Source organism: Carettochelys insculpta, chromosome 1 (genome assembly GCF_033958435.1).
Source record: "Carettochelys insculpta isolate YL-2023 chromosome 1, ASM3395843v1, whole genome shotgun sequence".
NCBI classification, from domain to species: Eukaryota; Metazoa; Chordata; order Testudines; family Carettochelyidae; genus Carettochelys; species Carettochelys insculpta.
In genome coordinates, this window is record NC_134137.1 from 175,395,494 (window position 1) to 175,683,851 (window position 288,358).

Below are 288,358 nucleotides of genomic sequence, written 5' to 3' on the forward strand. Positions count from 1 at the left end.
CAGCGTGAAGTCAGAACCAGGCATCAGGCCTCTGGTACAACCTTAAAACTTTATCTAAGTGTTTACCGTGTGTTGTAAAAGCAGGCAATTAAGGGCATAACAGCTGGGGAGAAGATTTCTTCACGGGGTGGGGGGAGGGATGCAGTTCACCCCTTCACTGAACAGGGCATCAGCATCAGCTTTATGCATCATTCCAGTCCTCAGGACCAAGGCTTCCCTGGTATGTGGGTTTTGTGCCAGTTCTCTTCAGAGAGCTGAATTTCATCCATGCTGCTTTAATCCCTTCTTCATGATGAGGAACAGGATTAAAAAAAAAAAAAAGAAAAGAAGTAATTGAATTAAAAGTAACTTTGAGTGATTTTATTACAACAGGCACCAGCTGGGAACCTTCCCTTCATGGGAGAGTACAGGGTCATTGCTGCCTATAGTGCTCCAGCTAGAGCGCTCAGGAGACAACTGCTGCCATAAACGTGCCATTAGGGTTACAAGACAATGGGACAGAGGATTTTTTATTTTGCACTCATCAATACACTGTATTCTTCCATTGGGAGATTGTCAGAACACACAAGAGGCAACTGGGCACCCAACTCCTGCTGATTTTCAAATGGAATTAGGCACCAAGCTGTCCTTCATATCTTTGAAACTCTTCCACTTTAAGGAACAAGAAAAGCATGACAAGACAATTCAGTACTGACTGTTCAGGAGGGTGGGCAGCAGGCAGGAGGGGTTGCTGGTGTAGAGTCTTCTTGAAGTAATTTACTTTCAAAAGAAAAAAAAAATCACCTGTAGTCTACAAAGACAATTACGGTGGTAATTTAACCCAACAGAGCCTATAACTTCATGATCATTCCTGCATGCTTTGTTGTGGTTGTTATTCATGGCTATTTGTTGTTATGGAGTTAGATCATAAGGGACTTGAAACCAACCATGAAAGGTGAAATAATGGCCTAGGTAAGGAGCTTCCTAAGAAACAAAATATCAGAATTTATAGCTCTGAAAATATGACCACAGCCATAGATCTGGGCACAACTGTCTCAGAAGAGAGGGGCCAGAGGGAAGACAAACTCATGAGAGGATATTTGTGGGCTAGAAAATGTGGACGACTGAGTGAGTGCCAGGGTAGCAGCACACATTGACAATCTGGCAAGGAAACACACCAACAGGGAAAGGTTGCTGTGATCAGGACAGCCTCTTTTTTCCAAAGACAGGTGGGAGCTGAGCTGGCAGAGGGAGACTAACAAAAGATGGCAAGGAAATGTACAGCTATACCAAGCAAAGGCATATAGTGTTTTTATTAGTTTTACCTTTTGTTCTACATTTTGTACCTTTGGCAGAAGGAATAAGTAGAGTTTTGATCCAAAGTCACTGTTCGAATTATTTTAATCAATTCTCTGGTCACCGGTCCACCAGTGTAAGGGCAGATGGGTGCTAAAAGCAGACGGGCCTGTTGCCTTAACATAGCTGGGGAAACAGGCGGATCTTTAGCCCAGACTAGAAGTTTCCCAGTGTGAAGTGCAAGAACCCAGGCCTGTCATGCAAGAGGGGCAAAGGAGTCTTAATATGCATTTTGCTCTGCACTTAGTATCGTTAAATCAATGCTTCGGTGGACACACAGATGTGTTTATTTAAACTACTGTACAATTGAAATCACATTCACTTCAAAGGCCAGTTCAGATACAAACACGTACACAGGGATCTTCATTGGAGTTTTCAGTACTGAAGTTCTTTACCTCCTACTACAGTTTCGGTGCATCGCTCTGTTTATCTACTGAGTGCTGTTAGTGTAATTGGCAGATTACAAACATGGAGGAAGACACAGTCCCTGCCTCCAAGGAGCGTACAATTTAAAATTAGACATAGACAAAACTGTTAGAACATATAAAGCTAAGCCTGAGATCTTGTCAGCTGGAATTAAGATGACCCACTTTAATAAAAGACCAGAATACCAAATATATATACATTTATAATATAGGGCAGAGTGGTGTCTAGTGCAAAAGGCAATGATGGGTTGTTTGTGGGAGAAGAGATGGTTTTATTTTCTCTGGTGCTGCATCTACTTGTGCTTCCTGAGGAGGAAAAAAAGGCATATAAATAAATAAAATTAGCATTGACACAGGACTTCACATGCAAAGTACTGGGCAGCATTAAGGCATATCAATCCCTGAGCAGTGAAGGAATTCAGTGCTGGGATGGGGCAGACTGGAAGGTAGGAAGGTTTGCCCTTCAACCCTCACTAAGCCATGCTGACACTGGGCCTCCTGCCTGGCACCCATAAATCTGTGCAGTTGTGGAGATGGAGCCCAGATATTGAAGTCAGCAGGGATTCCATTAACTTCAGTGGGCTTTGGATCAGTTTCTGGATGTACTGCAGAGAAGGACAGAACCTGCCCTACCAGAGGCACAATCTGTGAAAAATGCTGAGTTTCCCATTCCCTAAACAAGAGTTTTCTCAGTTAGGAGCTGATGTGGCCCTCAGTCAACCTGTCTTCTTAAGACAAAAGAAAACAAAGAAAACATGGAAAATTAAATGCAAAACCCTACTTTGATGTAACACTAAATTAACACTCAGATGTCTGGTCATGGAAGCCTTAAGAGACTCTTTCCTCTCTCATCTAGCACGTGTACGTCAAGAATAATCCCTTGATGTCAGTAGAGCTGCAGTGATGAAGAATGGAGGAAACTTGCTCACATCATACATTATCATGTTCAATTATGTATTAGCTTATACTGCTGTGTTGATATCTTAATACAGAATGAGCCACTTCCTGGTGTTACATATGCATTCAGAAATGCGGGTATGATTCCCTTAGGAGATGCCTGGATATTTCTGAAGGAAAAGCTGAACCCCACATGCGCCATGGGGGTTGTTACAGATAATCTTAACCTTTACATTATTATTATTATTATTATTATTATTATTATTATTATTATTATTAAAACTTTGAATAGAACTAATTATCATTTTAGAAACCATTCATATATTCCATGTATGCAGGAAGGAAAGGACGTTCAGCATACTGGTGAATAGCACTCTAGTATGCAGCTACTGTAAAATAGCTCTAGTTATAGTGGGTGACACAAGTCTCTCAGGTTACTATGACTTTGATCCATTGGCATAATATCAATGTGGGGAAAAACTGGAGAAGGAGAGAGAGACAGAGAGAGAGTGAGAGTGTGGGAGGGTGGATGGGCTGAAAAAAAGGGATGAGATTGTCTCTGGGTTCAGCTGGTTATCAGCCAAGTTCGAGCAGTGATAATGTCACATCTCCATGGAATCAAACATATTCACTGTCTAGTTAGGTCCCCTTTACAGCTACATATGGTTGAGGCCATGGCAAGGGGTGAAAAAGGTAATTGTTAGGTCCTGAAATACTGAGTATGGAAATCCCCAAGACCCTTTCTACATTTTCTTTAGAGATAAGGAGGGTGGTTATGTAGTAACAGAGAGGAAGCCATGCTAATGGTTACGTGTAAGAGCTTCCTTCTATTGCAAAACTAAATACAAAAACAGTCATCGGCTGAAGTTAAAGGGGCACTGGCCCCTCAAAATCTAGACAAACTAGGCTTTAAAAAGTAATTTCACACACCACCCATGCCTTTGACACCTCCTGATGTTATTTTGATTGTACAAGTGATTCTTCCTGTTTAAATAAATATATTTCCCTCACCTTTGGCTGTGTAGAAGATTCACCAACAACAGGAAAAATGAATGACTACATATATGCAGGAGTGCATAGTAAATTGCCTACATGCAGAGTGCTGTCAAATGTATAAAGTAAACAAACAGAAAAAAAACTTTCTTTTGACGTAATCTCAATTCTAATCACTTTAGGTGACGCAACAATATTAAGTGAAATTTCAGTCAGGAGAGGGATTTTTCAAGTATATGATGTTTCTTTAAGCTTGTTTTAAAAACTAAGGCAAGTTGTCTTCATAATTACCTGAAAAAACTTTTGAAGAAAAAAAGACACGAAAAATACTAAGATTCTTCCTCCTCCTCTTCCTCTTCTTCCTTGTTTAGAAAAAGGAAATACAAAAGCAGTCACGAGAGTTGAAAGAAAAATGAGCAGACTTGAAATACAGACCGCTAAATTTGCAACTGCGTTATGTTTCTAGCAGATGTAACATGCAGTAGTGTATAAAACAAAAATAGCACAGATACATTTCATGTAGATTTTCTTTCAAAAACACATGCAGTGACTAGTCGTATGGTGTTAACGGGCAAGCTTTGGAGGTATAAGTCCCTTTTTGCAGAACATTTGAGGGAAAAGACACCTCTAAGCTGTAAAGAGACACTCAAGATTAGATTTTGGATATATATATTATATACAAATATGGTAAGTATCTGACATTTAAATGTGACCTTGTTCTACAGAAGTGAGAAAGTCAACATGCATACCTCAGGAACTAGGCTGCTGAAAACCTGAAGTCATTCTGAACCAAATAATAATCCTGTGTTTCCATTTCTACCATGTTCTTTGCTTTTTGATACATAGGATGAATTTCAGAAGTGAAAAAAAAAACAAAAAAAACCTTTCTGACTGAGGAATTTCAGCCAGCCAAAGAAGCCATCATCTGAAAGATGCCAGTTACATACCAGAGAGGGTACAGATGATGACTATGTCTACAGTGTAATAGAAGACCCATGGCATAGGTGCAGCTGGCTTGGGTCAGCTGACTTAAGTTCACCTGTTTCAGGCTGGAGGGCTATAAAATTGCCAAGTAGACTTTCAGGGTCAAACTCTAGCCCGGGCTCTAAGACCCCCACAAAGAGGGATAGTCTGTAAGCTGGGACTCTAACTCAAATCCAACTGTCTGCGCTGCAACTTTATAGCTCTGAAGCCCAAGCCAGCTGCCCTGGGCTCTGAGGTTCAGATCTTTAGATTTTTTTAATCACAGTGCAAACATTCCCACTGTTTGCTCTGTCTTCCTCTGCAGAGCAAGAGAAGCTATAGAAGCGAGCTCTATTCTGAAAATGGATAAAAATGGTATTGTAATATTTTGTGTTTATTGTCCTTCAGTGCTTTCTGGATTAACTCTGCTTCCTTCGGGTCCTTTTAGCATTGTGAAGAAAACATTTAAAGACTGAACTATGAGACTTCAGTTAGATGATCTGATAATATGTGAGGCATAACAGAACTCAGTTCTCTCTCCTGGAACTATATTGACTCTGCAGTGCTAACCAAGGCAATAACAATTATCTCAGTCAGCAAAGTTCATGGTTGCAGTTAAATGCACATGTTGGAGGAGACCAGCTGAATATACAGGTGCCAGTTTAACATAGTTGCATTAAGGGAGCATTCCTGCAGAATGAGATTTTATATAGTTTAAGATGAGCTGCCCCTTAGATTAACTGAACTGGAAAACCCCCAATCAATGGAACTTCATATGGCAACTTTGGAAGTATTTCTGGTCTATCCATAGGAAGGATTTCTTGGTCCAGTAGTCTTAAAAATAATCCAGGAAGGCTCACAAACAACTACTGTAACATCTTTCCACTTTTGTTTATTGGATCTGAAATTCAAACCATTACTTTTATAACATCACATGTAGATGTATATTTAAAAAAAAAGTCTATACAGCATAGCTGTGATGTATGACTATTCAGGAAAGTGCAGGAACAGCACCTAGGGAGATGTCTAAAACATGGCAACAGATGCAGATTTCTTGTGCCTTCTCTAAGAGAGTGTTGCTTTTCTCAAATTTAGGTATGAGAACCACAGCAAAACAGTGTTAACTCATCAGAGGCCCTGGCTGATGTAAGAAGTGACTATAGAAAAGTTAGAGTATCCCTGATAATGGGTGGTTTGTAGGTCTGCGTGCCACAGCTATGACTGTAGCCATGTATAGATAATAAATCTGTAATAGAACAGAGTAATGGGGACACATTTAGAATTTATTGGCTTTTTTCCAATATGAATCAGCAAGTAACTCCCAAGAGTAATTAATCTTATTGAGAATATTAGGAAAAGATTAGGGCATAGACCTGCAAACACCACTGGGACTATTCACAGGTGTAGACTTACTCATGTGTATAAGGGTTTGATAGGTAAGGCTCTAAGTATCCTGGGTAAGGAAAATGTTATCGTGTATGGGCAACAACTCTTCTACTATGACAGTTCTTAGTGATTCAAGACATTTACAAAACACAATCAAGATAGTTTAAAATGAATTAATTTCAAAGGAAATGGGAGTCTTGGGAACCCTCAGCAAATTGTATTCAAGACTTTGAAAGAAAGGTTCTCTTCATGTAGTTTCTAATTATCAAGGTCAATGGTCAACTTGTGAGATCATGGCACGAACAACAATTGTCCCTAACAAGACTCTGTTATCAGTATTTTACATTTAAAAGTGGGTAGCCAGCAAAGAGATTTGTGAATTTGTTAACTTCTGTTGGAGAATAAGCGAGAACTGCATGAATTCACACACTGTTCACGAAAATCTAGTGTCTGAACATTCTACTATGCCTCTATCACTGGTGCTCTTCCTCCTTTTCCTACACAAAGGCTACGTCTACACGAGCCCCAAACTTCGAAATGGCCACGCAAATGGCCATTTCGAAGTTTACTAATGAAGTGCTGAAATGCACATTCAGCGCTTCATTAGCATGCGGGCGGCAGCGGCGCTTCAAAATTGACGCGGCTCACCACCGCGCGTCTCGTCCAGACGGGGCTCCTTTTCGAAAGGACCCCGGCAACTTTGAAGTCCCCTTATTCCCATCAGCTCATGGGAATAAGGGGACTTCGAAGTAGGCAGGGTCCTTTCGAAAAGGAGCCCCGTCTGGACGAGACGCGTGGCGGCAATCCGCGGCAATTTCGAAGCGCCGCTGCCGCCCGCATGCTAATGAAGCGCTGAATATGCATTTCAGCGCTTCATTAGTAAACTTCGAAATGGCCATTTGCGTGGCCATTTCGAAGTTTGGGGCTCGTGTAGCCACGGCCAAAAAGAGCTATGGAAAAAAGATTTTTAAAGGGATAGAGGGAAAACAGTGAGATTAAAACCCATTTAAATTAAAGCAATTATGTGGAATTCTGAACTATATTTTGAAGTACTATTCCCTTTGGGATCACACCCAAAGAACACTTACACTGCAGTTCTACTTTGAAAAGTGACTACAAAATTATTATAAAAAAATTCCCATAACATTTGTCTCTCAACTGCCAGTCAATTCCTCTCAGTTTACAAGCAAAGTACTGCTGTTTTTTCTCCTAATTTTCCACCCTGCAAAACTGTAATGGAATTAAGGGTCACAATAGTCCCTATCTAGCTTGTATAATAACAAAGGGACAAATGCTGTATTTAAAATTTAGTTAGCAAGTCTTTGGATGAACAGAATCCAGCTCACTCTCCCACAGATTCAGATATGTTGGCTTTGCAATGCCCACAGAAGCAAAAAGTGATACAAAATGGGTTTAGACAGTAAAGTGAGCACAAGTGATTGAAAAAAACTTTTAAGATAAACACTATTTAATTTAAAAGGGTACCTTGCTTACTGAGACAAGGGGACTAAGCCTATCAAGAAGTAGAGGCCTGAAGGGGTAGGGAGAGATGGGATAGGAGAGCACAGAAGGTGTGATTAGTTGCTATGTGTATGGCTGTATCTAGATGGGCAGCTCCTGTCGACAAAACTGAGCTTTTGTCAACAAAATTCGCCAAGCATCTACATGGCTAAAGCATTCTGTCAAGACTCTGATGGCAAAACTCAGCTGTTCCTCCAGCAGTGTTATCCCTGTTCCCAATCTTGTATAATGCCTCTGTTGACAGTGTTTTGTCGACAGAGCGCCTGTGTAGATACTTCTGTCGACAGAAAGGGCTTCCGGTTTCCCAGGCAGCCCTGTTTGCAGAGCTTACAGTCAGCCATTCTATCGAGACCGAGCTGGGCAGTCTGGCTGCTCTCAGTTGACAGAGTGGCTTGCTCTTTCGATCTGCTTTTATGTGTAGATGCTATCTGTCAACAGAGATACTGCTGAGGTTTCTCTGTCAACAGCAACCTCTGTCAACACAGGCTGCCCGAGTAGGTGTGGCCTACGTGTATAGTGAGCTATGAGGGAAAAGTGAGGCAAGTTGCATGTGGCCTGCGGAATTGTTTGAGAAAGAGCAAGTACCTATGCTAGGACACATTTTAAAAAAACACGTTTCTAAAGTAGCTTGCCCCAACTTCATTGGCTGGCCAAACAGTGTTAGAGACTGGTTTGGTTGGGACAGCATTCAGATAAGATTCTATATTTTAGCCTAAATCTCTAAGATCAGATGTCAAAATTCAGCAAGACAAACAGCTTAGCAGCTGGTGACCCCAGTCAAGAACAGGGCTAGATGTTGCACAAAACACATGTAATGGCACAGTCCTTGCCCCAAATACCTTGCAATGCAAAAGGATAACAAATGGCTAAAAGGTAGGGGAAAATAATACAACATAAATGGGCAGGGCAATGGTAGGTCTTCTTCATTTCATGCAATGTAAAAACTAGGGGTTAGAAAGCGGTACCAGAAAAGAGAGGGAAAGGCTGATGTAGAAGGAGCGACAGGAGAAAGGAGGAAAGAAAGAGGTGGAAGAATATCGAGGAGAGAGGTAACACTTGGGTCAGACCCATGAGTAGAGCAGCATTCAGAGCCTACAGAAGTCAAAGGTTCCTTATGACAAGCAGAAGGCCACATACATGAAGGTTGCAGCTACCTGGATGAATTTCACAGAGCAGGAGTTTTCCTTCCCCTGTTGTTCCTGGCCACATGAGTGAGTGAGTGAGAGGTGGAGCTGTTGAGGACCAGTGGCTCACTAACTCACCCTCATTGGCCTTGGCAAGTTGAGGGCTTTTGAGGCCCAGTATCCTGCAGCAGTTTCCAGAAGAGATTAGGTGGGAAGAGCTGGCAGGCCCTACATTTGCCCTCATTTGCTGCTGGTTCCCAGTCCTGATGTTGTAGTTTTCATTGTGATAAGGCCTTCCAGAATCTGGAACCCTCCCATAGGACTCCGTAATTGAAATAGAGTCACAGATTATTGTATTATCCACCATATATCACTTGGCAGAGATCAAGTATCTTTAACTAGCCAGGATTTCATTAGAATTTTTCTCTAATGATCACCAGCCCACTTAAACAGGGTGGATTATATTCTGTACTGTGGCTTCTTTTTTAAATTGATGAAACAAAACAATTAATGGAACCAAAATGTCAATTGTGGGTTAATAACTGTATATTTATGCATGAAACATAAAACTACAGCAGTCTCACTGTCCTGTTTTGGTTCGAATGTTCAGAAGTCGGTCAGCATGGTAAACTGAAACTCCCACTGGGTCCTGACTATAGTTTTGAAGATGCAATCACATGGTTGCAAATTACAGTGGTCGGGGATGGAAAGGTCACCCTTTCAGGACATGAGATGGTTTCTAAATTAACTTTAACCAGTCAGGAAAAAGACCATTGCGTGGACAACTCAGGGCAAAACCTCTGATCAACAGCCATATATGGTCAAATAAGCAAACAAGACGGGTTGGTCAGTAAAATAATAGAGAATAATACTGAAAGTAGCGTAATACCCTTTTGTATTTTGATACTACCTGCTCAGTTTTAAAACTAACATCTACCTATCAATGTACTTTTGCGGCCTCCATCAACATAATACTGGAGTATCTGACACCCTTTAGAGATGGACCCCCTAGGAGCTAGCAGAAGTTCATGAGTTTGATGGGATTTGATGTCTTGTTCAAAAGTTGTTTGGGCAGTATTTTCTTTGTTTTGTACCCTGTGACAAGACCTGCCCCTCACCAGTCCTACAAGGGTTAAAAACAACCTGCATTGGCTGAGTGGTAGGCAGCCACAGGTGTGGCTGAAGATAATTTGGCTGAGTGGTAGGCAGCTACAGGTGTGGCTGCAAATAAGTAAGTCACATCTGATTCTGATAAAAGGAAAGCTGCAGACCAAGGAAAGAGAGTTCACTGCAGGGAGCCTGAGAGGGAAGGCTGGCTGGCTGGCTGGCTGGCTGGCTTCTTGGAGTTTGTCTCCTCTAGGCCAGTGCTTGATGCCTCAGCACTCAATTCCACAGCAGCTGATTTACTGCATCTGCTTAGATGCGATAAATCAATCTCTGAGTGCACTCCTATCGACACCAGCACTCCACCAGGATGAGAAGAATAGCTGGTGTTGACGGGAGAGCAGCCTCCACTGACCTTACCACACATAAGATGTCATGGTGAGTGTGTAGACTATGGCTATGCTATTTGTGCAGCTAAGTCATGTAGACTAGATTGATGGTGGGTAGGTAGTGTAGACAAGGCCTTGGAGGGCTGCACAGCTGTACCAGGAACAACCTTGCTAAGTCTGGCAGGCTGGAGGCCCTAGGAGGACAGAGCCTGGGGTGGGATTGAGAACCAGAAGTGCAGGTGAAGGGGCCCAAGAAGTAGGTGGTGGTGGAGTTGGGGGAAGGGCAGTGAGAGACTGCCACTGAAGAATCCCTGGGTTGGGGCCTGGAGTAGTAGGTAGGCTTACCTCCCTTCCACTTGCCAGTGGTGAAGGTGGCCAGGGTAGACTGAAGTCTGCCTCTGGTGTAAGAGGCTAGACTGAGTACTGCAGTGAGCTCACTTAAGTGAGTTACAAGACAGTGGGTAGCTGCTTTCCAGGGAGAGGAGAGTGGCAATAATGGTAGGGCTCAGCTGGAGGACTGTGCCCCAAGGTGGATGCTACAGATCGCGACTGGACAGGGAGCAGCACAGAAGTGACAGCAGCATGACACTATTAGTAGAAGGCACCCTGGGGAGCTGATGGACCTAATTCCCAGTACAAGCAGCAGGAGGTGCTGTGGCAGTGGCTCAAACCCTGTGACCTACCCTGGAAAGGAACATTTGAACAGTGCTGGAGTCTGGTGGGTGAACTATGCTCAGAGAACTCATAAGAAAAAATCAGGTCATGCCATAACCATAAAAAGATCACTTCACACTCATTATTTCCCCTAATACCTAGCTGTTCTACTGGCCAAAAGACAATGTTTTCCACCTGAAACGGAAACCTTTCTTGGAAGAAATGAAGATCTGCAAGTTGGTGGTTATATGGAAAGAGCATTGCATTATGTCATTACAAAGCCTCTCATACTCAGCTGCTTCATACATTTTAAGACTTAACAACTTGTTCCAGCATTCTGTTCTCATTTGAAAAACATTAGACTAGAATGCCAGCCAGAGCAGCAAGTAACTCAATCCAGCCAACGGATGGTCTACAGTCTTACCCAGGGCTTCCCCAAAGGGTTGAGGAAAGAGGTATTAAATGGCTTCCATGTACAGGCTGAAAGTAAGTAAAGATTGGAAAATGAACAGATGAACTTGAGGGTGAAATTCAACCCTGTACCACAAGCTAGCATAAGGACTAGGCACCACCTAAGTCCCACTAAAGTCCTATTTTTGGGATTTAAACAAAACTTTAATGGATGCCTAGCCCTTATGCATGTAGGTGCACCTGATCCTCAATGATTTAGAATAAGTGAAGAGTAGGAAGAAGCTTTCAGAGACAGGTACATCCTTTAGGAAAACCTAGACGGAAAAAAAAGGTTGTCTTCATCTGTAGGGTTTGTTGCTGGTGAAGAGGGGAAACATCTGTGATTGCCATTCAAAGAAGACATGCTCAGTTCAGCAGAGTGTTTCTGCTACTTTCTGACCAACACACGCTACACAAGAGTCTGTATATAGAAGCAGCAGCAGCAGATCCACCTATTCAGAAGAAATGTCCATCAGAAAGACATGCCCCAACTCAACAACTACAGTCAAGCAGAATAGGTGGTGGAAGAGGAAAGGAAGATAGGTAGAATATAATTTTCCTGTCTCCATACACATAGGCAATCTGAACCATTCTCTTAAGGGAATTGGGCCAGGCAAGTAACTTGAAATACCTAACCATGGAGGGAGAAGTTCATTTCTTCTACAAACACACCTAACCATCTCCCCCATTTTGGGCCTGCAGCATATTCTAAGGCAGCTCTCCTGCTGGCTGTTGCTGTAGCAGATCTCTGAGGAATAGCTGTATAGTTTCCAGCACATTTCTATCCACTGGTACCTCTCTGAAGTTAGCAAATTAGAGCAGGACCTGAATGGTGTCTCTTACAAATATTATTATTCCACTGGGCTTTGCTAAAATTTAAATGATTTATTCTGGCCCTGGGGTACATTGCTGGATTTGTCATTCACTGAATCTGTCTGGTGGGCAATCATGCCCTGCCAACTCACACTGTAACATAGGCAGAAAAGAACAATGGAAGTGCTTTCTCCATTTATCTCTGTGCTTCATACCTTATTATCTGTCATAACAAGCAGCTGGCCAGTGGGTGCTGCAGGAGACAGGAGCCCCTTGTTTATTTTTTGGCCTTACACAAGGCTAGTGAATGTTTTACAGTCTGCTGTGGTCTGTTTTTCAACTCAAACACCCGTTTCTTTCTCTCATTCTTCTTCCCTGGGATGTCATTGACTGGTCAGGACCAGCTCGTACACCCTCCTTCCCTCCAGACCATAGATGAAGTGTGATTCCCCAAAAAACAACTCCTCGACAGTCAAGAGAGAGATGCCATCCAATAAGAATATAAGAACTGCCTCTTGGTCAGACCAAAGGTTCATCTAGCCCAGTATCTTGTCTTCCAACAGTGAACAGTGTCCTGTGCCCCAGAGGGAATGAACAGAACAGGTAATCATCAAGTGATCCATTCCCTGTCACTCATTCCCAGCTTCTGGCAAACAGAGGCTCGGACACCATCCCTGGCATCCTGGCTGATTGCCATTAATGGACCTGTCCTCCAGGAATGTATCTGTGTCTTTTTTGAGCACTGTTACAGTCTTGGCCTTCACAACATCCTTTGGCACAGAGTTATTGGCGCATCACTGGAAGTTTAAGGCTAAGCATTTACCAGAGAAAATGAGAAGCTTTGCTGAGGGAGCATGTCTGCAATTTTGGTTTCACTAATCAGAATCAGAATCATAGGGCTGGAAGGGACCTCAGGAGGTCATCTAGTCCAGCCCCCTGCTTCAAGCAGGATCAACCCCCACTAAGTCATCCCAGCCAGGACCTTGATGATGTAGCTTTTCTGCATGGCTCCTACAGGGGTTTCAGGTGTGGGATGTGCTACTAAGGGAGTTCCCAGAGTCTCATAGAGTCATATATTAAACATATGATAGACTCGACTGTAAAGAAAGTAGAAGTAATGCAATGCATAAGACAGAGTCTGTAATGAAATAAATACTACTGGGAACTGTGTAATTATGGGAGACTTTAACTTCCTAGCTATAGCTTAGAGGACTACTAATGCTACTAATAACACCAGGGCCCAGATTTTCCTGGATGTGATAACTGACAGATTTTTTTCATCAAATAATTGCTTAAACAACAAGAGGTGACACCATTTTAGATTTAGTATTGGTGAGCAGCGAGGACCTCATAGAAAAGCTGATTGTAGTGGACAATCTTGATTTTAATGATCCTGAGTTAATTCAGTTTAAAATAGATGGAAGGATTAAAAAAACTAGATCTGCAGCTAGGGTTCCCTGAATTTAAAAAAAAAAAAAAAAAAAAGCCTAATTTTAATAAACTAAGGGAATTGGTTAGGGAAGTGGACTGGATCAAAGAACTCAAGGATCCGAATGTGGAGGAGGCTTTGAATTTATTTTAATTCAAAGTTGCCAAAGGTATCTGAAGCCTGAATCCCAAGCAAGGGGGAAAATTCATAGGGAAGGGTTGCATACCAAACTGGATGAGCGAGCATCTCAAACAGCAAGAAGTCTTGTGGCACCTTATAGACTAACAAATATTTTGGAGCGTAAGCTTTCATGGGCGAAGACCCGCTTCATCAGATGCATGAGTGGGGATCTCAAACAGGTGATTAAGAGAAAGCAGAAGGCCCACAAGCAGTGGAAGATGGAAGAGATCAGCAAGGAAAGCCACCTCTTGGTGGTCAGAAAATGCAGAGATAAAATGAGAACTGGAAAAAGCCAAGAGGAGATAGACCTTGCAAAGGGAACTAAAGCCAATAGTAAAAGATTCTATAGGCATGTAAGTAAGAAAACAAGGAAAGAAAACATGGGACTACTAAATGCTGAGGGTGGGGTGGAGATTACAGATTATCAAGAAATAGCCCAAAACTTAAATACTTTGTCTCGTTTTTCTAAAGAAGCTAATGAAGACATAAGGGCAAGGATTCCTGACCTATGGGTCAGGACCCAAACACGGGTCACGATTAGATTTGTTAAGGGTCGCCAGCATCAGCAGCTATCTCTATCACTAGGGAAGTAATTATGCATTATAAAGACAGTCTCTCTACCTTTGATATTTGTAGCCATCCCAGGCAAGCCACTGAACAGACTCTTGCAGTAATTTTCACCCCACTCCTCCCTTCCCCCTCTGCTCCCCTTCTGTTCTATGTAACTGATTTGTCAGTTTTCATTTTTTGTTTGTATCTCCCTCCAGCCCCTGAGTGTGACTTACCCAGCCCCTCAGCCCCAAAATGACTCCCACGCAGCCCGAGTGTGACCCACCCAGACCCTGACTGTGACCCCCCAGCCCCCAAACCCCAGACCTTGAGTGTGACCCCTGGCCTTTCCAGACTGGCTACGTCTACACGTGAAGCCTACATCGAAGTAGCCTATTTTGATGTGGCGACATCGAAATAGGCTATTTCGATGAATAACGTCTACACGTCCTCCAGGGCTGGCAACGTCGATGTTCAACATCGACGTTGCGCAGCACCACATCGAAATAGGCGCTGCGAGGGAACGTCTACACGCCAAAGTAGCACACATCGAAATAAGGGTGCCAGACACAGCTGCAGACAGGGTCACAGGGCGGACTCAACAGCAAGCCGCTCCCTTAAAGGGCCCCTCCCAGACACAGTTGCACTAAACAACACAAGATACACAGAGCTGACAACTGGTTGCAGACCCTGTGCATGCAGCATGGATCCCCAGCTGCAGCAGCAGCAGCCAGAAGCCCTGGGCTAAGGGCTGCTACACACGGTGACCATACAGCCCCGCAGGGGCTGGAGAGAGAGCGTCTCTCAACCCCTCAGCTGATGGCTGCCATGGCGGACCCCGCTATTTCGAAGTTGTGGGACGCGCAACGACTACACAGTCCCTACTTCGACGTTGAACGTCAAAGTAGGGCGCTATTCCCATCCCCTCATGGGGTTAGCGGCTTCGACGTCTCGCCGCCTAACGTCGATGTTAACATCGAAATAGCGCCCAACACGTGTAGCCGTGACGGGCGCTATTTCGAAGTTAGTGCCGCTACTTCAAAGTAGCGTGCACGTGTAGACACAGCTACTGTGAGCATGACCCTTCCAGCCCCCGCAGCCCAAGTGTGACTCCCCCAGCTCCTGAGTGTGACCCTCAGGCCCCCAACCCCTGAGTGTGGCCCCCCAGCCGCTGCAGCATCTGAGGGTGGCATTTATACTGGGGGAGGAGTTTGCACATGAGGGTCTTTACCCCACCACAACTCAGATCAACTATGAGAATAAAATAATAATTAACTACCATAAACATAGTGTTTTTATTTTAGCACTGTGTTATTTCTATGAAATAACTACTATGAATATATAAACTTGAGGGGGCGCAATTTTATACTCTTGCCTCAGGTGCAAAATTAGCTAGTTATGGCACCCTCCCCCCCACCCCCATTTTAGAATTGCCTGAATCTCCCTGAATTGTCAAAATGGGTCCCTGCCTGGAAAAGGCTGGGAACTGCTGCCTTAGGGGCAGTGATAATGTAGCTAATGAGAACAAGGATATGGAGGTAGAAATCACCATGTCAGAAGTGGAAGTGGCACATGCAATTGGAAGCCCAATAATAAGAATTTTTAATGACTCTGTGAACTCAAGGGTTGTACCCTATATTTGGAGAATTGCTAATATAGGTCTTATTTTAAAGAAAGAGGGGAAAGGATCCAGCAGATTACAGGCCTGTTTGTTTGACCTCAGCTGTATGCAAGTCTTAGAACAAATTATGAAAAAAACTTCGAAGGGACATAAAGGTGAATGGTAATTGGGATAAAATACAGTGTGGTTTTAGAAAAAGCAGCTCATTCCAGACCAACCTGATCTTTGAGAAGATAACTGATTTTTCAGACAAAGGAAATCTACCTATTGATCTAATCTACCTGGATTCCATAAGGCATTCGATACGGCTCTACATGGGTAATCATTAGTTAAATTGAAGAAGATGGGGATTAATATGAAAACTGCAAGATGAATAAGGAAATGGTTAAAGAGGAAACTACAACAGGTCATAGTGAAAGATGAATTGTCCAACTGGTGGGCAATTCTAGTGCAGTTCCTCAGAGATCAATCTTGGGCGCAATCTTATTTAACATTTTTGATACTTATCTTTGCACAAAACATGGGAGTGTGCTAATAAAATTTGAGGACAAGGTTGGAACACACAGCCAATATGGAGGACTGGAATATCTGGATGACCTTGGAATAACAGAAACAAGATGAAATTTAATAGTGCAAAGTGCAAAGTCATCCATTTAGGGACTAATTGTTGCTATAAGCTGGGGACTTATCTGTTGGAAACAACAGCAAAGGGGAAAGACCTGGGTGATTGGCTGGTCCCAGGATGACTGTGAGCCATCAATGGGATGCAGCTAAGAAAAAAGCTAATGCAGACCTAGGATGCATCAGGCGAGGTATTTCCATTAGAGACAGAGAAGTATTAATAACTTTAAACAAGGCACTGGTGAAATCTCGTCTGGAAAAGTGTGTGCAGTTCTGCTCTCCCATGTTTAAGAATGATTAATTCAAACTGGAACGGGTGCACAGAAAGGCTACCATGTTTTCCATCCCTCACATTAGCCTATCTTACTAGAGGAGCCTCTCAGAGTTTGGCTTATTTATCCCAAGCAGAAGAAATCTGAGGGGAAATATGATGGCTGTCTGTAAATGCATCAGAGGAATAAATACCAGGGAGGGAGAGGAGTGGTTTAAGTTGTGTCTATGCGAATACAAGAAAGCATGGATATAAACTGCCCATCAGTAAGCTGAGGCTTCAAATTAGGTGAAAGTTACTAACCAACATAGGTGTGAAGTTCTGGAATGGCCTTCTAAGGAGAACAATGAATACAAAACTCTAACTGGTTTCAAGATTGAGCTTAATAAGTTTATGGAGGGAGTGATCTGACAGGACTGCCTACAATGTCATGTGGCCTATCAGTGATTGCCAATAGCAAAAACTGCTGGTGGCTGGTGAAGGGACACTGAAAGGAGAGAGCTCTGAGTTACTGCTGAGAATTCTCTCACAAGTATCTGCCTGCTGGGTCTTGCCCACATACTCAGAGAGTAACTGATCACCTTATTTGGAGTCAGAAAGGAAATTTCCCCCAAGTACCTGAGAGAATGGAAGAGGTTTGCCTTCCTCTTCACTTTGGGGCCGGGGTCATTTACAGGTTTAATTTAGTGGAAGTGGTAAATTCTCTGTAATCTGAAGTACTTAAATCATGACTTGAGGACTTCAGTAACTTAGCTAGAGGTTATGGGTCTGCTTCAGGAGTGAGTGGGTGAGGTTCTGTGGCCTGTAATATGCAGGAGGTCAGACGAGATGATCACGGGAGGGTCCCATCTGACCTTGAAGTCTGAGTCTGTAAGACTTGCTCCAAGGCAGTGCACTCAGAGTTGTACCAGCAATGCTTGTGCAACATTAAGAGCTCTCGTCTTATGGGGATAACAGGGTTCTACAAGCACCTCGGGTGCCTGAACCACTGATGGCAACAACTTTTTCTCTCTGGTATTAACAGTGTTTGACCTTCTAGTTTTCTGATTATTCTTCATACTAGTGTTTGGTTCTAGGTGAGCTTGAAAATGTGCATGTTTATAAATGGCAGGGGAAGCTGTTAACTAAAAGACAGCTCCTGTCAGTCAAGGTGCAGAGCAAAGCTTAACCTGTTTCCCGGGATTGTTTGTGAATTTGAAGATGTCACACAAACACCAGTTGTGGCCATAAGTGAGCTGCACCCTGAGATTCATGCTGAGGGGTTTAAAGTTTTATATGACAACATCTGGACTTAATGAATTTAGCCCAGATGTGGATTAAACTTCCAGAGAAGAAAAGAGAAAATTACCTGTTGTTCTTCTGACAGCACTTCAATAGAATTAGCGACAGCATCTACATTGTCTTCTGCGTGTGCCTCATTTTCTTCATTTTGTTCAGACTTTTCAGTCTCCTGACCACAAAAAGAAAGCACAGCAGAGAGAGCATAAAGCAGCTATGGGTGTGGGGGAGGGGGAACAATGGCTGTACACAACTGATTGCTTATGTGTTCTCTCAGAAACTCACTTGTTTAAAAGCATCAGGTAACCACTATACAGTTGCCCACATGTAGTCAGACACTGGGCTATCTGACTGATGCCTTTCCAGAGAAATGAGTAAGCAGTGAGTACAGAGTTCTTCATTTTTAGTGCTGATGCAAGTTTGTGAGCCATGCAAGACCACACTCACCTACACAGAAATAGTGGGTGTATCAGTGCACTCACTCCCTTTCAGACAGAAGGAGATTCTTTTGTAAATATTTGAATAGGCCCTTAAGAGCTGTCTGTTCATTTTGTGGAAAAAGAAAAAAAAACACTCATCTCTAGCTCTGCTGCTAGGCAAAAGGGCCACCGTCCTTCTGAATTTGATAGAACTATTCTAATTCTTAAAGTTAAGCATTTTGCATAAAGGGTTTATTGCTCTGGGTCTTGGGGTTTAGAACATGATAGATGATTAGAATGGATGAAAATGGACTTCTCAGGATGACAAAAATAGTCAGTTATTACTTCCACATCTTTGTGCTCTTCACCGGAAACTTCACCGTTTGGAAGGTTTGATGTCTCTTCTGCAGTTTTCACCTCCTGAATCAAGGAAAATGAACAACATTTGAGAACATAAGAACATTAAAACGGCCATATTGGGTCAAACCAAAGGTCCATCTAGCCCAGTATCTTGTCTGCCGACAGTAGCCAATGCCAGGTGCCCCGGAGAAGGTGAACTGAAGACAATGATCAAGCGATTTGTCTCCTGCCATCCATCTCCCGCCTTCGACAAAAGGCTAGGCACCATCCTTATCCCTTGCTAATAGCCATCTATGGACCTAACCTCCAAATATTTATCGAGCTCTTTTTTAAACTCTGTTAGAGTCCTGGCCTTCACAGCATCCTCTGGTAAGGAGTTCCACGGGTTGACTGTGCGCTGTGTGAAGAAAAACTTTCTTTTATTAGTTTTGAACCTGCTACCTATTAATTTCATTTGGTGTCCTCTACTTCTTATATTATGGGAACAAGTAAATAACTTTTCTGTATTCACTTTCTCCACACCATTCATGATTTTATATACCTCTATCATATCGCCCCTCAGTCTCCTCTTTTCTAGACTGAAAATTCCCAGTCTCTCTAGCCTCTCCTCATATGGGACCCGTTCCAAACCCTTAATCATTTTAGTTGCCCTTTTCTGAACCTGAATAAATCAACAGATCAAAGTTCTAGAGAGAGCAAGCTGGTAGTAAGGCAGAAAAAGTTTAAAGAACTCTACTAGCATGACTCATTTTGACAACTGATTCATTACCTCTTCATACTGATAGCCATTTGTTGGCTTAGTGTGCCTTTCATACTTCTGACTTTTGGCCATGAAAACTAATAAAGGAACTCTAGAATGAAAATGATACTCTTCATCATTTAAAAAAATCTACCACTATAAGAGGTTTTATAAATTTCTTGAAATTTTCTTGCAAAATATTGCACTTATCATTGTTTATATGACTGCTGTTTCTCTTGAGAGAAAGAGAGAGAGACACTTCCTGTAATGAATCGAAATTGAAAGACATAGTTCTTATTTGGCATAGACTTTTTAAAAAAAGCCTTGCCTTTAGATTTCTTATGTCTATCCTCGATGGCATTAATGACTTTTTGTAAATACTGAAAACATGCCCAAGAAATGAGAATACATTATGTATAAAAATATACCACAAACAAACTCACACTAACAGGACATAACTAAAATACAAACTTAAAGGAGTAAATAGGAGAATTAGACAGTTAGCACTATTTTATCACCAAGTATATATACACACAGCTTTGCTGAGAAGTTCCTGGGCAGAATTTGCTCTGAGTGATGTGTGAAAGAAACAGACTCAAACGTATGAACAATGAACATAGAAAAGTCATTCTGAAATAATGCTATTTGGAACCTAGTTATTACATGAACACTTGAAAGCATCCCAAATAGATTTTATTAATTTAAAATTAAGCAGCGCTCATGCCAACTTGTGAGTCTTTTCCTTGCCACTAAAAAACATTTATCAGTATCTTATACAGTCGCCTGAAGAGATCACATTTTCAATTTCACATTCAGAGATGCTTTGGAAGGAGAAGTTTCCATTTCCTAAAGCATATGCAGGGCTAAACCTCAAAATCAGAACAGCAAGCCCACAAAGGAATAAGGGCTGAGTAACACATACAGGTCCAGATCCTCATCTAGTATAAATCAGCATCACTCCATTGAATTCTTAAAACAACTGCAGAAAGGAATAGTCTAGCAGGGAGCTATCTGCTTTCTGGAGTTCTAAGAAATGTAACCTATGCTCTATTTTTCCTGAATAACTCTCAGTAAAGATAAACCCACTCTACAGGTTGACCATCTCTCATCCAGCATTCTTGGAACCTGACACGTGCCAGATGACAGAATTTGCTAGACCACAAGATGTCAAGATTTTCTAGCATATTACCAACACTTCCACTGCTTACTGAACTCTTAGAAGACATTTAGGAGTAAATTACAGCTAAATAACAGCACAGAACACTGAGAGCCTGGAGTGATGTCTGGAAACAAACTTTATGGGGCCATAGGGAACTTGGCCACACCCAGGTTAAGTGGTCATCCAGCTAACTAAAATCATGCCGGATTATGGAGTTTGCAAGATGAGAGAGTATCAGATTAGAGAAGCTCAACCTGTATCTCACCACAACAAATCATTCACTGTCAGCATTCTAATCTGGCTAACTACTCAGTAATACACTACTTACTAACTTATTTTAAGTAACAGTCTTCTCATTAACAGGATGCCTCTCTGATAACATTTGAGAAAAAGATCAAGTGATCAGACACACTACACACCTGAATAGACACAGCCTTGGGTTTTAGTCTGTCTTAAAAGAAATTTTTCCAGAAACAATTTTTTTCCTTCTTCTAAAAGTGGCTTCCCTTTATTAAAACAGTAACTTGGATAAGCAAGAAATAGAAATATTTTTAAAACCAGTAGCATGCTGAGGGACGAACTATTAAAAACCCCTCACCTAATCTACACCCACTACAAATTAATCTACCAATTAGGCATTACATTGTCTGTGCTTTTCTGATGGCTGGTCCCTTTTTCTTTGCTATATTTCACCTCATTATTTCTTGAGAACCCGTTTAGGCTTCAAGAAAGGGTGAAGGGGAGGTTGGTTGTTCACAAACTTCCTCAGCACTCTATTATTGTTGTATGCATGTTAACAGACACTGATAAAAACGTTGAAAACAGGAATGCTACTCCCATTCTGTAGGTGTAGTAGATGTAATAATTGTTTTGGAAGGCTAAAGATATAGCAGCAAATTGAATTATTACTGATATAAATCAATAAGTACATTTCAGAACTCTATCATGATGAGAGAGTGGAAAAGTTGAGTCCCTCTAAGAATGCAGATGGTCCACCTATACTCAAGGAAGAAGTAAGAAAAGCTTTGAAATGCATGAAAAGAGGAAAAGCGCCGGGTCCGGACAAACTCATGAGTGAAATGTTTGAAGCCTTAGAAGACTTTGGTATTGACACAATTACGAAACTCTTAAATGATATTTACAGTACAGGCACATCCCAGAAGACTTATCAAGATCTGTTTTTATTGCCTTGCCGAAGAAACCATGTGCAGCTGAATGTGAACAGCATAGGACAATCAGTCTCATGAGTCACATGACCAAAATTCTTTTGAAGATTTTTTTGAACTGAATTTGAAATCAAATACAGTCTGAGATCTCTGATGAACAATGTGGATTTGTGAAAGACAGAGCTAATGGTAATGCAATCTACATTTTAAGGTCATTAATCAAAAGAGCACTGGAAGTTCAAAAGGACATATATTTGTGCTTCAAAGACTATGAGAAAGCAGTCCACACAGTAAAACATGAAGAAATGATGAAACTACTGAAAGAACTGGATATAGATGGGAAGGATTTGAAAATAATTAAAAACATCTACTGGAAACAGACAGCAGCCATCAGGGCTGGAAAAAACCTTAGTAGATATGTGAAGATAAAACGAGGAGTGAGACAAGGTTGTGTACCTTCACCTGATCTCTTTTATTTGTAGGCTACGTTTACACTAGCCAAAAACTTCAAAATGGCCATGCAAATGGCCATTTCGAAGTTTACTAATGAAGCGCTGAAATACATATTCAGCGCCTCGTTAGCATGCGGGCGGCCACGGCACTTCGAAATTGACGCGGCTCGCCATCACGCAGCTCATCCAAATGGGGCTCCTTTTCGAAAGGAGCCTGGCTACTTCGAAGTCCCCTTATTCCTATGAGCAGATGGGAATAAGGGGACTTCAAAGTAGCCGGGGTGCTTTCGAAAAGGATCCCCATCTGGATGAGCCGCGCGGCGGCGAGCCGCATCAATTTTGCAGTGCTGCGGCCACCCGCATGCTAATGAGGCGCTGAATATGTATTTCAGCGCTTCATTAGTAAACTTCGAAATGGCCATTTGCGTGGCAATTTTGAAGTTTTTGGCTAGTGTAGACACGGCCGTAGAGTGAAAGAATAATGCGCAAAATAGGAGGTCTGCCAGGATTAAACGTTGGAGGATGTAACATCAACAACCTGAGGGATGCAGATGGTACTGCTTTCATAGCAGAAAGTAAAAAAGGTCTTCAGGAACTGGTTAACATTGTCAATAAAGAAAGCGAGCTGAAGGGACTCAAGCTGAACATCTTGAAGATGGAGGTAATGGTTATTATGAAGATGAAGATACTGCCAACATGTGAGGTACTAGCAAATAGAACAGTTCTTCATCAAGTGACTAAATTCAAATACTTAGGATCCTATATCACATCCAGCGTTAGGTGTTTAACTGCAGTGAAATGCAGAATCGCTCAAGCGAAAGCAGCATTGCAGAAAATGAGAAGCATTCTCACAAACTGATCTTACAATTGGAGGTTAGGAAAAGAGTGCTGCAATGTTATGTAGAACCAGTCATCATGTATGGATGTGACTCATGGCCTATCAGTAAACAAGTTGAGAAGTATGTTGAAGCCACAGAAATGTGTTTTGTAACAAGGATGTTGTGCATGTCATGGACGACCAAAAGGACGAATGAGTCTGTCTCAAATGAAGCCAATAGCAAAAGAACACTGTTAAACAGAATAAGAACAAGGCAGGCAAAATTTATAGGCCATATAATTAGAAGCGTGCACTTGAAAATTTAGTGACAACAGGAAAATATAATGGAAAGCGAGAGCAAGGAAGACAATGTGAGAAAATACTGGACAGTATCACTTCATGGTTGCATTGCCACAGTACTGTAGAGATGCTCCAGAGTACTCGTAATAGACAGGGGTGGAAGGCCATGATCACCTACGCTAATCAGCATGGCACGAATGAATGAATGAATTCGCCATTTTGCAATGCCATGTAGGGCCAACAAATCCACTGGAAATAATAATATACTCAGAACTTACTAAAAAAACATTATGAAGTTTAGCCTGATGCTGCAAAGACATGTTCATGCTTAACGATAAGCTCAAGAGCGGTCTCGGTTGATTTCAGTAGAGCTCCTCCTGTACTTAAAGGTTACATCTACACTAGCATTCCTCTTTCTAAAGAGGCATGCAAATGAGGGAAGTTAAATATGCAAATAAGGTACAGATTTACATATCTGGCACCTCATTTTCATATTCCTCTTTCAAAAGAAGAAAAGCAGTGTAGACAGGGCTCTTTCAGAAGTAATTCCCATCTTCAAAAGAACCCTTCTTCCTATTTTTTTAGGAAGAAGGGTTCTTTCGAAGCTTGGGTTTACTTTCAAAAGAGCCGCACCCACACTGGTTTTCTTCTTTCAACAGAAGCTCTTTTGAAAGATGACTCTGCAAATGAGGTGCCAGATATGTAAATCTGTGCCTCGTTTGCATATTTAACTTCCCTCATTTGCATGTCTCTTTAGAAAGAGGAACGCTAGTGTAGACACAGCCAAAGATAAGCACGCTTTTAAGTGTTTTTCTATATAGGGGCCTCCAAGTGCTGCAAAAATGTGCATCAATATTATTATAAGTATTATAGTAGCAGGTAGTGACCCAAATCATGGAGCAGAGCCCCACTGTTCTAGGCAATATATAAACACAGAACAAAAAACTGTCCCTGCCCCCAAGAAGCTGACAATCTAAGCATAAAATGAAACAGTGGGTGGATAACACAGGTAGGCAGGGATCCTCAGACAATACCAATCAGCATAAAAAGCATCACAGCATGCAAACCAGCTTTATGCTAACTATCCCACAGCCTCCAGGAGATGAGATACTGGGAAGGAGAAGAGCACAGACAGACTTGTTGGCTTTATATATTTTCTATGTTATAATTTTTGTTAGAAAAAAAATCACCTCTGTGTGCAGGTTGAACCTCTCTAGTCGAGCACTCTCTTGTCTGAAAACATCTGTAATCCGACAAGGTTACAGTTAGTCAGACAGCCACTTATCATGGCTGTGGCCAAGTTTCCTGTGGTGCCATAAAGTTTATTTACAGCCACCAGTCTTGACACTCAGTGTTCTGTGCTGTTATTTATCTGTAATTTATCCCTAAAATGTCTTCTAAGAACCCAGTAGGCAGTGGAAGTGTGGGTAATGTGCTAGACAATATTGACCCTCCGGGTCTGGCAAATTCTCTGGTTCAACACAGGTCAGGTCTTGAGAGTGCCAGACTAGAGAGACTCAACCTATAATAAACACCTGAGACAAGAAAAGGTTTACTAGGTAATTTAGAAGAACTGATATGACCACCCTTTTAAATTCACTGTGTTTCTCTGAAACTCTTATACTGCCCATTGGTTTCACCATACTCCCATTAATTTCACATTAGGGTTGAACTGACAACCAGGCAAAAGAGAAGCAGTGGCACAATGAAGTCATTTATCTCCCAAGCTATAATCACTATGCTCTCCAGTGAAGATGGTGAGAAATACCATGCAATACATGTGAAAAATAAGTATGAGTCCTGATCTCAAGTTCTGATCCAGATTTTAAATGGTGCTAGTTGTAAAAATAGTTGCATGCTTTATTTTTTTAAAAGAATGCTGTAGGACCTTCAGCTCCAGATCTGAAAGGTTAGCATCTTGGTACAGCAGTTAAATCTGTTAAAACCATTCTTGCCTGTTACTAATAGCACAAAAAGATTACTTTTCCCATAAAATGGCCTAAGCATATTGTTTTCAACATTTAGAGATTTGCTACTGAGTGGACATTTTAATAGCCTTGATATAAGCTTGGAATGAATGAGCTCTTAAAGGGAAAAAATAAATTACTTTATTTCACAGTGTAAAGGGAAAATAAAACACCTGGCTGAGTAGTGCATAAAGGAATGGATGGTATATAACACAGGAGAAATACAATTTTCTTAATCCTGTTGATATACAGCATTTTTACTGGTGATACGTAGTACATGTAGCTTCTTTAATCCCTTAGGTGCTCTATGGACATTAACTATAAATTAATTCTCAGAAGACTTCTACAAGATAGGCAAGTAACTGCAGATATTCCTGCTGCAGAGCTGCCTTGTCCTTAGGATGGTTTGGGGCAGCCATCCCAGGCCTCATACTCTGGGGGACCCAGGGAAGCTTGGGAGATTACCAGGGGGCCTGATGCCAGCAGCCGAGGTCACACCTGCCACTGCACTCACAGCTCTGCTCTGTCATCTCCCAGCCTGGTCACTCTGCTTCACAACAGTGGCAAGAAGTAAAGTGACAAGGCTAGGAGCCAGCAGAGCAGGGCAGGCTGGGGCCAGGTCACTCCAATTCTCACTGCTGCAGTGAGTGTGTGCATGGGGCTGACCCCTGCTGTTGGCAATAGGTCCCCTGGTAATCCCCTGGACTGTGTTGGTTGGTGAAGGGAGCTTGGGGGTGGGGAGGGGTGAAATGGGATCAGGGTGGGAGCAGAGCAAGGGTTAGAAGATGTGGGGCAGGGCCTTAGGTAGAGGGAGGGGTTGTCCTGGGCCTGAGCCTCCCTCCAGGGATGGTCATGTCCTGGAGTAAAGGTGGGAAGCTAAAGTAGAAAATTAAAAGGATTTTCCCATGGTCACCCAGGGAGTCAGCAGCAAAGACAAAATTAATCATTGCAATACCTTTGTTTTTACGTAATTTTTCATTTGTAGATCGTAATGCTCTTTAAAAAGGACATATTATCATTTTCTCCATATTACAGACAGGGAAAGACACATGGATCACCAAGCAGAATCCAGATTAATAACTAAGTTTCTTGCATTGTACTCCAGTATTTTACCCCTAGGCCTGTTAGAACAAAGAAATGTATTGCTACCCATCTTGTGCTCAGACAATGACTCACCCACTCCCTTCATTCATTATATCTGTCTGTCATGAGAAAGATGGCAATGTTTAGATCTGATCCCATTTCATCATAGTCAAAGAGAGTTGGAATCCTCCTACATGAATGTGACATGTTAGGGACAAAACAGCACAGCTTCTATAAAGGAAAATAATATCATACCTCTCTATTAAATAAGCATGTATGTGTATTGTTAACAAACTATTGGGGATAGAGGAGAACTTTGATGAAGTCCTTCAAAATAAATGATTAACAAACTATGGAATTATGAGACCTGTATGAAGACCAGTGCTCTAAGATCTAGAAGTGGGTGAACAGTAAAGCGGGAACACTTGCAGAACAGGAGAAGACTGTGATTAAATTAAAGAGACCCACTAGAAGAAAGGTAAAAAAAAAAAGAATTCACTAAAAAGGTCATTATATGAAAACTGAGAACATTCAGGGTTATATTAGTTAAGAATAAAAAAAATAGAAAGCTATAAACCCTCATATTTCAGATCAAAAGATGATCACTAACAAGATTAGGAATAACTTTTCCCTGGGTACAGGTAATTCCATAACAGTCCATTTCAAGGTTTCCGGCAGCTTTCTCTGAAGCATATGATGTTAGAGATGGAATATTGGATTAGATAACCACTGATCTGATTTGGAAATTCCCTTGTTATCTCTATCCTTGCTACAGATGGAATCAACCTATTACACGAAGACAAAGTTGGCAGCGGGGTTTGTTGCAAGGAAAAGTTCCAGGATTAGTATTACTGTGGTATAGCCTAGTGACAGAGAGGTAGCCGTGTTAGTTTGTACTCCAACAAAACAAAGCAGCAGAAACATAACACTTTAAAGACTAACAAAATGATTTATTCAGTGATGAGCTTTCATGAGACAGATGAAGTGGGTCTGTCCCATGAAAGTTCATCACCAAATAAACCATGTTGTTAGTCTTTAAACTGCTACATTTCTGCGGCTTTGTTTTCTTGTGATGTAGCCTGTGATTGCTAGTGAGAATCCTTCTTATGTTAGAAGGTTGTCTAGAGGACAGGCCAGGCCTGTCACCTTGGGTCTTCCAGAGTGTAGCATTATAATCTAGAATAGGTTGTAGGTTTTCAATGATGTGCGGCAGGGGTTTGAGCTGGGGGGCTACAGGTAATGACTAGTGGTGTTCTGTTATTGACCTTCTTGGGCCTACCTTGAAGTAGCTGGTTTCTGGGTTGCTTATGAATCACTGTTATACAAAAGGGCCACTTCAGCTGCACAACCTGCATTTTAGTGAGAAGGGGAGTGGAATGTCCCCTTGAGCACTACAAAACAGCTGCTATTCAAGAGATTCGGGGTGATCAGCTATAAAACCATGTATAGGGGGAATCAGCACATCCAGCACAAGAGAGCTGGGCTTATAGCTTTATATGAGACAGTGCAGCAGGGTGGCTTGTGGCACAACATGGGCCTACTTTAATAGTCCACAGCTGTAAGACCCAGTATCTACAACTCTCTCCATCAAAATCAGCAGAGTGAAAACTTCCCATCAGAGGAAAGATTCTACAATCTATCCCTGTATAGATCTCCTTTACAAAGCCTGTTCACTCAGGACTCTGTGGACAGCAATTATGTACATTTCACCCAGAATTCACTGTAACATATTAATTTAATTAGGGATTGTGGTATATGGCAAAATATATGGTTTCGTTAAAGTAGCAGAAGAAGTTGTAAGAAATCCAGGGTGAAAGGAGAACCAGTGGAATAATTCCTATTGGAAAGTTTGCATTATTTTTCCTTCTTAAAAGAGTTTGCTGCAGCCCTACACCAGCAAACTAATATCTAACTGCCAAACTTGTTTCTGTCCATTACTTTACATTCTGAGTCAGAGCCTACCTTCAACTTTTTACTCGGTTAAAATTTCCCCAGCAAAGGACAGAAGTTCATACCTTTGAGCCTGGAGGAGGTGCAAGCCCCAGGAAAGAATAAATAATGTTTTCTTCCTTAGCAGAGAAGAAGGATTCGAAGTCCTAGAAAAGTAATTAAACAAAGAACACGGCATTGATAAGAAGCTTACGCATAAGAGAACAGACCCTGCACTGATTCAAATCACTACTCTTGTGACTAAGGATTTGCAGAATCTGTGATCCAGAAGAAGCATTTTTAGATTAATGTTTTTAATGTCAGTTGGCGAAATGAATAAATGTCAGCATCTGTGCAAGAGCCAGGCAGAATCTGGCCTTAAATCAGGTATGCTATAGCAGCATATGAGAAACAAAGTAATAGGGAAGGAAAGACAAAGGTTACAATAGAGTTGAATCCTAAGCCTAAGCTATGTTTAATATTAAACATACTCTTTTAGTTTCTCTTTTGATTGAGTTGTTAAAATGTCATAATTTACTTCCACATACGTAGTATCTCTAATGGATTTTCAGACATGGGAACACAACAAAGATCAAACCACTGGAGTCATTTAAAAATGGTGCCCAAGATAGACGGTAAGAAAAACAGCAATGTCAATGTGTTACAGGTGTCTAGTGATACTTTACACACAAGTAACCTTGTACGGTACTCTGTCATACCCAAAGTAGAGTCACCACCTACATTCAGAAACTAAGGATGAAAGCATGAAAAATACAGGCAAAACATATTTATAAACAAAGAATAAAACCCCGTAAGTTTTTATATGTGACACAAACTCATACATTTTTGTCACACTGCATATAATCCTTTCTGTGGTTACTGCCGAAACCCAAGACAAAAATGCATCATATGTTGAGTATCAGCTATGCCAAGCATTAGCTACAAAAGTATGGGATTTACCTCAAAATATGGGACACTCCTTAAAAATAGGGAACAAATAATCAAATTATTCTAGAGATCCAGATTATATAGTGAACAGGAAGTTTATTTGCAATTTCTTCCTTAGAAGTTTTCTTTGCCAGGCAAAAGCAAATGAAGGAAAACAATACAAAAACACTCAGTATATTTAAAAAGTGACAGGATCTCCATCTGGACACCAGTAAAAGAAGCAGTTTAAGGAAGAGATTAAGTAAAGAATATATTTGCCAGCATAGGTGGTTTATAATGGATACTGAAAACTAATGCTACCCCGAAGTATTCAAAATACATCCAATTATAATGTGTGAGTCTTCTGGTGGCAACACCAAAATATCCACATGAAAACTAAGACCCTAGCCATGTACAAAATAACACATAAAGCTGTTGGAGTCTGTCCAAAAAAACCTCCAAAAAAACCAAACCAAAAGAGCTTCTTCAATCCATATCTTCTGCATAGTTGATTTTCACCGATGTATTTGTAAATAGCATCCCCTTTACAGTAAAAAAGGGGTGGCCAACCCACAGCTCTCGAGCCATATGTGGGTCTTTGAGCGATTCAATGAGGCTCCTGCTCAAAGCTGTGCACCACGAACACCGCCTGCTGCTCTACACACACGCCCTAGCGCTTTGTGGGAGAAGCCTGGTGGTGGTGGCGGTGGCAGCTCTGGTGACTTGCCAGCACTGAGTTTGAATGGGGGTGCCTGTTTCTGGGGGAGGGGGAGGGCACTGGGTGAGAGTGGGGGCTGGAGGGGTGCCTGGTTCTGGGGGAGAGGGAGGGCATTGAACCATGTATTATATATCTAGATAGATTAGATAAAAAGGATGCTAAGAGAAGGAAGGAAGAGAAGAACTGGCAGAAAGGAGACTGATCAAAGAAAATGGCTAGAGACTAGGAAGAGAACACAACATAAAGGACAAGCAACAAATATTAAACATCCTGGCACATACAGTAACGGGGATATGCTTTCAGCCGCATGGATGCTGAGTAGAAAACTGGAATCCAAAACCCCAACATGAGCGGATAGAATACATCTGATATGTAGCTGCTTCTCGGGGAGTATGGCTAGGAATAATGACTACACGCCATTGTATTCCATGTAAGTGTTTGTAGACCAGTTAATGAGTTTGCATTTATCTTACCCCCACAATGCCTCTTCTCACTGCCTTCATACAAGGAAAAGTTGAAATTTTCTAGTCCAACACTCCCTCAAATGGCAACATCCGTAATCCAGCATGATTTTAGTTAGCGGGATGACCGCTTATCACGGGTTTGGCCAGGTTTCCTGTGGTCCCATAAAGTTTGTTTACAGGCGCCAGTCCTGGCTCTCAGTGTTCTGTGCTGTTACTTAGTTTTCATATACCCCCTAAATATCTTGTAAGAGCCCAGAAAGCAGTGGAAGTGTTGGTAATGTGCTAGACCATATTGGCCTCCTGTGGTCTGGCAAATTCTTTTGTTCGGCACCAGTCAGGTCCCGAGGGTGCCAAACTAGAGCAGTGCAACCTGTATTCAGCAGAAATGTGCTAGTTCTGCTACATCCCCAGGGACAAGAGTAAGGATTTGGCCTATTATATTTATATGCATTTCCATCCATTATTGACCTTACTAGCAATTCCAGGTGTCCAACCAAATGCTAAACTTAAATACTGTAAGACGCCTGCTCCGATGAAACTTGAAACCTGCTCACATTGGAACTCCAGTAGCTCTTTTCATTTGTCAGGCTAATTTCAATACTCCTTTGATTTAGCTTTTAAAATTGGTTATCATAAATGCCTTTTTAAAAAATGAACATTGCACAGCATTCTGAGATGGTTTCACAAAGGATTCTGCATAAATGTAAATTGGTAGTAATGTGCAAATTCTTTGTTTCCCAACATAGCGTCACACACAGAAGCTACGTCTACACGTGAACGCTACATCGAAATAAGCTATTTCGATGAATAACGTCTACACGTCCTCCAGGGCTGGTGCTGTCGACGTTCAACATCGACGCTGGGCAGCACCACATCGAAGTAGGTGCTGCAGGGGAACGTCTACACGCCAAAGTAGCACACATCGAAATAAGGGTGCCAGGAACAGCTGCAGACAGGGTCACAGGGCGGACTAGCACTTCCGGGGCAACAGCTAGCCGCTCCCTTAAAGGGCCCCTCCCAGACACACTCAGCCTGCACAGCACGCGGTCTGCAGAGCCATAGGCACGCACACCTCGGCGACGCAGTCATGGACCCCCAGCAGCAGCAGCAGCAGCAGCAGCAGCAGCAGCCAGAGGTCCACCCAGCCGCCCCTGTAGGAGCAGTGCTCGCCCTGCTCAATGCCATACAGGAGGCAGCTGATCACAAACTAGCCACAGAGGAGGAGCTGCCCCCAGGGGAGGAGGAAGCAATCCCAAACCCTGCAGCCCCCCATCCCCCCGCCCCCCTCCCCCCCCCCCGCCTCACACGCCGCTGGCTGTGGAGCTACCCCATGAGCACCGACTGGTGGGAGCGGCTGGCGCTCGGAGAGTGGGACGACGACCGCTGGCTCCAGAACTTTTGCATGAGCCAGCAGACATTTCTGGAGCTATGCCAGTGGCTCACCCCCACACTGAGGCACCAGCATACCGCCATGCGGCGTGCCCTCAGCATGGAGAAACGGGTCGTCATCGCTGTCTGGAAGCTGGCCACTCCAGCAGTTTGCCAGCAGTTTGGCAAACAGTTTGGCAAACAGTTTGCCAGCAGTTTGGCATCGGCAAGGCCACCGTCGGGGCTGTCCTCACGGAAGTAAGAGGACCCACGGGGGGAGGGGGAGGCAGCCCTGGCAGAGGAGGGGAGCCCTGGCAGGGGAGGGCCAGACACACCCTGCACACCCCTCATTGGTGCTCTCCCATGTCCTTCCCCTGCAGGTCGTCCGCGCCATCAACGCCCTGCTCCTCCACAGGCTCGTGCAGCCTGGGGACCCAGACGCCGCCATCGCAGGGTTTGCCACCCTGGGCTTCCCCAATTGCTTCGGGGCTCTGGATGGGACCCATATCCCCATCCGTGCCCCGGAGCACAGTGGAGGACGCTACTTAAACAGGAAGGGCTACCACTCAGTGGTCCTCCAGGCCTTGGTGGACAGCTGGGGCCGCTTCCTGGACATATATGTGGGCTGGCCTGGCAGCACCCACGACACCTGGGTATTCCGAAATTTGGGCCTGTGCCGCCGGCTGGAGGAGGGGACCTACATCCCCCAGCAGGAGATCCCTGTGGGGGACACCACCACGCCCCTCTGCGTCATCGCAGACGCGACGTACCCCCTCCGGCCCTGGCTCATGCACCCTTACACGGCCCATCTGTCAGCCAGCCAGGAGCGCTTCAACATGCGCCTGAACCACATGCGCCAGGTGGTGGAGCGCACATTTGGGCGCCTCAAAGGGCGCTGGAGGTGTCTCCTCACCCGCCTTGATGCGGGCCCCACCAACATCCCCCAGATTGTGGGCGTGTGCAGTGCCCTCCACAACCTGGTCGAGAGCAAGGGGGAGGCATTCTTTCAGGGCTGGGTTGTGGAGGCTGGCAGGGCCAAAGTGCAGCCACCCGCTGCCCCCAGTCGCCAGGTGGACCCCGAAGGGACCCGGGTCCGGGAGGCCCTGCGGGCCCATTTTGATGAGGCCGCGGGGTGAATGCTGGCAGGCCCCCCACTGCACCCCCCGATCCTCCACAACACTCCCTGCCCCTACGCCCACACCACAGAGCACCCCCCCCACTTTTCTTATAGATAAAAAGACATGTTGTTCGTGAAACCAGAAAACATTGAACTCTTATTATTATACTATTTACAACCAAAATAAATATTATATATATGTATTATATGATGAAAGGAAAAAAAAGGGGAAGACAAGGAAGGGGAGAACTATTTACATGGGAGGGCAGGTATCCTAAAATAACAGGGGTGTAATACAAACTATTTACAAAACACAAGTAAAGGGGATATGGACAAAGGGGGAGGGGGGGGGAGGGGGGGCCACGTCCGGAGCCCCACACCCCCTAATGTCCAGCGCTGGGGGTGGGCGGCCGCAACCCGCTCCTCAGCCTCAGCCCTGGCCGGGGCTGGCTGGGGGACGGGCGGACCGGTAGATACGGCCGGTGGGTGTCAGCAGGCCCCAGGTCCCCTTTGGTGGAAGGGCCCTCGGTGGCAGATGGCGGTGCGACAGCGGGTGGAGCAGCAGGTGGAGTGGCGGGTGGAGCAGGCAGGGCGGGCAGAGTGGCGGCCGGCGCGGCATGGGGGGCCAGGTAGTCGGTGATGCACTTGAGGGTGCGCATAAAGGCCCCCCATGCCTCCGGGCGCCAGGCCAGCGCCCGCTCCTCCACCCGCAGGTGCTGCTCTGAGACCTCCAGCTGCCGCCGGAGGATTGCCAGCAGCTGGGGCTACGTCGCCATCAGTGGGTGGTGCTGGCTCCGCCATCGTCCCTGCCCTGGGGCTGGTCGGTGCTCCGCCGAGGGGCTGGCCTGGAGTGATGGCCCCAGTGGGCTCTCCGGGACCACTGACACCTCGCCGGCGCTCTCCAGTACCTCCGATGGTGCAGCTGCGGAACACAAGGGGGGAAGAAGAGTGAAGACAGCCGTTAGTGTGGGTCCCGAGCCATGGCCCTTGTCCCCCCACCCCTCTGCTGCTGGTTCCCCATCCCTGCCCCTGGGAGATGCTGCTGCTGCTGATGGGTGTCCCACCCCCTCCCCCCGGGGACCCTAGGTTCCGCTCCCCCCAACCCCAGGGATGGGGCATGGCACTGTCGTGCTGGGGGGCCAGGGGCTGATGCACTCTTCTGAGGGACATGCCACTGCTGTCCTTGGGGCCATGGTCATCTGGGCATGTGGAGGGCCCTGGTCATGTCTGTTGCCCCTGCCCCTCAACCCCGGGGGTGTGCACCGGGGGGTTACATACCTGATGGTCCGCTCCCATGGTCGGGGGACACCCGGTGGGTGGACGCCCTGCTGGAGCTCCGAGACGGCAGCACGATGTGGAGCCCCCCATCACTGGAGGAGGATCCCCCCTCCTCCTCCTCCTCCGGTGCCCCAGGGGTGGGGTCCTGGGGGGGCCCCTGGGGTGTGGGGCTTGCCTCCGGGGTGGACTATGCCTCTGGGGCCTGCTGGGGCTCGTCAGCCGAGGTGTCAAGAGTGGCCGGAGGGGAGGAGGTGTACCGGGGGCTCAGGATTTCCCTGAGCTCCCTGTAAAAGGGGCAAGTGACGGGGGCAGCCCCAGATCAGCCGGCCACATCCTGGGCCCGGGCGTAACCCTGCCGCCACTCCTTAACCTTACTCCTGACGTGGTCAGGAGTGCGGTCAGGGTGACCCCGGGTGGCCAGGCCCTCGGCCAGCTGAGCGAACGCATCCACATTCCGCCTCTTGCTCCCCATTACCTGGAGCACCTCCTCCTCACTCCAGAGCCCCAGCAGGTCCCGAAGCTCGGCCTCCGTCCAGTAGGGGCCCTGCTGCTGCTTCCCAGGCTGGCTGCCAGCCTGCGAGCCCTGGCTCCCCTTGGGGGGGTGCCCTGGGGTCGCTTGGGGGGCTGGCTGATGGCCATCGCAGCGGGGGGGTGTCTGTGGGCTGCTGTGAGGTGTGCAGGCCAGCCGCATGGCTGTGCTGCCGCCTGCACACTCTCTGTTTCCTGCACAGGAAGGCAGGGGGTGGGGACTTTTAAGGGGCCACTGCACGCAGCGACCATTGAGCTCAGGGGCTGGAGAGAGCGTCTCTCAACCCCTCAGTTGATGGCTGCCATGGCGGACCCCGCTATTTCGATGTTGCGGGATGTGCATTGGTTACACGTGCCCTACTTCGACGTTCAACGTTGAAGTAGGGCACTATTCCCATCTCCTCATGGGGTTAAGAACTTCGACGTCTCGCCACCCTATGTCGATGTCAACTTCGAAATAGCGCCCGCCACGTGTAGTCGTGGCAGGCGCTATTTTGAAGTTGGCGCAGCTACTTCGAAGTAGCTGGCACATGTAGACGCGGCTAGAGTGAAATACTGCACATGTATAATTTACAGGTGCTGCAGCTGGTCTACCTAGCTTTATGAGGGAGTTGCTCAGTATACACCCACAATATAACTTTCTCTTTATGGAATCTCAAAATCTTTATTGCCACCTGGTCATCAAGAAATGGGGGATAAAGTCTATCAAGGGATACCTTGTATTTGTCTACGATAACATAAACAAACTTTGTTATCTAACCCTGACTACTCACAACTTAGCTTTTATGTAAGAAAATAACTTGCACTTTGAACAATCCTGTTTATCATTTAAAAAATGGAAACTAAAATACATGGGTGCGTCTACACTAGCCGACTACTTCGAAGTAGCCGGCACAACATCAAAATAGCATGCGTCACATCTACACGCGCTGTGCACTATTTCAACATTGAAATTGACGTTAGGCGGTGAGACGTCAAAATCGCTATTCCTATCCGAAGATGGGAATAGCGCCCTACTTCGATGTTCAACATCGAAGTACGGCGTGTGTAGACAATCCGCATCCTGCTACATCGAAATAGAGGGGTCCTCCATGGCGGCCATCAGCTGAGGGGTTGACAGACACTCTGCCCAGCCCCTGCGGGGCTCTGTGGTCACCGTGTGCAGCAGCCCTTAGCCCAGGGCTTCTGGCTGCTGCTGCTGCTGCTGCAGCTAGGGGTCCATGCTGAGCGCACGGGGTCTGCAACTGGTTGTCGGCTCTGCAGACCTCATGCTGTGCAAGCCAAGTGTGTCTGGGAGGGGCCCTTTAAGGGAGCGGCTTGCTGTTGCCCCAGAAGGGCTAGTCCAGCCTGTGACCCCGTCCGCAGGCTTTGCTGGCCCCTTATTTCAATGGGGAATGCTTGTGTGTGTGGATGCTCCACATTTCCTTCCAGGGCGGCTCCTTTTGACGTTCCCTGTCGCTACTTCAACGCTGAACGTCAACGGCACCAGCCCCAGAGGATGTGTAGACGATATGCGTTGAAGTAGCCTATTTCGATGTTCTTACTTCAAAATAGGCTACTTTGATGTAGTGTGCTAGTGTAGACATAGCCCATATGGTCTCAGGCGAAAGAGGTCAAATCTGCTGACACATTGGCACTGAAGTCCCTTAGTTCTCAAAGTAACTAAAAAATTCTACTTTACCTTGGATTTATAGAGAAACAAGTCAGCTGCACACACTAATTAATCTCTAAAGCTCAGTAGAGAGTACTTCATGATTTGAATTTACTTGCAGGCTCCAGATGGCAAATTAATTGTACCAGGCACCTCCTTTGGTGTTTACTCATTGTATTTATGTTCTGGTGTTACTTTCCAATGGTTTAAACAGGTTAGTAAAAGGAGGGGCAATTAACCTCTGGCAAGCCCCATATCCAGATACAAAAGTATCTGGTGCCTATTCATAGTTTTGCTCATAAAGTGGTGAATGTTTGTTATGTAAGGGCTGCACATGCCAAAGAATTACAAATAAAATAATCTAACTGAAACCATTGGAACCATTGTCATTAAGCTGGGTTTTACTATTTACTTCATTTATATCATAGGTTCCCCGCCCTCCGAAGTGCATGCTAGAATCCAGTCTGTCTAGGACACATATTTGCTTTCCTCAGTGTGGGGCTGGACTGGATCTACAGCATTTCTCACTTAGAACTACACAGTGTTTTTCTCTAGAAAAAGGGGTGCTGGAACTCAGCCCCAAACCACCACCCCCACACCCCAGGCTTAAACCAGTACAGCCCCAAACCTGCCCCACATCCCCAGGATTTACCTGCCAGCTCTGTGCACTACCCACTTCTCCTGGCCGCTGAAGTATGAGTAGGTGGCCCTCAGCCAGTGCCCACCCCATCCCCCTCACAGCACAGACAGATGGTGCAGTCTGGGCAGGGGTGGCACTAGCATCAGGTGCCGCAGGTGGGTGTTTCTGAGCTGGTGGCAGCAGTGGTGGCAGCAGGGGAGGGGGGAGCAAACAGCCGGTGGAAGAGGGGCCACTTTTCTTCCCCCTTTGTCTGCAGCTCCCCACTGTGGCTGGAGTGGAGCTGCCCGCTCGGGCCCCAGGCTGCCACCACTGAGTGTAGCGCCTGGAGTGGGCTACAGCAGCCAGGCAGCATCAGCTGGGTGGGCAGGAGCAGGGTCGCAGCCAGAGGAGGATGAAGTCCCCCAGGCTGGGAGTGGAGGAAGTGGCATTGGCCATGGGGATGAACCAGCTGCTTTCTTCCCCCATCTCCCTGCTATGGTCAGGGGGTGACCACCTGTAGCTCCTGGAGCTGGCTGGTGGGCAGTATGCTGCTTGTGGAGCGGGGAGCTAGAGGGGTTCCTGCTCTGCTCCTCCATGGATGCCACCTCCCCCTGCCTCCTCCTTCTCAGCACAGCTCCAGTAGGGGCAGGCTCAGCTGCCCCTACCCCCCAGCTCTCCTGCAGGCTTAGACTTCCCCCCTCATGGAGGACACAGGTGTCTCCCTGCCTTGACAGCTTCCTATTTCAGGGCTCCCTTTCTTGCAGGCTTCGCCCCGACACAGCTGACTGCTCAGCAACTCTGTTATAACGGAGGGCATTGTTTAAGTGTCACTAGCCTCCAGAGCCACAAGTGGAGTCAGTGACAGCAGCACTCAGAGCCACAAGTGGCTCCTTAAAGAGCCACATAGCTCTCCGGAGTCACAGGTTGCTAACCCCCGCACATGCAGCTCGGAGCTTCTGAAAAAGGTGCTGGAACTCTGTTCCGGTGTGTTCCACCAGAAAAAAAAAATGGAACTACATATGGAGCAAACAGGGGACATAAGCTCTGACATAACATGGTTATGGAAAGAGATCAATAAAATACTCTCTATATTGTGGCAAGGTATCCCTGTGTCTTGCCAGGGTCCCACACCTCTCCCTTTAGCTGGAGGGGTTGGGCTACAGCCCCTCTCTCTGGCTGGGCTAGTTGGTCTGTCTTTATCCCCTGTAGTCATGGCTAGGGCTTTCAGTCTTGCCAGGGGAGGGGAGCCTAGGTACCCTCCCCTTGAGCTACTCCCTTCCCTCCCCCAACCTCCTGCTGTCTTTTTGAAACTCTCCCAGTTTCCTTATCTGTCTTGTCACTTCTTATCTCACTCTCCACTGCTTCCCCACCACATCTCTCACTCTCACTCCATCCCTGCCTCAGATGGCTTTTTAGAAGAGCTGCCAGCATGCCAGTGGTGAAATCAGCTGTCCCTCAGTGATTAAATGCAGTCCCTCCCTGATGCTTTCACCTGGGTGCTTAACCAGATCTTTCCCTTCTTCCCCTAGCCTGGGCTGCATCCTGAGCTGCCCTTCCCCACCCGACTATGGTCTGCTGGCCTGACTCTGTTACAATATCTAATTGAAATTTCAAGCAGGAATCCACATTCATAATGGGTCACACCACAACCCTTCGTAGCAAATATATAGCATTGAATGATTCAGTATCACCTACCCTAAGTATTCTAAAGTCATGAATCAGGCACAGAGCCATAATAAGAGTGAGGCAAGTGAGGCACTTGCCTTGTGCCCATAGCTGAGGGGGAGCAGTTAAGACAACTCCCTCACCACTTCTCTCTCTCTCCCATACACTCTCTCACAAACACACTAAATCTTTCAGATGGTATGTAGAACCCTCTGCCTTCATACCTTGCTAAAACCAGCTGAACTGACCTGGGTTTCTTTTCCTGGTCAGCCTCCTACTTTATTTCCCTGGCATGTGGCAAATCCAGCCCATGGAGCTGGTAGCGGCACCATTTTTAAAAGCTGGCTCGGCGGCTCTGAGCTGCATGTGGCTCTTTAAGGAGCCATTTGCAGCTCCGGATGGTGCTGCCTGACTTCTCCTCCAGCCCCCTGCCCTGCCGCACTGGAAGAATAGCGCTCAATTTCATTGGTTTAACAGCCAGCAGGAGGGATCCGACCATTAAATCAACTAAATTAAGTCCCATTATTTCAGCGTGGCAGGGCAGGGAACTGCCCATGCTGCAGGTGGGAGAAGGGATTAGTAAGGCTGGAGGAGCCGTGTAGAGGAGGAAGTGGTGGCCTGGCAAAGGAGCAGTGGGGGGAAGCAGCAGCGTGTGGAGCTTGTGTGAGGTAGATGAGGGGGCAGTTTGGGGATGCGAGGGATTAAGCCTGGGGGTGGGGGTACAGTTTGAAATACTTGTGTTTCTTTTTTACAATATGAACTATTAATTGAACAATTATATTTGAAAAATGTGCAAGTGGAGAAAATTAGGTCCACCCATGTTACTGCAAAGTGACTTGACTGATGTTTTATGCAGTTAAGCCTGAGGGCAGGACAACAGTTTGGGGCTGGGAGGGATTTAAGCCTGAGGGTGGGGCTGGTTTGTGGCTGCAATGGTTTAAGACTGGGGGCAGCTTGCAGCTGAGGGGGTTAAGGCTGGAGGTCGGGGGGTTGGTAGTTGGGGCCTTAGAGGGGTTAAACCTGGGGATGGGGGTGCAGGTTTGGGGCTATTTTGTCTTGGGCCCCCAGAACACGTTAAAAATTGCCATGTGGCCCCCAATGAAAAAAGGTTGGCCACCACCATACTAAGCTATCTTCACTCGTGCCTCACACCACATCAGTGCCCCTGCCCATGCCAAGGACAGTCAACATCGACTGCTCCTTAAGGGCTCCATTTCCTTAGGGATGCATCTTTTTTCAACCTTGTATAGTAAAGTAATATGCTTTGCAATAAAGATTTTCTCCGATTTCTAAAAAAGACATTTTCTTTCAGGCGATTCTTTTGTTAAAATAGGTACTGTTAATTTTCAAAAAGCAGCTGTAGATTTAAGCTTTAAATATGACAGCAATTTGAATGCCTCAGAAATTTCATAAGCGCTTCAGACGTTTTATCTGCGACTAGTTTGAACCTCCTTCAGTTAATTTATTAATACAATCTAACAGAATCTTATCAAATATGTCCATCTTATCAATAAAACATGAAGGAGTGAATAATATTAATTTTAATTCAATTATTCATGAGTTTGCCCCATTAAAAGCATGTAAAGTACAATTATAAACAAATACCTAATAGTATCTGACATGGTGATATTTTATAACTATATGTATTAATATAGGGATTTTTTGTATAAATTATATTATAATTACATGCATTAACATATATATGTATTAATTAATTGTTTATTCAACTCTCACAACTATAATAAATAAATGTGTTATTATTGTTGTTATTTATGTATTTTCCTTTTTACTATAAAATTACTATGAATATATGAGGGGGAACAATTTTATATTCTTACCTCAGGCACAAAATTACCTAGTTACGGTACTGATCAGGCCCCCAAAACCCATAAGTCTGGCTTAAAAACCACAAATCTGAGGTGCTTTTAATTTGCCTTCTCAGTTTGAGCCACTAGGGTGCATACAGGTCATGTTTTCAAACTTTCCTCTGCAATCATCAGGGATAGAGCACCCTGTTTCCTTTTTGTTGAAATTAAACTGAAATTTTAATGTAACCTCGTGACTCCAGGAGCTAGGCCTTGAAGATAAACACATACTACTGTAAGATTTAGCAACATACAAGAGGTGAAGAACTGTCTGATGCAAGTGGACTCAATGCCTGGAAAAAAATTGTTAAATAAATTGTACTTTAGTTCAAAGAACAAATTAGATAGTGTACATTCTCAGAGGGAAATCTTGAATTTTTACAGAAGTAATGTTGTCTGATTCTCAATTATCTGAGAGTGTGGACTGTAACTCATAACAGGCCCACATACAAAATTTCACATTTGGCTTTTGATCACGTCAGGACTGAGACCCAAACCCAAACCATAGATCTTTTTCTTTACCTGTAACAAAACAAGGAACCCTCTTTTCAGAGAATCTATGAGAGGACAGGCTGTGTCCCTGAATCTTTATGGCCTGGACAGGTTGTCCCCTTTAAGAATATCAATTTTTTAAAAATCTTTGTGATATCTGGTAATGAATAGGTAAGAAAAACTGGGCTGAATTTGCAGAAGGGAGGCCTAAGGTTCATGGGCAAAAGAAGTTTGCATGATTTTACACTGAGAGCTGAGTATTTATTTATGTAAATTCTGTGCATAATTGCCGAAATATCTATTTTAGGTGCCCAGTTTGTGTGAAAAAATAAGTACCTATTTTTGCCCATAGAACTCTAAGCTCCAGATGTAAAAAAGAATTTTTTTGTTCCTTTGAACAGGAATTGTGCCTTATTTTTCACTTGTAAAGCACCTAACACATTGTGCACACTGCAAGAAAATAATAATTGCATTTCTCTTATAAGGATTATAATCTTGCATACTCTAGAATGTATTGATAATCTATCTTTTTTCTACAGGTTGAGCCTCTTTCGTCCAGCACCCTCAGGAATTTACCAGTGCTGGATGAGAGAATTTGCCAGACCATGGGAGGTCAATGTTTTCCAGCACATTACCAACACTTTCACAGCTTTCTGGGCTCTTAGAGGTTATTTAGGGGTAAATTACAGATAAATACCAGCACAGAACACTGACAGCCAGGACTGGTGCTGTAAACAAACTTTATGGGACCACGGGAAACTTGGCCAACCCATGACAAGTGGTCATCCAGCTAACTAAAATCATGCCAGATTATGGACATTGCCAGACGAGAGAGCTCTGGATTAGAGAAGTTCAACCTGTACTAAGATCTGTTACCTCGTTAATTCTAATGGTGCAATCTCTTTCTATCATCATGACGATGACAACCAATGGCCTGATCCAATGTTCATTAAAGTTGATGACAGCATTTCAAGCAATGGATGGGAGAACCTAACAAGCTGCTGCTTAGTGCCTCAGGTGGTGCATGACTGGGATTCACCACTGAATTTGGTCTGCTGTCTGTCAATGTTGAGAGAATGTTATTCACAGATATCCATACAAAAAAAAAGGCGCATTACACATTTACAGATATATTCATTATTAAGCCTAAACTCCTGTTGAATTTTACTAATGAGAGCCCACTGTGGAGCCCAAAGGGGACAACAGGAATAGAAATATTGTAAGAAGGCCTCATAGCTGCTGGAAGGAAGAGAGCGGAGCCAATAAAGCAACCTCTTGCACCTTCTCCATAAGCTCCAGTGGTGCCTCTCTGCACAAACATAATACAGGTGGGAGTCCATGTTTATTTGGTTGGGACACCACATTTATTTGCTTGCCTTTGGTATGTGCAAGGAGGGCATGACAAGCCAAAGGATGCAAAGAGCACTGGGGAAAGAGACAATTGCTCCATGCCACCCGTTCAGGAACCTTTAGATCGTTCAACAGAAGGCAGAAATAGGGTGTGTGCGGGAGGCGGGGGAACCAATAGAACAACTCCTGAGTGAGCCATGCTACTGGCAGCTGTGGGAGGGACCAGGACTGCCAATAAGGGGCCAGCGGGTGGGCAGCAAAGGGGGCAACTGCACTGGACCTGATGATTCAAAACGACCTGGGGCTCCCGGCCACCCCATTGTTACAGTAGCAGTGGCAGCAGCCAGAGCCCCTGGGCCTTTAAATTGTCACCAGAGCCCCATGTGGTGCACTCTGGGCAGCTCTGATGCCTGCCACTTCCACTCAAGGCCTTGCCCCTTCTGGGAGCACAGAGCTGTCTCCTCCACCCAGACTTGCCCAGGGGGCTGGCTAGTTATCTGTCCTCTGGAGGGGACACATGGAGCTCCATGAGAGTAGCCGACTGACATGCCATTCACTTCGCTGAACTCTCACAAATCATTGGCTCTGCAGAGGATAGTTAGGAAACTCCTTTCCCTCCCTGTGGGGGTGGGCGGCAAAGAGGAAACTCAGGCCCTCTGCTGTCTCTGTAGGGCTCAAGAAATATCTAAAACTACTAACTCAAAATAGAAACTCAAATTATGTGAAGAGGTGGAATTTAGGGCCCTTCTGAAATACCCTGAAGGAAAAACGTCCGCAAAGTTACTGAAAATGTCAAAAGACTTCTCACCCCACAGTATGTCTCCTCATTGAAGATCTGTGGAGGGAGAGGGATGCCATTTTGTGGCTTCTTTTCACCTGGAACGTTCTCTCTCATCCATTTCCGGTTGTCTTCATCACCAGCTATGTCCATTTCCTTAAAGTCAATCTTGTTGGCCTCTAAGAAGCCCACTACTTCCTGCTGTTTCTTCTTAATCTAGGTAGAAGAGGGGAGGAAGGAAAAAAACAAGAACTGTTATTTTCACGTAAGCTAAAAAAATTAAATCGTTATATTAAGAACCAGTGCAGCCATAGCAAATTGGATGCCCCAGTATAGAACAGTTTCCTTTAAGGGCATCTTTTACTTATGATATTTTATTCTGCCAGGAATCTTTTCTTGTGGGGCTGCCCCTTGATGCTTAGGTCACAGGCGCAATTAAGTATGGTTAATGACAAATGTTTCCCTAGTTCCTGTAGTGGAAATTTTTCCCACTCAGTCTGTGCTTTACATTTTTACAGGACCATCAAGAGGCATTATATAGGCAATATTAGAGCATCACTTCAGTTTGCGTATCAAATAAAATTTAAACATGTTACTTGTATATTTTTTATTCTGATATTCTGAGAAATTGGAACTCAGAAATCAATCATGCAGCATATGCCATTAGTTTGCAGCTTAATTCTGATGTTGGTTATTTTCTGCTTGTTTGGTAAGAGACCTGAATTTATAACACAGGCACTAATGGCATGAGTTTAAGAGAAGCATCATGCATGCTTCTTCACATGCACCTAATCTGTGACCAGCAATATCCATGTTCCAGACCTGTATCTCTTTTACGAAGTTATGTTAAAATGTGTGTTAATTTAATGGCATGTCAAAAATTTTGCTAGAATGATCCCACCATGCTAATTTTTGCTTGTGACTCATGATATGATATGAAAGCAGATTTCCAGAAGTGAACCATTTGAACAGTGGAACCCAGAACAGTACCCAGCCAATGTAATTCAGATCTTAACAATGAGACAAGAAATAAATCTGAAAATTAATCTACTACAGTATGCCTATAATCTAATCCACCTAAAAAGCTGGAGAAGTAAGACTATCAGAACATTTTATTAAAGAACTAATTTTCATTAGTGTTATTATTAAAATAATAATAAAAATCCCTTTAAAGTAGAAATAAAATGACAATGTGTACAATTTTGTGACAAAAGCTTAAGTTTGCAAAAAGGGCTACAACTATAGACAACTTGGGACAGAAACACTAATATGAAGCGTTTAAAGCATGCAAGTAAATATGCAATTGATCAGTTGAAGGCTATGTTTATATAAAATCACGTTGATCTAAGTTACATGATATAAAGCCACCATAGTTATTCCATTGCTTATGAGCGTTCAAACGACACTCCTTGGCTGAATTGGTTAATGAGGCACTGATATGAATATTCAGCACTTCGTTAGCATAATTGCAAGTCAGTTGTGCTTCGAAAGTGCTGCTTTCAAAACACAGACTTTCTGTATAGACACAGACGCTTCGAAATAAAGCCCACACTTAGAAATTCCCTTATTCCCAAAACGAATTTCTCATAAGGAGATTTCGAAGTCTGAGGTTTATTTCAAGGCGCCCAGGTCTACGCGGCCAGTTTTCATTGAGAAATCAGCACTTTCGAAGCGCAACTGGCTGTAATTTTATGCTAATGAGGCACTGAATTTGCATGTCAGTGCCTCATTAACCTGTTTCAAAGTGCCTCATTAACATGTCCCTTTTGAAAGGGAGGAGTATGTGCAGACACGGCCCTTGTGTCAGTGGCGTGTGTCCTCCCCAGGAGCACTTGTATCAGTGTAGAATATAGTGCGCTATAGGTAGCTATCCCAGTCTGCAGCTCACCACTGCCTGGTGCAGCGTGGTTTGGGAAGCTTGCGTGATACTTTGTGCGCAAGCGACGCAGGAGTGACTGGTAGCCTGGGCTCAAATTTCTGCGTGGTCCATCCCGTCCTTACATCTTCGTCTCTTAATATTTCATAGCGCTTTTCAAAATCCCCACCAACTGACCTCGCAGGCCCCCATCTCTGTCAGAAGCACGGACCCTGCCCCGCTCTGCGCCGCTGTGATCAATATTGTGAAAAGATCCTTCAGTGTTTGCAGAGGTGCAAGAGGAGTCACGAATAACGTGACAGTGCCTTGCAGTTAGGTTGCTGGCGTAGAAAGAAACAATTCGAGGTTGCTGGTAGCATTCGCAGACCCCACTAGAGCTGGTGGAATGCTGGTTCTGGGCCTGAGAAAGAAGTGATGCCTCAGGGGATCACGCTATCATGCAGGTTTGGGATGATGAGCCATGGTTGGAAAACTTTGGGGTGCACAGGGCCACGCTCCCGGATCTGCACGAGAGCCTTTCCAGCACAGTAACACCAAAATGAGAGCTGCATTTACAATTGAGACGTGAATGGCAGTTGCATTATGGAAACGTGCAATGCCGGATTACTGCTGCTAAGCGAGGAACCAGTTTGGAATGTGGAAAGTCTACCAAGGGTTATGATACAAGTGTTTCAGGACCTTAATCGCCTGCTGCTACGTAGGACTGTGATTGTGGGATATGTGCCGGACATCATGGAAGGTTTTGCAGCAATGGGGTTCCCAAATTGCAGTGGGGCAATAAACAGCATATTTAACTCTACTTTAGGACCGGATCATCTTGTCACAGAGTACATCAACAGAAAGGTTTTTTGTTTGTTTTTTTCCTATGGTAATGCAAGTGCATGTGGATCACCAGAGATATTTTACCAACATCATTGTGGGCTAGTCAGGAAAGGTACATGGTGTGCACATCTTTAAGAAAGCAGGACTGTTTGGAAAGCTGAAAGCAGTGACTTTATTTCCCAGCCAACAGACAACCATTGGGAATGTTTGTATGTCAGTCGTGCTCTTGAGACACCTCGGCTACCCCTTGCTCTTGTGTTTCAGGCAGCCATGCACCTGGCAACTCAGAAGCACCAAGAACTGTTTCAGTTACAAGCTCTGAAGAGCAGAATGACCGCTGAATTTGCCTTTTGTCATTTGACGTTTGCTGACATTGTCTACTTACAAGACTGGCTCTCCATGGGAAAAAAAAAATCCCAGTGGTTATAGCTAACTGCTGTGCCCTGTATAATATTGGTGACGCAGTGGGGCAGTGGAGAGTTTCTGCTAGCATGGTGGAATGTCTGTTTGGTGAACATACATGCCCAGATACAAGTGCTATAAGAAGAGCTCAGCACAGAGCTATATGACTCAGGGAGGCCTCGAAAGACCATTTTAATATTGAGCCACAGTGGTGGGTGTTGACATGGTGTGCTCCACCTAGCCTTGCCTGATATGAAACATGCAATGAGTGCTCTCTGTGCAGGAATATAAAATTGCCAGTGCACCTATTAATATTGTCTTTGAATGATGTCATGGGTTCTGTGACAAAAAGAAGTAACAGAAATTGGTGTCAGGCCTCCATAGCACCAGCCAGCATATTTTGTGAGCTACTAAAGAAGAATTATGCTAAAAAAAGAAAAAATTTTATTCTGTAATCATACGAATTAGAAAAAACACACTCAGAACTTAATGAAAATTAATAAATTAAGCAAACAAAACTTATTAAGGGGAAAGAACATCATTTCTATTTCAGGTACAGACACACACACACACACACACACACACACACACACACACAAAGAGAGCTGTCTTTCACAGGTCAGTTTATGTGGAGCTGTGATTGTCTTTAATGTCCCCTTGGGTGGTGTGGTAGGGCTAGTGTATGGCCCTGACACCACATGGAATGTTGAAGGGGAATGGTGGCAGGCCCTGCCATTGAGTTGTCTGTGGGCTACACAAAAAAGGCAAGCATGGGATTCCTAGACCTGCAGATCTGCCAGAGTCTTCAGCATCTCTATCCGCTTCCTCAGAAGCCCTATTATACTTGGTGCAACTTCCCCTCATCTTGCTTGAGCTCTAAGGCTTTTCTCTTCTTTACTCTTTCTTTCTCCATGCTGTCTGCAAAGGTCATCCTCAAGGGCCTGGTCTCATCTTCTAATGCAGCACAGGCTCGTAACATCTCCTGGACCATATCATCCTCTTCTTTCTCCTCCTTATGTGGCTCAGGCATTCCACGGAGGTGCAAGGAGAGTCCCTCCAAGCCACAACACCAGCAGCTGAAGACACAACACACAGAGGTATTGTTGTCAATGTATTCACAACAGAAATTGAAACTTAGGCAACTGAACTCTTGCTACTTGATCCACACAAGTTATAAGCCCTATATTCTCACTTGTCCTTGGCACTGCTACATAACAATGCCAGTCTAACCAGGAGCAGTGATGAGTATGACCTGGGGAGCAAGAGGTGGGAGGGGGCAGTGAGGGGGATGAGGGATAGTTGGGGATAGCTTGCAGGCATGTGTATATGTGTATAGGGCAATGGAACTGAATAGCCACATTGTTTTCCTCAAACCGTGGTGATTTTTGCTGATACCTCACTTTTCATGGTAACAGAGACAGAGAGCACAGCCCCAGTGCCACCCAGGCCCATATGTTGCTAGCCTGTGTACTGCAATGGTGTTTGCTGAAGTATTCACTGAGTGGAGCAGAAAAATATACTGCAGGTTGAACCACTCTCTCACCCACTAACACCTGTAATCGACCATAATTTTAGTTAACCAGATGACCACTTATCATGGGTATGGCCAAGTTTCCCACAGTCCCATAACATCTGTTTACAGCCCCTTGTCCTGGCTCTCAGTGTTCTGTGCTGTAATTTACCCCTAAATGTCTTCCAAGAGCCCAGTAAGCAGTGGACTTATTGGTAGTGTGTTAGACAATATTGACCCCTCGTGGACCATCAAGGTCTCTCTTTGGGCACTGGACAGGTCCTGAGGGTGCCAGATTAGAGAGGTTCACCTTGTACCACAGTGACAGAAATGAGCAGGAGGGTTGATGGACTTGCTGGGCCCCAGGCAAAGTGGGGGGCAGGGATGGGGAGAGGTTCTGTGTTCCTGGAAAAGGCATGGCCTCAGGTAGAGGAGGCAAGGCTCGGGGCAGCTGGCCCTCAGTCCCACCTAGAGCACGCTGTGCCAAGTCCCCACCACCTCAGTCCTCAAAGCTCCCCCAAGCACGTGGCACAGTGCAGCACTCCAACAGCACTTTAGAGGGCCAAGTGATCCAGCCACTGCCACTCCTGTGGTAGCAGCATCAGCATCTGGGAATCCCAGGACCTTTTGAAGCACTGGGCTCTGGGACAACTGCCTCCGTTGCCCCACCCTGCACCCCCACCTTCCATCAACAGGCCTGGAAATATCCTTCCTAGGATCCTTCAACAAAGGATTGCAGAGTACCTCCACAAGAGCTTCATAGGACATCCCAGTACACATAAACAAACAGCTCTGAAGGGCCCCTCTGCCTCGCTCCAAAAGGGGAATGAAAAACAAACAGCTACTCTACCCCGCCTGCTTGTTTCACTACCTCTCATAGCACAAGCACAAAGGAGTAAATTAACAGCTGTGCCCTGTTACTTTCGGAGTTCCATCCCTGCAGTTCCAAAGCAAAGAGCACACTTACCAGAAGTTCCTTTTCCTGCACCAGGTTTGCCCGTGTGCGAATGTCAAGACTGGCAGAGCTGAAGTGGAGTCAAAAACATGCCCTGGCTCTCTGCACAGCTGGATCCCTGGTTGCTGGTTCCCCACACTCCTACTCCTCTTCGTTGTCCACCTTCTCCTCCTCTCTGTTCACAGCTGGGGCCTGTGGTTGAGGCTCCCCTGAAGGATCCACAGGGCTCTTAGGGGTCATGGATGGGATCTCTGCTGAGGATGGCAGTCAGCTCTTCGTAAGAGCAACAGATCTGTGGCTCCTCACCAGATCAATTTGTTTGGCCTCCATAATCTTCTAATCTGCCTCCTGCAAATCCTTGGCTTTCACAGAGAACCGCTGTTTGTCCCTGTTATAGCCCTTTTCTTGTGTCCCCTGACCAATCTGTTCACAAATGTTGATGCTTCTATAGCTGGATTGGAGCTCTGCCTGCACAGCTTCTTCTCCTCAGAAAACCAGGAGATTTAACACCTCTGGATATAAGTAAACAGTGTGCCCTTGTAGCCCAAAAGTCTAATGGCATTAGGGTGCTTTAGGAGGAACACTGTGAGCAGATCTAGAGAAGTGGTTGTTCCCCTCTATTCGGCACTGGTGAGGCCACATCTGGAATATTTTGTCCAGTTTTGCCCCCCCACCCCCAAGTATAAAAAGGATGTGGATGTGCTGGAGCAGGTTCAGTGGAGGGCAACAAAAATGATTAAGGGGCTGGAGCACAAGACCTATGAGGAGAGGCTGAGGTATTTCGGCTTATTTAGTTTACAGAAGAGAAGACTGAGGGGTGATTTAATAGCAGCCTTCAACTTCCTGAAGGGGTGCGCTAACGAGGATAGATAGAAATTGTTTTCAGTGGTGACAGATGGCAGAACAAGGAGCAATGGTCTGCAGTTACAGAAGGAGAGGAGTAGGTTGGATATTAGGAAAAACTAGTTCACCAGAAGGGTGGTGAAGCACTGGAATGTGTTGCCTAGAGAGGTGGTGGATTCTCCATCCCCAGAGGTTTTTAAGTCCCAGCTTGACAAGGTCTTGGCTGAGATGACTTAGCTAGTGTTGATCCTGCTTGAAGCTGGGGAGCTGGACTAGATGACCTCCTGAGGTCCCTTCTAGCCCTAGAATTCTATGATTCTGTGATTGTTGTGTACTCCAGGCAGGAGTGCAGTTGCAGCATGGAACCATCATGATCATCCAGATAGTCACTCATAATAACGGCAGTTGGTAGGGATGCTCCCCAAGTTGGGCCACTGAGAAAAGTAATTTAAAAAATTCACTGGGCTTTAAAGGGGAAGGGTGGCTGCCCATCCACCTGGCCCCTGGTAGCCAAGTTCACAATAGGAACCAGACCAGTCATGGTGGGGCATTGTGGGAAAACTCCTGGAGGCCAGTAACAACCAATGTAAGTAGCACAATGATTATACTTACCCTACATCAACCTAACTGATTTTGATTGTACAGTGCTTGGGGAAAACACATTATTAAGTCAACATTGTGGGACACGTAAATCAGCAGGAAGGAAATTTAGATGTAGACCCATCCACAGCCAGGACAATGAAAGCTGCCTTGCCTCAAACTAACCATGTAGCATAGACCAGTCTAAAAGGTGGCTTGGCTTTGTTTTGAAAAGGATGTCATTCCTTAAAAGGCCACTTCACTGTACAGTTCTTTTAAGGAAACTCGGTAATAGGACAGATTGCTTTGGGCACTCACAATGACATTCCAGTGGAAGAAGTTAACAGGAGAACATCTTTATAAATCATGCACAAAACAGGCATTCAAACAATACTCAGAGTTATACTTAAGGCTACAAAAGCCAGTAAACAGTGCTGACAACAGTAATTCCAGCATTAGCCCATCTCATTGTGGGATGGTGCTCAGGGCTAGCACTTGGGGTCCTGGCTATATGAGGGGGTTGGGGGGTTGCGTGCAGCCTCCTGCTGGGTGGCACTTAATGCCAGTGGCTTCTGTTCAGCTGTGCAGCAAGGCTGAGAAAGGTTCCCTGCCTGCACCAGCCCCATGACAATCCTGGAAGAGGCCAACACACCCCTGTGGCCCCATGGATGGGAAAATGGTGGTGGGTACACAGCTCCATGTACTTGCCCTATATACCAGCACTTTCTCTTCAGTTCCCATTGGTCACAGTTCCCCATTTCTGGCCAACGGGAGTTGCGGGTGGTGATGTTCGCATTTGGAGCAGCATGCTTAGACTTCTGCCCCCACCCTGCAGCTGCTTTTCCACACACACGGAGTCACATTGGCTGCCTTCAGGAACTTACTAGTGCCATGAGATCCAGGCAGGCAGCAAGCAGTTGACTCCCCAGAATCAACCAGTGGATCACGATTGACTGGTCGATGACCACAGGTCTAGCTCAAACACTTGTTCTCTCACCAACAGAATTTAGTCCAATAAGAGATATTACCTCTCTGTCTTGGGACCAACAGGTAAGCCTTATTTTGTATCAGTCTTGATTTGTCCTGTGAATATTATCAACTGAGAGTTTAAGTTGTACTGGTATTACTAATGAAGCCTCCAGTCTGGCTGTTTACTGCTGCTATCAAATATTTATTGTTCTATAATTAACTAAAAACAAGATTGGCCCAAACTGAACTGGTTTAAATCTGCAGAGGTCAGTTTTTGTGTGCAGCATTGTTGTAGCTTTGTTGGTCCTCTCTGTGTGCTCGCTAGCCAGCAAGTGTTCCTGCACACTGGTAGGGGGAAAGGTCAGCCAGCAGGGGGCCAAAAAAGGGGCAATTAGCCCCTTTGTTCAAATAAATCAGGGTGCCTTCCTGGCTCCCAAAATACGGGGCTGTCGTGCCCAAAATGGGATGGATGGACACCCTACATATGGGCGATAGTCATATGTAATCCCCTGTTCCAGGGCATTTTATGTTTACTTCTAGTGCACTACCTTATTCATGGAGAAAAAATAGCCTGTTACAGTGGCCAGCTAGGTGAGTTAGGAGAGCACTGAAATGTGCATAGTTTTAAGCATGAGTAGGTTCACTGACTGCAATGCTTAATTTAAGCATGTGTCTAAGTGTTATGGAGAACTGGGACCGTAATCTAGAACAGGGGTCAGCAGCCTTTCCAAGGCAGAATGCTGAAATTTGACCTTTTGACCTCTCTATACAGTCTTAGAGCCAGTGACACTTTTTAAAGTCTCTAATGGTCCTACTTACAACAGCTTCATTAATAAATAAATTAAGATGCAGAGATTTGCCTCTTAGGTGGGGGGTGATAGCATAAACTGGTTTTTCGGTAGTCCACAGGTGGCATGGCTTTGAGCAAGCTCCCAACTACATGGGGGAGGAACGATGGGGCCGAGCTCCATCCTTGCATGCCCATGAAATTCAGCTTACTTGCCACCCTTGGCACGCATGCCAGGGGTTGCTGACCTCAGTCTAGAGGCTCCTGCTTTAGTCTCACAGAGTCAGTCCTTGAGAATAACCAAAATGACGCCACAGATAAAGAAAGTCTACAGAAAGACTTCAGTCATGCTTGCAGTGTTCTAATCAAGGACAGCTAATTGGGAACAAACATAGATATGACTCTCCTTCAATGACCAAACAAAAGAGTAAATCCGTGCAAGGTAGATGGCAATATATACAATCGTTTAGATAATCTGTGTGCTTGCCTACAGATTATTGATCTACCAGTATTTTCCTTATCATGGGATCTCATATTTTACATCTCATTTTTTCACATATAAAACCAACAGATTGGTAAAAATGGGGTCTAAAATCCATAATAAAAGTGTTTCAAACTGAAAAGCTCTGTGTTAAGCAAAGTTAGTAACGGCTTTACAATTTCTCTGTTATGAGCCAATTTAGGTATTAATAGGGCTCTTCCGCTTTAGTTGCCGGAGACAGTGACTAATCTAAAGAAGGATGGCTTTTTCAGTACTTTCCAGCTCTTCTGCTCTGGAAGTTTCTTAAGGAGGTGGTGTCAGTGTAACTACAGAGATGCAGTTACAGGCATGTGCATGCACTAGCCAGTTTGTTTAGTAGTGTCACTGTGACTGAGTGATTGCTGAGGCAGAGCTGCAATTTGAGCTCCTCTGGGAACTGGATATAAAAGGAAATAGCCCTGTCCCCGTTCCCCCCTCCCATGGATTTCCAGCTCTCAACACGTTGTGCTGACAACTACAGCAGCAAGGTTCAAATCTCAGATCTGCAGTATAGCATTTCAAAAGAAAAAAAAAAAAGCAGAGGGATAACAGGGAATGAGTTTACGTAATTTTACACTGCTCACATTGGTTCTGGCTTTTTCCTGTAAGCCATATATACTGTGCAACAGCACCAAACCCTAGCACAAGTCAAAGTATTTCTCAAAAGTAAATATACATAATTTCTACTGCAAACAGCCAAGCTCAATATTTCTAAGGCAATGGGCAATAGAACAGCCTGTTTTGTAGCACCTGTTACATGTATTCTTTGCAAGCGATTTCAATCTATTGATTGGAATGGTAGTTAGACATGAATATATTAATTAGAATTTAAATACACACAAAATGCATTACATTTAATTTCTCCATGTGTAAAGGCACTTGCAAGAATTAGTTATTAGACACTGGACTGGAGTGCCTTGTTATCCCTCAACCCCCCCAACCCCCACTCTCTGTGGTTTTTTTTTTTATTTCTCTCTCTCTCTCTCTCTCTCTCACACACACACACACACACACACACACACACACACACACACACACACACACACACACACACACACACACACACATTCAGACCCAGGGTTTGCTGGTAACTGGTACATACTACATACACATCCCATACTCAGACATCAGTTAATTCCCCCCTACAAATAACTCCTTCCCAATTTGGTGGAGAGAGGGTAAGGGAGAAACATACATGACATTAGTCACCTACCGCTGTAGACCCAGATGATGTAGCTACAAAGACTTTGATCACCATTTTGAGTGTTATAAGAGAGAACCACCAGAGCAATCCTGTTATCTACAAGTCACCAGCGTCCTGAGAGGGAGCCCTGACATGCAGCAGTTCCCAGGGCAGCCAGAATCCCAAATGAATGTCCCCTTCACATCAATCTAACTAGTTTTAGCCTCTCCCACCCACTAGTACCTAGGGCTTCCCCAGCTTCATTGGCTCTTTTAGGTATTTTGAGAGTCTAGAAGCCAGGACAGGATTGGTTGGTAAAAGGATCTACAGCAGGGGGACTTGCACCTGCCCTTGGGCTTTTCACTTTAGAATTGACCGGGTGACAGTCCATACAAGGCAAGGGACAGCGTTGCACCAATCAGCTAGGGAAAGAGAAATGCTAGTGCAGATGGGAGGGTAAAGATTGCTGGAAGAGTTTGCAAAGCTGCTGGGTAATTATTACAGAGAGACCAGCATTTTCAAAATATTCTCCTGTGTTCATGAATTCACACCCACCCTGTGACTAAAATAAGGAGTCTCGGTTTGACTTTTAGCTTTTTTCTTTGAAATATGTTTTAAGTCATTGTGAATTAATTTTGGGGTGGACAAGATGAAGGGAGGCCTGTGTATGACTCCATGCATGAGACCCTGCAAAACAAGTTTTTCTGTACTCTGAGTGGCCGATGAACAATCCATGGTACTTTTTGTATGGGGAAGGGCAGGTTTCCTTGTGAAAATCTTGTCTTCTCTGGGAGCTAGTTTTCCACCTGATCTCTGCTCTCTCTCCCACAGATGGCTGCTTGTCTGTGATGAAGTATATACGTATTGCTTAGATTTTGGAGATTTTTCAGAAATCAGAAATTTTTTTCAGAAATTTCAGATTTTTCCTTATTTTAGGAATGTGAAATATTATCACATTATTTTTAAATGGTCCTATTCACCACTGCTGTAAGTAGGTTCAGCCAAATTGATTTCAATGGAATTAAGACTCCTGATGCAGATGTTGAATTAGGCCTCAAGAATTTAGGCCTCATTTCTGCAAAGTAATAAAAACTTTAAGATTGAAGGCTTTAGGCTCCAATCCTGCAAATGCCTGACATGGGATCATTATATATATATATTTAAAGATATATTGCTCTGCTGTGTCAAAATGATTTCCATTTTTATGTAAATGGAATTCTGAAGAAATTTATTGAAAAAGACAACAGAAAGGATACTTTACAATTTTGGTATTTCTGTTTTTATAAATTTGACTAAAGACTATTGAAATGGCTCAAATAAGCCGTGTCTACACGTGCACGCTACTTCGAAGTAGCGGCACTAACTTCGAAATAGCGCCCGTCACGGCTACACGTGTTGGGCGCTACTTCGATGTTAACATCGACGTTAAGCGACGAGACGTCGAAGCCGCTAACCCCATGAGGGGATAGGAATAGCGCCCTACTTCGACGTTCAACGTCGAAGTAGGGACCGTGTAGTCGTTGCGCGTGCCGCAACATCGAAATTGCAGGGTCCTCCATGGCGGCCATCAGCTGAGGGGTTGAGAGACGCTCTCTCTCCAGCCCCTGCGGGGCTCTATGGTCACCGTGGGCAGCAGCCCTTAGCCCAGGGCTTCTGGCTGCTGCTGCTGCAGCTGGGGATCCATGCTGCATGCACAAGGTCTGCAACCAGTTGTCGGCTCTGTGGATCTTGTGTTGTTTAGTGCAACTGTGTCTGGGAGGGGCCCTTTAAGGGAGCGGCTTGCTGTTGAGTCCGCCCTGTGACCCTGTCTGCAGCTGTGCCTGGCACCCTTATTTCGATGTGTGCTACTGTGGCGTGTAGACATTCCCTCGCAGCGCCTATTTCGATGTGGTGCTGCGCAACGTCGATGTTGAACGTTGACGTTGCCAGCCCTGGAGGACGTGTAGACGTTATTCATCGAAATAGCCGATTTCGATGTCACTACATCGAAATAAGCTATTTCGATGTAGCGTTCATGTGTAGACGTAGCCATAATGTCAGACTTCTGTCGCATATAACCTCTCTGTTTTTTCCCTCCATTTTGCTCCATCCTCTCTTCCCTCTTTTCTTGCCTATTTGTGTTTGTCGTTTTCATTATTAGCCCCATCCTGCCATGTGGTGATTTTGTAACATCTGATTTTTACATTGCCCGATCTTGCAAGTGTGACAAGCTGTACAATTGTGCAGCTCAATAATTCTGCTAGCCTGAGAAATATGTCTGGTAACATATACAAGCTGTAAGTAACTGTACTTCCTTTTCTGCATTTTTATTGTTGGTTTATGAAAATAAATTAAAAATTACAAAATAAAGATTTTAACCAGTTTTGAACCACTACTTTTATTTATTGAGTTGTATAGCATATTTTCTAGGCCACCTAAGTGATCAGCAGAATTACAAATGAAAGATGATTGTATAATCAGTCTCTGTAAACAGTTGTGTCGCAGCTGTAAGTATTTTCAGGTTGTTGCCATAAAGACAGTTAGCACCTTGTGGGTCTGTGTCAAAAATTATGATCATTACATCACTCCTTTGTATTACCCACGGAACAAAGAGCAAGATACTGTAGTCATTCTGCACCTGAAACTCCCTTGAACAGGATCTGCCCCAAATTTCTAGTGATTTAAAACATAATATGCAAGGATTCGACAACAGAGCAGAATTCTTTGTTATCCCCAGGTTGGTAGTCTGTTGTTTCAATTGTTTATGATTATATGAGTAAAATGTTTCCTTTTCAGAAGTTGTTGCATTGTCATTTTCATCCAAATATACCTTTTTAATTTTATTTCAGCGCCTTCTTTCTCTGGAGCTGGGGGACGGGTTACTATCTCACTACTGTACTCTTTAGGGCTCGTCTGAGAGGGAGGACTTTGCTGTGAGCGTTTCAAAGAGACGTTTGACCCGTCGGTCCTAGGCTCCCTAGAAGCACTGCTGGGTAGCTGCAGCCAGAAGAGCGCCTGGTGTGTTTCTAAAGCATCGGACACCGGAGCTCATGTCGGGAGCGAATGGACAGGGTAACGCAAGCGATCTCCCCTTTCAACCCCTCTGGCTAGACTGGGGGCTCTGCAAACTGCTGCTGGGGGCAGCAGGGGCGGTGGAGGACAGAGCTTATACAGCAGAGCGCATTCCTTGACATGAAGGTGGGAAAAGGCGCGCGGGAGGGCCCGAGAAGGAGGGGGGGGGAAAAGGGGCGGGGTCCCCGCCCCTGGCTGGCTGGAACCCCGCGCCCCGGCTCAGACCACTGAACTACAAGTCCCAGGATGCACAGCGCCCTGGTGCCCGGTTCCCATAGCAACGTAGAAATCAAAACAGCTCTTGCTACAGCCAGGTAACAAGAGGGTGGGTCCCGCTCCCGCCCTGTGCGGGGGGATATTAACCGGGGGCTGTAAGGGAGAAGCAAGGGTGGGGGACCCTACCATTTGCGGGGGGGGGGGGGGGAGGCCTTGCTTTTGGGTGGGTGGGTGGCTGGAGCTGGGAGTTCCCTTTCCAGACGCAGGGTAGCCAGGCCCTGGGGGCAGTTGAAGCTCCACAGCTGGTGATGCTCAAGCTAGTGGTGCAGTAGGAACAACAAGAAATCCAGTGATACCTTATAGACTAGCAGATTTGTTGGAGCATAAGCTTTCATGGGCAGATCCACTTCATCAGATGCATCTTTGCACACGAAAGCTCATGCTCCAAAATATCTGTTAGTCTATAAGGTGCCACAGGACTACTTGTTGTTTTTGTGGATACAGACTAACACGGCTGCCTCTCTGACACTTGACTCTGTAGGGTTAAAGCAGGCCCAGTTACCACAGCACACTCAGCAATGACTAATCCAGTCACTCTGTGCTCTTAATCAGATCTCTTTGCTGATGGAGACATAGTGGTGGGAAAAGGACAGACACATCAATGGATTTTAAATAGCAGACAACAACTTGTATTATATTTTAAATATAGGGGATGGATGATACCTAGATATCACATGTACTCTTCTATACCAGTTATTTAATTGCTTACAGTGTAGGGGTTACAGGGCTCCTCCCATTTGATCCATAACTCAGGGTAGGCTCTATCACTGATAGTCCCAACAAGTTCCCCTGCTCATTGAGGCAGGTGGACGGCATTTGTTTTGAAGGGTGGTCCTCTTGAGCAAGGCTAGCTCTAGTACATTAACTGGGTGCTAACTTGAACTAACAATGCAGTGAGGACAAGCCCTAAATTATTGCTTTAATTTAGACCAATTACATGTTTCTATTAGACTTAAGGGAAGAATATACTTTTGAATAGATGAGTGCTATTTTTCATATTTAGGTGTATAAACTGACAAATATTCCATCTCCTGATAGGTCATGGAACCCAGTTACAATGTCCTCTAGTAGCAACACAATGATGCCTCTAGATGACTGTTTCCTCCGTATCATATTGCCAGAAGATAATAAGTCAGAAATCTACACAAGAAGCAGAGGCAGTAATGAATCTCCTAGGACCAGTAAGAGCACCAGAAGCAGCAGTAGCAGCAGAATTAATGAATATAGTAGATGCAGTAGAGAATGTAAAAGTTCTCCTATTAACTATTCTGATGATTTTCTTACTGACTATTCAGAATCAGCTGGCAGTAGCAATTATTTAGAACTGTCAGGGGCCAAAGGAAAAAAACTACAGAAGAAGAAAAATAAGAAAAATTGTCAGCCAAAAGGTAAAAATAAAACTGTTCTGGTTTCCCCTTTACTAAATGAGATTGTTTTTGTCTTAATATGCCACGCCAAATAAAAATAAGCTTTTTTATAGGTCTATTTCAATTTAATTTGTCAGCTAATATAATATTGAGCTATTAACATTATAGAAAAATATCCTTTCTTTATAAACACTGAAAATAATAATCTATCTCAGCTACATTTTTACTTTTATGTTTAGAAATGGATTTCTTTAATTCCCATAATTCAAATGCACAAAGTGATTTTTCTAAAAGGTGTACTCTAGGAATTATTTTGGGGAAATTCTGTAGCCTGTTCTGTGTCAGAGGTGAGACTGGAATACGCAGCCTTCTGAGCTTGGAATCTGTGTATCTGGGAATCAGTTATGTTTTCTGCTTAGTGCCTGCTCTTTTAAATAGTTCACATCTGGCACTCCCACTAAGTTCAACAGAGGTGCTTAACAGGATTTTGCCCTTAGATTGCAAGTTCTTCAAGTCAAGGACCCTAAATGCATGTTTATCTTTAAAATAGCTAGATTTTGGGTGCTATATTAATTATTAAACCAATTATCTAGCAGTGCTCTTCCTGGAATGCCTGAGAGTGTCTATGAGATTGAATTTATGTACAAAAGGAACAAAAACATTCAGTCTTACAATTCCAACCCTTTAAATACTATTTATACTTCAGAAAATGAAATGTATATTAGTGGTACCCTTAGAATATCAGACTGTCAAGAATATTTATCAAACATGGCACATTGAATGGAAAACTGTATAACTATTCAAAATGTTAACACTTTATTTGTATGTGTAAGATATTTTAGATTTAGTTCAAATCAAAGGGTGGTTTGAAAGTGATACAATTGTGTGTAGAATTCCTAGATGCAGATTTCTTCAGGTATGCACTAATTACCATCACTTTGTTTCTGAATTTTTGCGGGTATAGTAAATTATTGTTTTCTTCCTTCATCAGGAATTGACTTTTCCTAATGTGCTGCCTTATCCAGCTCTATTGGGAATCAAATCAGGCCCATACAATCTAATGGTCTGACAAAGCACACATTGACCTCAGTGAATTACTGAGAGACATACTTAGTTTCAGGTGATGTGAGGGAGACTGCTCCATAAGCACGTTCTACCAGCCTCAGAGAAAGCCTCATTTCTGTCAGAGAAACTTGTTGGGGGAATATTAGCACTAAGGCAATCTAAAGTAAAGATGCTTCCTGGAGAAAGATAGTGATCAATAGAATAAGGAAGTGAAGAATACTTTGGACTGCATAGAGACCTGGCTTTAGTTGTGGCTGAATGCTGCAAGAAGAAATCCATGCTATAGATGTATCAGCACAAAATATTTGAACAGTGAAATTTTGGTGCAGACTTAGGACACTGCACCATGCATACTGCCTTTAAGTAGCTTCAGATAACTAGCTATGAGTAAAGGTATGTACAGATTTTATTTTCTGCATTATTAAATGGTATGTAAGTTGCTATTTGTTTTGGTCTGAATGCAGGAGGCAAGAAGTTGCCATTTAAGAAGATGCAACTCCAGCACACTTCATTTTTAAGCACTCAGAACAATATGGCTTTCCAGAAAAAAGATGCTATGGCTCAACGCATATTATCTGCAAGACTTCACAAAATTAAAGAGCTGAAAAATGAACTGTCTGACCTCCAGCATAAGCTAGAAGCATCAAACTTAGAAAACCAGCTTCTGAAACAGCTTCAGTATCGGCACTTGAAAGCAATAGGTAAATATGAAAATGCAGAGAATAACTTGCCTGATCTTATAGCAAAACATTATAGTGAGGTAAAAGCTCTAAGGGGACTCCTTAGGAAGTCTCAGGAACAGGAGCGAAATACATCCAGGAAGCTTAGAGAAGTTGAAGCAGAGCTGTTAAAGACTAAAGATTCCTTGCAAGTATTGCAGAAACTTTCAGACGACAAGAATCTTGCAGAGAGAGGGGAACTTACTCATAGATTATCAATCCTTACAGAAAAAATGGAAGCCAATGATAAGCGAATACAGGTAATATGCAACGTATCATTGTATTTTTAGAACTATGATGAAAAATATTTCTGTGAACGAATAATGCAAGGGTATTAATCAGTGCATTTAAAATGACTATTTATAGGGCAAGCTAAAAACACAGAAGTTCAGATACATTTGTTTTAATCCAAAACTTTCCATAGGTGATGAATGAATTTCCAATTACTTAAAAAAATCTTGCAAAAATATATCAGTGAATTAAAGCTGGAAATAAAAATTAGACAAACTGATGCCCCATTAGTAAACTCTTGTCTCGTAGAGAGCTGCTTCCTAGTCTCCCATTCACTTTTTAATACAGATGTAATCAAACATAGAGCAGCTGTTGACTAGTGAATTAAGTATGAGTTAGGGGTCCTAGTTATCGCTCTGCTGCTGTTTTGATATGTGACCTTCTGCAAAGAATGAATTTATTTGAGCCTTAGGTTTATTTACCTGCTAAAAGGATGAATAACATTAAAGGAGGGTGATGTGAGGCTTTATAAAAGAATATATATAAAGCATTTTTAAATTCTTGTATGAAAGTTTCAGTGTGAGGGCTAATATTAAATTCAATTTAATTATTTTATATTGTGATATCTCAGAGTATTTGACCAAAATTAATAAAAACAAACACTAACAACATTTGAGTAGACAGCATACTTGTTAGGACACAACAGTCTTCCGTAAGAAATAAGAAATAGCGGGAGGGGAAGCATAAAAAAAATGGAGATTTGGTAAAATGAGAATTGGCAGAATGGCCATTGATAAGAATATACAATTGCTTCATAAATTCAAAACACTGCTACCCCCTTATTTCAGAGGATGGTGATTCCCAAAAACCTGCCTCAGAGAGAGCACCATGACCCCGTTTGCCCACCTTTGATACTACTCCTCCTCTGCATTACAGTGATCTGTCACCAGTGGAGAAGGTTGTATATTGTTCTTTCTGAAGCTTATTAGTGCTGCTGTTGTCGGATGCTGCTAGAGAATTATGGTGGATGGTCCTTCCTTACTTCCAAGGGCTGGTCATACTGCATTTGCAGTGTTCTCAGGGATTTAGGAGTTGAAACGTCAAGCATCACAGTGACCAACTTTTAGGCAATGACATTCCATTGTTGTTGTCTGGAAGCAAAAGTCCTAATATAAGAAGGAACACTGTGATCCACAAATCTTGAATTTGGTGTTTAGGTTCCTGGACAAAGAATGCAGATAGGCAGCTTAGAAGGTGATCAACAATGGCCAACACGCTAGGCAGGGAGACATTTAAGCTAGCCAATTGGAGATGCCAGTGAGAGAGGTGTGTGCTGAGCCCCAAACTCTGGGCTTCAAGAAGGTGCCTAAATCTATTTAGTGAGCCACAAACAGGAACTAGGTGCCAAATATCAGGTGGCCTAACCCCTTCTTGAAGAAAAGTGTTGTGTGCCTGCTTCACACCACACAAAACTGACACCAGCAGACTAGGAGGTGATGCTGGTGCCCCCCATGTAACTTTAGCTCAGTAATTAGAACGTTTTCCTTCTGCTGTAAAAACTGAACTGTGGGATATTTTGATATGCGTCACCCTCCGTCTCTCCTTTGAAGCTGTTCCACTGTGGATTAACTAAAGAAAAAGTTAATGGACAGTAGGTTCTCACTCTCTCTCTCTCTCTCTCTCTCTCTCTCTCTCACACACACACACAATGGCTGTTCAAGCATTTCTTCATAGTTATTGGATCAAGGTGAGTGAGAATGACTTTGTAGACTGGTGGTTAGAGAACACCAAGTATATTCTCCCTCCTCCAGTATATATCCACCAGGGAGCAGCTTCAGCAGGAGAGACTGAGGAAGCCCTACATCAGAATATCTTGTAGTTATGTAGTTAGAGAACCTTCCTGAGGGATAGCAGATCCCCTGCATATATCCTTTCTCATCCTCTGGTGAGATGGGGGGCGGAAATTTGAACCTACATTTCCCACGTCCAAGAGAGTGCTCCAACAGCAAGATCAAAAGTTTTGAGGTGGGCACTACTCCTTCTTCCGCCGGCTGGATTTTGAATTGGACTCAGTCAAGAAGGGAAAGCACCTGTTAGATCAAGCCCCATTATACCATTTAGGCAATTTAATGCCTCTCTTCTCCAAGTTCATTAATTACTCTGAATATAGTAGGGAGGGAGGCGTCTAGACTCCCAGAATGGGGCAGCAGGAATTTAGTATTTTAACTTTTAAGTTTTGAATAACTTTTTCCTTGTGTTTGTTAAACTTTGTTTTGAAACCAGCTTTTGTTCATCTGGGGTGGAAATGGAGACACTGAATTTTTATTTTATTATAAACTTCTAATTTTGGATTGTATTTACACTAGAATATGATCATTAGCAGTTTTATTTTTTCATTGTATTACTCTGCTGATTCTTTAAACCTAAGTGAATTGAGATTCTTTAGCTGTTATGGTGAGTATGTCTACATGGTTAAACACATAATGTTTCTAGGGCTTAGAAAAGCAACTGAAGCTGAACAGTAGCATCTTTAGTCGTCAATTGGCAGCTGAGAATAGAAAAACTGTAGCAGCTCAGACAATCACAAAGAACTTGCAAATGGAAATTAAGTCTCTTCAACAAAAAATTAAGGTATTCATGGTTTAAAATGTTTCTTTTTTATGAGTGCCATATGTCTTGCATTATATGTTCCTGTTGTCGTCATTATATTCTTAAATAAGACAATGCAAAAGGTATACCCTGCAAAAATACCAAAAAAGTAAAATAAATGAAACTGTCATATCTATTTATTTTTCAGAATCTGAAGTAGATCAGTAACTAATAGAAATGTAATCCGGTGTTTCTCAACCAGAGGTATGTGTACCCTTGGGGATACACCAAGGTCTTTCAGGGGGTACATCAAATCATTTAGATAGTTGCCTACTTTTACAACAGGCCGCACAAAAAAAACACTAGTCAGTACAATCTAAAACAGAGGTTCCCAAACTTCTCAGCATCACGCCCCACTTTTGATGCTTGAGAAACCCGCATGCCCCCCACCTCTTCTTTACCATCATCCATCCCCTTTTAACAAAAAATTAATTCATAGTTTAAAATAAACACAAGAAATTGATAAAAAATGTTATTTAAAAATAAATGTGAATAGTTTTCCTTGGCCCAAAAATTTAAAAAAAATGCAATTTAATAACAGAAGCAGTAGAAACAAAATGAATTTAATGTGAAGGATGATGAGCCCCAGCCATATGCCCGAGTCACAGGCCCACCGCCCAATCCCTGCCAGTCACGGGCCCAATCTGCTGGAGCCCTGTGAGCCGCAGGCCTGAGCTGCCAGCGCCCTGGCCAGCTGCCCTAGCCGCAGGCCCGCCGCCGGAGTCCTGTCAGCCTGCTGCCCAAGCCTCGCGAGCTGCAGGCCTGACTCCCAAGCCCCACCAGATGTGGGCCAGCTATCCAAGCTGCGTGACAACCAACCCAAGCCCTGCAAGCCGTAGGCCAGCCATCCAAGCCACATGACCACTGGCCCAAGCCAGCTGCGGGCCATCCGTCCACCTGAGCCACGGGCTGCCTACTGCCAGGGCCAGCCACCCAAGCCAGAGCCACCCCCACACCTACCCCCACGCAAGCTGCCCACCAGCCAGATCCATGGTCCAGCTGCCAGAGCCCCTCCCATCACCTTTCCCCTAGCCCCACATCCTCGTCTCCTCCGTGGTGAGGGAAGAAGTACTCAATTGGTAGTTAACCACCTGAGTCCGTGGTTGACAGCAGGCTCTTTCTTGAGGTGTGGGGGGTGGGGGTGGAGGGGGGAGGCTGAGTTGCTTCGTGCCCCCCTCCAGAATTTCTTCACACACCCCTTGATGGCCATGCTCCCCAGTTTGGGAACCCATGATCTAAAAGGTCATTCAGACAATCACTTATTTCTACTGTTTCATATGTCTTATGCTGAAATGTAAGTACAATATTTCTATTCCAATTCATTTATTTTATAATAAAATGGTAGAAAGTCAGCAAGTTTCCGGTAGTAGTTTCTGTGAGATTTTTGCATGTTTTTGTAAGTCAGTAGTTTTTCAGTGAGGTATAACTTGGTGGTGGTAGGCAAAACAAATCTGACTGCTGAAAAGAGTACAGTAATCTGGAAAGGTTGAATGGCACTTGTTTCAAGACCTCAAATTACCTTAGGACCATGTTTGTCAACTGGTGGCCTACATACCTTTAGGATTATGTGAGAGAAATCTGGGGGGTCATATTTTTTTTTAAAAAAGGGTTAGTTTATTTTAAAAACAAAAAGGTTGAGAAACACTGTATTAACATAAGACTTAAATAGTCAACTATAAATTTTTCCAGCAGGTACCAGGAAAAGGACTCATTAAATCTAATGCTAATTGCAGGACCATGAACTTTATATCTCATAGGCTGTGTCTACACTAGACCCCCTCTTTCAAAAGGGGGATGCTAATGAGACACTGCAGAATATGCTAACAAAGTGCTGCAATGAATATGCAGCACCTCATTAGCATAACGGCATACACACACTTTGAAAGTACCATTTTTGATCACGTGCAGCTTGTCTACACATAGCCCTTTTCAAAAGGACCCCGCATATGTGGAAATCCCCTTATTCCTATTTGGTTATAGGAATAAGAGTGTTTCGACATGTGCAGGGTCCTTTCGAAAAGGACCCCATGTAGACGGGCCACGTGTGAGTGAAAACAGCACTTTCCAAGTGCCACAGCTGCCATTGTGCTAATGAGGTGCTGCATATTCATTGCAGCACCTCATTAGCATCACCCTTTTGAAGGGGGAGGCTAGTGTAGATGCAGCCATAGTGTCACTTTAATGGAAAGCTTATTTTGAAATGCATATTGTTTTGCCCTAAGTTTCTATTTCTGTTATAACACTTATCTGAAATATTTCCATTTCATTGTTAATTCAAGGGCCCTAAAATTGTGGGTACAGTTTTTTTTATGCCTCCATTATGGATCTTTAGCACAAACAGCAACTGAGCATGCCTATCAAACTAATTTCTGTGCTGAAATACTGTTTACTTTCATGTGCTCTGTACAACCAGTAACTTAAGCTACGTCTATATTAAAGAGAGCTGTTAGCAAAAGATATGTAAATTGCTCAATGTATTTGCATATTGCCCGCCGACAGTTCTGTTGGGAGAGACTTTCCCAATATTTGGCCCATCTGAATGGGAACAAATGTCGGGAAAACTCCCTCTGCCAACCCCTCCCTTCTTCCTCTTGGAAAGAGGATGACTGGGATGTTGGCAGAAGGCTCACAGAGCTGCAGAGGTTGAAAAGTATAATGCATTTTATATGCATCTTTCTATTTGTCAAACTGGCCAAAGTATGAATGAAGTTGAAGTTTGTCTTGTATATTTAAGAAAAATTAAGATATGTTTCCCTTTGGAATTTTTTTTTTCAATCAAACAGCTGCCATGCTTTTCATACTTACTGCTCAGCTGAATAATAGTTTATAAAATATGGACGGAGAAGACACATTATAAATAAAATGAACTGTGGAAACAAACTTTTTGTTCCAGACTTCTGAACGGATTTAGACTGTGCCATATAAGCCAATTTAACCTTTAAGTACAGAATACTTAATATAAAGAAAGACAATGAAGAAGAATGAAAAATGAAACATTTACTAGAGAGGTTTCCAACTCTTGAATGTAATGTTATTAAAAATTTTAGGTGTGTGGTAAGTCTTAAACGGGCTCAGAATTAAAATTCTGAAATCAGTAAAGAAAATGAGATTGTTACTTCCCATTTAATGGACATCTCAGGCTCACTCCCTTGATGCAATTCACCACAATTGACAGTTTCTATCCAAAAAAGGCTTTGGACTGGAATATGAAGCTTTTCACATTTAAGTTTGGATTTAAGTGCATTGGTACAGCCATGATTTAAACATTTTGAAAGGTGTCTGCCTGCAGCATATTTGTCTCACGTGACACCTATTTGTTTTCTATTGAAGGAACGGAAATTTGACCCTGTGTAGATTTAAGCACAAGGCCTTTATTACGCACAGTTGGAGGAGTGTCTCTTTGCTTGTTAGGCTCATTCAAACTGACGAACAGCTGATTACAATGAATTACATAGGGTGCCAATGGGCAGAGGGAAACAACGGAGTTAGGTGTTCCCCAAATCCCTGGACAGATGCTTGCAGCAAGGCAGAACGAGTGCAAATAAGACAATCATCTAAAAGATTACATAAGTGCTCTGCTCAGGGCTCAGTTTTACATGTGAATGCAAAGATATTATTTCTTACGCTTTCTCTTGTAGAAGATAGGTTAACTCCCTATTCCCAGTCTTTAGGAATGTCAGGTAGAACCTTCTGGTAGATGTTTTCCATAGGTACATTCCTATATAGTCTTGAGATATAAAGGAATAAATAAATACATTTTTTGGCACAATTGTAAATGTTTTCCCCCCTTCCGCTTTTCTGGGTTCAGATTGGCATTTGTGTGAAGAGCAGACATCATAACTAATGCTGACATGACCTTTTCCTGAACTAGGCTGAGGAAGAGAATGTTTTTTTCTTTCTTTCCACTGAGGACCGGACTTGCATGCCCTTCTCCAATTAATTACGATGCTATAATTCAAAATAAACCCCAATTACTGCTTTCACACCCAAGGTTTATACTGCATCAACTCTTGTTTAATGCCAGGTAACTACAATGAGCTTTAGTTTGTGAATCTGGGCCATACCTGTTTCACTTAGAATGAATGTTTTGGGGCCTGCTTTGTGTAACTTTACGTTAAAGATTTTTGAACAAAAACTGTGGCCAAAATCTGGCATAATACAATATCAGGATCTTGGCCCTTCACTATTTTCATGAACATTAATTCATTTTCAGTAATATTTTTTTTAAGATCAGGCCAAGGAGCTGGCAAAAGGTAATCATTGTTTGATTATATGGATTCCTTTTAGGAAAAGGAACGAGACGTTTGTATAAAAAATATCTATGCAAATCGGATGCTTAAAGGTCTACAGGAAAAGGCTGATCTAGTATTTCGCAAAAAAGGTACCGTATATTTATATATTTTTGTATATTTTAATCTTCAATTTGTATTGCTTTATAACCGGGGCATAACAGGATGCATTTTCTAAAATGGGGACCTAAATTATACCTGCAAATGTGAAAAATGCATTCTTGAACATGCAGTTACTTTGCTTATATGGATGCATCTAAGCCCATTTTTGAATATTTAACCAGTTTACATAAGGTGAGGGCAGTGTACAGTATGTGATATTGTGTCTGTTAATGCTTACAAAAGTTTTGGAAAATAAAAATGTAAGCACTGTTTCTGCCTTAAGTAGATAATCTCTAGATTGTTACATCATTGGCATTCAAACAGTATTTCATATTACATCATCATAGATTTTTCATAATATGTTTCAACATAGTTGTGCCCTCTAGCACCATTGGCATTTAGTTTGTCAGGTGTTTACATACTTAACAGATTTACAGATAAACTTGTAATGTGCCTTCAAAAATTATTCTGAGATGAAATTTAGTATTTTTAGCAAATTGACTTATCCTTTTCTTAAAAATCAGATTGGTGGCTTTAAAATAATACAAACACTTTCTGATAGTGTGTCTGTAACCAAGATAACTCAAAAAATAACATAAAATACCAGCATTTCTGCTCCAGTCTTTACAAGTTAGTAGATTTTAGAAAATCAGATCTCTAGGAGTCAGATTGCCCCGTACATCTAATGGCGTTTCCACTGAGTCAGCCAATCAGAATTAGGGTATGTCTATACTTGGGAATAACATTGAATTTGTTAAAGTCAATTTTTTAACACTACATTGTATAAAACCAAAGTTGAGTTTCCTGACCAGCTTTGAAAGTCAATTTAGTGTGTCCCCCCACAAGGCTGCCTAAGTCCAAGTGTGGAAGCAGTGCATTGTGGGCAACTATCCTATAGTTCCTATAGCCTTGTTGCATTTTGGGATTTTCTGCCAGTGTCTTGTGAGAAAAAAGTTGCTGCAAATGGTTCTTGGTTTCTGATATCATCCCAGAATGCATTTCCCTCACTTCCTCCTTTCTGGATGGAAAAAATGGCGTTTTTGCATTTTTTTTTTTTTTTTTTTGTATTGACTGCCAGTGGCCATTATAGGATCCCGATGTGCTTCAAAGTTTGATTTAGTGTTTTGTGCTCAGTTCCCACACTGTGATACAATGTCTTCTAAACGTAATGTTCATACCACATGAGCTCATTGCTGCCGGGGGCATTGACAGATGTGAAGATTAGTAGAGAAGAACTGCAGAGTTTCTGGCAGCACTGAAAGAACTGTACAGCATGGATCATAGGTTCTGGAGCGATGAAACCAGCACAGACTGGTGGGATTCCATTGTTTTGCAGTCATGAGACAATCAGCAGTGGCTGAGAAACTTCCACATCCATAAGGCTACTTTCAAGGAACTTTGTGAATTGCTGTCTCCTACCCTGAAGTGCAGTGATACCAGAATGAGACCTGCTTTGACAATTGAGAAGCTTGTGGTAATTGCTTTTTGGAAGTTTGCAACACCAGACAGCTACCAGTCAGTGGGCAATCAATTTGGAGTGGACAAATGTGTGCGAGGGGTGGGGCAGGGGAGTGTCATCCAGGTAGCAAAGGCAATGAACAGCCTTCACCTGTGCAAGACAGTGACTCTAGGGAATGTGCAGGAGATAGTGGATGGATTTGCTGCCATGGGGTTCCCAAACTGCAGTGGGGCCATAGATGGAATGCACATTCCCATCCTGGCACTGGACCACCAGGCCTCAGAGTACATTATCTGCAAGGGGTACTTCTCTATCGTTTTGCAGGTGTTGGTGGCTCACAAAGGTCTTTTCACCAACATCAATGCAGGGTGGTTGGGAAGGGTGCATGATGCATGAATTTTCAGGAATTCTGTTCTGTTTACAAGGCTCCAGAGTGGAACTTTCTTCCCAGACCAGAAAGTTAACATTGAGGGCATGGAAATGCCCTTAGTGATTGTGGGTGACCCTGCGTACCCCTGGATCCCTTGGCTCATGAAGCCCTACACAGGCACCCTGGAGACCAGTAAGGAGCTCTGTAACTACAGGCTGAGGAAGTGCAGAGTGGCGGTAAAATGTGCCTTTGGCTGCTTAAAAGCCAGGTTCAGGTGCCTTCTGACTCACTTAGACCTTTATGAAGAAAATACTACCCTTGTCATTGGATCCTACTTTATTCTTCATAACATTTGCCAGGGGAAGTATCATGCTTATATGGGGGTGCTGAGGCAGAGATCCTGCTAAGAAATTATCATCAACCCACCAAAAGGGAAAACCCAGGAAGGTCCAGAAAGAGGCACTGAAAATCAGGGATGCTTTGAAAACCAAGTTCGTGAATGAGCAGAAGGGAGTGAACTGGCATCCCCCAACCCCACCCATGCTGTTTCCTTGCCTTTTGTGAAACCCCCTCCAACTGTGAGCATTCCATTGCCACCCACACATCCCCAAAGCATGTTAAACAGTACAAGGAACTCTTTTTCCAAAATATGTTTTTATTTGGGGGGCACTAATGGAAGAGTGGGGGACAGTATAGAGGAAAAAAGTATAAAGTCATGGTTAGCTGGTCAGAGGTTAGCCTTCTGGTGGGCATTGATTTTGTGGGGCTATGAAGTAGGGCTCTCCAGGGCCTTCCCCTCATTGTTCTGTGTTCCCAATGAGAGAAGGGAGCTGAATATATGTAGGGAGGAGGTATGGAAGGGGATGGACATTGATTGGATGGAGGTTGCAGAGCCAGGAGCTGGGGACTGGACTGACTGGGTTGAGAGGTCTCAGGTGATGGTGCCTGGAATGGATGGGGGATGCAGTGCCTCTGAAAGGAGAAGATAATGTGTACAGTGGGGGGACATGTAAAGGGGCAGGTATTTGGGGGGTGCATGGTTTGCTGATTTTTGCTCAGTCACAGGTTCAATTAAGGCAGAAGTCATTGATTTGTGATTTCTCAATCAGCGACTCATTCAATTCTGTCTGCTTGCACATAAATGACATGAATGAGTCATGCATTCATGCTTGACAGTCCATCTTGTTTCTCCTCCAGTCACTGAGCTCTGCTTTTTCCCTTGTCACTACATCAAAATAATTTTCCAGTGTTGCAACTGCAAGGTCACTCTGGTGACTCTTAAGACTGAAGAATGCGTGATTCCAAACAGAATGATTTCAGCTCTTGCACAGCTAAGGTTTACCTTCAACACTATGGTAAGCTATTTTAGGTTCATTGGGAAAAAATTCTTAAAGCAACGCCAGGGGAGGGGGTATGTGTCAGTAACCACATGTCCCAGGGCCACCAACCCATTGGCTGCATCATGGCATTCTTAAAGCCTGCCAGGCCAAGAGGAAATGGGGGTTGCCTGGAGCATTTGCTGCTTAAAGCAGCACCTGGACTCTAAAGCAGTTGCTCCGGGAGTTAAAAAAAATCATGAAAAGTCACTGTTGGTGCACATATGAAGCAGGGGAGGGTCCAATTGCTCAGCGAGCCGAGGGGTAGGGGGGCTGCCACATATCCAATTGCCTGCTGGCTGTGGGGTGGGGAGGTTGCTACATGTCCAATCCACCAATGGACCATTGGTGGGGATAGGGCTTGCCTGGAACATGTGCTGCTTAAAGCAGCACCTGGACTTGAAAGCGGCTGCTTCAGGAGATGCATGAGTTCTGCTCTGCACTGCACAGGTCACAGGCAAAAGACCATTAGTGACTCATGAAACTTCCCATGCATTCTAGGTTGCCAAATGAGACATCAGCCTCATCACAATAAGAAAAAGGGATAATGAAAGATTGCTCATTCTGTCTGGGTACCATGTTGGAAAAAATTTGCAAGAATGCTCTGTGATGCCATGCTTCCAGACCACTTACTGGTAGCTTGGCACAGTAAGATGTCTTACTGTGGAAGCAGGAACAAGTCAGGTCTCTCCAAAAATCTCATGAGGAGAATCCAAAAGTGCCTGACTAAGCCCTTCAGTGAGATGTCCAAACAGGATCAGCACTCCATCACTGGACATATTAACAAACTGTTCTAAGGGAAAGAGGCATAGACCTTCCACCCCATAATTGCAACATACGATTATCAGCAGAAAAAAAGCATACTTACCAGAAGTGCCTTCTTCAGGATCCGGGCTGGCCTCTGAAGCTGTCTCCAGAATTAAGGGGATGGGATTCACGGGCTCCACCTTGACAGACAGCTCCTGGCTTTCAGTATCTGCTTCTACGCTGGAATGGACCCCACTGTTGTCCACCCCTTCTGTATCAGGACACACTTCATCATCATCCCAAAGAACACTCTTCAGGGAGGAGTCAAGTCATCTTCTGGGGAAGAGGTTGCATCTGCCCCCAGAATAGCATGAAGCTCATCGTAATATCAACATTATTGGGGAGATGCCCCAAGACTGCCCATTGGCTTGCTTGCATTTCTGGTAACTCTGCGTCAGCTCCTTGATTTTCACATGGCACTGCTGAGCATCCCTGCTGTAACCTTTCTCAATCATGCCTTGCAATATTTTACCATAAATATCAGCATTCCTTTTGCTGGATTTGAGCCGTTGGAAAATAGCTTCTTCCCCCAATATAGAAATGAGGTCCAAGATCTCCTGATGTTAGGGGCCCTTTTGTGATCCTGGGAACTCATGGCTACAAGGTGTGCTGGGTGTGCTGCAGAAATGTGATCCACACATCTGCTCTCCAAGCTGGCCAGAGAGGAAAGGAAATCTAATCAAAATTTCTGAAATTGTTTCTGTGAGAAAAAATTATAGTTGGAGGCTTTCACTCTTATATTTGATTAATAAGGTGAGTAAAGAAGGTTTGGACAAGGTTTGCAAGAGGTGTTTCGCAAATTTCTTCAATACGTACTACCAAATGTCCTCCTAACAGGATAGGAGTAAGTAGTGCTTTTTTTTTTTTTTTTGTAATTAGAAAAAAAGAAAAAAAAGAGGAGCTGGTATTCAGCCAGCTCCCCGACCTCTTCCCCCAGCCAGTTCCACTGCTGGGGCTGTTGAGGTGCTGGTACTCAGTCCTGGCAAGTACCAGCACAAACTCCACCCCCAAAACATTTGGAGTAAGACAATCCAAGGCTGCTGCATCCCAATCCAGTCAAAGGCCCTCTTCTCCTCATTTCTAATAGGTTAGGTCTCTGTACCTGATGCTACACTTCATCCAGCCCAAGCATTGTTTCATATTTCTACTCTCAACTTATAGAGGTGTTTCACATGACTGTAAAAGAAATCCACTGCACCTTTGTTGGCCTGCTATGATATATGAACACTGTATTATCTCTCTTGTCACCTCTCCCTCTGCCAATCATCACATGCAAAAAACAAGGATGGTTATTGTTGTTCGCTGTACTTTTGTGTGATCTTTCCAGCCTGATCTAATTGTCTTATCCAACAGTGTCTTTTGTATGTATGTAAAACGTTCAGTATCTTATGGCTGCATATGAGTTACTGTGTGTTTATTTGTTTGGTATCCTTTGTTATGTCATGCTTTCACTGCAAGAGTTAGGATTATTGTTGTTTCTAAAATGTAAATGTTTTATAAGAGAAGTTTTGAATAAATTGCAAAGTTACACTCAATTATTATTTTTAAATTAACTATCTTCCAATACTATTTGCTGTCTGATCATCTGTATTGTGGTTTCCTTTTTCATTTAATGAAGTATATGTAGCATCTACAATTAGCTTTGGGGGTCCGTGCTACTGAAAGAGTGGGGAACCAGTGGACTAGAGGATAAGATTGCATGGAATTTCTGGGGACTCAGGAGTCTGTGTCCTTGTCATCTGGACAGCAGTGGGTTCTCCCAGGTGGGCTGCCCTGTGACAAGATTCATGTCCCCATTTACCACCCGTGGTGACTTTTTGTAGTTATGAAGAGTTTACTTTAGATTTTAATTACCCTGCAATAAAGAGAAGCCACTCACCTTCGTGCAGTAACAATGGTTCTTCGAGATATGTCCCCATGGGTGCTCCACCTTAGGAGTCAGGCTCACCCTGGCGCCGCAGCTCAGAGATCTTGCTAGCTGTTTCTGTCGGATCGCACATGCGCAGCTCTGCTGCTCCTCTTTGCACTGTTTTCATCACATGTGCAGTCCAGTCTGATCCAGTTGCTCAAAACCACTCCAGCTCTGAAACATAAAGCACAAAGAAGAATCTGAAGTGGGAAGGAAGGGTGGGTGGTGGAGCACCCCCAGGGACACAACTCAAAGAACCATCATTACTGCATGAGGGTGAGTAACTTCTCCTTCTTCTTCGAGCATCCCCATGGGTGCTCCACCTTAGGTGACTTAGTAGCAGTACTCCCTCCCCCAAGAAACTAGGAGGTGGGTACCAGATTTAGGCCTTGTCCAGGACAGACAGCACTGCTGTGGACAAGGAGGTATCCTCAGTCATCTGTTGGTGGATGGCGTAATGCTTCACAAGCGTGTCATAGGATGCCCAGGTCACTGCGCTGCAGATATCTCAAAGGGGAACTCCTCTGAAGAATGCTGTTGACGCTGCCATCGCTCCAGTCAAATGTGCCCTTGGTTGGAATGGCAAGGACACGCCCCTCAGTGAGTAGCAAGTTGTGATGCTGGACGTGATGAGGTTAGAAAGTCTTTGCGAGGAAATTGCCTTGCCTTTGGAGCGATGGGCCATGGACACCATCAGCCTCTCAGCCTTACAAAAGGGCTTGGTCTTGTCGATGTGAAAGGCCAAGGCTGTTCTGGTGACCAGGAAGTGTAGCTGCACTTCTTATGCTGAGGCATACGGCTTAGGGAAAACTCAGGCAGCGCTATCACTTCGTTTGATGTGAAAATCTGAGGCGACTTTGGGAATGAAGTGGGGATGCAGCCTGAGTGTCACCCTGTCCTTGTTGAAAATCGTGTATGGGGGGGTGTCGCCATAAGGGCCGATAACTGGCTCACCCTTCGGGCTGATGAGACTGTGAAAAGAAAGGGGGTCTTTTGCACTAGCAGTTTGAGAGGAGTTGTGGCCAAGGGTTCAAACAGGCCTCTCGACAATGTTTCCAAGACCAAACCCAAGCTCCCTGGGGGCGCTACTGGTCACCTCGGTGGATATATATTCGCCAGCCCCTTAAGGAATCGTGCCGTCACTGGGTGAGCAAAGACCGACATGCCATCAACTGTGTGCCTGAAGGCTGATATGGCAGCCAAGTGCACCTTTAATGACTCCAGTGCTAAGCCTTGCCTTTTTAGTTCTAGTAAATAGGCAAGTATCAAATGGATCTGTGCTTTGCTCGGTAATAGTTGTCTAGAGGAGCACCATGTCATGAATCATATTTATTTTGCATGGTAAATCTTTTGTGTGTTTTCCCATCTATTCTGAATGAGCACTGCCTCCACTTGTTCTGAACATAGGTCCTCCACTGCATTGAACCAGCAGTCAGCCAGGCCATGAGGTGAAGGGTGTGCATCTGTGGATGTATGATTGCTCCCTTGTCCTGAGTCAGCAGGTCTACAGGACAGAGCAGGAGACGAGGTGCTCACAGTGACATTCTGCGCAGAAGTGGGAACCCGTGCTGCCATGCCCATGCTGGTGCTATCAGTATAAGTTTGGCTCCATCCCTGTTGACCTTCTGCAATACTCTGGGGATCAACACCATCAGTGGGAATGCATAGAGTAGTGGACCCTTCCAGCTAATCAAGAACACATCGCCCAGGGAGTGCAGCCCTAGGCCCGCTCTGGAACAGTAGAGCTTGCACTGACGATTGGTGTGTGTTGTGAATAGGTCTACAATTGGAAACCCTCACCGATGAAACACAGGGAGGAGAATGTCTCTGCAGATCTCCCACTTGTGATCCGGTGCGAGTTGTCTGCTCAGTGCATCCACTTCCATATTGTTGACCACAGGCAAATAGCAGGCAGTTAGCGTTATGCCGTTGCGGATGCACCAATTCCATAGACAGACAGCCTCTGCACAGAGGGACCAGGAGCAGGCTCCCCCTCAATGACTGATGTAATACATTGTAGCAACGTTGTCCGTGAGTACCTTGATAGGCATGTTGTGAATGCTTGGTAGAAAATGTTTGGAGGCATTGCACACCACCCTGAGCTCTAGTAGATTTATGTGTAGGGTCAATTCGCTACAGACCATCGCCCTTGCACAGATAGTCTGTTGAGGTGCACTCCCCAGCCCAACAAGGAGGCATCTGTAGTGATGAGTGCCTGGGGCTGTGGGTGTTGGAAGGGGACTCTTGCCAATAAATTGTCTGGCACTGTCCACCATCATAAAAATTCACGACCATCGGTTAGTACTATCACCCATTTGTGCAGGTTTTGATGTACCGGTCCGTATATGATTGCTATGCAGTGTTGGAAACATTGGAAAAGCAGATGCATGTTTTGCACCACGTAAGTAGTGGCAGCCATGTGACCCATGAGCCTCAAGCATGCTATGATCTGCACTTGTGGACTGGTCGACACCATGTGAACAAGGTCCTGGATGGCTCGAAAGTGCTGAAGTGGAAGATATGCACATGCGGTGATAGAATTCAGCCTCACCCTGATAAACTCTATGTGTTGGGTTGGCTCTAGGGTCAACTTTTGTTAGTTTATCAGTAGGCCCAAGGGAAAAAAGCTGGACTTGGTGATCCGAATCATTGTATGGACCTCCCCCCATGAGGGTCCTTTTATGAGGCAGTTGTCTAAATATGGGAAAATGGTGATGTCCAGGTAGCGAAGATGGGCTGCCAACACCGCAAGGGTCTTTGAAAATACCCTGCGAGCCATAGCTAGGCCAAAGGATAGTACTCGATACTGAATATGCTGCTCCCCCACCACAAACCAAAAGAATTGCCTGTGTGTGGAGTGGAGAATCAGGTGAAAATAAGCGTCTTGAAGGTCGAGAGCCACAAACCAATGCCCTTGTTCGATCACAGGAATTGTGGAAGTTAGGGTGACCCTTTTGAATTGTTGTTTCCGTAGATGGTGATTTAGATTGCGGAAGTCCAGAATGGGTCTCCACCCGCCAGACTTCTTTGTGTGAGGAAGTATCGGGAGTAGAAGCCCCTTCCTCTGAGCATGTCTGGCACCAGTTCCACTGCCCCTATGGCGAGAAGGTGGTCCACCTCCTGCCGCAGCATAGCCTCGTGAGAGAGGTCCCTGAAGACGGACAGGGTTGGTGAGGTGGTGGGGGGAATGCTTCGAAATGGGATCACGTAACCTGCAGATGCTGTTTCCAGCACCCGTGTGTCTGTTGTAATTCTGGACCATTGGTTGAAGTACAGTCGTAGACGGTGGTGAAACAGCGTTGGAGAAGGGGATGGAGCTAGTGGCTCAGGGAAATGAGGGGGTGGGGTTCAGCTCTCGATGATGCCATCAAACTTGCTGCCTCAGCTGTTGCTGCTGGCCACAAGTCTGCGTATGTCTGCGTCTGGGCAGTCTCTGAGAGGGTCTGGGCCATTCATACTGCTGAGGCTGGTACTGCCTTTGGAAAGGTTGGGAGTACCTCCTCTGATATGGGTCATATCATCTACGCCTGAACAGTGTTGCCTACATACCCAAAGTCCAAAGGGTAGTACTTGAGTGGAACACCGCATCCGTAGATTTGGTGAAAAGTTTCTGCTTATCAAAGGGCAAGTCCTCCACCTTAGATTGAAGCTCTTTGGGGACACCTGAAGTTTGCATCCAGGATACCCTTCTCATCACTATGGCTGTGGCTATAGAAGAAGCTGCCATGTCGGGCACATCAAGGGCGATCTTGATGCTAGCCCTGGAAGCTGTATTGCCCTCTTATATGATAGCCCTCAGTAATGGCTTTTTTGAGTCGGGCAAGTACTCCATCAGCGATGTTAGCTTAGAGCAATGATTGAAGTTAAGATTGGACAAATGCGCCACATAATTTGCCATGCGCAACAACAACATGGAGGACGAGTAAATATTAGGTCCGAATAAGTCCGATCATTTAGAGTCCTAGCCCAGGAACTTATGTTGAGGGGCCTTCGCTCTCTGTAGTGAGGATTCCACCACCAAGGAATTTGGCAATGGGTGGATAAACAGGTACTCCATGCCTGCAGAGGGACAAAATACTTCTTGTCCAAAGGCGAAAATGCTGGCATCTGCCAGATGTTGTCAGCCACCTCTGTGATAGCCTCACCCAGCTGGATAGTAATTTTGGTGGAGACAGTGGACCTCAAATTCTTCGGCAGCCCTTGTCTGTTCTCAGGCAGTTCTGCCAACTGGATCCCCTGGGAGCTTGCCACCCTACGGAACAAGTCCTGGAACTCATGGAGATCAGCTGGGGGAGACACATCACCCGGGATGACCACTTTGTCAGGCAAGGATGAAGATGGATCATGCAGTAAGGAAGGTCCAGGAGGAAAAGTCTTCTGAAAACTGAGCCTCTTTCTCTTCAGACAGAGGTGGTGGAGATAGTGGCTGGACACTCAATGGTGGTGGCAACACCGGAGAGGGGCTAGGAGACCAGGAAGCCACTGAAAGTGTCTCTGTTGGATATTCCGTCGGCTGCTGCACATACTGCTTGGAACGTCAATGCTGCTGATAGTCCTGAGACCTTAAGCAACATGGATAGTGGTGATGGCGTGGATCGGGTGAATGGCGCCCATGGTCATGTTCATAAGACGAAGGGGAATGAGAGCGCTTGACATACTGAGGCCATGACCTGGACTGGCGACTGCTCCATTGCCCTCTGGCTTCAGCCTTGCATCAGTAGGAAGATCACCATCCCAACGCTGGAGATGATGACCTCATATGGCATGGAGGTGAAGAGACTCTAAACGGTGAAGGAGTGGAGTAGCGTCCTGGAGAAATCTGTGAGGTGACAGGAATAGGTGATACAGAACGTTGAGGCGAGGAATCTTGATGATGCCCACGAGACAATTTGGTGCTCGCCTTCCCATGTGTTGTTGACAGTACCTACAGCTGCGGTGCCGAGAATGGAAGGACTGGCTTTGTATGGTGTGCTGCTAGGTGCACTGGTGCTGGTGAAGTGCGCCACAGTGCTGTAGTTGCCAGTGCGGATGTTGACTGATGCAGTGCTGAGGCTGTTGGTGCAGAGGTCAAACATGTCAGTACTGAGGCCATCGGTGCCACGGTTGTCAGTGCCGCTACTTACACTTTTGTAGGTGCAGCTGTTGGTGCTGAAGCCTCTGGAGCTATTAGCACTGGGGTAATCGGTGCCGCCGTAGGACAGTCAGGGGCTTGTGCAATGCCTGGATCTGCCCCATGCGTTGGAGATGAAGGCTTACTCTTGGTCTTGGACTTCTTATGAGCACCAGGGACCTTCTCAGAGCCTGCTTCAGTCTCGCTCCTTGCACCTGCAGGCAAACTGGGTAACGATTTGAGTAGGGGAGACTCGGGGATGCTTGTGCACGACCGCTTCAGTAGACAAAGCTCTACGCTTGTGATGGCCCTCTTGGGATGGCTCACCAGCTTCAAGCAGAGAAGGTTGCAAAGCCTTCTCAAACAGGAGCATGCAAAGATGCATCTCCCTGTCTCCTGCGGGCCTGCGCAGTCAACCTAGAACAATGGGGGCACTTTGTAGGCATGTGCCCTTCCCCCAAGCAGTGAATGCAGCGGGAATGTCCATAAGAGGCAGGCATTGCCTCACAGCAAGACTCACACTTCTTAAACCCAAGCGTATTCACAGTTGTTCAAATGCAAAAAAGTCAACAGATAAGGAGTCCTTGCTCCGTTAACTTCACAAACAATCAACGTAGAGCTACACGTTGGCTGAATGGTGGCCTAACACTAAGGCAGTCAATTAAACAATGATAAAACTGTAATAAGTAAATTATGCCAATTAAACAAATAATGGAAAAGGAAGAGAAATCAAGCCAAGGAGAGAGAGAGTTGAAAGCTCCATCTGCAGCCGTTTGGTGGATTCGAGGAACTGGATCAGATTGGACTGCGCACATGATGAAAAGAGCGCAAAGAGGAGCAGCGGAGCTGCGCATGAGCAGTTTGGCAGAAACAGCTAGCAAGATCTTCAAGCTGCAGTGCCAGGGTGAGCCTGACACTTAAGGTGGAGCACCCATGGGGACACTCAAAGAACAAAGTTTGCCCGGGGTGACTGCGGAGGAGGGACAGGTGGGGGACACCAGTCACAAGACCGCCCCCCTCACCTGACTCCTTTCCCCACCTCCCCTATCTCGTAGGAGGGCCTGGACATCACCATCCACCCCTGTCCCACCTCGTCTTCCCCCATTCTGCCCCTTCTCCCCACCTGGTCACCTCTTCCACCAAGCTCCCTCCCCTGAGCAATGTAGCCCATGGGATTAGCAGGGGCCTGGCACCAGCAGCAGGGCTCTATCCCACCCCCCACACTCACAAGCAGTGTTGGGGGAAGTGGAGCAACAGCCCACTCCACTGGCTTCCAGTGGCATCACGTCACTTCCCATCACTGGTGGCACTGCTCATTGTGCTCTCCTCCTCTGAGCAATGCAGCTGGAAGCAAGGGAAGCAAAACTGGCTGAGGCAGTGTTGCTTTGCTTTCTCCTACCACTACCACAGAGCGTGTGATGTGGGGGAGGCGTGACCCCTTTTGTAAGCATCAGCCCTCCCTTCCGCAGGCCTCCCAGAAACTCTGGTCCCTTGCCCCTGCCACCCATGCTCTTTGGGGTGCATGTGCCCCCCCCACGATTCCTGGGTCTCCCCTGCTTTCATTTTTAAAATTTCTCCTTTCGCTGTTGTAGTGTTGTCCTACACTATTACTGTGGTCTGAATTCTCTGTCTGATTGTGTGGGGTGAGGAAGATCTTGGGGGGAGAAGTCTGATTTTTACATTTGTGGGAAGAATTCTGACAAGTTCTGAGGGCAGGTATCTCTGCAGAATGGGTTTGGTTCTGAGTCTGCTGCTTAGTCAGGATTGATGTTTTAGACCCCAACTTTTGAAGTGCCCCCAAGTAACTTGTTTTCTGTCCATATCCTGAGTTGAGTTTGCATTAGGTCACCTTGACCCATCAGAATATGCCATTTGTGTTGTTTTAGCCGGTCCTTCAGGCAGCTGCTGGCCAGGTTGTCAGTGGCACTTGCCCATGATATGTTAAGAAAAAAGATAAAGCTTTTCATTTATGAAAAAAGATCAGTTATATTTTTGTTCCTTTGTGGATCAAGAATGAAATGTGTGAGGTATCTTTGATGTCGTCTACTCCCCATTGTGATAAGCTTTACAAAGAGCAGACAGTAGGTCTAAGATGAGGTCTCCACACATGCAAAGATATATAGTGAAGCATTTTTATCTTTAATGCCAGAAAACTGATTGATTCAACTGACATTCAGTTCAATTCATTACAATCTCAACACTTTTTTCACTTGAGAGAGAAAAGGTTGGGTCTCGTGAGGCATGTTTAAGTATCTAGCTCCCTCTAGTCATGAATTAAGAAATTCTCAAGAGACTCCTACTGACAAGGCTTTTAAAACAACTCAGTGGCACTCACCAAAGATTCAGAAAGTTCTCTATGGTAGTGGTTCTCAATGTTTCCCAACTACTGGCAGTCTGATTTGTCTTGACTACTCCCAAGGTTTACCTCATTGCTTACAAAATCAGACATAAAAATGCAAAAGTGCCACAGCTTGGTGTTACTGATAAGTTGCATACTTTCTCACTTTTACGATATAATTATAAAATAAATCAGTTGAAATATATTGTACTTACATGTTAGTGTATAAATAAGTCATTGAATGCAATTTTAGTTTGCACTTTCTTTGCTAGTGCTTTTTATGTAGCCTGTTTTAAAACTAGGCAATATCTAGATTAGGGATTCTCAAATTTCATTGAATCATGACCCGCTTCTGCCAATAAAAAGTTAGTTCATGACCAGGAAGGGGGACTGGAGCCTGAGGGTGTCCAACCCCCATTTCTCTGTATGAGGGGGCTAAAGTCTGAGCCCTACCACGCTGGGCCACAGGGCCAAAGCTGAAGTTCAAAGGATTCAGGCAAGACAGGCGGCCTGTATCCTGAGACCTGCTTCCTAGGGCTGATGCCCTTGGCCTCTGTCTTTGGTCCTGGGCGTTAGAGTTTGGACTTCAGCCTTGGGTAGGGTGACTGTATTTTACATATGGAACACCTGGTAAAATTAGTTGGAGTTAAGTGAGTTCAATGGCAATCTGTTAGAACTGTGCAGTACAAACATTCAGGCCGAGTCTACACTAGCCAGCTACTTTGAAGCAGCAGGCATAACTTTGAAATAGCACGTGTCATGTCTACACATGCCGCACGCTACTTTGAAGTTGAAATCAATGTTAGGTGGGGAGATGTCAAAATCGCTATCCCTGTCAGAAGATGGGAATAGCGCCCTACTTCAACATTAAAAGTTGAAGTAGGGCATGAGTAGACAATCCGCGTCCCCATACTTCGAAATAGCGGGGTCCTCCATGGCGGCAATCAGCTGAGAGGTTGAGACGTGCCATCCAGCCCCAGCGGGCCTCTATGATCACCACGCGCAACAGCCTTTAAAGCACCACGGACCCTGATTTCCTGTTGCAGGAAGCTGAGAGTGTACAGCCAGCAGCATACGCATGTGCCAGCCCTACATGCCCTCCAGAGGCCCTGATCCACCCACCCGATACCCATGGCAGCCAGCCAGCCCCCAGAGTGTCCCCAGGACTACCCCTCTGAGGGGACCCAAGGCCCCCAAGCAGTCAGACAGAGGGCCAAGAAGCAGTGGGGCCTCTCCTGGATGGAGGCCGAGGTCTGAGACCTGCTGGGGCTCTGGGCTGAGGAGGAGGTGCTCCAAGAAATGGGAAGCAAGTGGCGGAACTTAGAAGTGTTCACCTGGCTGGCTGAGGGCCTGGCCACCCAGGGTCACCCCATCTGCACTCTGGGTCACAGCTGGAGCAAGGTGAAGGAGTTGCAGCAGGGTTACACCCAGGCCCATGACTCAGCCAGCCGGTCTGGGGCCGTCCCCGCTGCTTGCCCCTATTACAGGGAGCTCAGGGCTCATCCTGGGCCCCTGGAACACCTCCTCCCCCATGGCTGTCCTGGACACCGAGGCCGAGGAGCCCCAGCGGGCCTCAGAGTCGTAGTCCGGCCCAGAGGCCAGCCCTGCACCTGGGGCCCACCAGAGGAGTCAGCCCTCAGGACCACTGAGGAGGGGTCCAGCAGTGAGGAGCGGGGGCTCCTCATTAACCTCCCATCCCGGAGCTCCAGCTGGGCGTCCAGCCATCAGGCAGCCCCTGACCGCAGCAGTGGACCATCAGGTACAAACCCCATGGGGCACACACCCCCGGGCCATGGGGCAGGGGCACCAGACACAACCGGTGCCTTTCCACATTCCCAGCAGACCCGAGCCCACAACAGCCCAGCCACAGCAAGGCCCCAGGATGGCAGCATGACCGTCCGCACCTGTCAGCACCCGCTGCTACGGACAGCACCGTGCCCTGACCCCGGAGGGGGGAGCGACCATGCAATGGGGCCACCCACAGGGACACCATGCTCATGGATGGGGCACAGGGGATGGGGACCCAGTGCACAAGGGAGGGCAGGGGGCATGGGTCAGGGTCCAGGGCAATGTACTAATGGCCTTCCTCTCCCCCCCCACAACCCATTTCTGCAGCCGCACCATCAGAGGCCCCATACAGCCAGGTACCGTCTGTCATCCCAGAGAGCTTGCCAGAGGCCAGGGACTGTCAGTGCCTGGAGGCTGCAGCACTGCTGGGGCGGGCATGCCCCCGCCGGACCCAGGGGACAGCCACCGTTGACCTCCAGCTCCTGGCAACTCTCCGCCAGCAGGTGGAAGTGGCTGAAGAGAGGCTCTGGTATGAGCGGGAGGAGTCTGCCTGGCGCCAGGCTGTATGGCAGGAGTTCATGGGCGTGTTCCAGGACATAGCTGGGTCATTCTGGGAGGTCATGGCCCAGCTCCCACCCCTCGCTCCTCCCCATGATGCCCTCCCTGCTGTCCCACCCGCTGACCTGCCTGCTGCCACGCCTGCTGACCCGCCTGCCAGCCTGCCAGGAGTGGAGCCCACTGGGACTGAAGACCAGTGGGGGGAGGAATCCTAGCCCTACCTGCTGGTCCTTCTGGCTCCCAGGCTGCCACGCCGGGGATGGTAGGCGGGGGGCCCAAGATCCAAACCCACTGGGGTTTGCACCCCATCACCCCCACCCCAGAGTGATGGGCCGATGGCTGAGCCATCCGCTGGCCCCCCCATGCGTATAGTTGTCCCTCCCCATTTATATATTAGTTCCAGTTTGTTGTGAATATACCATAGACAGTTTTAGCAGTTAATCAATGATTCATGGTTTTACTTTTCAAAGAACCCTGTGAGACGTGTGCGGGTGGTGAGAGTGGTGGGTGGGGGGGAGCGGTGTGCAGGAGGCCCACCAGGGATGACCCAAGAGGTGTTCAGTAGGCCCCCTCACCAAAATGGGCCCACAAGGCCTCTCGGACCCATCCCCGCTCCTGGTAGGCCTGATGACTTGGTGCAGCGGCTGGCTGGGGGAAGCCTATGCTGGCGCTGACTGCCCACCCGTGGATGAAGGCCTCCCCCTTGCTTTCGACTATGTTGTGGAGCGTGCAGCACACACCCACAATCTGGGGGATGTTCTGGAGGCCGACGTGGGGGATGTAGGTCCCCGCCTCCAGCCGGCGGCACAGACCCAAGTTCTGGAACACGCAGGTGTCGTGTGTACAGCGTGGCCAGCCCACGTAGACATCCTGGAAGCGGCCCTGGCTGTCCACCATGGCCTGCAGGACCACAGAGTGGTAGCTCCTCCAGTTTATGTATCATCCCCCACTGTGGTCTGGGGCGGTGATGGGGATATGGGTCCCGTCTAGGGCCTGAAGCAGTTCGGGAACCCCATGGCAGTGAATTCTGCAATGGCTGCGTCCAGGTGCTTGACTCAGATGACCCTCTGGAGCAGCAAGGCATTGAGTGCATGGACCACCTGTTGGGAGGGGACACGAGTGCCTATGAGAGTGTGCAGGGTGCCCCAGGCCCCCCCCCCCGGTATCCCCCTCCCAGGAGCCCTCCACCCAGCCCCTTTCTCCTCAAGCATCCACCCATCCCCCTCCCTCCCCAGCCCCACACCCGGGCCCCCCTCCCTGGCTCCCCGCTCCCTAATGAGTGCATGCCCGGGCCTCCTTACCTTCAAGACGACAGCCCCGACTGTGGCCTTTCCCACTCCAAACTAGTGGCCCACAGAGCGGTAGCTGTCTGGAGTGGCCAGCTTCCAGACAGCTATTGCAACCCTCTTCTCCACGCGGAGCGTGTGCCGCATCCAGGTGTCCTGGTGCCTCAGTGCGGGGCTGAGCCACTGGCAGAGCTCCAGGAAGGTCTGCCAGCGCATGCAGAAGTTCTACAGCCACGTGCTGTTGTCCCACTCCCGCATGACCGGCTGCTTCCACCACTCAGAGCTGGTGGGGTAGCTCCAAATGTGGTGGGGAAGGAACAGGGGAGCCTGGTAGTCAGGGGTGTCCCCATCTTCCCTTGGGGAGGGCTCCCCTGCCAAGAGCTGCTGGGCAGCCTCCTGTGCAGTACCTAGCAGGGGCCTTGTTCTGCAGGTGACAACCTGGAAGGCTTCCAGTTGCTGCTGCTGTGCGAGAGTGTGGCTAGCGCTCTGCAGACCTCGTGCTGTGGAGGCTGAATGTGTCTGGGAGGGGCCCTTCACAGGAGTGGCTTGCTGTTGCCCTGAAAGGGCTAATCTGCCCTGTGATCCCATCCACAGGCTTTCCTGGCCCCTTATTTCTAAAGGGGGCGCTCGTGTGTGTGGACGTTCTGCTTTTCCCACTGGGGCGGCCCCATTCAATGTTCCCCATCACTACTTCAATGTTGAACATTGATGGCGCCAGCCCCAAAGGATGCGTGGACGATAAGTGTTGAAGTCACCTATTTCGATGTCGTTACTTTGAAATAGGGCACTTCGACGTATCATCCTAGTGTAGACGTAGTCTCAATGTAACATTAAGTTGACTGAGCCTCCATTTAAACTATATACTGCATTATTGTAGCAAAAATTGGTAAAAATTAAAAATACAGATCTACAACAAAGTGTTTATTGTTCTATAGAAGTGCCTCCCTTGTCTTCATCTTGCTGTGTTCCAGACTGTGGCCAGCTAGTGTGATGGCAAGTAGAGTGTGAGAGAGAGGTGCAGGAGCCAGAGCAGGGAGCTGGGGGAATGTGGGGGAGGGCGGGGGTGTGTGAGTGAACTGCTGGAAATCAGAACCAGGTATGTATGCAGGAGGGCAGGAGTCAGGGATATGGAGCAGGAGGCTGGGAGCAGGGAGGAGCCCTTTGGCTGGGTTCTGGAGTAATATAAGCCATTTGATATTTTTGCAGCAGCATGAGAATACCATGAAACCTAATAGGCCAGTTTTAACACCTCCCCCCCATTTAAATTTCACTGGAGTCAGTGATTTACAACAGATGAATTATGGTGCCTATTTATTTCCTAGTTGCTGCCTGTGGGCCACCCCTTCTGTCCCCACCTGCAGTCCTGGCCTAGCTAGCTACCCCATTCCCCAGGGCAGAACCAGATTAAGAGAAGGGCTGCAGCCTAATGGTTGAAATACCCCTTCCCAAACAAATGCTAAAACTTGGTAGAAATCACTTATCTGGAAATCCATCTCTAACTGAACTATTTAAAGAGCCTGCCCACCTCCTCCTGCCTTTCCAGCTACATATTTAAACAGACAGCCCCTGCTACTTAAAGAGCTGTCTCTTGAAAATTCAAGCCCCTGCTTTGCAGCATATGGGACAATTAGCCTATTTTTTAAAAAACTCAGGACACTTTCCGGGGAGCTAAAAAAAGGGACAGTCCTGGTTAAAATGGAATGATGAATGGTCACCTTAGCTTTGGGCTCCAACAGGTTTAAGACTATCCTGGCTACCCTATTCAAAGTGAGTGACAACCCACTTTAGGCTTATGCCCAGTGGTCCATGTAAGATGTGTGCTTGTGCAGCCACTCTGGAGAGATTAAAATGCCAACCAGCTGATTAGCAGAAAGCCTATATCTAGTTTTTTGTTTCTAGAGATGGCGCACTTTCACATATGCATGGCTGCATACAGAAAACAATATTCTACACATGGATGAAAAAAATCCACACAGGGTAGAAAAAGATTAGGGGGAACATTGGTCCAGACCCACAGTTTTAGAGTTACTGATCTAGATGAGTTGAATTGGACAGGGAGCAATTTAAGCTAGCCAGAATAAAGTAATAAGAGGAGTGGGGCTTAGGCTCCATCTTCAAAAGGAAATGAGGTGCTTTCCTTCACAGCAATGAACCCTCTTCTAAAGTTAGGCATCTAAGCCAGTTCAGATATTTCAGGATGTGGCATGAGGAAGTTATAGATGAGACCTAGGTTCCAGTCTCGTCTGAATTTGATGAGGAGCAGGGTCTTGAATCCAGGTCTTTCATGTAAGAGCAAGGTCTATCCTCTCCTCTTGCAATCCTGTCACATCCTCCTCCTTCCTGTGCACAGGTAGAGAAGCCAGAGATCACCTGCTGACTCAGGCACTTATCTTTTGAAGGTCCTTTGCAGCTCTACATGAAGCATCTTTTGAATTCTGAGAGACTTGGGTCTCTGAACATTGCTGTGCTAAGCACTTAGCTGTGAATATTCATGGAGCTGGGGTAGCAGCAGTCCATATAGCTCTATGCCTACAATGGCTAGAGCTAGATATTTTTTAAAATAATAGATTTGCATTCAAATATTAGTTTTACAAGTACAGGTTTAACCTCTCCAATCTGGCACATTCTCATCCGGCAACATCCATTGTCCAGCATGATTTTAGTTAACCAAATGTCCACTTAATGTGTGTGGCCAAGCTTCCTGTGCTCCTATACAGTTTATTTATAGCCATCAGTCTTGGCTCTCAGTGTTCTCTGCTGTTAGTTATCTGTAATTTACCCCAAAATGTCTTCTGAGAGCCCAGTAAGCAGAGGAAGGATATAGCTATACTAGACATAGAAATAGACTGCTAATATGCAATTGTAGCTGCGCCAATTATGTAGCTAAAATCTACTTCTCCACAGTTGACTTCGGTGGTTGCCTATATGGAAGAAAGGTGATGGGAGCATTTCTCCTGTCAGCCTTTCTTAATCCTCGCCACTTGCAGGGAGCACTACCAGGGTCAAAGTTGACCCTGGAAAGCACTGTTTTGCGTAGGTATGAAACAAAACCCTGGAAGATTGACCATAAGCGGGTTGATCTTCCGTGGTAGTATAGACCTAGCTGAAGTGTTGGTAATGCTCCTAGACAATAGTGACCTCCTTTAGTTTGGCAAGTTCTTTTGTTTGGCACCAGTGAGATCCCAAGGGTGCCAGACTAGAGAGGTTCAACCTGTATTATCTGTTTCAAATAGGGTACTGTCTTAGAAACAGTTGTGTTTCCTGCTAATACTTGCCCTTCTTTTACAGGAGTTAGTTTAAGCAAATCAGTACAAGTAAAAAAGCAGAATTTTAAATCTGCATTGGTGTCACATCATCAAAAACAAGAAATAGACAAAAATGCAGCTCTGTTCATAGAGGTATGAAACATCTGGATCCCATTTAACCTCAAATTTCTTAACATGTTTGCTCCTGCATTAAATTTTATTCTATAATGTTCAATAATTTTTTAAATATCCTTAATTTCAGTGTATTCTGAAGATGTAATGTGTGCATCATTTCTGCTTAAATGTAATGGTATTATTTTAAACATTTAACAATATTTTTTCAGGATAAAAGTTACTATTTGAAATAAATTTATAATAATCTACCTAGAACAAAAAATACTAAAAATAACCAAGTCACAAAATATCATTTTATTGATCATTCCGTAACATATATAGCTTTTTTTTACTATTATCTGTTTGCTTTAAATTATGAATCATAGGAGAAAAAGAAAACTGAAGATATAAATCAAAAAGTAGAACCCCATGAACCACACAAAGATCCAAAACATAAAATAGAAACTGTATCAACCAAGAAACCACCAAAGCAAGAAATTTCTAATAGAGCATGTAGAGGTATGCTTTTAATTTTTCAGAACCTTATTTGATCTTATGCAAACAGAATGAATTTGCTATAGTACATTGGTATTATATGATGCTATGATGACCATTAGTTTGTGTCTGACGTACAACAAATTTCAACAATTTCACTTTCTTCTGTAACTGAATTCTCAACTAGCCATCCACTGTGTCCCCCCCCTCCTGTGATTGCATCTGATCCCTGAAAATAATACAAGGACCCCAAAAAGCTTGAAGAAAGAAGATAGGAAAGTTTTTGAAAACAGAGTTGCTGAGGGGAGGGTCCTTGGCTTTCCAGTGTACTATAAGGCTTCTGTGGACAGGCTGTGTTCTCAACTGGGCATTCCCTGACTTTCCCCCCCACTCCCAAGACTGCATCTAATCCCTGAAAATACAGGGACAGATTATAATCTCAAAATTAGAAGAAAGAGGATAGAAAAGTCTAGGAAAAAAGATATCTGACTTCCCTCTTCATTACACAGACATTGCCAACATAAGGATGGCAGTAAAATCTCATACACTGAACTTATAATGGAAACAGAAATCTCAACTGGCCCTACCACCTGGTTTTTGGGGGGTCAAAGCATGAAGACAGATAGAAACCGTTAGGAAAAAGATTTTATAACAGAAATATCAAACCAGCAGATGTCTACAATGAATGGAAAGCCCCCAAAAATAATTCTGGTGGAGGGGGCTGTGGCCTGTGGCTGCAGAGCTGGTTGAAGTGTTTAAGTACTTTAATTAGTACACCCCAATGATCTTAGCCACCGGGGGGAGACTCCCCCTTGGTGGCAGCAAACCCCCGCATAGTTTAGTTGCTGGGGGAGACTTCCACCCAACTGGTCCAAGCCCAAGTATTAGTCACCAGAGACTTCCCCTTGGTGGCAAAAAGGCCCCACAAATATTTTTGGTGGGGAGCCAGTTGAAGTAGTCTCTCCCCCACCAATATCTTAGTCGCTGGGGAGACTTCCCCACCAGGGGCTGCAAGCTCCCAAAATTCTTTGCCACCCTTGGAGCCCTAACCCTGCACAAGCTCGGACATGGTGCTGCTTGGCAGCACGGTCAGCATTGAATAGCAGGTATGTCTTTGTACTGGGTGGCGCTGAGAGCAGGAAAGACCCCGGCTGCATGGCACCTGTGGGTCACAGGGGAGGATTCACACAAGAATGTAAATCACTGAGAAGTTTCTCGGTTTCTTATGCAAGCACAATCCCCATAACAGCCTTGCTGCCATGTGGTGCAATGGGGGCAGCAGCTGGCACCAGGCAGCAGAGAAAATACCACAGGTAGAGACAGAACCACAAACTCCGTGCAGGGGCTATTTGTAATGGGCAGATGCGCTCACAGTGCTAATAGCAAAAGAAAGACATTTCTCAGGTTCTCATACAAACATGAACCCACAGCCACAGGCTTGCTGCTCCCACTTTGAAATTCACAGTCTTCCTGTTACCTAATTCCTGTGCACCTAGACAGCAGTGGCCAGAGTGGAGCAGTGAGGGGCATTGTGGGTTACATATAGGGCACCTCTGGAGACTGATAAATTTGATTTTAAGATGTGGTGCTTCTACACTGGTCTTTTATTGAACTTTTGAATTCAAGGTTGATGCTATGCTCGTCAGGTAATGGCAATATTGTAATTTGGATATTAGTGCTCCCTAACTCGAGCTAATGGTAGTTACAGTGAAGACAGGCATGTGGTAATATCGAGCTAACTGCCTTAATTTCAAATTTATCTCATAGTGTAGACGCAGCCTTAGAAGAATATAGGTACAAAGCCCTTGCTGGGAGAGAAAAAGCTCTCTCTAAGCTCATGCCAGCTTTCATGTGTTTGTTCACATTCAGGAATGCCACAATGTCATGGGAGAATTGTGTATATGTAAACGTAGTTTTCCTGAATATCCCCCGTAGACAAGCTCTAACCTATATTAACAAAAACTGTGAATTGGGAATGGGTTAGTTAAATTGCACATCTGCAGGGACCATAAAATTGAGAATTACAGTGGCCTTACTGCATTTTCAGTTACCTTTTGTTAATTCAAATTATTTCCCCCAATTAACTTTGTGTAGATAAGCTCTTACTCACTACCTTTTTCATTCTTAAAGGTTCAGGTAAGGAACTCTGTTCACAAACATTTGTTTTGAAGAGTGATTGTAAAATTAGCACTTTATTTCAGCATTTCTATTCCTTTACTGTAGTCATGTCTAGGCTAAAAATACAAGTGCTGTTATTTATATTACAGAAGTGACTACAGGCCATGGTCAAGATCAGGACCCTGTATTTTAGGCACTTTGCAAACACTAAGGGGAGAACACATGCCTCAAAGAACTTACACTAAATATAGTGGGCAGGGGAGAGGAAGAGGCACAAAGAGGTGGTGGGACTTGAGCAGGTCATTTACTTACCAGCTCAGTAGCAGAGAGAGAAACAGACCACAGGTCTCCTACCTCCCAGCTCACTGGCTTATTAACTAGTCTCCATGGTCCTTATGCGACTGGAAGCCAACTTACATCAGGGACATTTGTCATTACCTCCCTCATTTAAAATGTTCAAGGCTGGCTCTGGAAGTCATCCCCCAAACAAGTTTGCCAAAAATCATTCTTTGGTGGTCTTCAGTCCTTGGCACATAGCCTCTGTTGGACTATTTTCACTTTCTGACCTGCTTTAAGGTTGGGTTTTAGCTCATGTTTGGCAAATCACCGTTCTCTTGCAGGCAGTGAGACCATCCCTACTTTTCTATTGCACAGCAACATGACATAAGTCCTAGCATATATCACTACCAAAAAAAACCCTACTACTCCCCGCATTACAGAGCCAACACAGCTAGGAAAGGATAAAGTAGATTCTTCTTCGAGTGGTCCCCGTGGGTGCTCCACAGTAGGTGTTGGGCTCGCCGCGGCGCCGCAGCTCAGAAATTCTTCAGCAGTCTCCTGCGGGTCGTGCATGCGCGTCGGCTCTTCGCGCACTTACAGTCACGTGCGCAATCTGGTCCCTGCCAGTTTCTTCTCAACCGCCAACGGCTGCAGACGGAATCCTCTCCGGCTCCAACACCCGAGACAGATAAATCCTATTTTTTCTCGTGTTAATAGTTATAATATTAATAGTTAGCAGTTATATAGTTATTATAGTTTAGTTTACCTTGTTACAGTTCGTTTTAAAAGTAAAGACTGTTTTAAGGACTGCAGCGGCCGCCTCCGGGCGGGCCCGCTAGTTTTTGTCAAGCCTCCAAAGGCCAACGGTTGCTATTGTTTAACGAATAGACTGTTAAGTGTGCTGTTAGCACCTAAGGACTCACAGAGTTAAAGTTTAACAATGTCATCCCCCGGCTTTAAGAAGTGTGAATCTTGCTGGGAGGCCATGCCTGCTTCAGATGGCCATAGCAGATGTATCCGGTGCCTCAGGGAGACACACGTTCCCCAGAAGTGCTCCCATTGTTCCAAGTTGACAAATAGGGCTAGGAAAGACAGAGAAATGAGGTTGAAAATGCTGCTCTTCGACAAAGCACTTCAACCTGCCTCAGAGACGCCGCATACGGAGGGCTCTTCAGGATTGCACAAGAGCAAGGCTGCCTCTTTGACCTCCTCTGTGCAGAAGAAGAAAAGAGCTTCTCCTGCTCGATCCCTGCCCGTTACCTCTGGGAGCGGGACGAGTGAAACGAAGGGCCCGCGTACGCTGGCTTCTTCTGCTGGTAAAGCCGCAGTGCGTGTACCTGCCCAAGGGCCTACAGTTACTAAGGAGGCAGCGCCGAGAGCTGTGCAGGCACTGGACAGACCGGCACCGGCTACTGCAGCACCGAGTGAAGCACTCCCAGCGGCACCGAGGACGACGGCACCGGGAGCAGCGGAAACTAGCACGGCCCCTGCTACAGTACCGAGCCCACCGGCACTGATAAGACCACCTGAAAGAGCAAAAGCTAAAACAAAGACCAGGCACCGCAGCCCCTCCCCTGAGGTAATTGCGCTGCCTTTATCACCGCGATCACCACCGGAGATTTGACGAGCAGCAACACCTTCAGCCTGCCACAGACGTCCTTCTCCTTTTCTTCAGAGTCCATCTCATGGAGCTGCACGCTTCTCTCCATCATCTAGCAGAGACCCCTATGAGTATTCTCACAGAGGCTCCCCCCATACATCGGTGTCATCTCGATGGTCATGGCATTCTCTGCATCACCCTTACATCTTTGGGTCATGGTCCAGGTCCCCATCACCGGGCCCCTGTCCCTGTTGCTGTGACCGCCACCATTATACAGGGCGTCAGCATAGGAGGTCGGCATCTCACCATGGATCTCCGTCAACTCCTCCTCAACGCCACAGTGCATAGCCTCCACCTGGGGCAACACCGCAAGTTTCCCAATCAGAGGCTGGATCGAAAGATTTTGAACCCCACCTCGAAGCTTCAAAAGGACAATCATATCAATACAGCCAGGATCCCGAGGAATTGGAGGAGAGATACTACAGTGATGCCTCCTCATCCTCGCCAGACGAAGCGGTGGTTCCTGGGGACATTTCTCCCCCAGATGACCTGAAACAATTCCAGGAGCTGTTCAAAAGGGTAGCTCAATCTCAAGACATTCAGGTGGCGGAAGTGCAGGGGAAGCACCACAAGCTCCTTAAAAATCTCAGGCCCCCGTCCTCTTCTAAAATAGCTATACCATTGGACGATGCAATCATGGAGGCAGCCACTAATATATGGCAAACTCCGGCCTCCACTCCTCCTACCAACAAAAGGGCTGACAAAAAGTACTTTGTTCCTGCTACAGGTATGGAATTTTTGTTTAGTCATCCACAGCCAAATTCACTAGTGGTCGAATCTTCTCAACATAGGTCCAAATCGTCCCAGTATAAATCTGGGGGACTGGACAAGGATATAAAGAAGCTGGATCTCCTGGGTAGGAAAGCCTACTCCTCATCTACCCTGTTGCTCCACATGGCTAACTATGCTGCTCATTTGTCGAACCACAATTTCGACAACTACTCCAAACTTACCGCCCTCATGGACTTCCTCCCGGAGGATAAGAGGCCGATCCTTAAGGCCATTGTACAAGAAGGCTATGCAGCTTCTCGAGCGGGCGTCCAGATTGCATTGGATGTGGCGGACACAGCGGCCTGCGCCGTAGCCACTGCGGTTGTAATGCGGAGGGAATCATGGCTTCACACCTCTGGCATGCCCAAGGAGCTACAAGTGAAAATCGCAGACCTTCCCTTTGACAAAATAAAATTATTTGCCGAATCAACTGACTCAGTCTTACACTCAAGCAAAGACTCCAGAGCGACACTTTGGACTTTGGGGATATACACCCCACCATACAGAAGGAAAAAGTTTTATCCTCAACAATGCTGTTACGGTTACCAACCGCAACGTACCCATTTTCAACGGGGGTGTGATCAGGGACATCATCAACAACCACATTACAAGGGCCCTAGACGTCAACCTCCACAAGGCAACGCCTCCTCAGGGCAAAATACAAGACAGCAGGTTTGATGGGTATGTCGAGGGTCACAAAACCAAGACCATATCTCAGTGCCAATCTCAGTACATGTTCCATCACCGACTCAAGCCGTTCTACCCACAATGGAAAAGCATCACTTCGGACAAGTGGGTATTGGAGATTGTAAACACGGGATACATGATCCCCTTCCAATCATTACCTCCACCAAATCCTCCCACCGCACCCCTTCTCAGAGACCCCTCTCACCTACCGGAATTAAGGCGGGAGGTGGACCACCTCCTGTTCATAGGGGCGGTGGAGAGAGTACCAGAGCAATTTCAAGGCAAAGGTTTCTACTCCAGGTACTTCCTGACAGAGAAGACGACAGGAGGGTGGAGGCCCATTTTGGATCTACGGGCACTCAACCAATATCTACGCAAACAGCGCTTCAAGATGACTATGATGGCTTCAATAATCACGGCACTAGACGACGGAGATTGGTTTGCAGCCCTCGACTTACAGGATGCGTATTTTCATATCGCAATTCATCCAGCGCACAGGCGCTTCCACCGGTTTATTGTCGGCACAGATCATTTTCAGTACAGAGTCCTTCCATTCGGCCTCTCTTCAGCGCCCAGAGTCTTCACCAAGACCTTAGCGGTTGTGTCAGCATACCTACACAGACAGGGCGTTTTCATCTTCCCGTACCTGGACGATTGCCTGCTAAAGGGAACTTCCCGGGCGGAGGTATTACGGATGATACACATCACCACAAACATTTACGTCACTGGGCCTCATCATCAACTTCTCAAAGTCAAAGACCGACCCCACGCAAAATACAGAGTTTATAGGGGCTCGGATAGACTCTGTCATGTCAAGGGTATATTTACCTGATGCCCGTTTTCGCGCCATCGAGTCTCTCGTACAGATAACAACATACAGCCCCACTGTCTCTGTCCTAACGTGCTTACAACTACTGGGGCATATGGCGACCACCATGTTTGTGGTGCAAAACGCCAGGCTGCACATGCGAGGATTGCAGCATTGGTTGGCAACCGTATACAAACCATCAATCTATACTGTTCACAAGATGGTGTCACTTACAACAAAGGCACGAAGGTCACTAACATGGTGGGTAGACCCCAAGAATCTACTAACAGGGGTGCCCTTCCGCCAACCACAAATTACTGTGTTCATTACAACAGATGCCTCCCATACGGGATGGGGGGCACACATGGACAACAAAACCACTCAAGTTTATGGTCCCCCACAGAGAAGACACTGCACATAAACATATTAGAGCTCAGAGCAGTGTTCAATGCGTGCAGGCATTTTCAGAATTCTCTGCGCGGAAAAATAGTCAGCGTAAATACCGACAACACCACCACCATGTTTTATATAAACCGGCAGGGGGGAGCCAAGTCTCGTATACTCTGTGCGGAGGCGGTCCGACTGTGGAACTGGTGCATTGCCAACTATATAACCATAAAGGCTTCATACTTACCGGGTGTCCACAACGTCAAGGCGGACCAGCTCAGCAGACACTTTGCACCCACACACGAGTGGCAGATCCGTTCAGACATGCTTCACCAAGTGTTCCGCAGATGGGGTTTCCCCCAAATCGACTTGTTCGCCACTCGCGACAACAAGAACTGTCCCCGATACTGCTCCAGAGCGGGCATGGGACAGGGGTCTTTGGGGGACACCTTCATGATCCCATGGAAGGGCCCTCTACTTTATGCGTTCCCTCCCACGACACTCATACACAAGGTCTTGGAGAAGGCCAAAAGGGAGAGAGCACGCATGATACTCATAGTCTCAACCTGGGACCAGCAACAATGGTTCCCACTGCTTCTACGCATGGCACAGCATCGGCCGTTTCCCCTACCAACAGTACCGGACATTCTCACAGGCTCGGGGGGTCAATACTGCACCTGCGCCCGCAAAGACTCCGGCTACAAGCATAGTTAATCCATGGGTCGGCACCCTAGAGACTACATGCTCAGAGAGAGTACAACAAGTCCTTGAATGTAGTCAGAGGACTTCCACCAGAAAGACTTATCAACACAAATGGTTGCGTTTTTCCGATTGGTGCTCTTCCAGGCAGCTGACACCCTGGGACACCACCATACCTACGATTCTGGACTATCTGCTACAACTCAAACAAAAGGGACTCTCTCTATCCTCTATAAAGGTTCATCTGGTGGCTATATCAGCGTTTCAACATGAAGAGGATGGATCAACCATATTTGCCCATCGTGTTGTCTCGCGCTTCCTGAAGGGGTTGGTAAATCTGTACCCCCCTCGGAAACCAATACTGCCGTCATGGAGTTTAGACTTAGTTTTACACACCCTCTCGGGACCGCCCTTTGAACCACTGGCTACGGTCCCCCTTCAACTACTTACCATTAAAACGACTTTCCTCCTGGCAATCACGTCAGCTCGCAGCCATAATGTCCACACCACCCTGCACGATATTCTCAAAAGAGGCAGTGGTCTTACGTTTGCACCCAGCCTTTGTTCCAAAGGTCTCTTCAGATTTTCATATTAACGAACCAATAGTGTTGCCCTCGTTCTGTCCTAAGCCTCACAACTCGAGCGAAGAGGCACGGTTGCACTTACTGGACATAAGAAGGGCACTGGCCTTCTACATTGATAGAACTAAACTTTTCCGGAAAACGGACAGACTCCTGGTGTCCCTTGCATCCAGGCCAAAAGGGGAAGCGCTATCTTCGCAGAGGATTTCAAATCACATCGTGTCATGCATAAGACTGTGTTACAAGCTTCACAAGACTCCTCTGCCAGTTCCGCCAAGGGCCCACTCCACTAGGGCGATGGCGGCGCCAACAGCCTTCTTCAAAGGAATAGCACTGAGAGATATGTGCAGAGCGGCGACGTGGTCTTCCTATGACACCTTCACCAAGCACTACGCCATGCACAGGATGCTTGATGAGGGAACACGTGTGTCGACAGCAGTCCTTTCATGAGCAAGCTGCGCATAAATCGGGTACCCACCTCCTTTTTCGGGTGGGGGGTTACTGCTGGGTAGTCACCTACTGTGGAGCACCCACGGGGACCACTCGAAGAAGAAAGAGAAGTTACTCACATGTGTAGTAACGATGGTTCTTCAAGATGTGTCCCCGTGGGTGCTCCACTACCCACCCGTTCCTCCCCACTTCAGAGCTCTGTTTGTGTGTTTTTCAGAGACGTCCGGAGCAGTCGATCAGGAACTGGCGGGGACCGGATCGCGCACGTGACAGTAAGCGCGCGAAGAGCCGACGCGCATCAGTGCATGTGCGACCTGACGGAGACTGCTGAAGAGTTTCCGAGCTGCGGCGCCAGGGCGAGCACGACACCTACTGTGGAGCACCCACGGGGACACATCTCGAAGAACCATCCTTACTACACAGGTGAGTAACTTCTCTTTTTATTTTACCCTGATGAACAGAAACAAAATTGTAACAAGTTCCAGAATTGCTTATGATGATTGATGATGCTGAAAGCAAAACACACAATTTGAGTTTAGTTCCCGTGCTGAATTTGCCTGCAGGAGTCGCAGTTAAACAGAAAAAAAAAATCACTTTTCTATGTTTACTCTTCAACATATGGTGTATTAAAAATTATTATGAATAAAATTACCACATTTGTACACTCAAAGTTAAGCATCGGAGAAACGTATACTAAAAACGTAGATGCAAACTATGGTAGATCTAACAGCAAGGTGCTCCACCTATATCTAAAGTCTTCTGGCATACTCATTACTAAATGATACCCTCTTAGTAATTTCAAAGAACTGGTGAAGTATAAGAAAGGAGGACTGTGTATAGGTGACCTAACATGGTAAAATGTCTTTGCATGGTCTAATGCTCTTAAACAGTCTTTAAGAAGATTCCTAAATAAAACTATTCCATTGTAGAATTTTTAAGTGATGAAATACAGCTCATGGAAGAAAAAACTCACTTTGAATACATGGAAAGAAAAAAGAGAGAGAGAGAAATGAAAGAAGCAAAAGCTAACTTACTGAAAGAAGAATTGGAGAAACTGATGAAAGCAGAAGAAATTCCATTTGCAAACGATATCCCAACGAAGAAAAATAATCAGGAAAAAGTTGTAACAGAAGAGAATGAAGAGGAAAGAAAAAGTAAACACCTAAGTGACAAAGGGTTTGCAGATGAAAAAAGAGCAACCCCCATGAAGAGTAACAGAACACCCACTACTAGACTGAAAAAACAATATATGTTCACAGAAGCCACTGAAAACTTGCATCAGGGGCTTCCTTCATCAGGTCCTATGTTCAACACAAGCAGCCTTCGCAAAAACAGACAAGCAGGTCGACACCACACTGAGATAGCTCAATTAAATGGAAGAAATTCATTTGGCATTTATGAGCCATCATTTGGTAAAGTTACAAAAACAAGGCAGAAAGACAGTGCTCCAGAGGATGGGAGCTATGTTCATTCAACACTAATAGAGAGGAAAAACTTCCTTATGGAAGAACTCTTTGGACCAACCTGTAGCTTAAACAGCTTTTCAAACCCTAGCATAAAAGGGCTTGATACAGAACCAACAGTTACAGAAAATGAAAAATTACATAATTATACAGGTGAGATTCCAAACATTGACAATGGTCTGCAATGTGGAGATTCTAAGTTTACCCCAGGAAAGTCTAAACTAACTTCACCCACAGACAAAAAATAGTTCTAATATCAACTGATGTATCCAATTCATTGTTTATCTTATCTTGCAGTATGTTTAACAGTTGTTGAAAAGCAGTGTGTTACCTAACAGTGTTTTGGTTTTATTTGCCTTCATTACTTGTAAGATTTCATTTAACTGTTACTAGATTTTTTTAACTGAACCATTCTTCAGCAATAAAACTGAAATGGAATACTTAGTAACAGGAAAGTATTTCTACTCAATTAGTTGAGCATCCTTGAGTGTATTTTAATGTATCAAAATACAGAATATTAAAACAATGACCATGCTAGTGGCAGTGAAGGGCTATCAAAGCTGGAAAAGAATTGAAATCTGGCTAGAAGATTAATTAACATATTAAAAGACTTGTTCTACAGAACAGTGAAAAGATAAATAGGGTTGAAATACATACTGGATTTATAGGGCAAAATCCTTCTGTTGAAGTCAGGGGCCAGGATTTCATACATTTTAAATATCTGTGTAGCTTTTTAATCTAAGCACTTAAGCAGTTTCATAACATTAAGCAGAAGTAATCCTAGTGACATGACTGTAACTATTCCGGCTTGAAGTTATACAAGTACTTAAGCATTTTGTCAGATCAGGGCACGCACCCGTGATTTTTTAAAGTAAATTTTTTAAAGTAAATATGTAAGCTATATTTTTATCCAATAGTGGCATGATCCTAAAAGCTAAAGCATTTCAGTCATCTTGTGTCAGATGAATGTTAATTCAAATGCTACAAGACTAAAGCTGAAATGCTGGAGCCGAATAGCAAGCCTTTTTTAGTGAAAAATCTTCAGCTCTGGAATTCAATCATTCATAAAGCCTACCGATCTTCAGGCATGACAGGCAGCCTTTTAAATGAAAGATCATTCACTTCAGTCTGGCTTTCTAAGTCACATTTGTCAGCTAGCTGGTTGTTATTTGGCCCTGATAAAATAAGTCAAAATTCAGTTCTGAAATAATCTTCCAAAAAGTCAAATAAATAAAATTATATTTTCACTAACTTCAAAAAACTCCAAAGCTTCACTCATTGCTCATGAAAGTTAGGATTGTTCACAGCAGATTGCATGGTCACCCCACAACCCCTGAATTCAAGCTTGTAGTATTTTACCATCTGAATATGTTGTTTCACAAAAGCAGAAAGTTCCCAATTCTCAAGCAGCCTTGTCTTTTTCACTTTTTTATTTTTTGTTTTAATATGTACAAAACACAAAGTAGGATGTTTCAGGTCTGTACAAAGGGTCAGAAAAGGGAAAAAAAAAAGTCTTTAATTTTCAAAAAACCCAAGGACATTTAGGAACAGTAGTGTGAACTTCAATTACCATGTAACAAATTCTACTCATTTTTCAGAATTAAGATACTCAGGATGTGTTCACGTAAGTGTTTGAGTACCTGATGAACACTCCGAATTTGAGACAAGACACTGATTAAAGTTTGGAATGAAATACTCTAAAGATAGTTGATTTAGTGAAATCAAAAGTGCTTAAAGACTATTTATGAAATACCAGTAATTTTCTCGTGTGGTTAGAGCCAAAACAGGCATATGGAGCAGTCATATTCAAAAATACCTTAACCCAACACATCTGTTCACAGTTCAGAGCCAAAACTTGCTCGTCCTTGTTCTCACAGGACTTTAACAAGACATATCAATGGGATTAATTGTGAGAATAAATAGAGCAAGATTTGGCACAGTAAGAAAATTATTTATAATGCAGCTTTTCTTTTGGAAAAAGATAGTGCTCCTTCCATTCCAAAATAAATGAAACAAGATTTTTGAGCACGAGCAGATGCATCTTAGGGGCTAGTGCTGATGGCAGGTTTAAAACAATCCATCTTCAGTGCTTCAAAGTTTATGTATATAACATAGCATTGCCTTGCATCTCTCTTTAGATAGGAACTATCAATTATCTACCAATAAAATGCACACTAACCTTTTCAATGCTTTAATTAAAATAAATATGACACAAACAACCTTATTTAATGCAGCAGCAACAGGACAGGGCTTCTCAATCCTGTGGTTTTTTGGTGCTGCATATTTTTTTGCATAAATAACATCCTGTTCCATATAACCAACATAAAAACCAAGTTAAAATTACATACAAAGAAAAACATTTCATGCATATACACAAAACATACAATGACCTTAGGAATTCATTCCCTGAACACAGTTCCTGGGGTGGGAACAGAGGGGAGGAAGGGTATGAGATTTGGGCACACCCTCTAGGACTATAAAGGAAGTTGAATGTAGCAAAAGAGGTGCAGGTTCATTGCTCTCAGGGAAAACACATGTGGCAGGGTTCCTGGAAGCTATGCCCGGAGAGTTACATTCCCTCTTTCATATGGGTTTTTTCCATGCCAGTGCAGAGGCATGCAGGACTTGTGAACCAGTGATTCTATAAATCCACTGGCCTTCCAGAAACAAAATGACACATGGGCAACAGCATAGCCCACCAGTTGCAAATCAGTTTTTATTAGTTTGACAGGCTACTAGGGGAAGATTCTGTCCTCCCTTACCCTATATGACCACATGCATCAAGCCTGTTTGCTATATCTTAGCATTGGGGAGAGAGGATTCACACCAAAAAGTAAAGTTTTTTCCTCTGCTAATTTTCGTCAAGATTTTATGTTGCTTTAGAAACCCAAGTCCCTGACTTAATTTTTACCTTGTAGGGTACCGTGGAAGATGATACTACTCATATTTTGAAATATTAGCGTTTGCTCTTCTTCCTAACCTTTAAACATTTCCTACTTCTCCCTCTCAACCATAAAACGAGGAGATTAGCCACGTCACTGCTTCCCACACAATGCAAGCTGAGACTGTACTCTGTCATGCCTGAGACTACAGCTTTTCTCCCTCTTGAGCCAAGGCAGGAAGAGGAAGAGACTTCGGGACCAGACTATGGACCAGACTGATGTTCTCTCAAAGTAGGGGGAAGAGAAGTATTTTGACGGCAGCGAGAATCAGGTCCAGGGATAGGAAGAGCTATTTGGGAGACAAGGCACAATATGCTCAAACAAGTGGAATTTGGGAGCAAATAGGAACAAGTAGCCAGACACCATGTATCTGGCAGTAGAGAGGGCTGGGGACAACATTAGATTTCAATCACATTGATGGTGCATCTTATTAGACAGCCCACACATGCTGAAGTCTGCAATGTTAAGTCCACACATCACATTTGAAACTAATCAATGAATCTACATACCACTCTACCAAAAGGTTTTCTTTGTTTTTTTTTTTGTAAAACGTGTTAAATCAGTTTCCAGATTCCCTCCAAAGAAACAGCAAAACCCCAAAAGATATAATTAATCCAGCACTGCAGCAGATTCTTAGAGAAACTGTAAGGACTGATTCTTGTTTCTGCATTAACCAGCGTACATAGTAGTCAACAACAAAATGAGGCTTTATCAAACAAAAGTAATGTTATTTTTAAAAACTGATAACTAAGAAGTTGGAGGATAAGTCAAGAGGGTATGACCAATAAAGCTTATTCATAAATACTCAACTGAAATAATCAAAGATGAAAGTTAATTCATGCTTAATTATTACACTGTATACAACTGTTTCCTTAGATGGAGAGGGCTTTCCCCTTTACATCAACAATGAACATACTTAGTGCAAGCTCTGTATTTTGTCTCTCATAAAAGACTTCAGGGCTCCACCTTCTAACTTGCATAATGGATATGCAGTTCAGAATTCATGGATTGCTTCTCAGCTGAAAGGGTGAAGCATAATGGCCACAACTTTGTTACACACCACAAGCCAGCATGTAATTCCAACGCCACCTAATGGGAGACATGATGTAGATTAGTAACACACACACACACACCTCCCTCTAACTTTCATAAGTCACTTAGAAGGTTTCAAAAAATTGTAAGAAATCAAGGGGGAAAAAGGTGTTCATAGCTGTTCTGAGAGAAACTCAAATTCCTGAATATGATACTAACTCAGAGGTACTGTGTATGGCATACATATTCTCAGTTTCCAAAACACACGAGATTAGAAATATAAAATTTGTTACTGAAGCTAAAGATGCAATAGAAAGGGAGCACTATCACAGAACCTTCATTAAAATTAAAAAACAATCAAGGTGAGTAAAAAGAATGTTAACCGAGAATGCTCAGTTTTCTTAAAGCAATGATTTAAATATGCATCCCAGTGGAAAAATTAACAATTCTATCACTACTGGACCATGACTCCAGATCTACTTGTCTGGCTGTTTTAAATAGCCTTCCTATTAAAACTAACAGTGTTGACTTAAAGCAGTTATGTTCCACATAATAGAGCTTTTCCTAGCTGAAGTATATCAGGAAGCTCAGCAATAGGAATCTTATATCCAAAAAAATGGAAAATATAATTCTTCGCAAAAACTATTTCAAAACTGAAGAGAACTGTTGTTTCCAAGAGAATGTACAGATGTACACATTTTTTAAAAAGACTGCCAAATTCTTAGAAAGTAGAAGAATTACTTTTAACTGAAAGCTGGATTTTCTTGACATTTCACAACAGCATTACAATGCCACTTGACGCTGACCGATCAGATAGCACAATCCACTATAGACTGGTAAAACAAAACAAAACACAAAGGGAAAGATTATAAATGAGCTTTTTGTTCATTGTGTAATTTAGCATCTCTTTTTGTAAGTTTTTAAAATTTTATGCTATGTCAATTCAGTATCAGGTTTAAAAAAAATGATTATTTTCTTGGGATAGAGTTGGAAAAAAGATTCTTTTCTATCGGCTTTAAATATTTCTGTTCTGGCAGCAACATAATTTAGAAGCATTAGCAAGAGCAATAGCTTTCCCTGATTATCAACCAAGACAAAAGAAAAAGACGAGACGCAGAAAAGGAACAGAACTGTTCAAAACTTTATGTATTATTTAAGTAAATGACTTTCAAAGACTAATTCTTCCCAGTACCACAGAAATAAAGCCCTGTTTCAGCAAGATGCCATGCTGAATAGGGACCATTCAAGAAAGCTATTAAATGTTAAAAAGATAGCAACATTATTTAGAATCCTTTGAAGAGGCCACCATTGGCATATATAGGCTTAAAGCAAAACCTGCCACCTGTGATTTGGCTTGTGGGCGTATATATACATGCTATATTGTCTTTACAGTCTGCCTGTCTGTTCAGCTCATCAATATTCAGTAGCCACGGTCCCTATTCAGAAAAAATGGACGCAAGATCTCAGGGAAACCTTGAATCTTCAACTTACTATAAGGCTGTGCGGCCAAAAAATTTATTTTAACCTCTCCTTCCAAACTGAGCTTGAAAGTGACATTGTTAAAGATGAGGAAGACAATACTAGAGATGTAAAGTACACAGAAGTTTGGACCTGACTCCTTTCAAATTGTTTGCCAAAGTCTCTCGCTAAACACTAAATTCTTCAGTGTCTATGTAAAGAAGTCATTGACTTCAATGGAAATAGGAGTCAGTCATAGAGCATTTGTTTTGTTTTGTTTTACCTTCATGTATGACTAGTACACGATTAATCTAATGGGATATTGTGGCTTTTGTTAGTTGATTATCTATCTATATATGGAGATACACATCTCATAAAACTGGACGGGATCTCAGGAGGTCACTGAGTCCAGTCCCCTGACTGCTTGGTAGGACCAAACACCATCCCCGCCCCTGCCCTTTTTTTTTTTTTGGTGTCCCAGACCCCTAAATGGCCCCCTCAAAGACTGAATTCAAAACCCTGGGTTTAGCAGGCCAATGCTCAAACCACTGAGCTAACCCTCCCCACAACTGATCTCTATTTTACCTCTCCTACATAAATTTCCTCAACTATCTTTTTAGTTTTAACATAACAAAGAAAACTCTAAGTTTCTCATAAAAGCAAATAAAGGATGTGCTTAGTCTGCTAATAATGGCCAAGAAAGAAATACCCAATATAAAAACATGGCAAATGAGATTCGTAAAAGAGACCCAGATATCCAGCGATGCTTCAGGAACTGCTTATGCTTGCTTCAGTGTAAAAAAACATGCGCACACACTTCAAGAAAGGAAATACACTCACCCCTCGCTATATGAGCACAATTGGTTTCCCAACTTTCCACTCACAGGTGAAAACTCATAAGAGGGACACTAAATTCCCATTAAAATACATGTAAAAGTCTTTTACTGGTTGCAAGCGCTCCTAATTCAGCAAAGGAGTGGCAGCATGTGGCACTGCTCTTGAAAGGTAAGCAAACTTTGGGTTTGGAGGGGAGGGGGTTGGAGAGGGTTAAAGGCTAGGGGCAGTTTGGGGCCCTGAGTGGGAGGGAAGGTTAAAACTTGGTGACGGGGCGGGGGGGGGGGAATGGAGTTCACTCATCTAGTGAACAAAGGCAAGCATGTGTCCCTAGTTTTAGCAAGTACTTGTAAGTAAAGTACTAATTTAATGAGGGATGAGCGTATCTCAATGTATTTCTGTTGCTAGGCCCTCCGGCACCCATGTTTCCTTCAGCAAAGAAGGCTGAGAAGAGGTTGTTCCTTCTCTGATCACTTTTTCCAAAATTCCCATAATATGAAAGTAGCCTCTATTGTCTGTTACTAGGCAATAAAATTGCAGTACAATCCAGAAGCCTGACCAGTAAAGGTGTAGTTTAAAATTCTCTGTTATCTGAAAGACAGGTAAGGAAAGCATTTTTAAACTCTGTATCCTTTCTCATTACGTTATTGGTATCCACATTCACTTGAAGAGAAGAAAAATGTGTACTACTTAAAAACAATCTTACCTGCCACTCCTGTAGGAAAGGCTACTAAACGCTCCATTGGGGCTAGCCATTTGCTTGGCAGTACAGTAACCGGCTCCGAATAATATTTCCAAATTAGTGAGATCATCAAGGCAGCCTGGAATGGAAATTCTCATTAGCTAGGGCAATAAATGAAAGTATGTTCACATTTCAAATTTTGTGGCAGCAAATTAAAATGAGTTATTATCAAATGCAATGAAACTGGCAAACATAAAATTCTGACAATAAAAGTACAAAAAATTGTGACAATCTGGTTGCTACTTATATCATCTTAACTACACTCATGATATTAAAATGTCAACACCAGAACTTCTTGGGGGACTTGTTGGTTCATGGAAAAATGGTGCTTTTTATCAGTAGACGCTCAGTCAATTCTAGTCTAGCTAAATAGTTATCAAAAGCTATTACAATGTGATAGACTTTGATCTTATAATCTACTCTGAACCAGAGCAGCAGTTCTAAAACTTTTAGTGAAAACCCCAAATGGGGCTGCAATCACTTTTAAAGGAGTCTCCAAGGCTGACTTGCTGGGGCCCAGTGCTGAAGCCCAAGGGCTTCAGGCCTGGGTGGCAGAATTGAGGTTATAGGGCCCCTGCCTGGAGCTGAAGCTCTTGGACTGTGGCCAGGGCACAGGGTGGAAAAGCTTGGCAATGCTCAAGCTTCAGACTCTGCCTTGTGTAACTTTTGTTTGTTAGAAGGGAGGTGTGGTGCAGCAATGTCTGAGATCCCCTGAACTAGACTGGTGTCCAGATCAAGGGAATGCCCCTTCCTGCCCCACACAAAATGTGTTCTAATGGTCATTTGTATGGAGTCTTAGCAGAGAGACTAAAAATGAATTGGAATAGTTCAAGTTTCATGCTAGATATGCATCTAAGCAGTCCTTGAAGGAAAACTTCAGTCCAAATGGTTGAAGTCTAGCAAAACTATAAGTAGCTATAAACAGTCTTACAATGGTAAATCAAACCTTTAATAAGGCAGTGCAATTAGCCCAGCTGACAAAAACAGAGAGCACTTATCCTGGGGTCCAGCTGCCTTTGATGTAAGTAACAGCAATGACATAAAAGACACAGCAAGATGCCTCCTCTCCACCAAAGCCAGACAATTGCACACCAGACATAATCCAACTCAAAAAATCTACACACACCCAAAATACCACCCTGGTATCAGCAATTTTCAAGTAAGAGTTTACTGATGAGATGCTGTCATGCTACATAGGGTCAGAATGACAATACACAATTAAGGCTTTGTCTACATTACCTCTTTTATTGACAAAATTTTTGTTAGTGAGGGTGGAAAAAGCCCACACCTGACCAATGTAAGTTTTACCAACCAAAGTGCCAGTGTGGACAGCACTGTCATTGAATGTCTCCTGCCAACAAGGTTACTGATGCTCAGTGGGGGTGGTTTAATTCTGCTGATGGGAGAGTTCTCCCTTACCATCTTAGGGCAGCTATCCAGGAGACATTACAGCAGTGCAGCTACAGTAGAACAGCTGTGTCACAGTAAGATCCATAGCAAAAATACTAGCCAGTAGCTGCAGAATGGTAAAATATCATTGTATTTTAGTAATCCACATTCTATAAAATCAAAAATAAAGTGTTTACTTACTTGTAAAATGTAGAATGCAATATTTATCACCCACTTTATTTTGGCTAATTGAGCAGTTCGTGCTTTCACTATAAAAAGAAAAGAAATAGTGCCATCTATATTATTGATAAAACAGTAAAGATACTTCTCTCAAACTGGTAAATTATTCATATTTCACTTTCCAAATAAAAATATCTGTTCAAGGATTATACTCCTATCTGTGTGTTGTCACTGGCAATTTATTATTGGAAAACACAGGCATTCTTTCCATTACGAGACAGATCAGGGTATGCTATGGAATAGTGCTCTGCGAGTAAGGTAATTTCTTTAAAGTTGCCAGGGGAACGTCTGAAATGCTGTAATGGCGTAATTAGACAACGTAATGTGTGTAACTAAGGACATGGATGTCCCAGGGGACTGCAGGGCTTCGGACATTACCCTTCCTCCCCAAGCCTATCTCCACTCTTTCCCCAAAACCCCCTTGGGTTGCTCTGCTTGTGGGCTCAACTCCTGCTGCTGGCTCCAGACCCCTTGTTAGTCCCCCAGGCTACCATCTACCTTGTGCTTCTGCAGCCCCAAGAAGAGCGGGGTTCCCAAAGCATGGGGCAGTTGTCTTGTACTAGCCTATGCACAGGATCTCATTCAGAAGGAAAGGTCATTTTAGTGTGATTTGCAAATGCAACTTAGCCAGACAAATATTACACCTGATCAAAAAGACACTTATTCCAATCCAAGTTTCAATTGCTGTGGTGCTCCAGAGCAATAGAAGGAAATCCAGCAAAAGGATGCTTTAAACTTGTGGTTCTGGAGGCCAAAAGCTTTATTAAACAACTGTATAGGGTCAAGACACCATACTTTACCAAGAGGTAAACTAGGTGAACTCAACGACAGGCACGTGGCATATCATTTACTTTGTACTATAATTTCCAGTCAGTGCCTTGTCTCCACTAAGATTTTACAAATGGATTATTAACATGAAGTAATTATCCTACTGTGGGAAAAAAACCCCACAAAACAAAACAAAAACAACCCCCCCGCCGCCTTTTTTGCAACCAAGTGGCTGACTTCCTTAGCTGAAAGGTACACTGCTGTTTTGAACTGAACTCAAAAAATTTTAGGTGTTCTGACTAGCTCAGAGGTAGAAAAACGAAAACTTGTCTCCTGTCTCAGCTTCCTTGTGAATTCCTCTGAAAGACCCTTCCACTCTAAGCTGTGGCTCGGAGATGCTAAATTCCAACCTCTCAGTTATGGTCAAAAGAAATAAAAAGTGCTAATACGATCATGAAATTAAAAGAAAAAACAAAAGCCACAAACACAGAACAATGCAAATGGATAAAGAAAAAACATGAAAACTACTACAATTAAGGGCAAATACTATAAAAATAAAAACACATACTTGGAAAAAGTGTTTTAGGTAAACTGAACAAGTGGTAAATATTTCACTCTACCATGAGTTTTAAGTTTGTCAGTCATTTTGTTAATCTTTCTTTCCAGTCTGGCATATCTAGCAAACTCATCCATCATACTAATGGTTGAAAGTTCTTGCTTCATATTTTGAATTTCAGCTCTCATCTGGGATTCCTGCTCTGCATCCTTCTGTAGCAACCTGGATATCTATGAAGAAAAGAGGCTCTATCAGTTAGTCAGAATTTAGTATATATTTTCTTAAATACACAAAGAGCAAACACGATACTTTCAATATACTTGTACAGTTTAAAAATTATACCACAGAATAAGTTTACAGTATCAGCTGAAAGATTTAAAACCTCATGTAACAAAATCACCTTTACTCCTACTCTGCAGAGAAAATCTTCATTAAATACACAGTCTCAATAATCAACAAAATCTGCCTTTGTTAAGCTATGAAATGGAGGTCTACTGTTGAGGTTCAGACACTAAGTACTTGTCTACACTTAAAAATGCATTAAGCAATACATGTGCACCGCTGCAGCACTTCAGCGAAGACCACCATATGGAGAGCTGTCCTTTTGGTATACATGATCAACCTCTCCACAAGATAGTATTTTGACAAGAGATTTACCTCATTAATCTAAGCTAGCCTTGTCAACGTGGGGATGAGGTGCATGGGGAGGTAAGTTTAACACCATCATTCAGGGCTGCAGGTTTTTCACACCCGAGCAACATAGTTACATGGACCACATTTTCTAGTGTGGATCAGGCCAGAGAAATCCTTCCTCTAAGCTACAGACAGATTAGTTTGAACACTTCAAAACACAGGAATTGCCAGATGGAATCAGAGCTGAGGTCCACATAGCCAGTGCAAGAATCAGTGCCCTGGGCTAAGTAGATGTGGAAGAAACTGTCTGCCTCCACCTAGACACTCTCCTGCAGCTCATCCTATTCTCTAATAGAGATTAATTTAACCACTAATACATAGCATTTACTATCCCTTCCAAAACGTTTAAGTATTACATCTGATACACTTGCTATCCATAAATGCCTAACTCCTTCTTCAACTCTTGCTATATTCTTCGCCTCAGCAAATTATGACAGTTTCATGCTTTAATTAAACATTGTTTAAAAAAATCATTTTACCAGTTTTAATTTAGTAACTTTTAATTTTATTGACTGTACTCTTGTCTACCTCTATACCACTTCTATTCTCCAAGTCTCTTTCTATAGCGATCATCTACCGACGTTTATCATCTTTTCTTTCTTCTAAAGAAAGCAAGCCCCACCTCTTCAAACTCTCCTCCCGTAAGCTTTTGTATGACCTTAACGACTCTCGGTCTTCTCTGAACTGTTTCTGCAATGCCAGTCTTAAAATGGGCAGAACAGACCTACAGCGCTACGACAGCGGCGAACCACTGATTCATAGCCAATCTTCTCATTTATTTGTGCGTCAGTAGGTTTTGCTGGGACGTGGCGTGGGGCTGTTGGGTTTCCTGGCTATTGCTAAAGTCCTTAAGCGAGCCTGGGCCGGAGCCGGTGAGCAGCTTTTCCTGCGGGAGCCTTTAAACAGCACCTACCGCTGGGGCGGGGGCCTGCAATAGGAAAGTCAACTACAATGGCCAGCGCGCGGCAGCGGCCGCCCGAGCCCAGCGCTTTGCACAGCCTCGAGTCACCACGGCCCGGAGGGAGCCGATCTCTGCGCGCAAGAGAAGGCTCCCAGCTCTACGCCCAGGCCCAGGCCCAGGCCCAGGCCCAAGGAGACGCGCTGCGGCCGAGCTGATCCCCGGCACTGCAGACGGTTGCTACGGCGGGTGGTAGCGCGGCGCGCTGACGTCACTTACGACGGAGGAGCAGGAGGGCAGAAGGATTTTGAGGAGGTTGCACAGAAATACAGAGCTCAGCACCAATAGCCACGCGCTGCTCTCCGCCATCGGTCCACAACCGCCACCGGCCTGCCGTTACCGTAACGAGCAAGCTGCCGCGTTCTTCCACCCGCTCCCTGTTTGCCCCAGTACTGCGCATGCGCACCTCCAACTATCCGAGCCCCCTCCTGCACAGGGGAGGCGGGACAGAAGGCATGGCCACGTAAGGAACCTCGACCAATGAGAGGAGTGCTCACCCCTCCCCTCGCTGGAGCGATGGGTCCCGCCCCCTGTCCCGGAGCGAGGGACAGGTCCCGCCCCAGGGGCTTGTTGTGATTCGAAAAAAGCCCCGCGGGAGGCTCGGCCCAATGGGCGCGCGCCGTCGCCAGAGAATGGGGCGCGCCCCCTCCCCCCAATCCGGCTGGATCCTGTTGCGGAGCCGCTGGCGCTGCTGGGATGGGGGGAAGGGCGGGCTCCGAGCAGACTCAGATTCCCGGGCAAGGAGCGCGCGGGCTGCAGCGGAGACCTCCGGCGTTAGCAGTAGCGGGTTTTTGGGGCCGGCACCGCTCGCCTGGCCATGCCGAAGAGAAAGGTAAGGGACGGAGCCGCTGGCCGCGGCCTGGGGCCAACCCCGGGCAGACTCCTGGGCTCGGCCGAGGGACGCGCGCTTCTGGGGGCTCGGGTCCAAATGCGCCTGGGGCATCGCTTCCCGCCGCGGCGCCAGCCGGGCCCGAACGGGGCCTTGCCCGGCTCGCGACAGCTGCCCCACTGGAACTTTCGGTAGTCATTGGACTCGGCGGCACGTGGGGGGTTCGAAATGCGAACGCGGCGGCGAGAAGGCGGTGTGCGTCCTGACGTCACGCTGCCGAATCCGCCCCGTTGGTGGGGGAGAGGAGCGGCGGGGGGGGGGAACCTTGGGCTTTGCGCGTGCGCACATTCGTCCCTTCACTCCTGGGCGTGTTCGTTTGCAGGTGAATGCGGCCGTCGGCGACGCGCGAGAGGAGGTAAGAGCGGCCGGCCCGGCGGGGGGAGGGTGCGTGGAGGAGGCAAGAAGGGGAATGCGGCTCTCACGCTGTTTCTCTTCCTCCAGCCCAAGAGGCGGTCTGCGCGCCTGTCCGCTGTGAGTATACACCGCCCCTCCCGCCCCTGCCTGGGCGCGCTGTGAGGTGTCAGCGCTGACCCTGCCTCTCTTTCCAGAAACCTGCCCCTGCCAAACCCGAGCCCAAGCCGAAAAAGGCGAAAGCAGCAGCAGCTGCAAAGGTGAGTGGGAGGGAGCTGTTGTTCTGGTGGCACCTCTGAATCTAGCACTGGTTTCATTTGGATGTTGCCCTTTACTTACCGCCAGGGACCAACGTGCAGGGATGAGCCTGATCCCTAAACAGCTGTTGGTACCAAGCGCTCTGTGTTGGGAACAGAACCGCCAAAGTTGTAGTCCATCTCTGTTAGATCTTTGCCTTTTTTGGGGAACTCTTTGTAATTGTCTGAGAGAGGTGAGAGTTTTAGCACATTGCTTTGATACCATGGCAACTACCTACAAAACAGGTTGTGCTTTTATGGTGAACTGAATGCCAGAGTGTGTATGTACTTCCATTTTAAAAGACTGCATAGAAATCGATTTAACGCTATAAAACGTGTTTGATCTTTTATTAGAGTGACCATTAACTCAGAGCATGTCAATATGTATTGCTGCATTGTGCTGATTCAGTGGTGGTCCTGCATTTCATATGGTGAAGATGCTTTGCTATCTAGATATATATGCAAAACAGGGAAAATGTTCTATTTCCTACTGAATTGAATCTTGTCTATGGAAAAAACACTTAGGTTTTAGCTATGCTGTTAGAGCTATGAAATGAGTATTCTCATAATATTTTCTGTAAATGTACTTATGAAGGAAGTATGTAACTATATGGTAGTGCTTTGATTTATGCGAGGGTTGTGTTCTCACACACCCTCACATACCTCGAATGTTGTGTAAGTCGGGAGCTGCTTTTCCCCAGAGGAAAGCACATTCTGTAGCTGGAGAAGCAGCAGGAGCGCATGGAGCTCCTTTTTGAAAGGTAAGTCCTGAGGCTTGGGGTAGGGTTAAGCCTGGTGGTGGGTTGGGGCTGTGAGAGGGAGGCAGGGGGGTTAAGCCTGGTGTGGGTTAGGGCTGTGTTTGGTGGAGCTGAGTGTGGGGTGAGGGCGGGCAGGGGGCGGTGAGCCAGATCGATGCTTGGGTGGTGAGCTGTGCTGTTAGGGGTTTGAACCAGGATGGGAGATGAGGTTTGAACCAGGGTGGGGGAGGGAACTGGAGCCATGTGTGAGGGGGCGGGGGGGGGGGTGTTGAATGAACCAGAGCTGTGCTTGGGTGTTGAGTTGGCTCAGGATTTGAACCAGTGGTGGGAGTCAGGGGAGATTATTGAGCTGGAGCCATAGCTGGGCCCTGGGGGGGTGGGGTGAGCCGGAGGCCTGTGTGGGTAGTGAGCAGGGTTGGGGGTTAATGTGAGTTAAGTGCAAGTCAAAATTGCTCGTGTCACAGGTTTACTGTATGTGCAGTATGAATGAACTGAGAATACTAGGATTATCCACTTTAAAACTTCAGATTTAAGAAACCCTTTTTTTCTAGTCTCTTGACCTCAATTTTAGAAATGAAGAGAAGCATAAAGACATCGTGAATAGAAGGCTTTACATTAAAATGTAGGAAAGGTGTGAAGATTGGCTGATATGTGTCTTGGTTTCCATTTATATCCCCAGTTAACATATTCCTTCCTATGGCTGTTCCATCCAGAAACCTATTTACTATGATTCAGTTATAAGTAGTTGTTAGTATTTGTGTAGAGCAACGATTGTATAATGTCTGATAAAGCCTGTTCTTATTAGATAATACTGTTGTGCCAAATAAAAGCCTGTGTGAAGTGTTGAAATATAGCAGTGTCATAGCTAAAAATTCTACTCTTTAGATAAGCAAAGGCATTGCATTCTCTTTGCCTGTTTCTTTTTAATACATTGTTATTAGTGCTGAATTCTTAAATGTTCCTGTCTAAAAACAGTAACAAGTCTTAATCTGTTGTTCGCTTACAGTGAATATCGGTAAGATTGTCATAGTACTGGAAGGGACCTCGAAGTCATCAAGTCCAGCCCCCTGCTTGCATGACAGGACCCAAGGACTCATACAGTCATTCCCCTGTTTTCTGCAGCTGCTCTTGGTTAGCAGAAGTCTACTCCCCTCTCTCATTTAGGTGTTATAACTATATTGCTGTACTAAATATTTTCAAACTGTGTATCAGTTGAAGCACGCATTAGACTGCAATGAAATGGTATGAAGTTTGTTGGGAAGCTCGTACTGTGAAATATTTCCAGTTGGTCAGAAGAAATCTCTGGCTTAATCATACTAGTTTGGGCAAAAATACATAGCCTACTCCAGCTGGCTGTTGCAAGTGGTCTTGAAAATATTTTTCTGCACTAGTGCATTCATTCTACTAAATTATAAAAAGAGGACAAAAGCTTGATGTGTTTGGTGCTTCTGAAATAGAAGGGCTGGCATTATTATTATGTTTGTTAAAATGTTAGCACAGTGAAGTCATGGAGTCTGCAAGCTTTTCAGTGCAATTCTACTAACACTTAAATTCTTTCTTTTAACATGTATTTTCCTTGGTATTAAGCCTCTCGAACACATTGCTACTCATCAAACTGTATAGTGCTTGTGGGTTTTGAGAAATCACTACTGACTTTTGCTTATAAGTGGTTTCTGATCCCAGTTTGACTATGTCGTCTTCTGGAATGGAGGCAGTTTATTTTAATGTATGTGGAAACTTCCTTCACTGGTTATGGAGTATGTAGTTTGAAAGTTTTTATAACATTGAGAATTGACTATCTCATTTTAAAAAGTTTTCTAAATTCTTACATTCGTTTTATTGTAGGATAAATCTGAGGACAGGAAAGCTCAATCCAAGGGGAAAAAGGGACCAAAAGGAAAACAGATTGAGGAGATGAATCAAGAAGAAACAAAGAACAACTTGCCTGCAGAAAATGGAGAAACTAACAATGCAGAGGTATGGTGCTAGTTTTAGTCTTAAACTAGAATAGGGGTCAGCAGCCCCTGGCACGGGTGCCAAGAGTAGTGCGCAATCTGATTTTCATCAGTATGCAAGGTGGGAGTTCCTGTCATCCTCCTCCCCCATGCAGCGGGGAGCTTCCTGAAAGCCAAGCTGCCTGTGGATTAACAAAAGACCAGCTGATGCTGTCAACCACCACCTAAATGTTAAAGCTCTCTATCTTAATTTATTTATTAATGGAGCTGTTTTAAGTAGGACTATTAGTGACTTTAAGAAGTATCACTGGCACTCGGTATTCTGCCTTGGAAAAGTTGCTGACCCTGATCCATTGAAAAGATTCTTTTGAAGAGTTTGTACAGTGCACTAGTTAATCTAAACATCTGTCAGACATCTGATTTCATTATGGCCCAAAGACCTAACATCAGATTGTTTCTGCATAATGTTACATGTATTTGTATATTGCTGAATTTTTTTTTTGTAGCGGTCTAGGGAATTTATTTTTTTATCTTCTATTGACTTTAATGGAAGATATACAGATACCAGAACTGGTGTGAAAAATCATTGGAATCTTTTCATCTGGAAAAATTAGACATTTTCATAAACTCTATTTCCACAGAAAATAGCTTTCAGTAAAAATTCAAAATTAGATTTCAGCTAGATATGTTAATAGAACCTCATCTGAGTTGTAATTTGCACCTCATGTCTTGTCACTTGTGGGCTGAGATCCCCACATGGAGCGCATCTTGCATAAGACATGATGACTAGGAATTTCATGTTGTGCACAGCCCTTGCCCAGAGAGGAGACTCCCCCATCTTCCGTAATGCAGATCTGGGGATTCCAGCCCAGGGAGGAGAGGGAGTAGTTTGCTGCTTGAATACAACTCCCATGAAGTGCTACAACTTTTTTTTGACCAAAATCTTCAACAAAACAGTGTTTTCTATAGAAAGCGGAAAAACATCTCACAAAAAATTGCCCCATGTTCAATCGCCTGCCACACTTCCCTGTCTCACAATAGCCAACAGAAGTTTTTTTGAACAACCTCAGTGGCTTTATCCTCTGACTCACCTGAAAGGGATGGGGAACTGATGGCCTGCAATCTGGCCTGCAGCAAGTTTTGGTGTCTCAGGGACTGCAGCGAGAATGCCGGCAGTCTACAAGCCAGGTTAATGAGGGTTGGTGTGTGGTCCCCGACCAAAAACCAGTTCCACAACCCTGCTTTAGAAGGATAGCTGATGCAAATTCAGAAACCTTCTTAGAGCTCTTTTCACATTGTCTGCAACATCAACTGTTTGATTCACTTCACTGGGATGCTAACGTAGTGTCTCTGGGCTCAGTACTTAATTTTAATTAGCTTGCATAATTGAAATTGTGAAATTAACGTAAGATTATATTTGAGCATGCGCACTGATTATTATCTGAAAATGGCCAAACAACAGTCAGAAATAGCATTTGTGGAATTCAGCAGTTGTTCATCAAGTGATATCCCTATGGGTGCTCCACTGTAAAAAGTGGAGCATCCCCTTCCATTGGGGTAAGAGGTCTTTTGTGCCCATCAGACTGTGTCTGTCCATCATCCTCACAAACACACACAGATATAGAGAGTGAGTGCTATGTGGTTCAACAACCCTCTCTATTCCTTCTCTACCTCCTGGGTCTGGGGCCAAATCCACAGCAGAGCCTGCATCTTCTTTACCCTCAGTAAATACATTAGACCCCCGATAAGCGTGATTTCGATTTCCGCTTACCTTGCGCTAACATGAGTTAAGTGCACATTGAAAGGTGTGTAGCTTCCCCTGGCTCCCACAAGCCCAGGGGAGCTGCGAACCAGGCTGCTACTTGGTTCCTGGTGTACTTGCACGAAATTCGACTTAAGTGAGTGCACAGGAGCACAATCCTCGCAAAACTCGGGGGGAGGGAGTCGTCTACTGTAATGCTTTATCTGTCAGTATTAGTGGGGTTAGTGCTACCTTTTGCTTAGTAGAAATGTTTTTCTTTATGCTGTATTTTTACTGTTATTCCATAGCTTAGATTTCTGTTCCCAGCTTCCTGCCTGGAAGCTGTCCCCTCAACCTTATGCCTGGATTTTCCAGGTATTAAGACGTGTCTCCTGCTAGACTGAATTCCTGGTAGTGGATGGCCAGTTACAGTGTGTCGCTTATTTGGGAGAGGGACATATCTCACAAAAGTATTCCCAAAGCCACCACTTGGCTGTCGGGACCAGAAAAGGCCAAGACATAGTGAATCTTCTTTGTTAAGACACAATCTCCAGTATTGGACGCAAGCCCAGACCCTCCCACAGTGTGACCATCTCACTCTGACAAGCTGTCTATCAGTTCTCATTTCTTGTGTTCCTCTCAAAGATAGTCATTTCTGGCTATGTCTGCGCTACCAGATAAATTTGAATTTAAGGCAGTTAGCTCAGTTGTACCATGTGACTGTAAATACCATTAGATCAACTTAGGGAGCACTAATATCAATTAGCATAATATTGTTGGAACTGGGTGGGTATAGTGTGAAGTTTGAATTTAACTCCTTGAATGAAGGCCAGTATGGAAGCACCATGTCTTTTAATTGAATTCATTAGCCTCCAGAGGCTAATGGGTGCTGCTGCACCTGGCTGCCAGCTCCCTGCCACTAGAAGGAGCTGGGAAACTGATGAGCTCAGCACTTGGCTTTCCCTGTTTGTGCTTGGCTCCCATGAGCCAGTTGCAGCAGCACCGGTCAGTTTCCTGGCTCCCCCAAGCTGTGGGGACCTGGTAACCAGGCAGCTGGGTGAGCGCTGCCAGCAGTGGGCATGCAGCAGGACCTGGGGGGGAGAGTGCAGAATGCAGGGCTAACCGAACTGTGGGGTGGGTTCCCACAATGCACTGCTGCAACAGGCGCTGTTTGGCCACTCCAGTGTGGCAGCACTAACTTGACTTTGTGGGAAGTGAGGACGTTCAAAACTGAATTTGTAAAACCCAGAGTTAAATTCAATTTTATATCTGTAAGTGTAGGCGTAGCCTCTGATTAGAAAAAGTGGGCATCCTCACACTTTGACACACAGCCCATCAAGCATGAACATATAGCCCCACCGCCCTCTGCATACCTCTGGCACAGTACAGTGATCTAAGGACCATAACCGGCCAGGCCTACGCCTTTGTTCTCTTTCAGTGGTGGAGACTGCGACAGATCAACTTTAGAAGCTATAGCACCCAGAAAGGCTACATCGACACTAGCAAGTTCTTTCGAAAGATCCTGCAGAGCGTCTACACGCAAAAATTCTTTTGAAAGTAAATTGAAAGAATGCATTACTCCTTTTGAAAGCGCTCTTCCAGTTCCATTTTAGGAAGAATGCCTTCTTTTGAAAGGAAATGTGTGTAGAGGCTCCTCAGGGCCCTTCTTTCAAAAGAGTAGTTCTCATGGGGCCTGATTTTTTTTTTTTTTTTTTTTTCAATCACAGCCTGTTCTTTTGGGGGTGGGGGGTTGTGTGGACACTCTTTTAAAAGAACAGATCACTCTTTTGATTTGTGTTTCTGTGTGTGGACGCGCTCTTTTGAAAGAAGTGATCAGCACAGAGCAAGTCCTGTGCAACGGTGAAACCACTGGTGCCAGGCCAGCCTTGGCATTGGGCAAGTCTAGCTCCACCTGCTGGCTGCTCAAGGAAATGCATCTCTCTAGCCCAGATTGTGCACTGGTACCAATGATCCTTCCACCTCCACAGGAATTCAGATACTCTAAAGACCTGCTTGTGTCTGAGGCTAGGTGACTCAGACATGTAAGATACATCTACCCCTGCCAACACACACACTTCCATTCTCCCCTGTATACTCACCACACCTCCCTTTAGCCAAAAGAAGTACTTCCCCCAGTATTAAGGGGGGAAGAAGAGGCTCTGTCATGTTGTCTTATGCCAGACAGTAATAAACAGCTTCATCTTCATATTTTCACAGGGTGTGATTAGCACTGGACAACAGCTGTAGTGTACACCATGATCGATGCAACCCCACATTCTACTGTGCCCCCCTTTTCTCTCCACCACACACACACTGGCAATATTGGGACCTCTCTGACATTTACAGAGCACAATTCAGGAAGCTTCCCATGGAGCAAAGTCAGAGACCTACACCTTTGTCTTCTCCATCAATCCCTTGCTCACCAGAAACTGAGCCTCCCCAGGACCAAATGAGGAGAAAGAACAGAAGGATGAAGTTTCAACAATATTACATTTCTCTTCACCTATCATTCCCCCATGCCCCTACTTTTGTTGACAATTTCAGGCATGTTCAAATTATTTTACATTTTCATAAAGCTAAAGTTAACCAACATACGAGGTTTTTATCCAAGGTTCCAGCTTTCCATCTCCACCTATTCGCTTTCCTTGCTTCTTCTCAAATCCTCACAGCAACCAGTAGGAGGCACCGCTACACACCCTAAATGTCAAGTGAGCGTTAGCTTTCTACCTACACAAGACAAAACTGTTCCAAAAATCACCATGTTTATTCCTTCAGTGACCAAGGGCACAGCTGTCTCAAAGCAGTGCTTTTCCAAGTGAATTTTGCTGTGCATACATCCAGCCTACCAACTACACACTCAGCAGCTTCCTACAGCAATTAGAGCACATCGTTCCTGCTCACTTTCTACTTCTATTGCCTTTCTCTCTAACGTCCCCATTGCTGCCATTTTGCAAAGTGGGCAGCTGGGCATCAAGAGATGCTTTTGCATGTCACTACATTATTATTCTCAACACCAGGGCAGACACTCTCCTAGGACACACTGTCCTATCTTCTGCTGTACATGCTGCACTGAAGCTCTGGCTTTCCCACTGGGGCACTGCTTTCTAGTCACGTACAATATTGCACCTATAGAGACATCACTTGAAGAAGAGATGGTTAAATTGGAACGAAAATTAGGTGTAGACAAGTCTAAGTGTAGTTTATCTTCACCGCATTTGGACATCCTGTTATAAACAAGATAAAATATTTATGTATCCTGTATGAAATAAATTGGGGAGAAAATTAACCCTTTCCTTAGCTCTGTGAGAGAGAGGCCAGTGGTTGTAAATAGACATGGAGCATGCAGCACCTTGTTCCTAGAAAAGCGTACTCCAGATCAGGTTGAGGTATACTAACAGATGTTATAAGGAGACTTATAGTGTGCCTATCCTGGTCTTTTGGGATTGTGGATAAATAGAATCTTCCGCTTCTCTAAAACCTCTTATTAGCAAGAAATAAATTCAACTGATATTTATTTTAAACGTGACATTTGTACAGTAATGTTCTAGTAAAAGATGCAATGAATTCACCTATCTAGATGACGTAAATGCTACCTCTTCAAAAAAGAATGGGATACGTTTGTGGTGGGTATGTCCATCAGTGGCTTTTAGCCAGGGAGGGTAGAGATGCAAAACCTGACTTTCAAGTGCCCAAGCCTTTTGTTTGCCAGAAGCTGGGATTGTGCTTTGGGTAATGGATCATTTGAAGATGACCTGCTCTGCTTAATCTCTCTGGGGCACTTGGCCTTGGCCACTGTCAGAAGACAAGATATTGGGCTAGATGAAACATTGGTCTGACTTAGTATGGCCATTCTTACATTATTAAGCTTGTATGCATTCATTCTTTTGAAGATAAGTGCCAAAATACTGGCTTGATCTGGACATAGTATAGTTCTGCGGCTATTAGTCAGTTTGCATGTCTAATTACATATCTGCATGGATAGACATCTACATTTAAGAATACTATGACATGATCACTTTGTCTTAAAACATGTTAGGAGTCTTGAAATCGTTGAAGTAGAATGCAAATACAGCAGTGTAGAATATGTTTTAACACCTTTCTTTAAAGATATGCTCATCTCCAGGACACTGGTTCTCAAACTGTGGTTAACAGACCGTTACTGGGTGGCCATGAGGCTCAGGGCAGTCCTCTTCCCTGCAACAGAGAGCTCACACTGGTGCTCCAGCTCTGTGGTGCCCATTCTCACACACACCCACTGCTCCACAATCTTGTTCTTTGAGCACCACCTTACTGTGGTGGGGGGTGGGGAGGAGCCCCATACCCCGCAGCCAGACCAATTTGCATGGGGAAATAAATGAGACTCTACACACTGCTGCTTCCCTTCTGGCTGGGGGAATATAGCACCATCAACCACTTGTGTGAAGGTTTTCCCACTGCTCACATTTGCCAAAATTACGGTCCGTGGAAGTAGTGGAGGGCACTACCTGCAAGCACTGTGGAGAGCAAGTCAGGTGAACTAACCCCACATCCATTTCCCTCCTCAGCCTGGGCCAACTCTGCCAGGCCCAGTAGGCTCCTGCTCAGACTCCTATCCCTTCCCTGCCCAGCTGTCCACCTCAGCCCCCTCCTGGCCAGACCCCCACAAACCCAGCCTTCTCCTGTACCCTTCCTCCTAGCTAGATGCCCCCTCCATCCTTTCTCGTCACCAGACCCCCACGCTCCCAACTCTCTCCTGCCCAGACCGCCCTATGCACCTAGACCCTGCATCTCCATCTGTGACCCATTTCCCAGCAGCCCACTCCCACGCTAAACCCCTAATATTTGTTCCCCCCTTCCCTTGAGCCTAGGGGCCTCACAAAATCTGCTAGCCCCAGGACCACTGAGCAGTTACTGGCTTGTGGGAAACTGTGAACTTTGGTCCTTCCTCCCTGAGTGCAGAGGAAGTGAGGTGTTTCAGATGGGCTGCCACTCCAGTGAGGGGTTGGGAGTGGAGGGTGTTCTTTGGCTTTTTGCCTCTCACCTTTGTGTGGCCCCTGCCTGATTCCTTCTCCCCACCACCAGCCTGGTGGATCAGTGATTTCAATCCAAAAAAGGTTTCCCACCCCTTTTGTAAAGACTGTTGCAACCTTTTGTTTTGTACATATATTAATATTTTACTTTATTTAAAACAAAGTTTGATAAACATGATAAAACAGGTCTTAGCCACAAAAGCTCAGTACCTAATAAATTTGTCATCCCCCCCTCAACTCCCATAGTGGGGACGAATGAATTTTACTTCATCCCTGGGGATTGCCATATTAAATCAAATCTCTGATCCATTCAGCACTACAAACTGTTTCTGCTAATGCTGCAGAGAAAAGTAGTTAAAAACCTTATAGTGAACAGATATGAAATAGCCTGACCATAGCAGAAGCTTCCTCTTAAAGCCACTCAGCTAGAAGTTGACTTCTGATATGACCTGAAACAAGCATTTACAATACATTATGTCTCTTGCACAGAAAAGATGTAATGTAATTCTGGATGTCCTCATTATCCATGTAAATATTTAACCTTTCCTGAGTCCTAGTAAGCTCCAAGATCAGTCCTATCTAGTTGCAATAAGTTCCAGAAATTAACTGGGAATCCAAAGGGGGTCAATTTAGGAGCATATATTATAGTAATCTTATTTACAATGGATGCTCTTTTCATTTGTATAGAAATAACATTTCATGATCTTAATTTTTATTTTATTATAAAATATCTCTTTTGAAACATGTTACTAATTCTCCCCTAGTCTCTAACTTCTTTATTGCATTCCACTGCAGCATTTACCTATCTCTTCTATTTCCAGTTACTAAACCACATTAAATGGACAAATACGTTAAACACGTTCCTGATAATATTTTTCCACATAAGCAATTGATGACTCTGCCAAAGAGATATCTTTTCACAAATGCAAGGGCAGGTGGTGGTCTATGAAGGAAGTTCGCATTTCAGATGTGACCCAAAAACATTTGAGAATCTACACTTTAAAACTGAGTGAGCAGGTGTGGGAGGTGGTAGTAGTAGTAAGAGACACCCAAGCCACTGCATGCCTATCCCAAGTGGGATCCTGTTCACCACAGCCCACTGCTCCACACTTTGCTCAAGCCCAAATGGGAGCCGGAGCCTGCAGGGAGAGGAGCTGTGCCAAAACACACAGGCGCACATGCTCCTCCTCTACCCCCCTGCCCTCCAACTACCCTGCCCAGATGTGAGAGGGCAGGAGGATGAGTTGAGCTCTTGCCAGCCCCACCCTCTGCTGCTCTCCTGGTCACATGTGTGAGGAGATGGAGAAGGGAGGGGCAAGCGCTGGCCAGCCTGGAGATATCAGCTCTTGTTCCAGCAGCAGTGGGCGGGGCGGGGTATCATTTCAGCATCCAGAGCCGCAGAGGAGTTAGCATCTGGAGCCACAAATGACTCCTTAAAGAGCTGAATGCGGACCTGGAGTTGCAGGTTTCTGATCCCTGTCCTTGACACATACATGTGGAAGTCAACAATGATCACCCATTTTTAGTTTTCACAGTTCCACAACTGGAAGTGGTGTAGGTGCAAGACTGGCCAGAAGGGTGTATGTGAGGGGGGTTGTGTATGAGGTGCAGAGCTGGGCAGAGCACACATACGGGACCCTTAATGGCAGCAGTTACTGAAATTTGCTCCTTTAACAAAAAAAAAAATCCTTCACCTTTAAGTCTGGAAAGGTATGAGGATTCTAGAATAGATATGAAGAGCAGATTTCTTTAATTTTTTTTTTTTTTTAAAGTGAGACCAGATACTTTGTTCATTTGTGTTTGATGGTGTTCTACAGAGGGGACTGAGGCTGGTTCATTAATGACTGGTTACGGTGAGTGAAAATTTGTGAAGACCAAAAAATAGTGACCATTTGTCCTAAATATCTGATGAACAAATCAGGTATATTTTGGAGCAAAATCAAGTCTTTCTGAAGCTATCGCGCTTTTTTATTATTAGATATTGCATGTGAACTAAAACGGAGATTTCTCAGGAAACTGTTATACTAAATGTTCTCTATTCCACCTTCCCTTTTTTCAGGCGCCAGGGTCTGATGCCACAAGAGAGAAAGAAGCCAAGTCTCAATAATAATTTTACCAAGTCTTTTCTCAGTGGTCCCAATACCTACTTTCTTTGTACAATTCAGAGGCATATTTTTATCAACTCTTTTGTAAATGCAGGTTTTTAACAGTTCTGAAGGACACATTTTAAAAAGGAGGAAGTCCTGCCAGAGCCATTTTTTACATAATTAGATAAATCTAAATGTGTTTTTCAAGAGATAAAATAATGTACTGGTTGTCTGTTTTCTGTTTAGACTGAAGTTAATAGAATGTTAGATAGGGAGATGCTTTGCAATTATCATTACAGTTAATTCCATGGACTGTGAGGGATGGTTTTTATAGCCTCTTAAGTGAGGAATGACACAAACCAAATTTTGAAATCGTAAGTTAAAAATGTCTTAACGCTTTAATTACTTATCTATATCTACTGTTTCTGTAGAGCTACTTCTGTAATGAAATTGCTCCTCGGTATTGGATCTCCTTTTCAGAATTCTGTATTATCTGTGACAGTCATTTGTAGTAGTAAAAGTTTTATTTTTTTTCAATAACTTTGTAACTGTGCAGTGAAAGATTGGAAACCTTTATTGGGCATATAGGGAGTTTGATGTTACTGAGCTCTGGTCTACGCTAAAAACTTATGTCTGTATAACTGCATTGCTCAAGTGTTCAGAAAGTCCATCCCCCAAGTAGCAATTATACTAACTTAACTCCCGGTATTTACAGAACTATGTCAATGGGAGAGCTGGGGTCATCAGCATAGCTATTGCCCCTTGAGAAGCAGAGTGCCTTCATGAATAGAAGAAGCTCTCCTCTCAGCTTTTCTAGACATTACAGCTGCACAACTGCAACCGTGCAACTGTGCTGTGAGTGTAGATGAGCCCTGAATAGGTGAAACTTTCAGTGTAGCAGACCTAACTTCATATGTCAGCATGCAAGATACTTGCCCATCATGTCCAGTTTTAAAGGACTGTTTTGACAACGCAGGGTAAGATGAAAAGTCAGTGAAATAAGTTCTTAAAAGATTAAAAATGTAGAAAAATGAAGTTATATAACTGTTCCTGGTGTGTCTTTGTACTGATCACCAAACAAGAGCCAATAAAACCTTGATTATAAAAGGACGTTGCTTTTGTAGCCCTGTTTGACTGAAGTGACTCAGGTAATTCATACAGAAATCTGCTTGTTCAGCTTCCAGCCTTGAATCCCAAACTTAATGGCTACGTCTACACTAGAAGCACCCGTCGACAATAACGTCTGTCGTGTCATCAGAAACTCTGTCTCCAAAGTGCATCTACTCACAAAAGCAGATTGACAGAGTGCGGTCAGACCGCCCTGCCCTCAGTTGACAGAACAGCTGACCGGAAGCTCTACAAACAGGGCTGCCTGGGGAACTGGAATCCCTTTCTGTCAACAGGAGTGCATACATTACACTTCTGTCATCAGAGTTTTGTCGACAGAAGTGTTGTTTCTCAAATTTTCAAAGGATAAAGCTGTTGAGACGAATGCAAAGTTCTGTTGAGATGCTGTTGATGGAACATTTTATGTGTAGATGCTCCCTGAGTCATGTCGACAGAAGGAGCCTTCTGTCGACAAAACTGTCTAAAGTAGACACAGCCAGTCAGGATAATAGGGAGGCCATCCTCCATAAACTCAACAAGAGGGGAGCTTGGGGTTTATTTTTTGACAGAACGAGAGTTTTCAGAATATTTCCAAGACCGACTCTCCATTGCAGACATGAAAAAAATCTGAGCAGAAACTGCTGTAAGACTCCCTAGGTGGGTCTCTGCCTGTACTAAACTCCTGTAACTAGTTGTAATGACCTCATCTTTAGCATGCACGTACTCTAAGGTCAGTCACTTTGATCACCTTTCTGATATCCTTATATTAGAACTTTCCAAAGCAGCTAGCTGGCCGTCTGCACCCACTTTTGCAGAACACTGATCCATCCTTGGGAGATTGTTACCAATGCCAAATTCTTTGCACACTACTATCACACACATCGGACTTGACTCCAAAGTTGTAGTTCCGCTGCTGGACGCTGCTCGGGAATCAATAAAATACACTCAGAGGAACACATCTTGAAGAATCATTGTTAAAACTCAAAGTAAGTAACCCATTTGTCTCCTTAAGATGAAGAGTCAATTTGGAGTCTCTGTTCCTTTTTTTTTTTTAAAAGGGATTTATTTGCCTTACAAGTCAGAGACGCTACCTGGGCATTCAGTCTCTTGTGTAGAGTTCAGGAGCTGTGTTTGTTCTTTGTCTCAGTTCAGACTTGAGAGAACCTGTGATTATTTACCTTTGTTTACAGCTAATGTGGATTGAAGTAAATTCATGTGCTTTTATCTAGGACAGATCTGTTTATCTCTGAGGCTTTATGTTTGTTCTGGAAGTCGCAGAAGCTGTGGGTTCCATGGGTTAGGCAGCCCCCAGGCTAGGTGCACTGGCTACTGCTTTGGCAGTTTTGGTCCCTCCTACTTCCCCAAGGCAGGAGTTGTGGAGGAGAGCTGCACTGGGAGAGTGCAGGGTGGTGCTTGCCAGGTGGGCTCAGCTCCTAGCTCCAAGTCTGCCTGCAGGCACCTTCCTTGCAGCTCCCATTGGCTGTGGCTCCCACCAGTGGGAGATGTAAAACTGAGGTTTAGAGCAGAGCATAGGTAGCACACAGAGCTCGGAAACGATCACCAGATCTGCCTGTTACTTTGGGGTGTGCTTATTTATTAGGGTTACTCTTTGGGCATGGGGGGAGTGCTATCAATGTGTACTACTAGCATCACTTCTGTTCTTGTACGAAGCTCTACAGCTTACTTCTAAAAGTTCCCTTCCAGTGGAGCTGTCCTGTAAGACCTAGATTCCCCAGGGCTGGGTTTTCCCACTCTAGAACAGATGAACATGCACATCAATACAGCACATCTGACAGAAGCAGGTCAGCTCTCCTAAGCCAACCCTGCATATGTCCCTGGACTTAGTAGGCTATGTTGAGCAGCACATCCTTATCTCTACTTTCATGTTACAATTGGTGGTAACCCCTTTGATGAGCAAATCCCTCAGGATTTCTGGGAGTTTTAGGATCTTTAGGTGCAAGGGGACCTTGCTCCAGAGCAAATAGGGAAGCTAAAACACCTTTAGTAATAACAGTTGGGGAAGGGAGAACAGCAACCAGCTTAACTATGAAAGTTAGTTTTTGCTGGGTGAGAACCATACAATGTGTGAAATAAAGCAGTTACAATATTATATACAACTTTAACTTCTTCTTCGAGTGTCCCCGTGGGTGCTCCACAATAGGTGTCGGGCTTGCCCGGCGCCGCATATCAGATCTTCCAAGCAGTTTCTGCCGGACCGCGCATGCACTGGCGCGCGCCGCTCCCTTGCACACTCCTGGCCATGTGCGCGATCCGGTCCCCGCCAGTTCCTCTTAACCGCCGTCGGCTGCAGACGGAATCTGAACTAGGCTAAGGCCAAGTAGCGTATTCAATGACTTTAACTGTTTTTCTTTAAAGTTTTTCAAGTACTTAAGCTACTGCAAGTTAGCCGGTTGTTATTTTTGCAAAAAAAAAAAGCAACAAACAAACTACAAGCGGGACAGCTTCAATCCAGTCCCAGTAACAAGCGCCGGAGGCCAGGAGCATAGGGCCATCAGCCCTCCTGCTGTGGCAGGCCATCGGAAGGGGAAAACAGCACAGAGAAGGTGCTAAGTACCCGTTTAACAACTGAAAGACTCACCAACAATGTACTCTTCAGGATTTAAAAAATGTGAGTCCTGCCGAGAGGCGATGCCAGCGTCCGATGGGCACAGTCTATGCATAAGGTGCCTTGGGGAGTCCCATGTTGCACAGAAATGCTCCTTCTGTGCTAAATTAACAGCCAGAGCAAGGAGAGACAGAGAGATGCGGCTTAAAATGCTGCTTTTTGATAAGGCCCTCCAGCCAGACGTGCCGGAGCGGCCGCAGCAGGAGGGACCCTCCGGGGCCCATAAAAGGAAAGCTGCCTCCCTCACCCCATCAGCGCAAAAACGGAGGAAAGCCTCCCCAGCCCGATCGCTGCCGGCAGCAACAGCGAGCGGGACGGGAGGAGCGAGCAGCCCCCAGCCGCAGCAACAGCTGATCGGCGGCGGCACGGAGAGCCACGTGGAAGCGGCTCAGCCTCCGATAATCAGCCAGCCGCCCCGCACCGCAGGCAGGGCGGCGGCTAAGCAAGCGCCGGTACTGGTGGCACCGCAGGCAGCGGCACCAACCCCCGGGGAACCGGCGGTGCAGAGCGCGCAGGCACGCAGCCTGCAGGCACCGAAGGACACCGCACGTGCGGCACCGCCTTGGAGCGTGCCTAGCACGGTGCGGACGGGGCCGGGATCCCCTGTGCGTCAGGGGGCGGAGTTACCTCCTCCAGGGAGGGGGAAGGCTGCACACAAGAGGAGGCATTGCAGCCCCTCTCCGGACAGGGCTGTGGAGTTGCTTTCTCACAGCCCTCCGCTTACGTTGCAGACTCCAACCAGAAGGCAGGGGTCCCCCCTAGCCTACCCGGAGCCCCCTTCTCCATTTTTGCAACCAGCCTCACCCTGGCTGGGACCACCTTCACCCTTCCTGGGGTTTGAACCGCTGGACTATTATGCAAAATCGCTCTCTCCAGTGTCTCGACGATCTCCCTCCCCCAGACGCAGAGGGTATGCACCAAGGGAGTGGTCTAGGTCACCTTCCCAAGAACAGTGCCTATACTGCCATGGTCGCCCCTACCACGCGGGGCATAGACACCATCGGCAATCTACTAGGGAAAGATCCACACAGACGATCTCGTACCCCCGAGGGCAATTGCGACCGGGGACAGAGACTCAAGCATCTCAGGGGGGACTGGTTATGGAACCCCGAGATTTTCCCTCGCAAACCTCTAGCGAGAGGGTGTACCATCACCAGCAGGAACCGGAAGGGTCCAGAGAGACGTACCCCAGCGGTTCCTCGCTCTCCTCCCCGGACGAGGCTATGGCCCCAGGGGACGTCCATCCTCCGGACGATCTCAAACAGTTTCAAGAGCTGTTTAAGAGGGTGGCCTTCACGCAAGGCATCCAGACAGCAGAGGTGCAAGAGAAACACCATAAGCTCCTCAAAAATTTGAGACCTCCGGCCTCCTCCAGAGTAGCAATACCGCTTGATGAAGCGATCTTAGAGTCCGCCACTACGATATGGCAGACCCCTGCGACTATTCCGCCTGTCCAAAAGAGAGCGGATAAGAAATACTTCGTGCCGGTGAAGGGCATGGAGTTCCTGTTCAGCCACCCACAGCCAAATTCCTTGGTGGTGGAGTCCTCGCAACAAAGATCAAAGACATCTCAATTCAGGACAGGGGGAACAGACAAAGATGCCAAGAAGCTAGAGCTGTTCGGCAGAAAGGTCTACTCCTCCTCCACTTTAACGTTGCGAATGGCAAATTACGCAGCGCACTTAGCGAACCATAATTTCGACAACTATTCCAGGTTAACCTCCCTCATGGACTCGCTTCCAGAGGACAAAAAGCCGGTGCTCAAGGCCATAGTGCAAGAAGGCTACGCGGCCTCGAGGACGGGAGTTCAGATCGCCCTGGACGTTGCGGACACAGCAGCATGTTCCACAGCAACGGCAGTGGTGATGCGAAGGGAGTCCTGGCTCCAGACTTCGGGTATACCGAGGGATCTGCAGGCGAAGATAGTTGACCTTCCCTTCGACTCGCAGAAGCTGTTTGCTGAATCAACTGACTCGGTCCTTCATTCCAGTAAAGATTCAAGAGCCACACTCAGGACCCTGGGGATTTACACCCCTCCTTACACAAAGAAAAGGTACTACCCTCAACAAAGACAGTACCAGTACCAGCAACAGCGCCCCCAGTACCACAGGGGTTACGAGCAAGGGCGACATCAACAGCACCAGCAGTACAGAACTCCCAGGCGACGTTCACAACAGAGCCGTGCGTCCTCGGGGCGGGGCCAAAGGCCACAAGTTTGACATACAGATCCAGGGCTGCGCCATCACTACCATCGCACAAGGTCATCCGAAGCGACTATTCCACCATCGCCTCCGACCATTCTACGACCAGTGGCAAAGGATCACCACAGACAAATGGGTGCTGGAGATCATACCCACGGGGTACGCCATCCCCTTCCAGTCGCTCCCACCGTCACGACCTCCACCCAAGCCCCACCTCCAGCAGGCCTCCCATGTAGCGAGGCTCAGGCAGGAGGTGGACCATCTCATGCTCATAGGGGCAGTGGAAAGAGTGCCGGAGCAACTGCAAGGGAAAGGGTTCTACTCCAGGTACTTCCTCACGGAGAAAAAGACAGGAGGCTGGAGGCCCATCTTAGACCTTCGCGGCCTCAACAGGTACCTGCGCAAGCAACGTTTTCGGATGACCACAATCGCCTCCATCCTTACAGCACTGGACGATGGAGACTGGTTCGCAGCCCTCGATTTACAAGACGCATACTTCCACATAACTATCCGTCCGGCTCACCGGCGATTCCTCCGGTTCATGGTAGGCAACGAACACTTCCAATACAAGGTCCTACCGTTTGGCCTCTCCTCGGCCCCCAGAGTCTTCACCAAGACCTTGGCAGTGGTGTCAGCCTACCTGCACAGACAGGGGGTATTTATTTTCCCGTATCTGGACGACTGCCTGCTCAAAGGGGCCTCGAAGGGGGAGGTTCTGCGCATGATACGCGTCACAGCAAACACGTTCTCTTCACTTGGCCTGGTTATCAATCTGGCAAAATCAAAAATAGACCCCACACAGGACATAGAGTTCATAGGGGCTCGCATAAACTCGGTTACAGCGAGAGTATATCTACCAGAGGCTCGCTTTTGGGCCATCGGTTCCCTCGTGCGGGTCATCACCTTCAGCCCTACGGTGCCGGTCTTGACGTGCTTGCAGCTGCTGGGCCACATGGCAGCGGCGACGTTTGTGGTACAGAACGCCAGGTTACACATGCGCAGCATGCAGCACTGGCTGGCGAGTGTATACAAACCGGCAGTACACACCGCCCACAGCCGGGGTGCGCAAATCCCTACAATGGTGGATAAACCCCCAGGAACCTGCTAACAGGGGTACCCTTCCACCAGCCGCAAATATCGGTTTTTCTCACTACAGATGCCTCCCTCATAGGGTGGGGAGCGCACATGGACGAAGAGGTGACTCAAGGACTGTGGTCACCCACGGAACAGTCACTACACATAAATATACTGGAGCTCAGAGCAGTGTTCAACGCCTGCAGACACTTTCGAGACCACATACAAGGCAAAGTCGTCGGGATCAGTACAGACAATACCTCCACCATGTTTTATATAAACAGGCAAGGAGGAGCTCGATCCCGTGCCTTATGCACAGAAGCAATCCGCTTATGGAACTGGTGCATCGCCAACAATATAATCTTGAAAGCCTCATACTTGCCGGGTGCGCACAATGTGAAGGCAGACCAGCTGAGCAGGCGTTTTGCACTCACACACGAGTGGCAGATCCGTCCCGATCTGCTACGGCCAATTTTCCACGCATGGGGTTTTCCCCAAATAGACCTGTTTGCCACTCAGCACAACAAGAAGTGCCCACGATTCTGCTCCAGGGCAGGACTGGGATGGGGGTCCCTGCGGGATGCGTTCGCTGTCCCGTGGAGGGGCCCCCTGCTTTATGCGTTTCCTCCCACAGTGCTGATCCACAAAGTCTTGCAGAAAGCCAGGAGGGAAAGGGCCCGGATGATCTTGATAGTCCCAACATGGGATCGACAACAATGGTTCACCCTACTCCTGCGCATGTCGGACCATCCACCGATGCCTCTTCCGGTGGCGCCGGATCTGCTCACGCAAGCCCAGGGGTCCATAGTGCACCCGCACCCCCAAAGCCTGCAACTGCAAGCGTGGTTAATCCATGGCTCAGCTCCCTAGAGAGCACATGCACAGTGGAAGTACAGCAAGTCCTAGAAAGTAGCAGGAGGACTTCCACCAGAAAGACCTACAAGCAAAAATGGACTCGCTTCACGGCTTGGTGTTCTACCAAACAGCTGGCCCCCCTTTTGGTGCCTATACCTACAATACTAGAGTATTTACTGGACCTCAAGAGAGGAGGACTCTCACTATCCTCGTTGAAGGTCCACCTTGCCGCCATCTCGGCGTTCAGACATGAGGAGGAAGGGCACACGGTGTTCGCCCACCCTATGGTTACCAGGTTCCTCAAAGGGTTGGTAAACCTATACCCCCCTCGGAAACTGATTCCACCTTCGTGGAACTTGGACCTGGTGCTTACCAAGCTAATGGGACCACCGTTCGAGCCCTTGGCCACGGTTCCCCTCCGCCTCCTTACAATAAAGACGACCTTTCTTCTTGCAATTACGTCAGCTCGTAGGGTGAGCGAGCTCGCGGCAGTCATGGCAACGCCACCCTGCACTGTTTTTTCCAAGGAGGCGGTAACCATACGGCTGCATCCAGCCTTTGTTCCCAAAGTTTCTTCCGAGTTTCACATTAACGAACCTATTGTTCTACCCTCGTTTTATCCAAAGCCTCATAACTCCAACGAAGAGGCGCGCCTACACCTCCTGGACGTGAGGAGGGCGCTAGCCTTCTACGTAGACAGGACCAAGTCCTTCTGGAAAACGGATAGACTCCTAGTCTCCCTCGCTCCCAAATCGAAAGGAGAAGGTCTCTCCTCGCAGAGAATCTCAAAGCACATTGTATCCTGCATAAAAATGTGCTACGAGCTCAAAAAGACTCCTTTATCGGCCACTCCCGGGGCTCATTCCACTAGGGTGGTGGCGGCATCAACAGCCTTTTTCAAGGGCGTTGCGTTAAAAGACATTTGCAGAGCGGCGACCTGGTCATCCTACGACACCTTCGCCAAACATTACGCCCTTCACAGGGTATTCCAAGAGGATACCCGTCTCTCTGCAGCGGTCCTCTCGGGGACAAGCTGCACATAATCCGATTACCCACCTCCTATCTTGGGTTACTGCTGGGTAGTCACCTATTGTGGAGCACCCACGGGGACACTCGAAGAAGAAAGAAAAGTTACTCACCGTAGTAACGGTGGTTCTTCGAGATGTGTCCCCGTGGGTGCTCCACTACCCGCCCATCCTCCCCGCTTTGGATCTCTGTTAGTGTTTTGCAGGGGCACCCGAGGCGGTTGGTCGAGGAACTGGCGGGGACCGGATCGCGCACATGGCCAGGAGCGCGCAAGGGAGCGGCGCGCACCGGCGCATGCGCGGTCTGGCAGAAACTGCTTGGAAGATCCGATCAGCGGCGCCGAGCAAGCCCGACACCTATTGTGGAGCACCCACGGGGACACATCTCGAAGAACCACTGTTACTACGGTGAGTAACTTTTCTATTTCTTCACAAAAGTCTGGTTTATGCAGCTATTAACTGGTCATACGACAGTGTCAGACAGCTATACCTAGAGGGAGTGAGAGAGATGGATTCTCACCACTCTGAAGCTTGAATCCATTGGGGTACCCATATGGTAGTGGTGGCTGAGTGTCTGGATTGCTGGAGGCAGAGCCTCCCAGCATGATCCATCAGGAAAAGATGATTCCCAGTAGAACTGATGCTGATTTTGGATTCAGGTGTCAGAATGCTTCCTTGAGCATAGGTAGGGGTTTTTGTAGGAAAGAATAATGGCTCAAGGGAGAATACTAGATTTGTTTATGGGTAAATGAATGGCTCAGACGAGTATCCCAAAATTGTTTTGTTCAGACTAGACAAGGGGAACTGATCATTAACTGACTATGGATGGAATTCTGTCAAGGGAACTTCCCAATGCAGTTAGGCAGCTTTTGTATTTTTGGATATTAATAAAAGATTTATTACTAGAATTGGGCTGCTAACCACTGAGCTGATGGTGTGCAGGGGTAGGTTCACTAACAGCTGGAGCAGAGATTCCCCATCTTGCTCTTCTGGTCCCTAAGTTGAGTAAGGTTCTTGGCTTGGAATCTCTGTTCTCCATCCTGTACGCTAATGGAGGTAACCCCTTGTCCCGTGGTTGATGCAGATAAGGCTAGTGCAGTTACCTTAATCGTATCTCCCTTGTCTGGAGGGATTTAGGCATGTCTTCCACCTTTTTAATTGCTTTTAGTAAGTCTGGCTTGTGACTGTTGAAACAGAGGTATTGTGGCAATGGTGGGGTGTGGAAGATGAGGTCTTTCATGAGAGAGGCTGGATGCAGGATTATCAGACACATAACATACTAGGTTGGAGAAGATCAAATTTGTAAAGGAAAATAATGCCCCACCAATCTTAGCATTTTTAGGGGGAAGAACAAACATAGACAATACATACTAATGGAGGGGGAGTAAGGGAGTATGGGGAACAAACAGGAAGAACTAGAAATGCTAGTGAATAAACAATGACATAGTTGAAGTCATCTAGACTTGGTGAGATAATACATGACCAGTGTATAGAAAGGGACCCAGCTTGCTCAGGAAAGAAGAGTGGAGTAGGGGAGAGAAAGTTGTTTTGTGTAAAAGCACGGCCATACTGAGCCAGACCAAAGGTCCATCTAGCCCAGTATCCTGTGTTTCAACAGTGACCAATGTCGAGTGTCCCAGAGCTGATGAACAGACCAGGCAATCAAGTGATCAGTTCCTAAGTTCTGACAGAGGCTAGGAACACCACTCCTGGCTATCCTGGCTAATAGCCATTGATGGATCTAGCCTCATTGAATTTATCTAGTTCTTTTTTGAACAGTTAACATCCTGGCCTTTGCAACATCTTTTGGCAAAGAGTTTCACAGGTTGATTGTACACTGCATGAAGAAATACTTCCTTTTGTTTTAAGCCTGCTTCCTATTAATTTAATTGGGGAACCCCTGGTTCCTCACATCCTGCTCCTTACCTTCCCACTTTAGGTGCTGTGTGTCCTGTCCAGCCCCTCACGTGTCATGATGCCCTAAGCAGCTGTGTATTTTGCGTATGGGGAAGGCACAGTCCTGGCTGGCAGGGCCATCGTCTGGCTTTCTCAAGCTCTACCCACAGCTAACCGGATAAGATGTTTTGAGTGTGCTCTTGAAGGTAACTTTCTAGCGTGTGTCTTGGATCTAGTACCCTTTTTCACCTCTTTGGCCTCTTTCCTCCTAAGCTGGGCCTTCATAACATCAAGCCAAGTGGGTCCTCCTCATAGTAGCAAGACAATATTCCTTCCAGTTTTTCTATACTGTACCTCCTTCTTACCCTCCTCTATTCAGGGATCTTTCTCGCAAGCATTTGCTCACTCGGGGGTGCCAGGCCTCCTGTGGGGTGGGAGTCCTTGAGGAAGTCCCATGGCAACCAAGAATTTTACTCCTGTAATTTTTTTTTTTTTTTTTTTAATTCCAAAGGCCAAAGGGGGGCTTAGGCCCCGACATTGACCTGTGGAACCCTAACATATCTCTAGAAGTTAAAATTCCCCATGGTCTCCCTGCTTCCATCATGCCTTCTCTGTACCCAGGAGACTGGTACACTGCCCTCCATTTGAAGGATGCTTACTTTTCACATAATGGATATTCCCTTAGATGCAGAAGTTTCCTGCAATTCTTCGTTGGGATGATGCACTGCCAAGTCACAGTACTCCCCTTTGGCCTAAATAATGGCATCAAGGGTGTTTACTAAGCACATACCAATAACTGAGGCCTACCTCAGATGTTAGACATCTCAACAACTGACTCAAAATGGCCACTTCACAGTCTAGGTTCAGTGCAGCACTGAGACCTTGCACGCTGTATTTCAAGTTCTGGTCCTGTTGATAAACAAAATTCAGCATTTTGAAGTTTCAGTTGAGGGGTTGGATGATCTCCCTCACTTTATAGCACTTTCAGACACTCCTACCCAAACTTGTGGCAACTGCTTATGCCCATTCTCCCATGCTTGTGCAGCTATGACAACAGATGAATGGCTGCTGGTAATCATAAGATTGAGTTATCCCCTTCTCCACAAGTTGAGAAACTTCTTGAACTTTTGAAACGTAGGCTGTAACTCACGTGTGTGTCTGTTTTCTTGCTTTAACCATGTGAATAACTAATTTCCTTCTTCCATTTAATAAACCTTTGTATATTGTGACTGGGTCAGGCCACAGGGCTAGGAGAGAGTGGTTGAAAGCAGATACATTAGCCCCAAATTAAACAGGTCACTTTTCTCCTAGTAAACTAACAGGGACAGCTCTTGAGCAATGAAGTGGAGTCAATCAAGAATTTGCAAGCCTCCCAATTAAGGCTAATTAAGACACCTGGAAGCAGTCTGCTACCACTGATTAAATAGATTTTACACCCATGCCCTGGGGAATTTGAACCAAATTTCAGCCACTAATTTGTTTGATGAATGATCTGCAATATGTATGTGGTGTTTGTATGCTCTTGGTTGTGCAGCAAATTTGGACATGACACTGGAAACACAAATGTTTTTCCCTCCCACACTGCACATTTGCTGCGACCTCCCTGAGCACTACTGTTGTGACATCAAAGACAACCACGCACTCAGTACGCCCTCTCTCCAATTAATTTGCATACTTTGGGAGTCACTGTTAGGCTGGTTGTCCAGGCAAGAGCTTCCTTTTGTAACTAAGACTTCCACTGGTAAGAGGAGGAATTGTATGGCAGTAGCGGTGGCCTTTCTGCGCAGACGAGGGGTGCACCTCTTTCCCTACCTGGATGACTGGCTGATCCTGGGTTGATCACAGCACCAAGTACAGCAACACGTGCAGCTGATATGACAGACATTTGACAAACTAGGCCTTGTAGTAAACAAGGCAAAGTCAGTGAGAGCCCCAACATGGATCATGGCATTCGTGGGCGCCTACTTGGATGTGAGGCAAGCCAGGGCCTTCCTGCCACAGCGCAGGGTTCAAGCCATGATAACTTGCGTCCTCAAACTAATCAGGTTCCCAACCACAGCAGCCAGGGGATGCTTCAGGCTGCTGGGTCACATGGCGACATGAATGTTTGTAGTCCAGCATGCCAGGTTGCGAATGTGCCCCTTCCAGTTGTGGCTCACCTCAGTATATAGGCCTGTCAAGGACAATATAGACAAGTTACTGCCAGTTCCCCCATGAGTGCTAGTGGAACTACACTGGTGGTTGGATGCTCGGTTGATATGCATGGGAGTGCCCTTCAGTCCCCCTCAACTCTCCCGCTCCCTAGTCACAGATGCCTCAGAGTTGGGCTGGGGGAGCACGCTTGGGGGATCGCCTGAACCAAGGCCCTACGGAGCAAAAACAAGGCTCAGCTCCACATAAATGTACGGGAGCTCAGAGCTGTTTGGCTGGCATGCGAGGTGTTTCAGAATGACCTAAATGGGGCGGTGTGTCTCAGTCAGCACGAACAGCACCACAGCGATTTATTATATAAACAAACAAGGGGGTGCATGCTCTTCCCCACTATGTCTCAAGGCCCTGGTACTCTGGGACTTCTGCAACTGGCACTAGATTCTCCTGAAAACGTTCTACCTACCTGGGGCTCACAACTCCCAAGCCGACCATCTCAGCAGGTCCTTCATGGACCACAAGTGGTCATTACACATAGAAGTACTGAAATTAATTTTCTGGAAGTGGGGACATCCCCAGGTAGACCTCTTCGCCACCCACCTCAATGTGAAGTGCCGGATGTTCTGCTCTTACCAAGATCAAAGCCCAGGCTCTTGGGCAGATGCATTCACTGGTTGGGCCCTCTGCTGTATGCCTTCCCTCTGATACCACTCATCTACCGAACACTACTCAAAATTTGGTCAGACCGAGCATTGGTCATCCTGGTGGCTCCAGCTTGGGCTCAAAAACACTGGTACTCAACCCTCCTGAAGATGTCTGTCTGCAACCCACTGGCATTTCCATCATGCCCAGACCTGCTCACACAAGAGGAGGGGAGACTGCAGCACCCCAATCTCCGGGTGCTACATCTCACAGCGTGGAAGCTTCATGGCGCTGAGAGGTCGAGCTTTCGTGCTTCGAACCTGTCAGGGAAGTACCTCGGGGGAATCTACAAAAGACTATCCTACATAGATGTTAGATAAGCAATAGCTTTCTACCTAGATAAAACTACGCCTTTCTGAAGTCTCTGAGCTTTTTATTTCCAGACATTCCAAAGGATGCACATTATCCACACAGAGACTATCTAAATGTATCTCTGTCTGCATCCAACTCTGCTATTGAATAAATAACAACCAACAGAAGGGATGAGATCCCAGTCTGTGTTGAAAGGCAGCATCAATAGCACTCTTGAACAACGTACCAATAATAGCCATAAGTGGCAGATTCAGTGTTGTGGCTGTGGGGAAGGCACAGGTGTTAAGGGGTGGAGCCAACTGCCACCCATGTGCAGAGTGGCTGCTTGAGATTCTGAACTTGCATTCATGAACCATTATGCAAAGTCATGTGCAGTGAGGTGTGCACTGATTTCACACAACTGACAAAGAGCTGTGTGCTCCCTCTGCATCCAGTCAGAGTGCTACTATGGGTCAATAGGCACACCCCGAAAATTCTAGGTATGCAAGTACCGTTAGCAAAAGTACACTACCCTAGGACACTATCTTGGTTATGACAATCTTCCAGGCTGCTGAGATGAAGGAGGGCCACTCAGGCAGCCCGCTCACTAGCTTAGGTTGCCCAAATTCTAGGTCCATCTTTTGAACACATTGTACAGCGTCCACTTACAGGCTGTTGTGAAATGATGTGGTTGTATTCTAATTATACTTCACAGCGTTCTACATGTAAAAATGGGCATATTACAACCATTTACATATATCCTAGTGACCATCTGTTACTTTCATGAGCTATCTTATGAGATATATATTTATACATAGTGCTTTTTTGTGCTGGTACTTGCCGAAAATGAGAAACAGCACCTCTGCAGCCCCGGTTGGGGTAGGGGGTGGGGAGCCAGCGGAGCACCAGCTCCTCTTCTTTTACAAAAAAGACATTGTTTATACACAATAACACTCTATAAGGGTTGATTCAATCACTTATTCTCTCGGGTGTTGACCCTATTTTCTCTTTGGGGTGTCTGGGCCCAGAGTGTCACAGAGACCTTGTACACGATGGAGAATCATCCATTTGAAGTGTGTGTATAATTAACTGCACTTCAGTTATTGTTGCTGCTGGGTTTCAGTCAGGATGTTACTTTGTAGGAGTTATTCCAGTTGGAATTCTGCAACGGTGCTTTGCTTTCAACTGCAATAGTTGCAGAATTCCAAAGGGAGTAGAAGTGGGTCTTTTCCCACGAAAGCTTATGCTCCAAAATATCTGTTAGTCTATAAGGTGCCACAGGACTTCTTGTTCTTGAAGATACAGATTAACACGGCTACCTCTCTGATAAGTTGACCATGTATAATTCTTCTGGAACCCATTCGGTTAGTGACAACTAGACTAAGAAACATTAAATCAAGAGTATTCGTTTTCAAGTGACTGCTCATGTGCATTCGAAATTGGGTATGCGCAGGTGCATGCCTAGTTACTGGAAGCTTTTTGCCCTAGCCAGTAGCCCTAGGGTCGGTGCAGCGCCCTCTGGAGTGGCGCCTGTATGGCAGCCCATATATGCACCGCCTGCCCCCGCCACCCGCCCCCCCCCGGCTCAGTTCCATCTCTCTGCACTGTTGGTTGCTGGAGCTCTCTCACTCCTTAGCCACATCTACGCGTGCCGGTTACTTTGAAGTAGCCGTGCCAACTTCGAAATAGCGCCCGCCACGACGACACATGGCGGGCGCTATTTCGAAGTTGACATCGACGTAAGGTGGCGAGACGTCGAAGTCGCTATCCCCATCAGGAGATGGGAATAGCGCCCTACTTCGACGTTGAATGTCGAAGTAGGGAACGTGTAGCCGATGCGCGTCCCGCAACATCGAAATAGCGGGGTCCGCCATGGCGGCCATCAGCTGAGGGGTTGAGAGGCACTCTCTCCAGCCCCTGAGCTTGATGGTCGCCGCGTGCATCGGCCCCTTAAAGGTCCCCGCCCCCTGCCTTCCTGTGCAGGAAGCTGAGAGAGCGTGCAGGCAGCAGCACAGCCACACGGCTAGCCTGCATGTCTCACAGCAGCCCAGAGACACCCGCTCCGCTGCGATGGCCGCCCGCCAGCCCCCCAAGTGACTCTAGGGCACCCCCCCAAGGGGAGCCAGGGCTCCCAGGCTGGCAGCCAGCCCAGGAAGCGGCAGCGGGGCCCCTCCTGGATGGAGGCCGAGATCCGGGACCTGCTGGGGCTCTGGAGCGAGGAGGAGGTGCTCCAGGTAATGGGGAGCAAGAGGCGGAACGCGGATGCGTTCGCTTAGCTGGCCGAGGGCCTGGCCACCCGGGGTCACCCTGACCGCACTCCTGACCATGTCAGGAGTAAGGTTAAGGAGTGGCGGCAGGGTTACGCCCGGGCCCGGGATGTGGCCAGCCGATCTGGGGCCGCCCCCGTCACTTGCCCCTTTTACAGGGAGCTCAGGGAAATCCTGGGCTCCCGGCACACCGCCTCCCCTCCGGCCACTCTTGACACCTCGGCCGAGGAGCCCCAGAAGGTCCCGGAGGCGGAGTCTGCCCCGGAGGCAAGCCCCGCACCCCAGGGGCCCCCCCAGGAGCCCACCCCTGGGACACCGGAGGAGGAGGAAGAGGGGGGATCCTCCTCCAGCGATGGGGGGCTCCGGATCGCCATCCCGTCCCGGAGCTCCAGCAGGGCATCCGCCCACTGAGTGTCCCCCGACCGTGGGAGCGGACCATCAGGTATGTACCTCCCCCGGTGCACACCCCCGGGGTTGAGGGACAGGGGCAACAGACATGACCAGGGCCCTCCACATGCCCAGATGACCGTGGCCCCAAGGACAGCAGTGGCATGTCCCTCAGAAGAGTGCATCAGCCCCTGCCCCCCCCACCACGACAGTGCCTAGGGTCCCCCGGGGGGAGGGGGTGGGACACCCATCAGCTGCAGCAGCATCTCCCAGGGATGGGGATGGGGAACCAGCAGCAGAGGGGTGGGGGGACAAGGGCCACAGCTCGGGGCCCACACTAACAGCTATCTCCACTCTTCTTCCCCCCTGTGTTCCACAGCTGCACCATTGGAAGGACCGGAGAGCGACGGCGAGGTGTCAGTGGTCCCCGAGAGCCCACTGGGGCCATCACTTCAGGCCAGCCCCTCGGCGGAGCACCGACCAGCCCCAGGGTAGGGACGACGGCGGAGCCAGCACCACCCATGGATGGCGACGTACCCCCAGCTGCTGGCGATCCTCCGGCGGCAGCTGGAGGTCTCGGAGCATCGCCTGCGGGTGGAGGAGCGGCGGCTCCATCTGCAGGAGTGGGCGTTGGCCTGGTACCAGGAGGCATGGGGGGCCTTTATGCGCACCCTCAAGTGCATCACCGACTACCTGGCCCCCCATGCCGCGCCAGCTGCCACTCTGCCCGCCCTGCCTGCTCCACCTGCTGCTCCACCTGCCGTCGCACCGCCGTCCGCCACCGAGGGGCCCTCCGCCGAGGGGGAGATGGGGCCTACTGACACCCGCTGGCCATATCTACCGGTCCGCCCGGCCCCCAGCCAGCCCCGGCCAGGGCTGAGGCCGAGGCGCGGGTCACGGCTGCCCACCCCCAGCGCTGGACATTAGGGGGTGCGGGGCCCAGGACGTGCCCCCCCCTCCCCCTTTGTACATATCCCCTTTTACTTGTGTTTTGTATATAGTTTGTATTAGACCCCTGTTATTTTAGGATACCTGCCCCCCATGTAAATAGTTCTCCCCTTCCTTGTCTTCCCCTTTTTTTTTGCTTATCGTCATATAATATATATAATATTTATTTATATTGGTTGTAAATAACATAATAAGACTTTTACATTTTGTGGTTTCACAAACAACATGTCTATTTTTATTTAGAAGAAAAGTGGGGGGGGGTGCTCTTGGGTGCTCTGTCATGTGGGCGTAGGGGCAGGGAGTGTTGTGGAGGATGGGGGGCGTGCAGTGGGGGGCCTGCCAGCGTTCACCCCGCAGCCTCGTCAAAATGGACCCGCAGGGCCTCCGGGACCCGGATCCCTTCGGGATCCACCTGGCGACTGGGGGCAGCGGGTGGCTGCATGTCAGCCCTGCCAGCCTCCACAGCCCAGCCCTGAAAGAATGCCTCCCCCTTGCTCTCAACCAGGTTGTGGGGGGCGCTGCACGTGCCCACAATCTGGGGGATGTTGGTGGGGCCCGCATCAAGGCAGGTGAGGAGACACCTCCAGCGCCCTTTGAGGCGCCCAAATGTGCGCTCCACCACCTGGCACGCGTGGTTCAGGCGCATGTTGAAGCGCTCCTGGCTGGCTGACAGATGGCCTGTGTAAGGGTGCATGAGCCAGGGCCGGAGGGGGTACGTCGCGTCTGCGATGACGCAGAGGGGCATGGTGGTGTCCCCCACAGGGATCTCCCGCTGGGGGATGTAGGTCCCCGCCTCCAGCCGGCGGCACAGGCCCAAATTCCGGAATACCCAGGCGTCGTGGGTGCTGCCAGGCCAGCCAACATATATGTCCATGAAGCGGCCCCGGCTGTCCACCAAGGCCTGGAGGACCACTGAATGGTAGCCCTTCCTGTTTAAGAAGCATCCTCCACTGTGCTCCGGGGCACAGATGGAGATATGGGTCCCATCCAGAGCCCCAATGCAATTGGGGAAGCCCAGGGTGGCAAAGCCCGCGATGGCGGCATCTGGGTCCCCAAGCCACACGAGCCTGTGGAGGAGCAGGGCGTTGATGGCACGGACGACCTGCAGGGGAAGGACATGGGAGAGCACCAATGAGGGGTGTGCAGGGTGTGTCTGGCCCTCCCCTGCCAGGGCTCCTCTCCCCTCCCCTCCCCCCCCCAGGGCTGCCTCCCCCTCCCCGTGGGTCCTCTTACCTCCATGAGGACAGCCCCGACGGTGGCCTTGCTGACGCCAAACTGCTGCCCCACGGATCGGTAGCTATCTGGAGTGGCCAGCTTCCAGACAGCGATGACGACCCATTTCTCCACGCTGAGGGCACGCCGCATGGCGGTGTCCTGGTGCCTCAGTGCGGGGGTGAGCCACTGGCAGAGCTCCAGGAATGTCTGCCGGCTCATACAAAAGTTCTGGAGCCAGCGGTCGTCGTCCCACTCTCCAAGCACCAGCCGGTCCCACCCGTCGGTGCTTGTGGGGCAGCTCCACAGCCGGCGGCGTGTGAGGCAGGGAGGGCGGGGGGCTGCAGGGTCTGGGGTTGCTTCCTCCTCCCCTGAGGGCAGCTCCTCTTCTGTGGCTAGAATGTGCTCAGGTGCCTCCTGCATGGCATGGAGCAGGGCGAGCACTGCTCCTGCAGGGGTGGCTGGGTGGACCTCTGGCGGCTGCTGCTGCTGCTGCTGGGGGTCCATAACTGCGTCGCTGAGGTGTGCGTGCCTATGGCTCTGCAGACTGCGTGCTGTGCAGGCTGTGTGTGTCTGGGAGGGGCCCTTTAAGTGAGCGGCTAGCTATTGCCCCGGAAGTGCTAGTCCGCCCTGTGACCCTGTCTGCAGCTGTTCCTGGCACCCTTATTTCAATGTGGGCCGCTTTGGCGTGTAGACACTCCCCCGCAGCGCCTACTTCGATGTGGTGCTGCCCAACGTCGACATTGAATGTCGACGGCACCAGCCCTGGAGGACGTGTAGACGTTATTCATCGAAATAAGCTATTTTGATGTAGCATACACGTGTAGATGCAGCCCTTGTGTCTTCGCTGGTAGCCTTTACTTGTAAATTAGCTGATAGTTAGTGTAAACAGTTATAAACAGTTTAGATAGTTGTCTTTCACTTGTAAACAGTTCTGCTTAACAGTTAGTGAGCCAAGGGAGGACTCTAACCCCTCTTGGCACTTCGGCACCAGGGGATGCCTGGCTCTCCGGGTTTTAAAACCTGCTCAGTATGGGCAAACAAATGCCTAGAAGTGACCTGCATAAGACTTGTCTGAGCTGCCTCGGTGAGGCCCATCTTCGGGAATGCTGCTCTATATATAAGGTCTTCAAGCCTAGAACCTTGAAAGATGGTTCAACGGCTGAAGGTGCTGCTGATGAAGGCAGTCTTGCGCATGGACATTTCCCCAGCAGGAGCTCAGAGCAGTGCATCGTTGGTGCAGAGCTTTCCGGCATTGTGGGTGCTATCAGTGAGCTCCCGACCCTGAGAACAGGACCCGACACCTAGCGTTCCTCAATGCCATAGAAGCCAATCCCCAGTGCCTCGCAAGAAAAAGAGGGGACACTGGGGTCGATCCTATGACAGGGGAAGAAGGCGACAACCCTCTGAGGAGTCCGCCAGATCACACCATGACCGGGGCATGAAGTGCGGGTGTTGACTATGGCACAAGGCGGGAGCCTGTGCTCTACGAGGCTGCCTTCGACGCTGGAGACTTTCAGCGCTGTGCACGGCCCCTTACAAATAACAATGCCAGTTATGATGCTGCCCGAGAGTCTTCATCACCACCTCAGACACTGGTGCCACAGCAGTCTGCAAGGTTACCAGCACAGTTCCTGACACCAATTCGACCGCCCGCATATGGTTACCTCCTTTGGTGCCCCATTTCACATGGTACAAGGGATGCAGGAGCCAGCAGGTGCCTTGAGTCCCTCCACACTGCCGTGGTCATCAGCGTCAGAGTTGGCATCAGGGTCAGATTCTTTACTCCAGCTCAGCTTGGCGCAGGAGTATGAGGTCATCCCAGCACAGTGGACATCAGCACAGGTGCCAGCGCCCTGCAGCGGGGGATTGGCAAATGCTCCCTCAGGATGCCCTCCAGTGGACTTTTTGGACCGTGTGGGCGATCCACAAGGTACAGGGGCAGGCCATAGGATGCCCTACTAGAGTGCCCAGCACTCCCTGGTGCTGAGATCGGCACTGTCCACTTCGCTGGAAGTGTCCCGGCGAGAGCAGGCTCTGCCACCATTTGTGCCTCGGTCTCATCAGGGATAATGTTCCTAACAGCTTGGAGTCCATCTTCATGTGGGATATTGGTGTAAAGGGCCTCTACCTCTATGGTAGCCAGGATGGTGTTTTCTGGAAGGTCACCAATGAACTATAGTTTCCTGAGGAAGTCAGTGACACCTTGAAGAAAGCTAGGACTGCTGGTAGCATAGAGTCTAAGTAGAGAGTCCACATATCCAGACAGTCCTGTGGTGAAGGGTGCCAATGCCTGAGATGATGGGGTGTCCGGGATTCCCAGGTTTATGGATCTTGAGTAGAAAGTAAAATAAACCTGATTTGGGTTCAAGGGGTGTGTCTGTGTAGATCAGTTCCTGTGTTTTTATAGGGAGGATCTTGAGCAGATCCTGTAGTTTCTTTGTGTATTCCTCAGTGGGATCCTGAGATAGTGGCTTGTAGAATGTGGTATTGGAGAGTTGCCTGGCAGCCTCCTTTCAGTAGTCTGTCTTATTCATGATGACAACAGCACCTCCTTTGTTGGCCTCTTGGATGACAATGCTAGAGTTGTTTCTGAGGCTGCCCATGGCATTATGTTCTGCACGGCTGAGGTTATGGGGTAAGCGATGCCGGTTTTCCACAATTTCTGCCTGTGCACATTGGCAGAAGCATTCTATATATAGGTCCAGTTTGTCATTTCGACCATCGGGGAGTCCATGAGGAATTCCTTTTCTTGTACCGTAAGTGGGAGGGTACCTGTGGGTCAGTGCGCTGTTCAGTGTCGTCTTGGAAATACTCCCTGAGTCGGAGATGGCAAAAGTAGGCTTCTAGATCACCACAGAACTGTATCAAGTTTGTGGGAATGGTGGGGCAGAAAGAGAATCCCTGAGAAAGGGCAGATTCTTCTACTGGGCTTAGTGTGTAGTTGGATAGACTGACAATATTGCTGAGTGAGTTAAGGGTACTGCTATTGTGGCCCCATGTGGAAAGCAGGAGTTTAGATAGTTTACAGTCATTTTTCTTCTTTAGAGAAGAGAAATGGGCATTTTAAATCTCCTGTCTTGTTAAAGTAAAGTCCAGCCATGTCGAGGTTTGTGGGGAAAGTTGTTTTTTATGAGGATCTCCAGATTTGAGAGCTCTTTTTTGATGTTTTTCTGTTTGCTGTACAGGATGCTGATCAGGTGGTTCCTCAGTTTCTTAGAGAGTGTGTGGCACAATCTCTCACTATAATCTGTGTAGTATGTTGATTTCAATGGGTTTTTCACCTTCATTCCTTTTGGTATGATGCCCTTCTGTTTGCATTTGGAGAGGAAGATAATGTCTATTTGTATCTATGCAAGTTTTTTCATGAGGTTGATAGATTTCCACTCAATATGGCTAAATGCAGTACCTTGCGTGGTGACAAGTATCACAGAGGTAGCCGAGTTAGTCTGTATCTTTGATAACAACAAGAAGTCCTGTGGCACCTTATAGACTAACAGATATTTTGGAGCATAAACTTTTGTGGGCAAAGACCCGCTTCATCAGATTCATGAGTGGGGGGAGTGGTGGGTTCGGAGGAGTATTTAAAGAGGGGGGTCCCAGTAAAAGGGAGGGCCAGAGCTGACAAGGTCTATTCAGTCAGGGTGGAAATGGCCCATTATCAGTCGTATAGATCAAGAGAGGAGAAAAAACCAGTGAGATCAGTTCGTGGGGATGAGGCCCATTGTAGAGGTGTGAACTTCCAAAGCAGAGAAGCTGTTTTTGTAAGGGGCCAGCCATTCCCAGTCTCTGTTTAATCCTTGGTTGATGGAGTCAAATTTGCAAATGAATTGCAGCTCAGAGATTTCTCTCTCCATTTTATTTTTGAAATATTTTTGTTGTAGGACTGTTACTTTTAAATCTGTTCCTGAGTGTCCAGGGAGAATAAATTGTTCTCCTACAAGTTTGTGTATGTTGCTGTTCCTGATGTCTGATTTATGTCTATTTTTTCTTTTACATAGAGACTGTCCAGTCTGACCTCTGACTGGAGGCCCAACACAAAAGTGGGACCAGTTCAAAACCCTGGTGACGGAGTCAGCCAAGTCAACACTAGAACTGAAAGAGAGTTCACAAAGGCTGGTTTGATGAAAATGACAAGGCCATCATGAAGATCTTAGAGGAAAAACAGAACGCATTTCTGCTATGGCAAAATGATCAGTCCTCAATCTCCAAACGTGATCGTTTCAAACATCGTCAGAGCCAGGCGCAACCAGCACTTTGCAAAATGCAAGATGAGCGGTGGGAGAGTAAAGCTGATGAGGTCCAATACTACGCTGACACCAAGAACTCCAAGATAGTCTTCAGTGCTATCAAAGCTATATATATACCTTCAAAGCCAAGTACTACATCTCTCCTGTCTGCTGATGGCATGACCTTTCTGAGGGAGAAGAACAACATCAACAAAAGGTGGAGAGAGCACTTCAGCAACCTTCTCAACAGACCCTCCCTTGTTGACCCTGTGGCCCTAGACCAGATCCCTCAGAAACTCACAATAGACAGTCTTGACCTGCCCTGTACAACGATGAGGTCAAAAAGGCAATCAGCCAGACCAGCTCTGGCAAAGCCCCTGGGATGGACGGTTTCCCTACTGAAATTTTCAAAGTGGCAGGATCAGTGTCACTTGAAGCCTTTCACAACATTCTGATCAGCATCTGGGAAGAAGAAGACATGTCCAAAGACTTTAAGGATGCCACAATCACCTCGCTCTTCAAGAACAAGGGCAACAAAGCTGACTGTGGAAATTACCAGGGCATCTCCCTTCTCTGTACTGCTGGGAAGATCTTGGCTTGAGTCATCCTCAATCGTCTGATCACCAGCATCTCAGAGGAGAACCTACCAGATGTAGAGTGTGGTTTTCGCCCAGGCCACAGCACCATTGACATGATCTTTGCTGTTCATCAGGTCCAGGAAAAGTGCATAGAGCAGAGCTTGGATCTGTACACTGTCTTTACAGACCTGACCAAGGCATTTGACACCGTCAACAGAGAAGTCCTGTGGATTATCCTGTCAAAACTTGGCTGGCTAATCTCATACGCCTGTTCCATGATGACATGACTGGCTTTGTTCTTTCAAATGGCGAGTCCTCAGATCTATTAGAGATACCCAATGGTGTGAAGCAAGGGTGCGTGCTGGCCCCAGTGTTATTCAACCTCTTTTTCACGTGCATCGTCAGCCACGCAGTTAGGGACCTGGACCATGGAGACTACATAAAATACAGACTTGATGGGTCACTTTTCAACCTTCATCGTCTGAATGCTAAAACCAAGAGGCTTGAGAGGCTCATCCTTGAAGCCCTTTTTGCTGACTGTGCACTTATGGCACACAAGGAATCTGATCTCCAGCTCATCGTCAACAAGTTTGCTGATGCCACTCGCCTCTTTGGTTTGACCATCAGCCTAGGAAAGACCCAGGTACTGTTTCAATCTGCTCCAGGATCTGCTGCTCTCCCCGCTTCAATCTTTATTGAAGGAAGAGAGTTAAAAACAGTAGAGTAGTTCAGGTACCTTGGCAGTGTGACAGCCAATGATGGCTCCCTTGACAAAGAAATCAATGCCAGGATCTGCCAGGCCAACCGGGCACTAGGACATCTGAGAGTGTGAGTGTTGAATCAGCACAATATCCAACAGTCCACTAAACTGAAAGTGTACAAGGCTGTAGTCCTGACCAGTCTCCCGTATGGCTGTGAAACCTGGACCTTGTACAGAAAACACATAAAACTGCTGGAGCACTTCCACACACGCAGCCTGAGGTCAGTACTGCACATTTGATGGCAGTACAGAGTTACGAACCTGGAAGTCCTGGACAGAGCAGGAATCACGAGCATCAAAGCCATGATTCTGAAAGCCCAGCTTCGCTGGACAGGGTACGAGTCATATGAATGGAAGAGTTGAGAATCCCTAAGCAACTCCTCTATGGTGAACTCTCCCAGGGCAAAAGGAGTCAAGGTAGGCCTCACAAGAGGTATAAAGACTGCGTGAAGGCCAACATTTCTCATGCTGGTTTAAAACCAGATCAGCTAGAGCAGCATGCAAAAGACCAAACAGGCTGGCGTGCTCTCGTACAACACACGTATGACAACTTTGAAGAGCAGCGATGCATACGCCTCATTGATGCTCATGAGAGGAAGAAAGCAACTGCAGCTGCTGCACCAAAACAGCCAAGACATTTCCCTTGCCCCCACTGTGAACGCCTATGCCGTTCAAAGCTTGTTCTCCTCAGCCACATGCGGCGGGAGAGGGCGGTTTTAACTGAAGCTGCACACAGGGGGTTGAACAGGGGCGGCAGGGTGGAACTGGGGGTCAGCATGATGACGGCCCAGATGCTGAGCACAGCAGGGAGGCCATGGGGGAGTGCCGCGGGGGTCAGGACGTGCAGACCCTCCTCTCTGAACTGCTGCTGGCTGGGCCAAGGCACCAGAATGAGGCTGCTGGCCCTGGGAGCGGGAAGGTCAGATGACAGGGCTGAACCACTCCGGCAGCCCTGAAGGGGGTTGGCAAGGAACATCCGTGCCCCCCTTGTTGCGTAATAGATTTGGCCCATCCATGCACAGCTGTGCCCTTGGATTGGTCGAGCTTTCCCGTACCATTCCGTTCTCTCCCGGGGCAGGGAGGAAAGCTATGTAGAGATGCGGCTCTGTGAGCGCCCCACACCCCTCAGGTGTGCCGAGGAGAGGGAGGGTACCCTGGATAGTGGGGAGTTGCCTGGCCTGGGAATTGAACCTCGGGGGGGTGTGCAGGTGGTTGGAACAGAAGCCGCTCGCAGGAGGTTGAAGCAGGGCAGGAGGATGGAACTGGGGCTGCCTGTGGGGGTGTTTAATCCAGGGCAGGAGGGGTTGAACTGGAGCCACACGTGGGGTGGGGGGGTGTTCCGGAGCCAGAGCTATGCATGGGGGCTGAGCTGGCAGGGGCTTGAACCAGGGCTGGGGAGGTTAGTCAAAGTAGCACCTGAGGGGTGGTGAGCTAGAGCAAGAGGTGGCGATGCGGCGGGGGGGGAGGGCAGCTGGGGCAGAGGCCTGAGCCAGGGCCATGCGGAGCCTTGGGGGGCGGGAGTGACTATCTGCACCAGCTGCAAGTGAAAGACTCAACTCATTTTCTTCTACATGTGGCAAACCCTGCCTTTCAGATACAATAAATTCCACTGGGGTGTGACGGGCATCAGTTACTGAACCATTGCTGTTTAGTGCATTTTCACAGGGGGAAAAGACTGCTGAAAAATGGTGGTTTGTTTTCAACAGCAGGGGGAGTGAGGGCAATGCCTTGTGGGTAGGTGACATCACATACCCACAACCAATTGGGGGGCATTTTATTCCCGTAATAGCCAAGTGCATCATCCAGGCCTCGCTGCCAGGGCCACCCTACATTTGCTGCGTCCACACACACTGATGATCTAGAGAAGGTACCTTACTCCAAGACCCCAGTTCAGGCAATTCCCACAACAACACTGGGATGGTAGCAGGAGAAGGGGCCACTCCAATAGGCGATGTCAGGGCCACCAGACCCAGGGCCAGAGTCATCAGAAATCCCCACCAGGGTCTAAGCAACAGTTTTGATGGGGTGGTCGGGAGCAACACATCCGCCACCACCCCAGTTCCAGCTCAACTTTTATTTTCATCCTGCTAATCCCCCTTCTACCATGTAGAAGTTAGTGACAGTCTCTCCATGAGTGCTAATTGGCTCTACACTGGTGATTAGATATCCAGTCAGTCTGCATGGGAGTTGCTGTTCAATCCCCCTCAACCCTCCCTCTCCCTATGTACAGATGTCTCAGACTTGGGTTGAGGAGTGCATTTGGAAGACCAGCCGACCCAGGCCCTGTGGAGCAAAAACAAAGCTCAGCTCCACATAAATGTGCGGGAGCTCAGAGCTGCTCATCTGTCATGCAAGTGTTTCAGAGTGACCTAAAGGAATGGTATGTCGTAGTCAGCACAGACAATACCATGGCAATGTATTATATAAACAAACAAGGGGGGATGTACGCTCTTCTCCCGTGTCTCAAGGCCCTCGCACTCTGGGACTTCTGCAGCTAGCACCAGATTCTCCTGAAAGCTTTCTACCTAGTGGGGGGGGTCACAACTCCCTGGCGGACTGTCTCAGCAGGTCCTTCATGCACCACGAGTGGTCATTACACATGCAACTACTGAATTTGATTTTCCAGAAGTAGGGACATCCTCAGGTAGACCTCTTCACCACCCCTCTCAATGCAAAGTCCCAGACGTTCTGCTGTTACTAGAACCAAAGCCTGGGCTCTTGGGCAGATGCCTTCAGCATTCGCTGGTTGGGCCCTCTGCTGTACGTCTTCCCTCTGATACCACTCATCCACCGAACACTACTCAATTTTGGTCAGACTGAGCATGGATTATCCTGGTGGCCCCAGTTTGGGCTCGGCAACACTGGTACTCGACCCTCCTGCAGATGTCTGTCTGCGACCCAACAGCACTCTTGCTGACTTGCTGACACAAGAGGGGAGACTGCAGCATCCCTATCTCCAGGCGCTGCATCTCACAGCGTAGAAGCTCCATGGCTGAGATCGGTCAAGCTTTCCTGCTCCGAACCTGTCAGGGAAGTATTGTTAAACAGCAGAAAGCCCACCACAAGGGCAACATATGTAGCCAAATGGCAGAGGTTTGCTGTCTGGGGAACTGAAAGGGGGCTATCCACGGGGCAGGCCCCAATACCAAATATTCTAGACTACTTTCTCTCCTTAAGCCAAGTAGGGCTGTTGCTATCATCTCTGAAAGTGCACTTGGCAGCCATTTTGGCTTTTCACCCAGGGCCCGGGACGTCATCTGTCTTCTTGGACCCTGTGGTGGAAAGCTTCATGAAAGGAATGGAAAGGGTCAAACCACAGGTTCGTGCACCCCTGCCAATGTGGAACCTTAATTTGGTATTGTCTAAACTTATGGTGTCCCCATTTGAACCCCTTGCCACCTGCTCCCTTTTATTCCTTAGTTACAAGACAGCATTCTTGGTGGCCATTACTTCAGCCAGCAGGGTATGAGAGCTGGCAGTGGACCTGCTTTATACAGCGTTTCACAAGGATAAGGTCAGGCTGAGACCCCACCTGGTGTTCCTGCCAAAGGTGGTCTCCACCTTCCACGTTAACCAAGACATCACCTTACTGGTGTTCTATCCAAAGCCTCATGTCTCCCCTAGGGAGCAGAACTTACATACCTAGGATGTTTGGAGGGCGCTGGCCTTCTATAGGGACAGCACCAGACCCTTCCGAAAGTCTCAACTTTTGTTTGTTGCTGTGGTGGATAGGATGAAGGGGCTCCCAGTCTCCTCCCAGCGGATCTCCTCCTGGACAGTGGCCTCTATCAGGGAGTGCTACAAACTGAAGGGAGTCCCCCCTCCCGCAATCAGAGCTCCCTCTACCAGGGCACAAGCATCCTCTAAGGCATACTTGGCCAGGGTCCCTACCCAGGTGTGATCTAGTGGGGGGGATAGGTGTGTGTGTGTGGCTCACAGAGGGTGTGGGGCTCAGGTGACCAGGTCATACCTCTGGACTGCAGACAAGGGGGAGGTGGACCCTGAGAGGTTTGAATTGGAACTGGGAGTTGGAAAGCAATTGGACTGGGCTGGAAGAGAGAGAGACAAAGGAGGGGGCAAGGCTCGGGGCCGCACAGGGCCTTCTCTCCCCAACATGGATTGGACTGGCTGTCTCTGCTGGCTGTACTGACACCTCTGAACAATGCTGTGCCCTGTTGGCTAATAAACCCACTGTTCTCCATTTGACCGAGAGTCACTGCTGCCTGAGGACAGGGTGCAGAGTTAGGGGACGCCTGAGCCTCATTACACTGGTGGCAGAGGTGGGATGTACTTCACCCCAAAGATGGAGCATCCAGTAGGAAGTGACTGGGGTGCAGGAGGAAGAAGCGGGGCCAGCAAGACCCAGGTGTGCTGGAGGGCAGCAAGGTGCAGTTCTCAGAGGTGCACATCCAGCTTGGAATGTACGGGAGCAACACATCTTGAAAAACACCAGTTACAGAACAGGTAACTGTCTAGCCCTAGGTCCAGCTAAATTATTGTTTGAATCCTGACTATGTAGATTTTTAAAAGGTACTATTAGTAACATTCTGTTTGTGAGGTGGCCCAAAGATGATGTTATGCTGGTGCTTACATATATCTACAGGAAACAGAAAGCCACAGACAGGCGGCCCTAACAGGTAGATTTCACCTTCAATAGAAATATTTTCCTTTCTATGTTATCTCCATCTCAAGACAGTCTGCAACCCAAAAGAAAGCAAGTAGCATGGTTGGGTGGTTAAAGGGCAGGCAGCAGCCCAGAGTGAAAAACACTAGCTTTGATCACAGCAGGGTTACAGAGGCTCAGATGGTGAATTCAGCGGTAGTCAGGTGATCAGGACTAAAACACAATGCAGCAGACTGCGAGCGCCAGCAGCCTCACGGAGTTACAAAATATTTTTGGACGCTTCTGGGCAATTGTGCGCTGTTGGTGACCCCCGACTCTCACAACACAGCAATGCTCGTAGCCTCTGAAACAGCCCAGGCTCGCCCGGTTCAAACCTTCGTTGGGAGTTCTCCTCGTTCAGCTACGGGCGCTGTTAGGGTGACAGGTGCAAAGCAATGCGGGCCACTGCCAGGAACTCGGCGGGGGGGCAAGACAAAATGACAGGGGTCGGTGACAACCCTTTGGGCTCCTCGCGGGAAGCCGGCGCAGGGCGCTGCAGGGCCCAGCTTTAGCACTGGGCACCTCCCAGGCAGAGTAAGGTAACCACCGAAACACAGGAAACAACACGGAATCCGGTGACGCTGCGCCCCCGCGCCGGGCCCTGCACACCGCTGCGCTCCCCCATTCCCTCCTTCGGCCGCGCGTGCGGCACCGCACTACTCCCCAGGACAGCGCGCGCACCTCCAACTATGTCCCTCTCCCCCCCGCCTACGTACGTACGTACGTACGTACGAACGAAAGGACTCGTCACTCCGTTTCTTCCCACATTCCCCTCCGCGCCCGGACCTCGTTTTCCCCTGTGTCTGCAGCGACGGCAACTCCCCTGCCCCCTCACTGGCTCCAGCACCAACGGGCCGCGAGCTGCTTTCTATCCCCGAGCGGTTCGAAGAGGCACACGAACGTCCCTCGCCGCCGCACCCAGTCTCCCCGGCCAGGGACTACTTTTTTCACCCTCCCCTCCCCGGCGCGGACGGCAGCCTGGGCACTGGGACGGCTCGCTCCGCGGCAATGGCGGCCGGGCCGAGGCTGAGCTTGAGCTAGAGCGAGGCGGGGCGGGGGAGGCGCTGACAGGACTATGCCGAGCGGGGCCCTACCCGCGCCGGACGCTGCCTGAGCGCGTGTTGTGCCCTGGCGGCAGCAGTTGGGCCGCCCCCGACATGGCCGAGCCCTCGGTCTCCTCCTCCGGCGGTTCGCTGCCGCTCATTGAATCAGGTAACAGCGGGGCGCGAGCGAGCCGGCCGGGCGCCGCCGGTTGCCGCTGCTCCCGCCGCCATCTTCCTGGTCATGACTATGAATTACAGGCGCCGAGGGCCTCCCCCGCCCCGCGCTCATCGCTCTCCCCCTCTGTCTCCCCTTGCAGAGCTTTACTTCCTCGTCGCCCGTTTCCTCACCGCCGGGCCCTGCCGGCGAGCGGCGGAGGTGAGTAGAGCCCGGCGGCGCAGCGCGCGCCCGTGCCTGCTTGGCCCCCAGCCCTGTGCTGCTGCGGCGGCGGCGGTAGCGAGTGTGTGGGGTGGTTCCCTCCTCCCCCTCCTAACTCGCGTGCGTCTGTTTGTGCCTTCCCCTGCAGGTGTTGGTGCAGGAGCTGGAGCAGTACCAGGTGCGTCTGTTTCGCTCTTGCCTCTTCCATTTATTTTTAAGCCGTTCATCTCTTGATCAGAAATTGTTCGGAGTTTGAGCTTCCCGCTCTTTTAATGACTCTCTTTTCTTTCTCCATTTAGTTGCTTCCTAAAAGGTTGGACTGGGAAGGAAATGAACATTGTAGAAGTTATGAAGATTTGGTGAGATTATTTTTAGTAAACTTTAAATTAGAATAATAGGTCTTTCATTTAATAAAAAATAACCATAATATTCCATTATTCCGTTTTTTAACTTCATTCTGCATCGGGAAGGACAGAGGAGGCTGATTTTTTGAAGGGATGTTTGATTTTTTTTTTAACATTAAACTGACAAAACGTAAGAGGTGAGGAGTGTTTTTAATTGGAGGATATAGTTACGTATCATAGGCGGGATTTGTGGTTGTGCAACTAGCCGTTTTTCCTGCCTACTTACGGGGAAGAGCCAATCTGTTAAGAGGTTTCATTTCTGTGTTTCACTGGTAGACTTGTTAAGCGGGTTTTGATTGGATGGTATTTATTTTCTTGTTGGTTTCCTTCTTCTGTTGATTTCAACGTATTAGAAGGAAACAAAATCATTGGTGTAGAAATTGTGGGGGGTGTTTGTAGTGGCTTCTCTTTTACTGGCTATAGTGTGGTGTTAGTAATCAGCCTGTTCCAAATGATGCCATTTGGCTCAGGGCAGTATAACTTGTACCAGATTAATTGCGCTAAATGTATTTACAGCAGTTTGAAAATGGGGAACTAACTGTGAATGGTGTTAAAAAATAAATATGGAGATATATCTATCTCATAAAGCTGGAAGGGACCTTCATAGATCATCAAGTCCACTCCCCTTGCATTCACAGCAGGAGCTATCATTATCCCTGACAGATTTTTTTTTTTTTTTTTAGATCTGTTTGCCTCAGATTCTTAAATAATGGCCTTCTGGAGGATTGAACTCCCAACCCTGGGTTTAGTAGGCCCCGGCTCAAACCATCAAGCCATATCTCTGTCTAAAATATTGCATCACAATAGGTGATTATGTGGGTACAAGTTAAAGGGCAGACAACATCAATAGAAAGTCTATAGCTCAGCTTTTTTTTGTATTTTTTTTGAAAAGCTCAAAGTAATTCTGAGTACTAAACCTGGCTCTGAGTCCCTCTGCTAATTTTTGGAATTTTACAATGAAATTGTTTTTTGCCTTCATATTTGTCCATACTTTGGAAGGTAAACCTCTGTGTTACTGAGGAAACTAACGTAATGCTGCGTTAAATTAGTACATTGAAGGACGAATCCTGCTGACCTTACTTGCATGACATGAACAGGATTGCTTTCCAAGATCTGGAATAAATTTAGGGTAGAGATGGAAAGTTTTGTTTTAAAGGACAATGAGGTAGGCACCAGTTCTTCTGCCAGCATCACAACATTTGCATACACTCCTATGCTGAGTCTTATTGACTTTGGCGGGGTTTCATGCAGCTATCTGTGCATGTGACTTTATAGGATTGGAGTCATATGTGTCTCCCCCTCTGCCCTAACAACAACAAATCCCCATCTGTGCTGCTAATATTTTAGGGTGTAAACATTTCTACTTTTTAAAGTACTTTACTGTTGCCATTTATGCTGTTCAGGTAGTTTTAATTGTCAGTGTAAAATATTGGTTTTCACTCCTTTTGGGTTTGGCTTTCGGGGACAGTTGGCAAATGTTTAGTGCCCAAATCCTGCAATGTTGACCATGCTGTTTTATCCCTTTCCACACCAAGGGCTTATTACAAAATACGAGCATGGGCTTAACTGTTCACACACTAACTCCAAGCTTACCCTTTTTTTGTTTAAAAAAAAAAAAAAAAAAGGCTTTTTAAACCTTTTAACAAAACTTGTGTTGGATATAGATTACATGAAGGTATAAATATCTCTTTACGAACTATGTTTTGTAATTGTTCTTAAAGGGGAAAGTTAAACTTTCAGATTTGAAGCATTGGTCTGTTTTTGTATTGCTGTAGAAGATGTCAAACTTTCTTCATTAAATGATGAAAAATATTTAAGTATACTTACTGGTCTACCAAATATAATTTAGTAATCAGTCTTAGTAACTTAATTAGCTGTCTTACACAGTCAGATATGTTTGTGTGTGGTAACTTGATCTCTTTCACTGAATTAAATTCTCAAGTTCTCAGACACAGTGATCCATAGATTGTGATTTATCAGACACTGAAATAACATTTTCTCTTCAGACCAAAAACCAATATAAATGTTGTTTCAGAATTTTAAAAATGACGCTATTATGGTACTGGATTCTAAGCTAATTTGTTTAATGTCCCTAACTGCCACTAATAATAGTAAAAGTCCCATTTAAATGTTTTGTTTACCATTTGCTGCTTCAGCCACCTTATCAATGTCAGTTTCATTTTGTTTCTTAGGGCTTGTCTACACTGCTTCCCTCCTTCAAAGGGAGGATGGTAAGTAGGGTGTTGGGAGTTTATTCATGAAGTGCTGTCCTGCATATGCAAATTCCCTCCTGCTGCAACTTCGAAGCTTTAAACTTCAAAGCACTGGCTCGCGTCTAGCCGCAGCTCATCTGCTGGTACTTCAAAATGCTGGGGCAACTTCAAAGTCCTTTTACTCCTCAAAATTTTGAAGTTGTCCTGGCACTTCAAAGTACCTGTGGGTGAGCCACAGCTAGATGTGAGCCGGTACTTTGAAGTTTAAAACTTCGAAGTTGCCTTGGGGAGAATTAGCTTAATGAAGTGATGCATATGCAGCACAGCACTTCATTTGTAAACTCCCAACACCCTATTTACCATCCTCCCTTCCAAGGGGGGAGGTAGTGTAGACACAGCCTTAGTGTTTCAGTATTTGAACTTTAAATGCTTCTAAGGAATTCTTAGAATTCCAGTGTAACTAGTCATTTTTATTTTTAAATTACAGAAAATTTTCTCTTGGTCCTAAATTTATATATAGCTTTTAAAGAAAGCCAATCATTTTGGTTCTCACAGCTATAATTCATCCATCATGTATGCAAATATGTATGCAGATTAAGACACTTACTTACCAACTGAGTGTTTAGAAATAGCGTGGGGTGGGTTGGATTTTAACTATTCTGGTTATGGGGTAGTGTAACCTTCAGGTTGACTTATAATTGATTTGATTTTTTTTTTAAAATATTTTTATAAACAAAAACTTGGCCAATTAGGGTTCCTTATCCTCCACAGGGTTTATTCTGTTAGTGCTGGAGCAGGAGGTGCAGGAGCTTTGAATATTTGATTGTTACTCAAGTGAGTTGTCAGTCATGTTATATATGTGATTTTTTGCATTTAACTTTGTAAAATTAAAATATGGGAAATAAAATACATAGGCATTTTTGTCTGCAGTATGCTGAACTTGTATGCACTTGCATTCTGAATTAATTATAGCTGAGAATCCTTCCCGAATGTGTAAATGACATGATCTCATTCCCCCAAAATGTCTCTGGAAGCTTTGGAAGTTTTGCCATTGAGTTCAATGTGAGTAGGATTCGTTGCTGCTTCATAGTTTCCTTGAAGAATCCAGTGCTCTTTCCAGAGGAGCTAGCTGGATGACATAAGCCTTATGTGATGTCAGTGGCGTATATCCTTCCATTCTGTACAGTTCAGTCAGCAATGGCAATTATATTCATTTCTCTTGTGCTTGTCCATACAATATTTTTCTTACATGCAGTAGATCTAAAGTGAGTCGAGGAGCCTTAGGCTGTGTCTTCACTAGCTCCCAGCTTTGAAGGAAGCATGGTAAGTAGGGTGTCGGGAGATTATTAATGAAGAGTTGTGGTGCATATGCAGCACTTCATTAAGCTAATTCTCCCCCACGGCAACTTTGAAGTGCTGGCTTACGTGTAGTCGTGGCTAACCCGCAAGTATTTCGAAGTCCCTTTACTCCTCAAAATTTTGTAGCCCAGGCATTTTGCAGTACCCACGGGTTAGCCGCTGCTACACGCAAGCCAGCACTTCAAAGTTGCCTTGGGGGAGAATTAGCTTAATGAAGTGCTGCATATGCACCGCAGCTCTTCATTAATAATCTCCCAACACCCTACTTACCATGCTTCCTTCGAAGTTGGGAGCTAGTGTAGACACAGCCTCAGTGTTTTTGTGAAGTGCTGCTTAAGTCAGACCAAAAAAAAGTGAACAAAAGACATGATATGTAGAAACAGTAAAATTTATATGCATCTGAAACAAAGCAATGGTGTCTCTTATCCTAAAACTTTACTCTCAACTGGTAGAATAATTTTTGTGGAAAATATCGTATATGAGGTAGTTTTTCAGTCTGAGCCATTTGTATGAAGTTTGTATTTTCTGTGGTAAAGTACTAATGTATAGCAGGTCTGCCTACAACAGCTTTCTTATTCTTGGGTAATTTGCTATGGTAAAGATCAGAGTTTATATAGCTAATTCTGATCGATGAATTATTTAATATAAATATTTAGAAACATTTAAATGTTAGCATAAATACTGACTTTCATAGAAACACGTGTTTTACATATATTTGTTTTAAACTTGAATTCTTACTAGGTCTTATCTAACAGACATGTGGCCCCAGATCATTTGTTGCAAATTTGCAAGCGTATTGGCCCTATACTGGATAAAGAAATTCCACCCAGCATTTCGAGAGTGAATTCTTTGCTTGGTGCTGGGAGGCAGTCGTTGCTACGTACAGCAAAAGGTACTTTTTAACTTTCATTTTTGCAGTGCAATGGGAGCATAGGGGGCAGTCCTGTCTAGGGGTCTGAGTGCTGTTTCCATGTATAGAAAGTAAAACCCAGCAAGTATCCTAAGCCTAAGAGGGGAAACTGAAACACCACTGACTTTAGTTGTCAGCATACAAATAGTGTCCATTAGCTCATGTCTTCCTTTCCAAAAACTTGTGAAATGCGATGGATCTGAAGATAATGCGGATAATGAATTTCAAAATTCAAGTCCCTGATAGAGCATACTCTAGTAAAAGCTCCCTTTGTTTAGTGTAGACTGAGAATGCTCTTGTTTGAATACTTTCTTTTACCACAGTTGTAGGGGGATATCTTTGAGAGAGGGAGGATCTTGAATAGAAAGAGCCCAAGTCAGTTAGGTTTACAGGTCAGAAACACACTGACTTCACCCTGAATCCAACAGAGAGTGAGTGAAGATCTCTCGCCTTGTTCAACCAGAACTTTCCAAACACTTTGCCAGGTGCTTGGATATGGGCACAAAGGTTTAGGTAAAACTGAATGGATGTTGGTAAGATAAGGGAAAGCCTATATATTTTTTTTTTTTTTGAAGGGATGTTGGTGCTTCACAAGTAAGTAAAGTCTTCTGAGCTCTTTGGACAAGTGACTGACTGTGTATCGTTATGTAACTTCCTTTGCCAGGGCAGTATCTTAACTGTCTTAAAATCAGACTTTTAAACTTACTGGAAACATTTGGGTTGTGACGTTTAGAGCTCCTTTAGTGTTCATTTAATTTAATGTTGCAGTATGAGACCTTTTGGCAGGCTTTATTCATTACTATTTTTGATAAACTTTATAATGGATTTCAGAACAGTAATAATTGGTTTGCTTGTCTGAGATGTGCTCTTCATGGATAACTTTATATGCAAGTAACTGACGTTAAAGATTGCAGGAATACTGTTTGGAAGGGCTCTGCTTTAGCTGCTCTTCGTAGAGGAAGGCCTCCTGAAATTCCTGTAAACTATGGCATTCCACCAAACCGTGGTATGTATATGTTAAAATTACTTCTAACTTCAGTGTGATTATGCATTTCTTGGCACGTATTTCCTTTGCTTTTCTGTGTAAAGGGTTACAGAAATTATATTTAAGAACCAACTCTAGAAATTTACCAGTAGAAATTTTATATACTTCAGTGGGGCTCTGCATAAGCACAGGGGTTCACCCATGTAGAACTCATTGAAGATGTAAGCTGTTACACTCTAAGGCTGTGTCTACACATGCCGCTTCTTCCGGAAGTGGCATGGTAATGAGCCATCCACAAGATACTAATGAGGCGTGGATGTAAATTTCCCGTGCCTCATTAGCATAAGGGCACATGATTGGGAGTCCGGAAGAAGCTCTTCCAGACTCCAAAATACACATGCGGATGCACCCCCCTGCGGGGATCTTCTGGAAGGAAACCCTCCTTCCAGAAGCATCTTCTTCCACAAAATTTTGGGGTGCGTCTGCGCATGTATTTTGGAGTCTGGAAGGGCTTCTTCTGGACTCCGAATCACGTGCCCTTACTCTAATGAGGGGCAGGAAATTTACGTCCACTCCTCATTATCATGCTGCTTCCGGAAGAATCAGCATGTATAGACAAGGCCTAAACAAAAGTCTTTTTACCAGTATAGTGAGCAAATAAATAAATAACCTGCATGTGGTAAAAATAACTGTAGTTGCCATAATTTATGAAAGTACATGGCAAAGTACAAGAAAGAAGATGCTGTTGCTGTTGGTCTTTGTAAAACAAAATAAAAAAAAAACCCAACTTTATTTAGGACAAGATTAAAAAGCCGCCCTGCTTCTATAACAAACTCACAAGCTCAGAATTCATGCAGAAGCGGAAAAGTCACTTTACAAAATCCAGTAACACATTACCTGTGGAAGCAAGAGAGTATCTGTTGACAAGAGACCTATTTTTTATAATTATTTAGGCCACCGGGAAATATTCTTTACACGTGGATAATTTTCACAGGATAATTTTTTTTGCTTACATTCTTCAATCTATGTATATTTGTTTTAGTGGAAGTAAATCGTGCAAAACAATTAACTGGATATGCAACACGTAGTACATCGTTTCCAGGAAGTATGTATCAGCACATAAAGATGCATAGGCGGATTCTTGGCCATCTCTCTGCAGTCTACTGTGTTGCGTTTGATAGAACTGGACACAGAATATTTACTGTGAGTTGATGCTATTAATGCTTTTTGGGCTTTCTAGAGCTATTTGTAATTGGATATTAGGAAAGTAGCTTTGAAATGCTTAGTATTTATGCCTGAAATATTGAGACCTCAAAATACAAAGTTTAGAAATAAACCTGACTAACTTCTTGGCTTCATTTGGGTGAATTGTTTGGCATGTGTATGGAAGGGGGCATTTTTGAAAGGACTCTTGTTAGTCATTATTGCTTTCTTGTTCTGATACCTACATACAAGCTTCTGTCACTGATACATTACAATGATTAGGATGTTGTATATTTGTGAATAGTAAAGAATGAGGCTCTTGTATGGGATAAAGCTTTTTCATTATTGCCATTATTTTGGGGATTTGATAATAGAAAGAAAGTTAATAAAATCAGTTTTGATATTATTTCAGATGTCTTCCGCTTGTGTTTTGGCATCAGAGATTACTATTATCTATTTGGGTGAAATTAGCTACTGTGAACTTTGGTGCTCACTTTTGTATTATCGGGCAGGCTGAAACTCTTTTCCACTTGGGCTAGAAGATTAATAAAATAGCTTAAATAGCTAAAAGGGAAGGTAGATGACTAAATACAATATTTACACGCTAGTGAGATCCTCAAAATCTGTGCATCTAGTGCCTAAACTTTTCAAGAGTCTGAGTTTCCACTAGTAATGTCCCCTAGATGCCTAGGTATGAGTTTGGTACACATAACTCCCAGATGCATGACATGTCTAATAGTCTGCTAGTTGGTTAAACTGGCTGTTGTCCTACCTGTGGGATCTGATCCAGTAATCTTTCTCGGAGCATGTGAGAATAGTCATATTGCTGGAAGAGAGTGATGGAATGGGGAGAAGGAGGCAGCTTCCTTTGTAATCTTTATTTCAGTGGCTATGGCACTCACTTGCAAGTCTGAGTTTCTGATTCATTTCTGTCTTATAGCTGATGTGGAGAAGAGATTTGAACTTGGATTTCCTACCTCTCACATGAATTCCAGAGTCCTTGGACTATAATAATTTGTTCTCTCTTTAGTTCAGTGAATATTAGGGCATTTATACACTGTAGAATTGCCTCAATAGGAGAGATTGATGTCCACACCAGAATATTTTGTAGTCCAATGGCTATGTATCCAAGTTCAAGTCCATACTGCATATTAGGCACATAGGGATATCATTTGTTTCCCACACCCCAGGTGAGTGCTCTAACCCAGTGGTTTTCAATCAGTGTGTCATGTCACATGTCCAAGCATGCAGTGAAATTTCCCCTCGCGGTTATTTGCTGGGCTACCGCAAGGGACGGAATTGACGACCCTGCACCAGCTGGGGGTCAAACAGCAAGGCTGTCTGAATCCCAGCTGGCATGGGGTTTGTCGATCTCTACCCCTGCCTTCTGCCCCGCACGGTGGCTCTTTGGAGAGCCACCATGAGGGGAAATGCTGACCCCGCAGGACTCCATTTGCCCTGGGAGGCAGCTGAAATCAGTGGAGTTGGAAAAAGTGGGCGTGTCATGGAATTTTGTGTCAATGAAGTGTTCCATGTTACTTGAAAGTTTGGGAACCACTGCTCTAACCGCTAGGCTGACATTGAAGGCTGCTTCCTTCTCCTTCACCATGGTGGGTCTCTTGGGGGTGGGGGAGCTTAGGCACCTAAGTACAGATGCAGATTCATGGGTGAGTATCCCCAGCAGAGAGAGATGTTAAATTTGGTGAAAGGGGTAGGTTTTAGTTCACACCGTTCTTGGTACCCACTCTTGGCTAATTTAAAAGTTTTTTCACAATGTGCTGGCTTTTGTGTTTTTCTTTCTTAGTTGCTTAATTCTCCCTATATTTTATACAAACAGATGTCATAGTCAGAGCTGTGATTTCCAGTGGACAGCAGTTCTTTTTGTGAATCTAGCAATTATGCAATGTGGCTAAATTGTAGGTTCCATAAACACCAGTAGCATAAGAAGAGTTTAATAAAAAAAACCTTTATTTTCCAGACTCTGAATGGATTTTATCATCTTTAAGAGAAAACTGAAGCAGACAGCATTTTATAAACTTGAATTTATGCCAGGTTAAGTAACCTTGTTTTTCTTAGGGTTCAGATGATTGCTTGGTGAAAATTTGGTCTACCCACAATGGCCGGTTGCTCGCCACACTACGGGGTCATTCAGCTGAGATTTCTGATATGGCTGTGAATTATGAAAACACTATGATTGCAGCTGGAAGCTGTGATAAAATGATCAGGGTATGGTGTCTGAGAACTTGTGCACCAGTTGCTGTGCTCCAGGGGCACACAGGATCCATTACATCCTTACAGGTATATTTCTAATTAATGGCATGCCTATCACCTATGTATCCGCTTTATTAACATCTAACAGCACACAAGCACTAACATACTAATACCCATAATCAAGTTTAATTTTATACCTCCCAGTTCACTGTAGAAATCTTTGAGAGCTTTAGTGTAAAAACAGTAACCTTTTTTTCTTGATCTTATGTTACTATTTTGCTGTTAGTGAGAATCATAGTATTGGATAAAAATCCAGCATCTTGCTTTGATAAAAGTATTGTCCCAATAACAGCAAACTTCTTGTTTCTTTTCTAATACTGTAGAAGGGGTTAGATTTTCCTGTTTTTTTGCTCAGTCACACTAAGCACCATATACTTCTAACTAGGGGAGTACTGGCTGATTTGTAGTGATTTTAAAAAATATATATGCAGTGCTTAAATATTGTGAAGGTCTTGAGTTGAGGAACATATATGTAAATATTTTTATAAGTGTTCCAACACATTGAAGTGGAAGACATTAAAAAAGGAAAAAAAATATTAAATGTTTTGCTGGTAGCAAATTGAGGCGTTGTGATGAGAAGAAGCCAGTCAGCTCCATGTAGTTCTCACATCACAGAATTCCACATATTTAAAAAAAATAGAACAAAAACTTTAAGAATAGCTTTTCTAGTGCCTAACCTATAAACAAAATCTGAGGTAAATGGGACAAAAAAACATGCCTGTTCTACCCTTAGATCAACCAAACTATGATGTTAGGGGTGTGGAAAAGTCTTCATGAGCTCACCATAACTATGCCAACCTAATCTTTGGTGTAGGCATGGCTTGGTCAACAAAAATAGTTCTTACATTGATCCAGCTACTGCTGCTTTGGAAGGTGGAGTACTTAACAGTGATAGGAGAATCCCATTCCACCACTGTAATTTGCATTCTTCCTCCAGGGTTACAATGGGCATAGCGTCAGTGGTGATGTGCATCTAGTGTAGATGGGACCAGGTATGTTTTTGTGTCATGAATCATGAAGTCTAGAGAGATACTCATTCAGCAGTAGGCTGCACTAAGTTTAGCTAGCCTGTAGGTAGAAGGACAAGTACTGGACTCTCTTGGTGGCTAGTGTCCAGTGAAACATTGCTGCCCATGTGATAAGAGCCTGGACTGTTATGGTCTGTTTTGTTAATACCCTCTGACTGTGAAAGTTAGTTACTACTTCTGTATTTTGAGATCACTTAATTGGGCTATGTCTACACATGCCCCTCCCTTTTGGAAGGAGCATGTTAATAAGGCACTTGGGGAGCAGGATAATGAGGCGCTGACGTCCATATTCAGCGCTTCATTAGCATAATGGCAGCCAGTCGTGCTTTGAAAGTGCTGCTTTCAAAACGCAGACTGGCTGTATAGACACAGGCGTCTATACAAATTTCGAAGTGCCCACACCTATATAGCCAGTCTGCATTTCGAAAACAGCACTTTCAAAGCACGAGTGGCTGCCATTATGCTAATGAAGCACTGAATATGCATGTCAGCGCGTCATTATCCTGTTCCCCAAGTGCCTTATTAACATGCTCCTTCCGAAAGGGAGGGGCATGTGTAGACACAGCATATTGTGTTACCATTCAAGTAAGGTAATTAACTCCCAGCTCATCCAGTGGTAATTTTACAGGAAACTGTCATTCTGATGGGTTGGCAATAGGAATGTTAACGAGTGAGTAATCTGGTAACTGAGTAACAGATGAAATTTAACCACCCCTACTCTCCACTGCTCTGCATTTAAAAGGCTAACCCAGTCTGGTGCTGACTCAACCTTTTAAATGCAGAGCAACAGCAGGGGAAACGGCCTCATCCCAGCAAAAGGAGGCATAGAGGCTGTCCATCCACTTGGTTTTCTTCTGGGGAAAGCAGGCAGGACTTGGGAGTAGCACTAGCTGATAAGTATTGCAAAACAAAGAAAGCAGCCCATGTAGCATCTTAAAAGCTCATCACCTAATAAATAAAGTTTAGGCTTCTGAATCCAGAGGTGGGGACCTAATAAATGTTACTGTTGTTTTCTGGCATAACCACTTCTCCAGTGAAGTCAATGGAAGAACAGTTTTTGTTTTTTTAATAAAAGGATACTATTATGATAAAATTTACATTTCATTTCAGAGAAGTACATTTTTACTGTAAAAAACAGGTACAAAAATAAAATCAATATGTTTAGGGAAAATGCATTAGATGCTGTGAACATTGTTTGGTAATCTTACTTCTTTCAAAGAACTATTGCTCTGGTTTAATATAAATTTATTTTAAAACTTACTAGTGCAAAGTATTCTGAAATTTGTATTTCAAAATTAACTTGATCCAATAGTCTGAAGAAAACCTCTCTTGGCTGGAGATTTAGCAATCCACAGTTTCTGAATTTAAAAATCCCAACTGTAGGGCTCCTGTTTTGATACTAAGTAATGCACAGGTCTATTCTGTATGTTCCAATATGTGCAGTAGATAATCTACTCTACTTTCCATATATAATGTATTTTAATGTGAGTGCCATGTGTTAATCATAGTCTTCCAAATTTTGTGTATTTCAAGATCATGTAATTCCGCTTTTAAACAAATCATAGAGCAGTTTATTACAAAATGAATTCAGTTTGCCACCAGTGGACCCTGGTTTTGGGGAGCAAAGTGGAAGGTTGGCATCTTTACCACCCCCTTGTCTAGAAATCACTCGAAGATAAGCACTCTTCTATCCACTTGTTTCCCTCAGTCACTCTGGAGCTAAGGTTCGTTTTTACTCCAGCTGAGATTGTGGTACTTGTTAGCATTAATTTGCGGCAGCACTCATTATACCTGACTTTTAAAATGCAGGATGTGAGTAGGCTAGTGGATTTGTTGAATATTGATATCTGACCGTTGTGTTTTTCCTTGTTGGTTGTAGCTAAAGTTTGTGATTCTTTTATACTACTTTTACATATTTGCATGTTTGTGGGGATGTGTGTTGGGAAGAGTTGAAAAAATTTAACCACTGTATACGTTGCTTTTCACAGCTCCTGTGTAGTAGCTCTTTTTAGAGAGGTAGCCCCTGCATAGCTTTGAATCAGTATACTTAAAGAAAGGTGTCAATATGTAAACTTACATGTGTGGAGCAAGGACCTGTGAATAGTTAAATGATGCTAGTTTTAAGTGTGAGAGACCTGGTCAAAGTAAAATTTATAACAAGTATCCACTTTATGGAGATTTCCTGCACTGTTTTTAGAATGCTGTGTTTGCTACCTAGAATGAGTCGGGCAAATGTTGAACTGTAACTGAGTCAATTGAGATTATTTTTTCAACAGTAACAGAGCTTGCCCCTTTTTTCTTTAAAATACAGTTGTGTGGAATACACAAAAACCCAACTTAAAAGGGAATTTAACAGCCAAATCATTGTTTTTGTTCATTGACAATTGAATTTTTAGCTGGTCCCATAATTCAGTAGAATCTGGAAAAATTAAAAGATTAACTAAAACTCCTTTACTAACTCATATATTTCCCCATGAAATAATTTCACAACAGGGAACATTGCCATTAAAACAAGCTAAAATTTTGTAAACTATCTTTCTTGTGTGTGGCTTTAATTTCAGTTTAGTCCAATGGTCAAAGGCTCTATGCGATACATGGTCTCTACTGGTGCAGATGGAACAGTTTGCTTTTGGCAATGGGATGTAGAGTCCATGAAGTTCAGGTACGTGAATGGGTTGATGTTTAGCTTTTCAGAAGTCTTCACTTTCTTGATGGGTTTGTATTTTGAGGAGCGTAAACTGTTAAATATAAATCTTTTCATGTGTACACTTAGAAAAGCTTAAAATACCTCACAGACTACTCTGTATTTTAAGTGCCATTACATACGTCATTAATCAAAATATGTGAGAGTCAGTGTCCCACAGTACAAATAAACCAATTCAGTAGCTTCTTCTGACATCAGAAGTACCATGGGAAAGGTAAAATTGAAATTCTTACTACAGAATATTGGACCCATGGGTTTTGGCTAGAGTTTTGGACAGTCCTGTTGTTCTGAAACCTATTACTTTTGTTCATGTCGTGAAACCTGTGTGTAAATATGTATTGTAAGATACTGTTATCATGTTCAATTTGTAACTGCCAGAATTTAGTTTTGATGTACATTTTTTTGCTAAATTAGTAATTGGGCTATGCCTAGTTCTGAGTTGGAATACCTGATCAGAATAAATCTAACGTTATTCCATGAAAGCATTTATAATATCTTCTACAACAGTAGTTCTTAAAATGTGGGTCAAGATCCAGTTTTAATAAATTCTCTAGGACTGGTTTAGAATTGCTGATGACTGGGCCACATGGCTTAGGGCCAGAACCCAAGAGCTTTGGCCCTGGGCATTGGGGCTCAGGTTAGAAGTTCCTTGCCTAGAGGTGAAGCCATTGGATGCTTCTCTCCTTGATCCTCCTGAATAGTAATTGAGCTTACTGTAATTCTGACTTCTCACAAAGCAAATACGCATCATTTTAGATCTTTGACACTGGTAATCATGCATGTATTTGTAGCAGTGTGAACTCAGATTTTGGAAAAATGTGTTAATCTTTTGTCTTTACATTGCATGTCCTGATTTTTCAGCAACTTTTTTCTTTTAAAGTAATCGGCCAGTGAAGTTTACAGAGAAACCCAGGCCTGGAGTTCAGATGCTTTGTTCATCTTTTAGTGTTGGTAAGTTGTGTGCATGTTGAAGTTGGCCGTTTTAATTTTTCCCACTAATTTAACAGAAATAGTCAATTTCAATTGTCCTGCGCTTGCAGTGAGTCTCTTACAATTTCTCTTCTTATACTGCAGAATTGGATGTAAGGATCTTGCAAAAATGTAAGGCTGGAACAAATGGATGTAGAGCTTATGTAGTTTAGTCTTCTGCACTGAGGCACGTGCTGACCAGCCGTGACAGATGTTTGTCTGACGTCTTTTTAAAATCCTCCAATGACAGATTTCACAACCTCTGTCAGAAGTCCATTCTAGTGTTCAACGTTTATAATTGGGTTTTCCATAACTAACCTAAATCTGCCCCTCAGCCCTTCACTCTTGTTTTCAGATCCCTGCAGTCATTGCTGATCTGATTAGGGTCAAACCTGGCAGTGGCATAAATGTCCATGTAGATGAGCAGCATAGGACATTTCTTATGGAGATAGGTGAACCTCACAACCTTTCCATAACACCTTGGATGCAGGCTCCAGACAGGTAGTATTTCTTCCAGGACAGCTGATCAGACCAGTAGGTGAATGAAGTTCGTCATCTGGGAAAGAAAAGAGAAAACTATCTTAACAAAGAACTTTTTACAGTTAGCCTTTGCAAATCACTTGGCCCTTTTTTGTACTGAGCATTTTTCCTAATTGGGCCACAGGAGTGTACCTGTGAATGCAATATATGGCTCTTACATGACTGATATGCTGTACTGATGTTTCCAATCTAGAGAAAACTGCATGATTTCTTGAGTTTTCAGTGGGTATCTTCTATATGTGTGCTTTGAGTAATCATTAATGCTCTGTAGCATCATTAAAGATATTAATATGTTGCAGAAGGTATTGTGACATTTACTGCTGTTTTTCTGTCTTGTGCCTGGAGGATGGGAGGGGAAGGTTCTGTAGCTGTTAAGAGGAAAGTTGGAGACCTGGCAGGACGCTGCTGAAGGTAGCTGTCCGAAGAGGTGACTGAGCTGTAGTTTCTGGAGTTTATCTTGTGCTAAAGGAAATAGGACACATGTATTTTATTTACATTGAATACTGTGACTTCCTGTCCGGTTTTACCTTCAGTAACCGAAATTGAACTGCTATAAGGCCCTTCAAATAGATGAAGATTTTATGGGGGCAACAGTATATGTAGAATGTATATAATTTGCATATACTTTGTACATAGCTTTGTTTTGCATGTATTGACTGTTTACTTTGGTCTCTGGAGATTGAATGAATCCTTTTTATAAATGAAAGTGAGAGAATGAAATGTCTTGTCACTGAATTTTTTTCCTCTTTACTCTTTCTTTGCTATAAAAATCAATCATCTGAACTCTTATTTCATTTACAATTTTATCTATCTATATCTATATAAAAAGGGATTTTCAGTAAAGGATAGCCAGTGTAACACTTCTGAAACATGGGGAAGTCTTACTAGTCTAAAAACTAGGTCATTTTAGCTGCTATGTTGCTATAGAAAGTTCCTATTCTTAGTTTCCTTTAATTTTTCATACTAAAATTTGGTAATTTTACTTTTTTCTTATTTATGACTTAAAGATTTGTTTAGAAAAATAGTTTTACCCCACATTTGCATGGTGATAGGTTCTGCTGTGAGTGCAAGAGACTGGACTTGATGACTTCTCGAGGTCCCTCTCAGTTCCATAAGATGTGCTTGTGTGTATCAACAGTGAAGAACTTTGACTTGTGAGAATTATACTCTAGCATGATCTAGCTGGTATTGTAACAAATGAAAATTATTATCTGGATTGCAGTTTTTTAATTACTGTTTCAATTTTCAGGTGGTATGTTTCTAGCAACAGGCAGTACAGATCATGTTATCAGGATGTATTTTTTTGGCTCTGAAACACCTGAAAAAATAGCTGAACTGGAAAGCCATGCGGTAAGATTGCTAAAATCCACAAGTCACCTGTGTAAAGGACTGTGGGGGTTCTTGCGTCCTTTTACCTTGCAGATACGTGTTTAAAACTTTTCTGGCTAAAATTTTACATACTGATCTGAAAATCTGTGACAGTAACTTGAAACATTTGTATGGATTAAATGAATTTATGGAGCATATCACATTGTTATATTTTATACTAATGCCTTCTTATACAGGTATGCTAGTGTTAAGTTGGGGTAATGTTGGTTGTTCTTGTTTTAAGGTTCCTTTTCACTTCCAGAGCAGTACAAATGCACTTTACTAATGCACCACACATGAAAGTAAACACTTATGCCTTGCATATTTGATATGAGAACCTATCAGATTTTTTTAATGACATTCTCATATTAAACCTGGAAGTACACACTTATACCTTGCATTTCTGGTGCACGAATACATTAGTAACAGAGAGGTAGCCATGTTGTTTTGTATTTCAACAAAACAAAGCAGCAGAAATGTAGCATTTTAAAGACTTACAGTGATTTATTCGGTGATCAGTTTTCGTGGGACAAACCCACTTTGTCAGATCAGTTTCATTTCCAATACAGACTGACATATATAAGTACAGAGGACCAAAAAGAAAAAAATTGCAATAAAAACTGGCAAATCAAATAGGCTAGAAGAAAGGGGGTGAGAGGTTGGGGGATGTTAATTTTCCTGTCTGAGATAATTATGAGCATCAAAGGAAGGGAAGCAGTCCTTGTAATCAAAACAAAAAGCAGTCAAGTAGCAGTTTAAAGACTAGCAAAATAATTTATTAGGTGAGCTTTCGTGGGATGGATCCACTTCTTCAGACCAAGTTGATCTGAAGAAGTGGGTCCATCCCATGAAAACTCACCTAATAAATTATTTTGCTAGTCTTTAAAGTGCTACTTGACTGCTTTTTGTTTTCATAGTATATAGACTAGCACAGCTCCCTCTCAGTCCTTGTAATGTGTGAGGTAGTTGATGCCTCTGTTGATACCATGTGTTAATGTATAGAATTTGAATATGTGCGCTAACTGAGAAATCTCTCTCTCTCATCTGTTAAATTCTCTGTGCTGCAGGATGCAAATTCTTAGGTCTTTAACAGAATGGCCCACTCCACTGAAGCATTCACTGACAGACTTGTGTGTATTGTTTCTTGATGTCTGCTGTGCGTGCGTCCATTTGTTCTTTGGCGAAGGTGTTGTTCAGTCTGTCCAGTGCACATAGTGTCAGGGCATTGTTGGCACATACTAGCATATATAATGTTACTGGACGTGCACACAGATTTTCCTTTGATCTTGTAACAGGGTTAGGTGGAGTGATGGTATCCTCAGAATAAATATGTGGACAAAGTTGGCTGCAGTGTTTGTTGCAAGGAGAAGTTCCAGGGTTCGTATTACTGTGATGTAGTCTGTGATTGTTGGTGAGAATCTTTCTCAGGTTAGGAGCTTGTCTGTAGGAAAGAACAGGCCTGTCACCTAGAGCCTTCTGGAGTGTAGCATCCTGATCCAGAATAGGTTGTAGATTTTCAATGATGCATTACAGCGGTTTGAGTTGGGGGCTGTAGGTGATAAGTGGTGTTCTGTTGTTGATCTTCTTGGGACTATCTTGAAGTAGCTGGTTTCTGGGTATTCGTCTGGCCCTGTCAGGTTTTTCTTTTTTTTTTTTTTCTCCCAATGGGTAATTAATTTTTATAAATGCTTGGTAGAAGTCTTGTTGTTTTCAGTCTCTGTCAGTAGCCTCAGAGCAGATGCAATTGTATCTAAGGGCTTGATGAAAACGATGGATCGTGTAGTGTGAGGTGGATGGAAGCTGGAGACGTGTAGGTAAGAGTAGCAGTCAGTGGGTTTCCGGTAAAGGGTGGTGTCGATGTGGCCATCTGATTTTGTACAGTGGTATCCAGGAAGTGTATTTCTCGTATGGAATAGTCAAGGCTGAGATTAGTGGTAGGATGCAGGTTGTTAAAATCTCTATTGAATTCTTCCAGAGTCTCTTTACCCTGGGTCCGAATGATATAGATGTCATTGATGTAGCACAAGTAGAGGAGGGATAACAAGATGAGAGCTACGGTATCGTTGTTCTAAGTCGGCTATAAAAATGTTAGTGTACAGTGGGGTCATGTGGGTGCCCATACCAGTGTCGCTAATCTGGAGGTGTAAGTTGTCCCCAAATTGGAAATAATTGTGGGTAAGAACAAAGTTACATAGGTCAGCCACCAGATTTGCTGTGGTAATGTCAGGGATGGTATTCCTGATAGCCTGTAGTCCCTCTTCATGTGGAATATTGGTGTAGAGAACCTCTACATCCAGAGTAGCAAGGATGGAATTGTCAGGAAAATTTCTACTGTTTTGTAACTTCCTCAAGAAGTCAGTGGTATCTTGGAGATAGCTAGGAGTGCTGATGGTATATGGTTTGAGGGGAGAGTCTGCGTGGCTGGACAGTCCGGTAGTAAGGGTGACAATCCCTGAAATAAGACGTCCTGTGTTTCCAGGTTTGTGGGTTTTAGGCAGTAAATAGAATAATCCAGGTTGCGGTTTAGATGGTGTATCTGAGTGAATTTGGTCTTGAATAGAGGCAGAGAGTTCTTCAAGTAGATGGTGCAGTGTCTTTTAGAATTCCGAAGTGGGATCTGAGGAAAGAGGTCTGTAAAATGTGGTGTTGGATAGTTGTCTAGCTGCCTCCTGTTCATAGTCTGACTTGTTCATGATGACCATAGCACCCCCTTTATCAGCCAGCTTGATTGTAATGTCCGAGTTATTTTTGAGACTCTGGACAGCATAGCATTCAGCACAGCTGAGATTATATTTCGTTTGGTGGTGTTTGCATACAACTTCAGTCTGTGCACCGTTGTGGAAGCATTGTATATAGAAATCTAGACTGTCACTGTGTCCTAATAAATATAGGTTATATGTGCTAAGATGATTGTATTGATTACTTATGGATTTAAGCTTGCGATACTGTATGCTATAAATTCAAATGTAGTGACTGTTTTGAATAATCAGAAGTAATATTTCTTTTTGCAATTTAAATACTAGGTCTACTAAATGTCACTTGAGTTGCATTAGTCTTGGACTCCTTGTACAGTAAAAGCTGTTATTGAGCCCTGTACCAATTGGAAACTCTAAGCTGTCATTTCTGGTCATCTTTTGAAAGTCCAGTTGATGTGGGTGTGGCAGTCTCCCTACCTGGCTTTGTGTGGCTCCCCAGAAGCAGCAACATGTCACTGCTGCTCCCAATCAGTTGCTGTGCCTCTGCCATCGAGCAGCAGGGATATGTCATTTGCAAGGAGTTGCCTTAGGTTAGCACTGCCAGGATCTGGTACACCAAAGTCCCTTTGGCACCCTAACAACCTGTCTCAGAACTGCCCTCCAAACTCCCTCCCATTCCCCCAACATTCTGGAAAACAGATTTTATGGTATTTGACAGGCTTGTTCGCAACAGTTTTTCCCCTAATGACTTATATAGATTACTGAGTATCTACAGGGATGGTGCTTTATTTTCTCTGATTTCTCTCACAGTTAAAAACTTCCTAATGGCTAGCATGAGTGGTTTTTAACATCTTTCCTGTTTAAAAAACAAAAACAAAAAAAAACCCCTTCATTTATAGGGGGTCACAGGAGCCTGATTCACATTTATTGCTCTGTAATAGTAGAGGAGCCTTAAAGCAAGAATAGGTTACATTTGTCCTTACTTCACTCTTGCAGAATTGTATAGGGAGGCCTTAGTGTATCAGAATCAGTCCCCTTGTGTTTATTGACATTGTGATCTTAGGTTCTCTCCCATAACATTAAAAAAAAAAAAAAAAGCTGCTCTCCTTTGTTTGTTGTAGGTATTGTTGCTGCCTTATTTGGTAATTCAGTTTAGTATGCCTCTCGTTTATTGCTCATCTCCTATGGGAACCAGATATCTACTCTCTGTTACGGGTGAAAAAGCATTAGAGGAGTTGAGACTAGCAAGCATGCTTACATCTGAATTTGTATATTATTCTGTTTTTTAGTGTTGGTGGGTATATATGTATATTATGCAGAAAAAGAATGAGGGTGGGGTGATGGGGCAGGTAATATGTAATTCCACAGGTAGGATCCCACCAAATTCATAGACAGGAAAAATGCAGCACAGGTCATGGAATCTTGTCTTTTGTATGCTACGATTTCAAAGGACGAAGACCACTGTTTCTCCAGCTGGGGATCCTGACCCAAAAGGGACCGGGGGAAGGTTGCAAAGTTACTTTAGCGTGCGGTGGATTGTGGTATTGCCACCCTTAGTTCTGTGCTGCCTTCAGAGTTGGGCAGCTGTAAGCTGTAGGCTAGGTGTTCAGCTCTGAAGGCAGTACCTTGCCAGCTGCAGTGGAGAAATAAGCCTGGCAATATAGTACCATGTTACCTTTTCATGCTGTGTGTAGCAGTGGCTCTGTCTTCAGAGCTGGGCTCCCAGCCAGAAGCTGCATTCTCTGGCTGCACAGCACTGAATGGTAGCAATACTGCAATCCCTCCACAACTCCTTTTTTGGGTCAGGACCCCTAAAAATACAACAGCATGAAATTTCAGATTTAAGTATCTGAAATCATAACATAAACAACTTTAAATTTATGTTGGTGAATTTCATCGTCGTAGGACCATGAATTTGGTAGGGTCTTGTCTATCCGACAAAGATTGTATCAGTCTGAGTTTGGTGTGGTTATGTCACTTGGTTATGTTACCAATAAACCTGAACACATGAAGGTGTAGTATACAATGTGTAACATGATTGATAAAATAGGTTTTGAGTTTTTAGATTTTTTTTGTATGTATTCTATGAAGTAAGACACCTTTTAGCACTGCACAGAACCTTGAGAGAGAAAACTGTTAAATATGTTTAAGAAACCTCTACATGTCACTTATAAAAGCAGACAACTTGTCATGTTAGAAAATGGTATATTCACTTGCAGAGAGTAGAAAAATCCTGTTTCCAGAACTCTCAAGTTGCTTTTTAGTGTACCTTACTTTTACCATTTGTACAGGCCAGGGTATGAGTGTCCAGGGTGTGGTTTGTGAAGGAGATTCCATATTTAGGTGGAGGAGAAGAAACCACTTCTTATGCCAGGTTAATTTTTAAAGGCCTAGTTTCTAATGTGAGGTTCTGCTTATATCCTGGGTCTGTAACATTTCATACATTCATTACAAACAAGCATGCTAGCAAGCTTAGTTACAAAATGTACTATCTTTGAGAAGTTACAATTAAAATTTAACTTTAGCATATTTGCAAATTCATTGTGTAGGGATCTGGTTACCTTGAAATTATATACAAGTTAGGATAAAAATTCTGAAGTGTGAAACTATTTAATCAAAATTGTTCTGAAATGGAACAGTTTTCTGCGCTATGTTGCAGAAGAGATCACAGTTTCTGGGAGTTGGCTAATATTTTTTCTAAGTAAGTATATCTGTTTTTTAAAGAAGTTTATGTACCTTTTTCTTAAAAGAAAAAAAAGGCCTTAAGTTCTCAATAAAAATAATATAACTTTTAACCTTAAACACTTATTTTTGTTTGTAGGACAAAGTTGACAGCATTCAGTTTTCAAACAGCGGTGATAGGTATGTTGCATGACTCCAAATACTTTAAATTATTTTACATTAAAATACCTACTGTCATACTTATCTGTACTGCCCAAGTGGAAAAAAAAAACTTGTACAGATTGAACCTTTCTAGTCAGGAATTCTGACGTGCTATAACATCCATAATCTGACATGATTTTAGTTAGCCAGATGACTACTTACCATGAGTGTTGCCAAGTTTCCTTGGATCCCATAAAGTTTGTTTACAGTCAGCAGCCCTGACTCTGTGTTCTGTGCTGTTTAGCTGTAATTTACCCCAGATGTATTCTAAGAGCCCACTAGATGGTGGAAGTGTTAGTAATGCTGCTAAACAATATTGACCTCCCATTGTTCAGCAAATTCTCTTGTTCAACACTGTTTAAGCCCCGAGAGTGTGGGATTAGAGAGGTTCTACCTGTATAGCTATGATTTGAAAGATTTTAATTTCTCTAGAGTGTAGTGTTCACTCTAGCTTCAGCTCTGTGCTTTTATTCCTTGTGACAATTTTAACATACCAGTTTTTGAATAAACTGATTTTTAATTACATGGGAATATGTCCTATTTCTAATAAAAATTACAGTTGAGCTTTTCAAAAGCACTAAGCATTGGCCTAATTCTGCTTCTTCCATTTAAAGCAGTGGTAAAATTCTCATTGTTTTTAAATAGGAGCACAATTAACGCTGAGCAATTTCAAAAATCGCACCCATAAATATTGCTAAGCAATCGTACATGCATTTTAGCAAAGGAAGCTGTGTGGCTTGTCCCAGGCTGAATTAAAACTATTGGTCTGTTTCCAGTCACATACACAGGATTTTTTTGTAACATAGCTTTTCTTTGTTTTTAGATATGGGTTTTATTTTTGCTTTATTTTGTTTAGCTGGTTCTCTGGTGACTTTTTGGCAGAGAGGTCCTGTTTATTGGGTTTGATGTAACAGTGAAGGGAAGACACCTTTGATTTGCTAGTTTCTGCTGGTAGAGGTCCTCGGAAACCTTCTTTACTGCAGCCAGGATCTCCCCCTCAACCTCCTTGCTTCACACACACTTCTGTGTCCTCTGCTTTTCTTCCCACAGTTAGAAATATGCTGTCTCCTGCTTTGTCCAGTTCTATCACAGGCACCTCCCTTTCTTTGCATTTGAGCATCCATTTCCATATGCATAATTCAGTTTAGCAGGTCATGCTCTGCACTTAGCCTGCTTCTCAGATTCAGTATTCCCTTCCCCTCCACTCTCCTTTCTACATCCAATTCTAGAAATTCTGCGGCTTTGCATCCAGTAGGAGTAGCCTGCCTTTTGGGTCTGAGGCTTCAGGGAGGGAAGTACATGTTGAACCTTTCTAGTCTGGCACCCTCAGGTCCTGACCTGACTTTTGTATGCCAGGTTAATTTTTTAAAGGCGTAGTTGCCGGAGCTGAATCAGAGAATTTGCTGAACCATAGGTCAGTAATGTTTAGCAGCATTATCAACACTTCCACTGCTACTGGGCTCTTAAAAGACAGTTGGGGTAAATTATAGCTAAACAGCACAGAACACTGAGAGCCAGGACTAGTGGCTGTGAACAAACTTTACAGGACCACGGGAAACTTGGCCATACCCATGGTAAGTGATAGTCCTGCGAGCTAAAGTCATGCTGGATTATGGATGTTACTGGAAGAGAGTGTGCTGGACCAGAGAGGTTCAACCGATGGTAGGAAGAAACTATTTAGTAGTAGCAGTTACCTGGCACAGCTTCAGTTCTTTGATTTTTGTGGAAAAGAAAAGGAAAACGTACGTGCTTTTCTTAGTGTTTTTTATAAAGTTAATATTTATTTTGCGTTTCTTTAAAAAGGGGTTATTTTTTGTTTTTAAGTATTTTTTTTAAATGGGAATTCCATCAAGTATATTTTCTTCATCCCCATAAACTCTGATCACTCACTGGCTGTGTCTACACTTGCGGCTCCCCCCTGCTTTTGAAAGGAAGAGGCTAATGAGGCACTGCATATTCGTTGCAGCACCCCATTGGCATATCCTGAAATGTCTTTCGAAGGGGGAGGAGGTTGTGTAGACATAGCCTGTTTTAACAAAACAGAGCTATTGTGAGTTTTGTTTCCAATAACATTTTCTTCTAGTTTTCAAATGTTAAACATTGATTTAGTTGTGCCAAAACAGAGCACTAATCCAAATTTCTCCATTTTATTTCTCCGCTGTGTGCTTTATTGAGAAGCAATCCTGTTCCATGTTAATACCATTTTTCTAGATCTATTTGATTCATACTCTTTCAACATTTGTTCAGTTATGTCAATACTGAGGACTGTACGTACTTTGGTAATTGTCTCTTTTCTGTTTGATTTTGTAAGCAGCAATCCCATTCCAGGCTCATCCCATTTTCCTGGAGCAACAGAACCATTACATTGCTCTGAGTTAACTGTTTTGGAGGAGTTTGTGATGATACAGACAAACTCTTAAAATATATAGTAGATCATCATAATGCCCACAAGGTTCTCTAAGGCTGGGTATAGGCTGTGGGGTACTATCAGCAAAAGATACGCTCACTGGAAAGTTCATCTTTTTCCTTTAGGCTTTTTTGGGGCAGAAGTCTAAATTGGGGTTGATGGAGGGTCTAAGCCTGGATTGGAAGATGTGTTTTGGTTACTGTTCCATATTTTTAGGCTTTACTTATCCTTATGTTTAATGCCCCTAAAACTCTGGATGGATATACAAGTTGGACCTCCCTGGTCTGGCACTAGAGACCTGATCCGTCCTGAACAATAAAATTTGACAGATCGGGGGAGGTCCCCTGCCACAGCCCTGCAAGCCCACAGCCTGCTGCTGACAGGGTACTTTCCTAGCAGGTACCCCCCACGTCTCCCACATTCCCCCATGACCTGGCTATGCTGCTGCATCTGGGAGCATCCAGACACTGGCTTCTGCCGCAGGGCTCTGGCCCCAGTCCCACACTGCTCCCAGCTGGGCTGTTGATAATGTTGCCCATGGCCCCCCTGCCCTGAGGTTCCCCTCTAGACCACAGATACTGCTGGACCAGAGAGTAACAGTTTTTAGAGGTGCAACCTATATTTTTAAGCGCAAAAACTGGATAACTACTGTGATGTACTAGATAATATCTTCTGCAATTTTTTTCAAGGTTCATAAGTGGCAGCAGAGATGGAACAGCCCATATCTGGCGTTTCCAGCAAGCAGAATGGAGGAGCATCTTGTTGGATATGGCTGATAGATTACCAGGGTAGGCTGTGTGTCTTCTATGTATGTGTGTTTGTGGGAAGTCAGGTACTTTGAAAGATTTACCTTACCTGCTTTGAATTGAATCTAAAATCTGCCCCTCCTAATGTAAATGAGGTCATGTTAGTGTATTGAAGACTTTTTCTCTTTTGTACAATACCCATTTTTTTCTTCAGAAGAAAAATGGCCTTTCTTTCCTGAAGGCTGTTGCATCTTATCTCTTTCTAGCAATTCAGAAACTGTCTGCCTACGATAAATTGTAACTATCATAATATGATTGGCTTTAAGTGGCATAGCACATTGAACTTTTTCCAAAAGTGCTCTCTAGTTTTCATTGGTAGATTATGGTATCATAGATTGCTCCCAGCATTTCATAATGTAAATTCCAAAAATACAAACATGCTTCTAATTAGAGGAAATCTTAATTTCATATGGTCTTTATTTAAAAAGATGGAGGTCATTCTGTGCACCTTCTGAAATAAAACATATATTAAAAATGTTAGCAGTGCTTTTCCATTCCTTCTTCAGAGGCCTACATTCTTTTCAAGAGCTTGTTTGTGTCCATTCCAGTATTGTGTGTGTGCCCGCATACATGAGCATCCAAAGACTTTCCCTAGCAGAGTCCCTTGGGTCAGCTGTCGTGTCCCCTGCAGCCATGTCTCCCCAGCATTTCAAGCTCTCGGTTCCTCCTTTCTGCTCTGATGGTTGTTGGAGCTTGGGTCTTGCTTCCTAAGTATCTGGTTTTTTTCCCTAGATCACCTTTTGTGGTGTAGATTAGTTTTATTGTTCTCCCCACTCCAGCTTTAGTCAGCAGTGGGGAGAGGGGGTGTTCTCCCCTCCACTTTTGTTTCATGCTTTTGGGGCATGCAGCACCCCCAAGGCTTCAAGCAGTGTTCAGGACTCCCTGCTGGGGCTTCCTGCATTCTGAAGTGTCTGGGAGAAAGCTATCTCCCAGACAGTTTCTTAGTTTGCCTGGGATTTAAGCCTAGAATTAAGAGAGTGGTTGCATATTAGAAAGCACAGGAACAAGCACTCAAAGAAGAAATGCTTATGCACCTGTAACTAATGTTCTTCAAGATGTGCTGTTCCTGTTCATTCCAGGCACTCTTCTCCCCTCTATCGGACTTTGCAGCAAGAAGGGACTGAGCGGGGTGCAGATCGGTAGGGACATGTTTGTGGTGTTGGGGAGATGTTGTCACAGAGGTGCTACAGCTGACCTGATGGGTGCTGCTAGGGAAAAGTGTATGTGTGTGTGCATATATGTGTACACATCATACTGGAATGGTCAGGCCTAACACATCTTGAAGAAGAACAGTTACAGGTTTTTCAGTTAATTGAATCTGCTTTATTGTTATGGCTGATTTCTGCAACTTTTTGATGTGCATGTGTAGGGACTGTGAATTAGGACACACAAAGTGGATTCAACAACCTTTTTCTTTAAAGGAGAAGAGACTAATTTATAATCAGACCTCTGGACAGATCAAGACTCTCAGGTGCTTGGTTGCAGATGTCCTAGCTCACTGTGATTCTTAATTTCAGTATTCTAGTAGGTTTCTTACTCAACTATTCTGTGATGACTTATAGAAATATTCCCTTCTCAAGAAGTTTAACAATTTAAAAAAAAAAACAAAAACAAAATTGGCTATCTGAGCATTACTGCACCATTTGATGGGTTTTTGTTTTAAAGAATTTTTTCTTCAGGGGATTGACTAACACTCTGACTGTGTCTACACTTGCATTCCTCTTTCAAAAGGTATGCAAATGAGGGGAAATGAAAATGCAAATGAGGTGCAGATTTCCATATCTGGCACCTCATTTGTATATTATTTCAAAATAGCCTCTTTCAAAAGAGGAAAACCAGTGTAGACCCTGCTCTTTCGAACATAAACCCCATCTTTGAAAGAATCTTTCTTCCCTTTTTTATGAGAAGAAGGATTCTTTCGAAGACAGGGTTTAGTTTCAAAAGAGCAGTGTCTACACTGGTTTTCTTCTTTTGAAAGAAGCCATTTTGAAATAAAAACATGCAAATGAGGTGCCAGATATGGAAATCTGCACCTCATTTGCATTTTCATTTCCCCTCATTTGCATACCTTTTGAAAGAAGAATATAAGTGTAGACAACCGCCTTTGAGCCTAAAATATATTAGTGGTAAATTTCCATTAAATTAAAAAGAAAAAAAAAGCTTGTTTTTCATGCAGTTTTGTGGTTTAAAGTGAAACTTCTAAAAGCATGAAAACAGAGATTGAAAGGTTCAAGAAGTCAGCAGATTCTGAGGTCAGCTTATTACAGACAGGTCAACATAGTGGACGTGTTAAGACTAGGGTTTAATCCTTAGTTTAGTATGTCAGATTTTTGACGACATAAAAGGGTTCAATTTTTTTGTGTGTTGAAATGAACACTTTAAAATTATTCTTACACTGACACTATTCTCTTTTTCAATAGTGGCTCTTCTTCAGAGGAAGACAAATTTATGAAGCCAAAAGTAACAATGATAGCTTGGAATCAAAATGATAGTTTTGTTGTTACTGCTGTGAATAATCATCTACTAAAAGTTTGGAATTCTTATACTGGACAATTGCTTCATGATATGGTGGTATGTAGTCATCTTCCCTGTTTTTCAAAATACGTGGACTTTCTTTGTTAGTATTAAAGGGGCATTTGTGTGTTGGTCATTAAATATTATTTGTCATGGAAGCTTGTGTCTGAATATATTGTATGTATAGTGTTTTTATATAAAAACAAACCAAAAAACCCAAACAAAAAAAAATCCAGAGTTTACAAAGCAAAATAACATGGAACCTGTCTTCTTTGTGAATAGGGAAAAGCATGAGCTTTTCTGACAATAAATATAAAATCCTACATTTTAAAATTAAGTAGGTATTTTGCTGCCTTTATATTTAATTCAGATAAAGATGTAGTTCCAAAAATTTGTTACAAGGTGCCCTGACTCTTGCCCCCATCTATGCTGTTCATTGATGCTTTCAAAATTGCATGAATGTGGTGCTGGCAAACATTCTCAGATTTCTGGAGGCAGTCCTAAGGGTCTGAGAACCTTAGTCAAAGGTTAGGGAGGAATAGCAGTGGATGCATAAATTCAGAATTTTCTAACGTATTAATTGTAAACTTGTGATTTTTTTGTGTGTCTGTTTTTCCACATTAAAATAGGGACATACGGATGAAGTGTTTGTGTTGGAGACCCACCCTTTTGATTCAAGGATTATGTTATCTGCAGGCCATGATGGCAATATTTTTATATGGGATATTACAAAAGGCATCAAAACGAAGCATTATTTTAACATGGTAATATCAATTATTGTACATTCTTCTTCCTTTTTCAGCATATGCAGTGTATACAACCTCTTGTGATCCCAGCATCTTCTCTCCCACGCATCCTGTTTTTTTGTCTTCTACAATGGTATACTCATCCCTCGTTTAATGAGTACTGTACTTATGAGTACTCACTAAAATGAGGAACATATATACCTACCTTTTATTCACTATATGAGTGAACTTCCCCTGCCTCTATGAGCAGGATCCCTGGCTGGGGGGCGGGGAGACCCATAGCTGGAGGCTTCTCCCTTCCTTCCCTCAGACATGCAGCTGTCTGACAGCCCTTTGGCTGGGGGAAAAAGAGGGAGAAGGCTTTTAGCCTGGTTCCCTCCCCTGCAGTGGTGGGAATGTGAAACTGACCAGCCATGAGCTGATCAGATTCCTGGCCCTGCAAGCCATGGGGGGACTGGAACCAGCCTGCCCCTGGTTCCCAGGTCCTGCCACTCTGGGAGCCAGGAAATTGACCAGCCCTGGTGGTTCCTGGTTCCATTCCCCCTGCAGGAAAACTTGAGTTATTCTGGGGTTGCAGGAACAACCCCTGGGTAACTCCAGGGCTTACTGTATTTTGTCACACACACACACACACACATACACGCCCCGCCCCGCCCCGCAGCCAGATTTTTAACTGCCTCCAGCGTTAAGCCCGCCCAGCAGCCTCAAACCTTCTCTGGCCTTAGACACACGCGCCCGCCCCGCCCCCCCCCCGCCAGCAGCCACAAACCACCCCCAGCCTTACAACCCCCCAGCAGCCCCAAATTTCCCCCCGTCTTAGACCCCCCTGCCCCCGCATCCCTCAACAGCTCCAGCCTTAGACACTCCTCCTTCTCATGCAGCCTCTTCACTGGGGCTGCTAGGCTGGGTGGCTCCCCCAGCCTTCCTGTTCCCAGCAATTAACTCAAGTGTTAAGGTTTCAGCACCTCGGCATAAGGTAATTGCGATCTCTAGTGATAGAAATAGCTGCCATCTCCAGCAGTTATCGTTATTGATAGACATCTGCCTGAGGCAGCGGTATTAAGACACTGCAAATGGCTTCTTTAACAGCCGCATGCAGCTGGAAACTGCTCAGCTGGCAACCTTTAACAAATCTAATGGGACCCGTGTTTTGGAAATCCCTGCTCTATATGCATACACTACATCCTACTTCTAGTGCCAGACTACTCAGATACATCAGAAAAGTACCTTAAACTCAACTGGTTTATGTCAACTTACAAGCCCTTGGAACAAATTAGAGACTTTTACATGTATTTTAATGGGAATTTAGTGTCGCTCTTATGAGTTTTCACCTACGAGCAGAAATTTGGGAACGAATTGTGCTTGTATAGCGAGGAATGAGTGTAATTTGACCCTACTTTGAAGCTTGTACCTTTTAGGCTCTTGTTAAATTTATACGTCACCTCAAGGCTCATTCTGGGAAGTAATAACATTAACTGCCTTTTAAAGAGTGCTGCTTATTTAAATGAGTTGCTGTACAGGTTGAATCTCTCTCGTTCGTCACTCTCGTCTGATAACATCTGTAATCGGACATTTTATTCAGTCAGAGGACTACTAATGGGTGTGGCCAAGCTTCCCATGGTTCCGTAAAGTTTGTTTACAGCCACCAGTCATGGCTCTCATTCTGTGCGTATAGTTAGCCGTAACTTCCCACTAAATGTTTTCCAAGAGCCCAGTAAGCAGTGACAGTGTTAGTAATGCTGCTAGACAATATTAGCCTCCTGTGGTTCTGCATACTCTCTTGTTTTGGCACCAGTCAGGTCCTTATGGTGCAGGACTAGAGAGGTTCAACCTCCAGTTCAAATTACACCACAACCATGAATATCAAAATTTTGATCTATCTAAACCGGTACTTAAATAGCTGACAATAGACTCTTGATTTTTGTAATCTAAATATGATTTTTATGTATCTAAATATTTACATATGATAGAGATCTAGGATGAATTGCTAAAATTCTAATACGATTAAAAATTCAGTCTGTGGGGGTCCATTTCTGAATGGATCCCAAGTCCGTAATCAGATTTGCATTAGTGAATGTTTCTGCTTGTTTCAAAGTCAAGCTGACTTCAGAGAGACTCCATATGTTTTGAAGGTGTCTCAGTGTAGATCCAATTGTAGGGTTGTAGTCCTAATTATTGTGTCAAGGAGTGCATTAAATTAACTGAAAGTAACAAAAAAAAATTCACTAATGTGTAGTAGAGGAATCTTGACCTTGCTTTAAATAGCAGGGAGTTTCTGGTAGGTGAAGTTTGGATAGGGCTATACAATGTTGCTTGTTCCAAAAAAATAAGACAACTTACCTTGAGTTCATTTCTTCAATCTAGATTGAAGGGCAAGGACATGGCGCTGTTTTTGACTGCAAGTTTTCATCAGATGGACAACATTTTGCCTGTACAGATTCTCATGGGCATCTGTTGATATTTGGTTTTGGTTGTAACAAGCCTTATGAAAAGGTCAGTTTAGCTTTCAGTTTACACTAGCTTTTTATAATAACTAGAGGAATGGATGAATTCGTGTGAAAAACGTACTGCATACTTGGATATAGCCATTTCCTATTTTGACTTTTTGGGTTTTTTTGCTTTGCTTAATAAGCAGTTTTTTTCTCAAGTGCCTCCCCCCCCCCCAAAAAAAAAAAAAAGAAAAGAAAAGAAAAAGAAAAGGCAAGCAGAAATTCTGTAAAAACAACAACTCTAGTTGCATATTTATCATTTGCGTTTTTTCCTAAATAGCCTATGTATTCAACTTGGGATCAAAAAGTGAAAGTGGTTCATTCCTTCTAGCTTGTCAATATCAGTAATAAAATATCTGGCTATGACCTCTTTGATGCTTTTGTAACCCCACTTTGCTTCAATACAATTGCATGAATGTAGCTGAAATCTCAATTTTGATGGCAGAATTTTTACGTCTGGTGCTGTCTCTTGATGACAAAAGAGCCCGGCCTGACTTTGAGATCCCATAGCAAATTTGTAGCTTAACCGTTGTTGAATTATATGTTTTGATGGAAACGCAGTAAATGTTTGGTACATGTTAAATGAAAAACAGAAATTTGAAATGCTGTTTTATAGTAAGGTAGAAAAGCAATTTTATTTACTAAAGGATTACAGAACTTTCAATATATTAGCCTCTCAAAGACCAAGGTAATGAACACTTTTAAGTGCTTGTCTATCGGAGTTCCTTACTTCTGTGAGTGATATGATATCCTCAAAGCAACACGCATCTAGGATAAGATAAGGTATTTGTGGCTTTTTAACTTTTGAGAACTTGATCTCTCCTATTTTTTGCAATAGGAGGTAAACTTAGTACAATTTTGTTCTGCATGTAGTTTCTGTAACATACCCTCTTTTCAAGTTGACAATATGCAAGCTTCGTTTCTTTTCAGATTCCTGATCAGATGTTCTTCCACACTGACTACCGACCATTGATTCGAGACTCTAACAATTATGTCCTAGATGAACAGACTCAACAGGCTCCTCATCTGATGCCACCTCCATTCTTAGTAGATGTAGATGGAAACCCTCATCCAACAAAATACCAGAGATTAGTACCAGGAAGAGAGAATTGTGCAGATGAACATTTGATTCCTCAACTGGGATATATAGCAACAAGTAAGAACAGTAATTATAACTTCAGGAGCTGTATCTGGCTATGTCTACGCTATAGAGATATTTTGAGATAACAGCTGTTATTTCAAAATAATTTTGCTACTGTCTTCACTGCGCATATGCTATTTCTAAATAAATTTGAAATAGCATGTGTTATTTTGAAATCGGTAACCTTCACTGCTGGAGGAATAGCGCCTATTTCAAAATATGCGCTTTGAAGACTTGAAATAGCTGTCATGGTGCCCAGTGGCAATATTTCAAAAGAGCTCAGTGCCTGGAAATGCTCTTTCGAAATAGCTGTTTTGAAATATCATAGGCTATGTCTACACTAGAGAGTTTTGTACATAAAACGGGGGTTTTGTTGACAAAACTCGTGGAGCCTCTACACACACAATGTGTCTATACAAAAAAGTGGGTTGATCTTTGGATTCACTCTGTTGACAAAAGAGCCCCCAAAGCGTCTACATGGGTGTTTGTCGACACTTTCTGTTGACAAAACAGTCTGTCAACAGAAATTTTGTTGGACATCTCTTCGGACAGTAACTTCTGTAGACAGATGCTTCTAGTGTAGACGTAACCTTATTTTGAAATAAGTCTGTAGTGTAGCTGTAGCCTGTTTTGACTGGACTTTAGAACCATTACAATCCTTTTGAACAGGAAAAGATTGGTGTATGTTACCTTAAATTTATATAGTTGAGTTTTAATGGAATTGTAACTATCTTGTACCACAAATATCTATTGGTTATGTTATTGTCCAAGTGTATGTGACATAGTTTCAACTTCTAGTTGCTGGTTTACAAAGAGGTTAAAATCACAGCTACTGAGAGTAGTGGTTTAGCTCACACTGAAAAGGAATTAATTCCTTTGAACAAAAGATTTCTTCCTTCTGTTGTCTTATAGTTGATTATCTTAGGCTGCATCTATGCTACTAGTTAAAATCAATATATAATAAATTTGAATACTTAATCTCGATATTATGAATTCGAATAAAGTGTCCACAAACCTTCTTGAAATTCGGCCCACCTTTTCTCAGTGTTGAATCTTTATGTTCCCATTGCCTCATGCAAGTTCGACAGTGTGAACACTGCATTGTAGGAACCAATCCCACAGTGCCTGAGCCCCAGTTGCTTTTGAGTGTTTCATGTTGGGATCTCAGAATTCCAAGCACTGTCCCAGAATTCAGTGCATCGCTAACCGTGCAAAAGAAAAGAACTGGAGATTTTGCCATTCCCTGCTGCAGCATTCCAGTGCAAGCATGGATCTACGAACACTACAGCTCATACCAGACATCATTTTGGCAACCACAGCAGCTGTCATGCAATTTGTCATTCAATCCCAAAGCTCATTGTTGCTTGTCTATCCTATTGGTGCTGCTGATGGTGATGATGAGGATGGTGTTTTGGAACAGCAATTGAGCCAACTGCCATCCAAGAACACAGAGCTGGTGGCTGTCACGAATGAATTGATGACAGTGGAGCAGCATTTTTGTATTTAAGAGACCAGCACACACTGGTGGGATCCCATCATTTTGGAGTACTGGGACGACTAGCAGTAGGTTCAGAACTTTTACATGTGCAAGTCCACCTTTATGGAACATTTTGATTCGCTGGTGCCCAGCCTGAAGCACAGCAACGCCAAAATGAGGCAGGCTTTAATGGTACAGAAGTGAGTGGCAATTGCACTGTGGCAGTTTGCAACCCCCAACAGTTACCAGTCAGTGGCAAATCAGTTTGGGGTGGGCAGATCTACAGTGGAGTCCGTGGTGATGGAGGTTGCTCATGCAATCTGTTGGCATCTCCTTCTGGAGGCTGTGACAATGGGAGATGTACAGGCCGTAGTGGATGGCCTAGGAAAGCCCGGGGCAGCAAACTGTGGTGGGGCAATAGATGGCACTTGCATCCCCATCACGGCCCCATCCCACCTGGCCTTGGAGTATATTGATCAAAAAGGGGTACATCTCCATAGCTATGCAGAGGTTGGTATATCACAAAAGCTGCGTCTACACGTGCACGCTACTTTGAAGTAGCGGCAGTAACTTCGAAATAGCGCCCGTCACGTCTACACGTGTTGGGCGCTATTTCGAAGTTGAAATCGACGTTAGGCGGCGAGACGTCGAAGTCGCTAACCCCATGAGGGGATGGGAATAGCGCCCTACTTCGACGTTCAACATCGAAGTAGGGACGTGTAGACGATCCGCGTCCCGCAACATCGAAATAGCGGGGTCCTCCATGGTGGCCATCAGCTGGGGGGTTGAGAGATACTCTCTCTCCAGCCCTTGTGGGGCTCTGTGGTCACCGTGGGCAGCAGCCCTTAGCCCAGGGCTTCTGGCTGCTGCTGCTGCAGCTGGGGGTCCGTGCTGCATATACAGGGTCTGCAACTAGTTGTTGGCTCTGTGTATCTTGCACTGTTTAATGAAAGCGTGTCTGGGAGGGGCCCTTTAAGGGAGCGACTTGCTGTTGAGTCCGCCCCGTGACCCTGTCTGCAGCTGTGCCTGGCTCCCTTATTTCGATGTGTGCTACTTTGGCGTGTAGACGTTCCCTCGCTGCGCCTATTTCGATGTCGGGCTGCGCAACGTCGAAGTTGAACATCGACGTTGCCGGCCCTGGAGGACGTGTAGACATTATTCATCGAAATAGTCTATTTCGATGTCGCAACATCGAAATAAGCTACTTCGAAGTAGCGTGCACGTGTAGACGTAGCCAAAGATCGTTTTATTGACATCAATGTTGGCTGGTCAGGGAGTGTTCACGACGCGTGCATATTCCGAAATTCAGGACTGTACAAAAAGCTCCTGGATGGGACTCTTTTCACTGATCAGAAAATCAGGATTGACGATGTGCAGATGCCCATTGTTATATTGGGCGACCCGGCTTACCCTCCGCTTCCCTGCCTGATGAAGCCCTACACAGGAGCTCTGGACACCAGGAAGGAAAGCTTTAATTACAGATTGAACGGGGTAGAATGATTATGGGATGCACCTTTGGAAGTTTGAAAGTGAGGTTCAGATGTTTGTTGACCTGTTTGGATGTTTCTGAAGCCAATGTCCCACTGTTATTACAGCATGCACTACTTTGCACAATGTGTGGCTCAAGGCAGGAGACTTTCCCCAATACCTGGAATTCTGAAGCGGAGGCAATAGGCAGGGCTTTCTTGCAGCCATCTACGCTGCCATCCACCAGAAGCCACACTCAGGCTGCAGAAATAAAGGACACTTTGAAAAACAGCTTTATGACTGATCTGTAATGCACATGGTACCTATGTATGTCTCTGCCATAATGCCAATAAACTTACTGTGCCGTAATTAATTAATACTCTGTTTTGGTGGGAGGGGGTTAATTTAATAAATAGAATGTGCTGTGCCTTCGCACCCTCTCCCCCACCCCACCCGGTTCCCTCAGCCACACGTCTACTGTGGACAGGGGAGTTGCACTCCCACTCCCCCGAGACCCCCATTCCCTGCGCTCTTGCAGGACAAGAAATCACACCAAGCTCAAAGGAGTGATTTTATATTGCAGGCAGGAGAGGTTTAAGTGGCTGGAAAAAGAAGCCTTCTCAAGGGTGCTTGAATAGCTTTAGGTAATGGCCCTTGGGGCTGGAGAGGCAGGGTGGCCTTGCCCTCCCTCTGTACATGCGGGGACCCTGATGATGTGTGTGTGGGCGCCTTCTCACCCACTGACCAGGGTCCCCTGAGATCAGCTGATGCCCTGCTGGTTTGGGAGTCCCTCTGCAACTGAAACAGGAAGCCCAGGATCTCTGTCTGCTCACTAACAGCTGTTACGAGCTTTGCTGCGACCTCTGTCTGCTTTGACAGTTGCTGGTGCTGCAGGTCAAGCATTCTCTCATTAGTTAATTTGACTCTGGTGCCACTCAGCTGTGCTGTGACCCCATTGAGCAATGAGTGTCCTTTGTCAAGTTCTTCTGCTCTGCCTGAGTGTCTTGCATGGGCTGCAGAATCATATCTTGTTTGCATTTCCTGTGTCTCCTGGTTTTCTCTGTAACACTGGACATTGAGTTTGGAAAATGAAGGTCAAAATTAAGACACAATTGACATAATGTGCTTTGAAGTGCAATGAATGGGTCTTTCTGTGTACTGTCAGTGAAAGTATACTTTTGAAGGACACATGGGTTACTAAGGATGGGGACAATAAGTGTGCATTTCACAATACCTCACTTCCCATCGCTTTTCCAGCACGTTGCTTTGTGAACATAGTAAGTTATAAGCAAATGTCCTCTTTTGATGCAAATGGGAAGGTCTGCAAAGCAGGGGCAGCCTCCAGATGTCCTGGCCGGATATCGTATGGCAGTGGCAAATGGATGGCTGCGTCCGAGGCTTCGATGCACAATAAAAATAATGAAAAGGAAAAAAAAAATTCAGAGAGAGGCTGGATGTAAAGGGACATGGGAGAGGAAAAGTATAGCAGAGGAATCCCCCACATAGCTCGAGGATTCTGAGAACTGCAAACAAATGGTGCTTGGTAAGGGACGTGGGAGGGGAAACGCCTAGCAGAGCCTGGCAGCCGCATGGCACCTGGGTGTCCTGCAAAATGAAAAGAAATGCTGGGGGAAGAGGGATTGGCAGAGAAAATGTCCAGCAGAACCCAGCAGCAGTGTGGCACAGGGGGTGGGGTGTTAGGCGGTGGCTGGGTAATGTGTGGTGAGGTATTCCCCTGGGTCCTAAACATCCCAGTTTTTTACTGTTAGAGCAGGGAGCTCCTAGCACTCTCACCTACGGCCAGGCTGTGGTAACCAAACGGTTAAAGTTCTTTTTGTTGTGCTGGCTGTGTTGCAATGACAAAAGGGTTAATAGCAGTCAGGCTTAGATCTTAACTGGTTACAAGTTTATTAAGCTACAGTTATAAGCGTGTGGTTACAAAAGGCTATTGTCTACTTCTTATATGCTAGCAAAGTACAGGTGTTAATAGGTTACGTTACAATCCAATACAAAGATATCTGTTACCATCTAACACAATATCTTGATACAATGACATCTAGTTACAGAGCTCTAATTCTTTAGCTGTGCACAAAAAGAAAGGAGACCTAGCATGGGTATATCTTACCCTCTCTGCGTCTCTTGATACCAGCGTAGCCAAGCCGGATCGGTCACTCAATTCCACGGAAAGACGAATACAAGGTTGGGTGTCCCCAGCTGCGGACCTCGGGAGGCAATCACCTGACCCGACCAGCAGGTAGTTGGTGGAATGCACTCAGAGTTAGAGTTCTGCTGGGCCCACCTTTTGTACCCCTTTTAGGTTACGTATTCTCTTTATCTGTGGTGCCAGATTGTACTGGTCTGTCTTTTGTGACGCCAGTTGGTTACAAGGGCATTTCTTACTTAATTTGCACTTGTAAGACAGGAGGTAAGCAATTTAGTAGTACAGTACATTCTTTTTGTGTGGGCGGGGACTTCCTCTTCTGGGATGGTATGTGTGTGTGCATGTGTGCACCAAATTCATCAATGCCAGCTGGGGTGATTTCTTGTGGGTTTCCCCCCCCTCTTGTTGACAGTTTGGCCTGTTAGCCTTCTATCTGTACTTTCTGTTTCTCAGAGTCATGATAAGCTAGCACATCTGGGCCTCAATGAGGGGCATCAAAGACTGCTGTTAGCAGCCGTTTCCGTGACCTGTGTGCTCCTCAGTGGGGGGGGTGGGGGCAGCGAGCAAGCTGGCTTATAAAGGGGAGACTTTGTCTGGCTACATGGGGTCATGAAAAAGTAAAGAAATCCTGGTTGGAAAGGGACATGCAAGGGGACCCTCCCTCCCCCTAGCCTGCAAACTGTGTTGTTGGGTGGTGAATGGAGTGCCTGCTGGCTGCTGCAGGCCAGTGTAAAGAGGCAGGAAACGTGTTAACGAACAAACAAACAAAAAAGATGTGAATTCCTGTGCTTCCACAGGTTGCCAAAGAAGACATCACTCTCTTAAAACTAACAGATATGGAGAAAGAACAGCTACTCTTGCTGTGTGACCGAAAGCCTGGAAAATTGGCTAAAATGCTGTGTGGTTCGATGATACTAGATTGCTTCTGGCAAGATGTGCTAACTTGGAAGCTGCAACAAATCAGGACTGCCCAAGAATCTCATTAAAAAAAAGTACAGGAGTCCCTGACTGAGGCCTTTGAGGAGATCTCCAAAAAGAAGCTCTCCATCCCAAGAAACATTAACATGCTCTTCTGAAGGGCACAGAAGTCCAGCTAGCAAACCTGTACCTATGCAAAACCCTATAATTATACCCACCCCCAACCTGCTTCTAGCATGCAGAATCAAGACTCCCTTGAGCTGCTTGCTCCAGATGGCTTGCAGACTGGCTTGGAGCGGACTGCCGTGGACGATCCTGGTGTGGAGGGGAATGCAATGGAGGGGACCAGTTCTAGGTCTGTGGTGAAGAGCTGCAGGCTGTCCAGAGCAACTTCATCTGTCCCCTGGTTATTGCTCCCTAACTCCTCTCCGTCCCCCTCTTCCTTTGGGCCACACTGCTCCTGTGTGTTTACCCCGGAATCCATACCTGGGCCTCCACAACTATTGTAATTCAGTCCAGGATCCGTGGTGATGTCAGTCTCCATAAGCATGTGGAACTGTTGATAATAGCGGCAGGTCTGTGGAGCTGCCCTTGACCATTGGTTGGCTTTCTGGCCTTTTTGATAGGCCTGATGGAGTTCTTTAACCTTCACCTGGCACTGCATAGAGTCCGGAGAGTGACCTCAGGCTGCCGTCTCACATGCCATCTGATCATAGATGGACACGTTTTTCTTGGCCACCCAAAATCTGTTTGCCACTGATTGGTCTTCCCAAATGGCAGTGAGATCCAGAATCTTCTGGTGGGTCAAGCTGGGGCTCTCTTGCAAGCCTGAGAAGTGCTCATGATTGTAGTACAGGGCTACTGATAATTGCTACTGATGAGGTGCGATGCAATGGGCAAAGGGATTTTTTCATAACTGATGCTCTTTTTATTTGCAGGGTTGGGCTGCTAAATTCAAATTTAATCCAAACTTTGTGATCATACTTTGACCTTCTTCCAGCATACCTGACAGCATTGCACAACGAAGCAGCCGTACTTGGAGGGTTACCTTGCAGCTTTGTGAGATACATACTGGACATTTCTGGAGGCTACCAAATTCTAATTAAGGACATAGTGCTTCCACACTAGCCTTGATTTGAGATTTTAAATTTGAGATTAATGCTGTATCTGTCCCGTAATATCAATATTCTGTAGTCGGCATTATGGCTCAATAAATTGAGTTAACAGTATTCTGTGTGAAGACTGTCACATTTTAATATTGATCTAAAGCCTTGAAATTCAAATTTATCTTGTAGATGCAGCCTTATAGATTTCCAGAGATTTTCACCACATAAGCTTTTGTTGGCAAAGACCCACTTAATTGGCTGCACATCTGATGAAATGGGTCTTTGCCATGAAAGCTTATGCTCCAAAGTAACCTTTTTTAGTCTAGAAGGTGCCACAAGACTTCTGATTGTTTTTGCAGGTACAGACTAACACCTACTCCTCTGTTAGTTGATGATTGATTTCCTGGCTATAGCAGCCATAGTGTGGGTATGCAAGAATCAGTAAATAATATTAAGGGATACATCATGTTAAATATTCTAAAAAAATAAAAAGCTTTGCTTTTGGTATGCATAACATCTTAACATTATTGAAAACAGAATTTGTTCTAACTTGCTTTCATGCTGTTTATGCAAACCAAGAAATGCAAAGTATGAACAGTGACAATAGTCTTTCACATTTTTGTTTTTTTATTAATTTAATTTTTTGATTCCTGTGTGTGAGATGAGCACAGTCATATTTGTGTTGCAGTTTCTGCAGGGCCTAATTTAAAAAAAAATGCTTTATTATGAATTACTTGTTTTGTTTAATATTAAAAAGGACATGTTATCAAGTAATATAAATATTAAGTGATTTATCCATGCTAGGCTTCAGAATTGTCCTCAACTATTCAATTTTAGAAGAGTTTAACTTTCAAGCTGTGTTATGAAGGTGAAAAGCATAGCAGATTTTAGTTCAATGGTAGTTAACCATTTTGCTCATGGTTTGCATTAAATTTTCCAGGTGATGGAGAGGTGGTTGAACAAGTGATAGGCCAGCAAACAATTGAACAGGATGAACAAAATCTGGAACCCAGTATTCTTGATGGCATGATAAGACAGCTACAGCAACAGCAAGACCAAAGAACTGTATCAGATCAAGAAGTTGCCCCAAATGGATTACAAAATGGAGAAGGAACGCCCAGACGAGGTCAGTTATTATTGGTAAATATGTACTTAAGTGTGAGGAGAGAGGAATGCTTTTACCTGAAATGTTTTGTGCTACCTTTGGGTATGAAATTGCACTAGTCTTCTAGTCTGTTACTGTTTAGGATCAAGATGCCTGGTAAAACTGGGATTTTTGGCTGTTTTTGGTCTAAAAGACCTGCAGATGCCTCTATAAATGTCTTTAAAATGTTGAATCTCCAGCTTATGGTACATATAACCTTAAACACAGAAAAAACGTGGATTAGATTGCAGGCAGCTAAGTATTGAAGGATATATAGAGAATACACTAATATTTCAAAAATTATTCTTGAAACTGTCACTTTTTTACTTGTATTGTTCTAAAGTTTGCCAAAATATTTTTTCAGTGAGTAATAGATTGTTCTCTCTTTCTCCACCTTGTGGACTTGAGCCATATTTAAAATGAACATGGTTCTTTTTGTTCAGTGTGCATGTACATATGACTATTTCTATTCTGCAGGGAATGGTATTTAGCTGGCGAGCTGAAGCAAAATCAGTAGGAAATATTGTCCTGCCTTCATTGGGCTTTGAAAATAGCAGTAGAGCTGATGAAGATTTTTAAAAAAGATTGACATCCTGTGTGAAATCTGGTGTTTATCACCAGAGAAGATAATCCATTTACAAAGTTTGATTATTTAACATGTTTCTGGGGAGCTATATTTTGCTGGAGAATGTTCATTTCTTATTTACAGACACAGGTGGGGCAAACTAACCACTATTTGGTGGCAAAAGATTTTCTACACTTTGCTATTTTTTTAGGTTTTAGAAGGCCAAGTTTAGACATTCAGTCCCCTCCTAATATTGGTTTGCGTCGCAGTGGGCAAGTGGAAGGGGTACGTCAAATGCACCAGAATGCTCCACGAAGTCAGATTGCCACAGAGCGAGATCTTCAGGCTTGGAAACGAAGAGTGGTTGTACCAGAAATACCAGTGTATTTGTTCAGGTGTGTGAAAAATCTAGCTGGCTCACATGGAGGACAGTTAAACAAAAAACTGAGGATGCTATCATATTATATTACATATTTAATACGTTAACGTTCTTTTAAATTCAGTGCTAATAGCCTATGCTAAAAATTTACTCTAGTGAAACTGGAAACCAGCCAATGAGAGCTGAGAAATTGGGCTGCACTACCTCACCCAGCAAAATCTCTCAGCTCCTGTTGGGTAGATGTGCAAAACTGACCAGTGGGAACTGAGAGATTTTGCCGAGTTTAGGGACAGAGCAGTACAATTTTCTTAGCTCCCATTGCCTGGTTTCTGGCCCATAAGAGCTGAGAAATTTTTCTGGGGGTGGGAGCAGGAAGCCCTGTGCAGAGAGCCGCATGGAATAGCTTTTGATCTGGGACTGCTGGTAGTGAGAGAAGCCTGCCTGAAATTGGTGCTGGCCAGGAGCTGCTTAACTAAGTGCATTCTGGCACCACACCCCAACTCCCTTCCAGACCCTGTACCCATCTTCTTCCCCTTCCCCAGGCCAGAATTCTCTCCTACGCCCATACCTGTTCCTGGACCCTGTAACCCAATAGTCCGAGCAGGTGACAACCCCCTCCTTCATCCAGACTGCCTCTCAGGCCTCCCACTGTCTCCTGAACCCCAGTCCTCTACTCCAAGCTCCCTTCTGCACCAAACCTCTGGCCCAGGTCCCACACCCGCTCTATAAAAAACAGTGCAGCCCTTGGCCAATTTCCATAATCTTGGAGTGGAAATATTGTCAAATCTTATTGCCCATTTCTGCTTTAAAGGGATCATGATGAATTTGTGGAAAAAAAATCATCTTGTAAATCCCTATTATCAGCCATGTCTGCCAATGTGTGAGGAGAGATTTTTAGTTTATGAACTGATAATAGTCCAATTTTATTATGATTCAAGCCTTCAAAGAATTACATGGGAAAACTGAGATCTTCCAGGACACCAAATTTTTAGCTTTTAGACTCCCTTCTCTCACACCTACAGTTTTTCATTGGGAAAATGCAAGATAAGAGCTGTCATCTGTGCTATTTAGAGGTGGCACTAAATATGAAATTTTTTTGAAGTTCAAGAAAAAGTGATGTGTTTTTGTACTTTTCTAGTATATTAATTCACCTCAAAGAAATTAGGTGTAAAGTAACCCTAAATATTTAGAGAACGTAGAATTTCTCTATCGCATTATTGCCTTTCCAGGAGAGATTTAAATATGGGCATTTAAACAGTCAAATTGCCAGGTCACTGAAATATTTGGGGGGGGGGGGGGCGGGAAACTAACTACTCAATTTACTTTCCAAAGGGTTGACTCTACCTTTCTTTTGACAAGTTTCAAAAATCTTTTGCAGAAAACAGGAGGAGTACCGGATTGCAAAAGGAGAAGAAGAGAGAGTGCTCTATGCAACAGAGAAGAAAAGGAAGACATTTCAGTTCTCAGAAAAGGTATGGAACAGATATAATGAATGATGAGCTCTTAATTTCTGCATGAGCAAGCCACAAGTTGAAAAAGTACCTGCAAATGTCTCTGAAGATAGCTTCTATCAGGATTCTCCCTGACCCTGCTGCACCCATTTTTAATTTTATGGCTACCCCCTTGAATTGTCATTTATTTTGGGAGCTTCACCTTCTGCCATCTAAGGAAATGACTGGAACTCTTTGGGCTTGTCTGTGCTTGCCTCCAACTTTGCAGGGGGCATGGTAATCTGGGCCATGGGAGATTACTAAGGAAGTGCTGTGGCAAATATGCAGCACTTCATTAGGCTAATTTTTCCCCGCAGCAACTTCGAAGTGTCAGACTTTGAAGTGCCAGCAATATGTGTATCTGTGGGCACTTCGAAGGCCCAAAATTTTGAGGAGTAAAGGGACTACACATGTTCTGGCGCTTCAGTTTGACATTTCAAAGTTGTTGCAGAGGAAAATTAGCCTAATGAAGTGCTGCATATTCACCGCAGCACTTCATTAGTAATCTCCCGTGGCCCTGATTACCACGCCCCTGTCGAAGTTGGGGGAAGTGTAGACCCAGCCTTTTTCAGCTTGTCTGGCTGTCGAGGGGTCTTGGATTGGATTTTTATGCAGCTGGTATTGTTTTCAAGGATTTAGATTTTAAATAGGGCAGTTCTCCCAGAAACATACAGTACTGACAAGTATAAACACAGAATCCTACAAAAAGCTATCCTCAGAGTTCATAGCAATTATTCAGAATTATAGGTTAGTGTCACATCTCTTTTGCTGCTTACTTTGTGGGTTTATTGGTGTTTTGTAACCATTACACGGTTGTCAATTTTTCCATTTCTTTTGATGCTAGAGGGGCCGTGAGAACATAGAATTGCTTAAACAAGGAAACAGTCTTGTAAAAATAAGACAAAATTGGCAGGGGGATTTGTTGACAACAGTAACCACGTATAATGCTTAACTTATTTTAAAAAAAAAAAGCTTTCAAATTGGTGTGGTAATAAGTGAAATAGTGGATTTGCAACAAGTTCTTTTAGGTTTCAAGAAACCACTATTTATACTAGCTTCTTAAACAAAAAAAAATAAAACTTAGAAGATGCTTGCCTTTCCCATAAATTCAGAAGAAATGTCTTTTTTGTTTTAATCTGTTTTACAGTCAAAATAGCACCTTATTTTTGTATTTACAATTCTTGTTTTTTACTTATTTTTCTTTATAGTTGTTATGATTGTATCTTCTCATATGACACATTTTCCATTAATTTCATAAACTTTTTCTCAATGCCATGAAAGTTGATTGAACTATAGAATAATCTAGGAGTATTGTTTATATAAATAATCATAGTTCTGCTACATAACTATGATTACTGTTTGTCTTTTTAAAAATGGTGTTATGACTTAAGATTTTGATACTACTGTAAGGTGTACCACATTTAAGCAAAAAATCGAGAATCTCTGCTCTTCAAGGATAGATCCTGTTTGTATGCTTGTATGTTTATAGTATTTGTTACAAGCCTTAAAGTTAGGTTTATTTTCATATTGTAAAGCTATTTAATTTTGTGTATCTAAGTTTGGAGATAGTTTACAAATCTTTACCATGTAAATATCAGTGTGTGTTCTTTGATTTAATCTAGATTTTAGTGGAGCTTTCATGAGGCAGTATGTTTCATTTTGGTGATTTCACTTGTGAAACATGGAAGTTGCACTGGATGTTATAATTATGAATAGTAGTTGGGATGGGGGATTGAGTGGTATTATGTATGTGAAAGTCTATGAAAAATAGCAACTTAAAACTAATATTGCATTTTAATGTAAAGCATGTAAATCTCCTGGATTAATTGTTTTACAGTATTCTGCTTAACTGAAGCGATGTCTTGCAACAGATATGTACAGTATGATGGAAATATTGATGCTGTGAAGTCATTTTTTAAAATTCAGAAATGTTCTTTCTACCTTTAGGCAAAAACTAATTGATTGCATTAATTCAGCATTATATCTTTATTTTTAATACCTTACATTTTAACTCTGTGTAAATTAGAGTGACTCTGAAGCTTCACTGATCCAGTCTAAGCGTAGACTACATAGGCGTAAATATCCAAATTATCGAACATGGAATAACACAGGACAGCTTGATTCATCCGATGAGGAAAGGGATGACTGTTTTGGCTTTATAAACCAGGTGATTGCTTTCCAAATTCTTTGTAGTAGTAACTGGAGTTAGTAGAAAGTTATCCTGACAGTTCAATAAAATGTCAAATTTCTGTTGCAGAAAATGTGTGTATTCACTTTTTTACAAGAACAAATATTTTATAATACATTGTCAACAGATATTGTAAGTGTTTTAGGTTGCCCAACAATTCTTTTATCAAACCTTGCTTATTGTTTGTGCATATGGTGCCAAACTCTTTTTGATCAATTTTCTTTATCAGGCACAGTCTGAGCACTTCTGAAAGTTTCAGCAAATGTCATCTACCCATTTCAAAGAATGAGATTTGCAAAACATTTTTTCCTATTTTTTTTTCCACTCTTACAGTTTTCATTTAGCAGCTCTAGTGCCTTTATGCTTGGTCGTAGGGATTTGAAATTTGTTACACACTCGTGTCTGATGTCTTTGTTCTATGGAAAAAACTGCCTAAATTAATTCAAGTTTGTAATTCTTTGGGGGGAAAAAATGTTTGCATATGCAAAGTAGTGACTTGGAATTTGGCAGCTAAATTCTCTGAAGGTTCTCTCTGTGGGGTATACTCTAGCCAGTGGTTGCGGGATTTAGCAGTATTTCCCCGTAAATGCTGCCTGGACTGTAATGTTGGGCACAGGAACTGAAAGCAATGAGGCTCTCCGGTGTCTGTGTCTTCCCCGCAAGTGCAGAGGGGACAAGAGCCAGAAATGGGGCAGTTGAAAGCCAGGGAAAGATGCTGCTTACTATGGTGTAGTGTTGAATCAGGGTAGAGTAGTGAAGAGCCTATTGTCTTTAGGAGGCCTGCTTCATCTTTTACACAAGTAGGTAAGTAACAGAGAGGAAGCCGTGCTAGTCTATACACTATCAAAACAAAAAGCAGTCAAGTAGCACTTTAAAGACTAGCAAAATAGTTTATTAGGTGAGCTTTCTTCAGACCATGAAGAAGTGGGTCTGTCCCACGAAAGCTCACCTGATACAAGTAGATGAATATGTAGTAAATAAGGCAGAGAGTTGCACGAATAGAGGATAAGGCAGTTGAATGCACAGGCAGCATTAATTCTGGCATTTCTTGAGTGCTTGACTCTTCAACCCTAACAATTTCCTTTTAACATACATTTTGTGTACTGTAGGCACAACCTGAATCATGGTCTGTTCTAGTAGTGCTCATGATGATACCCAGTTACTGGGTCTATTAAAGACACAGTCCTTTACAAATTCACAAGGAGCTGCGGGAAATCTGAAATTCACAGGGGCAAAATTTGGCAAAAATTGCTGGATAATATTGAAACTTACGCAGTTTACTGGGGGATATGTCACATCTTGTAATCCATTTTGCATTTAAATTTATACAGTTTTACTTTAAAAATTATTGAATATAAGGCAAATCAATAGGCATGGAGATTTTGTAAAATTTTCAGCATATCTTGTACAAAATATTTAATGAAAACATGAAAACAAATTTCAGAAATTGGAAATCTGCTTTTATGGGGAAAAGAGGAGCTTGGGAGTCTTATGTGTTGAACTCCATCCTTTTACTTTCTTTAAATCCTTTTGTATTTTAAATGAGCCAGATACCATTATACTGACTTCATGAGACTATCAGGAATTTAAGATACTGCTAATTTGAGTATTAAAATTTAGGAGAGGCTATGCAGTCGTCATAAAAACAGTGCAGCCTTGGAAACAGTTGTAACAGTTCATAGCCCCTGTTTCTGTACAGTCTACCCAGGTTGAATAATCTAATGTGCAGAGTTAGTTTGTGTTAGTGTTGAGGTATTCTGCTTAAATAGAGATTAAAGAACTTTAATTCACTGATTTTCTTCTATATTTTAATGTGGAAGATTTTTAACTTGATACCTTTCCTTCCCCTTGCGGTTGCCATCTTTGGGTTTAAAACACTATAAATCTTATGTACTGTGCTAAAAAATCAGGATTGGTAATCAACTAAATATTTTTAATCTAGGAAGCAGAAGAGAGTGAAGGCTCAGGTTCTACTGATGAGGAGGAAGAATGGAAAAGTGACAAGAAAACCAATAGTAACAGTTCTAGGTAAAAAAAAAAAAAAAAAGAAAATCCATTTTTTACTTACATATTTCCTGGAATGTTGTCAGATTTTGTTTTTGAATGTCCACACAAATGTAGATAATCTCTAATATAAAATTCTAGCATGATTAGGCTACTTGGAGAAACCCATTCTCTGACAGCACTGGTCGTATAGTAGTTACGATTCTGACAGCAGTGGGTTATTTAGGATTCAGTTCAACAAAAACAATCTGCTGCTGTTTTAAGTGGCTTAACCTCTGGGATATGGGGCTTTTTACTAGAAATCAAGGAAGAAGGAATGTGGTCAGTCAAGGAACCAAAAGAGAGGGGTGGGTGCATGTGTCAAGGAGGTGTTAAAAACCTTGCCATTATTCACTTCCCTGTTACTGAAATGATTGTTTTAAAAAAGTGAAGCCATAGTGGTACAAATATCTAAAACTAACAGTTAAAAAGTTGATGTTTGGATTACCATGGGGGCATTTATTATCAATCGTAGAAATGTAGGTGTGGAAGGGACCTCAGGAAGTCAAGTCTAGTTCCCTGCATTAAGGCAGGACCTAGTAGATTTTAACAGTCCTGATACGTGTTTGTCCAATCTTTTCTTCAAAACCTCCAGTGACAGGATTCTGCAACCTCCCTTGCAAATGTATTTCAGAGCTTAACAACCCTTATAGTTAGAAAGTTGTTTGATATCTAACCTAAATTTTCTTTGCTGTAGATTGTCAGTTACTTCTTGCCCTAATTTCAGTGATCTTAGGGAACAGTTGATTAGCTTTCTGAATAAAGCCATTAAATATTTGAAAAATTATTAGTTTCCACTGGCAGTTGCCTTTTCTCAAAACTAAACATGGTTATTTTGTTTAAGCTTCCCCCTTAGCTCAGGTTTTCTAAATGCCTTGCAATTTTTGTTGCTCGCCTTTGGACACTCTAAGTTTGTCCGCATATTTCCAGTATAATGGCACCCCAGATTGCACTCTGTACTCCAGCTGAGCCTCACCAATGCCAAAGAGAGTGGGACAGTTACTTCTCCTGAGTGACATAAATTCCAGTTGATACATTAGAGAATGTTAACTCTTTCACAAATGCATCATATTGACTCATACTCAATTTGTGATTCAGTATAACCCTCAGATCCTCTTCATCAGTGCACTCACCCAGACGGTTAGTCTCAGTTTTGTAACTGTGTACTTGATTTATCCTTCCTAAGTGAAGTATTTTGCACTTGTATTCATTGACTTTCATCTTGTTGAATCAAAACAATTCTCCAGTTTGTCATGAGAAATGCATGAAGTAATTTAAGGATTCAGAAATTAGCAAATAAAAAAGCTAAGCAGTCTGATATTGCACTTTCTCAAATACAATTTGTGAGTGCAAGACTGTTCTTTTAATAGATGAAAGGTAGAGTTTTTATTTCCTGATCTATAAATAGCTTATCCTTTACATTTAGTTTCATAGGCTTGTAAAGGAAAAAGTTGGATGATATCCACAGCAGTAGAACTGATAGACAAGAGAAAGTAGAGGCACGTTTTGACTTTTGTTGTCATAACTAAGTTCATTAAGAATTTATAGGTATATTTGGCTAATGTCTCTTTGGCTAACTACATGTTTCTGTGCTGGTGCAGAGAACTTAATGATCCTAAAGTTTGCCAATAGTGAATTCTGCCTACCATGATTGGCCAGGTTTGTACAAACATCCTCTGGCTAATCTCTAACCCTCTCCCTGCTGGAGTGGGCTACAGCACCACTACAGCCAGGGTGAAGGAATTAGAAATTCTTCTAAAATGTATTGCAGCAATTAAACCTTCTGCTATTGTAACACCATTAAATGGATGTAACAGTATTCATGTAACATTCTTAACTGGTTGTCAGCTGTTTGAGTGTCTAAATTCCACTTTTGTTTCCATTATGTTTCCTATGAACAGTGACTCTTCAAGTAGATATTCTGACTGGATAGCTGATGCAGGGATAAATCTTCAGCCTCCTGTACGAACATCTCGACGCAAAGCTGTCCGATATTGTAGTACTTCAGAAGATGAAATATCAGTAGAGAAATCTTCTCCTCAAAAGAGGAGGAGAAAAAGAAGGAAAAAACCTAAACCAAAAAAGCAGGAAGAGGTGTTACACAGTTAATTCCTTCTACTCACTTAATTCTTCAGCGATACCTCTTTTTACATTTTAAATCTCGTGTGCCTGGAAGTTTGTAGAGTTTGTATGCACTACCTCACTATTAGGCGGAGGTGTTTTTGATGTTACTAACTATGGTTGTCTTAAAAGTTCATCTTGAGCTTTACCTTAAAACAAGTTATTCAAGACTCCTCACTCTGATGGGGTCCCAAACTGATGGTTTTTCTTACCCTTTACTACTTTTATAGCCACTTTGAATACAAAAACAAGGAATGCACATATTTATGGCTTTCTTATTAATTTCATTTTAGAACACCTTTGGTGCTTTTCTGAATTTTAAAATTGGGAGATGTGTGACTTAGCAACTTGTTTTTTTTACCAAATGTCTTTATTTTAAATTGGTTGGACTTTAACTTTGACATTTCCACTGATCACAGCTGTGTTAGTATTACTTTATTGAGCTGATGTGTCTTCCCCAATAACCAGTTTCCAACCCTTTTAGAACTTTATCATTTAGAACCAACACTTTAAACTCTCTGGAAACTCATTCATCACCAATAAAAAGCAGTTTGTAAACTGCTTAATAGACAAGTGATTGTGTTCTGCACTAGGGTCACTTTTTGAATCTTTTCAAGATACGCCTCAGATAGAATGTGCTACAGTAATTCAATAGTCCCTGGAATAAGCAGAGCAAATTCTGCATCCAAAGTCAAGTCACATTCTCCTAGACAAACATTAGAAGGGTTACCATACTGTTTACGGATGAGAACTTTTTAAATAAAGAAAACTGCTTAGAATCTCAGCCGTGTCACTAAATGGCTGTAAATCATTAGTTAAATTGCATAAGCCTTCAAAAGAGCACAACTCTCAAATGGTTAGTCTTGGGGAAATTCTGCGATTTTACTATGGCTCCAAATGCAACAATTGCAGGAGGGAGCCAGTGACTTCTGTTGCCCTTAAACTAAATCCTTTATAACAACCTCTTTCTGAAACATTTAATTAACCCTCATATATAACTAGAGTAGGAAATGGAGGCAGAAGCCCAGCAGCAGAGTGGGGGCTATCCTGTTTATTGTGTCGAGTGCAGTATGTATGACTACCTACCCTGTGGGCGGGTGGCGTATGTGTGCGCTCGATGCAAGGAGCTCCTGGCCCTCAGAGACCGAGTGCGTGCTTTGGAGGCCAGGGTGGCTGAACTGGAGGAGCTAAGGAAGGCAGAGGTGTTTGTGGATGAGACTTTCCGGGACATAGTAGGGCTGTCCCACCTCCAATCTGACAGTCCTGAGGCTGTTACGGAGGATGAAAGGCTCAGGGAAGGAGAGCAGTCAAGGGGAGCAGAGGGAAACCATCCCGTAGTTGGGACCCTCCTTCCAGAGGGTGATGTTGTATCCTCTCGTGCCGAGGATACTTCTCCGGGGGAGGGAGCGCCAGCTGTTAGGAAGAAGCAGGTTTTAGTAGTGGGGGATTCGATCATTAGAAATATAGATAGTTGGGTTTGTGATGACCGGGAGAACCGTATGGTGACTTGCCTGCCTGGTGCGAAGGTTGCGGATCTCTCGAGGCATCTAGACAGACTTATGGGCAGTGCTGGGGAGGAGCCGGTCGTCGTGGTACATGTTGGTACCAATGACATAGGGAAGGGTAGAAGAGATGTTCTGGAGGCCAAATTTAGGTTACTAGGAAAGAGACTGAAATCCAGAACATCTTTGGTGGCATTCTCTGAAATGCTTCCAGTTCCACGCGCAGGGCCAGATAGACAGGCAGAACTTCAGAGTCTCAATGCGTGGATGAGACGATGGTGTAGGGAAGAGGGGTTTAGATTTATTAGGAACTGGGGACACTTTTGGGGTAGGGGGAGCCTATACAGGAAGGATGGGCTCCACCTAAATCAAGGTGGATCCAGACTGCTGGCATTAAACATTAAAAAGGACATAGAGCAGTTTTTAAACTAAGAGGTGGGGGAAAGCCGATTGGTGCGGGGGAGCACCTGGATCGGACGGAGACTTCTCTTACACGAGGCTCCATAGACAGGGATTCCCTAGAAGTTAGTCAGATAGGGAACGTGGGAAATAATATATGGGCAAGATCAGATGTAAAACAATCATGCATAAAAAAATCCACCGTGTCTGTGAAAGGCGGACATATAAATAGTGGTAGTTTTCTAACATGCTTTTACACTAATGCTAGGAGTCTGTCTAATAAGATGGGTGAACTGGAGTACCTCATATCAAAGGAGGAAGTTGACATAATAGGCATCTCAGAAACATGGTGGAATGAGGACAATCAGTGGGACACTATCATACCGGGATATAAATTATATCGGAAAGACAGAACAGGTCGTGCGGGTGGCGGAGTGGTACTATATGTGAAGGATAATATAGAATCAAATGAAGTAAAAATCCTAAAGGAATCAAAATGTTCCATAGAATCATTATGGATAACAATTCATTTCTCTAATATGAATATGGCATTAGGAATATATTACCGACCACCTAACCAGGACAGTGATAGTGATGCTGAAATGTTAAGGGAGATTAGAGAGGCTATCAAAATAAAAAACACAGTAATAATAGGAGATTTCAATTATCCCCATATTGATTGGGTGCATGTCACCTCAGGACGGGATTCAGAGATTAAATTTCTTGATGCCTTAAATGACTGCTTCTTGGAGCAGCTAGTACAGGAACCCACAAGGGGAGAGTCAATTCTCGATCTAGTCTTAACTGGAACGCAGGATCTGGTCCAAGAGGTAACTGTTACTGGACCGCTTGGAAATAGTGACCACAATATAATAACTTTTAATATTCCTGTGTTGGGAAGAACACCGCAGCGGTCAAACACTCTGGCATTTAATTTCAAAAAGGGGAATTACACTAAAATGAGGAAGCTAGTTAAACAGAAACTAAAAGGTAGAGTAATTAAACTAAAATCCCTGGAAGCTGCATGGAAACTGTTTAAAGACACCATACTAGAGGCCCAACTTAAATGTATACCCCAAATAAAAAAACACAGTAAGAGACCTAACAAAGAACCACCATGGCTAAACAGCCATGTTAAAAAGGCAGTGAGAGAGAAAAGGGCAGCTTTTAAAAAGTGGAAGTCAAATCCTAGTGAGGAAAATAGAAAGGAACATAAACACTCCCAAATTAACTGTCATAATGTAGTAAGAAAAGCCAAAAAAGAGTTTGAGGAACAGCTAGCCAAAAATTCAAAAAACGATAGTAAAATGTTTTTTAAATACATTAGAAGCAGGAAGCCTGCTAAAAAAGCAGTGGGGCCCTTGGATGATAAAGATATAAAAGGAGCGATCAAGGAAGACAGTGCCATTGCGGAGCGATTAAATGATTTCTTTGCTTCAGTCTTCACGGCTGAAGATGTTACAGAGGTTCCTAAATCTGAGCCAGCCTTTTTAGGCGACAAATCTGAGGAACTCACTCAGATTGAAGTGACATTAGAGGAGGTTTTGGAATTAATTGATAAGCTGAATAGTAACAAGTCTCCAGGACCAGATGGCATTCACCCAAGGGTTCTGAAAGAACTCAAATGTGAAATTGCGGAGTTATTAACAGTGGTTTGTAACCTATCCTTTAAATCCACTTTGGTACCAAATGACTGGAAGACGGCCAATATAACACCAATATTTAAAAAAGGCTCTAGAGGAGATCCTGGCAATTATAGACCGATAAGTTTAACATCAGTACCAGGTAAATTAGTAGAAACACTAGTAAAGAGTAAAATTGCAAGGCACATAGAAGAGCACGAATTGTTGGGCAAAAGTCAGCATGGTTTCTGCAGAGGGAAGTCGTGTCTGTCTAATCTATTAGAATTCTTTGAAGGGGTTAATAAACATGCGGACAAGGGGCACCCAGTGGACATAATATACCTAGATTTCCAGAAAGCCTTTGACACGGTCCCACACCAAAGGCTTTTATGTAAATTAGGTGGTCATGGGATAGGAGGAAAGGTCCTTTCATGGATCGGAAATTGGTTAAAAGACAGAAAACAAAGGGTTGGAATAAATGGTAAATTTTCACAATGGAGGGGGGTAACTAGTGGTGTTCCCCAGGGCTCAGTCCTGGGACCGATCCTGTTCAACTTGTTCATCAATGATCTAGATAATGAGGTAAGCAGTGAGGTGGCAAAGTTTGCAGATGACACCAAGTTGTTCAGGACAGTCAAAAGCAAAAGGGATTGTGAAGAACTACAAGGAGATCTCAGCAAACTGAGTGATTGGGCAGCAAAATGGCAAATGAAATTTAATGTGGGTAAGTGTAAGGTAATGCATGTTGGAAAAAATAACCCAAATTACACGTACTACATGATGGGGTCAAATTTAGCTACGACAGATCAGGAAAGGGATCTTGGAGTTATAGTGGATAGTTCTCTGAAGACATCCACGCAGTGTGCAGCGGCAGTTAGTAAGGCAAATAGGATGTTAGGAATTATTAAAAAAGGGATCGATAATAAGACAAAAGATATCATACTTCCCCTATATAAAACTATGGTACGCCCACATCTCGAGTACTGCGTGCAGATGTGGTCTCCTCACCTCAAAAAAGATATATTGGCATTAGAAAAGGTTCAGAAAAGGGCGACTAAGATGATTAGGGGCTTGGAAAGGGTCCCATATGGGGAGAGGCTAGAGAGACTGGGACTTTTCAGTTTGGAAAAGAGGCGATTGAGGGGCGATATGATAGAGGTATATAAAATCATGAATGGTGTGGAGAAAGTGAATATAGAAAAATTATTTACCTTTTCCCATAATACAAGAACTAGGGGACACCAAATGAAATTGATGGGTAGTAGGTTCAAAACTAATAAAAGGAAATTTTTCTTCACACAGCGCACAGTCAACCTGTGGAACTCCTTGCCCGAGGAGGCTGTGAAGGCCAGGACTCTATTAGGGTTTAAAAAAGAGCTTGATAAATTTTTGCAGGTCAGGTCCATAAATGGCTATTAGCCAGGGATAAAGTATGGTGCCCTAGCCTTCATAACAAGGGCAGGAGATGGATGGCAGGAGATAAATCACTTGTCTTCTGTTCTCCTTCTCTGGGGCACCTGGCATTGGCCACCGTCGGCAGATGGGATGCTGGGCTTGATGGACCTTTGGTCTGACCCAGTATGGCCATTCTTATGTTCTTATGTTCTTCTTATGTTCTTATTCCTCCGGGACTAAATGGTATGTAGGCCTAGTGCTGGCCTTCTGCAAAGGGGGTAATGTTACCATTACTGCCTTGGTAAATTTTAGATTAGTAGACGATCTTACCATCTATAATGTGGAAAACTGGTCTCGTTAAGTGATTCAGGTAATTGTGCAAGTCTTACAACTAGGGACTGGTGGTAAAACAGTGCCTTTCAAATGCATGTCATCACAGAATACAAAATGTATGATGAGCTATCTGTAAGTCTAATTTCCTCAAAAGTTACCTTGATTATATCATCACCTTTGATTCTGAATAGATGCATAATAACTTGGAATTTCCTTGTTTTAAGATATATGTAATGTACATTTAAATAGTCTGATTGTTTTCAGTTTGATTATGGTATGTATGTTTTATTAATGTGTAATTTCCAGACATTGCACATTAGATCATCAGTTTCAGAAATTAGATAAGTCTTTTAACAGTCATGTTAAGAACCACCATGAAGCTCTGAGAGAACTGTGTGCTCCAAATTTATGGGAGTACAATACTTTATGGTTGACATATTTAATGACTACAATGGAAGAATTGCAAATACTATAGGAAGAACCAGAATACTGAATTTGAGCACAGAAATATGGGCATCAGGATATTTTTGGTCTTAAGATCTTGGATAGAGCTTAATTTATAATTATACAAGTTAATACCAGAAACAGACTTCAGAAGCAATTCTTGGAGAGCCAGTTTTCATGACATTGCACCAAGAACATAATTTCTAACATGTAACTATCCTGTTTCAGACTGTGCAGAGTACTGCTTCCACACAGCCAGTAAATCAAGACGTATTATATGACTACCATCCTCCTGTGTGGATAACTGACACAGCACTGCGAAAATCTCCTTTTGTTCCTCAAATGGGTGATGAGGTGAGAGCTTTTATCAAAAAGTGCTATAACATTTTAGATGATCTAAATATTAACATAGCAACTGGCAGTTATATATAAATATGTACCTTAGTGTTTCAAATATATTATTCAATGGATTTTTACTTTTACAGGTTATATATTTTCGACAAGGTCATGAAGCTTACCTTGAAGCAGTCAGAAAAAATAATATTTATGAACTAAACCCCCACAAGGAACCATGGAGAAAAATGGTCCTTAGGGTAAGAATATATTGAAGTTGTGCATGTTCAGTACTGGTAATGTGTGTTTAACAGCTGACATTAGCATTTTATGTTCTTTGTATAAATATAAATAGTGAAGTCTTAGCTATGTAATTTCTTATCACTGTTTTTGTACCAATGTAGAGGAGGAAGAAAGCTGCTTATTTAAGTGATTGTTCATGTGCATTCCACTGTAGGTGTGTGCATGCACACTTCCCAGTTGCAAGAAAATTTTTCCCCTAGCTCAGGGGTCAGCAACCTGTGGCTCTGTAAGGAGCCACTTGCAGCTCTGAGCGCTGCTGCTGCTGACTGCGCTTACAGCACTGGAGGCTGCCACCACTTGAACAAAGCCTGCAGTTAAAACAGGATTTAGGTTTTTTTGTCCAAGTGGTGTCAGCCTTCAGAACCACAAGCCGAGTCAGCGGTGGCGGGGAGCCCTGGAAGAGGACGCTGGTGGCCACCTGCACACTGCACGTGGGGAAGGGAGAGCTGTGGGGAGTGGCGGCAGAGCCTAACCTGCTAGAGTCATGCCAGAGAATAGGAGGAGGAGGCTGGGCAGCTGCCAACTGGCAGAGGGAGGGTGAGAGAGTCCTGCCTCCTAGTCACTTAGGATCTGCTATCCAATGCAAAGGGCTACTCGAGCCTCCCCCCATACTCAAACCAATGAGAGGCATAGCAACCCTAACTACCTTCAGGACACTGCAAGTTTCTAACCCCCACCCTGGGCTTTCAGCTTCTTCCAGCTGAAATCAGTCACTTGTCTTCAAACAGCCCTTAAAATAAACACCCAGACAGCAGTGGGGAGCAGTGGGAGAGATGATCCTCTCAGACAAGTTAAGCCTGGGGATGGGGGGGCCAATATGGGGCTGATAAGGGTTAAGTCTGGGGATGGTGGGTGGTTTGGGACTGATGGGGGTTAGGTCTGGGGGTGGGAGCAGTTTGCAGATGGGGGGTAAAGTTTGGGGTTAGAAGGGTGGATTTGGGGGCTGAAGTGGGTAAAGCCTGGAGATATGGGGGTAACTTAACTTTCTAACTGGTACAAATTGTGTGTGCACTGTTCTTAAAATAGGAGCGACAAAAATACGGTTTGACTTATTTATTGAGGACTGTCTTGTTTTTATGTGCATTGTGGTTCTTGAAGTATTGATTTTGTAACTGAATTTGAAAAAATGGCTCTTCTTGCTATTTCAGTTGCGGACCCCTACCCTCGCCAGTAGCCAGCTGGTTGGTGCAACGCCTCCTGGAGTGGTGCTGATATACCACCCAATCTAGTCAGTTCCCACCCCTCTCAGTTCCTTCTTGCCACATTGTCAGTTGCTGGAACTCCCCTTTGTTCATGGGTGCAATCTTAGTTATCTGATAGCACTTAGATCCTATCTGTAGATAGTTTTTAATTAGGTGTTAATAGTTTACACAGTTAACAGTTACAGTTCTGTTGTTCTTAGAGTAGTTCATTGGGCCCAAGTAGGATGGTTGCTCCCCTTCCTCGAGGCCTCGGTGCCAGGCCATGCCAGGGTCACCAGGCTTCAAAGTCTGCATTGATTGTGGGGGAAGCATGTGCCAAAGAGTGACTTGAACTCAACCTGCATGAAGTGTTTGGGCTACAGTCATCAGCAGGACCGTGGCCCGATTTGTAAGACCTTCAAACCCGGCACCTTGAAGAACAAGGCTCCACACCTCAACGGCTTGTTGATGGAGGCAGCTCTCCAGCCCCAGAAATCACCATCTGCTGGGCCGAGCACATCTTCCTTAGTGCAGAGTGCACCAGCATCACACTTGGCCACAGTGTCAACAAAGGAGAAGGGAGCCCAGCACCATGGTGAGGGGCCTGCACCTCAGCCTCCCAGGAGAAATGTCAGAAAAAGAAAAGGCACAATGGGGGGGTGTTATCCTGCCGTGTCAAAGGGCAAGGAGAACTCCCAGACCGGCGTCAGGGGAGATGCACCATGGGCATACCTTGGAGGGTCAGACATCAATGCTGGTACAGAGGTCCAGTCCCCACTCTCTGGAGGCATTCAGGATAGTGCAGAGCCTCCTGCAAATCACAGCACACGTCTTGCTGCTGAGGAGACCCATGTCCCTGAGGCAGGTGTCAAGTCTGTATCCATTCCAGGGTAAGCCTGCCATGGCGTGCCCACCTATGTCCTTGGCCCTGTAGACTACTATGGTACCAGCGCTGGCACCATCCCAGCCATTGCTAACACAGGCGCCCTCAGGACAGGTGCCTCCTTGGTCTTCAGTGTCAAAGGCATCTGAGTCAGGGTCCTACTCCTACTTTTTCAGCTCAGGCAGGAGTAGGAGTGCTGAGTCTTCTCCCAGACGGAGTTTACGCTCCACGCTGGGGCAGTGGCTGCCAAACTGGCAGCCGGCACTACAATGGCCATTTTGGACCCTGTGGCCATTCCATGAGAGCCAGGGGCAGTTAATGTGCCTGCCATCTTGGGCTCTGTCTCTGGTGCCTGCACTGGGAGATCGCCTGGTACCATGTTTGGCAGCATTTGCCTCGTTAGGAGCCCCTGTGAAGGATGATTTATTGGAACAGCTGCCTCCCACCGTACGGTCCCTGTCAGCCTCCTCGGCACCAGCACCCTGAGTGCCATTACTGTCATCTGTTCCAGTGATTTGATGCCTTTCCCATCTGTGCTGTCTGCCATGGTGCAAACCGTGCTAGCACCTGTGAGGCCTGCAGGGTGACTTCAGTGTCAGTAGCTCCTCTTTTCTCATGGTGTGGAGCCTGGCACTGCCCTCCGTAGGCTTGGTGTCGCACAGGCAGGCATTGGAACTGTTCCCCTCACATCAGGGAGTGAGTGCACTAAACCTGTCAGGAGCCATGGATGTCAGCTGCCCATTGCATACAGGTGTCTCCTCATCCTCTTCCCTGGACGAAGTGGTGACGGGTTCTTTTGTGTCCCCAGTCTTGGAGTACAGCTGGGTTCTCCAGCAGCTGCTTCACCAGTTGGCCCAGGGCTTGTGGGCACAGGCGGAGGCAGTTGAGGACGAGGCTAACCCAATGATGGCTATTTTGTCCAGATTGGGTCTGCTAAAGATTGACACTGCCTTTCATTAAGACCATAGCCCAAACTGCCACTTGTCCTTGGCAGATCCTGGCATCAGCCCAAGCCCACAGTGAGAGAGAATGAAAGAAGGTACTTTGTCCCTGCTATGGGGCATGAGCACCTTTTCATCCACCCAACTCCCTGGTCATGGATGTGGCCAACCATAGGGAGAGATGGGTTTCAGGGGCCCTCAACCAAAAATAGAGAGGTGACACAGTTAGACTTGTACAGTAGAAAAGTTGTATTCGACTGGAGAGTTACAGCTGCACACAGCCAATCAGCAAGTCCTCTTGAGTGGATACTGGTTCAGTACAGCTTTCTCCCTCTCATAACTTGCAGAGCTGATTTCCTCAGATGCCAAACCCAAGTTTACAGCTGTAGTGGAGAGCAAGCTGATCTCACAAGTGGCTTTGCATTCCTCCCTGAATGCTGCCAATGCAGTGACAGGGGTCATAGCATCAGGGATAGCCATGAGAAGAGGTGCACGGCTTCAGGTCTTGGGCTTCCCCTAAGAAGTGCAGCAGACTATTCAGGACTTACCCTTTGAGGGTCTGACTCTCTTTTCAGAAAAAAGTTGATGAGAGGCAGCACAGCCTTAAAGACTTAAGAAGCACCCTGAGGTTGCTGGGCCTACATTCCCCTGCAATGCAGCACAGACGTTTCAATCCCTGTCCTCCCCCTAGGCAGTTCTCTCAGCACCTGTGGGATCAAAAGAGGCAGAGAGATAGGAGCAGTGGAAGGCACTCCTATCAGCCTGGCCAAGGCATGGGGCAGCAGAAGCCCCCACTGGGGCTTAAGTCCAACTTTTGAAGGTGCAGTCAGGAGCACCATAACACTTCCCGTCATGGATCTGGCACACCTATGTTTTCATTTGCCTTTTCTCATTGTACCCTGCCTGGTGCCATATAACATTGCACTGGTGGGTCCTACACACAGTAGAAAGGGGATATGCTATCCAGTTCAGCTCGTACCTCTCCCCCCCGGTCCCTCTTCAGGGATCTCTCTTATGAGAGATTGTTCAGGCAGTAGATTCATTCACTCCTCAACTGGAATGTGTTGTAGAGGAGGTTCCCCCTAAATTCAGGGGCCAGGTGTTTTACTCTCATTACTTCCTAACCCCCAGAATTGAAAGGGGAAGTGAGGTCCATCATGGACTTCAAAGCCTGAACAAGTTTGTAAAAAAGATCAGGTTTTGCATAGTCTCACTGGGGCTCATTATCGTGTTGCTGGATCCCAGGCGCCTCGTTTGCCAATCTTCATTTACAGGACATGTATTTTCACATCATAATTTGTTCTCCCCACAGGAGGTCCCTAATTTTTGTGTTAAAGGGAGGACACTGTCAGTTCAGTCCTTCTGTTTGGCTTGTCAGTGGCTCCAAGGGTTTTCACCAAGTGCATGGCCGTGGTGGCAGCCTTCCTCTGTAGGCACATTGTCCAGTTGTTCCTGTACCTAGATGACTATTTAGTCAAAGGAAGCTTACGCTTCTAGGTTCATCAACGCACAAGGTTCATTCACCAAACCTTCGACAGTCTTGGCCTCCTGGTAAATGAGACGAAGACAACCCTTGTCCCCACTCACACTAGAGTTTGTGGGGGCTTCCTGGACTCTGTGTTCGCCAGGGCTTCCCTGCCAGATAGCAGGTTTCAGGCTATGGCCAGTATCGTGAATTACATGAGGTTCCCCACTATGACAGCCAAGTGTTTTAATGAGGCTCCTGGGACACATGGAGACACGTACATTCATGGTGCAATTCCCCAGTCTTTGTTTACGTTGCCTCCAGTTGTGGCTAGTTTCAGTGGGCTGCCCCGTGGGGGATGATATAGACAGATAAGTGACATTGCCACTGCAGCAGGTGTTGTGGGCCCTGGATTGGTGACTGGGTGCTGAGACCGTGTGTGCAGGGGGTACCTTTCAGGCCTCCCCAACCTTTCCTGTCCCTGGTAACTGACACATCAGATTGGGGGTGCATCTGGGGGAGTGCCAGCCTCAGGCTCTTTGGGCACTTCAGACCTTGATTTTCACATCAACATGAGAGAGCTCAAGGTGATCAGGTTTGCGTGTGAGATGTTTTGGGACAACCTAATGGGGCATTGCATGACAGTGAGTACAAACAACATGACAGCAGTGTATTATATCAACAGACAGGGTGCATGCTCCTCTCCCTTGTGTCATGAGGCCCTCAGGCTATGGGAGTTCTGCATTGAGCACAATGTTCTTCTGCAGGCCTATTACTTACCCAGGGTCCGCAGCAGGTCTTTCAGGAACCCTGAGTGGTCCATTCACCCAGAAGTTCTGCAGTCAGTTTTTAGAATTTGGGGCTATCTTCAGGTGGACCTGTTTGCCATACACTCAATGTGAAGTGCCAAATGTTTTGTTTTTACTGGAACCAGAGTCTGGGGTCCTGGGTGGATACATTTGAAATGTCCTGGACAGGCTCTCTGCTGTGTGCATTCCTTCTGGTTTCCCTTGTCCACAAGATCCTCCTCAAAATTTGAGCAGACCAGGCGTCAGTAATCTTGGTGGCCCCATCGTGGTCCAGGTTCTGTTGGACCCGTTGGTGTCTAATCCAATAACACTCTCATTACTCCTGGACCTGTTGACACAGGAAGAGGGGCAGTTTCAGCACCCCAACCTCCTGTCCCTTCACCTCACAGCATGGAAGCTTTCCTGGTTTAGTGCCATGAAACTTTCCTGCTCAGACCTGGGGAGTGGGGTGCTCTTAAATAGTAGAAAACCTCTTATGAAGGCCACTTGGGGAAGTGGAAGAAGTTTGTGATTTGGGCATCCCAGAAGGGGTTATCCCCCTGCAGGTCAGAGTCCCCTCAGTTCTGGATTATTTGTGACACCTAAGCCAGTCAGGGCTGTCCATGTTCCTCCACTAAGTCAAACCTGGCAGCTATTTCCTCCTTCCACCCTGGTCTGTGCCTTTTGTCAATGTTCTCAAACCCTGTGGTCAAATGTGGGGCTTTGGAGAGGGTTAGACCACCAGTGTGGGACCCCTTACCCTCCTGGGCCCCCAGTGTAGTTTTAGCTAAGCTCATGGGGTCCCCTTTTAGACTCCTTGCTTCCTGATCCCTGCTGTTTCTAAGTTACAAAACAGACTTTTTGGTGGCCATCAAATTGTCCAGAATGTGCCTGAATTGATGGCTCTTACAGTGGAACCACCTTATACCGTTTTCCACAAGGGTAAGGTTAAACTGAGACCTCATTCTGCTTTCCTGCTGAAAGGTGGTCTCCTCTTTCCATGTCAGCCACGACATTTCATCATCTGTGTTTTACACCAAACTTCATGCCACCCAGAGGAGCAGGGTATACATACCTTAAATGTCAGTAGGGATTTGGCCTTTTACGCAGACAGGACCAAGCTATTCAGAAAGTTGCGGCAGCTCTTCAAGACTATAGTGGACAGAATGAAGGGCCTCTCAGTTTTGTTCCAGAGGATTTCCTCCTGGATAGTGGCTTATACTAAGGAATGCTACAAGCTTGCATGGGTTCCCCCTCTTCACATCAGGGCTCTCTTTAAAAGGGTACAGGCCTCTTTCATGCCATTCCTAGCCCATTTACCTATTCAGGAAATCTGTAGAATGGCCACCTGCTCTTCTATTCAGACTTCTTCAGCCTATTACGCTAGCATGCTAGGGAGTATACTGCCATGGGCAGGGCCACCCTACAGTCATTCTGGGGCTCTAACCTGACCTCATAATGTCAGTTTGCATTCACCTACATTGGAGTGCATGCACCTGAACAATCACTCGACGAAAAAAAGACAGTTATTTCTGTAAGTGGTGTTCTTCGAGGTGTTCATGTTCATTCCAAAACCCTCCTGCCTTTCCCCACTGTTGGAGTAGCCAGAACAAGGAACTAAGCAGGGAAGCGGGTTGGGCGGTGTCTATATTCGGCATTATGTCAGCACCACCTTAGGGGGTGCTGCACTAACCCAATGGCTACTGGCAAAGGGAAACATTTTTCTGACAAGTGGGTATGCACGCTCTTGTGCACACCTGCATTGGAATGGACATGAACAACACATCTCAAAGAACCCAGGTTATGGAAATAGATGTCTTTTTCTTTGGTTATCAAAGAAACCTTCAAAATGGCCCATGGGAAGCTTGAACGTCACTGCAACAAAATGTCTTGATTTTAAAAAAGGGTACCAATTCTATGTAAGGATTTGATTGTCTCCCAATAAAATCTCGCATACAATATTTAACTATATTGGCTCTGAGTGCTAAAAATTTTCAGATATTGTATGTAACAAAGCTAAAGTAGGGTTTTCTCTAGCCTAGAATTGAAGCTTAATGGAATTTGTTGCTTTCCTTTTTATTTGTTATAGGATCAAGAATTGGTAAAAATTGTTGGAATACGATATGAAGTTGGTCCTCCTACGCTGTGTTGTCTGAAGCTTGCCTGTATAGACCATGCCACTGGAAAACTTTCAGACAAATCATTTTCTCTGAAGTATGTTTCTCTGCTGAATGCACATGCTAGATAACCTAATTTTTTAAAAGAGCCATTCCTTCCCTTCCCCCGCAAGCAACATAACCTAATGCACACAAATGAAAGCTACTTTTATTTTTTTATCCAGATATCATGATATGCCAGATGTCATTGACTTTCTTGTATTACGTCAGTTTTATGATGAAGCACGGCAAAGAAATTGGCAATCTTGTAAGTCTTCACCTTCCAAGTGTCCAGTGCGATAGCTTTTAGAATACAAACTTCTTCTGTGTTGGTTAGTTTCTGAGACTTACATAAAATCCATTTTGTTGACATTGATTTAAAAGGCTCTGTGTAGTGTGAGTCCTGACTACCAGAGATTTCCAACAGCTCTCCACCATCAAGTGATCCACTGTTGCACTTAAGGTCAGCTGAGACTCTTCTGCAAACAGTTTCTAGAGATTCGAACATCTGAGTGCTTGAGTTAGACATTGAAGGAGAGACCTGGGCTATGAAATAGAGTTCATTGTCTCCTAAGCTTTTTGGTATGCTAGAGCCGGGGTGTGTGGCCTCCAGTTTGTAATAAGGGCCAACTGTTTTTTCAGGCCTTTACCTCATTGTGGTCAAAGTCAGACAAGTTTTTATACAGTGAAGTCAGCACCTTTAGCGATGCATGCCTTCTACACTGAAACACAAATTAATATCTTGTTCACATGCTAGTGTATGTTTCGATTTTAGTGCTTGTTGTGAACGATAATGTACATTATTTTGTATAGTAGGTTTTTTCTTTTATCTAATGTCTGCTTTTGAGTAGATACTTACAATTTTAAACTAAAATATGAGATTGGAGGTCAGACTAGAGAAGTGTTTCTCAACTTTTTTGTACAGTACCACCTTTTCAAAAAAATAAAATTGTAAATACGCCCAAGTACCACCAATTTTCAGACACGAAAATTTTTTTTCCTACCATTGCAAGACACGTTTGTTTAAACAACTTAATTATAACTGGTTGGCTGAAAGAAATTGCCTACAGGCAATAAACTTACCATCATACTTGTGATTGTGCAAAGAAGATAAATCAATAAAGTCCTATTCTTTTTCATACTTATGTATACATTTTCATGCAAACAGTGATCAGTGAAATTACAAGAAAAATTATAACTTATGCAGGGGAAGTGCGGGGGCTGGCAGGGTGCGATTACTTTATGGGCTCTGCTGCACCTCCAGCCACCTGCAGCGTGTCCAGGATGCTCAACTGTGGCCCTGCCCTTTCTCTGTCCCTGCATGGCAAGTGCCCACTGGCTTCTGCCCCTCACGAGCTGGTCAGTTTCATCGACCCCTTGAAATTGGCGGTCCTGAGCAACTGCCCAGGTCACCCACCCCTGGGACTGGCTCTGCCACCACCTCCACTACCATGCACTTCTCCCTCGAAGTGGTAAGGAGGGACATGTGCACAGAGTGGCACACAGCACTCTCGTGGCTCCAAGCATTTTGTTGCTCAAAGAGCCGTATACTGCCCCGCCCCCCGACTTCTCCTGCATTGAGGAACATTGGACCTTACCGTGGCCAGTTCTGACCTTAAAGTCTGAATCTTTTCATTAGTTTCCTCCTCATTAATTTCATCCTCTCAAAAACCCAAAATTTAAAAAATTTGTGTATGAGAATTTGTATCTAAATGGAGAAATGGTACTTTCTTTACAGCTGATAGATTCAGATCTATTATTGATGATGCTTGGTGGTTTGGAACAGTGTTGCGTCAAGAGCCGTATCAGCCACAGTATCCAGATAGTCACTTTCAGTGTTACAGTGTTAAGTAAGTACAGAGGCTTTTTAAATATTTGACATAAAATATTTCATGGCTTACATTGGTGGGCTGTTGGGGTAAGAATGCACAAAATGTTAAAAATGTTATTGGTTAAAAATGTAAAGCAATATTAGACAATCCCCACCCAAGCTTGGTGCTTTTAACACCTGTTGAGTTTTGTTCCCTTGTGTTTATGGGGCCTCAGTCATTCTTGATTAAATCAGTTTTGAAGGCTGGACAGTCAGTCACCTGAGCTGGTAGTTCTGCCATTGTCCCTTAAATTACAAATGTTCAGTGATAGGTGGCAGTCGAGTCATTTTCCCCCTCATGCCTGTATCCAGATGGGTGAGTTTAAAAAAAATTGTGAAGTAAACACCATCCTAGTAATTAGACCAGCATATAGCGTTCGTAAATATCACAGATTAGTTCTGTGTTCCTTTCATAGATGAAAGGCAGGTAGTAGCTGTATAGACAAGCCCTACACAGGCCCTGTGGTTGCACAGCAAACTTCCAAACAGTAAGGGAAGTGCAAACAGAACAGTGATGTTTCCCAGAGTTTTCCCAGAGTTCTTCAGTTAAAATAACTGAAGTGTAGATTGCCTAGTTCTGCTACAGGGCTATTGGTTACAATACCCAATGGTGGTAACTTAAATAGCAGCATTGTTAGATATTTCATAGCTAAATTAGACATTAAAAAATCCCTATACAATAATCAAGAATTTAAATACAGTAGAAGCTGTATTATCTGGCATCCCTGGGGAACTGAAAGTGCTGGATATTGGAGTGGGGCTGCTGCCGGCTCTGCTCCAATGGCCCCAACGCTCTCAGCCAGACCGCCAGCCTTAACCCTGCTGTGGCCAGTGCTGGCTGGGTCATCGACACTGGCTGGGTCGCTGGCCGCCATGGCCCTACTCCGCTGGTGCTCGTCAGGTGGCCACTGGCAGAGCAGGTGGCGGTTAATTGAGCATGCTAGTTATGCAAATTCTTGATAACCTGGCTTTTACTGTAAATCTCTTGGTTTGCTCACTTTGATATCTATTAGATGTGAACCAGACTCCTCCTCCCTGCTTGACTCCAATCCCATCACTTTCTTCTTTTTCCTGTATTTTATACCTACTAGAATGCTGCTCCTCATAACCACAACAGTTTCTGTACACAACCAAACACCCCATTTCTTGGTCTACCTTCTTCCAAATTCCTTTAAATCCCCTTCTTAAAACAAATATGCTCCATTGACAGGAATATTTGCAGTGTCCTCCTCATGTACTAGTAGTACCTTGATCTGGTTTGTCTAATCGTATTTAGACTGTAAACTCTTTGTAGCAGCATGTGTGTATGTGTATATATAAATATATTTATATATAGTTACCCATCCCAAAGCTTGACCTTGTGGGTCTCTGCACTACGTGGCAGTTTAAGAGCAGCCTCAGAGGCCCACTGTGTCCCTCACCCTGTTTCCTGTGCTCGCGAGGGCTTGATTCACAGCATCACTGGGCCGTTCTCATTATTGGCTAGTCCAAAAACAGTCTTTTGGGGAGGAGGCTTGCTCCTTACCTGCTGCCCCTCTAGGGGTGGCCTGATGTGTGGTGTGGTCTGGGGGGAACCCAGTCTGCACCCACATGTCCCGGGTGCCAGCCCAGGGACCCTAGACAGCTCTGGCAGGAGGGGCTTCCCTCTCTGGGCCCTACTAGTGCCACAGTCTGCCTTGCTGGGCCACTTCCACCGGACCCCCTTGTAACACAACCACGGTACCTTCCTCTGATAGCTGCAGTTCTTCTCCTTTGGTGAGTCTTCTCTCCCCAGTGAGTCCTCTATCTTCTTTCCCCTCCTTCCTGGGGGGGGAAGCCTTTTTAAGGTCTCCACAGGCATTGATTGGCTGCAGCTGCTTAATTAGCCCTTGGCCTTCGCTTACCCTGGTACTGCAGGCTCATCCCTCCTGGGCCTTAGTCCTTGTGGAGCGTGAAAGGGCACACCCAGCTGCCTGTATATCTCCCCTCTCACAGGGTGCTGTAGCTGGCTGTGGGCCTGGGTCTGTCACTGTATGTGTATATATTCTCTCTCTCTCTCTCACACACACACACGTAAATTTATGGTGCTTGGTAAGTGTTTAAGAGTAACTAGGCTGATTACAATTGGCTTTGATATTCAGAATTTTAACTCTTCAGCAAAGCTGTTGCAAGTTTTACTTCATAGAATCATAGGTCTGGAAGGGACCTCAGGAGGTCATCTAGTCCAGACCCCTGCTTCAAGCAGGATCAGCCCCATCTAAGTCACCCCAGCCAGGACTGTGTCAACTCAGGACTTCAAAACCTCTAGGGATGGAAACCAAACTTTCTAATATTTCATGGGAGCTCACTTTTATTTACTTTAAATATCTTGTGAAATTTTCTGACATAAGATTCAAACAGGTGAGTGCTTACTTTGTCATTTCTTCATCTGTAACTTAGATACGTTTTCTGTGTATTCTCATTGATACAGTAGGACATCAGTTAAACATTGCCTGAAGTAAGAACACTATGATAATTTAAAGCTTTTAGATCAAAATACATTTGCAGTAGATTTGACTATTAAGAAAGCTAGGTTTACTTCCTCCCACCTGTACATTTGTGCAGCAAATTTCATTATCTTTGAAATAAAAGGAAATATACCTTAAATTTGTTTGATTAGAAAAACTTGTACATGAACATATAGTACCTTTTTTTGTGAATTTGTTTGTTGTTTTAAACAGATGGGACAATGGTGAAATTGAAAAGCTTAGTCCATGGGACATGGAGCCAATTCCTGAAAATGGTATGTGAAAATAAATTTTAAAAGCTTTCGTCCTCTTGCCTATCACTAAGATCATTTGTTTTATGAAAGGGGTAGCTCTTATCTTTGTACTTTCATACATGGCCCTTTTACCATAATGTCTGGTGAAAGTTTACTTTTTATTATTGCAGGACATTCTTTTTTCATATGCTCTTTAAGAATACAATTGTTACAATGTCACAGGTATTCTATTATGGTTAAGGGTCTGATAGTTTCCATTAAAAATGGTTTTGAGAGGAGGAAAGTGGAAAGAGAAAATGTGTTTTCAATTTAAAAATCTTTGAATCTGGTTATTGGAATAGTGTAAAACTAACATGCGTGTTTCCCTGATTTTGTCCTCACTTCCCTCACACACCTACACCCCCATTCCCCTACTCATCCTATCTTCAAAATCACTCCTAGAGAAGGGAAATCATTGAAGTATGTTGATCACAAATGTTCTTCCTCGAGTGTCCCCGTGGGTGCTCCACGATAGGTGTCGGGCTCGCCCCGGCGCCGCAGGTCGGATCTTTTCAGCAGTTTCTGCTGGGCCGCGCATGCGCCGGCGTGCACCACTCCCTTGCGCGCTCCTGGCCGCGTGCGCGATCCGGTCCCCGCCAGTTCCTCTTTAACCACCATCGGCTGCAGACGGAATCCACTCAGGCTACGGCCAGAGTTAGCGTATTTAATGTTTTTAATTGTTTTAAAGTTTCTTCAGTCTTAGATTAAGTTAGTCAGCTGTTGTTTTCAAAAAAAAAAAAAAAAAAAAAAAAAAGAAACAAAGAAAGGAAAGGAATTCAAAGCTTCCAATCCTTGTAACAAGCGGAGCACCAGAGGCCAGGAGCCTAGGGCCATTAGCCCTCCTGCCGCGGCAGGCTTTATCTGAGAGGGGAACAAGCACAGAGAAGGTGCTAAGTACCCTATTAACAACTCAAAGACTCACCACAATGTCCTCTTCAGGATTCAAATGTGAGTCGTGCCGCGAGGCAATGCCAGCGTCTGATGGGCACAGTCAGTGCATAAGGTGCTTGGGGGAATCCCATGTCACTCAGAAATGTTCCTTCTGCGCCAAGTTAACAGCCAGAGCAAGGAAGGACAGGGAAATGCGGCTGAAAATGCTGCTGTTTGACAAGGCCCACCAGCCAGGCGTGCCAGAGCGGCCGCAGCAGGAGGGACCCTTCGGGGCCCATAAAAGGAAAGCCGCGTCCCTAACCCCATCAGCGCAAAAACGGAGGAAAATCTCCCCAACCCGATCCCTGCCGGCAGCAACAGCGAGCGGGATGGGTGGAGCGCATAGCCCCCAGCCGCAGCTACAGCTGATCGGCGGCGGCGCGGAGACGCACGTGGCGGAGGTTCAACCTCCGATGATCAAACAGCTGCCCTGCACTGCGGGCAGGGCGGCGGCCAAGCAAGCGCCGGAACCAGCGGCACCACAACAGCGGCACCGACCCCCGGGGAACCGGCGGCGCAGAGCACACAGGCACGCAGCCTGCAGGCACTGGGGGAGACCGCGCCGAGCGCGGTGCAGACTACAGGGCCGAGATCCCCGACGCGTCAGGGGGCGGAGCCACCCCCACAGGGGAGGGGAAAGGCAGCACAGAAAACAAGGCACCGCAGTCCCTCTCCAGACAGGGCTGCAGAGCTGGTTTCTCTGAGCCCTCCGCTCGTGCTGCGGACTCCAACGAGAAGGCAGGGGTCACCCCTAGCCTATCCGGAGCCCCATCTCCATTTCTACAGCCAGCCTCCCCATGGCTTGGACCACCTTCGCCCTTCTTGGGCTTCGAGCCACTTGAGTACTATCACAAATCGATCTCTCCAGCGTCCCAGGTCTCCAGAAGATCTCGCTCCCCCAGACGTAAGGGGTATGCACCAAGGGAGTGGTCCAGGTCACCATCCCAGGAGCAGTGCCCGTGTTGCCATGGTCGCCCCTATCATGTGGGGCATAGACACCATAGGCATACTACCAGTGACAGATCCCCACAGACGGTTCCGTATTCCCGAGGGCAGTCGCGAACGGGGACAGAGACTCAGATATCTCAGGGGGAGTCGGTTCTGGAACCCTGGGATTTTCCCTCGCAAGCTTCTAGCGAGCAGATGTGCCACCGTCAACAGGACCTGGAGGGGTCCAGAGAGGCATACCCTAGCGGTTCCTCGTTGTCCTCCCTGGATGAGGCTACGGCCCCGGGGGACGTCCATCCTCCGGACGATCTCAAACAGTTCCAAGAGCTGTTTAAAAGGGTGGCCTTCACGCAAGGCATCCAGACAGCAGAGGTGCAAGAGAAGCACCATAAGCTCCTTAAAAATCTGAGACCTCCAGCCTCCTCTAAAATACCCATACCGCTTGACGAAGCAATCTTGGAGTCCGCCACCACGATATGGCAGACCGCTGCGACTATTCTGCCTGTCCACAAGAGAACGGACAAGAAATACTTCGTGCCGGCGAAGGGCATGGAGTTCCTATTCAGCCACCCGCAACCAAATTCTCTGGTGGTAGAATCATCTCAACAGAGATCAAAAACGTCTCAGTTCAAAACAGGGGGAACAGACAAAGATGCCAAGAAACTAGAGCTGTTCGGCAGAAAGGTCTACTCCTCCTCCACCCTACTGTTGAGAATGGCGAATTATGCAGTGCATCTAGCGAACCACAATTTCGACAACTACTCTAGCTTAACCTCCCTCATGGACTCGCTTCCAGAGGACAAGAAGCCGGTGCTCAAGGCTATCGTGCAAGAAGGCTACGCGGCCTCGAGGACGGGAGTTCAGATCGCCCTAGTCGTAGCGGATACGGCAGCACGCTCAACGGCTACGGCAGTGGTCATGAGCAGGGAGTCCTGGCTCCAGACATCGGGTATCCCGAGGGATATGCAGGCGAAGATCGTTGATGTCCCCTTTGACACGCAGAAGCTGTTTGCAGTATCAACCACAGCGTCCCCAGTACCACAGGGGCTACAAGCAAGGGCGACATCAACAGCACCAACAGGACGGAACTCCCAGGCGACGTTCTCAACAGAGCCATGCGTCCTCGGGGCAGGGCCAAAGGCCACAAGTTTGACACACAGATCGAGGGCTGCACTATCACTACCATCGCGCAATGTCGTCTGAAGCTACTGTTCCACCATCGCCTCCGACCATTCTACGACCAGCGGCAAAAGATCACCACAGACAAATGGGTACTGGAGATCATAGCCACGGGTTACGCGATTCCCTTCCAGTCGCTCCCACCGCCACGGCCTCCACCCAGACCCCACCTAAAGGACGCCTCCCACGAAGCGAGACTCAAGCAGGAGGTAGGCCATCTTATGCTTGTAGGGGCAGTGGAAGGAGTGCCGGAGCAACTCCAAGGGAAAGGGTTCTACTCAAGATACTTCCTCACAGAGAAGAAGACAGGAGGCTGGAGGCCCAGCCTAGATCTTCGAGGCCTCAACCGGTACTTGCGCAAGCAACGCTTTCGGATGATCGGTTGCCTCTATACTTACGCCACTGGACGATGGAGATTGGTTCGCAGCCCTCGACTTACAAGACGCGTATTCCCACATAACTATTCACCCGGCTCACGGGCGTTTTCTCTGGGTTATGGTAGGCAAAGAACATTTTCAGTACAAGGTTCTGCCGTTCGGCCTCTCCTCGGCCCCCAGAGTCTTCACCAAGACCTTGGCAGTGGTGTCAGCCTACCTGCACAGACAGGGGGTGTTTATATTCCCATATCTGGACGACTGCCTACTGAAAGGGGCCTCGAAGGAGGAGGTACTTCGCATGATACGCGTCACAGCAGACACGTTCTCTTCGCTGGGCCTGGTCATCAATTTGGCAAAATCAAAGATAGATCCCACACAGGACATAGAGTTCATAGGGGCACGTATAAATTCCATCACAGCAAGGATTTATCTGTCAGAAGCCCGCTTTCACTCCATTGGTTCCCTCGTGCAAGTCATCACCTTCAGCCCTACGGTGCCGGTTCTGACGTGCTTACAGCTGCTGGGCCACATAGCAGCAGCGACGTTTGTAGTACAAAACGCCAGATTACACATGCGCAGCATGCAGCACTGGCTGGCGAGCATCTACAAACCGGCAGCACATACCGTGCACAGGGTGGTGTCACCCACGACAGAGGTGCACAGATCCCTGCAGTGGTGGGTGAACCCCAAGAACATGCTAATGGGTGCCCTTTCACCAACCACAAATATCTGTTTTCCTCACTACAGACGCCTCCCACACAGGGTGGGGAGCACACATGGGCGAAGAGGTGACACAAGGACTGTGGTCCTCCACGGAACAGTCACTGCACATAAATATACTGGAGCTCAGAGCAGTGTTCAACACCTGCAGACACTTTCGAGACCATATACAAGGCAAAGTCGTCGGGATCAGTACAGACAATACCTCCACCATGTTTTATATAAATCGGCAAGGAGGAGCTCGGTCCCATGCCTTATGTGCGGAAGCAGTCTGATTGTGGAACTGGTGCATCGCCAACAATATAACCTTGAAAGCCTCGTACTTACCAGGCTCTCACAATGTGAAGGCAGACCAGCTGAGCAGGCGCTTCGCACTCACACATGAGTGGCAGATCCGTTCCGATCTGCTACGACCGATCTTTCACGCATGGGATTTTCCCCAGATAGACCTGTTTGCCACTCAACACAACAAGAAGTGCCCATGATACTGCTCCAGGGCAGGACTGGGACGGGGGTGCCTGGGGGACGCAGTCGCGATTTCGTGGCGGGGCCCCCTGCTCTACGCATTTCCTCCCACAGTGCTTATCCGCAAAGTCTTGCAGAAAGCCAGGAGAGAGGGAGCCCGAATGATCCTAGTAGTCCCAACATGGGATCGACAGCAATGGTTCCCCTTACTTCTGCGCATGTCGGACCATCCACCGATGCCCCTCCCGGTGGCGCCGGATCTGCTCACGCAAGCCTAGGGGTCCATAGTGCATCCACACCCCCGAGGCCTGCAACTGCAAGCATGGTTAATCCATGGCTCAGCTCCCAGAGAGCACGTGTACGGAGGGAGTGCAGCAAGTCCTAGAAAGTAGCAGGAGGACTTCCACCAGGAAGCCCTATAAGCAAAAATGGACTCGATTCACTGCATGGTGTTCTACCAAGCAGTTAGCCCCGCTTGCTGCGCATATACCTGTAATACTAGAGTATTTACTGGACCTCAAGAGAGGCGGACTCTCCCTTTCCTCGTTGAAGGTCCACCTTGCCGCTATATCGGCTTTCAGACATGAAGAGGAAGGGCACACGGTGTTTGCCCATCCCATGGTTACCAGGTTCCTCAAAGGGCTGGTAAACCTATACCCCCCTCGGAAACCGCTTCCACCTTCGTGGAACTTGGACCTGGTGCTTAATGCGCTAACGGGACCACCGTTTGAACCCTTAACCACGGTTTCCCTCCGTCTCCTTAGGATAAAGACGACGACCTTCCTTCTTGCAATCACGTCAGCTCGCAGGGTGAGCGAGCTTGCGGCAGTTATGGCAACGCCACCCTGCACAGTATTTTCCAAGGAGGCGGTAACCTTACGGCTGCATCCAGCCTTTGTTCCCAAAGTTTCTTCAGCGTTTCATATTAACGAACCTATAGTTTTACCCTCGTTTTATCCAAAGCCTCATAACTCCAACAAAGAGGCGCGCCTACACCTCCTGGACGTGAGGAGGGTGCTGGCTTTCTATATAGACAGGACTAAGTCCTTCCGGAAAACGGATAGACTCCTAGTCTCTCTCGCTCCCAAATCAAAAGGAGAAGGTCTCTCTTCGCAGAGAATCTCGAAGCACATCGTATCCTGCATAAAAATGTGCTACGAACTCAAAAAGACTCCTTTATTGGCCCCGTCTAGGGCTCACTCCACTAGGGCGGTGGCGGCATCAACAGCCTTTTTCAAGGGCATTGCGCTAAAAGACATTTGCTGAGCTTCGACCTGGTCATCCTATGACACCTTCGCCAAACATTTCGCCCTTCCCAGGGTATTCCAAGAGGATACCTGTCTCTCGACAGCGGTCCTCTCGGGGACAAGCTGCACATAATCCGATTACCCACCTCCTATCTTGGGTTACTGCTGGGTAGTCACCTAACGTGGAGTACCCACGGGGGACACTCGTAGAAGAAAGAGAAGTTACTCACTGTGGTAATGGTGGTTCTTCGAGAAGTGTCCCCGTGGGTGCTTCACCACCCGCCCATCCTCCCCGCTTCGGATCTCTGTTTAGTGTTTTGCAGGAGCATCCAAGGCGGTTGGTCAAGGAACTGGCGGGGACCGGATCGCGCATGTGGCCGGGAGCGCGCAAGGGAGCGGCGCACGCCGGCGCATGCGCGGTCCAGCAGAAACTGCTGGAAAGATCCAACCTGCGGCACCGGGGCGAGCCCGACACCTAACGTGGAGTACCCACGGGGACACATCTCGAAGAACCACCGTTACTACAGTGAGTAATGTCTCTTTCACAGTCATGCTGGAAGAGCATAACAAGTGTTTCTCAGGTATTAGTGCTGAGTATGATTTCTGTTCGTTATCTTCAGTTATTTAGAAAAATGCATAGCGAGTACTCTGAAGTTTGCAGATGATACCAAGCTGAGAGGGGTTCAAGTGCTCTGAAGGACAGGATAATTCAAAATGATTTTAACAAACTAGAGAAATGGTCTGCAGTAAATAGGATGAAATTCAGTAATGATACGTGCAGAGTACTCTACTCAGGAAAGAAAAATCAGTTTCACACATCCAGAATAAGAAATGACTGTCTAGGAAGGAGTGCTATGGAAAGGGTCTAGGTGTCCTAGGGAGCCACAAGCTAAATGAGTCAACAGTGTGGCACTGTTGGGGTGGGGGTGAGTGATGACAAAAAAAAAAAGGGAGAATATGCAAACATGATTCTGGGATGTATTAACAGGAGATTCTTTTTCGAGTGGTCCCCGTGGTTGCTCCACCGTAGGTGTCGGGCTCGCCCCGGCGCCGCAGCTCGGAATTTTTCAGCAGTCTGCGTCAGATTGCGCATGCGCCGATGTGCGTCGGTCCTTCGCGCGCTTACGGTCATGTGCGCGATCTGGTCGCTGCCAGTTTCTTCTCAACCGCCAACGGCTGCAGACGGAATCCTTTCCGGCTCCAACGCCTGAGACAGATAAACTCTATTTACTTGTTGCTATAGTTATAATTATAGTGAATAGTTATCTAGTTATTATAGTTTTACAGCGTACATAGTTTTAAAGGAAGGGGAGTGAGAGAGAGGACTCAGCGGCTGCCTTCGGGCGGGCCTGCTATTTGAAACCCCTTCAACATTGCTTATCTAACTGTTAACTGTTCTTGGTTGCTGCCTTAATAGGCTGCTGAGTGCCCTGTTAGTACTAAGATCTTAAAGACTTAAAACCAAACAATGTCTTCACCGGGTTTTAAAAAGTGTGAAGCGTGCCGGGAGGCCATGCCCGCTTCGGACGGGCACAGTCAATGCATTCAGTGCCTCGGGGAAGCACGTCCCCCAAAAGTGTCCTCATTGCTCTAAGTTAACAACTGGAGCTCGAAAGGACAGAGAGATGAGGCTCAAAATGCTTCCTTTTGATAAGGCCCTTCAGCCTGCGACATCGGAAAAGCCCCATGAGGAGGGCTCCTCAGTTTCGCACAAGAGGAAGGCGGCTTCTCTAGCCTCCTCTGTGCACAAGAAGAGGAAAGCTTCACCAGCTCGATCCCTGCCAGTTACCTCTCTGAGCGGGACGAGCGGAGCACAGGGCCCGGGCCCGCTGGCCTCTTCTGTTGGGAAGGGTGCAGCGCATGTGCCCGTACGGGGGGCCTCCGGCTCCTAAGGAAGCAGCACTGAAGGCCGTGCAGGCACCGGAAAGATTGGCACCGGCTGCTGCGGCACCGAGCCTCACGGCTCTGACGGCACTGGAGCGAGAACACCTGGCACGGAGTCCAGCGGTGCCAGACGAGTCTCTCCGCTGAGGACAATGGCACTGACCGCGGCACCGGGGGCAATGGAACCTAGCACGGCAACCAACTACGGTGCCGAGCCCTCCGGCACCGATCAGACTTCCTGCGGCACCCAAGAGGGGGAAAGCAAAAGCAAATACCCGGCACTGCAGCCCATCCCCTGAGGTTATTGCGCTGCCATTATCACCGCGATCTCCCCCGGAGATTCAATGGGCAACAACCCCATCTGCCTGCCGCAGGCTCCTATCTCCTTTTCTTCAACAGCCATCTCCTGGGTATGGGCATTTTTCCCCAACTTCAAGCAGGGATCCCTATGAATACTATCACAGGGGATCTCCGCCCATGTCAGTATTATCTCGATGGTCACGTCATTCTGCTCATCGTCCCTACGTTTTCAGGTCCTGGTCCAGGTCCCCATCACTGGGACCTTGCCCTTGTTGTTATGGTCGTCATCGCTATACGGGGCATCGACACAGAAGTTCTGCGTCTCGACGTAGATCCCCGTCAACACCTCACGAGTATCTCAGTGCACAGCTTCAACCTGGGGGAACACTACAAGTTTCCCAATCCGAGACTGGTTCAAAGGATTTGGAACCCCATCTGGAAACTTCAAAGTACAACCATATGTACATAGTCAGGAGCCCGAGGACTTAGAGGAGAGGTATCACAGCGATGCCTCCTCGTCCTCCCCAGATGAAGCTGTTGTTCCTGGGGATATCTCTCCCCCAGATGACCTAAAGCAATTTCAAGAGCTATTCAAAAGGGTGGCTCAATCACAAGACATTCAAGTGGCAGAGGTACAGGAGAAACACCATAAACTCCTCAAAAACCTCAGACCTCCGGCTTCATCTAAGATAGCCATACCACTGGATGATGCAAATTTGGAATCAGCCACTAACATATGGCAGACCCCAGCCTCCATCCCTCCTACTAACAAGAGGGCAGATAAAAAGTACTTTGTCTCTGCCAAGGGTATGGAATTCCTGTTCAGTCACCCACAGCCTAATTCACTAGTGGTTGAATCCTCTTAACACAGAGCCAAAACGTCCCAGTATAAATCTGGAGGGTCAGACAAGGATGTAAAGAAATTAGACCTCCTCGGCAGAAAGGTTTATTCGTCATCTACTGTACTGCTACGGATGGCAAACTGTGCTGCTCATTTGTCGAACCACAATTTCGACAACTATTCTAAGCTTACCTCCCTCATGGACTTCCTCCCGGAGGATATTTAAAAAGAAAAAAAAACGGTCCTCAAGGCAATTGTTCAAGAAGGATATGCAGCTTCTCGAGCAGGAGTCCAGATTGCCCTGGATGTAGCGGACACAGCGGCTCATTCTGCAGCCACCGCGGTGGTGATGCGCAGGGAATCGTGGCTCCAGACATCGGGCATTCCCAAGGATCTGCAAGTAAAAATCGCAGATCTTCCCTTTGACAGACAAAAATTATTTGCAGAATCAACTGACTCAGTTCTACACTCTAGTAAGGACTCGAGAGCTACACTTAGAACCCTGGGTAATTATACCCCACCATACAGAAGAAAGAAATTTTACACGCAGCAGCGGCGTTACAGCTATCAACCACAACGCACTCATTTCAACGTGGGTATGATCAGGGGCGCAAACAACAGTCGCAACAGTACGAGGCCCATAGACATCGACCACAGCAGGGCCACGCCCCCTCCGGACAAAACATAAGACAGCAGGTTTGACGGGTATGTCGGGGACCGCAAAGCCAACACCATCTCTCAGTGCCAATCCCAACACATGTTTCACCATCGACTCAAGCCATTCTACTCCCAATGGCAAAGCATCACTACAGACAAATGGGTATTGGACATGATAGCCATGGGGTATACAATCCCCTTTCAATCGTTGCCGCTGCCGAATCCTCCCACCTGGCCCCTTCTCAGAGACCCTTCTCACCACATAAAATTAAAGCAAGAGGTGGACCACCTCTTATTCATAGGGGCGGTGGAGAGAGTACCGGAACAATTCCAGGGAAAAGGCTTCTATTCCCGGTACTTCTTAACACAGAAAAAGACAGGAGGTTGGAGACCCATCCTGAATTTAAGGGCCCTCAATCGGTATCTGCGCAGGCAATGTCTCAAAATGACTACAATGGCTTCCATAATCACGGCACTAGTCGATGGAGACTTGTTTGCAGCCCTCGACTTACAGGATGCGTATTTCCATATCACAATTCATCTGCTGCACAGGCGTTTTCTCTGGTTCACAGTGGGCAAAGAGCATTTCCAGTACAGAGTCCTTCCATTTGGCCTCTCTTCGGCGCCAAGAGTTTTCACCAAAACCCTAGCAGTCATATCAGCATACCGGCACAGACAGGGCGTCTTCATTTTTCCGTATTTGGATGACTGCCTGTTAAAAGGAACTTCCAAAGCAGAGGTCTTGCGGATGATAAACATCACCACAAGCACATTTGCCTCACTGGGCCTCATTATCAACCTCTCAAAGTCAAAAACCGAGCCCTCACAAAACATAGAATTTATAGGAGCCCAAATAGACTCGGTCACATCAAGGGCATACTTGCCCGATGCCCGTTTTCGGGCCATCAAATCTCTGATACAAATAATAACGTACAGCCCCACTGTTCCAGTCTTAACATGTGTACAGTTGCTGGGGCACATGGCGACCACCACGTTTGTGTACAAAACTCCAGAGTGCACATGTGAGCCTTGCAGCATTGGGTAGCGACCGTGTACAAACCATCATCCCGTTCCATTCATGGGATGGTATCACCTACAGTGAAGGTGCGGAGGTCATTGGCATGGTGGGCAAACCCTAAAAACATGCTAGTAGGAGTGCCTTTCCGCCAACCTCAAATTACCGTTTTTTTCACAATAGATGCATCCCATATGGGATGGGGAGCGCACATGAACAACAAGACCACTCAAGGTTTATGGTCCCCCGTAGAGAAGACACTGCATATAAACATACTAGAGCTCAGAGCAGTGTTCAACGCATGCAGACACTTTCGGCACTACCTCCACGGGAAAGTAGTTGGGGTAAATACCGACAACACCTCCACTATGTTTTATATAAACCGACAAGGAGGGGCCAGATCTCGTGCACTCTGTGTGGAGGCTGTCCGCTTGTGGAACTGGTGCATTGCCAACAACATAACCTTACGAGCTTCATAAAGGTGGACCAGCTCGGCAGGCACTTTGCGCCCACACACGAGTGGCAGATCCGTCCCGACCTGCTTCGTCGAGTGTTTCGCAAATGGGAATTTCCCCAAATCGATTTATTCGCCACTTATGAAAACAAGAAATGTCCACAGTACTGCTCCAGAGCGTGCATGGGACAAGGATCTTGGGGGACGCCTTCATGATTCCATGGAAGGGCCCTCTACTCTATGCGTTTCCCCCCACGGCACTCATACACAAGGTTTTGGAGAAAGTCAGGAGGGAGGGAGCACGCATGATTCTCATAGTTCCCACCTGGGACCGACAACAATGGTTCCCGCTACTTCTACACATGGCACGTCGCCAAACGCTTCCCCTGCCGGCGGCACCCGACCTTCTCACACAGGCTCGAGGGTAGATACTGCATCCACATCCACAGGGGCTCTGCCTACCGGCGTGGTTAATCCATGGCTCAGTGTTTTAGAGAGTACATGTTCAGAGGGAGTAAAGAAAGTCCTAGAATGTAGTCGGAGGACTTCCACCAGAAGGACTTATGAGCACAAGTGGACGTGTGTTACCTCCTGGTGCTCTTCCAAGCAATTGACACCTCTGGACGCCCCTATAACCGAAATTCTGGATTACCTACTAGAACTAAAACAAAAGGGACTCTCTCTGTCATCCATAAAGTTTCATCTTGCGGCTTTTCGACATGAAGAGGCAGGAGCAACCATTTTCACCCATCCTGTTGTCACGCGATTCTTAAAGTGGTTGGCAAATTTGTATCCCCCTTGGAAACCGATACCGCCACCGTGGAGTTTGGACTTGGTCCTCCACATGCTGTCGGGACCGCCCTTCGAGCCATTGGCTACGGTTTCCCTTCAGCTACTTACCATGAAAACAACTTCCTGCTTGCAATCACATCAGCTCACCGGGTGAGTGAACTTGCGGCAATGATGGCCACACTGCCCTGCACAGTGTTCTCAAAGGAAGTGGTGGTCTTGAGATTACACCCAGCCTTTGTTCCAAAGGTCTCTTCAGACTTCCATATTAACAAACTGATAATACTTCCCTTGTTCTACCCAAAGCCTCACAACTCAAGCGAAGAGGCTCGGCTGCACTTATTAGATGTAAGAAGGGCGTTAGCCTTCTACATAGATAGGAATAAGCCTTTCCAGAAAACGGACAGACTCCTGGTGTCCCTCGCACCCAGGTCAAAAGGGGAAGGCCTATCCTCGCAAAGGATTTCAAGCCACGTCGTCGCATGTATAAGACTGTGCTATGAGCTTCGTAAGACTTCGCTACCAGTTCCGCTCAGGGCTTACTCCACTAGAGCGATGGCGGCATTGACGGCCTTCTTCAAAGGAATCGCACTGAGGGACATCTGCAGAGCGGCGACTTGGTCATCCTATGACACTTTCGCCAAGCACTACACCATGCACAGGATGCTTGATGAGGATACGCGCCTGTCGACAGCAGTCCCTTCAAGGGCAAGCTGCGCATAAATCGGGTACCCACCTCCTTTTTGGGGGGGCGGGTTACTGCTGGGTAGTCACCTCCGGTGGAGCACCCACGGGGACCACTCGAAGAAGAAAGAGAAGTTACTCACCTGTGTAGTAACGATGGTTCTTTGAGATGTGTCCCTGTGGGTGCTCCACTACCCACCCGTTCCTCCCCACTTTGGAGCTCTGTTTTTAGTATTTTTTCAGAGGCATCCGGAGCGGTTGATCAGGAACTGGCAGGGACTGGATCGCGCACGTGACCGTAAGCGTGCGAAGGACCGATGCGCATCGGTGCATGCGCAACCCGACGGAGACTGCTGAAAAATTCTGAGCTGCAGCGCCAGGGCGAGCCCGACACCTACGGTGGAGCACCCACGGGGACGCATCTCGAAGAACCATTGTTACTACACAGGTGAGTAACTTCTCTGTATTGCAAGCAAGACACAAGAAGTAATTCTCCCACTCTGTTCTGATTGGTCCTCAACTGGAGCATTGTGGGCATCACATTTCAGGAAAGATATGAACTAATTAGAGTCCACAGAAAAGCAACTAAAATTATTGAAAGTCTAGAAAACATGACCTCTGAGGGAAGAGTTAAAGAATTTGGTTCGTTTAGTCTGAAAAAGAGAAGATTGAGAGGGACATGACAAAAGTACCTAAAAGGTTGTTACAAGGGTCTCCTGAACTCCTAATGGTAGGATAATTAAAAATAGGCTTAAATTGCAGTGAGGGAATTTTAGGTTGGACATGAGGGGAAAAATTCCTAAGTGTCAGGATAGTTATGCAATGGAGTAAATTGCCTTGGTAGGGGATATAATCTCCATCATTGGAGATTCTTAAGAGTAGGATACGCAGACGCCTGTCAGGCATGGTCTAGGTGGTGCTTGGTCCTGCAATGAGTGTAGGGGACTGGACCTGATGACCTTTCAAGGTTCCTTCCAGTTCCATTATTTTGTGATTGAGTCTATGCAGGCTATATGCAGCCAGCAAACCTCATAATAAATTATGAAGGTGTATCTAAGAGTAATACTAGAATCAAATCACCTTCATGGATCATCAAACTAGTAGACCATCTAATCCAATATCCTGTCATTTGTCAGTATTTGGCTACGTCTACACTAGCCAAAAACTTCAAAATTTCCATGCAAATGGCCATTTCAAAGTTTACTAATGAAGCGCTGAAATACATATTCAGCACCTCATTAGCACGCAGGCGGCTGCTGCACTTCGAAATTGACGCAGGTCATCCAGACGGGGCTCCTTTTTGAAAGGACCCTGGATACTTTGAAGTCCCCTTATTCCTATGAGCAGATAGGAATAAGGGGGCTTCAAAGTAGGTGGGGTCCTTTCGAAAAGGAGCCCCATCTGGACGAGCTGCATGGCGGCGAGCCGCGTCAATTTCAAAGTGCCGCGGCTGCCCACATGCTAATGAGGCTCTGAATATGTATTTCAGTGCTTCATTCGTAAACTTCGAAATGGCCATTTGCATGGCCATTTCAAAGTTTTTGGCTAGTGTAGACACAGCCTTTGATGCTTCAGAGAGGCAGTTCATGAAACACTGAAGATATCAGTTGTAGTAGCCACTCTGAATTAGAAATTGGCTTCCTTTCCAAGCTCTTTGAAGGGTTTCTATTTTTTTAATCTTGTGTTAAGTTCTGCATATTTGCTCTGTAATAGGAGAACTTGATTTGCGTGTTCTATCAGGGTGGATTAATTTAAATCACAAAATAACCCAAAACACATTGATTAAAATCAAATTACCAAAAAAAGCTAAGACTGACTGTGCTTAAAGTGCACTTAATTTTGGAATGAGTTCCATTGAGCTCAATTACATGTCTGATTTTTCAGAAAAGTAGTAGAGAATGGGTTCCCTTTGAAAAACTGAGTTATGCTAAAGTAAAATAGGGAATAAACTTACGCATCACCATTATGGTCTGTGGCCATGATGTTCCAAAATAAGGGACATGTATTATGTAATATAAAATAAGAAAATAATACTCAGTGGCAACTGGCAGCTCTAGATATCTCTTACTGCAACTTTTTGTATTGCGTATTTGAGTATTTTTAAACCAGGGCTGAGCAGTCACTCCAAGATGTTAGTAAGTGGTCAGAGGTTGCACTTTTTTGAAGAGTGTGTGGAATCTGGGCTGGAGGTTGGGTGCAGAAGAGAGCTCGAGTAGGAGACTGGGGTGCAGGATTGGCTGTGGGGTCTGAGAGGGAGTTTGGAGTAAGGAGGGGGTTGTGACCTGGGCCAGGATATCGGAGTGTCGGGTCCAGGAGTGGGTATATGTGCAGGAGAGAAATCTAACAAAGGAGGTGGCAGAGTGGGGTGCAGCATCTGTGAGGGAGTTGAAGTGCAGAGCCAGAGGCAGGCCCTGGCCCAGAGGTGTTTACCTAAGCAGCTTCCCTGGCTGTTCCATTTGGGTATGTGTGTGGGCTGGGGGTGAAGAGGTGTTGGTTCACTGTCCCCACCTTCAACAAAAACTGGCCAATGGGAGCTGAGAAGTTGTGTACACTGCCCCTGCTCCCAGCAAAATCTCTCAGCTCCCTTTGGCCAGTTTCATGTGCATACCCTGCCCCCATTGAAATTTGGAAATCAGCCAATAGGAACTGCGAGATTGTATTGCTGGTAGGGGCAGCATGTGAAACTAGCCAGTGGGAAATAAGAGATTTTTTCATGAGGGTGGCAGCACCCAAAACTTTCCCCACGTCCCCTCCGAATTAAAAGGCTTGGTGGGCCAGATCCAGCCTGTGGGCCCTATCTTGCCTTCCTCTTTCATAAACCTAGTTTGCTAATTGAAGAAGCCATAAAGATTAACTAAGTTAATTTTTTTTCCTAGCAACATTCAACAAAGCAAAGAGCTTGGGAATTTACTTGTCATATCACACTTATACTAAAATGCATGAAGAAAGTCTTGAAGAATAGTGCATTGCAAAGTGAATTATTTAAGTGACTGATCAGTTGAGCCATTTAGCCATAGCTACATCTTCATCCACATCATTTTTGTCTCAATTAGTAGTTTTCATTATGTTTCATTCTTGCAACTAGGTCCTGCATCTTCTTGCAATGCTTACATTTGACAAGTCTTCCTTTTTCACCCAGGAAGCAAATTTGAAAATATTCCCATATTGGGGTCTCTTTTGCACCAAGAAGCCATTACATGTTTTCTGTGACAAATGTGTGGGGGAGTATAGGAAGCTGTGTGTGAGCTAAATAATGCCTGCACTTTTTTTTCTAGTCCACTCCTCTGTTCCTTTCTATGCTGCCTCCATCCTTTCCTATATATTGTCTCTGTCTTTAAAACAATGTCCCAATTAACTTCTCAGCTGTGCTTGGCCAAGGTCATCTACCACATAAGCACAGAACACCACCAATCCTATCCAGCTTGTGTCTTTTGTTGCACATTACTTTTTATTGGGCTGAGAAGCAGAAATTGAAAGTCAGAACTTAAAAGAAGCAAGAGCTAGTAGTTAGACTGGGCAGACCAGACTAGGGCTATTAATTCATTTTTATAAGACTAAGTGCGTATGTACCATGTTCGCAATGAGATTTAATTGTAACTTGTTTTTAAATGCGAAAGTTAGTATCTGATTATTTAAAAATCATCAATTTTATCCACCCTGTTTTCTGTACACAAAATAATGATTGTTACACTCTGTGAACTAAGCAGTCTGTGTGTTTTCAAAAGCTCTTCTTGGAAAGTTTTTCCAGGCTTCTAAGTTGTCACTTGTCCATGGCACTCCTTTTTTTTCCAGCACAGCTTCTCTGTTCATTTCTGTAACATCAGTGAGTTTGTCCTCCACCTGTGGCATTCAGAGGTAGTCCAGTTTTTCTGGAGGTTCTAGCACTAAACACCGTACTCCAGATCAGATGACAGATTTTTGTTTATGGCAGCAGATCAAGTTAGTGGTGGTTTCTCCTAATTGTTTTATAACTTCGTCTGATCTGTTTTCCTTAGCCTCTTCTGGATTGGGTATTTGACAGCATTATAGTTTTAATCACCTGGATCTGAGGCTGGAGTGTATCCCCTATAGGCAATAGCAGAGCTATCCTACAAACATGGGACTAAGTCTAAACAGTGATTCTCATATGAGACAGCTATATTCACTCTCAGCGCTCAGTCTTAAGAGATGGCTGGTAGTGGTCACAGAATGACTTAGATTACATGTTGTCCATGAGATTGTACAAACACCAATCAACGCCTTGTCCAGGGCAGCAGATCCTTTCTTGACTAGCAAGCTATGGGAAAGGAATCCCATGCACCAATTCTAAATCAAGAGCATTTTGGACCCCGTATTAAGAATTTGTTCATCCAGGAGTCATGGCAAGTTTGGTTCCCTCTCATGGCTTCAGTTGTTGATGTCATGAATCAGTCTTGTCCCTTGAGTGTAATTTCTTTAACTGCAAGAAATTCCTTCTGATGATCGTGGAATCATGCCCCTGGTAGAATGCAAAATTAGATGCCATTCTGATTGTATCCAAATGTCCCTTTCTCGGCCATTAAATACAAATATTCTGAAAGTCGTCCAAATTCCAGTTGACGCCTCATAGGCTGTGGAGTTAAAAGTTTCAGGTTTTTTAAGTGCTTAACATGTTAGTTCACTTACCCAGTTCTATGTAACAAAAATGTGAACAGTGGTCTGTTGAGTGCTGTATCCTGTCTGACATTAGCTAGTACCACCTGTCAGAAGAAATCCCATACAGGCAGTTCTGGTGGGGGAAAAAAAATCCAGTTTTGATATAAAAATTGTCACCAAGGAAGTTTCTTCCTATTTCCTGTTACTGGTTATCTGGTGGTTGAAGCATGATTAAACTTGATACAAAGTCAAGGAATCTCAGTTGCACACTCCTCTGCTATTCCTCTGCAAACAGACTCCTTTACCTGTATCCAGACCACCTGCTATTAAGAGCCTGGGCACTGGAACAGAAGTGTAGTTCAGCAGTGATTCTTCATTATCCTTGCTGGTGCATTTTGGTATTCAGACAGAACTCAAGGCAGAATCTTCACTCACTGGTCTGGTAAAATTGGTTCCATGGGAGGAGAACGAGGTCTGGACCAGGACAGACTTTTCTCTTTGGACCTCTGGAAGCAGCTGTAATACAAATAATGCAGGCTGTCAAGTGATTTAAAAATCGCAGTTAACTGCACTGTTAATAATAGAATACCATTTATTTAAATATTTTGGATGTTTTCCACATTTTTCAATTATCTTGATTTCAGTTACATCACAGAATGCTAAGTATACAGCTCTCACTTTGTATTTTTGTTTATGAATATTTGCCTTGTAAAAACCAAAAGAAATAGTATTTTTCGGTTTCCCCATTACAAGTACTGTAGTGCAGTGGTCTCCAAGCTTTTTAAGCAGATCACTTTTTTGAATATAAATGCAGTCCAGGATCTACCTCAAATCCATATTGCCTTGTTCTGTCCCCTTGGCCACCTCTTTTCTGAGATCCCACTCCTGCTTACTCCAGCTCCTCTCCCATGCTCCCTAATTTTGTTCTGGCTGGGGCAAAGGGTTGTGGTTTGGCGGTGGGCAGGCTCTGGTCTTGGAGTCAGGAGGTGGGTAGTGTCAGAGGGCCTCCTGGGCTGAGCATAGGGCATGGAGTTGGGATGTGGAAGGAGGTTAAGGGGGCAGGTTCTGGGAGGGAGTTTGGGTGCAGGACAGAGTTCAGGGCTGGGAAAGTAACTCAAGATGTGGGCTCCAGCTGGGCACCACTTATGCCAGGCTGGTCCCAGGTAGTGATGCAGTGGGGCTAAAGCAGGCTCACCTCTGCCCTAGTCCTGTGGTACATCCAAAAGCAGACAGTTTGTCCAGCAAGAGCAGGAGCTCCTGCAGGGAAAAGGGAAGGTGGCTCTGTGCACTTCCCTCTTTTTTCCCCATCCTCAGGCACTGCCACCATACCTCCCATTGGCTGTGATTCCTAGTTTCTGGCCAATGGGAGCTGTAGGGATGGTGCCTGTTGGCAGCAGTTTGTGGAGACTCCCCTGCTGTGCCTCCGCCAGGGGCCACATAAACATGCCAGATGTTTCCAAGGCAGGCATTGTGTACTTTAGCTCTGTTGCACTATTGGACTTAGTGGCCAATCTCCTCATATGGCTGCACACTCCTCCAGGAGACTGAGCCCAATTCCAGGTGACGCCTGTCCAGTGTTCTATATGTGGATTGAAAAAATTAAAGTGATTGAACTTTGTGTGCACCAGTGTTGAGGCAATGTACAGATGTGTGCCAGCAGTGGAAACCAAACGTGATATTTTAAAAGAAGTAATTACCATGGAGAGAATTGTTCCAGCCATGACAGGTTAGTTATTTTAAATTCACTACTCAAAAGACTTAAATTTAAGTATGAGAGAAGTAAGAATTATGAAATGGAAAGACCAGTCAAAAACCTAAAATAACACTTTGAAAGAAGTAACAAGTATGTGTTGGATTGGGAGGTGTGTGTGAAAGTGTGTCTTTGTATGAGTGTCCGACACAGTGTGTGAGTGATGGAGATTCAGCCCCTTTAATTAGGCTGAACACATTCAGATGTCAGAGCAGCTGCCATCTCCCTCCCTTGTGTCCCCTCATGGAAATGGTGTACAGGAGTGGGTGGACACACTGACGTCTGTGGGCACCACCTCGCCTCTTCCACCCTGCACAGCAAGCAGGAGGCTCCTGGGGGTGGGGCAGTTCTAACAAAAAGGGCAGGCAAAGCACAACAGTGGGTGGAGGGGCAGTTGATTGCCTCCTGGGCAAACCAGTTACTGGTCAGAGGCTCCAGTATCTACCAGATCTAGCCCAATCTTCTGGCTGTTGAGCACTGCTCTAGAGCCTACAAGTCTACTGAGTCCTACTTCTCGTTCAGCCAGTTGCGCAGAGAAATAACCAGCATGTCAAATTACAATGGACACCTGGTTTCTTGGCTGAGGAATGAGTTGCCAACATCACTTCCCAGGTTAATGGACCAGAGATGAGCAGAGGTTATGTATCAGCTTTTTCGAATTATGAGCTGTCTTCAATCCTTGCAAGCACTTTCTGCCACACATTCAAAACAATACCATCTGGATGCTCACGGACAATACCATGACCATGTTTATATCAATCATCAGTGAGGGGACTGGTCACAATCACTTTGTGCAGATGCTCTAAAACTATGGAACTGAGGAGCTGGGCACAAAATCATCCTGACAGCATCATGCCTGCCAGGCATGAGCAACACACTCATGGACTCTTTAAGTTGCAAATTCTCCCTGGACCACGAATGGGAGCTCCACCAAGAGGTGACTCAGCACCCTTTCCAGATGTCACGCCATTCGGCTGTAGATCTCTTTGCAGCATCGGAAAACTCCAAAAGCAGCCAGTATTGTTCAAGAGCAGACAAAGGCCACAGATCTTGGGGTGGTGGTGGAGGGTGGTGGGGTTGGTGTGCCTTTCTCCACTCCTGGAATATTCACCTTCTGTATACCTTTCCACCCATTCCCAAAGTACTCAGGAAAATGCAGACGGATGGAGCATAAATTATTCTCATTGCACTAGGGTGGCCCAGACAGATCTGGTTTCCTTTACTCTCAGCTGTCTCTTCGTCCTCGTTAACTTCTTCCTAGCTGCCAAGACATACTCTTTCATAACATGCTTTGTCCCAGACCGCATATCCTACATATGACGGTCTGGTATCTCTGTATCTTACAGGGTGTCTTACGCACATATGTTGTGCAGCTACTCCATATTCTAACCAAAGGCTCATGAAACACTATGCATTACAGTCCCATGCAGACAAAGATACGTCAGTAATTCAGACAGTACTGTCCTCAGTAGAGGCAGTGAACCAGAACTCAGCATCCAACTAGGGGGGTACTACTGTACAGTCACCTACAATAGAGCACCCACGGGAAGAGCCCTCGAAGAAAGGGACGTTACTCACTTTGTGCAGTAATGACGGTTCTTCCAGATGTGTGCCCCCGTGGGTGCTGCATGTCCTGCCCACCTGCCTCCTCTCTACTGTGTGCAGTAGACATACTGCAATAGACATCAGTGAAGTAACTGAGGAGAGAACAAGGCTGCTTGCGCTATCCCTAGTGCCGCAAAGAGTACGTACTGGGTTAGCACACGTGCAGACCCATTCAATACTGCTTGGAAAAGATCTCCATGTTGCAGTGCTGGGCGACCACGAGCCTAACACCTACCGTGGAGCACCCACGGAGTGGGGATGGGGCCGGGGGCGCACATCTTAAAGAACCATCATTACTACATGAAGTGAGTAACGTCTCTTTTCCATATTGGAATGTAGCTCGTTTAAAAGGTCTGAAAAAGTGGTCCAGAACTCCTCTCTAATATTTTGCAAGGCACATCAGATTCTTAAACCTTGGTCAATTGCTGTAGCTATCTTCAGAAGTCTCATATTGCACCTTCTTTGTGTTTTATCAAATATGCTATGAAAGTGTTCTTAAAATGAGCATGTGCTAGGTTATTATCTGAGACATGTATAGCATGTAACATACGACAAAGTGGGTAAAGCAGAGCAGGAGCATATAACTTTTCTGTAAGGAGTTTAGTCACAAATTCAGTTAGTGTGTTTTTAATGAACCTGATCAGCGTTAAAGGATGTCCTTTGGAATGGTGACCAAAGCATGCAGGCATACAAACATTTAACATATCTGGCACATAAATACCTTGCAAAGCCAGCTAGAAAAGAAACATGCAAATACCTATTCTTATTGTTAGGTGACATTGTAAATAAGCACGTAGCATTATTTCCTGTGAGTGTGAAAAAACTTTTCTCTAAGCAGTTGTGTCAAGAAAGAGGACTGAGTGGAGTTCTGGTCAATAAACTTTTACAGTATTTTCTGGGTACAGTTACATAAAATTTTTCTACAGTTATAGGTTGCATTTTCACGACAGAGAGGTTGTATTACAGTACTTATATGAGATTAATGGAAAAATACTGTTATTTTTATGGTACAATATTTGTAAAAAACAAAATGAGCACTGTACATCTTGTATTCTGTTATATTTGAGATTAATATATTTGGAAAAAGTAGAAGAATATGCAAAATATTTAATAAACTTCTATTGGCATTCTATTTTAACAATGCGGTTCAAACTGATTTATTTTTTTAATTGCATGAGTTAACTGTGATTGACAGCCGTATAAATAATGCAGAGTAGCAACATTATTTTAGAAGTTCTGCACAGTTGTTGATTGAATTCCTGTGACCAAGCACCATAGCAAATCTGATATCAGCCTGAGTGGGGTTAAAGTGGCAAGTTGCTGTAACCTCAGAGTTACTGTGGACAAAATGTTAAATGACGTGTAACATATCTGGCAACTTTATGGAGAAAGTATCAAGGCTTTCTTTACAGGGTCCCCAATGGCACTGGGGTTGGGATATTATGTGAGAGATACATGAGAAGGATTTGCAGAGTCGATTTTAATTCTTCTGTAGAGCCATCCTTTGGTAGAAAGGTGCATCTGGATTGGTTCCTACATAATTCTTAAATTGCAAAGCTGTGACTGACTTGTGGGCATGCCTCCACTTCCGTTAGTTTTGTACTTAAAACTCCATGGTTTGCATCTACACTACATTCCCCTTTTCAAAGGGAAGAGCAAATGTGGTCAATCAGAAATGCAAACAGGCACTAATTCACATATCACATGCCTCATTTGCATAATGGTGGTTACTCGCTGTTCTGCAAGTGCTGTTTTCAGGGAAAAAACAAGCAGCATAGAAAGTGTTCATTTGAAGACAAACCCCATTTTCAAAAACACCCTTCCTCATATTTTTAAAGAAGAAGAGTTCTTTCAAAAATGGGATATGCTTTCAAAAGAACCCCATCTTCACTACTTGTTTTTCCCCCAAAAAACAACTCTTCAGGAACAGCAAGTGGCTGTCATTATGACATGAAGCACGCACTATGCAAATTAACATCTCGTTTGCATTTCTGATCGGCCATATTTGCATTCCCCTTCCAAAAGTGGAATGCAGTGTAGACTCACCCTGCTGTTTTCTTTTTCCCTCTTATGAGATTACTCCTTGCTATTACACATTAGTGATGAGTGAGAAGAAAAGCTGAGCTTCAGAAAATGAAATTTTATAATTTTTTTGCTGTAGCTTCTCTCATCTTGCAACTTACGCTGGTGGTCTGATGAAAAGCAGAATATAATATGTAATCAAAATACGTACATATTTTGCTAGTGGATATGTGCATATCATGCATTAATTTAAACAAACGCTATATAAATATAATTTCCTTCATTAAGAAGCAAAATTTGCCATTCTTAATTTAGATGGTATGGCATTCTGAAAACTTGTATGCGACAAAGATTAAAGACATTTTGTTTCTGAAATACAAACCCCATCTGACGGCATTAGGCAAGATTTGACAGTGTCAAAATTGGCAAATGTATAGCTTATTATATTCTCATTTATTCTTTCATTTTTTCTTTTCTCATCTTCCTCATTTACTGTACATCTATAGTTGATCAACCTGAGGAATTAGGAGCTAGTGTTTCTGTAACTTGTGAAGAAATGGAGAAGCTACTATACAAACCCCAGGAGGGAGAATGGGGGAACAGATCCCGAGATGAAGTGTGTGAACGAATTACCAGTGGCATTGATCAGCTTCTGACTCATGGTGAGAACCCACGATTAGTTCCTTGTTCTCATAGCAGGAAAGTTTTATAAATGGACATCTGAGACAAAGTGCTGATCCTTTTTAAAAAATTATGCTAAAATCCTGTAGTTGTGTGTTCAATCTAGTATGCAACTTCTGTCACAAATCTGTAGTTCAGTTTCATATATTTATACATAACCTGTTAACAGTGGTTATAGTATAACAGTGAGAACTTGTATGAAAAGCCACATGCATATAGGCTTTGAATTTGTTAGCCCAACTAACTGAAATATTACTATTTTTGACAGACATTTCAGCAGCTTTTGCTGGTCCAGTTGATCTGAGTACATATCCAAAGTACTGTACTGTGATAGCTTACCCAACGGATCTTTGCACTATTCGGATGAGACTAATCAACCGTTTTTACAGGTTAGTTTACTCCAGCAGTAAAAAGGAGGAAAACTTGTCTTCACTAAATTTCTACCAGATTTTCATTAATTTAAGTGAGCTACAAAATCTAAACATCTTTTTAAATGCACCCAGAAATATGCAAAATTCTGTTTATAAAAACTGTGGAAAATTAATAGCATTATATGCACATAATGTTACTGATGTTTTAGTTATCTGAAAAGTGACTAGTACTGTAATATGCTGCTATTTTAGTACTGTAACATAAGTACTGTAAAAATTAACATATGAGGTTCTTTTTCTCAACCAGTGATATCACAATTTTCAAACATTGGTTTAAATTATTTCTGAACAAAATATATAAACAAAATAGTTGAGCTTTTTTGGAATACATGAACATGAAGACTTTGTTTTTTTTTAAGACTACCAGTCATGTAATATAAACTGAGTTTCTGAAATGCTGCACTTGTCATGGATTTGAGACAAATTTCTGAAAATAGGATTTGGTCATTTAAGTGACTCAGGAACCAGAGTCTCATGAGACTCTTAAATGCCCGAGTCAATTCTGAAAATGGAATTTTGGTACCTAAGTTGCACTGGTGTGTTTGACAATGTTCAGAATACTTTACATATAATATATGGGGCTTGGTTTTCAGAAATACTGAATGCCTACACTATCCATTGACTTTAATTGGAGTTGTAGGTGCTCAGCACTCCTGAAAATCAGGCCCTTACTATCTGTTCATTTTAATTTCCTCATGTGTAATATAGGAATAAAACTCACCAATTTTGGTGTGCTTTGGGATTTGTGGATGGAGTTTTAAATATGTATTTGTCACTATAATTTCATAAATAACAGAATTTGGAATAGAAAAATTAAGCTCTGTACATGGCCATGTAGCTCATCTCTGTTTGCTTTTAACTTGGGTCTGTAGTTTCTTCAAACTTGCAGAGGATGCCTTTTGTCAATAATCCTTCCTCTAAGGTCATAATGATGAGAGGAGGGGAGAAAGATGAGAGATTGGGGTAGTTCAAAAATTGACTTTAAGAAGCAGATGGGGAAGAAACCACGTGGAAGTGTTTGTTTTAGGACGAGGTGATAGAAATGTTATATTTTGACACTATTCCCCCCCCCCCCGCCCGCTGATTTTTTTCCCCTCTCTTTTGGAATAGCTTCTTTCTGTCTCTTTCAAAGTTACTAAGATAACAAAAGACATAAATTTCCGTATGTTGTATTCTCAGTATTCTGATATTGAAAGGGGCACCACACTGGTGTTCAAAATAGTTGGACACAATATACAAATGGGTCATATTGTTTTAAAATAGTATATGGGCTTGAAAGTTAATAAAACTCCAAAGGAACTCATGCCAAATGCAGTCATGTCTATGCAAGTGCAATTACAAAACCTGGGGGAGCCAGAATGCTTATTCTGACCCATCAGTATTTTGGTTAGTTAGAAAAAGTCTGCCATTGTTAATATTGCCTTTGGAAGTAGTTTGTTTTGAGAACTAACTCATGGGAACCTAGCAGATAGAATTTTCATACAAAAATAACTAATCTGAATGTAATTTTATCTGGATATTTTTCAACTTAACTGACTCATTAAACTGTTCCACTCAGTGTGCGAATGTGTAGTCCAATAGTTGTGGAGAAATATGAAAATATTTTAGTATGTCAGCCGAGTGCTCAGAAAAATAGATATTTTCACCAGGACTGTGCTAAATCCCAAATGCTTAACTAGAATGGGGTACTTATAAATTGTTAGACATCCAAATAATGTTTTCAAAATTACTAAAAATGTTTAGTAAAGAGGAACAGCAGAAGCTGGCCCATCATTTCTGGTTTCTCTAACTGCTAACTCAGGACTATGGCTTCCACCGTTGATTCACAGGGACTCTTAAAGAACAGCAAGCAAACATTTAAGTCCAAGCAAAAAATCAGTTAATAAATGGGACTATTTTTTATTAAAGAAAAAGAAAATAGCACAAATGACTAACTACAAATGATAAACAGGTTAACTCCTGTTAGTCTCTTTGGTATATTTCTCTGTGGAGAGCATTTGAGAGAGACTATGCCCCTGACAGTGAACACCTGTGAAGTGAGATTTCCTCTTGGTAAGTCAAGAACAGAGTATTTGTGAATCTGTTATATAGTACAAAACTCTTCCAACAGGTACGTTAACCACATTGGCTATTTCTATGCATGCCACTGTCTCCAAAAGTGGCATACCAATAAATGACCCGAAAAATGCTAATGAGGTGTGGATGTAAATTCCTGACGCCTCATTAGCATACGGTCACATGATTTGGAGTCAGAAGTTCTTCCAGACTCCAAAACTGAGTGTAGATGCCACTCAGAGATCTCTCGGAAGGAAATGCTACTTCTGGAAGCCCCTTCCTGAAAATTTTCAAGGTCAAGGGAGTTTCAAACTGTAGTTAATAAAGTGAGGAATCTTAAAAACATCATTTGAAACTCAAGAATATTAAATGTTAACTTAAAGAAACCATTTAAGCATTATTAAAAAAAATCTAAAATCCAGTTAATCCCCCTTTTCGCTGTTAACCAATGTCTGTCCCCTGTTTCTTCTCAGGAGTACATCATCTAATCACTTGATTAACAAGAGAAATGGAATTTTCACTTACTACAGCATTGCAGCAAATTATTACAGGAGTAAATCTCATCCCTTTATGATGGCTTTGTTAACTTCCTCTCACAAATCCACATTGAAGGCTTGGGGAGGTTTCTTGAATTTGGTTTCTTTTTGAGTCTTTTCTTTCTAATTTCTTGTAGAGGTGAACAGGATGAGTTACGGAGTGTGTGCTGTTTAAGCAGAATGTCAGAGGTGTGAGTGTGTGCTCACTTCAGAGTCTGAATCTTTTTTTTTTTTTTGTGAAATTGTAAGAAAACACATCTCATTCATGCTTGCTTAGATTCAGGTTGGTTGCTCTCTTTCGTTGGCTTCAGGTTTGGTTTAGGTGATATTTTGAGCATCTGAATATGAATTCTGTTAAAAGAATATAACATTTCTTTATTGCCTTTTGTTCTTCTGGCAGGAAAGATCCTAAATATTCTTAGTTTTAAATGTTCTTTTTATTTAATCCGTTTTTTGCTTTTACTTATATGACAGGAAATGAAATTGTTTACACATTTTGAAAACTGTCTTAATGTTTTCCATTCTCATATTAGCTTTTTAAAGTTATGTAACTCTTTAAAAGTTTTTAGCCCAAGTTGTTGACTCAACATGACAATTTTTGTAACTGTGATATTTTTCTTGTCTTTTGTGTTGGGTGAGGGTTGACTTGTCCACTGTCAATAATCTCATAATTTGCCATTAATGTAAATAGCCTGTTTAAATGGCTTTTTGCATTAGTGATTAGTTTAGAGCATCAAATGTCCTCCTAGTTTCGTGTACCAAACGCCTTGCTGTGCATATTGCAATATCACAAGGTAATTGTTATATGAAGGCACGCATATTTATAAATTGATTGGGAAATATACATTAAAAGAAGCTTATGCCAGGGTCAGCAGCCTTTCAGAGGCAGAGTGCTGAAGTTTGACCTTTTGACCTCTAGGTATCATCTAAGTTCCAGTGACGCTTTTTAAGCTGCTGATAGTCATGCTTACAGCAGCTTCATTACTTAACAAACAGTAAACCTCTGCATCTTAATTTAGGTGGTGGTTGGTGATCTTTTGTAAATCAGCATGTGGCCTGGCTTTGGGCAAGAGCCCAGCTGTACGGGGAGGAGGGTGGGTTGAGCTCCTGCCTTATGTGCTAATGAATATCAGCTTGCATGCCATGGGTTTCTGACCCCTGGCTTATACCATCTTAAGCACTTGAGATACAACAAAGGTTTGGACCTTTTTAAATGGAAACGTGAGTTGGAAATGGGCAGTATTTTATGTAAAATGTTTCCCACCATAAACGTGCTGAGTCTGAAGAATGAAGATAAAATAAATCAATTTTGATAAATACATTGCTAGAATTCTTTGAGGGTTTAAAATCAGGTTTTCTCTGAAAAGTGTCTTGTGTGTGGGAGGGAAGGATATAATTAGGCATACTTTACTTCTAGACTTATTCCTCTGATCAAACAACCATAAGTCTGTTCACAAGCAGGTTTCTTCCTAGAAATATTTACATTATTTGTCTACTTGATGTTTGTTTATAATTGGGAATTCAAAACAAAAACCTTTTAGAAATTATTTGATTAGCTTTAACATTTTGTAACATGAATAGATTCCTGTAGCTTTACCTTAATTTTCAGTGGTACTTTCAGATGAACAGATTTATTAGAGTAGGGGTGTCCAGCCTTTTCTCTTTGGGGGCCACATGGCAATTCTTTATATCTTCGGGGGGGGGGGGGGCGGCGCTGAACACACAATAACCCCAGACCGTTCCCCCCGCCCCCCCAAGACACACGCTCCCCTCACAGCCCCAAACTGTCCCCAGGCTTACCCCCGCCCCATACCACCCTCAGACTAACCCCCCTGCCAACTTCCAAGCTTATCCCCCACTCACAGCCCCAAAATGCTCTGCTGCTGGTCCCATACTCCAGCCAGGGCTCTGTCCCCCAGGGCCAGTGGCAACTTGGCACTCCAGCTGCTGGGGCTCCGCTGCTGGCGCTTAGCCCCAGCCAGGACTCTGCCTCCGGGGTTGATGGCTGCAGCTGGTCCTGCTGCTGCAGCCAGCTCTATGGAAGCTGATGCCACCGCGGCAGCCAGCCCCGTGAGCCAGATAAAAAGGCTCTGCGGGCTGCCTGTTGAACACCCCTGTATTAGAGCATTGGCTTTCATGTACTGTAGCTCACAAAAGTTTATGCTCTAATAAATTTGAGTCTTGAAGGTGCCACAGGATTCCCCATTGTTTTTGCTGGAACGGACTAACACACCTGCTTCTCTGAAAATTTATTGTTCACTAGAAGTGCAAACAAATTTGTAACTACTTAAATATTTTACTAATAATTTTGTGTCAATATAGATTCCCCACCACCACACCTCCTTCCCCAGCGCGCACACAGCTGCTACTTCGTTGATTAATCCTGAATATTTTATGTTGTGTTCTATATGCATTGTTTTAAATTAGATTAAGTTGGGGATTCTGCCAGTTTAGCGTAACAGGCTTAATGGCAAAAAAATGTATTTTTCTTTTCTCCACTCCTTTTTAGTATAAAATAATTTTAATTTGTTTTATAATCTTAAAGGAGGATCTCTGCCCTGGTGTGGGAAGTGAGATGTATTGAAAGTAATGCCAGTACCTTCAATGAACCTGAGAGTGCTATTGCTCAGTCTGCTAAGAAGATCACTAAACTGCTCCTAAAGTTTATTGAGTAAGTCATATTTCAGTCTGAATATATTTGTGCGTATTTTTTTTATTTGGTTTGGAGATAAAATTTAATTTTTTCTTAACTTTTACTTACTCGTTAGTTTTTCAGTGAAGAGACCCTTTTTTGCACTCTTTTATTAACATTAAAGATGTGAGAAAGTTCTTTGTATAGAACTTTTTCATGAGGACTTCTAGTGAGAACTTTTAGCTGCAAGCAAAGATTTCTGCTAATCTTAATACCGCATGACACACCCCCCAGAGTATAATCTTATTAGTCATTTAAAGTCCGTTTACTGTCACACAAACAAGTGTTACATACTCTTTTAATCACTCTGCCTGAACTGGTGCGTTTGACATTTTATACTACTACTCATGCCATCCCAGTGAAAGCCTGGACCTGCTTCTTAGTCTGGGGAACTGGCCAACCTCAAGCTTCCACTTTAGCTCCATCGCAGCTGCCATTACTGATCTGTATAAGAAGGTGAAGCCAGACCAAGTGGTCAGGACCGAGCAGTGCCAGGAGGCTCTCTGTATGCTGAAGGAGGCCCTGGTCAGGACCCCACTGCTGGTAAACCCAGACTTTGACAAGCCTTTGTTGTGTTCACTGATGTCTCAGACAGTGGACTGGGCACGGTGCTAATGTAGGTGGACAAAAAGGCGTGAGACACCATTGCATACTTGAGCAAGATTGTGCTGCCCCCAGGGAGAGCTATGTAGCCATAGAGAAGGAATGTGCCATAGTGTGGTCTCTTGGGAAGCTGTAGCTGTATGTTTCGGCAGCACTTCGCTGTGTGCACTGATCACTCACCTCTGATTTGGCTGCATTAAATGAAAGGGGTCAATGCCAACATACTGTGGTGGAGTCTGCTTCTGCAGGATTGTGACATGGAATTGGTTCATGTTAAGGCGAGCACACGTATTACAGACAATGCCCTGTCACGCAGAAAGGTCTGGAGCTTCCCCGGGGCACTGGCTAAGTGACCCTGCTCAGTTTGGTCTGAAAGCAGGGAAGAGATGTGATGAAGTGGGGTGTATGAGGATTTTATTCCCTGGTTAGGTTGCCTGTGTTTCTTACTGTCCTGTAATAAGCCGAGGTAGGTGCCTCAATTTCACTAGGCAAAGCATCAGTGCATAGTGGTAATGAGAGTTTCAGTTGGATGACTTCTCACATGTAGGCACTGGACCTCCAGGTTCTTTGGAACCTAGGCAACCAGGTGACACCTTTTGCCTGGGAAACAGGACAAAGGAGGGAGGAGGGGCCTGACTGGTTTGAATAGGAGCTGGGCTGTTGAGTGGGGCTGTCTCATGTGGCTGCAAAGGATGGAAGAGGGGGCAGGGCCCTGGCTCACGGACCCCCTCTGGGCCTCCTCTCCCCAAAATGGATTGTACTGACTGCGCACCTGTGTTCTATGCAGACAAGTTTGTAGTATGCAGTGCCACTGTTGACTAATAAACCTTCTCTTCTACCTGCTGGCTGAGAGTCAAATCTGACTGCAGATGGGATGCAGGGCCTACACTCTGACATAACTATCGGCTCTCCTGTTTCTTGGAGACTACAAGTAAAGACCTCACCAAAAGGCTAAGCAATAAACAAGTGCTTGTAAATCTCTTAGCATGGAAATGTTTAAAGGAAAGCAAGTTGCTGTTTCTCCTGCTGATGGCAGGACAGTGATATCTTAAAGCTGTTAGTTGACATGAGAGAAATTCTGACATGCCTACTAAATTTTTTCTTAAATAGAGAATTGAGAACATTTTGTACCCCTTCCCCTCGCAACCATCACCACCTTTTTCAGCAGAAAAACGTATTGCCAATCAATCTAAAATTAGGAAGCTGAAATGGATGCATATCATAATTTTTCAGTTAGCTGTCACATTCTGTAGAAACCATTTGAAATCAGTAAATAACTTATTATTCAGTTATGGTGCCAATGTCTTGTTTACTGATCTTAAAATCTTCTTTAAGCATGCCTTTTCAAGCCTTAAATTATCTTGGAAAATTAGTATTTTCCAGTGTCGATAGTTGTAAATCTAGGAAGGTGTTACATAACCATGTTTTTCAGTTATTTGGATAGTAAAGCTTTAAATTCTACTTTACAGTGATCCGGATTGTACAAACATATTTGAGCTTAGTAATTCAACAGAAGATGAGCAGGATTCTCTCAGTGCTGATGACCTGGTAATAAATTCTTGTTTTTGTATTTTAAGCAAATATTAGCAGTGATCAAGAAGTACTGTCAGTCTAGTTACTAGTTGCAACAAAATTTACTTGAAGTATTTTTAAAACCTGCACTTCCATAATATGCCACAATTACAAATGATCTCTTCATAGAAATATATCTCTCTAAGCTAGCACCCTTGGGACCTGACTGGTGCTAGATGAGAGAATTTGCCAGCCCATGGGAAGTCAGTACAGTAAACCCTTGAAATGCACGATTTTGAGTTGCGCTGAACTCACATTAACACGAGTTAAGTATAACTCAAAATCAGTACCTGTTCTGGCTCACCCTCCCCCGCTCCCACCCCGCAGTGCAGCTCTGGCTTACATGCCCCTGTGCCTCAGAACTGGCTCACACCCCACCATGCAGCTCTGGTTCAGGTCTGCCTCCACCTGCGGCTCTAACCAACCCCAGGCTTAACTCCTCTGCCCCCCTCCCACGGCACCAATCCACTGCCAGGCTTCTTAACCCTCCCCAACTGCCCCTCCCAACCCCAGGACTTACCATTCAGAAGGAGCTCCAGGTGCTCCTGCTGCTTTCCTGGCTGCAGAATGTGTATTCTGTGGGGGGGAAAAAAGCTGCCCCACCCCCCAGACTTACATGAAATTCAAGTTAGGCAAGGGTACATGAGAACACAACCCTTGCATAAATGGAGGGACTAGTGTATTGTCTAGCAACATTACAAATCTTTCCACTGCTTACTGGGCTCGTAGAAATCATTTAGGGATAAATTACAGCATAGAGCACAGAGTCAGGACTGGTGACTATAAACAAACTTCATGGATCCCCAGGAAACCTGGCCACACCCATGTTAAGTGGACATTCATCTAACTAAAATCATGCCAGATTGCGGATGTTACAAGAAAGTTCCAGAGTAGAAAGGTTCAACCTCCACATTATATTAAATGTGCAGTATTTACATATAACTACACCTGAAAGTATATTCATAGAAAGTGTAACTTTGGGCATCCTTTTTTTTTCTTTTTTAAATTGGGGTAATGATGTTTATATGTTTAAATAAAAGATAATTCCAAGAGTTCAGAACACAGAATCACAAACATAGTGTGAGCCATTACTATTTGAGATAGTTGATAGAGCCCATTAGTATTTGAGATAGTTGTTGTTCTGCTCTGAATTGGCTTATTTAGAAAAGAGAAAATTGATTAGTGATTTTATATTGCTAGATCACATTCAGTAACTAATATTTACAGCAGTATTTGAGGATAGGCATGTAAGGCATTTATTTTAATGTGGTGAGTTGTTGAAAGCAATGCGTACAATGAATGTGCGCGCATTTGGAGTGATGTCTTTTGGAATATTGATAATATACTTAAAATTAAAAATTGTGTCCTACTTTTACCAGAGAGACTTTAAAAGCATTTTTTCTTCCTAAGGAAATCTTTTAAAAATGCTGAAAGGCACCTCTTCTGTAAGTCCAGGGAAGCACTGAAATTCAGGCCATATGTGACTCTTGCTACTTAAACATTGTTTCCCCAAAGTTACTGTTGGTGGGATTTTCATGCCTGGTCATCTTCAGCAAAACCTGAAAAGGGTCGGACTTTTCGTCTGCTACAGTTTGAGTCCCTCATGCCCTCTCAGTGCATAACGTTGTTGGTGTCAAGGTCTTATTTGTCAAATTGGTATCCTTTGCATATAAAAACTGTCACATAAGAGTCACAAAGAGCACAAGCATCCCTCTAATGCATCAGTGAGCCCCCCCCCAGCTCTGGGTGCCTTTTCATTCAAGTATCATCCATTCATTGAGGTTCAGATCAAGATGCTGGAACCAGAAATGTTGAGTATTGATTTGTGTTTAGAGTCCTAAGTAAGTCACTACTAATCTGAGGCCTCCTAAATGCTGCAGTATCTTGTTTCCCTCTTGGCTTGTTAGAAACTGTTGGAACTCATAGTTTAACATGGACATTTTTGTATAATGTTCATCACAATAAATAGCATGTTTACTGTTTTTACTGCAGTGTAACTTATAATGGCAGCTTTTGTCTGAACAGTTATTTTGTTGTAAAATATTTTTGAAGTGGTGTGTGATCTGTTTTGTAGGATGACGATAAATGTCTTCCAAGAACTTCTTACAGAAGGGTAAAGGTGAGTTGACCTGTCCTTACCATAAATAGTGGAATCCTACCTGTCTGAAAGAAGTAGTCAGCAGAAATAGTGAAGTAGTAAAAGCTAATGGAGCATGCTGCCTTTTATAATTCTTTCCTAACTTTCCTGGTGATAACTGCAAATATTCAGATAAGTTTTTTTTTTTTTTAAAGATTTCTTCTGCATTTTTACTTAATCTTGTAATGCAGAACATGCAATGGTCAAAACTTATATTTAAACATACTTCAATAACTGAAGAACTGCAAATATTGTATCTCATTTAAGATAGAAAAGAAGGGATCCAGGAAACTACAGTTCCCTCTGTTTGACCCTGGTTGTATGCAAGGTCTTATAATAAATTTTGAAAGAGAGTAATTACACACAGGGGTAAATAATAAAGTTAAATGCAACATATAACAAAATGTAATTCATGCCAAACTAATCTGACCTTTGTGACAAAAATTAATTGTATAGACAAAGTGCAATAGGTTTGATAGAGGCTTTTTTGTTGTAAAAAAAGAGGAGGAGCTGATACTCAGATGGCTCCCAGCCACCTACCCCAGGGGTCCTGTGGCTGGGGCTGTTGAGATGCCGGTACTCAATACTGCCAAGTATCAGCACAAAAAAGCACTGGATTTCAGTAAAGTGCTTGATAGTTCCACAGGGGAGCTCTCTTCTCCAATTTAACTAGGATAATACAAGGACCAGATGGTGAGTAAGGCAGTAGTTGAAGGGTTGCTATAACCAGTCATGCTGAAAGATGAAAAAGAGCATACTAGAGAGGGAGTTTACTAGTGGAATTTCTCGAAGATTGGTTTTGAGACCAATTTTAGTTAACCTTTTTAATAATGATGTCAGCATAAAAAGTGGGAGTGTATTGATAAAACGTGTGAGTGACACAAAGGTTGGAGGTATTGCCAATATGGATAAGGTCCAGAATGTCATACAGGATGGTTTGGATGACCTTGAAAACTAGAATAATAGAAATGAGAACAATTTAGTTGTGTGGAGTGCAAGCTCACACCTTTAGGGACTAACAATATTTACTCTTAGCTGGGGAAATATCAGTTGTGAATAACTAAAGAGGAGAAAGACCAGGTTATATTGGTCACTCATAGGATGACTGAGTTATGAATGTGACATGGCCATGGAAATGGCTAATGGAATTATAGGATGCATCAGGCAAGAAAAGGATAGAGAAGTGTCAGAATCATTGTACAAAGCACTGGTGAGGTGTCACTTGGAATACTCTATGTAATTTTGTTGTTCCATGTTTAAGAAGGATTAATTCAAGCGAGAATAGGTGCAGAGAAGGGCTACTAGGATTATTAAAGGAAAACCTGGCTTCTTGAGGCTAATAAAATGAATGCTGGGAGGAATATGATTGCTCTCTAAATACATCAAGGGGATCAATACCAGAAAGGAAGAGGCATTACTTAAGATAAGTGCCTATGATGACAGGAGAAGAAATGGACGTGAATTGGCCATCAACGAGTTTAGGCTCAAATTTAGGCAACCAACAGAGTAGTGTAGTTTGGTAATACTCTTCCAAGGCAGTAGTGGGGGGGAAAAAATAAAACTAACTTGTTTGAAGAATGAGCTTGATAATTCATGTAGGATGTGGTATGATGTTGCCTGCAATGGTATATGGGCTATTTGCAACTGCTTATAACAAATACCTCAACAACCCCAGCTGGGATACAAAATGAGAAGGGCTCACTGCTACTGCAGAAAATTCTTCTCCAGCTGTCTGGCTCATGGGTCTCCCTCACATGTTTAGGATCTGATTATCATGTCTGGGTTTGGAGGAATTTTGCCGTGGGTCAGATTGGCAGAGACAATGGGGGGCTTTTACCTTCCTTTGCTGGAAGGGGTGCAGGTGGTTTTATGAGTAAATGGTGGATGTTCAGTAACCCTGAAGTCTTTTAAATCAAGATTTGAGGTCTCTAATAACTCAGCCAGACATTATGGGTCCACTATAGAAGTGGGTGGGTGAGGCCCTGTGGGTTAGATTAGATGATTATGACAGTCCCTTCTGATCTTACAGCATGGCGGGCAAAAAGTGGCCTGTGGGCTGGATGTGGTTTGCCAGTTTAGCTGCTGGCAGGCCTCCATGTACTACTACCTTTTTTTTTTAACCTGGGCTGGGTCATGACTTCCCACAGCTCCCATTGGCTAGGAATGGCAAACTACAGGCACTGGAAGCTGTGAGCAGCTATACTTGCAGACTTTCAGGTAAATTAAGTGTCTGGCAAACCACATCTGGCCCACAGGCCAGTTATTGCCCCTCCATGTTTGAGTCTGAGTATATTAACCTAATGAATAAATCATGGGACTTATTCAGAAAACAGTCTTAAGTCTTTTCCTTAAGGTTTATACTTAAAGGATACAGGACAGTGTTTTCAGCAGGAGAACAACTAGATGAAACACAATGTCTGGGTGTAACCCCCTTGATCACTGAGTAGTGTTGTTTTCTTAATGGAGTTTGCAGGAAATCAAGAAAGAGATCATTTTGCATCCCTGGCACAATTAAATATACTAGCATGCTTAATCTTGTAGTCCAGACAATGAGAAGCTAGATTGAAGTGGAAAAAATTCTTATTCAAGACGTTAAAAAATTGCAGAGAAGGAATTTTAAAAAGCATTCTAGTTTGCGAGTAATTTTCTGTTTCTTTACTAAGCTACTATTCTCAAAGTTTGTCCAGCAATTTCTGCAACACGTTTAAACATGTAATTGGAATTATTTTTGTAACTTAGTTTTTTCAAGGAATATTATTTTTAAGGGACGGGGTGTGAAGAGGCGAAACAATGTGAAAATTAACTATGATGAAAATATCTGGAAGAAACAATGTATGGAACTGCTGCATTTAATTTTCCAATGTGAAGATTCTGAGCCTTTCAGGCAACCTGTTGATTTGGATCAATATCCTGTAAGTTATCCTTCATAAACCTTAAATGACTTAACATTTGTCTTATTATTTCTCTCTTTTGGTACAGAACGTGTACCACAATAAGACTGTTGAATTTGCGTAGATTGAAACTCTTGGAGCTGCGTGCTGTATTCTCCATCCAGAACTATAGACGCAAATTAGTCTTGCTCTGTGTCTACGTATCTGTGCCCTATCATAATACCTATAAAAATACAGAAATGAAATTTTCAATGTCTTTTTTTCCCATTAGTCATTGAAACTGGAACTCCTCGCCTCATACTAGTATCATTTGCTGTACTCGAAGTTAGTTACTTCTAATGGTTTTTGGTAAACTTTTCTTTTAAATTCCTTGAGGTTGACAGGCAAGGTTGTTAAATGCTTGACCATTAATTGAATCTAACCTGTTTTTAATATTAGTGGTCCATATAGACTCTAAACTTTTATTTAACAAATAGTCAATTCCTGGTCCCTAGGTTGCAAAGAAAACCTTGTAAATGTAAACCAGTACAGTTATTTTGGTAGACGTCGTGAAACAGTGTGCACTTCTTTTGGGCATTAACTTGGTTGTGTTGTTAACTTTAACATTTACTTTCTTAAACCTTTTCATGGATACTAGACTTTTACTTTGCCTCTGTCCAGAGCTTGCAAAGACAGACTGGCCTACAGCTGCTTCTACTTCAGGAAGCCCTTGAGGCTAGATCTTCTTCTCAATCTGTTTCTGAATTTAGGGCAGAGACCTAAGTTGCCAGTCCTGGCCCTAGTGTCCTCTGTGTTCTGCTGGACTGCATTGTTCCAAGAAGCTGCAGTCTCTACTGGGGCTGGGATCAGTTTCTGTGGCTCCTGCAGGCAAACCTCCAAGGCGATACATGTCTGAACTGAGGAATGTCTGGTCAGATCCCATCACTGTGGTTCTAGAGGAAAGGTTAAGGAACAGTGCAGTGCCATACCTTGTGCCCTTCAGCAGTCTGACTTTGATGCAGTTCCTATAGCAGCAGGGCCGGGGTGAGTCGCCGCTGCCTTTCCCAGGTCCTGAAGGGGGGTGGGGTGTGTGTGTGTGTGTGTGTGTGTATATATATATATATATATATATATATATATATATATATATGTGATGTCACTGAATAAGGGGTGTTATTGCCTTTAGTTTCGGATGCTGTGGCATCAAGGAAGAAACAACATTGGAAGCAAGACAGCAAATGTTAGCAGTGCCAGTTTCTGTGTATCAGAACTGTGGATCTTGTCTGATTCTGGTAAGGCTGTCACAGTTCCAGAGTGGTGTTTTGTTCCAGCTCTAACCTCAGTAACAGAGGAGACAGCAAAGCTCTGCCTATCTTGTGACCCACTGTTGTTCACTGACCCACTTCCTCTTTAGATTCGGGAGAGTTCCGTCACTATAATGAGCCAAGCCTGCCTTTCAGGTTGGAAGAATATCCTGGTTCTTCTTGGAGTGTTGTCCCCATGGGTGTTCCATGGTGGGTGTTGGACCTGCCCTGCACCATGGGACAGAGATTTTACATAGTGGGGGCTGCGCATTCATGATTGCAGCATATGCCGATCACATCGCCAGGCGCTGAGCCCACAGCCCCTGCTCTCCTCAGTTCCTTCATCCTTGCTGTTGGCTTTGGACAGAGCTCGACTTTTCTCTCCTCAGCCCTATAGAAGAGGAAGATTAGGTTTATAATTAGTTGTTTCCTCATTATTTCTTTAGTTAGCCTGTTTAGACACTAAAACAAGACAAAAAATTTGTTTTAGTCAGTTACACCTTTAGCTATTAATCACTGTCTAAATTGTACATTGTTCATATTCTGTTTAAAAAAGAGAGAGAGAAATGAGAAAAAAAGAAGAAACAAGAGATCCTGTGAGTCACTATGCCTGCTTCACTAGGGTTCAAGAAATGCTCTAAATGCCATGACTCCATTCCTGCCTCTCTGTGGTAGCATTGTATCTGAGGATGCAAAGTATATCTGCTTGCTCTTTATGTGGAGGACTGGCTTTCAGAAGTTGCTTTGAGTGAGGACTTGTTACATAGTTACCACAATCAGTATTTTCTTTGTAGTCTCCCAGAGTCAGTACTCTGTCTTACACAAAGGATCGTTTTCATACGTGCCATATTGGACTCATTGGTAAGGAGAGTTTTTCCACTAGACAGCATATTTCTCAGATGAGGCAGTGTCTGTTTAGAATTCAAATTTTCCCCACATAGAGGGTGAGGGTCTTTGAGTCTCTTGGGTTTTATGGAAGCTGCTATCTGTAATTTTTTGTTTACCAATTTAAAAATGGGAACCGTGAGGCAAGGAAGGTCAAAGCTTGGGGCTTCCACCAGAATCAGGGCCAGCCACTGCTCATGCTCAAGCTCACCACCCTTGGTGGGATGGTTGGAGACTTCCTGCAGGGCTGGAGAGCGGTAACAGTCTTGCCCTGCTTTTGTGGAGGGGGAGCCCTGGGCTTTGCTGTGGGCTAGAGCTGGTCCATGGGTCATAGGTTCCCTACCTTGCCTCAGAATATCATAGGGCTTGTTTATACTTACTGGGAGATCAACCTGCTCAGGATCATTCTTCTGGAGTTTGATTTTGTGTGCCTGGTGAATAGGTGCAAAATTGAACTATCTGGGGTCATCAGTTGACCCCTGTAGTGAAGAGTAAGGGAGGTTGACAGAAAAATTCTCTTGTTGACTTCCTTCAGTAAGGATGGCCAGGTAAGTTGATTCTGGCTATGTAATTGCAGTAGCTATAATTGGGTATCTGCAATCAACTTACCTGCCTAATATAGACCAAGCCTCTGTTTCTCTAGACTGATGAGCAAGTAGGATAAACACGCTCTTAGATGTGCAGTTGAATTCTTACGGGTCATTTCAGATGCCTCACCTAGTGTTGTGGGGTTTGGGGAATATGTTTCTATCATTTAGAGAGTTTGGCTTTCTCAGGTTAGAAAGTTTGCACATCTAAATACTGGAATTAAGAACAGTTCATCTGTCGTCTCTTGGATCATCTTCTGTAATGGTGCTTCTGTTTTTATTCAGCTAAATCTCTGTTTCCACCTCCAGGTGTCTCAGCACTGCTTGTCAGCCTTTCCCTTTAAGTAGGAATACGCAGAGCCACTCACAGAAGAAATTACTATTATTTACATATAACCTGAGTTCTTCAAGGTGTCTCTGCATATGTACATGTTGCACCCTCTTTCTCCTTTCTGTCAGAGGCCTGGTAATTACGTCTCTGGCTTTGCAGTGGAAGAACATGTAGTTTGCGCCCTTTATAGTCTCACCTTTGATACATTGGGACACAGAGGGGACAGGGGTATAAGAGTCCTCTGTGTGTCACTGCTAGAAAAGGATTCAACCTCAACACACTAAAAGGTAGCAGAATACCCATAAGTGGAAATACGTGGAGACCACTCAAAGAGCTCAGATTACAGATAAGTTATCTTCCTTTCTTCCTAATACTTCTGACCCTGTTAAAACACATCATACAACATATACAAATCAAACAATCCTAGTTGTCACCTTGTTCATGTACTTGTATTCTGTGTCTTCCTAACATTTTTTAACAACAAGTCCTGTGGCACTTTATAGACTAACAGATATTTTGGAGCATAAGCTGTCGTGGGCAAACACCCACCTCATCAGATGCATCTGCTTATGCTCTAGCTCACCAACCTTGGGGGATGGTTGGAGACTTCCTGCAGGGCTGGAGAGTGGTAACCATCTTGCCCTGCTTTCGTGGAGGGAGAGCCCTGAGCTTGCCGTGGGTCTGATGAAGTGGGTCTTTGCCCACGAAAGCTTATGCTTCAAAATATCTGTTAGTCTATAAGGTGCCCCAGGACTTCTTGTTTTTGAAGAGACAGACTAACACAGCTATGTCTCTTATACTAACATTTTTTGGTTTTAGATTGGAAGGTGCCTGTACGCATTTCAATTCCAGGGCCTTGAAAAAGTCCTCTATTGTGATTTTTTTCATCACTCCCTCCTTGGGTTGGGGGTGGGTAGTTTGATGCCTGCTACCGTCTTTGGATGTGATAGCTTTTTTCTCATACTCTTTCTCCTGAATCGAACCCTGATTCCCCATTACCCACCGTCACCATGGTAGGCACAGGAAATACCATTGAAAGTTGATAGGGCAGACATTTGAATGCATTATCGCTGCTACAAGAGCGTTGTAAGATATCTGTATCAGAGACTGTTAAGTACTCTGTACAGTGGAGTCCCAGTCCTGGTTGGGATCTTTGCATGGTACAGTGACACAAATGTTAAGTAACACTCAAAGGTGTGGAAGAAAGTAGCGTTAGTCTTTCAGGCTCTGCCTAGTGAACATGACAAAATGAAATATTGCGCCAATAGGTTGTTTTCTGGATTTGGCACTCCCTGATCGAGGTTCAAATATGCCCATGTTCTATGATAGACTCTGTGATGGGGTTCAGGTGCCTTCCTGGGTACTGTTCAGCTCCTTCTTGATTGAAGGGGAAAAATAAGTATAGATGCCTTTTAAAACCTGTCTCATACAGTTTCTACCAAAGTCACTTGGAGTAGATAGTATGAAAGATCTGTGTGATCCTTCCTCTGCTTTGATCATAGGTGAAATTGTTAACGTTGATATTTAATGTTGTTGTTGGGCACCCAAGTTAACTTGCATTAAGATGAATGGGTATAATGTACCCTTTCAAAGCTGTAAAATTCTAGAGATACAGACATCACTGCATTGGCTGCATTTTATATTTTCAAGGTTTTCTCTGCAACTAAACAGAAACTTGGAAACTTTTAAAAATGAAAGCTGGTGTAATATGTACCGCCACATGGAACAGCGGCAACAGAGGCTAACCCTAAGCCATCTGAACCTAAAAGCTTGAGTCTCTTTTTCTAGGATGGAGTGTTTAAATTGCCAAGGTACCTCAAGACATGAGACTACTCAGCTGCTCTTACGTTATTACTAGAAATAGCAAAATAAGGCATCAAAATTCTTCTGCTCTTTCTGTTTGGCCTCTTGAGTTACTGTGAATTTTTTGTTCTATGTCTTTAACCTAGGACTACAGACATATCATAGACACCCCAATGGACTTTGGTACAGTGAAAGAGACACTGGAAGCTGGAAATTATGACACCCCAATGGAACTGTGCAAAGATATAAGACTAATATTTAGCAATGCAAAATCTTACACTCCAAACAAAAGATCAAAGGTAACATTTTGTACACTGTGCTTTCAGAGTAGTCAGGTTGGCCTAGACTTCATTTAGCATTCAGTCCTTTATCAGTACCAATTTAGTAATATTTTCCACATGCTGTACCCAATTCATGATCCTACAGGGCAAAGTCAAGTTGGTCATTTTAGCTAACAATTGTCCTGCTTTGAGAGAATCAAAGATTAAGTACTATCCTGTGTTGCCAAAGACAATTTAGCGATGAAATTCCGGTGATTTTGGACGAAGAATAGAGTGCAAGTTCTCAGAAAAATAGGTGTCAGTCATGTCCTCTTGCAGCTCTAATTTATTCTGGGTCATTTAGTCTTTTTCTCCAGATGGTCTCTTCAGTAAACTTTGTTTTTTAACACACCAGGATCTTTTGTACTCTAAAGTTAACGTCTGCTTATTTAGATTTATAGTATGACCTTGAGATTATCAGCACTATGTGAGGAAAAAATGAGAAGAATCGTTTCTGACTTTAAAGCTGGCCAAAAACACAATGAAAGACTGCGAAGAAGCCAACGATGTAATAGGAGATTGCAAAGTCATAGCATGGCACAGCACCGTTACAAAATGCTGAGGTAAATAAATTAGAATGATGAGTGTGTTTGGGGAGTTTTCACTACACTTCTGTTTTTTTTTTTGTAAAAAAAAAAAAAAAGCATATTGCATTCAGTTTTATAAAATGACAGACAATCTCCTACGATTAATTTGAGTTAACTGGTATGAAATATTTAGTATACTTTGTCTTACGTGAAAGTTGGAAGGCTCAAATGGTAACATTTTACAAGTTAGTAAAAGTTGCTAGCTGTAAATGTTGCTAGCAATAATAAGGTTATAGTTAAGCCTATATAATAGGAATATAATGTAGTATTGGCAACTTCAAATGAGGTCCATCCTAAATTTCCAAGAAAATAAGCTTTAATATTCCTAATGCAACATGGTTAACACCAGGTTTTCTTTGGGTGTGCATAATATGGCAAGAAATCCATGAAGGTCAAATCTGGTGATGGATGCACATGTAAGTAGTCAAGATGCATCACTTATAAATCATTTTTAACTGCTTCTTGGCTAATCTTTTTAAGTGTCAGTTTCCCTTCTGTGCTCAGTCTCCAGAGGCAAAGGCGCTTATTGGTAGGCAATGTGTTTACTTGGGCACGTTCCTTTCTTTTGCCAACTAGCCATTCTGCTTCTGGCTGCGGAATCATGGTGCATCTACCCTGCCAAAATATAGCTCTTTATTTCCCTACAGTTTTTGACCACCGTAGGTTTTCAACTCTTACCTGTAGAGGATATGCGGGGTAGTGGCAGATGAGCAGAACATTTTTAGGATCTGTTGTGGGAGTATTTCGTATATTCTCAGTCTGCTCCTTTCCCTCCACTAAACAGCAGACAAGCAATGCTGAAATAAAGTAACACATTAAAAAACAAATGATGCTCTATTTGAAATATTAATCTCATCTCTGAAAAGGAATGAGTAATTTGTTCCCAGCACACAGACCTTCACAGAGCCAAGGATTAGGATTCAGTGGGTTATTGAGACCTCATTTCTTTTTCAGCAGAATTCAAAGAGTGCTTCAGGTCTGTGTCCACAGACTACAGCATTCATCTTGACCACATCTTACACTTTGTCCCTCAAACAGAATCTGTCAATATGAATTTATGGATTTTTTAACCTAGAAAAATCTTCTTTGAGTCTATAAACCAAAGGAACCTAGTTACCATTTAGGCTATGTTTACACTAGCACACTATGTCGAAGTAGCCTATTTCCACGTAAGAACATCGAAATAGGCTCCTTGGACGCGTATCATCTACACATCCTCCAGGGCTGGTGCCATCGACATTCAGCGTTGAAGTAGCGATGGAGAACATCGAAAGGAGCTGCCCTGGAAGCAAATGCGGAGCACGCACGCACGAGCTCCCTGTCAAAATAAGGGGCCAGCAAAGCCCCAAGCCTCTCCCTTAAAGGGCCGCTCCCAGACACACTCGCCCTGCACAGCACAACATCCATAGAGCCGACAACTGGTTGCAGACCCCATGCACGCAGAATGGACCCCCAGCTGCTTTAGCAGCAGCAGCCAGAAGCCCTGGGCTTAAGGCTGCTGCAAGTGGCAACCATAGAGCCCTGCAGGGGTTGGGCAGAGCGTGTCTCAACCCCTCAGCTGATGGCCGCCATGGAGGACACCGCTATTTCGATGTAGCAGGACGCGGATCGTCTGCACACGACCTATTTCGACGTTGAACGTCGAAGTAGGGCGCTATTCCCATCTTTGGAGAGGAATAGCGATTTCGACGTCTTGCTGCCTAACGTCAATTTCAACATTGAAATAGCTCACAGCACATGTAGACACGACGCTTGCTATTTTGATGTTGTGCCAGCTACTTCGAAGTAGCCAGCTAGTGTAGACACACCCTTAGTATTGTAAAGCAGTAGGTACTTTCTAATGTGTGGAAACAAAATGGCCCCTTGCCTGACTCCCCAAAAGTCTCTGAATGACTTTCCTATAAGTAGTGGTTTCTGACGTGATGATTCTTGTCCCATGCCTTTCCCTGTGAAAGAGAAGAACAAGAAAAACACAAACATTAGGTGTGTTCTCAGTTAACACTCAGATAGTATGTGGCTACTGTAGAAATGTTCAAATGCCCCATACACCAAGATATGTGTGTAAGTCTCTAGGACATATGCAAGAGAGGCAAAATTCCACTAAAAGCCAAGTCCACACTAAAAATGTCTGTCAGGCAGTTGAAGTTTGATCCTTGACCAATATAGCTGTGCTGTCAGAAGTGCCTAGTAGTAGACGAATTCATGGTGCCAAAATTACACTTTTACTCATGTCATTTGTTCTTGCTTAGGTGTGGTGGAATAAGTTATTCTAGTAAAGGAACAGTTTTGCTTGTATAGGTTATGTCCAGGCTAGGAGCTCTTTGCCAGTGTACTATAGTGGAATAGGCATATCAGCAAAGAGCCCTGAGGGATGGGATGTGATATCTTTTTTTGGGTTGAGAGCCACTGACCCACAGATGAAAAAAGACACTCCCCTCATTCCCTTCACACAACTGCCCCAGAGCCTAGGGGGGCCCACATCTACGAGTCCTGGCCCCTTTAGGCTCTGAGGTGGGGCAAAAATGCAGGGTTCAATGTGGGGAGTGGGGGCGGGGGGAGCTGCCAGGAATCAAGTTTCAGGTGTAGGATCTGGGTGGGAAGGAGAGTGCAGGAGCAGGCTGGGGTGGGCTATCTGGGCAGGAGTAGAGTGTGTGAGGGGGCAGTGGGGGGCTTACTGGGGCAGTTCCCCTGCTGCTCCCAAGCACTGCCTCCCCACTGCTCTGACTGGCCAGAGTTACAGCCAAATAGAGCAGCAGGGAAAAAGCCCCCTCAGGCAGCACTTTCCAGCACTGCCGTTCCCTCAGCTGTGGGGAGGGGAGAGGTAGCAGCACGCATGTCTTCTTCCTGCCCCCACCAGGTAGAACTTGTGGGCCAGATCTGGCCCCAGCTTGTCTCTGTGTGGCCTGTGAGGCTCAGGACTCCAAACCCCCATGTTGCTGCAGGCCAGATGCTGGAGGGGGGAGCCTCGAGCCTTGGGGGCCTGATCCAGGCTGTGGGTTCCCTCTCCTGCCTTAGGGCATATGGAGCCTGTAAGTGTTAACTGTGCCTTATTCTGAACACTGAAGAACTCAAGATTGAAGGACTGGTGGATATATGTTAATAACAAGACTTTATCAGGAAATGGTTTTCCATTTCAAGCCTTTTTAATGTTTTAATTAGAAGAAATTTTTGCTGTCAAACAGGTGCTCTTTCTTCCACTCTTCTGCCAGTAGATCCCTCCTCTCCGTAATCAAAGTAAACCCAAGGCTTGTGTGCAGCACTCATTCAGGTTAGATTGAGTCACCATGGAAAACTATAGCCTTCATGTGTTCAAATGTCTATGTATGCCCTTATTTTATTTCAGAGATCAAGATCTTTCTGTCAGACAGCACTTCTTAGCTAGTGTCTTTGGGACTCTGCTTATCATAGGATATAATTGATACGTATAGCCCTTTGAAATTTCTATTACTGTAAAGTGAGGACCCTAGGGTACATCAGAAATCCAAAGGCTGCTGTTGCAACTTGGAATATAGAGGAAAATCACTGAACCTCAGATTTATGTATGTAGAATCATAGAATACTAGAACTGGAAGGGACCTCAAAAGGTCATCAAGTCCAGTCTCCTTTCCTAATGGCAGGGCCAAGCACCATCTGGATGGGAGATGGCAACCCACAGCATGCGTGCCACTCCTTGGCATGTGAGCTGATTGAGTGTGGCACGTGGCGGAAGGTCTGGCCCTGCCCCTCCTGTCCCCACTTAGCATGGGAGGGGGCCGGGAGCACGAGGCTGAGGCGGAGCCCATTCCATGTGGCTGGGACCATACTGCAGAGCCCTGGCCATGGGGCCAAAGCCCCTACCACAGCACAGAGCTGGAACCAAAGCTCCTTCCAGACCCCAGGGCTGGGCCCAGAGCTGGGGACCCCCAGTGCAGAGTCCCCATCAGTGCATGGGTTTAAGGTCCCCCACCAGGGTTGCAGGGTCCCTGACTCGTGGCTGGAGCTGGAGGCTGCAGGGCTGGTGTTCCCACTGAGGCATGGGGTTGGAGCTGGAGCCTGCAGCCCAGGCCTGGGGCATGCACGAGGCCAGGCCCCTTCTGTGGAGTCCCAGCCACCGTGGATCCGCCCCACTGCAGCCCAGGGCTGGGGTTGGAGTCTGTGGTGCAGGGCCAGGGACCCCGCCAGAGCACAGGGCAGTGCTTTCAGGAGCACAGGGCCCCAGCTGGACTTCAAAAATTATCACTGGCACTTGGATCATACGTACAGGTTAAAAGGTCAAACGCCTTTCATCCAAATTTCCCAATGTTTTTAAAATATTCTGTGCTCTTTACATTATATATTAGTTATTTGTTTCCTTTTTATGGCTAGAAATGTGAAGCAGAAACCCTTAAAATCTCAGACAAAAGTGGAATCTGAGCAGGAAGATGGTTCTACCCAATCTACCTCTAGCAGAGCAGCATGTGTGATAAGCCCTAAAGTAAATGCGAGCATCCATGCTCACAGTTCTTCTGGTGAATCGTCTAATTCTGCTTTTATATCATCACGGGAAAGGAATGGAAAAGCTACAACTACATCTTTAACAAATTATTCTGCATTGTCATCCGGTGAGAGAGAGAATCCATTTTAAAAGATTTTTGCTTATATTTTAAACCTGTAGTTGTAAACTATTTGCTAATTTCCTTTGTAGGCAAAGTTACCATAATTCATAACTATATTAAATTCTAGCTAAATAACTCTGAAAAAAGATGAACTTTTTAGAATGCCTTGTGTAGAAAAACCTTGTCTTTAACTGATTTTTAATAGCATGTGGTATTGTTCCATTAGTATGTTTGTCATGGCATTCATCAGGGTACCAAATTCTTCAAGAAGAAGCCACCACAGTTTTGTTAACATTACAAAAAACCTGCGTAAAAAATTGCTGAACAGTTTTAGCTGTACCTCTAAGAAAAAAGAGAGAGCAAAAATGCCACCAGACAATGCAGCATGAAAAATTCAGTCCATATAGTTAGTTTGGCAAAGTTATGAGCTAATGAAAACAGTGTTTTACAATGGGAAGTGTCAGGTAGCTATCACTATAGGTATCACTCACTCCCTGTGCCATCTGTAATAGCTGTCATGTCTATAAACAATAAATTGTCTATAAGCAATACACCATGAAACTAATTATGTGAAAACAATGTGTGTCAGAACCATTGTGAGGTATAAAACAGTAAATTACCACTAGTCACCTATTTTTAATTAACTTGCTCTGTTCCTAATTAGAATTCTTTTTTTTTTTTTTTTTAAATATCAGAAAGTGAAACAGAAGGCTCTTCAGCTTCTTCCTCTTCTTGCTCATCAGGATCTTCCTCCTCTTCAAGTAGCTCAGAGGAGAGTAAAGAAAGCTGTATGGCTCTTGCATCCCCAGTAGTACGCAATGGCTTATCCAAAACAGAGAACAGAAGCCTTAGGGTAACCAGAAATAGATCAATTCAGAGAAGGCAAATGGGTAAGATTCAATCAACATCTTCTGTGAATAACCAATAATATAAGATTATATATATTTAATAGCAAATAGATGCATTGAATTTAAGTTAATTTGAAAAGTTAGAACTCTATGTTAACATCTTGAATACATGCCTGAGGCTAGTATAGCGGTATGGCTCTTGTACCAAAACTGTTGCTGTAAGAGCAAGACTTTTCTCAGAATCTTACTGTCTCCTCCAGTAAAATGATTAACATTTGCACTGAAGGAAGTTATTAGTAAGGTGAAGAGACCATCAAACTATGAGGATGAAAGTTTTTTACAACTCCCTTGTTAATTATATAAAATAAATTGAATACAGTTGATACTAATTATAGTTTAAAAATAAAACAAGCTTCATGTCAGACCGAATGCTCATCTTTTATAGCTTTGTGAAGAATGAGACAGTTGTTTATTTAAATGAAATGTTCCGTGTAAGCAGAAGTGGCTAGTACTACTTCAGTTCAGATTGTCTGAGTTGTTTGACTTTACAGGAAATTAAATTTTACATGAATGGGTGTCATATTTAAAACTGACAGCAACTCTTTATTTTGTAGGGTCTGTTTGTCAGGAGCATGGAAATATCATCAGAAAAACAGCCAGGAAAAGGCTATATAGAAGTGACTCTGAAAGTACTTCAGCAGTGGCTTGTGAATCATTGAGTAACAAAACTGGTAGACACAAAAAAATTCCACGCAGAAGTGCTACTGTGGCTGCTAATAAATTGAGACTCATGAGTGATGTGGAAGAAGAGATCTCCAGCTCAGAAAGTGTTGGTATTAGAATCAAAAACCGAAAACTGCCCCATCGCAGTGCATCTGTTGCAGCCAGGAAACTGTTGTTGGACGGCTCTGATGATGAAACTGGTTTAAAGTCTGAAAGTGAAAAGGAATTGAAGGAAAAGTATTCAAGGAGGAAAAAACTTTCTCAGGCTGCTGGTTCATCTGCTGTCAGAAGAAAATATATTAGTGAATCTGAAGATGGAAGTTCAGATTCTGAAACTGATACAATGACACAAAAAAATAGGCAAAGCAATAGCAAAAAACAGCCACACAGGACAGTCTGTGCTGAAATTAAAAATTCCACAGTAGTGTTTTCAGAGGATGACTCCAAAAGCCATAAGTCAGAGGATGGGGGCAGTCAGAAAGTGTTCAACCAATCAGCTTCTATACACAAGCAGCATTCAGTGAGCAATTCTGAGGATGAGGAAGATTCTGAGTCAGGAAAGTGGAATGGTAAAAAAATCAAGGTGACCTGTAAAAAGTCTGCAGTTCGTTTAAAAAAAGCAAAAGTATTGAGTGACTTAGATGACACAGAAGAGTCTGAAATAGGAGTTAAGGAGCATAGAGGAAGTTGTGTGTCAGAAAGCATGGAATCTTCTGGGACTGTAGGGAGTTCAAAATCTGGACCTGCTGCTAGTTTCAACTGTTCTTCTAATCTCACACGTGAAACTGGTACCAATGATAGTAGCTATAATGATTCCATAAACACGAAAAGAAGGAAAAGGGAAGTCACTAAAAAAGGTCAGTTTAAAAATTGAATATATCTGAATCTGATATTAACTAAATTAAAATGACACTAAGAAGATTTGAACACCACAAAATGAGTTTCTTGCTGTTCTGAAGGAAACTTGTATAGCAGTATTGTAAAGCGTGGCAACAATAGAAACATAAAGATGTATGCTGTTTTAAAAATGGGCCACGATCAATGTGATTTTATTTTCCTTTCTCATGGAACTGGATCTCTTAAACAATGCTCAGTGTTGGTCTTATTATTCTGGAAGTATATTTATATGAAACTACTCATGCAATGTATTATTACAGTGTTCAATTTAACTTGTACTTTCTTTCCACATTGTGGTAGTTAGCATGGATGACAAAATATGCTTCATTTGTGAAACATGTTTGTCTAAGTTGTTTCCTTTCATCTGGCAAATTTACAAATTATTTCACTTGGAACAGCTTACCTGTAGAGTTGTGAATGACTGAATTGTTGCATTTAATAATATGTACATTCTAGAATCCATAAATATGTATGTTCTAGGCTCTTCTTGATTGTCAAATGATAACTATAGCTGGATTATGTAGCACAGTGCCACTGTTAGGATTACCTGAGTGTTTCCTTTATGAAAGCCCATTTTCAGTTCTTGTAACTTGATGAAATGTTCACCTTTTTAGGCTGTTTTCTACCTGAGAGTGGTCGTTTTTATAAATGTGAGCAAATTACAAAGCCCCATTTATTTTTTAAGCAGCTCCTGCTGTTATAGAAAGAAAGTAGAAATCTTGCATGGATATATGGCAGTGTTCCTCACCGTTTTTGATGTCAGGAACCAGTCTGCTGATGTCTTGAACTGTCCGGGAAGCCTCAGGGATCAGTATCAATCTTCAGACTAGGCCTTGAGAAACACTTGATACAGAGTAACAGTTTCAAAAGCACTCCACTTTGTCACTTAAGTGTTTTTGACAGTGTTACCCCTGGACTTCATATTAGCTATACTTTTTAAAAATAACTCAGAGAAATATAAAGTGAAAAGGATAGTAGTGCAGTCACAGAACATTTTGAATAGAAATAGAAATATGGTGTCCCCCTATGTCCCTCTGGATTTTAAAATAAGGTTTTTAAGGTTTCCAGAGAATCCATGCTTCAGTAAGATATTTAAAAGCTCTTGCAGACCCTGTATCGTGGCTTGTCTACACACAGTTCCCACCCATTTAACTAAATGTGTAGATGTAAGCAAAACACATTTACACCAATAGGAGTGTTTAGTCTAGTGTGTTGCACCAATAAAAGTAAATCTGTTTTTAAACTGATGCAAAGAGGTGCAAAACCTCTGTAAAACTAGCTGTCAGGTTAGTCATCTTTGTGCAATTCAGCCAAGCTGTGTGTGAAGGCATATAATGAAAACAGTATTTGAATTATTTATTTTTGGGGAGATTTTTCAAAGGAAGATATTAGAGAATTTAAAGGTTGTGTAGTGAAGCACTCACATCAAGAAATGTCATGGTTTAAGGCTTTGTGTGGACACATTGTATATTTCCCTCAGAAATGTAGTTTAAGTTTTATGATCACCAAGGATACTAATTCTTTTGCCATGGAAAAATATGAAACGTTATTTTTACAGAGAATCTTGAATTTTTACATTTTTGTGAAAAAATAAAACCACACACACACAATAGAAACCCATTTATGCAAGCCTCCATTATCCAGCTCTCCATAATAATTAAATTAGTACTGTGGTTGTCAGTTCCAGGCAGTGAGGCTCTTGATTTCAGCTCTTTTTTCATTCTCCAGATTATCTGATCTGGCCCTGGTCTCAATTAGGGTTCCATTTAATATTGTAGCTAGAGAAGCTATAGCATTTCATTTTAAGGGTGGAAAACCATAGCTTTCTGAGATTTTTATCAAACAATTTTGTCTGTCATAGAAAATTAGGATCCTTGATGATCACTTAATATTATTTTCACATTTCTGAAAGTCCCTGTATTCTAGCACAAACTTGTTTAGTGTGTGAAAGAAAGTGCAAATGAATTTGAATAAAATTAACCCTCAGTGTTCAGGTTGGAATACGTTCAACAGCAAGTAAGACAATAATCATTTAAGTGCTCATGTACTGAGGACTCGCCTAATATCTTGGTGGCCTGAGAATCGGGAATGCAAAGGTGTTTGAAAGCTATCTTTAAATAGCCCTTGTGCCATTTCTGGTCTTGTGCTACGTGCAGATTAACCAAACTGCAACAAAACAAATAAAGAAAAAGTAATTTTTCATGCAGGTGTGTTCCTGAAATGGGGATGAAGAGATGGAATAATGTAGTTGGCCAAAAACATAATTGCTCTGTGCTGAATACAGTATGAAATAATACAGATTGAACCTCTCTAGTCCAGCACACACTTATCTGGCAACATCCGTAGTCTGGCATGATTTTAGTTAGCCGGACAGCCACTTATCATGGATGTGACCAAGTTTCCCATGGTCCCATAAGGTTTGTTTACAGCCACCAGTCCTGGCTCTCCAGGTTCCGTGCTGTTATTTAGCTGTAATTTACCCATAAATGACTTCAGAGAGCCCAATAAGCAGTGGAATATAAATGGCACTTGTTCAGAAATTTGTCTTTTGTTTTTAATTTAACAAATATTTTTAAACTTTATTTTTTACGTTATAGGATCTTTCTCTCAAGAGAATGGACATAGCAGAAGAGCTACCAGAAAAAGATTGTATGGGAGTGACTCTGAATATTCGAATGGGGCTTACAAAATAGTGAATGACAAAGATGATAGTCGCAGAAGAATTCCCCGCAAAAGTGCTGCTGTGGCTGCCAATAAGTTAAGATTAATGAGTGATGTGGAAGAAGAGATTTCTAGCTCAGAAAGTGTTGGTATTGGAAGCAAGAATAGAAAAGTGCCCCACCGCAGTGCTTCTGCTGCAGCCAGGAAATTATTACTGGATGGCTTTGAAGATGACACAGGTTTGAAGTCTGAGAGTGAAAAAGAACTAAAGGAACAGCATTCAAGGAGGAAAAATCTTTCTCAGCCTAGTTCATCCATGGTTAGAAGAAAATATATTAGTGAATCTGAAGATGAAAGTTCAGATTCTGATACAGGTGCAAAAATAGCACCAAAAGATAGGCAAAGTAATGGATATAAACACCCCTACAAGACATTCTCTGCTGAATTTCCTAAAATGAAAAGTCTCACAGTAGAATTCTCAGAGGAGGACACCAAAAGCCATGAGTCAGGGGACGAGAGCAGTCATTATGTGTCCAAGCAGTCAACTTCTGCACACAAACAGTGTACCATGAGCAACTCTGAGGATGAGGCAAATTCTTTGTCATGCAGGTCAACTAGTAAAATAATTAAGAAGATAACCAGTCAAAAATCTGCAACTCTTTTTTTCAAAAAAGTCTCATGTGATTTGAAGAACACAGCTGAGTCTAAAAGAGAATTGAAGGAGGATGAAAGACTGTCTGTGTCAGACGGTCCCATGCTCTCTGAAGCTGCAGGGAGCTCAAAATCTAAACATGGTGCCAGTTTCAATTGTTCTTCTAATTTAGAATCTGACACTGCTTCCAATAGCAGTAACTATAGCAATGCTACAAACACAAAAAAGAGGAAAAGAAAAGGAAAAACAAAAATCATTAGAAAAGGTAAAAATTTTAAAGCTAATGCATCTAAATCTGTTGTGTTGTCTAGACAGAGGAAACGACATAGGATTAATATGGATAATGACTGGGAGGATTTGGACAATGAAAAAATATGAGAGAGCTCAACACTCTAAAATCAGAACTAGAAATCAAGTAGACTGTGAGATATGACAAACGGGTCTAGGCATTGTGTTGAAACTGAGGGATTACAGAACATAAAGGGAAATCTATTCAATTTTTATACCACCATTGGAATTCATGATGAATGCTGGCTGTTCTTTGTTATAAGACTCAGGGAAAGTGTTTGTTTTCTGTGAAAAACTTAGTCTTTGTCATATTTCAGATTGCATTTGCTGGTCCATGTAGCAGTATGTAGCATCTGATGCTGAAATGTTTCATTTTGGAGCAGTTGGGGCTGGAAACTACCATCTTTCAAAACTAGCACAATATTGAGTGTTACTTCTGTTATGTGCTGTGTAAGAAAAGTGACTATGGCATACAATTTTAGAGATTTTAAAATCTCAGAGTGGTCTGTTCTAGCACCTATTCCTTGTTCTGGAGAGTTGATCTAATAGTAATTTAGTTTTATAATCAGTATTAAAATTAGTCAATAGGACCTTGAGATCACGAGTGAAGTAACAGTGACTTAAAGTAGAAAACTTATTTTTATTTTTCCAAATTATTTTGATTTTTGATGCAGTTGAATAAATAAGTACCATGAATTTAAGTTTAAATGATTTTATTTGACCGAAGGGTGTTGATTTTTATGAAGTGTTGCTTCCATGAGGTAAATTGGAATCTGCAAAACTGGTTTTGATTTTTGTTTTGATGACGGTGTTTTGCTACCTGTTTCCCAAAGGTGAAAATTTTGTTTCCAGGATAGCAATATGCTGCTATTTATTTGATGTCGTCTTTGTTGCACTCCTTTTTCTTACTACTTGTTTAATTTTTAAGATAAATCTTTTTGTCCAACAAATACAATGATTTCCCTTATCTTTTTCCTCCACATTTCATGGGATATTCTGTTTTATCCTGTGTTTAACCTGCGTGTTAAATCACATTTATGGTCCTTTACAGCAAAGGCACCGACTTTCCCTAAAGTGAGGGTGTTCTTGACACCCACTCCCATTGCAGCCCAAACCCCACCCCCATGCCAGCCATTTCTTTGTCCCAAAGCATGCCCCTTCCCAAGCATCCTGAATGCTGCAAAACAGTTGTTTGTGGTGGGAGGGAGGTGCTGGAAAGGAGGTAGGGAGTTGTTCTGTGGAGCTGCTGGCATGTGAGAGGCACTGGGGTGTGGGGGGAACTTGATTACTGGTAAGGGCCGAGCACTTGCTAAGTTTTCCCTGTAAGTGCTCCAGCCCCAGAGCATCCACAGAGTCAGTGCTTGTGCTTCATGGAGGTGTAGCATCTCATTGGCATACTATCAATAATGAACAATCCAATGTTATCTTTTCATTCCAATGTTCATTAGTCTAATTCTGTTTTTGCAGTTTAAAATTATTCTTGAGTTTAGTCTTCCTCTTCATTTTTCATTCTTTCTTTCATATGCACTTCCCTTTGCTAATTGAAAGCTAATTTGGGAATTTTCTTCGACGACTAGGCTCATCAGAATGACATTGGGATTCTCTGAGCCATATCTAATGTGTTACTACAGCTTCTTCTTTTAGGAGATTGAAGTTTCTTTCATGATTTAGCGAACTTAGACTCTTTGAATCTTAATGTTCTCTTGTCTTGCCCATTCCAAAACTGTCATGTAGACACTGGTCCCTAAAACTGGTCAAACTACATTATGTACCTTTCCATGTCTCCCAAAAAAGCTTGCAAAAAGTACCAGAAAAAACCCATGTGCTCAAGCAGATCTTACTTTAGTAAATTGCCACAGAAAAAGTTGCGTAAGTACTTTTCTTGCTTTTATCTTGCATTGTAAATGGGAGGCATCTATACCATCTTCCATAATGACAATAGTTCTTGAGCTCTGAGAATTTTCATGAGTTATAATACCCAGTGAAGGGAAATGAATCTACCATATGGAGTTGTGATGCATGGAATTTATATACGTATTCCTCAAAAAAATGTATCTCCTCTCTCAGCTTCTTCTTGCAGAGTGCTTTTTTTTTTTTTAAACTATACCACAGAAGGACCAGTCTCTTCCTGGAGAGGTCTGCCCTTCGTGAAGCCAGAATATATGTGGCTTTCCTCAGGGTTAGCACCCTATATGTATATGCAACTTCATGTAGTAATAAGTAGTGTGAGTAGGAGTGGGGGAAAAAGTTAAGGTATGTGTTTGCAGTAATTCTGAGTTTCTAGATGAAATAATGTTGTAGCTAGTGATTGTAAATAATTCACCAAATATTGAGTAAGGGACAAGTAAGAATTTGATATTTTATATTTTGTTAGACTGTATCATAGCTTTGCATAAATTATCTGTTGCCTTACTTCTGCAGTACTCTTCCTCCTTTTGGCACTCTCAGAATTGTTACTGAATTTAAAGTAACACACCATATTACTTTACTCAGCTTCTAAAAACTACTTTTTTTTATATTTGACACCGAACATGATTAACAATGAAAGCATAAAAAGATGCATTAAACTTCTCTGCCCACCCTGCCTGGAATTGGGCTTGAAGAGAGGGGGTTACCATCTGTATATGCTACTGTAAGAAATGAGATCCTGGGTTATTTGACAACTGAGGAAAGATGACCTGTCTTAAGAACTGCATTATAACAAGTTAAAATCTTCATGTTAGTTACCTTTTTTCCACATATTAAGTGTAACCAAAATAATTTTTGGACTAGTAAACATAAGAGGGGTATATGGTCTTATGATCACTGCGGTTGTAACAAAATTGTCAAAATATTGCCACTTTGTTCTTTCAGACTGACATTTTTCTTGGTTGCCGCATAACTGATTCTCTTGCACTTTACAGTGTATATGCCACCTCAGGCAGGTAGTTTTGGTATGATTTTGTGACATTAGGTATATGTTTACATGGGGTGAGAATCTCAGGAAGAAAGCCATTTTAGGCGTTCTGCAACTAAATCTGTTATTTTGACAGTTTTCCACAAGAAAACTTTTTGATCTTCTAAGATCTGTACAAGTACTAATTGCTGCCAAGTATACTAATTGATTTCTAACATTAATGAGAAATGTGTAAGAATTGCAGGTGGAGTAGATGATCAGTCACAAAATACTGCACTCTTGATTGTACATTGAACTTTAGATGAATAGGAGCTGTGTTGCCAGAGATACTTAGTAAGTCAGTCAGTACTTCGATAAGAATTGGCTTTATTTTCAGCATTCTTTGGCAAGTTATTATATCAAATGGCTGTTACCTGAAACTTGTTTCGTAAGTAGAAAATATTTGAATCCCATATGTAACTTACTGGCTTTGGAGACATGAAAAATTAATTTTCAAAGCATTTGAAGATATTTTTTTAATATTGTAAAAGGGAATTGCTAATTTTTATATAAAACATTACATCGAATTTGAATGTATATGTCTTGGTGGTGGAAAAGGAAAACAAAGTGATGTAAATACCACAATTTTTTTTCTGATTTAGGACTTTATGTATTTCCTATTTAAAAGAAAAAATACAGCTACAAAAGGCTATATGTTCAAAGGTGATCAGTTAAATATTTTTTTTAAACTTATATTGGAAAATTGCTAGCCATGACAACTGTGAAAAGCACTATAATAGATCAGCCAGCATTGATCTTTGATTTGTTTTCCTGGATAGGAGGGGGAATTGTTTTGCTGTTAGTATGAAAGGTGGATATTTTAACCTATCTGTCATCTTCTGCAGCTTGAAGAAAATCTGGTTTATAATCTATCATTTTTTTTTATCACGCTGGTTAAATTATAGCAATGTTCATGTTTTGTACTTTTATGTTCTTGGATTCAAAATGTTAATTTGTCTTCCAGTTTCTGATCTCTTAAATAGAGCAAAAATTCAAATGAATAATTGTCTCCTCTCTTAATGAAAGACTGCTAATCCTTCAAAAATTATACGATTTCTGAGTTAAAATTAGTTGGTTTATTTTAAAAGTTTTGTTTTGCAATGCAATCAGTTTTTAACAGCTAGATCAAACTGGCAATGATGAATACAGTGTTTCTAATAATGGATCAATGGTGCAAAACCTTTCCAGCAGTGAGGGCCACATTTGTGAAAATGCCAAAACCCTGCAGGTTCATCTAATTAGCGTTTTAAGTTACAAAGGATTTTAATTTGAGAGTTTATCCATCAAGTTGCCTGTTATCTAGCTTTCACTTGAAACACTTGTTATGGAATAATTATATTTTTATATACTAGTCCATTGCTCCCTGATACAACAACCAAACCATCAAAGTGCTAACAAAATAGAGCAGTATGATTGATGGAATTGTTTAGGTTTTTTGTAAGTTGGTGTCCCTTTAAATAATCATAGTATGTATAAGGCAACACAAATGGTCTGAAACTTCTAGCATAGCAAATGTATTGTTAACAGAAGAAGGGGCGGAAAGAGTTCAATGCTTCATGGGGCTCACCGCAACTGAAGCATAATCAGTTGTTCTAATAAGATCTGTGTTGAGAGTCTTGTGTAAAAAAACATACACCTCTTGGTACAAAGCTCAAGATGTGGAATCCACACATTCAGAATGAGCATCATTAAGGCCTTCAAAAATCAGTGGTGCCAATTTTAAAAGATACCAACCAGTAAATTTCAAATACGAGCTGCGCTATCCTTAAGCACCACATCAGCCCATGAGGACAACTGCTGTTTCTGTGCTTTTATAATTTTCCTGTCTTCTAAGTGGTTTTAACACCTCTATTGCTTTGTAGAAAATCCAGTGCAAAGAGAAACTACATGTATCTAGAGGAAAAAGTTAAACTAAATGTTGGCAATATTTTAGTGTAAACACACAAAGTAAAACTAGATTTCGAGAGATTTTATTTTCTCAAATATTTATTTTATATTAATTTGGGGTATTACTTACAGAAATATAATTATTTTCAGTTGGTATGTTCTACATTAAACTATTCTGTCCTTCAATAGACATCCACTGACAAATTCTATAGGAAAAAATTACACCCAGCTCTAACTAGATGTTACAGAATTATGATTCTTTTGAAAGCTCTGCAGCTATTGTGTTTAATGGCTTGGCTCAAAATCTAAATGCCGGTTCCAGACATTCTCAGGTTTATCTCTGTTGGAGTGCATAGACCACTGCTGGAATGGAAGGGGAGGTTTCAATATTTCATAGTCCCTTTAAAAAAGAAAATTGGGAGTCAGGGAGTTGTCCTGTTCTTGTCTGGGAAAAAAAGATGAATTCTTTGCGATGTCAAATATCAGGATGAAATTGGTGATTTGGACAATAAATTCTGTTCGCTGGATTTTCAGGGTACTGGTCTGCACAACAAAAGTCATAACATAGCAAATGATTACTGCAGTTTGCGCTATATTGTGTCAGTGCTTTCCATACAAGCATTTCTGTTTGTCCTGGCTGCACCATCATTTGTGGTAATGAGAGCAACATCATTAGGAGGTTTAATGTATCTACTCCCCTGATTGGTTTGTGTGAGTGGAGAAAATTTGAGACATTTTAAGTTTGTGGTATCTCCCAAGGAATTTAAGATTAGTGATACTAAATAACCGTGATTTATATAGGTCAAACCTCTAATCCGGATCTCTCTTGTATACCAAACTCCATAATCAAGCATGATTTTAGTTAGCTGGACAACCACTTACCCTGGGTGTAGCCACGTTTCCCACGGTCCCATAAAGTTTGTTTACAGCCACCAGTCTTGGCTCTCTGTGTTCTGTGCTTCTGTTTAGCTGAAATTTACCCCAACCTTAAGAGCACAGTAAGCAGTGGAAGTGTTGGTAACGTGGTAGAAAATACTAACCTCCCATTGTCTGGCAAATTCTCTCCTCCAGCACCAATCAGGTCCTGAGGGTGCCAGACAAGAGAGGTTCAAACTGTATTTAATAAGGGTAACTCTTCCTAATCCTTAATTTTTAGGTTTTTTTCTGAAATAGCTTTCAGCCCTATTATGGTTGTGACAAGTGCAGTATGTGAAAACTTTGGTAATTTGTTTCTATATGTTTGCTCTTTCCATGCCACTACATATAGTGGGCCAGGAGTGCAGCTCCTGGCATTAGCTAGGCAGCAGGTTTTTGTTCCCAGTCTCATTTTAGAAAGTGCCTTTAATTCAACTCCTAAATGGGCTTGTCCAGTGACAACAGGTCTGCAGTTCCTCTGACAGGAGCAGTTTGACTAATATAATAAAAAAGTATATTCAGTAATTCATAATGGAGACAACAGTTGTCCATCAGATGTTCTAATTAAGTGAATTAAAATTAATAAAATACCATGACCTAGCACTTTTGGGTTTTTCAAATTTCACTGTTTCAAAAAATTGAGAATTTGCCAATAGTCGGGGGGGGGGGGGGCTTGTCACCCTTGCTGTTATATATAATTTCCACCACAATTTTATACAAAGCTGTATTGAACACACAACACTTACTGAGCATGTGCATTTGCCAGAGTATGAAACACCTAATAACTAGAGCTCTGCATGGATACAAAATTTGTATTCACACCTAATTCACAAAAGTAGACAGCGTATAAAGTAGATATTCAGAGATTTGCACAGCTCTAAATAAAAAGTTGTATCCACTTCCAATCAATGATCCTCAAAAACGGTCCACAGATATGGATATCCACAGGTATAAAGCAGATATCTGTGGCTTTGGTCATGATACTTTTTCGTTTCTAGAGGTAAATTAGAATATAAAAAAATATTAATCCATAGAGCAATAGCAAATGCATAAATGACACATTAATAAGGACAAAAAGGGGTTTGTTCTTATTTGCTTCTTTGGGATATATAAATAACCTGAAAAATCTTTTCTGTGTTTTGAGCTCTTGGATTTTAAGTGTCTTTGAAATTATGGAATTTCATCAAATCAAAATAAACTGTGATCCCATCCTACTATGGAGTGCATCAGTGCAGTCCCCAACAGTTTCCTGAATGTATTACTCTTAATAGCTTAAAGATATTAACCTAGACTTTAAAATGAGACATGGCATGACAGAGACCATTAAATACTAGAATGTACTGATATAGTTAACACCTTAATTGTGTTCTATTTAATTATCTTTTTGTAGAAACTTAACCTTTTTTAGAAATTTTATACTTTTTTTCAGTTTTTTTTCCACATTCCATTCTTCTTTCCATCTCTGTCCATGCCTTCCTTTTGACAAACAAGACTGATATTTATCCGTTGTGTTCCTGGCACTGTAGTACAGTAAACTTTCATATCCCTCAGCCCTGGGACCAGGAGGTTGCCAGATATTCAAATATTCTGGATAATAAAGGTATAGCTAGCAATGTATAGCACTAAAGAAAAACAGATTAGATATTAAGAAACAATAATGTATGTGAAGTACTTTACCAACAGTAGTATTATACACTGTAAACTTATATTGTATTTGCTGTATTTGTTTACTTTCACTACACTGTACTTATGGAAAATGTAATCAGATTTACTTATGGTTAAAATGCTGTTTGAGAGTTCCGGATGATAGAATGCCAGATATGAAAGAGCTTACTGTAGCTGGGCACCTGCCACGTATGAACTTAAAAAGATGTTTTATCTTTCTTGCTTCACAGCCTGTAGCATAACAAGCACTATGAGGTTATAAGACCTCTTACATGCATATATGTGTTTGACTCTGGTTGCATCTGCACCAGCAAAGTTTTTCGAAAGATTTTTCAAAAGAAGGGGACTCGTTTGAAAGATCCCATGGAGCGTGTACACACACAAAGCATTCTTTCAAAAGTAAACCGAAAGAATGCAGTGCTCCTTTTGAAAGCGCTCTTCCACTCCTGTTTCAGGAAGAGCAGCTTCTTTCAGAAGAAAATGTGTGTAGATGCTCTGCAAGGCCCTTCTTGAGAAAGAGCAGTCCTCATGGCATCTGATTTTTCAATTCCTAGCTCATTCTTTCAAAAGAGTGAGGGTTGTGTGGACACTCTCTTTAGAAAGAGATGGCTCTTTTGATCTGCTTTTTTGTGTGTGGACACACTCTTTTGAAATAAGTTCTTGCAGAAGATCTCTTCTGAAAGAGCTTCTTTTGAAAGATCTCTGTAGTATAGGTGTAGCCTGTGTGAAGAATTTGAGAGCACTAAAGAAATGAGTTATGCATTCAGTTCTGAAAATGGTAAGGCCTGTGATCGTTTCTCTTGTACATGATAGTTCCATGATCCAGGTTTGGTTTGTAGATTTGCTTTTGTTTCCCCCTGATCATTTATACTGTGTATGCTGTCAAAATTCTTCTGGTAACAGAATTTAATTTGTACTTTTTTGCTTTGTGCATTGGCAGAACAAAATTTATTGCGGGTTCACGAATATGTAATAATTTCTTTTAAAGAGACTCATTTGCAATAGAAAGAATGATAGTTTTAAAACTACGCATAGATATTTAGAATCTGGAGATCATTCCCTTGCTTGAAGGTAGGTACTGATTTTGGATTGACTGTCAATGTGAGTAAAGAATGTCGCTTCCTGTTCTCACTTACCTCAGAAGTACAATCTTGAAAGTTAAAAGGATGTCAATGACCTCATCTTTTAAATAATTGCCTAAGGTTTGAGAAATGCATAACATTTATTTAAAAAAAAAAAGTCCATGTACATCAGCATTAGTAGTAAAGTAAATACCAAAGAAAATACTGATTTTAATAGAAATTTATGTGTTTTTAAAGGAACTTTTAAATCTTTATCTTGTAGACTCAACCTCTGAGGAGATTGGACAAAACACAAAAGTGCTCAGGAGCAGGATATACATGAATGACTACAAAACATATACAGTGTTGAATAGTGAGACGTTAAGTGCCAAAACTGTTGGGAAAAAAACTCCACGAAGAAGTGCTACTTTGGCTGCTAATAAAATTAAGATAATGAGTGATGTGAAGGAAGAGCTTTCCAGTTCAGAAAGCGCATGCATTGAAAAGAAGAGAGAACTGCCTCATTTGACTGTGTCTGCTGCATGCAAGAAAAAGCTAATGCACAGCTCTACAGTAGACACTATTTTCAGGTCTGAAAGCAAAAAAGTAAAGGAGCATACCAACAGGAAAACATTTTCTGAGTTGAATTCAGCTGCTACTGTAAGAAATTATATTAGTGAGCCTGAAAGGGGAAAATCTGATTCTGAGCAAAAGATGCAAGTGACACAAAAGAACAGGCGTAGTCATGACCGTCAGCAGCCACACACAACTGTCCATGCGACATCTCTAAAAATGAAAAATTCCACAATAGCAAATTCAGAGGATTCCAAAAGTGATAAGTCAGAGGATGGGAGGAGTCAGAAAGCTTCTGCTCAATCTACTTCTGCATGCAAACATCATGCAGTGAACAATTCTGAGGATGAGGCAGATTCTGAATCAAGCAAGAGAAAAGGTAAAAAACCCAGGGAGGTGACCAGTCAAAAGACTGGGACATCTTTGAGAAAAGCAAAAATCTTGAGTTACGCAAAGGATACAGAGTCTGAAACACGAGATCGGGAAGATGGAAGAAGTTCTTTGTGTCAGCAGACTGATCCTGCTGAGGCTGCAGTTATTGGAAAATGTGGATCTGGTGCCAGTTTAAATTGCTTTTCCAATTTAGAATCTGAAACAGATTCCAGTAAGAGTAGCTATAGGAATTCCACAAAAACAAAAAAAAGGAAAAGAAAAAGTAAAGTAATTAGGAAGGGTAAAAATTCAGATTTATCTGTGTCTTACAGAAGGCCCCAACGAATCAAACGTCCTAAACTTAATCAAGAAAATGACTCTGAAGAGGTGGATTACACAAAATATAAAAGAGCAAATCGACGTTCTAAAATAAGAACTAGAAATGGGGGTAGAAGGACTGTGAGATATGATGATGGTGGTGGTGATGATGATGATGATGATGATGATAGAGGTCTAGATTACATAGTATGTCGAACGTAACCTTAAAAGAAAAAGCCAGTCCACATTTTTGTGGTAATAGTGCTAGAATTCATGGTGAATGCTGGCTGTTTGTCCTACATTTCAGGGAATATATTTATATTTTTCTATGAAAAAGTTACTAATGTAAAGTCATGACTCTCCTTTTCATATTTTGACTTGCACTGGCCTGCCCATGCAGCAGCATTTAGCACAAATGCCAAAATGTGCCTCATTATAGGGGCAACATTTTGTCTTTAGTGGTATTTTACTACATATAGCAAGAGTTTAAAGTACAGTTAAATAACTGGCAACAGGTTAATAGCAGTATGTTGAGTATTATTATGGGTGCTGCAATGTGCTACTACCTGGGCCTTATATTATAAGTGCACTCAAGCAGAGTTGATTTAAACAGCTCTTAATGTATGAAATCTCATGCAACAGTAAAAGACTTATATATATCGCTCTACGTTATAAACATGATATGCCAACATCAGTAATAACTACATAAATGATAACTTGAAATAGTACAGCTTTTAAAATGTACAGTGCTACACTATTGAAAATACACAACCTGAAACAACTAGTAATGGCAAAGATGTATTTACCATTTTTTTTAATAGTGTTGGTGAGAACAGGATTTGCTGATAGGTGGTACTGTCATTTTTAATATGTAACTTCCATGCTGTAAATTTGAGACAAAATGCAGGTGAACTCTTGGGCCTAAGGGTTTTTGTCTGTTTTCTTTATATATATGTATATAAAAAGAAAATGTGCTGTATATTTTTTAAAAGCTTGTGTATTTAAAACTTGTTTTATCTTTTAAATTGGTGAAAAGTTGAGACTCAGAATATTATTTCACGGGTTTTTACTAGGATTGCTCATCTGCTCCTTTAATTTAAAACTTTGAACTTAAAAGTGCCTCATTATGCTAAATTGATAAACCACTCCAAATTCTGATGTTTAAGTTGTCATTGTGGAAATTAAATTGATAATTTAAATAATTTGAATTTATTTATTGCATATGAGGCAAGAAAAAGCAGAGTTGGGCAATTGTTAATGAGATTAATATTTTTTCAAACTAAATATGTAGTTCTGCATCAGAGTTTTTGGGAAGTGATATTTAAATCCTTCTCAGTGACCTGATATATTGCAGTGCAGTAAGAATCTCAGGAAGAAAGATGTTTGTGAATCTGCTGATAGTATAAAAACTTTTCTTAATTATAATTTTCCAGTGGTTCTCCTTTGTATCCCAAGTTCTTTCAGTTAGTTAAAACACTGATGTTTTGCTATCAACACTTAACCATTTACTTTGCTGTAGATGAGTGCTGCCCAACATGTAGGGTATAAGAATCAAAAGATGTTATTTCAATAAGTTCAGGGGACTACCATGTTTTTGCTCTTTGCACTGTTCTGGTGGTACAGAGATAGTGGATGCCATCCATAAGTCCATTCCTGTGGATTCCTCCATTGTGGAGTTTGTTCCTCATGGGCCTAAGGCACAGGTGGCACCTGTATCTTTCTCCATGTTCTGTAACTAGCCACCTGCATTGAAGATAAAGGAGGTCATGTTTTGGGTATGGCAAAGTGGCTGGAAGATTAGGCTCCAGCTATTCTAGCTGGCAAATGGTTGCTTGAGAACGACACTGAATTAATAGAAGTTGGAACAGTCCCGAGGTTGCTCCAATCTGCACTACTGCTGAAAGCAGAGGATCAAGGGTTTTGGTTTCAGCTTTTCTCACACTGCGCTCCTGCATCTCATGAGCTAGTTAGTTGTGACTCTGAGGAGCTATCTTTTTGCTAGGTGCTCCCATTAGGAACAGGCACAGCTGGTCAGTAAGCCTAATGGAAATCTAATTTATGCTATTTGTGCCCTAATATTTTGTTTCTTTTCTGATTAAAATATAGCTCTTAATATATTTGTATAAGTTTGTGGGTTTAAATTTCTCGTCTTTGTCTCTGATTTCGTAAGTGGAGCAAAGATGCCAAAGTATGTACCAGATTGCCTATTGAGACCGTTAGGTATTTTAATTATCCAGTAGTTTAGAAATGCTGTTATCAAAAAAGGTAAAATATTCACTTCATTTAAATTCAGTTGGTTAAATTTTGCTGTGGCTGCTTTATTGGGATAATCAGTAGTTTCTGAAGTGTAATAATTACCAGTATTGAAGTAAAATCTTGAGGACATAAGGAAGCTTCAGCCATCTAATTATATAAATTAAGTAAGGTTGTTAGGGTTTTATTTTCAGCTTTGACCTGTAATTTTTGTTTAGGCCTAGATTTAAAGGTACCACTTTTAAAGTTCACATTTAGTACTTTCAAGGGAAGCATACAAATAAATTACAGGTTCTGAAACAAGCCTAAAGGATTGAGAACAAACTCTGGCCCACTGATGCATTCAAAGGGCTCTCATTCCATGCATGTGTGGAAAAATTTGTTTTTTCAAAAGTACTGTTTTTCGTAAGTCAACTTGGATTCTTGTTACGCTATTTGGCAATTATTCTCATATACCCCTCCTATTCAGTGGGAGGAAACAATATTTTATTCTAGTACCATATGCCCCTGGATGCTATTTGAGTTTATTATTTGTAGGCAGATAGAAAAGGGTTCTGATTGCAGCATTTTAAAAGATAAGTAGAATTATTTCGCACTGTTATTTCACAATCTTCAACACCTTCCAAAAGCAAACAATTCCTCTTTCACAACTGACATTTGTAGGTGAACTGCAGGGCTATTTCTAATTATTTTAAGATGTAACTATTCTGAGAAAGCAACTTGCTACACTGCTGAAGACTATTGATGTAACTCAGCAGTTGCATGATAATTGCAGAATTCACAACTCAACTTGGAGAACAAGGGGAGAGAGGAACAGAGATGTCTCAAAAGTCAGTAGTTCATCCTGTGGCAAGCTATGGGCAGAAAAAAGATGTTGGAAGTCCTGTTTGGGCAAACAGAACTTTTCCACAGTGCATGTCTAAGTATGTTATGAGCAGTAAGCATTAACTGATTAATTTTATGGTTTAATATTGCCCCTGCCCAGAGCAGTAATTCTCTCTACTATGCATATTCATCTGACAAAAGAAGGTTGACTGTAAGATTGAACATCTATCATGAATCTATACTGGGAAGCTTCCCCACAATCTAGTTATTCTGTTTCTATTTGTATAATATTAACTTACATGTGTTTTGTCTCTTCTGTCACAAAATACTGTTTTTTTCCAGTATCCCCCTTTGAAACATTAGGGTGATGCCTCTTCAAGCATAGGAGAGAGTGAAGTCTTGTGCACATGGCTCAGTCCTGCTGTGTGGCTGTTCAGCAATCCTATTTTATGTATTAGAAAACTAGTTTCTAAAGCTGATCCTCTCTCCTGTCCATTAGAGCAAATGTGTTGGTGCTGAGTTCCCCCAAAAGGAACACCCTTCAGATTCTTCCTGTTTAGCCCCTTCTCATTATGGACGAGCAAGACAAAAACCCAGTGCTAGGAGACACAGCTGCTCGCTCCCCAGGGACTAATTATGTGACAAGAACTCTGGAATGCTGTCTAACTCCTTAACTGTCCCCTCTGTCCAAAAAAATCTGCTTTTATGAGGCTCCACCCTGCATTTGGTGCTAAGGAGATGTTAAAGAGCATCTTCTAGGGATGACATTTCCAAATCAGCATGCTGAAAGAACTTACTTCCAAAAGTGCTAAAAGCACTGACTGAGGAATCTGTCTTAAGGATGTTAATTTTTATTAAAACCTGAAATACTGGGTAAATACCAGAAGACGAGCAGAGCCGTACTGTGCCAATATTAAAAAATGGCAAGCAGGATGACCCAGGTAGTTACGGACAGGTGAATCTGACATCAGTTCCAGCCAAAATAATAGAAATGCTGACAGGAATTCAATATATACAGGGAAAGATGGAAGGAAATAGTGAAAGAAGCATCAGACATCAATGATCATTCAGCCCAGGGAGGAGGAGGAAGATTCAGTAAGTAAAGAATTTAAAGATATAGTTAATGTCAAAACTGTTTTATGTAAATTGGTATAAAAGTTCACTTTTTGAGATTACAGATACAGTTGGTAACAATACACACACAGTAGAATACTTAGTTTTAAGGCATTTGAGTTAGTATACAACATTGATTACAAATAGCACCGTACAATAGTATGGTTACTACTATGCAAATAGTCCAATATACCCGCACATTTTAACTGGGTTAAAAACTGATCAGTAGAGCCTAACATTAATTAAATGGATGTGTTATAATGTAGTTCCTCAGAGATCTGTCCAATATTTTGATTAATGATTGAGAAGTAATGTGTAGTCATTGTGGATTAAAATTAGTGGATGACCCATACATTGAGTAGTAAATTATAACGATGGCACCATCACAAAGTGATCTAGATTTCTTGGTAAGTTTGGCCCTACGCAAGGAGACATACCTAAGAACAAAAACACAGGTCATACCTGCAGAAATGGGGACTGTATACTGGTCCAAAAATGAGCAAAAAGATCTACAGCAGGGTTGGGGAACCTATGGCCAATCGGGCCAGTGAAGCTCAGGGCTCTTTCAACGTCCACCTGCCCACCAGTGTCAGGGAGCCTGGACTGGTGCTCCAGCCCTGGATCCTCACTGTGGTGGCAGCCTGAGCTTTGCAGGGCCCAATCAGGGCAAGCTATGGGATGGGCTCTGCCTGGTGGAAGAAAGACCTGTCTCTTTATGCTAACATTTCCCCTTCTGGCTGGGGGAACAGCAATGCTGGGAAGCACTGGCCTGGAGGCTTTTGGCTGGAATCATGGCCAATGGGAGCAGTTAGGGTGGGTTCAGTGGCATGGAGCTACGTGTGTCCCCAGGGACCTGTGCAGCTAAATGCTGTTGCTCAGAGCCCCACCCCAGCCTGCCCTACCATCCAACTTCCCATCCAGATCCTGAACCCTGCATCCTCACTTCCCAGAGACCCTGTACCTGTATTCCCACCCTGCTCCTGCATTGTAAACCCCCCCCCCACAAAAACCCCCAAAACTTTTGACCCAAAAAGGTTCCCCACCCCAACCTAGGCTGTGTAAACTACAAAATAACTTTGAAGTTGCTATAGTGTAGTGTAGCGTTTACACTACAAAAGCAACTTTGAAGTAGAGCGTCCACACACAAAATGCACACTCCCTTATTTCAAAGTAGGCTTTCCCCTACTCACAACTACTCCATGCTCGAACTACTCCCTACTTCAAAGTAAGGAGACAGGAAATGATGAAGGCGTGGGGTTGCATGGCCAACAAGCCCTTCTGGGCTCCCAGCCAGCTAACCCCTTAAAGGGCCCCTCCCAGCACCCACAGCCTGCACATGGTCAAAGCTGACAGCCTGAAGACAGCAGTAGCACGTACAAGGGAACAACCGGAGACCATGTCAGCTCCCCCCCTCAGCGAGGACAATACCATCAGAATCCTGCTCAGCCTCCCGGCCTTGCTGCTCGCCATGCAGCACCAGCAGCACAGGTGGCTTGCTCTCATAGGACCCAGCCTTGAGGCCCTTACCACCCCCATGTTGCCCCTCTCCTGTTCCCCCCCAATCCAGAGCCGGTGGGCATA

The 288,358-nt window shown here is 44.1% G+C and overlaps 5 protein-coding genes across 12 annotated transcripts; 3 read left to right on the forward strand and 2 right to left on the reverse strand.

The window, feature by feature from the left end:
- Nucleotides 1-881: 881 nt before the first annotated feature.
- Nucleotides 882-53,881, reverse strand: SH3BGR (SH3 domain binding glutamate rich protein). The gene is made up of 7 exons (XM_074995931.1): nt 53,691-53,881; nt 43,245-43,430; nt 28,481-28,561; nt 18,768-18,842; nt 18,074-18,175; nt 3,942-4,012; nt 882-2,066 (listed from the first exon to the last, which is right to left on the reverse strand). The coding sequence occupies exons 1-6, from the start codon at nt 53,733-53,735 to the stop codon at nt 3,980-3,982; spliced, it is 522 nt and encodes a 173-aa protein (XP_074852032.1). The 5' UTR covers nt 53,736-53,881; the 3' UTR covers nt 882-2,066; nt 3,942-3,979.
- A 2,792-nt stretch (nt 53,882-56,673) lies between these two features.
- Nucleotides 56,674-98,810, forward strand: LCA5L (lebercilin LCA5 like). Of its 2 annotated transcripts, XM_074995910.1 has the most exons (6): nt 59,937-60,398; nt 62,863-63,000; nt 67,306-67,399; nt 87,699-87,808; nt 88,156-88,288; nt 97,634-98,810. In XM_074995910.1, the coding sequence occupies exons 1-6, from the start codon at nt 59,952-59,954 to the stop codon at nt 98,413-98,415; spliced, it is 1,704 nt and encodes a 567-aa protein (XP_074852011.1). In that variant the 5' UTR covers nt 59,937-59,951; the 3' UTR covers nt 98,416-98,810. The 2 variants fall into 2 exon arrangements, with proteins under 2 accessions (XP_074852018.1, XP_074852011.1); XM_074995917.1 differs by lacking the exons at nt 62,863-63,000; nt 87,699-87,808; nt 88,156-88,288; nt 97,634-98,810 and adding exons at nt 56,674-56,711; nt 70,436-70,593; nt 71,116-72,934 and having other exon boundaries at nt 59,884-60,398.
- Nucleotides 98,811-99,579: 769 nt separating this feature from the next.
- GET1 (guided entry of tail-anchored proteins factor 1) lies at nt 99,580-110,218 on the reverse strand. The gene is made up of 5 exons (XM_074995946.1): nt 109,999-110,218; nt 108,193-108,358; nt 106,766-106,833; nt 105,140-105,254; nt 99,580-102,198 (listed from the first exon to the last, which is right to left on the reverse strand). Exons 1-5 carry the CDS (start codon nt 110,086-110,088, stop codon nt 102,125-102,127), a joined length of 513 nt encoding a protein of 170 aa, XP_074852047.1. The 5' UTR covers nt 110,089-110,218; the 3' UTR covers nt 99,580-102,124.
- Nucleotides 110,219-110,392: 174 nt separating this feature from the next.
- HMGN1 (high mobility group nucleosome binding domain 1) lies at nt 110,393-123,964 on the forward strand. Its single transcript, XM_074995954.1, has 6 exons — nt 110,393-110,611; nt 110,991-111,023; nt 111,110-111,139; nt 111,217-111,279; nt 113,919-114,050; nt 122,838-123,964. Exons 1-6 carry the CDS (start codon nt 110,597-110,599, stop codon nt 122,883-122,885), a joined length of 321 nt encoding a protein of 106 aa, XP_074852055.1. The 5' UTR covers nt 110,393-110,596; the 3' UTR covers nt 122,886-123,964.
- Nucleotides 123,965-152,836: 28,872 nt separating this feature from the next.
- Nucleotides 152,837-287,028, forward strand: BRWD1 (bromodomain and WD repeat domain containing 1). Of its 7 annotated transcripts, none has more exons than XM_074995962.1 (43): nt 152,837-153,046; nt 153,195-153,253; nt 153,402-153,431; nt 153,553-153,612; nt 157,971-158,121; nt 158,715-158,733; nt 159,054-159,145; nt 160,167-160,327; nt 162,404-162,625; nt 166,188-166,288; nt 167,211-167,281; nt 169,089-169,189; nt 174,725-174,765; nt 177,883-177,981; nt 180,420-180,570; nt 181,143-181,277; nt 183,624-183,752; nt 184,679-184,904; nt 192,959-193,144; nt 193,939-194,122; nt 195,485-195,578; nt 197,623-197,763; nt 199,727-199,812; nt 201,729-201,921; nt 207,872-207,997; nt 208,129-208,236; nt 215,627-215,751; nt 215,879-215,961; nt 217,432-217,543; nt 220,263-220,324; nt 243,330-243,485; nt 243,773-243,893; nt 249,072-249,197; nt 251,291-251,369; nt 253,468-253,512; nt 256,296-256,442; nt 261,457-261,609; nt 262,024-262,193; nt 266,562-266,797; nt 267,487-267,681; nt 268,254-269,219; nt 271,857-272,837; nt 281,607-287,028. In XM_074995962.1, exons 1-43 carry the CDS (start codon nt 152,992-152,994, stop codon nt 282,806-282,808), a joined length of 7,980 nt encoding a protein of 2,659 aa, XP_074852063.1. In that variant the 5' UTR covers nt 152,837-152,991; the 3' UTR covers nt 282,809-287,028. The 7 variants fall into 7 exon arrangements, with proteins under 7 accessions (XP_074852063.1, XP_074852070.1, XP_074852081.1 ...); XM_074995974.1 differs by lacking the exons at nt 152,837-153,046; nt 158,715-158,733 and adding exons at nt 154,341-154,464; nt 156,642-156,704 and having other exon boundaries at nt 153,209-153,253; nt 158,971-159,145; XM_074995969.1 differs by lacking the exon at nt 158,715-158,733 and having other exon boundaries at nt 159,047-159,145.
- Nucleotides 287,029-288,358: the final 1,330 nt, after the last annotated feature.

Excerpts from the sequence above, each read along its gene's own strand:
- SH3BGR (XM_074995931.1), bottom strand. The coding sequence starts at position 53,735 with ATGGTGATCAAAGTCTTTGTAGCTACATCATCTGGGTCTACAGCG. Across the intron at positions 28,562-43,244 it reads ATGAGGAGACATACTGTGGG|GACTTCGAATCCTTCTTCTC; the intron begins GTGAGAAGTCTT and ends TTACTTTTCTAG. Across the intron at positions 18,176-18,767 it reads AAGAGCACAAAGATGTGGAA|GAGACTGAAAAGTCTGAACA; the intron begins GTAATAACTGAC and ends TTTTGTGGTCAG.
- LCA5L (XM_074995910.1), top strand. The coding sequence starts at position 59,952 with ATGGCTTTCCAGAAAAAAGATGCTATGGCTCAACGCATATTATCTGCA. Across the intron at positions 63,001-67,305 it reads CTCTTCAACAAAAAATTAAG|GAAAAGGAACGAGACGTTTG; the intron begins GTATTCATGGTT and ends GATTCCTTTTAG. Across the intron at positions 87,809-88,155 it reads ATGCAGCTCTGTTCATAGAG|GAGAAAAAGAAAACTGAAGA; the intron begins GTATGAAACATC and ends TATGAATCATAG.
- GET1 (XM_074995946.1), bottom strand. The coding sequence starts at position 110,088 with ATGGCGGAGAGCAGCGCGTGGCTATTGGTGCTGAGCTCTGTATTTCTG. Across the intron at positions 108,359-109,998 it reads TGCCCTCCTGCTCCTCCGTC|ATATCCAGGTTGCTACAGAA; the intron begins GTAAGTGACGTC and ends TTTTCTTCATAG. Across the intron at positions 106,834-108,192 it reads TGACAAACTTAAAACTCATG|TGAAAGCACGAACTGCTCAA; the intron begins GTAGAGTGAAAT and ends TTCTTTTTATAG.
- HMGN1 (XM_074995954.1), top strand. Across the intron at positions 111,280-113,918 it reads AAGCAGCAGCAGCTGCAAAG|GATAAATCTGAGGACAGGAA; the intron begins GTGAGTGGGAGG and ends GTTTTATTGTAG. Across the intron at positions 114,051-122,837 it reads GAGAAACTAACAATGCAGAG|GCGCCAGGGTCTGATGCCAC; the intron begins GTATGGTGCTAG and ends CCCTTTTTTCAG.
- BRWD1 (XM_074995962.1), top strand. The coding sequence starts at position 152,992 with ATGGCCGAGCCCTCGGTCTCCTCCTCCGGCGGTTCGCTGCCGCTCATT. Across the intron at positions 162,626-166,187 it reads GATCCATTACATCCTTACAG|TTTAGTCCAATGGTCAAAGG; the intron begins GTATATTTCTAA and ends CTTTAATTTCAG. Across the intron at positions 267,682-268,253 it reads AATTCAGAGAAGGCAAATGG|GGTCTGTTTGTCAGGAGCAT; the intron begins GTAAGATTCAAT and ends TTTATTTTGTAG.